The 288,358-nt window shown below is 42.5% G+C and overlaps 4 protein-coding genes across 7 annotated transcripts; 2 read left to right on the plus strand and 2 right to left on the minus strand.

Moving 5' to 3' along the window:
* The first annotated feature begins 40,325 nt into the window (after positions 1-40,325).
* On the plus strand, positions 40,326-142,959 carry apc2 (APC regulator of WNT signaling pathway 2). Its single transcript, XM_041203913.1, has 15 exons — positions 40,326-40,332; positions 41,369-41,527; positions 62,869-62,959; positions 71,825-72,020; positions 77,733-77,841; positions 81,672-81,785; positions 94,921-94,998; positions 120,082-120,162; positions 120,586-120,964; positions 124,620-124,715; positions 127,376-127,515; positions 131,016-131,093; positions 134,184-134,300; positions 135,220-135,434; positions 136,986-142,959. The coding sequence occupies exons 2-15, from the start codon at positions 41,387-41,389 to the stop codon at positions 142,762-142,764; spliced, it is 7,614 nt and encodes a 2,537-aa protein (XP_041059847.1). The 5' UTR covers positions 40,326-40,332; positions 41,369-41,386; the 3' UTR covers positions 142,765-142,959.
* Positions 142,960-162,089: 19,130 nt separating this feature from the next.
* Positions 162,090-170,664, minus strand: c14h19orf25 (chromosome 14 C19orf25 homolog). 3 transcript variants are annotated; one of them, XM_041203915.1, is made up of 3 exons: positions 170,608-170,664; positions 167,776-167,929; positions 162,090-162,889 (listed from the first exon to the last, which is right to left on the minus strand). In XM_041203915.1, the coding sequence occupies exons 2-3, from the start codon at positions 167,909-167,911 to the stop codon at positions 162,687-162,689; spliced, it is 339 nt and encodes a 112-aa protein (XP_041059849.1). In that variant the 5' UTR covers positions 167,912-167,929; positions 170,608-170,664; the 3' UTR covers positions 162,090-162,686. The 3 variants fall into 3 exon arrangements, with proteins under 3 accessions (XP_041059849.1, XP_041059850.1, XP_041059848.1); XM_041203916.1 differs by lacking the exon at positions 170,608-170,664 and adding an exon at positions 169,973-170,058; XM_041203914.1 differs by lacking the exon at positions 170,608-170,664 and adding an exon at positions 169,755-169,929.
* Positions 170,665-195,833: 25,169 nt separating this feature from the next.
* Positions 195,834-232,663, minus strand: reep6 (receptor accessory protein 6). Its single transcript, XM_041205405.1, has 5 exons — positions 232,396-232,663; positions 211,188-211,281; positions 207,564-207,702; positions 207,160-207,328; positions 195,834-198,512 (listed from the first exon to the last, which is right to left on the minus strand). The coding sequence occupies exons 1-5, from the start codon at positions 232,508-232,510 to the stop codon at positions 198,475-198,477; spliced, it is 555 nt and encodes a 184-aa protein (XP_041061339.1). The 5' UTR covers positions 232,511-232,663; the 3' UTR covers positions 195,834-198,474.
* An 8,044-nt stretch (positions 232,664-240,707) lies between these two features.
* LOC121287016 (furin-like) lies at positions 240,708-287,107 on the plus strand. 2 transcript variants are annotated; one of them, XM_041204436.1, is made up of 15 exons: positions 240,708-240,969; positions 243,390-243,494; positions 245,188-245,280; positions 252,071-252,199; positions 253,986-254,062; positions 255,742-255,827; positions 262,338-262,510; positions 264,216-264,428; positions 265,552-265,652; positions 268,130-268,233; positions 270,391-270,508; positions 272,491-272,670; positions 279,385-279,509; positions 282,343-282,462; positions 286,543-287,107. In XM_041204436.1, the coding sequence occupies exons 1-15, from the start codon at positions 240,802-240,804 to the stop codon at positions 287,088-287,090; spliced, it is 2,340 nt and encodes a 779-aa protein (XP_041060370.1). In that variant the 5' UTR covers positions 240,708-240,801; the 3' UTR covers positions 287,091-287,107. The 2 variants fall into 2 exon arrangements, with proteins under 2 accessions (XP_041060370.1, XP_041060371.1); XM_041204437.1 differs by lacking the exon at positions 286,543-287,107 and adding an exon at positions 283,886-284,001.
* The last annotated feature ends 1,251 nt before the right edge of the window (positions 287,108-288,358 follow it).

Here is a 288,358-nt window from a genome sequence, read left to right on the forward strand (position 1 = left end):
GAACTATCATTTTGTTGGTGAACAGGTCTCATTTCCAGCACTATATCAGACAGAGTGCAAACGTCTATTGAACTTGGAAGTGTTTTTCTCCCCTTATCATGGAATCATAGAATGATGCAGCACAGAAAGAGACCATTCTGCCCATCATGCCTGTGCAGGCTCTTTGAAAAGTAGCCAGTGAGCTCCCCTTCCCCTGCTGTTTGAATTTAGATAGTATGTCAAAAACTAGATTTTTCAATGAGTTGGTTTAAAAATGGCTTAGTCCTCAATATGAACATTGTCTATCCTGATAGCTTAGAGAATTGCACTGGTTGGTGCGGATGTGGGCTACACTGAATGAAGAAGGAGACGAATTCAACCCCCAGTTGGTTCTCAGTTAACTGGTCTCAGCTGCAGCAGCAGCCGTGGGACTTGCAATTGGCCTCAGTGTCCGTGGGCTAGAGACAAGTAAAATCTCAGCCAGGCATCTGCTCCTTATTGCTATTGAGTAACATAAGCTGAAAGTCTGGGTATGTCAGGGTGGATTGGGTTCTTTTATATTCATTCTAGGGCTATGGGCAACGTCAGGAAGACCAATGTTTATTACCCTACTTCCACCACAGTTGAGAAGGTGGTGATGAATCTTCTTCTTGAGTAACTGCAGTGTGTCTGGTGAAGTTGTGCCCACAATGTTGTTAGCTAGGGATTTCCAGAATTTTGACCCAGTGCCGATGAATAAAAGGTGATATATAAGTCTAAGTCAGAATGGTGTGTGACTTGAAGGGGATTTGGGAGGTGGTGTTGTTCCCATGCATCTGCTGCCTTTGGCCTTCTAGATGACAGAGGTCACAAGTTTGGGAGATGTTGGCAGGTTTAGGTTCAGCTGTGATCTACACTTGATCAAATATCCAGCTGACACTTAAGGGTAGATTTTATGAACTTGCAAATTAATTTTCTGGATTAAAAATCCAGGACCTGCTGACATCCTTTTACAATGTGGCTCTTTCTCCTCACTGGATCTAGCTTTTAGTGCCTAGAGTCACACAATAGAAATGACCTTTCAGGCTAGGAGCTGCCATGCCCGTTTATGCTGACATGAGTCATTGCCTTCAGGAACTGAGCAGAGAATATTAGAGATAGGTTCTTGATTGGTAAGGGGATCAAAGGTTACGGGTTGAAGGCGGGAGAGTGGGGTTGAGAAACTTATTGAATGGCGGAGCAGACTCGATGGGTCGAATGGCCTAATTTCTGCTCCTATGTCTTATGGTCTTATGGAGGAAAACTGCACATAGGAAGGGCATTAAAATGTGGTACAGAAGCCTCAAATCCTCGAGCTCAGTTCAAAAATTCTCATCCAAATTCGCACTCATCATAAACTCAAAATCTCCAAACTATTCCAATATCTAAAAGAGAAAAAGACCTTTAATCTAGTAACTTATTACATCCCTCCCAAATGTGTCAATATACTTCAAGCAGTTAATTACTGTGATGACTGTTACATTGGCAATCGCATAACTATTTTGTGTACCTCAGGGTTTCATTAACTAGGCTGAGATGCAAGACTGGTTCATTGATTTTTGATGGTAATATTGAGAGGAAACACTGGGAGGACTCCCTGCTCCTTTTTATGTCATTGGGTCTGCATTGAGCCGCCTAACTAGGCAGACAGCACCTTTACTTAATGTGTACTCCAAAAGGTGGCAACACCAACAAAGCACCCTTGGTAATGCTCCTCCTCCTCCTTCAAGTACCGTGCCCTGAGAGGGTGTCGGCAACCACGGACTTGCATTGGATTGGCCCATGATCATGCTTTGCAAAGTTCTGCAGTGGTTTGCCATTGCCTTCTGCAGTATGGCTGATTAGGAAACCCTCTTGGTAATACTAGACTAGATAGTATGCTCAAATCGTGGATTGTGGTTTGAATACTGTTTTTGTAAATTAATCCTTACTCAGGCGTGGTTGTAGATTGTGGGTAATGAGAATGCCACACTGATGCAGTAGTCTACTCTTGTGACTTTATTCAACGGCATGCTGCTAGGAGAGTGTAGGGACAATTTGTCTTGCGCAACATGACATGCAGCCTGTCTTGTACATGCTTTATGCTTCCCAAGGGAAAATGTTCTCACACTGCCATCCCTCACTTTGATGATTTGACACACACACTTGAAAATAAGAGAATACACAGAAAAGGGAAAGACTTGCATTTCTGTTGTGCTTTTGCAAGCACAGGGCGCCTCAAAGCAATTTACAGTTAATGAACGACTTCATGGGCAGAAAATTACGCTTGGCACGTGGGCATGTGCCCGACACGCCCGAGCGTGAAATGAAGTGTGTTGACGTAGGCCAAGCGTGCTGACGTCAACGCACACTCTCGCGATAGTTAAGTTGGCGGGCACACGCCAGACCCAGAAGCGCACCCCCCGAAAATTCAAAGGTCTATTAAGGCCGTTAAAGAAACAATTGTGCCTAATTTTTCACTACCCGTTCAACATAACGGTTGGCGGGTAGGCAAAAAGGTCAAGTGGCCTTTGCATTTTTTAGGAAACCTCATCCATGGGCAGGATGAGTTTCCTAAAGCAAATTAAAAATGAAATAAAAATTTAACGCGCATTAAAACTGTGTCCCTACTCATGTGACAGAGTCACATGAGGGGACATGTTTTATGACATTTTTATTTTCTTTATTTTTTTTTAAACAGCGCTTCATCTCCATGAGGCAGCTCCATGTCTCAGGGAAATTGAAGCGCTCTTTCACGTGAATGCGCGAAGTTCGCACTTAGGCCCGCTTGTCTTCCTCCCCCCGCCACCCCCCCCCCCCCCCCGCACAGGTAACGTGCAGCACTGCCGCTCACATTCTACGCTGGGCAGGTTTTAATTGAACCGCCTGCATAAAATTGCGGTGCAGTGCTGATCGCGGGCGGTGGTTGGCTTCCCATCTGCCCCCACCGAGCACCCCCGCCAAGGTCAAAATTCTGGCTCACGTGTGTCGTAATGTCCACCTAACGTGTCCTCTGAAAGGTGATACCACCAACAGAGCAGTATTCCTTTGATACTGGCACTAGATTATTTGTCAGCCTACATTATATGCTCAAATCATTGATTGCTTTTTGAAGTACTTTTGAAGTGTAGTCACTGTTATAATGTGGAAACAGGGCAGCTAATTTATGCACAGCAAGCTCCCACGAAGGGCAATGGGACAATGAATCTGTGTCTTTTGATGTTGATCGAAGGATAAATATTGGTCAGGACATAAGTCCGCTGCTCTTCTTTGGAATAGACTCATGGGATCTTTTATGTACCTGAGAGAGCAGTCAGGATCTTGGTTCTATGACTCGGCTGAAAGATGGGATCTCCAAATGTGCAGCACTCCCTCAATACCACACTGGAATGCCCACCTAGATTTTTCTGGAGTGGGATCTGAAAGTGGGACTTGAACACACAACCTTCCGGCTTCCCACATATAGCTGAACCATGGCACAACCCTGATCTAATTACCTGTAACAAACTTAATACAGCAGCAAATCATCTGAGAAAAGCAATAATCATCATATCATTTGCCAGCATACTGAGGGTTTAAATTACTCTTGCATCTGGTCTTTGCATTTAAGTAGGAACTGCTTGGTGCAGCTGCCAATAGGACCCCTCTCGTTTAATTCCAATCAGCTGAATGGAGTGATGCCACTTACTGAAGTAGACTTATTGTACCCAACATGTTTTTTTTAACGGCCATTGCAGTGTTCAGTTTCCCCTCTCTTTTCCAGAGGCCTCTTACTTCTGCTATGTTACGTTTCCAGAATTATTTTTTTGGGGTCAATTGGCTCTCTTCACTCCTGTGTCAAAGGAATGAATGTCAGGAAGCTATTGGATCACAGAAGGCATCACTGTCTCATCCTCCCATAACAACAACTTCTTGCCTTTGTCTAGCCATTTTATTGTAGTAAAACACCCCAAGGCACCCCGCGGGAGCATTATTAAACACAATCTGACACTGAGCCACAAAAGGAGATATTAGGACATACTTGCAAACTTGGCAGTGGTTGTGATTAAAAGCGCTGGCAGTGAGCACGATGCTAATATCCAACGGATGCCTGGGCTGAGTTCAGTAAACCCAGGATAGATCAGGAATCAATCCATGGTTTTTGTGTCATTACCACGCAGTGTGGTGTACTTACCCAGTGTTCTATTCTGGAAAGTCAATTGGTGAAGGATGATACTAGAGCCAATCTGTACTCAGTCTTACATTTATTTACAGAGTGAAACATTACAAGCATACACCTTCAAACTCTCCTGCCACACGGTTTCAGTAAGTGTCTCTATGGCTGGGATTTTCCGGCCCAGCCACCGGCGGGCATTGTTGCAGGTGGGATGGGAACCTTTGGAGAGCCGGCAAGTTCCCCTGTCCCGCCCGCGACGATGCCTGCTGGTGTTGGGGCCAGAACATCCTGCCCCTTTATATGCGCCTAAGTGAACCTCAATAATGCCCTCCATGTGCATTAATTAAACACAATTGATATTCAATTAACACCCAGTGCAAATAGGTTTCTTTCTTATTGTTGAGGTCCTGAAATAGGAACAACACCATAAAGTTGCAGTTAATAATTACTTAAACCCGCAATATAGTGGAAGACAGTATTTTGGTCCTGACCATGTTTCTTAATTCTTGCTATAATATGGATTCTGAATCATTCCTAGGAAACAGAAGGGACTGATTGCTCCGTCTGATTGATTATTTGTGAATTGATTCAATTATGAAATTTGAATAAAGGGAGCTGTACAAGAGTCGGAGGGAAAATGTAGACAGTATATTAAAAACTGAGTGAAGGCAAGTGACACCAAATCTGGTGAATGTGCAGAACATTTCACATAAAATAAACTCCTGTTAAAATATTCAAATATATTCATGGGCTATCAAGTGGGGTGTATTAACTTGTCATTCATCCAGACAACTTCAGTGATAGTTTGCATTAGATTTTGTCCCAACCAAATTTGTCAAAGATGCATATACCAATTGAGACTGCAGTTCCCGTGAACAGGAGAGCTCAATAGGCAGTGAACAGCTTTTCTCCACATTGAACAGAACCACCGCTGTAAAAGGTTAAGAAGATAATATAGCGGTAAAATGAAGCACATTTCTCTAGCCTAAACTTGGTAGCTTTTGTTTTGTTCAGTCACAACACGTGCTGGGAAATGGGGATGAATTTCCCCACCATTCTCAACATACTTGTGGCGCTTAACTGGCTCCAGTAAATTTTTGTGGGAGAAGAATTAGGCGGGAGCTGCTTCCCCCAGTTCTCTGTCATGGAAGTACTTCTTGAGTTGCTTCATACATTTTAGCCCTTCCTGTAATCTTCCCCTGGAGCTCTCTTATTTAAATTTATGCTAGTCAGGTCCAGTGGTTCTGCAGCTTGAAAGAATTTGCACAACCTCAGGACATCCCAAAGTGCTTTATGACCAGCGAAGTACTTTTGAAATATTGTCACCGTTGTAGTGTGGGGAAACAGATCAGCCAGTTTGCACACTGCAAGCTCCCACAAACTGCCGTTAGATAAATGACCAGATAATCTGTTTTTTTAGTGATGTTACTTGAAGAATAAATATTAGCCAGTGTTCCCCTGCTCTTCTTTGAAATAATGCCACCTGAATGGGCAGGTGTGCCCTGTGGTTAAATTCTCATCTGAAGTACAGCTCTTGAAGCGCACTCAGAAAATGAGAATGATCTTCTGAGATGGACAGATATGAGGACTTTTTGACTCTGAGCAGCCTGGAGAGTTTGACTAGTAACATCTGTAGCTTGGGAATTTTTTTTTGTGGCAATTTCTTTTATTGTCTTTCTTCCTGGTCTTTCTTCCCACATGCACCTGATTCCTACTGCCCCCTACATGCACCAGGACAAGCTTCTTACTTCTGACAAGGTCAAACCACAGGTCTCCCATTGGCTCCCATCCTGCTGCCACTTGAGGGCTTCCCAAGAGCTGGAAGTCATTCTCGATGGGCATACACTTGTATTCCATTACCACGAGGAGGAACAACAACAGCACAAGATAGAGAAGCATGCAACGTTTTAGGAAGGATGCATTATCATTAATTGCTGATTTAGTTAGTCGTAGTGCAAGATCTTGAGTTTCAGTCCCTTCAACCATAGTGCGTTATGAAAGGTAGATTGTAAGTGTTTCTTTGAGAGGGTCAAGAGGTATAAAAAAAGAATAAAACATACAAATGGAATTTTAAAAACTTTTTCATTGGTAGCATGTGTTGCCCATCCTAACTGCCCTTGAGAAGATGGTGGCGAGTCACCTTCTTGAACCGCTGCAGTCCGTGTGGTGTAGGTACGTGTAGGTGTTAGGTAGGGAGTTCCAGGATTTTGACCCAATGATGATGAAGGAACGGCAGTATATTACCAATTCAGGATGGTGTGAGACTTTGGAGGGGAGCATGCAAGTAGTGGCGTTCCTGTTCTTCTAGACAGTAGATGTTGCGCACTTAGGAGATGCTGTCTAAGAAGCCTTGGAGAACTGCTGCAGTGCATCTTGTTGCTCTTTAGTTAAAAGGTGTTGGAATTCAAAGGTGAGAGAGTGGTGTTTCAGTTGCACAGAGTGAGGCTATTTCTTGAATACTGTCTTAAGTTTTGGGCTCCAGACCTTGGGAAAGATATCTTGACCTTGGAAGCTGTACAGTGAAGATTTACAAGAATTTACCAGAGCTTAAATGGTTGAATTGTGAGGCCAGTTTGCATTAACTTGGCTTGTGCTCCCTTGAGTTTAGACAGCTGCAGAGTGATCTAATTAAGGTGTTTAAAATGATAAAGGGTATCATAGACACAGAGAAGCCAATTCTTCTAGTGGGACAATACAGTGCAAGAAGACCTTTTAAGTTAGAGTTAGGCCACTAAGGAGGGAAAACAGGAAGCATTTTTCACTTAAATGGATTGGGTAGTTAAATGGCCTACTCCTTTTCGTGTACAAGAATATGCTCATTTCTAGGCTAGCCACTGAAGAAAAGGGTGAATGTCTGCTCTGTCTTGATGAGGTCATTGAGCTTATTCCATCAATGATCTGTGGTGCTAGGGTTGAAAGAGTTTGCACTTAGTTCCTGTGCCATTTCCAACTAGGTGGTGCAAGTGAGATTCCTGGCAGGTTAGCTGGCCCAGGATTCCTTCTCTCCTTAGTTCTATTTCCATAATAAGGTCTTGGATGTCCAAGCATGTAAAATTCTGGGTTCTTCCTCCATGCTTGGGCCATATAGTTGAACCTGGGCATTAAAGACTGCCGGTGTGAATTTCAACTTGACAAAGAAACAAAGTGGGTGGCATCACTTACATTGTGGGAACTGAATATTTGATGGGGTGTATAGCTGACAGTACATGCAAATCCATTTGTTTTACATCCCTGGTCAAATAAAATTTCACCTCCTTCACCAATTTTAATGCACTGACTAGTCAGTCGGTTAATAATTCTCAAATTCATTTTTGTTAAGGCAATTCTGCCAGCTGAGAGAAGTGTTTGAATACAGTTCTGGTAAATTACAAAGCAATTTTCCAATCTATTGAATCAACCAGTGTAAATTTTGGAAAAATGCAACATTTGCAATTTCTGTGCAAATACAAATGATGCTTTATAACCTTTTTCCATTTCTGCTTGTTGGGTTTTCTTCTGCTTTAACACTCAACAAAATCCTGCAACACAGAAGCTAAATTAGTGCTTCTGTGTAAATCAGGGTTCATGGACTTCCTGTGGCCTAATCTGTCAAAGATCCGCAGTTTCTCTCTTCCTGTTGCACATTATAGGTCTCTAGGTTTAATGACGATCTCTCTACAGATGGTTAGTTACCATCCTTCAACTGCCAGCATAATCAAAATGAGCAATTTCACAGAGCTAATTACCACTTATTCCGATCTGGGCACTGATTGCATTCATTGTGTTAACAAGGCAGAGAGGAGCATGTATATATGTATAATTTGATTATCATACAGTGCGATATTTAAAACCCTGTTTAAGCTGTAAATTTTGAGGTGGCAGCAAGGAATACAATTGGGACACTTCCTTAACAGGTTTCAAATGACTGAAGGGGTGAATTCTAATCTAATGTAAACCCAATTTACACTGCAGTGTGAATGAGTTGCACCTACTAAACGACTCGGTTTATTGTGTACTTCAAGCTGCAAATGGAGCAGCCGCTGTGAAAATTATTGTGTGCACTGACCTTTGATCTCTGAGATTCAGGTTCAAATCCAGTCAAGGCTAATGTGATCAAAACTCTCTGCCTGCCGATTATGACTACCCTGTGTGAGATGGTTTTCAAACTCCAGTGGGAGTGGGTCCCAATTTGTTAGTCTGAACAACAGCAACTTATACATTCAGCTTTCTCATTCAATTAGGCCAGGGTATTGTGGGATGAGGGGGAAAACATGACACCCTAATGCAATAGGCTGGGGGCAGGGGGGGTGGGGGGGAGGGCAGTTGGGTGGGGGAGAAACTATATTGAAATTGGGGATGAGGAACAGTGAGAAGAGAGTCTGTTATCCAACTGTGCGATTCCTGCTCTAGGAATGCGTGCAGGTTGTACTGGGTTGTTTGTAATGAAAAGTATGTCTGTCTGCTGGCATAAAACCAAAGCACAATTTTATGATTCATGCACAATTTGCAGGCAATTAGAAAGAAAAATAAACAGTCTGGTTACTCCCGACTTGACTTAAACAGGAGTAATTTTTAATTCCTCAGCTCTTAATTGCGCTGCATTCTGTCAAATATTCACCAGCAGCTGCTCCTTGGAACAGAGGTCCAGCTGTAATGACAGCATAACAGGACAAAGCAGCTCGCTTGATTGGCACCCCATCCACCACCTTCAACCTTCATTCCTCCACCACTGACACACAGTGGCAGCAGTGTGTGTAGCATCTACAAAATGCACTGGAGCAACTCACCAAGGCTCCTTCGACAACACCTTCCAAACCTGTGACCTCTATCGCCTAGAGGGATAAGGGCAGCAGGTGCATGGGAACACCATACTCACAAGTTCCACTCCAAGCCACTCACCACCCTGACTTGGAACTATATTGCTGTTTCTTCACTGTCACTGGGTCAAAATCCTCGAACTTCCTTCCTCACAGCGCTGTGGGTGTACCTACACCACATGGATTGCAGCGCTTCAAGAAGGCGGCTCACCACTACCTTCTCAAGGACGATTAGACATGAGCAATAAATGCTGGCCTAAACAGCGATGCCCACATTCCATGAAAAAAATACAAAAATAAAAATAATGGAGAATAATGCGTGTCAATGAGCTATGCTGCAGAATAATGAGGTGTAGGTTGACCCCTCCCAATATTAAAGAAAATGGCTTTCCAGTTTGTAAGTGGAGGCTAGGTATTGCAATTCAGAGTGGGTGAACTGTAGCATTAGTGACAGAGGGTCTGAAATTTGGGTTTTTGATCGAATAGTTTTCCTCTCAATGGTTTTACAATAATTTTTACAATTAAATCATGTTTCCCATAAGCCAAGAGTTTTTCATCCCAGTAATCTGTCCTTGCGGTGTTACATGGTCGTAGGATTATAAATGAGCTATTTGTATTAATCAACAAACTGAGTTAACCATAGCTTGATGCTGTGATATCATTCTCTTTTACAATAGCCAAAATATTTACTTACCCAAAAAAGATGAGCATAAAAATATCAGGGAATACTAAATGGTACAATGTACATACATCAATATGAGAAAGAGTCTATGGTGAGTTAATTCTCCTTTCTGATAACTTCTCCTAAAACACTTTTCTATCATGTGTACCAAATCCTCTTTGTTCTCTAGCTTTCACTGAATTGTAACCAATTTTTGGCAATTGACTCCCAATATCTTTCCACTCTCCTGTCCTTAGTTTATGTCTTAAAAAACAATTAACCGTGCTCATATCACAATATCTGAGTGAGTCCCTATGCAAGTGCAGCTTGATTAAATGTACATGACCCAATTAGTACATTAGACAAAACTGTCTGCGGAGGGGCTAAACTCCCATAAAAAATTCTCATCAATCATTGATGGAAATGAGTCACTTTGAACTTAGGATCAAACATCTTTTTCATTTCCCAATTGGGAGTGTCCATCTGAGCTCTTAATTGAAAATGAAACAGTCAATCCATACCTTTGTGATAGGGTTACACAGTAGATAGATCCTGCTACAAGGTGGCTGCTCTCTAGCCTCCATTGTGAAACGGTATGCTGCCTTCTTCCTCAGATACCAATGAATTAAAAGGGTTTTCTTAAGTGTGCAATACACCCACCACAATGCACAGCAAGAAGTGCAACTTTCTGTTATTGTATAGACAATTAGGGGCTCCTCTGTAACATAGAAAATCATTGAATCCTTTTTGCATATAGATTGGTGATTCACACGTGAGAGGATATAGGATCTCTGGTGAAGTATGTTGCGTAGTCACTGTTTTAATTAGGGAGGTACAAAAGCTAATTTGTGCACAGCAATGTCCAACAAGTAGCAATGTGATAACAATCTGCTTTTAGTGATGTTGGTTGAGTGATAAATATTGGCCAATACACCAGTGAGAACGCCCCTGCTCTTCTTCAAATAGTGCCACGGGAACTAATATATCCACTTGAGAGGGCTAACAGCCATATCTGAAAGATGACACATTCTCAGAAGGATACTGGTATGTTAGCCTAGATTTTGTGCTCCAGTCTCTGGGGTGGGATTTGGACCCATGAAGTAAGAGTGAGATCTGCAGTTGAACCTCTTTGGGGAATTCAGGATGGGGGAGGGGGGTATGGGGTGGGGAGGGAGTGAAATTATTCACAGGAAGTCTTCACTGGTTGCAATGTACTGAGGACGTAGACTGTGGCAGGGAGAGTGCCTGAGTGTTATTCCAATGTTGTATGGTTATTTTTACTGGTGACGAATTAAATGTCAGGAATTGTGAACATAACCTCAGTTCAATGGAGTGAATGCCATTCTCGTCACAAGAGGTCAGTCTTGCTTCATGCCACATTAAGACAGTGAGAGGCCGATTGTCCCCATTACAAACAATAAGGATCAAAATAAAACAGAATTACCTGGAAAAACTCAGCAGGTCTGGCAGCATCGGTGGAGAAGAAAAGAGTTGACGTTTCGAGTCCTCATGACCCTTCAACAGAATTGAGTGAATATTAGGAGAGGGGTGAAATATAAGCTGGTTTAAGGTGTGGGGGGAGGGGGAGGGGGAGGGGGAGGGGTTGAGAGAAGGAGGGGGGGTGGTTTGGTTGTAGGGACAAGCAAGCAGTGACAGGAGCAGATAATCAAAAGATGTCACAGACAAAAGAACAAAGAGGTGGTGATATTATCTAGACGAATGTGCTAATTAAGAATGGATGGCAGGGCATCAAGGTACAGCTCTAGTGTTTGGGCCCTTGGACGGTGAGGAGAGAGGAAGTGAAGGGGTGGGTGTTGCATCTTTTGCGTGGGCATGGGGTGGTGCCATAGGTGGGGGTTGAGGAGTAGGGGGTGATGGAGAAGTGGACCAGGGTGTCCTGGAGGGAACGATCTCTACAGAATGCCAACAGGGGGGGTGAAGGGAAGATGTGTTTGGTGGTGGCATCGTGCTGGAGTTGGCAGAAATGGCGGAGGATGATCCTTTGAATGTGGAGGCTGGTGGGGTGATAAGTGAGGACAAGGGGGACCCTATCATGTTTCAGGGAGGGAGGAGAAGGCGTGAGGGCGGATGCGCGGAAGATGGGCTGGACACGGTTGAGGGCCCTGTCAACGACCGTGGGTGGAAAACTTCGGTTAAGGAAGAAGGAGGACATGTCAGAGGAACTGTTGTTGAAGGTAGCATCATCAGAACAGATGCAACGGTGGTGAAGGAACTGAGAGAATGGGATGGAGGCCTTACAGGAAGCGGGGTGTGAGGAGCTGTAGTCGAGATAGCTGTGGGAGTCGGTGGGTTTGTAATGGATATTGGTGGACAGTCTATCACCAGAGATTGAGACAGAGAGGTCAAGGAAGGGAAGGGAAGTGTCAGAGATGGACCATGTGAAAATGATGGAGGGGTGGAGATTGGAAGCAAAATTAATAAATTTTTCCAAGTCCCGACGAGATCATGAAGCAGCACCGAAGTAATCATCGATGTACCGGAGAAAGAGTTGTAGAAGGGGGCCGGAGTAGGACTGGAACAAGGAATGTTCCACATATCCCATAAAGAGACAGGCATAGCTGGGCCCCATGCGGGTACCCATAGCCACACCTTTTATTTGGAAGAAGTGAGAAGAGTTGAAGGAGAAATTGTTCAATGTGAGAACAAGTTTAGCCAGACGGTGGAGAGTAGTGGTGGATGGGGATTGTTCGGGCCTCTGTTCGAGGAAGAAGCTAAGGGCCCTCAGACCATCCTGGTGGGGGATGGAGGTGTAGAGGGATTGGACGTCCATGGTGAAGAGGAGGCAGTTGGGGCCAGGGAACTGGAAATTGTTGATGTGACGTAAGATGTCAGAGGAATCATGGATGTAGGTGGGAAGGGACTGGACAAGGGGAGAGAGAAGGGAGTCCAGCATGATGCCACCACCAAACACATCTTCCCTTCACCCCACCTGGCGGCATTCCATAGGGATCGTTCCCTCCGGGACACCGTGGTCCACTCCTCCATCCCCCCCCTACTCCTCAACCCCCAGCAATGGCACCTCCCCATGCCCACGCTAAAGATGCAACACCTGCCCCTTCACTTCCTCTCTCCTCACCATCCAAGGGCCCAAACACTCCTTTCAAGTGAAGCATTTCCCCCAACTTAGTCTACTGCACTCGTTGCTCCCAATGCAGTCTCCTCTATATTGGAGAGACTAAACGTAAACTGGGCGACCGCTTTGCAGACCACCTTCGGTCTGTCCGCAAGAAAGACCCAAACCTCCCTGTCGCTTGCCATTTTAACACTCCACCCTGCTCTCTTGCCCACATGTCTGTCCTTGGCTTGCTGCATTGTTCCAGTGAAGCCCAACGCAAACTGGAGGAACAGCACCTCATCTTCCGACTAGGCACTTTACAGCCTTCCGGACTGAATATTGAATTCAACAACTTTAGATCTTGAACTCCCTCCTCCATCCCCACCCCCTTTCCATTTCTTCCCCCTTCCTTTTGTTTTTTCCAATAATTTATATAGATTTTTCTTTTCCCACCTATTTCCATTATTTTTAAATCTTTTATGCCCTGCTAGTCTTTCCACTCCACCCCGACTAGAGCTGTACCTTGAGTGCCCTGCTATCCATTCTTAATTAGCACATTGGTGTAGATAATATCACCACCTTCAACACCTCTGTGTTCTTTTGTTCTTTTGTCTGTGACATCTTTTGATTATCTGCTCGTATCACTGTTGGCTTGTCCCTACAACCACACCCCGCCCCTCCACTTCTTTCCCCCCACCCAACTCCCCCACCCAATCTTAAACCAGCTTATATTTCACCCCTCTCCTAATATTCACTCAGTTCTGTTGAAGGGTCATGAGGACTCGAAACGTCAACTCTTTTCTTCTCCGCCGATGCTGCCAGACCTGCTGAGTTTTTTCAGGTAATTCTGTTTTTGTTTTGGATTTCCAGCATCTGCAGTTTTTTGTTTTTATGTTTAGGACCAAAATAAACTGATTCATCAGCAATTTTGAATGTATTGGTAAAGACGCCAGTTTGGTTGAACCACACAGAGCAGAATCGTCCCAGATTTGTACTAAGCGCCGTAGCGGGTGGGTAAAACAGCCCGCCAGCTGCTTCTCCTGCCGTAACACCCCAAAACCGCTGCATTAATGATGCGTTCCCAGGAAACACGCCACTTCCATGGTGGGTGGGCTCCGATTAGCCCACCACGCCGTCACCTCGCCGCTTCAGCAAGCAGTGCACCACGCCTAAAGTACAGCCGTGTGCAGACCTCTCAGTGCTTCCAGCCCAGGACTGCTGCAAATAAGACATGGCCCTGAAAGGCAGAAGACTGGAGCCCCCAGGCTTAGTGACGTGTCCTTCGAGCGCCTTTTGGAAACCCTGGAGTCCCATCGTGATGTCCTCTACCCCAGCTCTGGCTGCAGGAGGGGCAGTAACATTACCACTCCAGCTTGATAGGTGATGGCTGTGGTTATCAGTGCCAATGCTGCACAGAGGAGGTTGGCCATACAATGCGTCCACGGACGATTCCACCGACAGCGTTTGAAAATAAAAGTAGGGTGTTACTGATCCAATTTCTTCTCTGAGGCCCACGCTGCAGTTTGATGAGCAGTAGACTCCTCTCAATATGGTACTGGTGGAATTGATCACTTGGCTACGCAGCCCTTGACCATTCATTCGTATGAAAATCAACATGAGAAAGGATTATTAAGGCCTCCACAACAGCGCAATCTTCCACACTGCCCTCCACAACCATTAGTAATGCAAAAGCCACGGAAGAAAATGAGGCCAATTTTTTGAACGCTCTAGGAATTTCCTCCCTCACTACATGGGGTCGGATTTAACGCCCGGGTAGGAAACAAAAAAAAGCAAGCTGTGAGCCTTGTGCCTATCTGGGAGTGCCAACAAGCTGGCACAACTGATTTCAGCAGGGCAGGTGTGGCCCAGTGCTTGCCGAGGAGGGGCATCTTACGGCCTGCCCCATTATTTACGCTTTACCCTCACATTCCAGTTCCAAAATACTTTGCCCTGTAAGTTGCTAGAAGTGCAGATTGATAATACGGTGGTGAGGTCAACGAAGCATCTGGGATCTTGGTGAACAAATGGGACTGATATTTATCTCCTTAGCCAATGACTTTGAAGGACTGAAGAAGAAACAGAGGAACAACAGAGAAAAAGGGTGAATGAGAGTGCAGACAGAAAAAGAATAGAGAGAGGGAATGAAAGGTTGGATTAAAAGAGAGGAAAAAGAAAGAGAAAGGAAAAGTTAAATTTTTTTAAAACTTCAAATTTAAAATGTTAGATATCCCTAACAACAATTTACTACATGTAGGAGAGAGACGCCACCTATGTTGCATTCTTTCTGGGTTGGTGAGGCTATGAGACGTTGCAAGAACATAAATCTCCTCCTAAAAGGGGCGAACGGCTGTTGGAAATTCACTGCCGAGGCAATAAAATAGGGCAACGTGGGAATGTGTGGGAATGTGGGAATGTTCCCCAGCTCAGGGTTAATGTTCCAGAGGGAGAATCCTGATCGTGGGAGCTGGAGAGGCCCAAGGTTTCCTTGTCAAGCCCAGAGGAGCATTCCTGCTTCTCCTGGCCCATGAGGAAACTGGAAACCTCTTCTTGGCTTGGCTCCTGTTCCTGGCAGGTTCTGCTTGGTGGGGAAGTCACCTAAGTGACTCCCCAGTTCAGGCCTCTGTTTAAAATAGCAGGTTAGGCACCAAAGAGATCATCATAGTCCAAAATGCAGAGAGGAATGGGGTGGGTTGTCTGGCTGCAATTTAAAATTGCTGTTGGCCAGATCAGGATTTGAAAGGGTTGGCTCTGTCACCAATTCCTTCCTAACTGCCTGGTTTCTGCCAATCTACCCAAATAAGTCAAAGCAATTTTGCTTACTCTTTCTGCAATCCTTAAGGAAAAACGTGTATTTCTATTATACCTTCCATAACCTCAGGATGCCCCAAAGAGCTTGATAGTCAATTAAGCACTTCTGAAGTGTCGTCCCTGTTACAATGTAGGAAAAATAGCAGTCAATTTGCACACAGCAAGATCCCAAAAACTGTAATGAGTTAATGACTTGATCATCTATTTTATTGATGCTGACTGAGGGATAAATATTGGCCCAGGACACCGGGGAGAATTTCCCTGCCCTTCTTTGAAATAATGTTCTGGGATCTTTTATCTCTACCTGACACCTTGGTTTAACCTCCCATTCGAAATGCAGCACCTCTGACAATGCAGCCACTCCCTCAGTGTAACAATTAGGATTGGCTAACAGCTGGCTTCAGAATATATAGGGCTTAACACCTCTTGCCAGGACAGAGAACGCATCCTATAGGCCGGCTCCCTGGCCCTGTCCCTCCAATAGGCCATTTTGCCGGGGGCAGGATGGGGGTGGGGGTTGCAGCAGGGTTATCAGCCCACATGTGGTGGGTAGCTGACGAAACAGATTAAGGTCCACTTAAGGCCAATTGAAGAAGGCTGACCGATAATGTCCAGTCGGTCTCCGGGTTCTCAGAGCAGGCGGGGGCCAGTTTAACTGCCTGGAGATGGTCTCCCAGTGGCAGACTGGGAAGCCAGCGCTCCAGGGGGCTTTGAGGCCTGCCAAGCTTGCCTGGCACCAGCCTCTAGCCGCCCTGTGGAGGGGTTCGCCCTCCAACAGTGGTGGGCTGGTTGCAAAGGCCGTTTATTAATTTAAGTTTGATGAAATTGGAGGGGGGGTGGTGTTATGATATAGCAGGTGGTATTTACCAGGCTGACCAAATCCACAAGGGAAATTTGGCCAGGCTATCACAAAGGTTTTGCAATTTGTATTTATTACAAGAAGATTTGTGCACTGAATTCAAAGGTAATTAGTCCACTAACACCTTTAGAGATTTTAAAAATTAAATTAAAACATTTATTAACAAAGGAAAATAATGAAACACATACACAAGATTAAAATTACACAGTTATTTAATATTATAACAAATCCCAAAACTCCTGGTTAACCAGATTCCCAAATACACATCCCCTTTAAGGCAACAGTCCAAAATAGATTTCAAATTTATAGCAACAATTCAGCAAGGTTACCAGAAGCACCCACTCGACAGTGGAATTCCAAAGGCTTTTAACACAACTTTGGTTGCTGGAACAACCAAATGTCTGCAAAGACTTCTCAAAGTGGCTAGAGGCTTTTCTCCAAGTCTGTTTCACATGGTGTATCTTTCAGATGTTACATGGCCACACCTCATACAGTCTTCCATCTTTCTTTAAATATACTTTTCCTCCTTTGATTTGTAAATCCCATTGTTCCCACGTGCCTTTGGAATTTAATTTTCCCATAATATAGAAATCTTTTATGTTGTCATTGTGGTCAGCACTTTTGGGAAAAATCAATGTAATAATCTGCCTTTTGTACCTTTTTAGTTGTAAACTTCCTACCATCCCTTTGAAAACCAAACACCCCTCCCATTATCTTAAAATGCAAATTTCATTCACACTCTATCTGCTGACTTCACCCTAGCTTACTCAGTAGCATCTCAGTAGCAAATGCTCTTTTACACCTAACTCTTTAGATAATTTCAACCTTGCAGTCTATCCCTCTCTAATTTAATTAAATCAGTCACACAGGCAGAACCGTCCACACAAACACAAACATAAGCTTATTTTACAATACCCCACAATAATATAATGAAAAATATGATAGTTTGGTGACAAGGGTGCCTCCATTTTGTAGTGCCCTCTCATTTACTTACCTATCATGGCAGCCTGCTGCTGCTTTCAGGCTGGAAGGCCTCTCATTGGCTTTGAGAGCTAACCCGCAGTCCTTAATTGAATGGTGAGCCTGGTCTCTGGTCATTAATTGGCTGCTCTGGGAAAAATCTCATTGAGTAGCTATTTATCCCACACAGTGCGGGCTTCTGACCCCCATTTGTGCCTGACAGAAGGGTTCATAAGCCCTCAGGAAAAATCCTGCCCTAGATATCTATATCAGGGAGAATTATGTCACTGAAATTATTCGATACAAATGATCAATTTCAATGCTGTTTACACTGTTTCTCCGGATATTTTCCATGCATCTTCCAATGAGGTTCCTGCAGATAATCGGGAGAACGCCAGAGGAAAAGCAAGCCCATAAGTATCTTATACATCTCTACAAGGTCGCCTTCAGACATTTTTTATTGAGGTTGATGGGTCCAAGAATCTTATCTGGACCTTGCTGTAAGAAAAAAATAATAAGATGTTGTTACTTCTGATAGGAGACAATAAATCTTTTGAAAGTGAAGAACCAGCTTCAAAGAGGAAATTATGGGATGGTGCTGAAGGAGATGGATTAAGCAGTGAACTTTCTTTGACATTGCTGACATAATTCCTGGTGACCTGCCACCCTCCAGCCTTTGTGGAGCCTCATCTGTGCAGTTTTATATTTTTGCAAGCCTTTTTGAAGCAGTTCATGCCCTGCTTATTGTGAAAACGACTTTAGATTGTAGAGATATATATTTTCTGCATGAACTTCTGCACTCATCAAGGTGAGAGTTGTCAGCTTTGGGTAATCTAACACTTTTCCATTTTGGATGTGCAGTCAGCATTAATTACAGTATTCCCATATCGGAAGAGTATAGCCATATAATAGTAAGTCCTGACATTCTGCCCCTATTGCAAACACAGTGAGTGTACCCTCAGAGTGCCAGTCTTTACACCTACAAATGTTATTGATGCCTTCTTGAAAAGCAGAATGCTGCAGATGCCGGAAATCTGAAATAAGAACAGAAACTGCTGGAAATACTCAGCAGGTCAGGCAGCATATGTGGAGAGAGAAACAGAGTTAATGTTTCAGGTCAATGAGCTTTCACCAGAACTGGGACGGGTTAGAGATGTGAAAAGTTAGAGGTTTTGAGCATGGGACAAGGACAAAAGGAAGGACTATGCATGTTTTGGGTCTCCTCTTTCAGACAGTAGCACGCCTGCTCTATGGTACATATTTTGTTCAATCTTTTCTTGCCCCAACCTCATTCTTTGTATTTTCTTTATTCTGTCATGAGATGTGGACGTCACTGGCAATGCCAGGACTTATCCCTAATTGCCCTTGAACTGAGTGGCCCACTGGGCCATTTCAGAGAGCAGTTAATAGTCAACAACATTGCTGTGGGTCTGGTGGGCCAGGCTGTGTAAGGATGGCAGAATTCCTACCCTAAAGGGAAATTAGTGAGCCAGATGGGGTTTTACGACAATAGTAGCTATGGTCACCATTCCTGAGACTAGCTTGATATTCTCCAGATTTATTAATTGAACTTAAATCCCACCCACTGACATGGTGGGATTTGTACCCATATCCCCAGACCATTAGCTTAGGCCTCTGGATTACTGGCCAAGGGATATTACCATCATGCCACCATCTCCTGTGGAAGACTAAATCATCTTTCATTCAATCTCTCCTGTCTTCCACCCACAGGTCTTCTTTTTGTCCCTTTCCCCTCCCATCTCTTGTTCAAAATCTTCTCTCCACGGATGCTGCCAATTATGCCCTCCCTCTGTGTTTGACTCCAGTTTATTAGTGCTGCAAAAATCTGTGCAAGGACAAAGAGTACTGATTGCTGTATTTCAACTTAAAAGATAAATTTGTGACAGGGCACAAATGCTACTCTTCTACTGAACAAAATTAATCCTCTTGGACAACTAAAGTTACATTAACCAGAGCTCTGACTGAGGCTGAGATTGTTTAGCTGTTTCTTTTTTCAAGTGTATGCATCATCCTTGTCACATGATTGAGATGAACAATGGGATTAATTCTCTCAGATAGCATAGTCTATAATCCAGTATCAAAGGCAACATATCTTTTGTATAAGACCAAAATGGGAAGAAGTAGACTTAAAAACGTAAGAAATAGGAGCAGGAGTGGACCATACGACCCATTGAGCCTGCTCCACTATTCAATACAAACATGGCTGATCTTCTGTCTGTAACCCACTTTCCTGCCTGCTCCCCATATCGTTGATTCCCTGAGAGACCAAAAATCTATCCATCTTGGCCTTGAATATATTCAATGTTGGAGCATCCACAACCCACTGGGGTAGAGAATTCCAAAGATCCACAACCCTCAGGGTGAAGAGATTTCTCCTCATCTCAGTCCTAGATGATCGACCCCTTATCCTGAGACTGTTCCTCTGTGTTCCAGATTCCCCAGCCAGCGGAAACAGCCTCTCAGTGTCTATCCCCCTTCAGAATCTTGTAAGTTTCAATGAGATCAACTCTCAATGGAACAGGTACAGTGTAGGAAGTTACCAGGGAAGAGGGTTACATTTATGAAGGGGCATTTGAGAGGTTAGGGCTTTTTTCACTTTAGCAATCTTTGAGGACAAGTTGAGAAATCTGTAAAAAAGCCATCAGTGATCCCTGGCTTTATAAATAGAGACATCAAGTACAAAAGCAAAGAAGTTTTGCTAATCATTATGATATCATTGGTTAGGCTTCAGCTGCAGTACTGCATCCAAATTCTGGGTACTAGCCTTGGAGAGGGTGTCGGGGAGATATACCAGAAAGATACCAGCGATGAGAGACTTTGGCTATGTGGAGAGACTAGAGAAGCTAGGTTGCTGTGCTTAGAGCAGAGAAGGTAAAGGGGAGATTTAATAGCAGTGTTAAAAATCATTAAGGGTTTTGATACAGTGAAAAAAAAATTCCTCTTGCAGGAGTGTCAGTAACCAAGGACATGGATTTAAGGTAAGAATCAAAGGGGAGGTGAAAATATTCTTTTCTTTCTGCACAGCAAGTTGTTATGATCAGGCCATTTGTGCTCGTGCTGTCTCTTTAAAAGAGATGTCCAATTAGTTTCTACTCTCTGGCTCTTTCCTCATAGCTCTGCAAAATTTTCCATTTTAAATATTTATCTAATTCCCTTTTGAAAGTTATTTTTGGATTTGCTTCCACTACCCTATCAGATTGAATCTGTTTTCAATGGCCTATCAGGTAGTACTTTCCAGATCAGAACAACTGTGTAAAAAAAATTCTCCCCATCTATCCCCCGGATTCTTTGGCCAAGTATCTTTGTAGGAATGGACCGGCCTTAGTTGGACACCATTGGAGAGATTTTAACTCACTAAAAACCCACCCACTTGCACAGTGGGGAGGTGATGGCATATTAGTATTGTCACTGGACTAGTAATTGAGAAACCTAGGGTAATGCTCTGGGGATCTGGGTTCAAATTCTGCTATAGCAGATGGTGGAATTTGTATCCAATTATATTTAAAAAATTGGGAATTAAAAAACATCTAATGATGCAACCATTGTTGTAAAACCCATCTGGTTCACTGATGTCCTTTAGGGAAGGAAATTTGCTGTCCTTACCTGGTCTGGCCTACATGTGACTCTAGACTCACAGCAATGTGGTTGACTCTTAAATGCCCTGTGAACAAAGGCAATTAGGGAAGGTTGTTAAATGCTGGCCTAGCCAGTGACACCCACATCCAATGAATGAAAAAAACAGTATTCTAGCCCACATATTTGTAGATCCACTGTTTTATTTAGCTGATGGTAGAAAAACCAAATGTTTGCAGTCAGCCCCACTTCTATAATGAAATATTACCTCCTGTATCATCAATAATGCTCTGACCCTGTTACGAATCATTTATGTCACAAAATAAGTGGGGTTTCTCAGTCCCGCCTGAAGTCAATGGATCTTTTGCTGGTCCGTCAAATTATTCATCCCGCCCACTATGATACCCGCAGCCGGCGAAATTGGAAAATTTAGGCCAATTGTCAGGCTCAGAGACTCACATCCTTATTCTATCAACATTTATGAAAGGGGTTAACAACGTGATAATGACCATTTTGTAAAGGTCGACTGAGGAGTAGATATTTGCCAGTACACCAGTGTGAACTCCCCTGCTCTTATTCAAAGTAGTGCCAAGGGATCTTTTACATCCACCTGAGCAGGCAGGTGAGAAGACTGCACCTCTGACAATGCAGAGCTCCCTCAGTGCTGCACTGTTATCCTTAATTTTTGTGCTAAAGCCCTGGAGTGGGACTTGAACTCAAAACCTTGTGATTCAAAAGCACGAGTGCTATGAACTAAGCCACAGTTGACACGTTTATGTATCTCAACTCTTCATTCTCTTGTGAAAAAAATGATATGCTATGCCTAACGGTAACTGATTTTTGCAATTCTGAAAAAAATCTAAGCCTATACTATGATTGATTTACCTTCATAAAGATTAATTAATACAACTAATTGACCTCCTGTGCTCACGTCTTGGGAAAACACTGTAGCCGACTGGCCCATGTGGAGGCAAGTACTGAAATTTGGTTCAGCATGTTTTAAGGGCCATCTACACCACATTCACAAAATCCAACGTTGGCCAGAGGAAGGCCAGAGGTTGCACAGCTGCGGAGATTCCCCCAAGCACCAACAATGGCGACATGAATTGTCAGGTCGGTGGACATCCATATAAATATAAATAAAAACAAAAAAACTGTGGATGCTGGAAATCCAAAACAAAAACAAAAAAAAAAGGAGTCCTCATGAGGACTCGAAACATCAACTCTTTTCTTCTCCGCCGATGTTGCCAGACCTGCTGAGTTTTTCCAGGTAATTCTGTTTTTGTTTCGGTGGACATCCATGTTGATCCCGCATTAGGCTCTTGAGTTGTGAGAGGACCCACAGAAGACGATGAAGTCACTTCAGCTTGAACACACTCGAATAACGAGGAGTCCACCACCACATTCGGGATGTATGATGTTTATGTGCTGGGCTGCCGCAGTATTTAAACTGCCCTGTTCCTTTATTGGCCACTTTTCAGGTACTCCCTGTGGGGAAATGGTAGAAATTAGCACATCCTGGGGTTAAGAAGAGGCTAATTGCAGAGGGATGTTTCTGTAGGTTGGCAGCTGCTTGTAAATCCGTAGTTCCCGACTTGGAGGGATGCCAAGTTTTCAAGGTCGGTAAAACCAAGAAATGACTAAACGACTTTTTTTATGCTTCTGATATTTAATTTGCGAAATCTCACATTTGTTGAGCAAGATGTGTGTCCGCTGCAAATATTCTTTCTATACAATATAGCACAATCAGATGTCTGTGTATAAATAATAGGTAAGAAAAAAGAAAGTTGGATTCATATAGCACCTTTCATGACCTCAGGATGTCCCAAACTGCTTTACAGCCAATAAAATGCTTTTTGAAATGTATGCACTGTTGTAAAGAATGAAATTTGGCAGTGAATTTGTGCCCAGCAAGCTCCCACACACATCAGTGAGAGGACGACTTCACCCTGCCGGCTCACTCCTCATGATCGCTACCCTCAGCTGTTGGACAGATAGGAACACAGAAACATGGGAACAGGATTAGACCATTTAACCCCTCGAGCCTGTTCCATCTTTCATTGACATCGTGCCTGATCTGCGACCTAACTCCATTTGCCTGCTTTTATCCCATATCTCTTAATGTCTTTGGATAACAAAAATCTATCAATCACAGTTCTAAAATTTACAATTGACCTTGCAACAATTGCCGTTTGCAGAGGAGAGTTCAAAACGTTGGCATTTAATGCCGTCAATGGGGGTCTTGCCTGTTGGCTGAAGAGCTGGCGAGACCCCCATGTTGCTTCCTTTGGGGAAGGCCTGCTGGTATTCAGTGCCTCTCAGGCGCTTAAGTGGCCAATGGTGGGCCATCCCTGGGATCAAGGACACTGGGAGCGGATATACCTCCCCCCCCGCAACACTCCCGACCCCCCCACACCACCCATCCTGAGAGCTGCTGACCAACCAGAGTTCGACAGCTGTTCGTTGCAGGCAGCAACAGTAGGAGGGGTGGTGGATGCCGGCAGTGCACCCAGGGAGAGGCCTAGGATTGCCAAGGGACGCAGGCTGCAGGTGAGTGAGAGCAGGGTGGGGGTCACAGGGTGGAGGTCTGGGGGGAGGGGCAGAAAGGAGGGAGCAGCAAGGGTAGTGGGGTGGCTTTCAGCGGCCCCTTCCCCCTTCCCGATGCCAGGCCCCTCGATCAGGCACAGGGTGCCTGACAATGAGGCACCCACCCCGGGGAGCCCACAAGCCTGAGAGGGAAGTCCCCCCGCTGATTGAATACCGGCAGGGGTGAGGCCCTTCAGTTGGCGTTAACTGCCCACTTAAGGACCTCAGTTGGTAATTGGGTGGAAAACTCATCCATGGGCCTTCCTGCCCCAGTTTAATTGGGCCAGAGTTGGGAAGGTGGCAGGGTGCCTGCCTGTCATCACACCACACAATTAAATCCTACTCCCCCCGCCCCCGTGTCCAAACTCACCTTGGGGAGGGCATTAAATTCCACTCTTTGTAAGCAGAACTGTTCCTAATTTCATCACTGAAAGGTCTGCCTCCAACTTTTAGACTATTCTTGTTCCTTTCCAATAAGTGGAAATGGTTTCTTTCTACCTACCCCTTCCGTTTCCATTCACATCTCGAAAGCTGATCAAATCGCCCCTTAACCTCCTAAAATTTCAGGGAATACAACTCTTTGTGTACTCTGTCGTCATCATTTAACGTTTGGAGTCCAGGTATCATTCTGTTAAACCTACGCCGCACTGCCTCCAATATATGTTTCCTTAGGTGTGGTGCCCAGAACTGCCCTCAGTACTCCAGGTGTGATCTAGCCAGGGCTTTGTATAATTGAAGCATAACTTCTAACCTACCTGCTTCAGGGCTGCTGTCTCTGTTGCAGTGTTCCAGATCTGTCAATCAGGCTGGCTTCTGAGTGGGGAATCCTGTTGAAAAACAAGTAGGCACCTCTGCGGAGTTAAAAACCACAGAATTTGGGTACCAGAGCTCTTCCCGGTGCACTTGAACATCCCACCCCATTAAGGATCAGGGCCTTTCTGTATTTTTGTAGGCTACAAGAGTCCTGTGTTGCTGAGAATTATAGTTTACTGCGCAAATGCAGCCAAAAAGGATAATAAAACACACGGCCAGAGATTACGGTGGACTAATTCCCCTTAGGTCACTATATTGATATTAAATATGCAGCCATTCCCTCAACTGCTCTGCTATGTCTAACAGCTAGTTTCAGCCTGATACATTCTATATGGATTGCACAAGGCAGCTGTCTGCTGTCCTTGAAGTTTTTATTGCTAATCTGAGCGCATAGACATCAAAGAACAACAGTAGCCATGCTGTCACAGCCAATTATCTCTGCACACACTACTTGTTTCATCACTTTCTCTTATCTCGAGATATTATAAATCAAAATGTCTGGTAATGAGATCTGGGACTAATAGTCTTTTTAGAAAGCTATTTTCTCAGCTGCATATAGGGATATCACAGGGCAAGGATGGAAATGATTGGGTAACTCCCCTGTCAATCACACCTGGAGGCTGCATGACTGTCAGTGACTGAGAATGATTTTTATGCACATACATTAGTATGTCACTGTTCTCCACTCACTGCATGTTGCTGAAGAAATAGCCCTGTCTTCCTTGAGTCTGTCCACCATCTATAAGGCACAAGTCAGGAATGAGATGGAATAATCTCCACCTGCCTTGATGAGTGCAGTTCCAACAATACTCAAGAAGCTCGACATCATCCAGGACAAAGCAACCTGCTTGATCGGCACCCCATCCGCCACACTAAACATTCACCCCCTCCACCACCGATGCACATTGGCAGCAGTGTGTATCATATACAAGATGCACTGCAGCAACTCACCAAGCCTCCTTTGACAGCACCTTCCAAATCTGTGAACTCTACCACCTAGAAGGACTAAGGTAGCAGGCACATGGGACCATCACTTGCAAGTTCCCCTCCAATCCACACACTGTCCTGACTTGGAACTATATTGCCATTCCTTTGGTGTTGGTGGATAAAAATCCTGAAACCCCCTTCCTAACAGCCCTGTAGGTGTACCTCACCAAATGGATTTCAGCAGTTCAATAATGTTGCTCACTACCACCTTCTCAAGGGAAATTATTCATAGGTAACAAATGCTGGCCTTACCAGTAAAATCCACATCTCATGAAAGAATGAAAACATCAGCCTGCTCTTAATGGGAGAAGGTGCTGTCGTTTTGGTCATGAATTCCATTTACTGTAGTTTGAAGAGACGTTGTTTAAATAGACTCTGCAGACTGTTTGAGGTAGTGTGCTGTTTAAGCAGACACTGGGATGCATTTTACGTGCCCCTGCTGGATATGTTTCCGCTAGGGGGGCATGTAAAATTGGATGGGTGCCCACCCCACCACCTTCCCACATACCGTCCAACCTCACCTCCATAATACGAAAGGTGGATGGCTGTCGAAATCAGCAGCCCACCCGCCATATTCAAATAGGTATTCGAGGGTCAATTAGGCTTGTTGCCAAGCCAACTGAGCCTGATAATATACTGCCTACACCATAAAATGTTTGGTGCGGGCAGTCAGGTGGGAGTGGGTAACCCGCTTTTTTAACTCCAAAGAGCAGGAAGGAAGGGAGGGTTTGATCTTCGGGGGCTGCCCTTCAGTGGATGGGGGGGGCAGCCCCCCTAAGATGGAATCCTCCCTCTTTCCTAACTCCCTGAAACTTTAAACCCAACACCTCCCTGCCCCCCTCCCTGATCTGAAACCCTCCCTGTCCAAGACACTGGACTTACTGCCTTCAGGGATCCATGGGCTTTCTTACTCCTCTTCTTGCAGTCCCAGCAGTGACAACTAATGTGGTCTTGGTGCTGTCGGGACTGATGGAGCTTCCAGACAATCAGATTGGCTGGCAGCTCCAGAGGGCAGGACTTCCTACCCAGTGAGGGGTGGAAGCCCCACATTGCCGTTGTCGATCCTGCCTACATTGTGTTATGGCTGCAGGGTGGGCTGGTGTGACTTTGCTTCCGACCACATTGGGGGTGGGGCTGGGTAATCTGACTGACTGCACCCCCTACACACCGCCCCGCGCACCCCCCCCCCTCCCCCCCACACCCCATTTTATTCTGCCCACTGTTTGCTTCATAAACAGACTGTGTTGGCTGTAAGATACACTGTTTGCAGTGAGTCTTACAATAAGTCCTGCCCCAGCTCCAACTCAGGCCCAATTTTAACTCACTCAAAACCCATTCACTTAGAATTAAGATTGGGCCAAATTTATTAGCTTACACAGCCCTTCAGAAGCACACATTTGCTTGTTCAAAATTGTTGCAAGTAGCAAAGCCTGTCAGAGAAAGCGAAACTCCGGGAGGTATACATTTAAGAGTGACTGTGAATGCAATGTGTAACATTACAGTATGTCTAAGTACAGTTAATTTCCATCTATGACAGAAAAATTAGGGTGCTGACATAGCAGGGATTTTCACACAATACCACACAAGGTTTTCATAGCTTTATATATCATTATAGAATATTAATGATCATAGTTAATGGAAGTTTTAAATGCTTAAAGCTCACATTACCCATTCCCTTTGGTTTATCTCATCAGTTCCATACATTTTAAATTAATCCAGTAGCTATCTCTATGTATTTAGATTGATTAATGAGTTGCACTCCCAAATGGAGCACTAAGTGAACATTATAGAAAAAAGAAATTAACCCTGAAAATATTGATAACCATTGAGCGCTCTGGCTTATTCCGTGTAGAAAAAAATGAAGGATGGAATGAAATTAGTTCACACAGAAGCTAATTATTTAGTTAATTAGTAGGATATGTGGAAACAATTAGCTGGAATTTTTTCTTTCCTCATACATTGAAGGTATTGATTCTGGGATGTGAATGCCACTGGCAAGGCCAACATTTGTCACCCATCCCTAATTGCCCTTGGGAAGTTGGTGGTGAGCTGCCTTCTTGAGCTGTTCCAGTCCATGTGGTGTAGATACATCCACAGTGCAGGGTCCATCTTCAGTTTCTGATCTGTAGGTCAATGCCTGGTTTTATTCCTAGCAGTTTGACACAACTGAGTGGCTCATTAGGCCATTTCAATGGGCAGTTAAGAGTGAACCACATTGAACAGAGTTACACGTAGGCCAGACCAGGTAAGGTCAGTAGATTTTCTTCCCTGTAGAAGGTGAGTGGGTTTTTACAACAGGCCAATAACAATTATCTTTTTATTTCAGATTCCTTAATTAGTTTTATTTAAATACCACCGACTGCCATATTGGGATTTGTACTTGTGCTTTCAGAGTATTAGTTCAGGCCTCTGGGTTATAGGGTCTGTAACATTACCACTATGGTACTGTTGTCTCCCACAGGTAGAGGCAGGCATCCTGTGCCTCACCCAAATGGTTATTCTTTGTTTGTGAGCCTAGGCAATGGATGTTCACACCTATCATTGGAGAGCAATACAACTGAGACCAATCTTATTCTTCTGCAGTGTCTACACACAGGCACCTTCTAGCAGGGTCACTAGAGCAAAAGATTTTCCTCTCCTCCTAGCAGGTGGTGCTGTCTAATTGTATTGAGCCAACTGCTGCTATGGTGGACACAGACGGGAATAACCTAATGAGAGGTTCAGATATTCTGATAAATGCGGTAAAATAAATCCAAAATCTACATTGTCATCAAAGGGAATGAAAATCAGGAGAGATGTAAAATGAATGGTTGAGTTGCTATTGCCCAAAGTCAAAATGAATCCCCTTGTTTCTACTCAAACTGTGTTTCCTTTCCTCTAAGATAAAAGCAAAAAATTGTGGATGCTGGAAACCCATAACAAAAATAAAAATTTCCGCCAACTCCAGCATGATGCCACCACCAAACACATCTTCCCTTCACCCCACCGGCGGCATTCCGCAGGGATTGTTCCCTCCTGGACACCCTGGTCCGTTCCTCCATCACCCCCTACCCCTCAATCTCCTCCCAAGGCACCTTCCCATGCAACCACAGAAGGTGCAACACCTGCCTCTTTACTTCCCCTCTCCTCACCGTCCAAGGGCCCAAACACTCCTTTCAAGTGAAGCAGCATTTCACTTGCACTTCCCTCAATTTGGTCTACTGCATTCGTTGCTCCCAATGCGGTTTCCTCTACATTGGAGAGACCAAATGCAGACTGGGTGACCGCTTTGCAGAACACCTTCGGTCTGTCCGTAAGCATGACCCAGACCTCCCTGTCGCTTGCCATTTCAAAACTCCACCCTGCTCTCATGCCCACATGTCTGTCCTTGGCTTGCTGCATTGTTCCAGTGAAGCTCAACGCAAACTGGAGGAACAGCACCTCATCTTCTGACTAGGCACTTTACAGCCTTCCGGACTGAATATTGAGTTCAACAATTTTAGATCATGAACTCTATCCTCCATCCCCAGCCCCTTTCTGACCCCCTCTTTTCTTTCTTTTTTTTCCAATAATTTATATAGATTTTTCTTTTCCCACCTATTTCCATTATTTTTCAATGTATTTCCATCCATTGTTTTATCTCTACCTTTTAGCCTATTTTGATCCCTTCCCTTCACCCCACCCCACCCCCACTAGGGCCATCTGTACCTTGCTTGTCCTGCTTTCTACCCTTAATTAGCACATTCCTTTAGATAATATCACCACCTTCAACACCTCTTTGTCCTTTTGTCTATGACATCTTTTGGCTATCTCCACCTATCACTGGCCCTCTATCCAGCTCTACTTGTCCCACCCACCCCCCCCTTAAACCAGCTTATATTTCACCTCTTTTCTATCTTTACCTAGTTCTGTTGAAGAGTCATACGGACTCGAAACGTTAACTGTGTTCCTCTCCACAGAAGCTGCCAGACCTGCTGAGTTTTTCCAGGTATTTTTAATTTTGTTTTCCTTTCCTCTTACTTATGCTCATAATTGTGATTTCTTCCTAACTCTATTCTGTTTATTCTTTCCTGGTTGTATTTCCTTACCCCATCTTTTGTGGTTTGTCCTCTATCCTTCCTGAATAACATCTATGCTAATAGTCTGTCCCTGTACAATATCCACTTTGTCAGCAATGCCTCTAATACACAAAGGAAAACTCCAAGAAATAATCCTTTCGACAGGAGGTGAATTAAGAGTCAGTGATGCAAAACTGCACATGGCAGGAATTCTGCAAACAAGCAGTAACTAAAGCTTTAACAAGATACTCCTTTCTTCAAAGCTTTCTATCTAAAGCCCTCTTCAGACACCCCTTCTCCAGCTCTCTGGATTGCTCCCTGATTGCACCAACTGCCCCCAAAGCGGAGAGGGGGGGGGGGGCATCTCTATCCCTTTTCTGAGCTTCTTGAACATGTTATGGGGTGGAATCATCTCAGATTTGAACTAAGTGCAGTCGTGAGCTGTAAAAAGGATGTTTTACACACCGGCCGCAATGGTGGTTTCTCACGCCATATTGCCCCATTCCCTGACGCATTCTGCCTCATTAATAATGTATTCCCTTACGCATGCCAGATCGCTGGTGGGATGGCCTCTGATTCGCCTGCCCCTCAGTCACTTCAGGCCTTCAGTAATCCTGGCACCATATTTAAAGGTGCCCCTAGACAGAGCGAGCACTCTCCATGTTGCCCCCGAATTTAGCAACGTCTCTCTTGGGTACCTACTGGACGTAGTGGAGACCTCAGCATGAAATCCTCCACCCCAGCTCTGGGCGAAGACCAGCAAGAAAGGTCACTTATCCAGCATGGGTGGTGGTGGCGGTGGTAGTCAGTGCCAATGCCCTCCGAAAGAGGACAGCCACCCAGTGCCGGAAAAGGATGAATGATCTCCTCTGTCCCACCAGGGGAAGTCACTCTTCTCATCTTGCACACTCACAAACCCATCACACAAGCACACAGATCTCACTCACTGGCAGTTCAAGGGGCACCACCTTCATCTGCCCTGCAGATTGTGTCCTCGTTCCATCTATACCACCACTGACCACCCACACATCCTTCTCATCTGGCCTGTCAGGTGATCTGCTTACACTCTCTCCATCTGTCCTCGTGCAGGACAAGCTGGCACACAACAAGAGGGAGAGGTCGCAGACTGGTGGAAATCAAGGTCCTCGCAGACTTTAAAAACAGAGCCATCCAGCTGGCCGGAGACGATCTGGACCCATCCTGTGCTGATGGTGAGGTTGGCGGTGCTCAACCAAGTGAGGATCCAACAGTGCAACATCCATCAGACAACCGTGCTGTGAGTGAGTTCCCCTATTCTGCAGTCCCCTGCCAGGCACTCACTATCTCTCCTTGCTTTCGCAGGCACATCTGGGAAGCAGCTGAGGGGGTCCACATCCCAGGTCCTCAACTCAAGCCCCAAAGACACCTCGTAAGAAGAATCTGATGACACTCAAACTGAAGACCCATCACCGCGCTCACCCACACCCCCCAACAGCGCAGAGACACACACCTCAGTGGGAGCTAGATCTAGAGCAGCCTTGGGGTCACAATCTGATCCATAACAGGCAGCGGCAGGGACTTCCCAGGTTTCCAGCACTCGGAGGACCGCTGGAGACCTGAATCTGCTGAGTTTGAGTCAGATGGGGAGCCTCTGGACTCGGGCAGTTGCTGCGGTTGCAAAGGCAAGCTCAGGAACATCAGGAAAGGAAGTCTGCTGCACTCCTCAGATTGCAAGGCATTATGGAGGAGTCCGTCCACCTTCAGGCTGAGGTGATAGCGCTGGCATGCCAATGCATCGAGGTTAACACTGGTAGGATGGTGGCTGCAATGCTGCACTGCTGCGCAGGCTCAGCTGCATTGCTAACGCCATATTTGGTCTTCAATAGTCTGTATGTGAGAGGGGTGTGGGGCAGCTCGATCTCACTCCAGCTTCCCCTTTTCCTCAGAGAGACAGCCAGGGTCTCTCAGGTGGCCTTAGGGAGGAAGATCAGCAGGTGCACACCCCAGGGCCATTCATGCAGGTGGCTCCGAGAGTTTCCGGCCCATCTGAATCCCCTCCTCATGTGACGTCAGCAGCTCCCGCTCCACAGGCCGAGGAGGGTGCCACTGCCACACAGCAGGACCCTGAAAGCAGGCCCATGCCCTGCAAGTCTCGGCCCTCCAGAGGATAACTCCATGACTCTATGACTCTATGATACCTTTCAAGGTCATCACAGACAGGGTGTAGCAGTCAGCAGACTGCCTCCATCTCTGATGTGGATGTCCAGGGAGAACCTAGATATAGCAGGGGTTGGAAAAGTTAAGAAGTAGTTGCACAGCCTGGGCATGGGTTTTAATCAGTTGTACTTAATGTTCACTATTGTAAATAAACTCCCAAGGGTGTCTCCTTGCTTATGACTCCTTGTTATGATGAGCAGTGTTTGTCACTCAGCTGTGAAACCTTGGTTCCTGCACAAGATAAAGGCAAATGTCTCAGTCCAGCACCTCTTCCCTGTGCAGTGCATAATTGTCAGACCAGTGATGGTTCAGTTTCATTAGCGATGCCTACACCTCGATGGTGCTTGTCATTGCTGCCAGAATGTCGTGGTCTGGTGTTGCAGAGTTCCGTCATTCTCTCTGTGTGCTCTCAGCACCTTTGAGGTGGGGCTGGTCCCCATCTCTTCAGCATCTGTGACCAGTGACAGTGTGCTCCTGAAGGGGTCAGGTGCTGAAGGCAGACAAAGGATCAGGTGTATTCAAAGTTTCTTGACTGCGTCTCCATGATAAGACTCTGATCACAGAATGCAAGTGAGCTGCCCTCAGACAGTCAGGGGTCAGACATTCACAGAGGCTATGTGAAGATCTATAGAGTGTCCTCACTGCATGTTGTTATCATCCTCCTGGAATCTAGTGACTATTAGGGTCTCCGCTGCATCTCCAGGACATGAGCCTGAGCACTGAGGGTATCTGTGCTGCCTTCAGCCACACAGGAGTCAAACGTTCACAGATGCAAGGTGAAGATGTCAGGACTGTACTCATTGCATCTCATCATCATTCTCCTCGAATCTTGTGGGTATGAGGGCCTCCTGAGTGTGCCTGCCTCATCTGGCCAGTGCGATGGCCTCATTGCCAGCATCCTCGCCTTTGAAGACCTCATCATCGTCATCCCCTTTGATGTCCTCCTCATCAGAGGCTACGTGCAGCTCCTCCATCTCCTCCTCAGCCAGGTGCTCCCCCCAATGTAGCAGCACCAGGTTGTGGAGTGTGCAGCAAGCGACGATGATGCACGACACCCTCTGGTGACTGTACTGCAGTGCTCCACTGGACCTGTCAAGGCACTGGAACCTCATTTTCAAAAGGCCTATCGTTTGCTCCACCAAAGTCCGGGTTGCGGCATGAACCTCGTTATACCATCGCTCTGCTGCAGTCTGAGGTCGCTGCACAGGCACCATCAGCCACGTCCTTTGTGGATAGTCCTTGTCCCCAAGGAACAACTCTGCAGCTTCTCTGGACCCTGGAAGATGTCAGGAATCTGAGACCTGCTAAGGATGTAGGAGTCGTGGACACTCCCTGGGAATCGTGCCCATACCTGCAGGATGTGTTTGAACATTCAGCGAGTGGAAACCCTTGCCGCTGATGTAGTTGACTGCTTATTGCCATGGAGATCTAAATGCCGCATGAGTCCAGTCGATGGCACCCTGCACTCTGGAAAACCAGAGATCTGGGCAAATCCCGGTGCTCTTGCTTCCTGGCTTCCCTGATCCCGGTCAAAATACACAAAGTTCTGTGCCTTCACGAAGATGGCATCCGTGATCTCCTGGATGCACTTGTGTGTGGAGTCTTGTGAGATCCTGCACAGGTTACCTGTGGAGCAATGTAAGGAGCCACTGATATAAAAATTAAGTGCTGTGGTCACTTTCACAGCCACTGGCAGTGGATGCTCTCCATGTCCCCGTGGTGCCAAATCCTGCAACAGGTGGGCATATGTGACCGACCAGTTCCCTAGACATGCGCAGTCTTCAGCGACAGTGGTTGTCAGTCATCTGCAGGAATGACAGGCGGTGTCTATAGACTCTGGGTCTAACAAGGCAGGCCCTGCCGCTGCTTCATCTTGAGGGAAGTGCTCCTCCCTTTGCCAAGCCAGGCACCTCCACAACTCTCATCTTCTTCTGCACACTGCTAAATCACCAGGCTCCATGGTCCTGATGGTCTCCTCCTGCAGAATCAAAAAGAAGGTACATGGGTTAGCATGGGTGTGCTAAGAACCTCTCTTGGTTAAGTCAGAAGACTCCGTCACACATTCAGGAGAGTGTTGGCCACCACTTGGATGGCCAGTGTGCGGTGCACTCATTGACTGTCCGAAACTCCACCCACCTCCACCCAACTCCACTTGACCGATTGGTGGCAGCTTTGGCCATTGGACTGCATGCTGTGCTGTCAGCTCAGGTGCAGGCATTCTCCTAACCTGCACTGCAAGGCCACACTGTTAGCTTGAATCATAATGGATACTGGTCCAAACCTTAATAAAGACATTGCAAGGGGCTGTGAGCGCCTCCAGCAGTGACTGTGCTGTGACCACCTTTCGCAAGGGGTTTGTACAACTTGCCCAGTCGGCCATTTGTTCTGCTGTCCCCTGAAACACCCCTTCTATTGCAGTCTGCTTCCGAGGGGTGAAACGTCCTGGAGCACGTTCACTGGTGGCACTTTCATGCTGTTGTGCTGCTTGAGTGGGCAGAAAAGTTTCAGAGACCAGACTCCGAGCATGTTTTTGAAATTAATTTATGGGATATGGGCGTCGCTAGTTGGGCCAGCAGTTTAGTGCCCATCTCCAATTGTCCTTGAGAAGGTGGTGGTGAGCTGCCTTCTTGAACTGCTGCAGTCCATGTGGTGTAGGTCCTCCCACAGTGCTGTTGTACCCACTGTCTGAAATTCCTCACCTAAACCCCTTTCCTTCTCCACTTTTCTCCTCTTTAAAAAGCCTTATTCAAAACCTATTTTCCTGATCAGTCTTGTGGTCACTCCACCTAATCTCAACACCCTTTCCTGTATGGAGGGGCCATGAGGAGTGGCCATGTGGAGTGACCGGGCGCCTGTGCTGACATTGAGTTGGCATGGAGAGTATGAGGGTCTATGGGCAGTGGCTGCAGGACATAAGTTGTCGTTGAGTTGACATAGAGGGTATGAGGGGCCATGGGAATTGGCTGGAGTGCATGGGTAATACCTTTTAAACCATTGAACCATAGAAAAGTTATAGCACAGAAAGAGGCCACTCAACTCATCGTGTCCATTTGGAACATACCTTTCAAAGGATTCCCCAACCCAGGCTATGCTTCATGACTCCTCTGAGGGGCCGTGAATCACCGCGTTATGAGGAAACTGGCCCGACTCCACAAACATTGCGGGGGTTGACTAACAGGTGCCCACACCCGCAATGGAGCCGGTCAGGTCAGGAGTGCAGGGCCCGGGCTCACTACCTGCATCCTCATTCTGTGCTTCTGAAAATTGCCAGCACCAGGAATGGGGCCGGGAATCCCGGAATCAGATCCCAGTGAGCATTTTTAAATCATTCCTCAGTGATCCTGACTCCGTGAAAATCTAGCCCATCGTTATTACATTGGTGTCTTTGGGAACAATTTGGCTGTCATGTTTCCTACATTACAGTCACGAAAACTCAAGCCATTCCTTTTCTCTCTTCCCTACATCATGTTGAACTCTTATAAGGAGGCTTATAATGAGTGTTACATCGTAACAGCAATATACACACCCAGGGAGCATAGATCAATGTGACTGTGAGGGTCATTTCAGCTTCCTATCTCATTTCCCACTAAGAAAGTATCTCCTATTAGGTGCAAACAAGATTGCTCTGGGACAATATCTGATTTATATGCAAGTGCCCCCAGTAAATATAAACACAATATATGGTCATTGCATTTTCATTTATAAGTATTATCTTTTCTTGACTGGTGAATTATGTTCCATTTCCTATTAGAAGTTGCTATGGTGATCGGTGCATGCCAGAGGTGCCTGACCTACTGTGGGTCAAGCAGTCACCTTAACCATCATGATTCATTGGGCCTGAGGGAAATCTGGCTGAGTGAAGGATTTCTTCTCCTTCACATAAGCCAGTTCCATACTTTATGTGTCGGTTTTGAAATTAAGTCTGGTTTACTCACCCTCGCTATAAAAATAGCGAGAGTCCAATTTGCTTGTCGTGTCGGCAAATAATAATTCTTAGGGAAAATTAGCCTAGAGTGGCTTACATTTCTGTGGCTTGACACTCTCCTGTCCAGTGTTGCAGAGGGCCTGATTTTTCAGCAGTTAGTATCAGAGTGGCAACAACTTCGGCAATAGCAATGTGGTTGACTCTTAAATGCCTTCTGGACAAGGGCAATTTGGGATGGGCAATAAATGCTGGCCTAGCCAGCGACCCCCACATCCCATGAATGAATGAAAAAAAAGCTATATTTTTCATTTGGGAATAACATTTTGAAAGGAACAAAGATCAGAAAATTGTGGGAACACCAAGGCCAAAGGTCCCAAGTACAATCGCCAGCTTGTGACTTCAGCACAGCAACAGTTATGACACGTCACTTGGCCTCAGTGCCCTGAGCTAGACAGAGGAGAATCGATCCTGTTCTCTGACTTGTGCTGTCATCCAAGGTGCATGAAACTCTGGTGAGAACAGCCTTGGGCTCAGTTTTGTCTCTCCCACACCTCCTCAGTCTAATATCCCATGATTAACAAAGTCCATATAAATGGCTAGTTGGGTGAAGCGGAGATCCCTACTTTCATCAGCATGCCCAACTCTGAAGCAAAATCTTGGCCACTGCCTTTATAGCCTCTTGCTGAATGCAGAAGATTGCTGCATTTCCCCACATAACTATAGTTGCTGCACTCCAAAGTCCTTCATGACATATGATGCATTTTGAGATGCTTCTGTGACACCCGATACGATGCTATATAGAACTGTCTTTCTGTCAATAATAATTTCTCAAACCAAGTAAGTTTTTGATCAATAGTAGCCAGTACACCTCGTTTGTTCTAACTAATTGATATGGTGGTATAGTAGTTATGTTACTGGACCAATAATCTAGAAATCCTGGACTAGTAATCCAAGGGAATGTGCATTCATTATTCCACCATGGCAATTTAAGAATTTGAGTTCGGTTAAAATAAGTCAGTTAATTAAATAGAACTAGTATTACAGTAACCATTAATCGGATTGTTGGAAAAACCCAACTAGTTCGCTCATGTCCTTTAGGGATGGAAGCCTGCTGCCCTCACCTGGTCTGACCCGTATGTGACTCCAGTCCTACAACAATATGGTTGTTTGGTTCTTAAGAGCTGGTGAAGTAGTTTAGCAAGCCATTCAGTTGTATCAAACTAGAAATGGGCAATAAATGCTGGCCTTGTCAACGATGCCAAAACATGAGAATGAATAATAAAAAAAGGACCTGGTTTGAGCATCACCTGCCTATTCATTCCAGGTATCCCTGAGATTACTGCGAATAACACATGATACACATGCGTGTCATTTGCCTCTTATGGAACGGTAATCTATTTACTGAGTGATAGAGAATTTCTACGATAGCTACAAATATGCTGATGACAGCTATCTGCAACTTTCTATAACCAAGACTGGCACATCTGTTTTGAATATCTGGCTCAGACGTTGTAAAAATAACTTGCTCACATAGTTTAGGAATACATAAGTTTTAAGTATGTAGTAAGTGAATTTTACCCTCTCCTGCTGTCTATCGGGGACACATGATGCTCTGGGAGGCTCCGTCCAATGAGCCCTGAGCACTGGCAATCCGGGGGTGGAGGGCTTCCTGACGAGAGTCCCGATTGAGCACGTAGCACCTGAAAAGCTCCATGTAATAAAGTTTATCTGTTTCTTGTTGAAACCTGTCCATTCCATCGAGTCATTACGAAATACTTTTTCTAATTTTCTTCTTCAGGCATGTTTCCCTTCTTCCTTTTTTTATAGTAAGATTCATTTTAAGAAAATGTGGGAAGTCTGAAAGATGTAGCAGAAATGTTGGAAATACACAGCTGGACTATCAGAATCTGTGAATACAAAAGCTAGGCTAATGGAGACAGATAAATCGATAATTGGTTTATTGAAAAATCATCATGGTGGCTGGTGTGAATCGTGATGACAATATAAATAAAACAAGTAATCATAATTTATAACATTGTTATGGAAAATCCTTAAGATTAAAATAAAATATAAAAGAATAAAAGGATTGCACAACCACACAACTGAACTGAACGAGCATGTACATACTGTGGCTACAAGAGCAGGTCAAAAACTGGGAATTCTGTGGAGAGTTACTCAGCTCCTGACTCCCCAAAGCCTTTCCAACAACATCTACAAGTCAGGAGTGTGATGGAATACTCTCCACTTGCCTGGATGAGTGCAGCTCCAACAAACTCAAAAAAGCTTGACACCATTCAGGACAAAGCAGTTCACTTGATTGGCACCTCATCCAGCACAATAAACATTCACTCCCTCCACCACCAATGCACAGTAGCAGCAGTGTGTACCATTCTACAAGATGCACTGCAGGAATTCACCAAGGCTCCTTCAACAGGAGAAAAAACACCATTCCACAAATAAGATATAGAACAAATATACCACGAGACATCCCAATCTCCTACTTTATAAAACTCATAAATAGTATCCAAATCCACAATCTTTACCATTTAGAAGGACGAGGGCAGCAGACAGATGGGAACACCACCACTTGCACGTTCCCCTCCAAATCACACACCATCCTGACTTGGAACTATATTGCTGTTCTTTCACAGTCGCTGGGTCAAAATCCTGGAGCTCCACTCCTAACAGCACTGTGGGTGTACATACACCACATGGACTGCGGCGGTTCAAGAAGGCAGGACACTATCACCTTCTCAAGGGCAACTTAGGATGGGCAATAAATGCTGACCCAGCCAGCACTGCCCATGTCCCATGAACGAATAAAAAAATATTTTGCAAAATGCAGTTCTCCTGAATTTACAGATTAGAACTGAAAGGTCTACTGCGTTCTGCACTTTCTATTAAAGTCCACAGATTATATATTGTCAGGTTGAATTCATTAAATGCTCAGTCATTTGCATACTATTTATGAGTTTTATAAAGTAGGAGATTGGGATGTCTCGTGGTATATTTGTTCTATATCTTATTTGTGGAATGGTGTTTTTTCTCCTCAATTCCATTGCACATTTACTTTTGTGCATTTGTGGCAAGACAGGGAGGTGGGATTCAAGGGATTTGTAGCAAAGTCTAGACAGAGCTTTTTTTTCCCACCATTCAGCAAGGAAACACATCTTCAGTTAAATAAAAACGAAATACTGCGGATGATGCAAATCTGGAAAAATAAGTGGAAAGTGCTGGAAATACTCAGCAGTTTTGGCAGCATCTGTGGAGAGGGAAACAGAGTTAATGTTTCGAGTTAAATATGATTCTTCGTCAGGAAACATATTGGGCTGAATATTCTGTGCAGTGGCAGTAACTGTTGGTTTGTCAATCTGCTCCTTTGAGATCTACTTTAGTCTGGAGCTGCACATTTCTTGCCTGGACTTGTAACCTGGCCCTGATGAGAAATGTGCAGTGTAGCTGCACCAGGAAGTCTTCCGTTCAGTGCAGGAGTGTTAGGGGAAGCCCCCATTTTAATGGCACTAGCTGCCGTAAACCAGTAAGTTTAAATGTCCCAGCTACTTTGACAGGAGAGAAGGTAAGTGCGTAAGGCAAGTGGTTAGGATGGGTTGGGGAAGGGTGGGGGAGTGTGGTAAGGGGAGTTCAAGGGGTTGTCAGGTGGTTGAGGAGGGTAGTCGGGGAGCAGCGGGGGTGTCAGGTGGGTATTCGGGAGGTTAGGGGGTGTATTCGGTGGGGGGGGGGTGTTGGGGGAATCAGGAGGGAAGTCAGAGGGTCGGGGTAGTCGGGAGGTGTCAGGAGGGTAGTTGGGTGGTCGAGACAGTAGCTGGAGAATAGTGGGGGTGTCAGGAGAGTATTCGGGAGGTCAGGGGGTGTATTCGGGGCGGGGGTGGTGGGGTGATCAGGTGGGTAGTCAGAGGGTCGGGGGTAGTTGGGGGTGGGGGGTATTCAGGTGTCAGGAGGATAGTTGGGTGGTCGAGACAGTAGCTGGAGAATAGTGGGGGTGTCAGGAGATTATTTGGGAGGTCAGGGGGTGTATTCAGGGGGCGGTGTGGGGTGATCAGGTAGGTAGTCAGAGGGTCGGGGGTAGTTGGGGGTGGGGGTTATTCTGGCGTTTGGAAGGTAGTTCGGTGGTCAGGGGTTGGGGGTGTTGGGTGAGTTAGTTGGGAGATTGGGGGGTAGTCAGGGGGATGGGGGTAGTGTTAGGGGGTTAGTCGCGGGGTTGGCCGGTAGGTAGGTAATCAGAGGGTGGGTGGGTAGTTGGGGGGTGGGGGTCTATGGGGTGTAGTTGGGGGATCACAGGGGTTGTAGTCAGGGGCTCCAGTGGGTGGTCAAGGGGGGTTCAGTAGTATAGCTACCCAAGTATTAAGGGGGGGAGAGGGTGTGGGGGAATGGAGGGGGTTTCCAGCATATCTTCTGGGGAACATAAGACCTGGGCCACTCAGTAATTTGGTTGTGTCAGAGTGGCTTTGGTGCACTCTGGGTACAGACCAAAGTTCAGAGGACCGAAGTTCTACAGTTGAAATGTTAACCCTTCCCTTTTTTTATTTATGGATGTTAACTGACCTGTAGGCAATGCCTACATATATTCCCTGACTGAACTTTTAAAGGAATTATAATAAAATAGGGATTACAAAAGAATTGACAGCTTGCATTTATATAGCGCCTTTAACATAGTAAAAGTTCTCAAAACGCATCACAGCAGCATGAGGGAATAAGGAAGTGACAGATACGCTGAAAGGCTGGGGTAGAGTGGATGGAATGGGAGAAGACCCCTGTGGAGGATTTGCACCAGCACAGAGTAGCTGGATAGAAGAGCCTGTTTCTCTGCTCCAAATTCCATGCGTTCGGTCAGAAATTTAAACTGAGCCTGAAGAGGAGACAATAGGACAGGTGACCAAAGAGGTAGGTTTTAAGGAGTTTCTTAAAGGGTGGAGAAGCAAAATGGTTTGGAAGGGAACTCCAGAGCTTAGGCCCTAGATGACTGAAGGCACGGCCGTCAATGGCAGGGTGAAGGAAGTAGGGGCTGTATAAAGGGCTAGAGTAAGAGGAAGCCAGAGATCTCAAAGTGATCAACTGGTAAGAGTCAGCAGTTGACATGTGTATAGATGATGTGTTGAGTGTGTCCATCTCAGTGCTAAGAATGTTGAAGGGGCCATTACTGTCTTTCTGCTGATTTGGTGCATGTTACAATTGGATAAGAATTCTTTTTTCTGACAATCAGTGCCTCAAAGGTCATTTGAGATTGAGCTATTCCTTTAAATCTGCACTGTCGCATAATCATACGTTTTCAGAATAACTTGTGTTTTGAAAAAAATATGGGTTGGCAATGTCACACTTAAAATCTAAAGTCTGCCTCCATCCAACTGTACATTATACTTGTGTTGGTGAATCAGTGGGTAAAGGCACAGCCTGGGTGGTATTGCAACCTGTTCCGCGGCCCCTGAGAGACTGGGAGAGCAAAGAACTGAAATATCCTCAGACTAGGTGGGTTAGAAAAAAATCATTCAAGCTTTCCACTGCTCATAGCATTCCTGCAAGTCCATAGAAACCTGGAATTGTGGATGTTGAATGCAATTAGAATTAGCCTTGTTTATGATCTCCACCATGGGGAATAGTTGATTGTCACCCAATGAAAAATCTTACTTGCAGCAAATGTCACTTGGGCCAGATAGCAGAAGGCACGTCACATGAATCAATACTGTCCAGAGAGAAAGGGCAAGGGATGTGTTAGACCCAAAGGGCCCAAAAGCAACTCACTGCAGTCAAGTCTTTAACTCATGAACTTTAATTATAGGGTGAAATATGAATTGAATGCCACGCTTTGTTCCTAATGTTTTACGTTCTTGCAGTCACCCCAAACTGCCTGTATCATGACTGACTTTCCTTTCACCCAAACCTCTTGCTTCGAAACTAATATTAAAACAATTTTTTTGTGTAGGTTTTGGAAGAACTCAGGATGTCTGGTTCTACATCATCCTATGATCATTTGGTGAAGCAGGTTGAGGCACTTAGAAAAGAGAACTCTCACCTGCGCCGAGAATTAGAGGACAACTCCTGTCATCTGTCTAAGTTGGAGACAGAGACCTCGGATATGAAGGTGAGGATTTTGCTACTTGGTCCTGTGATGAGCTGCAGATTTTTGTTCAAAGTTTAACCCAGTTGCATGTTGAAAACCAGACCCAAGTCTAAAACCATTGGCACTGAAGAAGTGAGGGAACAGATTGTGCAGATAGCACAAATTGCCCAGGTTGTGGTTCTATCGATGGGTTATGTAGAAGAAGTCAGGTGGTCAATGCAGTTGCTCTCAGGAGTGATCTTATCACACGCAATGAAGTAGAGAAGCTGTTGCATCTCTACAAAGATTCCCATTGTTATTTGCTTTGTCACTGTCCTGGGAATATAAGAAAGTATGTACATTAAGTTGGTGAAAAGTATGTCTTAATTGGTGTATGTATGGTGGAAGGTGGGAGGATGCATGTTGTATCCATAATATTGGTCGCAATAGATAAGCAATTGTACATGTATGAGATTTATAGCTTCTGATTTGATTTGACTGCTTTTTTCTCTCCAGTTTTCTCCCCTCCCTTCCTTGAAGGCATTTTACCGGGGTAAGGTTCTATGAGCACCAGTCATCTTCTCACACCCTGTTATTGTTCACACGTGAGACTTTGACAGTGAGCATGACTGTCTGTCCATGGAGGATATTACAGCTAGGCCTGATTCTCTCCTCACCTGGCTTCCATACGTGTGCACCCTCAGTAGGAGTTCCTCTGTAGCCATTCTTTTTGCTTCCTTAACTCATAAACACTGAGGCCAATTGAGCATTCAGTTCATTCAGGGTCTATAACGACTGTTCTCTAAGGCTCAGAGGCAGAGGGGTCAAACGTGGGAAGATCTAAAACGGGGCAGAAGATTTTTTTTGTCCACAGGTTCTATCTGTTACTCTGCCCCACATTCCTGTGTCAGGGGCATTTGCATGGATTGATTGGGTACCCACAACATTAGTGGCACAGTTTGGCTGCCTGCCGAACAGCTCGTTGTGGGACCCAATAACAGCATAACGATATCAGATCGCAGAAACACAAAGAACACAAAATGGCCCATTGTTCCTGGGAAGCCACTATCTGTGCAGCAATCACCAATCGATCCAATTATGACCCATTAGGGAAATTATGACCTTCAAAAATGTTAATGTCTCTAATGTCCTTAACAATGATGGAGATCAAAGATGCACAGATATCTCTTGGGACAAGTGTCTATGGGAAAATCTGTGGGAATGACAACACATGATGTAATTTCCTCTTTCACATGCACTAACTCCCAAATGGACTGGAAGTTTTGACAATAAATAAGGGGAATTGGCATAATTACAGCCCATCCCACAGCTCCACCCCACAACCCGTAACCCACCCCACCCCCACTGTCAGTGTGGCCTTCTCTGAGGCATCAGGATGGTCCTAACTTGTGGTTTTTCTCTTACGGTTACCATTCCTGGCTATGGGAGAGACAGGTGCTGAAGGGCTAGAAGAAATGACTCGGAACTGCATTTAGATCTTCTGGTTGTATTACTGATACCTCCAGAGAGCTTAGGAAGGACAGCTTGTGATGTGGGTCCCTGAAATAGCAATATCTGATTTATACTACTGTGCAGCTACTGACATGGAAGCCACTGCTAGCAGGAGTGCTACATAATTGAGCCATTACTTTCACATTCTCCATCTTTTGAGAGTGGCCACACTGTCTGAACAATTCCATTAACTTGCAATGACACTAAATGGCTTCTGATGTTAAAACATAAATTTTGTTTTGCTAGGCCTGCAGTGTGTGTGTGTCCGTGTGTGTGTCCATCTGTGTGTGTGAGTGTGTGTGTCCATCTGTGTGTGTGAGTGTGTGTGTCCATGTGTATGTGTGTGCACGCGTGGTGTGTGGTGTGTGTGTGTGTGCATGATGTGTGTGTGTGTGTGTGTGTGTGTGTGTGTCTGTGTGCATAGTGTGTGTGTGTGCGGTGTGTGTGTGTGTGTGTCCGTGTGCGTGGTGTGCATGGTGTGTGTGTGTGTGTGTGTGTGTCTGTGTGCGTGGTGTGTGTGTGTCCGTGTGCGTGGTGTGCATGGTGTGTGTGTGTGTGTGTGTGTGTGTCTGTGTGCGTGGTGTGTGTGTGTTTGTGTGCGTTGAGTCTGTGTGTGCTGTGTGTGTGCGTGGTGTGTGTGTGTGTGTGTCCGTGTGCGTGGTGTGCATGGTGTGTGTGTGTGTGTGTGTCTGTGTGCGTGGTGTGTGTGTGTCCGTGTGTGTGTTTGTGTGCGTTGAGTCTGTGTGTGCTGTGTGTGTGCGTGGTGTGTGTGTGTGTGTGTCCGTGTGCGTGGTGTTCGTGGTGCGTGTGTGTGTGTGTGTGTGTCTGTGTGCATGGTGTGTGTGTGTGTGTGTGTCTGTGTGAGTGGTGTGCATGGTGTGTGTGTGTGTGTGTGCGTGCGTGTGTGTGTGTGTGAGTGGTGTGTGTGTGTGTGTGTGTGTGTGCGTGTGCGTGGTGTGCATGGTATGTGTGTGTGTGTGTCTGTGTGCATGGTGTGTGTGTGTCTGTGTGTGTGTCTGTGTGCGTAGAGTGTGTGTGTGCGTGGTGTGTGTGTGTGTGTGTGTCCCCGTGTTCGTGGTGTGTGTGTGTGTCTGTGTGCGTGGTGTGTGTGTGTCTGTGTGCGTGTGCGTGGTGTGCATGGTGTGTGTGTGTGTGTGTCTGTGTGCATGGTGTGTGTGTGTCTGTGTGTGTATCTGTGTGCGTAGAGTGTGTGTGTGCGTGGTGTGTGTGTGTGTGTCCCCGTGTTCGTGGTGTGTGTGTGTGTCTGTGTGCGTGGTGTGTGTGCGTGGTGTGTGTGTGTGTGTGTGTATGTGCGTATGTGTGTGTGTGTGTGTGTGTGTCCCCGTGTTTGTGGTGTGTGTGTGCGTGGTGTGTGTGTGTGTCTGTGTGCGTGGTATGTGTGTGTGTTTGTGTGCGTGGTGTGTGTGTGTGCGTGATGTGTGTGTGCGTAGTGTGTGTGCGTGGTGTGTGTGTGTGTGCGTGGTGTGTATGTGTGTGTGTATGGTGTGCAAGTTGAGATGGGGATGGGAGACATTCTGCAATGTTATCAGATAAAGAAATGACCCATTTTTATTTGAACATTTGACAGACCCACCTGACTGAAGATAACCTTGGACAACAGTTGCATTTATTGGAGTTAATTTCAAATTTTTCCATGTAGACCCCTCTTTTAGATATTATCATTCGTTCAGTATCACCCACTCCATATATCGCCACACTCACAGTAACACTTGCCCTTGCCTCTGACCCCGCTTCTCCCCCTCACCTATGATTTCCCCACCCTGCAACTGCTAATCTGCCATTTTGGTCTGGGGTCCCACGATGATCCTGGGACTCGGGTGGGTGCAGTGCCATCAGCAGCCACCGCTCCCGCTGGTGCTGTTGGCATGAGTAGCTGCTGGCCTCTGATTGGCTGGCAGCTCTCGCCGGGTGGGATTTCCCCCAATAGGCACTTTAATCCTGGAGAAGGCACGATGGTGGCCACTTAAGTGCCTGATGGGCACTTGATTTCATCAAGCCCCCCCCCCGGAACTGACAGCGGTTCCTCGCCAGTTCTCTGACTTCCACAGAATCCTGGACCTTTATTCTGCATTTAATTGTATTCGACTTGATCTGGAGATGGCTTGGTGTTGACACAGGTTGACTGAAGTTGAAGAATGGTCCATCCCCCACCAAAAACATCCCTTACCTCAACATGCAAAAAAAAAATTGGGAAAGAAACAATTAAAGCATTATGTAGAATAATACAGAATACACTGCACTGAAACAGGCCATTCAGCCCAAGTGGGCTTAGGGGGTCTGGACAGAGTAGAAAGGGTGAACCTGTTCTGATTGGCAGAGGGGTCAAGAACCAAAGGGTTCTTGAGGTGATTGGCAAAAGAACTGAAGGCGACATGAGGAAAAACTTTTGTACGCAACAAGTGCTTAGGATCTGGAATGCACTGCCTGAGAGTGTGGTGGAGGCAGATTCAATCTTGGCTTTTGAAAAGGAATTGGATAATTATCTGAAGAGAACAATCTTCAGGGCTATGGGGAAAAGGCCAGGAAATGGAAGCAGCTAAGTTGTTCTTGTGGAGAAATGGCATGGACATAATGGGCCAAATGGCCTTCTTCTGTGCCCTAACCATTCTATCAATGATTCTATGATTCTGTGGTGACTGGTCTATGGTGGTTTTTATGTTCCACAAGAATCTCCTGTTGTCTTCATCTAACCCTTACTCTAATAATCACCCTTTGAAGCTTGTCCATGATGGAGATTTCTCCCTGTAAGTTGTGTTTGATTTCCGGTATCATCCAGCAAAATGTTCATTACAGCAGTAGATCAGCTTTGGCTCCGTCCTTGACTGTCGGTGAAATGACTTTGACTAATATGAATGTCACTTATAATTATCTAGACATTTAAAATAATGCTTTTCAAGATTTATGTTACTCCTCATATGTTTTCAAAATGACTCCCTCACCTAACAAGTAAAATAAAAGCTGGGAATGCTGAAGTAGTTGGTTTATTGATGGCCACCGTGCCTGCAGCAGTCTAGATCCTGACCTCCAAAATTTCCCCTCCAACCTCTTTATCTCTCTGTCCTGCTTTAAGACACTTCTTAAAACCTAACTCTTCGATCACATCACTTTTGATCCCTTGTCCGAATATGTCTGGATCTGGACCCTTGTCATGTTTTGTCTGATTGTGTTCCTGTGAAATACCTTGGGACATTTTATTATGTTGCAGGTGATCGATGAATGCAAGATGCTGTTGTTGAAGTTAAGGCTGCCAATGCTGGAGGGACATATTCCTTAGCAATGGCACAAAAGTGTGGTCGGCAGCTCATCTTGGGGTCGAATCGGACACCAAGGTTGCAAACAGACTGGTTTAATCTCAGGGAGAGGGATGGAGGCGGTAGCTGGGAACGGAATTTGGACCGGGGACCGAAAACAATGGGATCAGCCTTCCCAATACTTAATTGGAAGAAATTTCTGCTTATCCAGTACTGAATTTTGGATAATCAATCCGATAACATAGCAACAGTGGAGGAACAGCAAGGCGCACTATGGTTTTGTGGGACGTCAATCACTGAAGCAACAGAAGGCTCATACTCCCCAATACAAAGTTTACAGCCATTCCATTGCAGCAGTTCAGTCATAGCTTCGCTTATTTATGTGGGAATTTCTGTTTTTGGTTTCAGGACACTGCAGATTAGTTTATCAACTCAGGCTTTGTGATGTCCAGTCGTTGCCATGGATCCTTGTACTCCTTTCAGCTCACAAAATTAAACGTTTTGTGGATCAAATATTCACTGCTCTGTTCACAAGATTCTGTACGGCTGAGAGATTAATTCTCTGTGGGCCATGGGAACCAAACTGTAAATGCTGGCTTGTGTCGACTGGCTTTCCATAATACTCCTCTCTAAGATTGTGTGATTGACTCTGATGGTTAATGTGGGGAGAGAAGGTGACTTTTTGTTCCCTGCCCTTTCATATATCTTGAGAGACTGGAATGGAAAACAGGAATTGTGTGTGATTTTACATCTTTTTTTTCCACAAATGAGAGTCCAGAAAGGCAAGAAAATGACACTGGGCACTTAAAAAGGTTCTCACGTTACTCATCTTCATCCAAAGCAATTGAGCAGAGTCACAGAGAGGTGGGAAAATCCATAATGAGGTGGTTCCATTTTACAATATTCAGACCTGACTTATCCTCAAATTGAGAACTTTATTTATTCTTTCATGGGGTGTGGGAGTCACAGGCAAGGCCAGCATTTGTTGCCCACCCCTAATTGCCCTTGGACAGAGGGCAGTTACAAGTCAACCACATTGGCTGTGGGTCAGGAGTCACATATAGGCTAGATCAGGTAAGGATGGCAGATAGCTTTTCCTATGGGCTTTTCCAGTTTCATGGGTCACTATTACTGAAATTAGCTTTCAATTCCAATTTTTATTGATTGAATTTAAATTCCACTAGTTGCTGTGGTGGGACTTGAACCCATACCCCTGGGATTCTGGATTATTAGTCCAGTGATAGTTTCATCACACCACTATCTCCCCTTACAGTATGCTCCTATACTAATGTGTCAGACTAAGTTTATGTTAACTAGTGTTCCCAAACTGTCTGCCATTTGAGCATGGCATTTGCAAAATAAAATAATAATAATTAGGGAAGCAGTGTTCTTGATTTAATATTCATTCTTAGGATATCAACCAATATTTACTGTCTGTAGTTAGTGGACCTTGAGAAGGTGGTGGGGGCCTTTTGCTTGAACTATTGCAGTCTGCAGTCCAACAGTGGAGCTCTGCACTGGTGTATCAGCTTATCAGCTAGGTGGCCCACTGCAGCCCCCTCCCCCAGTAACACCTCCACCTTAGTTTAGAGATAACAGCCCTGTTGTCTATGGAGTCTGGCTACTGCACAGCAAAACCAAAAGGTCCAAGTGGGAAAGGTCCAAGTGGGATAAGCTGCTGATTAATCATTGGTCACTTCCTTAAAGAGACATGCCACTGAAATTCAGGGATTAAGTAGTGGCCCGACCCAAACTGATTTTAAACTGAATGCACAATCTAATTCAACCAAAATAGTAAAACAAGAGGAAATTAAACAAAATATTCCATACAGTGCTTACCCGGTAGGGGGGGGTTGGTGTGTGTGTGTGTGTGTGTGTGTGTGTGTGTGTGTGTGTGTGTGTGTGTGTGTGTGTGTGTGTGTGTGTGTGTGTGTGTGTGTGTGTGTGTGTGTGTGTGTGTGTGTGTGTGTGTGTGTGTTTGGGGTGGTGATGATGATGATGATGTAGTGGTATTATCACTGGACTGACAATCTAGAGACCCAGGGTAATGCTTTGGGCACCTGAATTCGAATCCTACCATGGCAGATGGTGGGATTTAAATTCAATATATATCTGGAATTAACAGTCTAATGATGACCATGAAACCACTGTTGATTGTCATAAAAACCCATCTGGTTCACTAATGTCCTTTAGGGAAGTAAATCAGCCATTGTGTGACTGCAGAAATGTGGTTGACCTTTTTTTGTATAAAGCCAATAAAAAGGAATGAAACCAGCTGGCATTGAGCTAGAGATGAAAATGTCAGCGGCAAACTCAGCCCTGTCGGCCCTGCAAAGACCTCCTTACTAACATCTGGGGGTTAGTGCCAAAATTGGGGGAGCTGTCTCACAAACTAGTCAAGCAACAGCCTGATATCGTCATTCTCATAAATAATACCTTACAGATCATGTCTCAGACACCACCATCACCCTCCCAGAGGTGGTGGTACAGTGATATACAGTTGGGAGGGAGTCCTCAACATCAACTTCAGACCTCAGGTCAAACATGGGAAAGGAAACTTCCTGCTGATTATCACTTACCACCCTACCCTCAGCTGATGAATCAGTACTCCTCCATGTTGAACACCACTTGGAGGAAACACTGAGGGTGGAAAGGATGCAGTGTGAGTAAGGGAGTAAGGGACTTCATTGTCCATCACTAAGAGTGGCTTGGTAGCACTACCACAGACTGAGTTGGCCAAGTCCTTAAGGACATAGCTGCTAGACTGGGTCTGCGGCAGGTGATTAGGGAATCAACAAAAGGGAAAAACATACTTGATGTCATCCTCACCAACCTGTCTGCTGCAGATGCATCTGTCCATGACAGTATTGATAAGAATGACCACCACTCAGTCCTTATGGAGACGAAGTCCCATCTTCACATTGAGGATACTCTCCATCATGTTGCATGGCACTACCACCCTGCTAAATGGGATAGATTTTGAATAGACATAGCAACTCAAGACTGGGTGACCATGAGGTGCTGTGGGCCATATGCAGCAGCAAAATTATACTCAAACACAATCTGTAACCTCATGGCCTGGCATATCCCCCACTCTACCATTACCACCAAGCTAGGGGATCAACCCTGGTTCAATGAAGAGTGCAGGAGGGCATGCAATGAGCAGCACCAGCATACCTCAAAATGAGATGTCAACCTGGTGAAGCTCCAACACAGGACTACTTGCGTGCCGAACAGCCTAAGCAGCAAGTGATAGACAGAGCTAAGCAATTCCACAACCAACGGATCAGATCTAAGCTCCGCAGTCCTGCCACATCCAGTAATGGCTGATGGTGAACAATTAAACAACTCACTAGAGGAGGAGGGTCCACAAATACCCCCATCTTAAATGATATAGGAGTCCAACACATCAGTGCAAAAGATAAGGCTGAAGCATTTGCAACAATTTTCAGCCAGAAGTTCTGAGTGGATGATCCATCTCTGCCTCTTCCGGAGGCCCCCAGCATCACAGATGCCAGTCTTCAGCCAATTCGATTCACTCCAAAATGATATTAAGAAACGGCTGAAGGCACTGGATACTGTAAAGGTTATGGGCCCTGACAATATTCCGGCAATAGTATTGAAGACTATTGCTTCAGAACTTGCCGTGCCCCTAGCCAAGCTGTTCCAGTACAGCTACAACACTGGCAACTACCTGGCAATGTGGAAAATTGCCCAGGTATGTCCTGTACACAAAACAGGACAAATCTAACGCGGCCAATTACTGTCTCATCAGTCTACTCTTGAACATCAGCAAAGTAATGGAAGGGGTCATCAACTATCAAGTGTCACTTGCTTAGCAATAACCTGCTCACTGACGCTCAGTTTGAGTTCCGCCAGAGTCACTCAGCTTTTGACCTCATTACATCCTTGGTTCAAGCATGGACAAAACAGCAGAACTCCAAACATGAGGTGAGAATGATTACCCTTGACATCAAGGCAACATTTGACCGAGTGAGGCATCAAGGAGCCCAGCAAAACTGGAGTGAATGGGCATCAGGGGGAAAACTCACTGCTGGTTGGAGTCATACCTAGCACAAAGGAAGATGGTTGTGGTTGTTGGAGGTCAATCAGTTCAGTTCCAGGACTTCACTGCAGGAGTTCCTCAGGGTAGTATCCTCGGTTCAACCATCTTCAACTGCTTCACTAATGACCTTCTTTCCATCAGATCAGAAGTGGGGATGTTCACTGATGATTGCACAATGTTCAGCACCATTCACCACTCCTTGGATGCTGAAGCAGTCCATGTGAAATTCAGCAAGGCCTGGACAATATCCAGGCTTGAGCTGACAAGTGATAATGGCTGAATCCCCCACTATCAACATTCTGGGGGTTACCATTGACCAGAAACTGAACTGGACTAGCCATATAAATACTGTGGCTACAAGAGCGGGTCAGAGGCTGGGAATCCTGTGGCAAGTAACTCACCTCCTGACTCCCCGAAGCCTGTCCATCATCTACAAGGCACAAGTCAGGAGTGTGATGGAATACTCTCCACTTGCCTGGATGAGTGCCGCTCCCACAACACTCAAGAAGCTTGACACTATCCAGGACAAAGCAGCCCACTTGATTGGCATCACTTCCACAAACATTCACTCCCTCCACCATTGACGAACAGTGGCAATAGCGTGTTCCATCTACAAGATGCACTGCAGAAACTCACCAAGGCTCCTTAGGCAGCACCTTCCAAACACACAACTACTACCATCTAGAAGGACAAGAGCAGGAGACAGATGGGAACACCACCACCTGGAAGTTCCCCTCTAAGCCACTCACCATCCTGACTTGGAAATATATCTTCATTCCTTCAATGTTGCTGGGTCAAAATCCTGGAACTCCCTTCCTAACCGCACTGTGGGTGTACCTACACCTCATGGGCTGCAGCGGTTGAAGAAGGCAGCTCACCACCACCTTCTCAAGGGCATCTAGGGATGGGCAATAAATGCTGGCCCAGCTGGTGACGCCCATATCCCATAAAATGAATTTTAAAAAATAAAGCGTTCCATGCACAAATATGTTGGTGGTCACGGGTCATCCAGGCATGAATGATTGCTTAAACATGAGCACATTGTTGGCACATCATGAAAGAAAGAATTATCACTTATATGGTGCATCAAGGCATCCCAAAGCACTTCAGAGTCAATAAATACAGCAGCCATTTTGCACATGGCAAAGTCCCACAAACATCAATGAAGTAAATGACCAAAAAAAAAATCTGTTTTTTTGGTGGAGGCGGCTGAGGGGTAAATGTTGGCTAAGAACTCCCTGCACTTCGGCAATTTGGACCTCACCATTCAAGGGGAGAGATCACATCTTGCAGCCCTGTATGCTCAAAACTGGGTGCACCTGAATTCTCAATGCTTTCAGGAAGACAGGGAGGAAAACTACTGGTTAAAAGAATGATGTGAAGGGATCAGCTATTTGCTCTCAAGGTTTCTCTTGCAACATTCACTACCTTTAATCCATAGATGTAAAGGATGATTCCATCATCCCCTGGTACCAGCCACTTTTGAAAAGAATGTGGGATGGAGATAAGACTGCAACATTGTACCTCTGCATTACTGACCTGTGCTTTCATCCATGCAGTTGGCTTGGGGTTGAAAGATCAGCCCCACACTTCACCATCAGTTATTATAGCAAGTGTTAAGTTAACCGGTCCATAGAAAATACTAGAAACAGATACTGGTGGCTTTATTCTCATGATAATTGACCTTGCTCCCACTCTGATCGAAACAAGGATTGTAAAACAGTGTCCGTGAAATGAATTAATCATTTTCAGACCTGGAAACAGAGCCATTTCTAACAATTGAACTTGCGTTGAAAAAAGTAACACAAATGTTTAACATGAATGCAATATCTTTCAGAGATTATTTGAATGACACAGGCAGCTAATATCAATGACTATCTTTATTTGTGTTGAAATAGATGCCTTCAGGGCGCCTTTACGCTTGAGTCTGCCCCACTGATTTTCCCTTTAACTATGCATTCAAATAACCTTTTGCCAACCTTGCAGCACTCCTGTGAATGAAGCACAGATGAAGCCAGTGCAATGCAGCCCACTGAAAAAAATAATTGAAAATGTCATTGATATAGCCTGCAAAATTGCACTCAAAATATGGATTCCCACCAGTCCTCCTCCTCATCGAGATCTTGCGCATTGATCAGCACAATATCGTCTTCCATCCAAAAAAGGGTGAAATAAAACTGGTCATTTCCTTCTTTCCAATGTACAAATGGCATGGCCCTAGAATTCTTCACGTCTCAAAGTGTCCCCACCTTAACATGTCACACATTTGTGTTCAAAATTATGAAGCTTTTTGGTAGAAGTATATAAGGAGGAAATGCTTTCACTAGCTGGAGGGTCGGTAACCAGAGGACACAGATTTAAGGTAATTGAAGAAAGAATCAGGAGACTGTTGAGAGGATTTTTTTTTTAAACACAGCGAGTTGTTTTGACCTGGAATTCACTGCCTGATCTGACAGCGGAGGCAAATTCAATAATAGCTTCAAAAGGGGATTAAATATATGCTTGAAAAGGAAAGATTTGCAGCGTTTGGGGAAAGAGCAGAGGGCTGGTACTAATTGTATTGCTCTATCAATAGAGCTGGCACAGGCACAATGGGCTGAATAGCCTCCTCCTGTGCTGTACTATTCTATAATTATATGATGTGGAGTCAAACTGATCTGCAGGAGTAGGTCTCTTACCTTGGTGAACACATAATACACTTACAAAAGGAATTCTTTACAGACATGCTCATCCTCCTCTTGATCTTACAAGACTAACTTTAGGCAGCAGTGAAATTGGTCTTTGCTCAGAGAAGGAAACAGGTTCATAGCAAACCGATGTTCATTTTATATCATGTCTGATTTTATTTTCATTGAAGTCTTGAGCAATATACAACATTGGCCAAGAAAATAAGAGCTTCTTGTTCCAACACTCATTCTCAGAAAGTTGGCTATGGTTAGGGAACTTGAATCTTTGAAGAAGTCAGCAAAAAAAAAGCCTTTTGTTCAGGCAATTGCAAATGTAAGAGTAAAGTTGATTTTTGACACTGATCTGTTCTGATTAGATTTTAGTGAATTACAGTAATGTACTGAGTAAGATATTGTACAGGTTTTAGTTTGCCTCTCTTGGTATCACTCTTTCTGCTGGCCCGCACTAGATTCTTACGGCAGTGTGCATTTACTGTGGGAGTCTTTAGAACAAGCCCCTGCTGAGCACACTGAAGGAGCTTACAGGAAACAATAGTTATATCATATGTTGCTACGAAGAGAGGACATTGGGATACAACCCTAAAATAGAGTCACTTTTTTGACTGAGTCATTTGCAGACTGACCACGATAGGGGCTCTTGATTGAAGCTAAGATTCTGGTGCAGTTTTGAGGGAGTGTTGGAGCTGCTGCCCTCTGGATGAGACACTAAACCAAGGTCCAGGCAGATGCCAAAGGTCCCATGGCGATTTTCTTTTCTTTCATATTCTTTCATGGGATGTGGGCATTGCTGGCAAGGTAAGCATTTGTTACTCATTCCTAATTTCCCTTGAGTAGGTAGTGGTGAGCCACCTTCTTGAACCGCTGCAGACCATGTTGTGTAGGTACACCCACAGTGCTGCTAGGAAGGGAGTTCCAGGATTTTGGCCCAGCGACAGTGAAGGAATGGTGATATATTTCCAAGTCAGGATGGAGTATGGCTTGGAGGGGAGCTTGCAGTTGTTCCCATGAGTCTGCTGCCCTTTTCTTTCCTGATGGTAGAGGTTGTAGATTTGGAAGATCGAAGGAGCTTTGGTGAGTTGCTGCATTACAACTTGTATATGGTACACACTGCTGCCACTGTGCATGGGTGATGGAGGGAGTGAATGTCTAGAATCATAGAAATTTTACAGCACAGAAAGAGGCCACTTGGCCCGTCGTGTCTGTGCCGGCCAAAAAACATGCCACTCAGCCTAATCCCAATATCCAGCATTTAGCCCATAGCCCTGCAGGTTATGGCACTTGAAGTGCACATCCAGACACTTTTAAATGAGCTGAGGATTTCTGCCTCTACTACCCTTTCAGGCAGTGAGTTCCAGATCCCCGCAACTATCGGGGTGACAAAGCTTTTCCTCATCTCCCCTCTAATCTTCCTACCAATGAAGAAGGGCAGGGAATTTTCCCAATGTCCTGGCCAACATTTTTCCCTCCAGCTGCCCATTCATTTCTGTGGTGTTATCGGTGTTGCTTTTGATGCAGAATTACTGACGCATTTATCTGATTGGATAATTGGCATCCTTCCATCTGATGGGGGAATGCAGCCTCCGAGACTACATCTGGAGCCCTGTGTGCAGTGTTAGTCTCCTTATTTCAGGAAGGATGTAAACGTGTTGGAAGCAGTTCAGAGAAGGTTCACTAAACTAATACCAGGAAAGGGCCAGTTGTCTTATGAGGAAATATTGGACAGTTAGGCTTGTATCTGCTGGAGTTTACAAGAGTGAGAGGTGACTTGCTTGAAACCTTTAAAATCCTGAGGGATCTTGGCAGGGCGGATTTGGAAATTATGGCCTGAATCTTACGTTCGTTGTGCACACGCAGCTGGAAGCGGACGCGAAATGGGCTTCTGCCTGCGATCGATCTCTGACTGCGATCTTATGCCAGCTGGCCAATTAATGGCACTTGGAGAAAGGCTCAGCACTGTCGGTGGGGGCAGGAAGAGAGCAGGCACCAACATCAACGCGGGCATGGGTGAGCGCGTCCACTGAGCTCCCTGAAGGTAGACAGCTGCCTGAGGGAGCTGCAGACCTCCAAATAATAAAAGAAAGCACAAGAATGCTGCAAAAAATGTCCATGCAGCACAAACAAGCACATGAAAGCAGACCTCATATATAAAAAAAAGAGTCCCCAGATATTTCTTTTTATTTTAAATCTTAACCGAGATTTCATCCCACCCTTGGATGAGGTTTCATCAAAAATGTGAAGCCTGCCTGGCCGATTGGCCACAAAGAAATCGCTTACAATTGGATTGTTAATGAGCTTAATTGTTGGCGGGCACTCTGCCGACTTTTGTGCGTGCCTGCCGAGTGAAATATCGCGCGAGTGCATGATGAGGTAGGGACGCTTGCCTGACATCAACTCGCGTGATTTGACGCCCGCGGGACATAAAATTCTGGCCCGTATCTCCCTAACCCCGGAACCAATCTCTGAGGCCCTTAAGTGTGCTAGATTTGTTCCCAAATTTGAGGAGAGTGACGTGGAATTCTTTTCCGCCACTTTAGAGAAAGTAGCAGAAACAGCTAAAGCAGCCATCAGATATCTGGACCTTTTTAATTCAAGGGCAGCTATCTGGGCGAGCCCAAGAAGTCGATTCCATGCTGACCCCTGACACGTCCACTAAGGCTGCCATCCTCAGTGCCAATAAGTTGGTCCTCGAAGCATCTCGCCAGCCATTCTGGACACTTGGGAGAAACCCACGCAGACTTACACCGAGTTCAAATGGCTGAAGTAAATTGCTTTCCACCGGCGTGTCTGCTCTTTCAAAATACAGCGCACCCACGAGGGATTGCACAACTTGACATTGCTGGAGGAATTTAAAAGCTGCCTACCCTCCAACCCGAGGGCGCACTTGGTGGAGCAGAGAATCCTCACAGCCAGCGATGCGGCTGCCACAGCTACGACATCGCCCTGGCAACTCAGGCAGGCCCTTTCCAAACCACCCCCAAAGGCATTGGAACAATAAGGAGGGTGACATGGATAGGGACGGGGATACACCCCGGGTTGAAAAGTACAAACGAGGGGGCGAGAAACCCTCCTCAAGCTCGAAAAGAGAACACACGGAGACCGGTGGCATTCCCATTGTAACAAAATAGGACACTCCGGACCCAAATGCTGGAGGTTAAAAGGGAATCCCATGGGGGATTATAGGGCTTCACAAGAATTGTCCTCAGAAGGATGACTTAATAAATAGTGCAGCAGAGCGGACAGGGACTCTCGCTGCAGAAGCTAGCCCCTCTGAGGGTATGGCACTATGTGTGGCCAAGCTGGACGGACTCCCAGAGAGCTTTCGGAGTTTGGCCCTTTCAGGAACAGTATCCCTGTGCCCATCCCAAGATGTGAGCAAGTCCGTGGTACTGCTCTGGAATACAGGGGCCACTCAGTCCTGAATGTTGGAGGGAAAATAAGCCTGGCCCCCAAGTCCTCCCTGAAAGCCAAGGCACCATTTAATGGGGTGGGAGGAGGATATGAGTCTGTCCCCCCGTCCATTGGGTCCACCTGCAGCCTGACCTAGGGCAGGATTTTCCAGCCCCGCCCACTGCCGGGATCGTCTGGTCCCGCTGAAGATGGACTCTTGGCTGGGCTGCCGAATCTCCCACGGCGGGTCCCGCCATGAGTGGGCTGGGAAACCCCTGCACTAGTCTCAGGCCCAGTGACGGTGGGAACTGTCCCTGAGTTTCCAGCAGCAGGGATAGGTTTCCTGCTTGGAAACGATTTGGCTGACGGCAAAGATAGTTAGCTAGCGAAAGAAAGAAATCTGGAGAAAGCCACCAGGAATCTGCAGAAGGGCAGGAAGCTGGAGAATGTTCAGAGGCCTTAAAGGGTGGAATAGAACCTGTACCTGTTGAGGTAGCTAAGGGAGAGCTGCCTGAATTTAACAAGGCCGCAGTTAGACCAGTACAGTTAGACCAGTACAGTTAGACCAGTACAGTTAAAAGACGTCCAGGAAAGACCTATAGAATTTAAAACTGACCTAAAGAATGACCTGGAAATTGGGTTGGCGTATGCGTTTTTCCCAGAATTGAACAGGGACCAGAGAAGTCCCAGAGCAGGAAAAGAAACAGTGAAGGAGGTGTCCCACTTAGTTGAAGAGCCTGAGGGAAAGCCAATTGTTAAAACAGGAAAGGTAAAGCTTGAAGATTTGCCTGAATTATGGTTTGTAGAAACCTTCTTTCCAGATTTAAATAGGGACAAAGGGAGTTCCCAAACTGGCAAGCAGATAGTGAGATGCCTCACCTAGTTGAAAAGCCTCAGGGGAGTACAGCCAGAGCTGAACATCCACTTGGGGCAGAAGTGTCCTAGGGGACATGGAGCAAGTTAGGGGAATGCCCATTCCCAAGCCAAAGTAGTGAGCTAATGAGCCAATGATCTGTTTAACAGGTAGTTTCATGGCGGATTCAAATGGGGACCAGGGAAGTCCCCAAAGAGACCAAGAAAGAGTGAGGGCGATGCCACACTTAGTTGAAGAACAACAGTGGAGTACGGCAGGAGTTGAACATCCACCTGAGAGCTGCAGTGTTCCAGAGGACATGGAACAGTTTAGGGGAAAACCCATTCACAAAACAAAAGAGGACGAGAGGAACAGTGAGGATGAATTAGAGGGAGACGTGGCTGAGACCCACATTGAACCCCCTACTATCTGGCTAACGAACACAGAAACTCCAGTGAAATTGGTCTCCATACTCGCCCACCCAAGTGCAGAACAGCGAGGAGGTCCGACAGGGCTGCTCACTTGATTTTAAAGAGACCAAGCCAGGCTGCAGCACTTAGCGCTACATGATGTGAGTGTGGGAGAGACCCCTCCCATAAGGCAACATCCCCATCATCTGGGTCCAGAAAAGCTGGCCCAGGCTTGGGAGGAGATGCTGCAGCACCAACTAATAAAGCCTTGCAGTAGTAAATTGATTCCCCCCCCCAGCTGTGCTTGTGCCCAAGCTGGACACTAAACTGGATTCCCTACAGGAGGCAAAAATCAAATTACAGCTCACCAATCTCCCAGCAATCAGATTGCTTAAAGTGCTGGGGTTCAACCTGATAAATTCACATGTTACAAAGGTACAGAGGGAAAAGTTAAGCTTGACAAGAGCAGCTCAGCCCTACAGTCAAAAGAATTTGCATTTACATAGTGAGAAACACAGAATATCCCAATGGATAACTGAGAGCAGCGAACCATAGAACCATGGAAAGGTTATGGTGCAGAAAGAAGCCATTCAGCCCATCATGTCTGCGCCGACCAAAAAAAGGAGAAAAAAAGAAACTAGTCGCTCATTTTAATCCCAGTTTCCAGTACCTGGTCCAAGGCCTTGCAGGTGACAGCGCTTCAGATGCAGATCCAGGTACCTTTTAAGTGAGTTGAGTGTTTCAGCCTCAACCACCAATTTAGGCAGTGAATTCCAGACACCCACCACCCTCTGGGTGAAAAAGTCTTCTTCATGTCCCCTCTAATCCTTCTACCAATCACCTTAAATCTTGCCCCCTGGTAATTAACTCACCAGCTCAGGAAAACAGGTCTTTCCTGTCTACCCTATCTAGGCCCCTCATAATTTTGTACAGCTCAATTAGGTCATTCCTCAAATCATAGATCACAGAGTCAGAGACAATTGATTCTGTGATCTGTGATTCTGAGGGGTGACCTCAGCCTCCTCTGTTCTAAGGAAAACAACCCCAGCCTCCCCAATCTTTCCTCATATCTGCAATTTTCAAGCCCTGGCAACATTTTTGTAAATCTCCTATGTACTCCCTCCAGAGCAATTATGTCCTTCCTGTAATGTGGTGACCAGAACTGTACACAAGATTCCAGATTGTGGCCTAACCAGTGTTTTATAAATTCCATCATTACAGTCCTGCTTTTGAATACCAATCTGGGTGCTTACTGCCATGTAAAAACCCAACACCCTTTAGACAATACATAATCGGGATTTGAAGAGGCACTGAGCTCTGAAATCAATACATTTGTTTCTGCCTGACCCCAAAAGAAAAAAGATTCAGAACTCTAAAACCTGAATAATCTTTCCCCAATAAAGACAGGTTTTGAATGTAACCAGGTTACATTGTCCACAATGCGAGAAAGTACAATGTCACTGCTGATGCTTGATCCTGAGTTTAAACCTCTAGCGGAGTCAGAGGTTCTGCCTAGACATTGGCTTCCCAACACAATAACCTCAATATGGATGGTAGCTCTTACAAAAGCTAATGGCTGGGACATTATCAGTCCTGAAACCAACAGCCAGTTCCAGACAATGGATAAACATTCCTTTTGACATTATTGTGGAGGAAGAAGGTCACATGACTCGAGTGACCATTTGGAATCTCTTTACTCCTTTGAGAACTGAGAAACCCTCAGACTGTTTTAACATCAACCGGAAAGAACTCCAGCACTCTGGCAGACCAAGCAGCCAGCCACCATCTCTCAACTCCTCGAAGCCTGTTTGGTTTTTAAAAGTCTCTGATCATCACCTGCCAAGCGGCCTAAGCACAGAAACTCCATTGTGCCGCATCGTCATTCATTTCAAGGACTCTCATGTTGTTGTCTCCCAGCAGAAGCCCATCTGGACTGAACTCTGCCACGAAAGAAACATCCTTTGACTTTGACTTCTCAAACTTTGGAAATCATGTGAACTAATATTCATTTCTGTGATCCTTTTATTGTTGTTGCCCATCATTATAAATCTTCCCCTTTTTTATCCCCCCTTAGTGTATGTGTGGTTGTGAATACCTCCCCCCACACAACCCCACCCCTGGGTTTGAATGTGAATAAACTAACCTCCTGAGTTTATCATAAGGCGAGTTTGCTGTGAGTTATTAGTAAATTGAACCACACAAACTGAGAGCCACAGCCTACTTTAAAAATAATTCAAAAACACCCCTGCTTACAGACAGATGGGGAGTGGATTAAAAAGTTCGGTTTCTCTCTCTCCTGTCCATTACAACCCCTTGAATCTATGCTCAAATCCTCCAACATATAAAAAAAAAGTCTCTGCTGTTTGTAAGGGATGTGAAATGAACTTTAAGAACCTCAAGGGAGTTCTTAGGGGACATAAGTCTGAGGTATGAAAGCACTAATAACTCAACATTAGCCAGCACTAAATTAGCACGTCATGCCAACAACCCATAAGGATGGCTGGTCAGGGAAATATATATGTAAAATTGACCTGCTGACTATTGGGATCACAGTTGTATAACATTAGATCTTGACAAATGTGATTTATGAAATTGCTGAAAATGTGGATTCTGCTGTTGGGAAATATATTTCAGTGACTTTTTTTTAGCTATAAGGTCTCATTTATAGCAAATTTATAGAGTGGAACCTTGCTCGAGAGGTTGATGAGTTGGAGAATCAGGACTATGCTGTTTGAGCCCTATCTTTGTCTTGTACTCCCATTCTGTGAAGCTCTGCTCTGGGGGTACAGGGTCACTGGATGTCAATGATGGCTTGAAAAGAGCTGGAGTGCACAAGAACCTAGAACTGTAGCCTTAAAAGGACTGGTCAGTTTGGGTGCCCTTACCTAAAGAAGGATATACTAGCTTTGAAAGGAATGCAATGAAGGCTCACAAGACTCATGCCTGAGATCAGGAGATTGTCTTTTGTGGAGAGATTGGGAAGACAAGGCCTGTATTCCTTAGATTCTGGAAGAATGAGAGGTGATCTCATTGAGACATACAATATTCTTCAGGGGCTTAATGCTGGAAGGATATTAGCAATCCAGGATTTCCTGGGACAACAGTGGCTTTACACCCTGCCTGATTCTGCTCTCCTATTGAAGTCAACAGACAATGTTATTGAGTGGGGTTTAAAACCCAGCATTCTACCCGATCTCATGTGTTTCCCGCCGGGCATTAGATTAAAATGACCTGAAGGACAAACAAAAGCAAGTGCCGGAACGTTTACTGGGATGCTGTCTTTCTGCGTGTTGAGAGGAGATTTGATATAGGTGTTCAGAATCATGAGGGGTCTAGCCAGAGGAGATTGAGATTGGCAATGTTCCCATTGCCAAAGGGTTGAGCTCCAGAGGACGCTGATTTAGGGTGATTAGCAAGAGAACCAAAGGCAACATGAGGAAAAACATTTCACATAGGAAGAGGTTAGGATCTGGAATGCAGTGTCTTAGACTGTGGTGGGGGCAGATTCAATCATGGATTTCAAAAGGGAAATAGACAAGCACCTGTAGGGAAACAATTTGCAGAACTACGGCGAAAGGTCAGGAAGTGGGACTAGCTAAATTGTTCTCGCAGAAAGCCAGGATGGACTTGATGGGCCAAATGGCCTGCTTCTGTGTTGTAGCCATCTCTGATATTAGGCTGGTGTTGTAATTTGAGCAGTGGTTTCACTGTCAGGTGATGGCAGCCTGATTCAGCGCTTCTAGTGTTTTATTGATGTACCGCATCAGACTTCCGAAATTGCATTTTAAATCTTTCCGCTGTGTGTACTTTTGGGAGGTGCTGAGCCCCAGTCTCAGAAGAGCTGCTGCTTTTAATGTAATGTTTGGAACAGAGCAGGATATAGTGCTGAGTGCAGCTGTATCTTGTTCCGACATGGCAAGCCTAAAGCGACCTGAATCCCTGATTTAATCACACAGAGCAGGGGCCATCTGTAGAACAGCACATGGAAGCCAAATGTGGAGAGGCCTGGAGACTCCACATTTAGCTGTGCTTTGAAGAGATTTCCCTTTTAAATTAAAATCTAAAGGGACAGGATGCAGCCGGTGCTGACACTTGTGCGAGTTGATGTCATGAGCCTATCCTTTGCAGAGCGGTTACTGCTGGGTGCGAATATTGGGTGTCCAGTGACAATACTGTGGAGTTAGGAGGCTGGTCACTGGGTCCTGGCTATCTCGAATACATGCAGCGCAGTGCTTTCAAAGTGATCGATGGGATTCACAAGGTGCAGGAGCTAGACGCAGTAGCGGCTTTTTAATAACCGACTAGGGCAGCATTATCTTCTGAGCATTTTGCAACAAGCTGGAGGACTGATGAAGCATTGAAATGTGTTGAAATCCAGTCTGTGGATCCTTTAATGCTATCTTTGAATTTCCTGCTTAACAATGCGGAATCAATCACTGCTTTAAATGGCATTTGGTTTAATCTTGGGAGTTAAGAACACAGGGCATTTGAAGGTAAAAGGCCGTGTAATGATGATCCCTCCATATGTCATGCAGCAGTGTTATTGCAACAGGAACTAAGCACATCCACTTCCCCTTTGTACGCTGTTTAAGAGCAAGGGCCTGTTCCATTTTTACAGCTGGAAGGTTACAAGAGTTCTCATAGCATTGTGCAGTGCATCTGTGGAAAAGGATGGGTTTAGTATTGATTCGTTGCAGTAATAATGGTGTATGGCATATTTAAATGGGACTGAAGGAAAGATGGATCGCAGGATCAATAAGGAGGTCATTTACAATTGCAAGGATGTATCCTTTATTGCAGCAGTGAATCTGTACTGAACCAGTGAGCATGATATTAAGGTGAATGAAAGTCACCTAAAGCAGACACCCACCATGCAGAGCTTTAACCAGTGAAGATGAGGAGAGCACCAAAGCAGGATTGTCTCACAGCTGACTGTAGCATTTACGTGTTCTCCAATTAATGTCCAGGTTCCAGTGTCGGATGCTGCAAACAAACACAATGTAAGGAGCCCTTGACATCTGCAAATCTGGCAGGGACTGAAAGAAAGACAAAATTAAGTCAATCCCCGGAACAATCTCGATACCACAGGGCCTCTTAAAGAAAGGTTCTTCTGACTGTCCAGTTTTCCTGTGTGAGTGTCAAGCCTGTTGTGGCAGGATGATAGGTGTACTGATTACTCTTAATTACCTACTGCAGGAAATGTTAAAGCAGCTTCAGACCAAGCTGGAACAAGAAGCTTGCAACTTAGCATCCACTGGAAAGGTCGAATTTCTGGACCAGCTGAAAGGTAGGACATATTTCTTTATGTGCAATGTAAAGATCAGAAATCCATCTGATGAAAGTAATTTACGAGTTTATCTGTTTGAAAAGAACAAAATTTTTCTCTGTCCATCACAATGCATCCCCTCCTCCAAGTAGAATGGGCGGGACAAACATCCAAAGAAATTAGCTTCCGATTTTCTGTAAACTCTACCCCAAAGTGTCACTTGATGTCAGCCCGTGGCTCAGTTAGCATCACTTGTGGCTCAGAGCCAGAAGGTTGTGGGTTCAAGGCCCACTCAGGACTTGAGTGTAAAATCTCGGCTGATGCCCCAGTGCAGTACTGAGGGAGTGCCGCATTGTCGGAGGTGCTGTCTTTCAGATGAGTTGTTAAACCAAGGCCCCAACTGTCCTCTCAGATGTATGTAAAAGATCCATGTCACTATTTTGAAGAAGACTAGGGAGTTCTTCCTGGTGCCTTGGTCAACGTTTATCCCTTAACCAACACCTAAAATTCTGGTCATTATCACGTTGCTGCTTGTTGGACTTTGCTGTGTGTTTCTTACATTGCAACAATTACCACACCTCAAAAGTGCTTCATTGACTGTATAGTACCTTGGGGTGTATTGAGGTATACAAATGCAAGTTTGTCTTTCTTATATGAGGCATAGAAGTGTAAAGATTTTTTTCTTTCTTTGATGGGATGTGGGCGTCACTGACTAAGCCAGTATTTATTGCCCATCCCTAATTCCCCTTGAACTGAATGGCTTGCTCAGCTATTATAGGGGGCAGTTAAGAGTCAACCCCATTACTATGGATCTGGAATCACATGTAGGCCAGATCAGTCAAGGATGGCAGATTTCCTCCCCTAAAGGGCATCAGTGAACCAGATGGGTTTCATGTGCCAGAATTTTCCCATCGGCGATTTGGGGGTGGGGCCCGCTCGCCGACAGGAAAATGACGCAGGATGATGTCGGGAGGAACCTCCGATGTCATCCCACCCCATTTAAATATTCAGGAAGGTGGGCGGACAGCGCAATCAGCTGTCCGCCCGCCGACCTGCCAAAGGCCAATTGAGGCCATTGACAGGATAATTAAGGTCATTAAAAACCCTGCCCGTCCAACCTTAAGGCTGGCGGACAGGCCAGGAGCTCCGGTGGGAAGGAGAAAAAACAGGAAACCTCATCCACTGGTGGGATGAGGTTTCACGTCCATTTGAAAAATCTTTAATAAAGTTTATGTAATATTTATTAACGTGTCCCATCTCGTGTGACATTGTCACATGAGGGGGACACGTTAATCCTTTTTTTATTTTTCTATTTTTTAAGTTTACAAACCTTTCAGCGCTCTCCCTGAGACAGCACTTAGTCTCAGGGAGACGTGTGCTCTTTCGTGCGCATGCGTGAAACAGCGCACTTTGACTGTTGGAGAATCCCTCCCACCCCCCACCCCCCCACCCCCCCGCACAGGAAGCGCATAGCCCTTCCCACCGGGTGGCCCGCTGGGTGGGCCTTAATTGGCCTGCCCACTTAAAATGGCAGCGGGGCCCGTTTTGGCGGCGGAGTTCGGCTACCCGCTTGCCGCCGAGCCGGTGGAGCCCGCCCGCCCATCGAGGGCTAAACTCTGCCCGTGGTCACCATTGCTGAGACTAGCTTTCAATTAACTGAACTGAAATCACGGTGGGATTTGAACCCATGTTCCCAGACCATTAACCTGGGTCTACTGGATTACTAGTCTAGTGACATTACCATCGCATCACCACCTTTGCCTATTGACTGAAGATTTACCAAATGTGTAAAAAAACATGAAAAGGACAATATTTTGGTACAACTTTTTCCAGCTTCAAGTAGAGGCCTGTAACCGATGGATGAGTTGCAATCTTTCGTCCACAATGCGATAGCAGGATTTCACCTGGGTAGGACACACACACCAGCGCTGCATTAGAGTTGAAAATGCCTGCTCCTCCGTTTAATTCCCCAAACAGTGATTCCACAAAGCGGTGCTGAGTTTACAACTCTGCTTTAACTGACAATGACCCTGCAATCAGTGTTTAGTTATTGTCCCAAATATAACCAGCATGTGAGCCGAGGCCTGATTTCGAAAGTAATCCCATCTGGCCTGTTGTGCGGTATTATCCAAATCCTGTTTTCTCAGTTTTCGATTTTACCACCTCACAACAGATCTATCTTTTCTCGTATTGATTCCTGCACTTGTGTTTTATTATAGCTGTCCTACCCCTTCCCCCACCCCCAGGGATGTTACTGTGATCAATGCAGTGTCTGCTCTAATTAAACAAGCTTCGAACAATTGCTTCCCCTTTGAGGAATGTAACTGTAATTGATTCCTCTGTGACAGAGGATACCTACAAAATTTTACTACCAGCAACTTTCTAATTGCAGCAATGTGTTAGTTGAGGCTGATAATCTAATCAGTTCAGTTGGTGAATATATTTTGATCATTGAATGCCAGGGGTTGTAGTTTGGAGTTGATTACTTTGCAGTATGTAACGGAGTTCTACTTGGAGTAGGTGTAAAGAAAAATTTCAACTACAATAATAACAGCTGGTATTTATATATCATCCTTAATGTAATAAAATGCCCCAAAGTGCTTCACAGAGGCATTATAAAACATAGAAACATAGAAAATAGGAGCAGGAGTAGGTCATTTGGCCCTTTGAGCCTGCTCCACATTCAATTTGATTGTGGCTGATACACCATCTCAATGTTGTACTCCCTGTCTCTCCCCATACCCCTTGACACCTTTAGAGTCTAGAAATCTATTTCCTCTTAAATATATTCAGTGACTTGGCCTCCACAGTTCTATGTGATAGAGAATTCCACAGGTTCACCACCCTCTGAGTGAAGACGTTTCTCCTCATCTCAGTCCTAAATGGCCTACCCCGTATTCTGAGATTGTGACCCCTTGTTCTAGATCCCCCTCCCCTCAGCCAGAGGAAACTTCATCCCTGCATCCAGTCTGTCCAGCCCTGTCAGAATTTTATACGTTTCAATGAGATCCTCTCTCATTCTTCTAAACTCTAGTGAATACAGGCCTAGTTGACCCAATCTCTCCACATATGACAATCCTGCCATCCCAGGAATCAGTCTGGTGAATCTTTGCTGCAGTCCCTCTATGGCAAGTATATCCTTTCTTAGCTAAGGAACTAGATATGTCACTGAGCCACAGAAGGACATATTAGGTCAGACGACCAATAGCTTGGCAAAGAAGTAGGTTTTAAGGAGCAGCTTAAAAAGGAAAGTGAGGTAGAGAGACAGAGAGGTTCAGGGAGAGAATATCAGAGCTTAGGGCTCAGCCACCTGAAGGCACAGCCACCAGTGGTGGAGTCATTAAAATCAAGAGTGCTCAAGAGGCCAACATTAGAAGAATGTAGATATTTTGGAGGGTTGTGGGACTGGAGGAGATTGTAGAGATAGGGAGGGGTGAGGCCGTAAAGGGATTTGAAAAGAAGGGTGAGAATTTTAAAATTGATGTTTTTCTTAACTGGGGGCCAATGTAGGTCAGTGAGCACAGGGGTGACGTGTGAATGTGACTTGGGTGCGAGTTAGGATACGGACAGTAAAGTTTTGGATGACTTGAGTTTATGGGTGGTAGAATGTGGGAGGCTAGCCAGGAGTGTGTTGGGATAGTCAAATCTGGAGGCTAAAAAAAGGTGTGGATGAGGGTTTCTGTAGCCGATGAGCTGGGGCAGGGGCGGAATCATGCAAAGTTACGGAGGTGGAAATACACAGTCATAGTGCTGGCATAGTGATGTGCTCAGGTTCAAATACACCACCAAGGTTGCAAATAGTCTGATTCAACCTCGGACTTGAGCTTATATAGCACCTTGCATGGCCCCAGGATGTCCCAAAGTAATTTACAACCAATGCAGTATGTTTGAAGTCAGCATAAGCAGTAAGTGTTGGCCTATCCGACTGTCAATAGATGGGTTGAAGGATTTTCTCTTCCTTAAGCCAGGGATGCGAAGGTCAATTCTGTCACCCTTACAGCAGCTCTGATTGAGATCAGCCAGCTGGGATGGGTCTTGCATTTTTCTAATCTGGATGACTATTAATCGAAGACATCAAGCAAAGCCCCCACGTTGAAACTTGATCCCTATGTGGCAGCTTAAAGCTTTTTATATGTACTCCCATTCCACACACATATGGTCATGTAACCTTATCTGCAGAGATTAGATTATGTGGGTGCGTAATGCACAGAAATGTCACATCAATAATGATATGTTGGTGCATTTTTCTCGTTGATAGGTGGTTAAGCCAATCTCATTAGTTGTATGGGTGAGTTTTGGCCCTGCAATGTCTGTGGTGCATGTAAACACTATTAATGTGTTTTCACTACTGTACAGCCTCAGTGTTTCGGGCTGTAAGGTATGGGACTGATAGCTATTGGGAGAAGTCTATATTGATGTACAGGTATGTTGAGGCTGGCACCTCCACTGAGCCCCTGGCTCGATACCCCAACCACTGCTAAATTACACTCGAGATGTCACACTTCAAAGTAACATAGTATTTATATAATAAAAGAGGAGGAGACACAGGTAGTTATGATGGTTTCTTCCGGCCTGTGCCAGGGATTTACTAGCAGTTGTCGATCCGTTCGCTTCCCCCATAGACAGCATCAAGTCTTTAACTGACCTCAGGATGTGCCTATTTTCAGCACCTCGAACTTGTCGCCTTAAAGGGGCAAGCTGGCTAAACGTAAATTAACCTTGGCTACAGAATTATACACAACATGCCTGTCCTTTATATTACACATATCATCTATTTACCAAGAGCAACACCATGTGTGAATTGTTCATTTACCTTTGAAAAAAAACACCATTTTAACATGTGACAGAAGTTAATTTCAAAGTTCCTTGGGCACTCAATCATTCACAGAATTCAATTGTGTGCCAGCGGTTGCATTTTATTTGGTAGATCATCAACCTTTCAGATAGAAATATGTTATGAATCATTAGAGATCTTCTCCTGATAATTTAACGGTGACCTGATGCAACAAGGGTTACAGTGACTCTTTAGAAATGCCCTCTTCATATTTTGTGGCAGAAAACATCAGACTGTTTTCCTATATTGTCAGCTGTGATTCAGTTGGTAGAGCTCTTGCCAAGTCAGAAGGTTGTGTGTTCAAATCCCACCCCAAGGACATGAGCACAAAAATCTAGGCTGATAATTCAGTGCAATACTGAGGGAGAGCTGCACTACTGGAGATACTGTCTTTTGGATGAGATGTTAAACTGAGATCCCGTCTACCCCTTCAGGTGAATGCGAAAGATCCCATGGCATTATTTCAAAGAAGAGCAGGGAGAGTTATGGTGTCCTGGTCAATATGTTTCCTCTCAATCAACATCACAGAAATACATGATTTGGTCATGATCACATTGTTGTTTGTGGTGACTTGCTGTGTGCAAATTGGCAGTCATATTTCCTACTTTACAACTGTGATTACACTTCAAAATTACTTCATTGGCTGTAATGCAATCTTTACAGAGATGGGATGTCATATGGTCATGATACGTTCCGATATCAATGCAAATCCTTTTATCCATTCCTTCTCATTGTGAGATGTTGCTGGTGGTCATAATCATAATCTGAGGAAGACAAGGGAATATCAGGTGTGAGAAAGTTAAAAACTATATGTCCATGCACGCCACAAAGTTTAGTGGGTAACTATAACCATTCTGTGTCATACTAAGCTATATGGGTTAGAGTCCCAGGTTTAATGAGCAGATTCTGCACAGTTAGTTGGAATAGTGCTATAATTTGACTCAGTGCCGCTAGCAGAAGCTGGAGAAAATCTTATTGTTATCCTGTAACCCACATTAACCTGTGAGGTCTTGTGGCACAGTGGGTAGCACCCAGTCTCTGAGTCAGGAGCCCTGAGTTTGAGTCCCACCGCAGGACTTGATGGCCAAGGAAGGTGTTCATAAAGTGACTAAATAGGTTGAGCATCAACCTGAAAACCCTACCAACACATGTCAATGGCAGATGGTAAGAGTCGGGGAGATTTCAGGTCAACAATATGATGGAGATTCTACCATCACTATTGTTGTGAGAAGGGGTGAACTGGTTCCCCTCTATTCAACCTCCTTGGCTGGTCACAGCGAAGATTTAAGTTTCTCTTTTATGAGGATATGCCTTTTCCAAATCAGTATGCATTTAACTATTTGAGCTGTGAGCAATAAGGAGCCAATCAGGCAAGGTTTTCTTGAGTCAAAACAAGAGCAAATTTATTAACCACTAAACCTGAGAAAAATACAACATCAAGCATTCAGCTCTCACACAGTCATTAGGGCACACACACACACATACACAGACACACGTATCAGAAATAAGGGGAGTTAGAGTCCATTAAAAAAAGGTTAAAGAATATATGGTTGAGTGGTCTTTGATTGTCCTTGAGGCGTTGACTTTAAACACTGCTGCTGATTTGGGTTAGCTGGTTTCTTGAATGCAATCAGATGTAGAAGATGTTGTAATTATTACATGATCTCGGTTCACTGGTAGGTCTCTGATAGAGTTGGCTTCTCAAACCAGGCAACACTCTTATTCCAAAAGAGCGAGAGGGAGAGAGTGCAGCCCTCAGCTTGTTTCCTCTGCTGAAGACTTTTGTGACACCATCTGTATCACTGGCAATCTTTCTCTAGTGGCTGACAGCTTTGCCTGGAAATACTTCACACGTTGGATGTTTCCAAGAGGTTTTGGGTGTGTCTGTCTGTGGCAGCCATTGTTTCAGTATCCAATATTTTGCATTTTTAATGTCTCTTCCTTAGATAGTTATGAGTTTTGATGGGTGTCTGGGTTATGGGAAACGTCTTTCTCTTCACACTCCCCTGAGGGTGATTTGTTGGTTTCTCACCTTCACCTTGGAATGTTGCCTTGCAGTTTTAAGCTGTTTGCTCTGTCTCAGTTCAACTTGCAAAATTTCCAGTCAGTTGAAAGTTGAAAAATCATATTTTCAAGAATAAAGGGGCAAAGCCTTGTGACACTATCCATAGCTTCAGACTACAACATGCGTGCAAAAGTGCATGTGGCCACAGCAACTCAAATTTCCTGAATGAAGTTTAACACACCAGCCACTGTAAATGTGCATATGCGCATCAAGTGAGACTAGGTTCAAGCTCAGCTGTGATAACCCAGTGTACAATAGCTTGCCTACACTTACACGGAATTTCTGCAGGGGTTCTCCTGAACTGCTGTGGAAATTGAAGCCCTAATTGTCTCAGCTCATGTAAGATGAATAATCACTAATGTAACAGGGGAATTCAGGCACATGGACAGCATGAAGGTTATAAAACGGGGATCATTTATTCCATTGGCATCAAATCTTTGTAAACATTAATGGAAAAGCTTAATTTAGAGGAATGAACTATTTACAATGAACATTCGTGACTGAAACTCCAGATCTACCAGGAGACTGTTGAGAGCTTAACTCCTGATCTCTAATCAGCCGGGTAGCAAAGTTCATTTGGGGGGGGATCCTACTGCTAATTTCCCGAGATCACGTGACCTAGATTACCTTGTCTCCCACACAGAAGAGGGACCTTCCTCCCCTTGGGGCTTCTCGGAATCAGGGTGCTGCCCTGTCAGTCCGACTAGGTCTCCAGCAGCTATGCATCTGCTCAGATCTACTTCCCAGTTCTCTAGCCACCATCAGAGCTCCGAGTTGCCCTATTGGTGGCCTTGGTTCTTACCATGCTGCAACTCACAAGTCCTGAACTTTTGCTCCTTGCTGCTCTCTCCCTCACCTCATGGCTTTGCACCCCCCACCCCCGTCACCCCAGCCTGCCAAAGACACTGTTCCCTGCACAGCGGGGCCGACTAGTTCCCCTGCTCATGCTCTCTCCCACCATCGCCATCTTCTGGTGGAGGGCCCGCTACGCTAAGGTGAAATACAATCCTTGTGCAATTGTACCCCAGTAAGGTGAGGAAGAAATTTGGAAGCATTGCTCATTGACCATGTATGTCATCCACTAAAGCAAATAGATGAAAAATCTTGGGCAGCATGCCTGTGGGTCCCCAATAAGTGCATTAAATGGGTGACCCTCCCAGGTAGCTTAGAAGACCAGCCTATTATTTCCAGTAACACATTGGGACAATGGGTGTCACCGTGTGAGCAGTAAGGCATCCACAGTTGTCAAGGTGATCGAGTCCCTGATGAAGGCGGGCCAATCCTCAGACAATAAGCGAGGTAACCCCTTCCCAGGTACAATAAGATCAGGCCATCGCTTACCTCACTTGGTGTTTATTCCCTCTTCCCAAAGATAGCAGAGGGGAAACAAACAGTGAACTGGGTGATCCACACAGTTCTTTTAGCTGAGGAACTCTATGCAACACAGAGAGTCCTATTAGATCCAAAATGTGGTTGAAAGATATTTTGGGAAGAAAGGATAATAGAGGAGGATGTTGGCTGTACACAAATGGGCAATTATGAAAGGAATTGCCAAACCTGATTGATGTAAGTTGGCTATGAATGACAGGTTCAAATATAAGAGTACTCATGAAAATTGGAGGAGTGAGAGTATGGAAGGAATTCTGGTGGAATTTTTCAACCAAAAAGTAATGGAGTCATGAGGTAGATTATATTCCAGAAAGTTATCCAAGTGGAGTGCTGAAGTGGGAAAACATTTAGCAAAAGTAGGACAAAAACAAAAATACCTGGAAAAACTCAGCAGGTCTGACACTAAGATAGAAGCAAAACATTGCAGATGCTGGAAATCTAGAACAAAAACAAAAATACCTGGAAAAATACCTGCAAAAGTAGGGTTAGTTGTGGAACAAACTGGCTTGATGTTTTGAATAGCATGTTCGTAAATAAGCTTATGTTATATCAATACCACAGGATTCATGGTCAAATATTCTTCTGCTTTCTTCCATAGAGTTGAACACAGATGTTGCCAAACTATGTGACATAAAGTGGCAGTCAACTATGGTGTGCTCGGGACAGGAGGAGTTTGTACTGGAGCAGGGAGCTGAGAGAAACCAAATGCACCCTGGAGTAATTGTTCGGGAACAAGATTCTTTGCCAGTGGTAATTGGAAACGTGGAGCGTCTGGAGGAACTTAATGAAGAAAGGTAATTCTTGGAGCAGTGGGGAGGGATCCATCACTAGTCACTGGGCCGGACTTTACAGCCCTCCGCTGGATGTGTTTTTGGCCACAGGGAGCACTTAAAATACGACAGGTGGCAAGCCCACCTCCTTCCCACCCACCCTGGAGCTGTTCCCCACAACACGTACACGGGAAGGCACTGAAATCAGCAGGTGCCCGCCATTTTTAAATGAATAACTAAAGTTCAGTTGAGCTTGTTAACAAGCCAACTGACCGGGATAATACGCTACTCAAGCCATTATATGGTTGGCTTGGGCAGGTGGGTGGGAGTGGACATGCCGTTGTTTTTAAACAGAAGTGTTTCAAAAGCAGGAAGGAAGGGGGGCTATGCCCTTTGGGAGGTGCCCTGTGTGCATCAGACACAGTCCCCCAAAACATTACTCCCCTTTTCAAAAATAAAAATACCTGGAAAAACTCAGCAGGTCTGGCAGCATCTGCGGAGAGGAATACAGTTAATGTTTTGAGTCTGTATGACTCTTCAACAGAACTAAGTAAAAATGGAAAAGAGGTGAAATATAAGCTGGTTTAAGTGGGGTGGGGTAGAGCTGGATAGAGGGCCAGTGACAGGTGGAGATCCCCTTTTGTTCCCTCTCCCCTGGCGTCCAAGTCCAGCAACCCTTCCCCCACCCGCCAACCCCAGCCCCCTGGCTGCCCCTCCTCAAGCTGCCCGATCCCTCCCTGCCCAAAAAGGTCTGACTTAGCTAGCTCCAGCATCCATCGTCTCTTCTCCTGGGCCTGCTTGCAGCCCCGACAGCACCCACTACTGAGCTTTGGCATTGCTGGTACTGCTGGAGCTACCGGCCAAGCTCTCGAGGGAGGGACTTCCTCCCCCCTGAGGAGTGGAAATCTCACCAACACCTCGTTTAGCCCAGCCGCAGTGCAAGGCGGGCTTCTTTCATGTGTGTCGGCTGACTTTCCTTCTGGTGGGGGATGGGGCGAGCCAATTTTACCCCTTGTCAAATCCAGCCCACTGCGATTCCAGGGCACTGTTAGTGTGAGTGAATGAAGATGGCCTTTCTTCTATTGAAAAGAATGTCCAGTGGTCAGATACTAAAATGAAATACAAAGAAGAAAGGCTGGAAACCTGGGATCGAAATCATAAATTCTGCCACTCCTCCATAGGGTAGGGGATATGGTGGCATAGTGGTAATGTCACTCAGTTAGTAATCCAGTGTAATGCACTGGGGGCATGGGTTGAAATCCTACTACAGTAACTGCTAGAATGTAAGTTCAACTAACAAATCTGGAACATAATACTAGTCTCATTAATGGTGACCACGAAACTATCATCGATTGTCATAAAGATACATCTGGTTCACTAATGCCCTTTAGGGGAGGAAAGCCTGGCCTACATGTGATTCCAGACCTACAGCAACGTGGATGACTCTTAACGTCCCTCTGGTCAAGGGCAATTAGGGATGGGCAGTAAACACTGGCTTTGACAGTGATGCTCACATCCCATGAAAGATGCACAGTGGGTACACTTTAGAGGATTTTAAACTTGAACTTTAGAGGATTTTGAACTTGAGTCAACTGCACATGAAAGAGGGAATTAATTAAACATGAAGAAAATAAAGGGTCCGAGGAATGACTTGGGATACCGAACCAAAGAAGCCTCCTCCTAAACCAAAGATTCAATAAAATCTTAAATTATTTAGATGGGAAGTCTGAATACTTCATAAAATTAGGACAGGCGAACTGGACCAAAGGACGTAACAGGGAAAAGGGATTTACAACAGATACATTAGCAAGAATTTCTTCGTAGAAAGGATGCTTAGTGTTTAGGATCATTTTACAGGCTAAGTATTGAGACAAGCCGCTAGGGGCTTTCAAAATGGAATTCGGCACTATAATAGGTGTGCTCCGGGTAAATTTCTAATGTCAGGCAGCGATAAAGGAAGCGTCACCCACTGGGGGTACTCGGCAGAGATTTGGATCACATGCAGTGCACACGTGCCAGCAATGTCTGGTTGGAAGATGACTTTCTGGGTGCTGGGGATTGAGGTTTGGTCAGCTGACCCCAGGATTTCTTTCAAATGCACCTGAAAATGGATAAGTGTCTCAAGATTTGTGAGTGTTCATCTTTGTTAGGAAATACAACGTGTTCTGATGAAAGACCTCGTCTAAAATGCTAAGATGTTTATCTCTTGTAGGCACTGGTGTATTTCTAACTCTCTTGTCAAGTGACTCCTGCATGTTCTATGAGAGTAAGCAGGTCCAGAATTTTGCATTAAGGCTGAGTTGTTACATCAACATTCAATTTACTGATTTACTTTTTTTACTGATTTTACTTTTCAGTGATTGAGATGAAAACATGCGGGATAATCAAAATCATATTTCATATGGGATATGACAAAGCACTGTCTGTAAACAGTTTCCCCCACTCATTTCCTGAAGACATTAAATATATATAAATACACAGAGAGTATGAAGTGCGCCTGCAGAGAAATAATTTTTGTTAACCCTGTGCTTTAAGGCTGCAGACCAACCTCCACCTGTCTGAGTCCAAGGTGCAGTGACAATGAGGCCTTGCTCAATGCCTGTGGCCCAGATCCTCTGTTGTTAAGTTTAGGAGTGGATGGCAGTACCCATTTTGCCCTGACTAGTTTTTAGAGTGTTCCCAGATGTTTGAGCTACTTTGAAAATGTTGCTTTGGAACAGGCTGGGATTTTAAAGCTTGCTCACTGAGGAGTAGGAATTGGAGAAACAAGCATGGAGAGGGGAGATGCTGGGCGGCGTGGGGGGAAGTCAGCAGGGTTTGATTCACAGTGCTCCTGATATAGCGCTCCTGATTTCATGGCCTATCGCAATCAGTCACAAAACAACAGTAGATTGGGTTTGCTGACCTCTGCACTCATCCTCAAATCTGTGTTTTCAAGCTCCCAAAATTTACCTTAATACAGCAACCTATTCAAACCTGGCATGTAATTAGACAGGCCTTTGAGGTTGGGGCTAAGATGGGTACTGGACAGGGAAAAGCTAGTTGCTGCCTCTCCTGGGTCTTGGTCAGTTTGAATCCAGCACTTGAGTTAACCACCACTTGTGTAGCCGGAACCAATTTGCATTTCCCAAGTACGGTATTGCTACACTCCGGAATCACAGTGTATAGCAACGCTACGGTTCAATTCACATGATTTGGATAGTAGGATAGTGTTTGTTACCACTCAACATTCTGCCTATTACCGGGAAAAAGAAGGAATAAATCACACCCAAGTTGTATATAGTTCATAAAGTTACACAACAGGGGCGTTGCTCATCTTGGCTTCTGATGATGTGAATTTATGACATTTTATATTTCTGCTTTATAACATAGCCCGTCCTACGCATTATACTATGCATTTCATGGACATGCCTTAGGCATGTGTCAGCAGTTATTCAGTTGGTAGTAGTCTTACCTCTTGTAAGAAGGTTATGGGTTTAAGTCCCAGCCAAGCACAAAAATCAAAGTTGTACTCTAGTGCTGTACTGAGGGAGTGCTGCACTGTTGGATTATCTGATCATTATCACATTACTGTTTGTGGAAGCTTGCTCTGCATAAATCAGCTGCTGCATTCCTGCATTACAATAGTGATTACATTTTCTTAAATGTGGAGACCAAAACTGCACTCAATATTCCAGATGTGGATTCACCAAAATCCCTGTACAATTGTAGCAAGACTTCTTTATTCTTGTTCTCCAATCCCCTTGCAGTGAAGACCAATGTACTACTTGTCTTCCTAATTATTTGCTGCACTCCCATGCTAACTTTGTGTTCCTTGTATAAGCACACCCATGTCTCTATGAACATCAACATTTACAAGTTTCAAACCTTTTAAAAAATAATCTGCTTTCTATTCTTACTACCAAAGTGAATAAATTCACACTTCCCCCCATTATACTCCATCTGCCATCTTTTTGCCCACTCACTTAACCTGGCTACATTGCTTTGCAGCCTCTCTGTGTCCTCCCCACAGGTGCCTTTCCGCGTAGCTTGGTATTATCAGCAAACTTTGATACATTACCCTCTGTTTCTTCATCTAAGTCATTAATTTAGATTGTAAATAGTTGAGGCCCCAGCACTCCACTATTCATTGCCTGCCAGCCAACTTGATAAAGCCCTGTTTATGCCCACTCCCTGCTTTCTATCTGTTAACCAATCCTCTACCATGTTAAAATATTACCCCCAACTCTATGAGCCCTTATCTTGCCTATTAACCTTTGTGTGGTACCTTATCAAATGCCTTTAAGAAACCCAGGTATACTATATCTACTGGTTCCCCTTTATCTACCTTAGTGGTTACATCCTCAAGAAACTCTAATAAATTTGTCCAACAATAATTTTCCTTTAGTAAAACCACATTGACTTGTTGGCCAGAGTTTTCACCCCGTTGGGGGGGATGTTTAAGAGCGGGCGTGCGGAGGCGTGTCTCCGATTGGTGCCCCCAATTGGGGGCTCCGCCATTTTGTATGGGCAGGTCAGTTAAGGCCCGCCCAGCCTGAGGTCCTCACGGAAATGCTCCCTGTGCAGGTGGGGGCGGAGGTGTGGGGGGGAGGGGGAATTCCCTGAGCAGGGAGTGCGCTATTTCACGCATGCGCACGAAAGAGAGCACTCATCTCCCTGAAACTAAGTGCTGCCTCAGGGAGATCAGCTGTACAATGAAAAATCTGAAAAATAGAGAAAAATAAAATTCCCTGACATGTCCCCTCATGTGACACTGTCACATGAATTGGGACATGTCCATCACTTTGAAATACACTTTAATTACATTTTTTAAAACCTACATGAAACCTCATCCCGCCCGTGGAAGAGGCTTCATGCTTTTTCTATTGCACACCAAGGCTCCCAGCCTGCCCGCCAACCTTAAGGTTGGATGGGCAGGTCCATTAATTAGTTTAATGGCTCTGTCAATGGCCCCAATTGGCCATGGACAGGTCGGTGGGCGCACAGCTGATTTTGCTGAGCCCCCGCCTACCTGAACATTTAAATGAGGGTTGGTGACGTCTGGAGTTTCGCCCGATGTCATCCCGCATCATTTTATGCGTCAGTGAGCGGGCCCCACCCCCCCGCTCGCTGCCTGGGAATTCTGGCCATCCTAATCATACTATGCTTTTCTAAGCGCATTATTAAGACTTCCATAATAATAGATTCCAGAATTTCCCCAAGTACTGATGTTAGGCTAACTTGCCTGTAGTTCACTGTTTTCTCTCTCCCTCCTTCCTTGAAAAGCGGTGTAACATTGGCCAACTACCAATCCAATGGGAACCGTCCCCGAATCTAAAGAATTTTGGAAAGATGACCGAGGTGGGGGAAGGGCAGGAAGACAATGCAAGTGAAGTAACTGGGCAAAACACAATGCAATGGCAGGCTGAAGAAAACTTCTCAATGCACAGGGAACTTCCGCACTGAGCTAAAAACTGGCAGCAGAAGTGTTTTGATCTTGAATATTGCAGAAAAGAGAAGCTTTGTTCATCCTGCATTCATCAGGGCAAACACAAGAATGCTAAATTTCGAATGACCAGTGCCCCCTTTTCTCCTGAGCTATAAATTGTTGTGGCCGTTTGAAATTTGGCCTGATGAGTGCAAGACGAAAAGCTTCGGCAACATGTCCCCCTCTCCAGCAATATCCGTGTTCTGAGCTTCTGTGAAAAATGGCTGATTTATTGATGACACTAAGATATCTCATCTCTTCTTGCACAGGGCATTGCTCCTTTCTGAGATTGAAAAGGAAGAGAAAGAAAAAGCCTTTTATTGTGCTCAGATCCAGAATCTTGGCAGGCGGGCAGATGAACTCTCACAAATCAGGAATGTAAGTATGAATGGAGCTGGAAGGGTGGTTAAGAGTCTTGGTTCAACCCCAATTCCAAAAAAATGCATATCGTAAGAAGAATATACAAACCTTTTGGAATGTAGAAAGGCCATTAGAGCTCAAGCAAGGCATCACTGCTTTCAAATATCAAATAATTATCCAGCCAAAGTGATAACTATATTTTAATTTGATTACTGGTCCTGTCCTCACAGGAGGGAGCCATGATTGAAAGGATTCGGAGAGTCAGCACTGCAGTTTTGTGCTCCCATCTTAGAACTGTACACACTTTGGGCAATGGGATCAATTAATTTACCCTTTAATATCAAGTTCACCACTCAACAACAGAAAGGAGCCAAAGAAACTATTGTGAGGTTGCCTGGGCTGACACCTCCGTGGAGTACTGAGGGAATGCTGCACTGTGGGCGTGCCATCTTTTGGACGAGACTAAACTGAGATCCCACCTGCCCCCTCAGGTGGATGTAAATGACTTAGAAGAAGTCTTAGAAGCACGGGCCCAACACGCTTGAGTGTAAAATGATGCGGGTCCCGCGATATTTCGTTCGGTAGGTGCGCACCAGAGTCGGCTGCACGCCCGCTGATAATTAAAAGGCCTATTAAAGCCATTTACAATCTAATTAGATTCAAATTAACGCTGCACGTCCAACCTTATGGTTGGCGGGCAGGCGAAAAGGCTAAGCAGCCTTTACACTTTTTTAGGAAACCTCATGAACAGGTGGGATGAGGTTTCCTAAAGCAAGTAAACATTAAATAAGAACTTTATTTTTGAATTAAAAACATATCCCAGCTCATGGCTGGGATCTTTAGGTCAGCGAGCGGGCGGTGGGGGGGTTTGGCGGGGGGGGGGGGGCGGGTGCCTGATCACCGAGCCGGAAAATGACGCGAGATGACGTCATGCGGAACTCCCGACGTCGCCCCGCCTCATTTCAATTTTCAGGTCGGCGGGGGCACAGCTGAATCGGCGGGGGTGCACCCGTCGCCCTGTCAACGGCCAATTGAGGCCATTGACAAACTCACTAACATCATTAATGGACCTGCCTGTCCAACCTTAGAGTTGGCTGGTAGGCCAGCAGCCTGGGCGGCCTTGAGAAAAAGCGTGAAACCTCATCCTCGGGCGGGATGAGGTTTCATGAGGGTTTTAAAAAAATGTAATAAATGTTTGATTTCAAGTGATGGTCATGTCCCAACTCATGTGATAATGTCACATGAGGGGACATGTCAGGGAAATTTTGGTTTTGTACATTTACCATTTGTAAATTTATTGCCAATCTCCCTGAGGCAGCACTTAGCCTCAGGGAGATGAGTGCCCTCTTTTGCATGCATGCGCATAAGAGTGCACTCCTGGCTGAGGGAATCCCCCCCCACCGCCTGCACAGGGAGCGAATAGCGCTTCCTGGTGGATGTCACGCTGGGCGGGCCTTAATTAGCCCACCCACGTAAAATGGCGACGCGCCCGCACCTGGACTTTCCCCCCGACAGGGGGGGAATATTCTTCCCCATGTGACTGATTTTGATTCTCTTCATGATTTTTTTTCAATAGTGCTTCAATCTCCCAATCCGTGCCTCGGGGAGATTGAAGCGACCTTTCTTGCGCATACGCAAACTGCAGGCTAGGCCTGGCTCTCCCTCCTCCCCCACTGTTCACACAGACAGCGCCGAGTGCTGCTGTCCGCGATCCACGCTGGGCGAGCCTTTAATTAGGCCCGCCCGTGTGAAATCGCGGTGCGGAGCCGATCGCGAGAGGCAGTCGGCTTCCAGACTGCCCCTACCTGTCCCCGCCGAGCACCCCCGCCAAGGGCAAAATCCTGCCCATAAGAACAGATTATTTGGCCTGTTTGTGGGAATTGTATGCAAACTCGCTGCTGAGTTTCTTGCGTTGCAGCACTGACAACACTTCAAATGTACTCCAATGGCTTTAATGAGATCATAAAAGGCCACTATATAAATGTAATTTTTTCTTTTATTTGTAACAGCAGGTTTCATTTTTAGATTTTCTGGTCATTTTCAGTCAATATACAAGGGAACGGATGAATAGATCCTCCAAATTAGTTTTCCTGGCACACGGCTTCACGGTGATGAGAGTGCATTATTGGAATGCAGGCAGGGAGTTCATTGTGCCCCACGTGATCTTTATCCCACACTTTATTTTACTTAAATCTGTCAAAGAATTTTAATACTGTGATATTTCACATGTCTCCCGATTGACTTCATTGGAAATTCAGGTCAGGAGAGATGCAAATCTGGATGCTGACTTGCGAATCTCCCATATACACAGTTTCACCAAGTTAAATGTACCCCTCTGTGTCTGATTTACACCCAGACGGAGGACGGGGACGGCTTGCGAATCAGCCCGAGCTTCACAGCTTTGCGATCTGATCACCCAGCAGTAGCCCTTGCTACTACTTGCCACTAGGGTGTGGAAATAGTAAAAAATGTTGGCGACTAATCGTGAGGACAGAAGCATTCAGTTGAACAGTAATGCTGATTAAATAGAGAGAGAGAGAGAGGTGGGGGAAGATAGGAAAGGCCAGAAAGAAAGGTTGAAGACCAGAGGTGAGAGATTATTTGTTTTTTCTTGTGTTGAGTCTGGTAAAGGATTTTAATGTCAAAGCCCCTTTTATAGTGGGAATATTCTTACACGTTTTGCAGTGGGGTAAAGCAAAGGAGGCCTGTAAACCTGGGGCATCTACTCTAACCCTCTGACCTCATTGCGTTTGCATAAATGTCTCCTGTTTTCGGATCAGTATTTTGGATCTTTTCCAATTGAGAATTTTTTTTCTCAGTGCCGCTAGTTCCTAGTTTGCAAGCTAAAAGGTTCTTACGATTTACCAATAGAGTAATGATTATTGTAATCAGGAACAACCCAAAACAAAACATTTTTCTGAATATGATAATTGGTTTGGATGGATAAGTGGTTTATTGAGAAATTTTCATGGAGGCAGTTGCCGAATTGTGTTGATGACAAAAATAAAACCAGTAATCATAATTCATAACATGGTTCTCGACAATCATTAAAATCAAAATAAAGCATAAAATAATAAAAGGATTGCACAATTTTGAACATTTTAGTATACAAATAATTACCATATGTTGCAAAATGTGGGTTTCCTTAATTTTCAGAATAAAAATGAAAGATCTACTGCACTCTGCATTTATATTAAAGTACATAGCGTATATGTTGTCAGGCTGAGTTCATTAAATTCTCAATCATTTACATACTTTTTATGAGTTTTATCAAGTAGGGGATTGAGCTGTCTCATAATCTATTTGTTCAATATCTTATTTGCAGAATGGTGTCTTTTCGCCCTAATTCCATATGATAATTCTAATATGGTAGAATCAAAGAATCCTAAAATCACAGAAAGAGGCCATTCAGCCCCTTATGCCCAGGCTCGCTATATGAAGGAACGGTCCAATTAGTTCCAATCTCCCATAGCCCTGCAAATTTATCTTTTTTAAGGATACACCCAGTTCCCATTTGAAAGCTACTAATGAATCAGCTTCCACTACCCTTTTCGGGAATGTATTTGAGGTCAAGACGACTCACTCTACAAAAAAAAAGTCCTCCTCATAATCTCCCCTCTGGTTTCTTTGTCAATTGTCGTAAGTATCTGTCCTTTGGTCACTGATGCTCCTGCCATTGGAAACAGTTTCTCCTTATCTCCGCTATCAAAATTCTTCAGCGTTTAATTGTCACCTTAGCTTTCTCTGTTTTTAAAAATAAATGGAATTGCACTTTTTTGAGCTGTGCTTTTGGACCATAATATCATCATTGTTCTGTTGTTCAATTTGTCTGTATTTTTCTCTCCTAGGTTTCAAAGCATATGGATTTGATTCGGCATCAGCTACAATATGAAGCCCATCAAATCAAAGCCATTATTGAGGAGAGGTATGGGACAAGTGACAACACGACAGAGCGAGTCCAGGTAATAGCTGCGATATACATTTTTGTAGATCAGTGGATTTATCCTTCAGTGGCAATTAAGGACTGAGAATAGATATTGTTCTTCCCAAACTATTAGCAAATCTTGCTTTCCTTTCTTCCTACATCTTATTATTCCAGTCAAGAGGCCAACAACGACTACTTTTACATAGTGCCTTGATGTCATAAAACATTCCAAGGCACTTCACAGGATCATTATTAAAAAAGTTTTGCTACATAGCCGCTTGGGGAGATGTTAGGATAAGCTTGGTTAAAGAGGTCGGTTTGAAGGAGCATCTTAAAGGAGGAGACAGAGGTAGACCAGTGGGAACGTTTACCAAGGGAATTCTGGAGCTTTGGGCCTAGGCAACTAAGGGCACAGGTGCCAATGTTGGAGCAAGGAAAATTGGAAAGTACAAGAGGCCAGAATTGGAGGTCTTGGAAAGTTGTAGGGTTTGACCCATTTCTTCCATCTCAGCAATCAGAGAAAATAATTGCCCAGCAAATACTTGACAATTTCTGGAGAGTCACAGAAGGCTCATCTCCATCTGACAAGTTTTACAATTGAATGCATTTGTACGCATTCCTCGTACAAGAATCCATTTAGCAGAAGTTGATTTTTCGGCAATCTGTGTCTATCTTTTATAACTTGGGGAAAAAAGAGAACACCCTCCGTTTCGAAAATGTAGACATCACGTGAAACAAAGACAGAAAATGTCCATTTCCGTCACAGTTAAAACCCGGCTGAAATCAATTGAGACGAAACCTGATATAAGTCGGGAATTGGCCTCAAGGGTGCTCGCGTTTCCATCTTTAGTGTTTTAAATCAGTGCAGCCACTGTATGCTCACTTGTACAAACAAATAGCATTTGACAGTGCATTTGCTGGAGGCACTGAATGACCTTACAGAGGTTGGCAAGTCCTGTGTGTCCCAACTGATGAAGATATAGGCACAAAGGGAAAATTTAATCAAGTGTATAGTTTTTACTTCCACTTAGACTGTTAAATTACCACACACTGTTTATTCACTGGTCAGATCCATTCTAAATTTTGGATTTACCTTGTTTGAACAAGTAGGTGGGGGGCAGCAAGAAATCAAGCTGCTATTGAATTCCCAGAATGAAAATGTTTGAATTAGCTCATCATGATGATGCCCAAATATTCTTGGACCATAATGCCAGCAATAACCCACCATAACAAACCTGGAGATAAGAAACATTAATCCAAGACAGGATGCCAAGAGATATTTAGCATTATTTGTGCTTATACCAATTTAAGACATTCATTTGAGTGACTGTGTCAACACAGTGGACTTGAGTTACTCGAGGGCCACTTCTACATACATTATCATTGCTGCAGTGGGGCATAGATTTAGGGTAAGAGGTAGGAGGTTTATAGGCAATTTGAGGGGGAGTTTTTTCACCCAGAGGGTGGTGGGGATCTGGAACATCTGCAAGGGTGGTAGAGACAGAAACTTTCAAAATGTTTATAAAGTCCTCAGATATGCACTTGAGGTGCCGTAACCTACAAGGCTACAGACCAAGAGCTGGAAAGTGAGGTTAGGCTGGATGGCTCCTTGTCAGTGGGCATGATGGACTGAATGGCCTCTTTCCATGCTGTAAATGTCTATAATTCTATGTTACAGTGGCAGCTTAGGTATCAGTTGACGACTGTCTAAGAAAATCTCTTGTGGAGGAAAATAAGTCAGGGCGCACAAATTCGCAGAGTCTGAGCTTGGTAATTTGGTGATTAAGGGAATTTGATGCAGTGAAGGAAGAGGGGAGCAGGTAAATGATTGGTTGATGAGTAGTTTGCTCATCTATTTTTCAAAAGTTAGGTAGTTTATTAGTAATTGTAAGGGTTTAGTAAAGTTTAATAACAGTAGTAAAGCTCATTGGGAGTTGTAGGCTTACTAATGATAAATTAATTAAGAAAATAATAATAAGTTAATTAAAACATAATAAAGATGTCAGGGCAGCTGCGTGTTGGGACTGCAGAATGTGGCAGTTCCTGGACACCAGTGTGATCCAGGTCAAACATGTCTGTTGTAAGTGTTGGTGGCTTGAAGAACTTCAGCTCAGAGTCATTGAACTGGAGACTGAGCTTCAGACACTATAATGCATCAGAGAGGGGGAAATATACCAGGACACTTTGTTCCAGAAGGCGGTCACACCCCTTAAGTTAGGTTCTTCTGATTTGGCCAGTGGTCAGGGACAGGAGGGTGTGACTACGAGTGAGGCAGGTAAGGGGGTCAAGAAGGTAGAAGTGGAGGAGCCTCTGCCCTTGCAATTGTCCAATAGGTTCCAAGTTCTGGCAGCTTGTAAGGATGAAAGTGGGGCTGCAGGGTGTATAAGTGAACTGACCATGGCATCATAGTACAGGAAGCCACTTAAGTGGGGGGAGTAAATAGGAATGTAGTGGTAGCAGGGGACAGTATAGTCAAGGGATAGACACAATTCTTTGCACTTGAGAGGGTGAGTCCAGACAGCTGTGTTGCCTGTCCAGTGCCAGAGTTTGGGGCATCTGCTTAGGGCTGGAGAGGAACTTGCAGTGGGAGGGAGATGATCCAGTTGTCATGGTTTACGTTGGTACCAACGACATAAATAGGACTAGGAAAGCAATTCTTCTTGGGGATTATGAGCAGCTAGGGGCTAAATTAACAAGCAGAACATCAAAGCAATAAACTCTGGATTATTGCTTGAGCTATAAGCAAATTTATATAGGATAAATAAGATTAGAGAGATGAATGCATGGCTCAAAGACTTGTGTGGGAGAAATGGGTTTTGATTCATGGGACACTGGCACCAGTACTGGGGAAAGTGGGAGCTATGTTGTGTTGGGCTTCCCCGGATCTGTGCTAGGACCAATGTTCTGGCGAGGCATATAACTAAGGTGGTAAAGAGGGCTTTACACTAGGTAACGGGGGGAAGGGATCATGTGAGAGGAGATGTGGTAAATCAAAGGGAAACAACAAGGTACTACAGCAGGGTAGCAAATTGGGTAAAGATAATCGAAGTGTGACAGCAAGGGACAGAGAGTACAAGTTTAAGAATGCACCTGCAGATAAAGCCAGAGATTGCAAAAATGGTTAAAGGACGGAGTTAAAGGCTCTGTCTCTGAATATGTGCAGCATTCATAAGAAAATGGATGAATTGTTAGCACAGATAGAAATAAATATATATGACCTGAAAGCCATCACAGAGACATGGTTGCAGGGTGATCAAGGCTGGAACCTGAATATTAAAGGGTATTTGACATTTCAAAAATATAGGAAGCTATGAAAAGATGGTGGGGTAGTTATGTTAATTAAAGATGTCATTAGTAGAGTAGTGAGAGAAAACCTTGGCTCAAAAGAGCAAGATGTAGAATCAGTTTGGGTAGAGATAAGAAAAAGTAAAGCTAAGGGGTCACTTATGGAAGTAGTTTGTAGGCCCCCTAATAGTAATTACATTGTAGGACAGAGTATGCAGGAAGAAATAAATGGGGTGTGTAAGAAAGGTACCGCAATGTTCATGGGTGATTTTAATCTACCTGTAGATTGGATGAATCAGATTGGCAAAGGTAGCCTGGAAAATGAGTTCATAGGGTGTATGCGGTACAATTTCTTTGAGCAGTACATTCTAGAGCCAATAAGGGAGCAGGCTATTCTAGACCTGGTAATAAGCAATGAGACAGGATTAATCAATAACCTCATGGTAAAGCAGCCTGTAGGTGACAGCGATCCTAACATGATAGAATTTCATATTCAGTTTGAATGGGTGAAGTATGGGTCTCAGACTAATATTTTAAATCTGAATAAAGGTTATTATAAGGGTATGAAAGCACAACTAGCCGAAATGAACTGGGAAATTAGTTTAAAAGTAGGACAGTAGAGATTCAGCAGCAGAATTTAAAGAAGATATTTTATAACTCTCAGCAAAGATTTATCCCAGTAAAAATGTAGGACTCCTTGAGAAGGGTGCATCATTCATAGCTGAATATAGAAGTTAAGGATTGTATCAAATTGAAACAAACACTGTATAAATCTGCAAGGATTAGCAGTAGGTCAGAGATTAGTCAAACTTTAAGAACCAGCTGTTACGGCCACACGAAGAGGGGTAAAAATGATTCTCCTATTATACCACTCCAAGCCTGATTATAGCAAGGTCTTTTGTGAATTTGTAAGGATGAATGTTTGTGCTTAATCATTTACGTGCTAAATGCAGAGAAATTAGTATGGGAGGCTTTCTTGAGTTTAAAACAAAAAGATGTTAGTTTTTTTATTGAGTTAATAACCCACCCAGGTAAAGAAATAAAAATATTTAAAAAGGTAAATCCATGCCTGACCTTTGCAACACACACGCAGGGAATGACCAAAGTGGTTACCGGATGAAATAAGTGCGGGGACTGGACCTCTATCTTGCATGTGGAGCTGGAAGGCTCTATCATCTATAAACATTCAATGAAGAGAGAGACAAATCACCAAGATTTGTTTCCACCAGTGATCATGACTGGGTCTGCGTTTCCTGTTGAGGATACTCAACCCAGGACTGACATGTCTGATGTTCCTGTAAGAGTTGAGGATACAGAACTGCAAGTGCCCACCGGAGCACCTGATGTTCAGGCAACTCTGGAAAAGGAGGTTCCTGATAAAGAATCTGAAGTTGTGGAGCTGCGACGTTCCACACATACTAGGAAAGCACCTGGAAAACTGAACTTTTAAATTCCTTATCCAGTGTAAATATTATGTTGTCTTGAAAAATATGTACTTGTAAATATATGTGTTGTTGATTTAAAGGGGAGGAATGTAGTAATTATGGTTTTTTTTAATATGTAATGTACCTTTAAGAATAATACATGCTAGGCAAGATCACATGATCTGTAGTAACCAATAGGAGAGTAGCATGGGCTACCTCAGCAGACAGTGTAGAGATAGAGTTGGAGTTGAAAGCACAAATGTAGTTGCTACTGAGTATATTGTAAATAAGCTTAATGTTTCTACTTAAGTCCCTGCAGTTCAACTCTATTACTAACAGTACAATGCAGCAGGTGGTGAGAGAATCAACATGAGGGAAAAACTTACTAGATCTTTTCCTCACTAATCTATCTGTCGCAAATGCATCTGTCCATGACAGTATTGGTAGGAGTGACCACCACACAGTCCTTGTTCAGACAAAATCCTGTCTTCACACTGCAGACATTATGTTGTGTGGCACTACCCCCGTGCTAAATAGAATAGATTTCAAACAGATATGGCAGCTCAAAATTGGGCATTCATGAGGCGCTGTGGGCCATCATCAGCAACAGAATTGAATTCAGCCACAATCTGTAAGCCTCTTGGCCTGCCATATCCTTTACTCTGCTATTACCATCAAGCCAAGGGGTTAATCCTCATTCAATGAAGAGCACAGGAGGGCATGACAGGAGCGGCACAAGCCTACCTAAAAATGAGGTGTCAAACAGCGGAATCAACGTGTAATAGACAGAGCTAAGCGATCCCACAACCAATAGATCAGAGCAAAGCTCTGCAGTCCTGCCACATCCAGTGGACAATTAAACAATTAACAGGAGGGGCAGGGTCTTCAAATATCCCCAACTTTAATAATGGGCAAGACCAGCACATCAGTGTAAAAGGCAAGTTTGAAGCATTTGCAACCATCTTCAGTTAGAAGTGCCAAATGGATGATCCATCTCAGCCTCCCCCGATGTTCCTGCAATACAAATGCCAGTTTTCAGCCAATTTGATTAACCTCATTGATATCAAGAAATAGCTGAAGGCACTGGATACTGCAAAGGTTATGGACACTGACATCATCCTTGCAATAGTACTGAAGGTTTGTGCTCCAGAACTTGCTGTGCCTCTAGTCAAGTTGTTCCAGTACAGCATTAGTATCCACAATATAGAAAATTTCCCAAGTATGCCCTGTCCACAAAAAGTAAGACAATGTAATGTGGCCGACTATTGCCCCATCATCCTCCTTTTGATCATCAGCAGATTGATGGAAGGTGTCGTCGACAGTGCTACCACATGGCGCTTACACAACAATAACCTGCTCACTTAGGATCAGTTTGATTTCTGCCTGAGTCACTCCTGACTTCATTACAGTCTTGGTCCAAACAAGGACAAAAGAGCTGAACCCAAGAGGGGAGGTGACAGTAATTGCCTTTGACTGGGAATGCAACTTTCAATGTGAGCCTGTATCTCTGCTCGACCCGCCCTGCAATTGAAAATTCAGCCCCTGGATTCTACATGTTCATTTGCCTATAGAACTGCTTTATCTCCCAAAACCACGCACAACTTGACAGTGCACAAGTGAAAAGCAGGATAAGACTTAAAAGAGTCTTCCCTGAGCCAGATAAAGTCAACTTGTAACTATAGTATAACTAAGCTGTCTAATGGAGCCACTGCACCAATCAAGAGTGAGTGAGGCAGACAGCCAGGGATTCAGTCTATATAAAAGTCTAGTGAGGTCAATTTAGCGAGTGTGCAATGAAGGATATTAGTTCAATACAAATATTATTGTTAACCTGAGCTGGCAGTTATACAATTGAATCACTCTGTTTCCTCTTTTAAGTCGATGGGCTTAATTCTTCCACTTGAAATGGCCTGACAACAGTAGAGTAAATGTAAACACTAAAAATATGAAGAAAGGTTTTCACCAGGTGCTGAATAATAGTTCATTAAGTTGGAATTCTTTACCACATGGTTCCATTTGAATATCCCTCGACTAAAGTGTTCCATTCCAGTAACTATATTTTTGTGTCTTCCAATATCAAACAGAAAACTAAAAAAAATCTCTAATCAGACATTCCTGGTGTTGAGCAGAGCTCTCAGGACTTGTTAGCTGGGAAATCATGAGCTACCAATGCATGAAATCCCATCCACTAATCCAAATGGATGGAATATCAGTGGCCGTGGGTCCACAAATTCACACAGGAGCCGTCTCCCGCAGGGAGAATCAGCCTTCAAGGAAGTATAATTTATGCTGCTCAGGCCCAGAGTATATAGCAACCAACTCTTCAGCCTTATTCACTTATTGCAATTTCAAGCATTCCACAAAAAGTTCATTTAATTAATTTGGTATTGCTGAGAAAGGACACATGTTGTTGAAGCTTTTCATCTTGCACTCATCAGGATAGATTCGCAAGAATACCAAATTGTGAAGATAACAACAATTTATACTGCATGAGAAGAGAGTGCTGATTTGTAGAGATGTTGCCATGGAGAATGCACCAGTTAACTAATAACTGATAGTTAACTACCAAGCTTTGTTTAAATTCAAACCAGGCAGGTTGGCTCTGATTAGTCAAGGCATTGCCCCTGGGGAATGAACCAGGGAATAGTTGTCACCTATTTTGTTTAGTGAAAAAGGCACAATGTGTGTACATGCTCTTTCTGTCTGCAAAGGACAGGGCCCTGTGTATTAATATATGTAGCTTCTAGCATGCATAAGTGCACCAAAATTCCATCCTGACTGATATGGAATATAATTCTTAGCACACTCAGGATTGTTTAGCAAGTGTTGTCCAATCGCAGAATTACATTTAATGTTGGACACATTGTTTTGAGTTCTGCAAGCACAGGCTAGTTGGGTACAGTCAGTACTTTCCCTGTTGTGAACAGTCAAAGGGACATGCTGTCTGATATGATCTGCCAGTCTTTGGGACATATGGTCTATATACCTAGCATCACACTAGCACTGAAAATCACACAACATATTACTCATTTGTGCGATAGACAGAACGCCTTTTTGGCTTGATGGCAGCATCTTGTTAGTGGCGCATACCACTCAACACTCAGAATATCAATCAGCACTCTCTTCTCATGCAGTATGAATTGTTGTTCCCTTCAAAATTTTATATTCTTGTAAATTGTCCTAATGAGTGCAAGATGAAAAGCTTCAACAATTTGTGCCTTTTTTCAACACTACTCAAGTTCTGTACTACCAAGTGACTATTCATAATTAATTTAGTTTGTTAAGAGCAACTTTAGTTATCCAATTACAAACCCTGGCCACCATTTGCATATAAATCATTATTCATGAATGGCTGAAGCAAATTGCAGTTGGTCAGAAGGATAAAGAAGTCCTTCAGGAAAATAATGTCCTTTCCACAAGGAAAGACTCATCCTTCCCAGTCCTGGACTCCCTTCCACCCCCACACTCCTCCCCCGCAGCCCCCCACCCCCCCCCACCCCATCCAGCATACCTACCACCAGCCACGCCCTTTTCAAACTCCCTCCATCTACCTGAATCCAGCTTTTAAATGAGGATTATAAATAATTATATTCCAATCCATAGGGAAATTTGATAGGCAGTATTATGGAGGCCCAGGTGTGAAAATACCCTAAGCCCGAAATTTAGGCCAGTGAGTGCATTTTGTACTTGTCCTGCCTCTCGCTGACCTGAAACTTGCTCCAAAATAAGATTGACCCCTGGGTTTATTTGCGCTTTCAATGTCAATGCCAACAGTCCTATTACAGGATGGTGCAAAACCTAAATTCCAATTGTTGGTGCCGGATTACTTTTTATCAGGTGACCTTTGTGCCTTTCTGCCAAACTTTGACATCACCGCTTTGGAATTCTGCCTGGGCACCATAGACAGGAAATGGATTTCCATGATGTGGCTTCATCACTCTAATGATATCTTATTGTAGTGAGATGCATGTTAGGTGATAGGACAAGTGATTAAGGTTCACTCTGAACCATATCCATTGCGTCTGGGATTGCATTTGCAACATTGGGATTCGCGATCAGCAAATCATGTCCATCCATGCTTCCTTTACTTCTGGACTCAGCTATTCTAGTGCACTTCTGGACCGCCTCCCACCTCCGTAAATTTGAGTTAATCCAAAGTTGCTCATGCCCTGTTTAAAATGGCACCAAGTTCCATTTGCCTATCAGCTCTGTGCTCGCTGACCTACGTTTGCTCTCAGTCCAGCAACGCCTTAATATTAAAGCACTCATCCTTGTTTTCAAGTCACTCTCTGGTCCGGATTCCCTGAGTTGATTTGGGAGCCCTTTAAAAATGGCAGGCAGGTTCTGATTCCGGGATTCCCCACCCCATTCACAGGCTGTCTAATTTTCAGAAGTATCTTTAAAGAATGTGGGCTGTTTCTTGTCAGAAGCCTGCACCTGGCACATTCCGAACCTGGCACATTCCAAACCTGGCACATTCCGAACCTGGCCGGCTCCATTGCGAAGATATGCATCTCCTACTCCTATGAAATTTTCATGGAGTTGGGCCAGATTTATGAAGAGTTGTGGTTCATGGCTCCTTGGAGGAGTTGTGGATCCTAGAGTGCATGAGGGGGCCTTTTAATATGTAAATTCAAAAGGTCTCCTTCGTGCCCCCTATGCCAAGTTATGCCCCCCAATCCACTCCCTATGTCCCCCCTAATGCCCCCATGCCAGGGTCTGCCCTTCCACCCAACCCTCAGGCCTCTCATGCCCCCTATGCCAAGCTCTGGCACTCCCAAGCCCATTGACCCACCGTACACTTTCTAGAACCAATCAATACCACAGTGTAAAGTAGGATGCGTAAAAAAGAAGGTTTGAAAAATGTAATCCATTGACAAGTTTCCCCTATGCTTGAAAATAAAGTTTGAACAAGCTAATAAAATAGTCAATCATCCAGGCCCTTTCAAGTTTCAAAAACCACAAACCACAAACACTCGAAACCACTTGACCTAAGTCAACAAACATCAGAGATCATAGAGCCTGAGTTGTCAATCAAACAATGTTTCCTCTGGGGAGCAGGTGTTCTGTTATTCTAATAGCTGCCAGGGTGCAGAGGAAGTTCACCAGGATGTTGCCTGAGTTGGAGCGTTCCAGCTATGAAAAGAGACTAAATAGACTTGTTTTCCTTAGAGCAGGGAAGGCTGAGGGGGGGACCTGATTGAGATGTACAAAAATTGTGAGGGGCACAGAAAGGGTAGATAGGAAGAAACTTTTTCCCTTAGTGGAGGGGTCAGTAACCAAGGGCCATAGGTTTAAGGTAAGGGGAAGAAGGTTTAGAGGGGATTTGAGGAAAGATTTTTTTCACCCAGAGGCTGGAGTATTTGGAACTCAGTGCCTGAAAGGGTGGTAGAGTTGGGAATCCTCACAACATGTAAGAAGTATTTAGATGAATACTTGAAAAGCCATAGCATACAGCATATGGGCCAAGTGCTGGAAAATGGGATTAGATGACCGGCGTGGACATGATGGGCTGAAGGGCCTCTTTCTGTGCTGTAAAGTTCTATGAATCTAAGGCTCTGAGCATGTGGAGGGTGAAGGAGTGTGAGGGGTTGTGTCTAGAGGGCTTTTGTGTTTTATTTTCACTGAGACAAAGTCCCACAGCACCGAGGCAGGCTCTTTAAAGAGCCTACCCCACACCCAGCAGCCCCTGTGACTGCTTCTGCACTTCTTCCCAGAAGAGTCAGCTGGCCTGACTCTAGCTCACACCCGGTCCCCAACAATGAAGGTCCCCTCTTGGCAGGCACTTTCTCCTGAGGAGGCCAGCCTGGAATTTTCTCGACTCCCCGAACCCATCTCAAGGATGAAAATCCAGGCCTCTATTCCTGTATCTCTATTTCCTCCAGCCTTACAACCCTCTGGGGTCTCTGTGCTCCTCCAATTGTGGCCTCTTGCACGTCCCTATTTCTCACTGTGTCATCATTGGCAGCTGTGCCTTCAGCTGCCCAGGTCCCAAGCTCTGCAATTCCAACCCTATTCCTCTCTCCATCTCTCTTCTCCTCTATGATGCTCCTTTGACCAAGCTTTTGACCACCTAATAGCTTCTTATGTAACTCAAAGCCAAATGTTATTTGATAACCCACCTGTGAAGCATCTTGCGAGGTTTCACGATGTTAAAGGTGCTTTATAAATGCAAATTGTTGTTGCTGTGAGGTGCACATGTTCAGTTCAGAAATTCGCAGGATTAGTTGCAAGATGTCATGTCACGCAACACAACGTACTCACCTCATTATAATTATGTGTTGTCGGCATTGACATTGAAACACTGAAGGGTGTCTCATATGAAAAGATACTGAAGTCCAAAGTCACTTCAGTCAGCTCTGTAACTACTAATGATTGGTGTCCAGAGAAGATGCGAGATGCTGTATTCTTTTTTATTGGAGATAAGCAGGCTGGATTTGAAGTGCAGTAAGGCTTTTGGTGATGTCAGTATGTGAAGAGTGAGTTAGTATTAGAATCTATAATCATCCGTTGGGAACTCATCCTAAAAGGCTTTGGGAATAGGGTGGAGTTTCCATGTTTCCTCCAATAGGACAGTATGAGATAATCACCAATGTGTTTTTCTGCTATGTGCTGACGGCATGTTAGAACTCAAAAATGCTGCCCTTGCATGCCGTGAATTAGACACAACTTCATATATAACCCATGAACATTGCTTATCTGGCCTTTTATAAAAATGTGTTCTTGGGATGTGAGCATCACTGGCTAGGCCAGCATTTATTGCCCATCCCTAATTGCCCTTGTAAGAGTCAACCACATTGCTGTGAATCTGGAGTTACATGTAGGCCAGGTAAGGACAGCAGATATCCTTCACTAAAGGACATTAGTGACCCAGATGGGCTTTTACAATTGGCAATGGTTTCATGGCCATTGTTAAACTTTTAATTCCAGATTTAAAAAAATTATTGAACTCGAATTTCACCATCTGCCATGTTGTGATTTGAGCCTGGGGTCACCAGAGCATTACCCTGGTTCTCTACATTACCAATCCAGTGATAATATCACTACACCACAGTGCACTACTTGGTCTTAAGCCACACAAGCAATTGTTTAACATATAGATTGTTTAACATCTATTGACCAATTTTCCTCATTCCTCATTTCTTCATGGTTGGCAGCTGGGGAGCAGATGGGGGATGCTGTGTGGGGGTTTGTGGACTGTCTTTTGACACCACTATGTCAGTCCATTAGTTTGAGGTGGGTCAAGAGTTACAGCAGGACTTGTAGCAAATGGTGTATTTTACAGCAAACAGCAAAGCAATCATAGTCTAAGGCAAGTCTTTTAGGATCGAAAGTGGGCGGAGTGGGTAGAGTCCCAATAAAAGAATTGTGATCTCTCCAGCAAAGTATAGTGAGGTGGGGGGGAATACTTACATAATACAAATTGTGTGTAAAATCAATCCCAGTCACTTACACAGTGATTGGTGGGGTAAGGGGGTGTGGGGGGAATTATTCATCCTGGCTGGGAATAACAGTGTCACTGTGGGCAGACATAGACAGCAGCCTTCTGGTATCTTGCCCAAGCTCATCTTTCTTAAATCGATTCCTGGGATGTTGGTGTCGTTGGCTATACCAGCATTTGTTGTTCATCCTTAATTGCCCTTGAGAGGGTGGTGGTGAGCTGCCTTCTTGAACCGCTGCAGTCCATGTGTTGTGGGAACACCCACAGTGCTGTTAAGAAGGGAGTGCCAGGGTTTTGACCCAACAACAATGAAGGAACAGGGATATAGTTGCATGTCGGGATGGTGGATAATTTAATGGAGGGGAATTTGAATATAGTGGTGTCATCTGCCATCCTAGTGCCTCTAGAAGGTAGAGGTCCTGGGTTTGGAAGTCAATGAAGCTTTGGCGAGTTACTGCAGTGCATCCTGTAGATGGTTGACATTGTTGCCACTGTATGCTGGTGGTGAAGGGAGTGAAGGATGGGGTACTGATTAAGCAGACTGCTTTGTTCTGAATGATGTTGAGCTTCTTGAGTGTTATTGGAGCTGGCAAGTGGAAAGTATTCCATCACACTCCTGACTTGTGCTTTGTGGATGGTGGGCAAGCTTTGGGGAGCCTAGAGGTGAGTTATTTGCCACAGAATTCCCAGCATCGCACCTGCTCATGTAGGCACAATATTTGTATATCTTCACTGGTCTTCATGATTTTTTCTGGGTGGCCAGCACTTCCCAATGCAGTTTTGGGTTGGTTGGATGTTCAGACGCAGGGATCATTGGATAGCAACTAAGAGTATGAACACTGGCTGATATCCCTCCGTAGCCGAGGGCCAATTGTAACTGAGGCCAATAATTGTATTGTTATCCGAGCTAAGACCAAATAACTCAGGATGGATTAGAAATTGGAGCTCAAACTTTCTGGCCTAACACCTTTGGCGCATTGGAGAAACAAGCTCATTGCTTTATGCTTTTCTTTCCCTGACAGATGCGAATGATCCGGATCCAACAGATTGAAAAGGAAATTCTTCAGTTCCAGCAGAAGGCACATCAGAAAGAGACAGAGGTCAGATTCAAAGGCATTGCCATATTTTATACAGCCTGTTACAAAGTAATAACTAGAAGCTAACAGATACCCATAAACAGCAAGGCTGTTTAATTCAGTCAAAAGCCTATCTGACCTCAGGTACAAAGCTTGAATGGATTATGTCCCACAAGCTGAATCTGTAGACTGGACTGCAGTATTCAATTCACTGAATGCATTGTTCATTAGATTATACCTTGTGAGAGTTGCAAAGATATTTTCCAATCAAGTGGTGTCATATTTTCAGTTCCATTGTTATTTTAAGATGATGCGTGATGAAGAGTTATATAAGATGGGATCTGAAGTGCATTATACTTGTTTCCTGTGACCCAGGGATCTACCATATATGGCTGAGTTTGTGTCGGAAAACTTTTAGTGCTGTAAAATGTTTTTGTCCAGTTACAATTACATTCACTGCCTTATATCCACTAAGAACATAAATATTTCACATGTGCACTTAATCTTTTAGTAGAACAGAACTTGAAAATAGCTGAAAAAAGAGACATGCTATCTAAGCTTTTTGTCTTGCGCTCACGTGATAGCTCGCAAGAAGTTACCAAATTGTAACAGGGGAACAACAACTTATACTGCATGAGATATACTGCATGATATTGCAGTCACCACTCTCTTCTCATGCAGTATAAATTGTTGTTTCCCCGTTTTAGTTTGGTAATTTCTTGTCTGCCATTTTTCTGCTGGTTCACACTTTCTAATGCAAATTTCTGGGCCACATATTTCACATCCATAAAACAAAACAAATCACAATTGAAAAAACTTGTACATCACCAATGACAACCAAACTAACACATTTGGAACTACTTAACTATTTTGCACAAGGACAAATCAACTAACCAGAGGTAATAGTCTCTCCCAATGCACTTTACTGAAATTCTTCATAACTTAAAAAAAAATCTGATAAATCTCCTTCTCTGCTCCAGTGACAATAACAAATTTCTGCACCTAACATGTACAACAACAACTTACATTTATATAGTGCCTTTACCATGGTAAAACATTTCAAGGCATTTCACAGGGCCTCTATCAAATGAAATCTGATACCGAGCCACATAAGAAGACATTAGGACAGATGAACAAAGGCAAGGCAGGTTTCAAAGGAATGTCTTCAAAAGGATGCAAGATTTAGAGAGGCGAAGAGATTTAAAGAGGGAACTTCAGAGCTTTGGGCCTATGCAGCTGATGGCATAGCTATTAATGGTGGTGCAATTAAGTCAAGGATGCTCAAGAGACCAGAATTGGAATGATGCAGAGCGATCTCAAAAAGTTGTAGGGCATAGATTCGGAAGGCTGAGGCCATGGAGGGATTTGAAAATACGGATGAGAATTTTAAAATCGAGGCCTACGTGTCAAGTGTCCTCTCATCATCATAGTTTCCCATCCTTGGCATGATCCCGGTGAACCTACTCTGTGCGTGCTCCATGTCTACAATGTCCTTTCTATAATAGGATGCTCTAAACTCCACACTGTATTCTATAACTGCAGCCTAACCTATATTTAGCATTGATTTTCATTGTGCCCTCATTTATTAAGCCTGGAGTTTTATTGGCTTTTTTATGGCTTCACTTGCGTTTCCAGGGAATATGTATTTGAATCCCGAGGTGTTTCTTCATTCATGCTCTTCACCGTTTTTCCATTGCCTGATCTTTGTTCATTATCCTGAACTTCATCTTCTGAGATTTTTACCTTCCAGTCACTTGTTTTTCGGGTGAAAGTGGACGTCAGTCGAAAGTACTTTCATTGTTTTCAACCAACTTTTCATCTATACTTCTCCATTTTTGTTCATACCACAGGCCTGCGGTTTTCCAACAAGCCATTTGTGAGACACCTTATCAAGTAATGTCTAACCAGCATTAATGTAGAGGTCATGTGGTGCAGTGGGTAGTGCCCCTGCCTCTGATTCAGAAGCTCCAGCTTTGAGTCCCACCAAGGACTTGATGGCCAAGGAAGGTGTGTTCATGACACAGGTAAACAGGTTGTTTATCAACCTGCAAATCCTTACAACACATGCCAATGGCAGGTGGTAAGAGTGGGAGAATTTCCTGGTTGGCCATGTGCTGGAAAGAATGTTAGAGCTTTGACCATCGCTATCCATAACCCCAGACTGCAACATGCCTGTTGTCACAGCAATCTAGACTCCCTAAGTGATCCGTAACCCACCACCACTGTTAATGTATAAAAACATTATTTTATTTAGTTTTCCAGAATCCATCAAGAATAGTTAGCCTAATCTCGCGAGGGAAATCTTATATGAACTTACCAAATTCTTCCCTCTCACCCTAAAATTAATTGGGCATTGCGTGGAATAACACCCCCAAATTCTTATACCGATAATCCTCTGACTCACTGTGAACAGCACCTTCGGAGTTCCAAAATAAAAAAGCGAAAATGCTGGAAATGCTCAGCAGGTCAGTCAGCATCTGCAAAGTGAGGAATAGAGTTAATGTTTCAGGTCATCGTTCTTGCATCAGTTTCATGGGAGACCTGATAGTTAGAAATCCTTTGTATCAAGTGCACATTCATCATACTTCAGAAACCGCACCTTGTTACAGATGCAAAATAAACTTAAAAAGGAGAAAGATAGCCAGTTACTTCATCCCTGATTGTGAACTGGTACCTAAAATTTACCAGTATTTTGCCTTGCCAGCTTATAAGCAGCTATATTTAACCTGATAGTATCTGAGTAGTGGCCTTAAAGGGGCAGGTCACATTAATGGCTAAACATCGCAACCATGCTCCAGATTCTAGATAATGCCACCTGGGCCTCGGTGCCAGTGTGAGGCACACACTCAGTGGAGGGGGATCTCATGACCTCATCCGCTGTTTCTGTGACCCCAGCAGGGACTGCAACCCAAATTTGAGAAGTGCTGTTTTAAGGAGTGAGTTAAATAGAGGTGGAGAGGTTTAGGGTGGGAATTCCGGAGGTTAGGGCTAGGAAGCTGAAGGTATGGCTGCCAGTGGTGAGGTTAAGGAAGTAGAGGATGCCCAAGCAGAATCCCAGGAACCTGTCTCCAGCCCACCGTTTTGATTTGGGAAGGTTGCAGGAAGATGGGATGTGGGGAGCTAATGAACAGGAAAGGTGATGGGATAAAAATTAAACAGAAACTACTTCTGAGTCATTTGCACATTGAAATTATGAATGATCGTGATTTGTTTATCTTTGCAAAGAAGCGTGATCACAACTTGAAAAGAGTCTTTATAGCTATCAAGCTTCCTGAAGAAACTGTAGAGTCCCATTCCAGCACTGCATAAATAACTTTTCCTTACTTAAGTGTGAACAACAAAGATTTCTTTTTTCAAAAAAGCAACACAAAGTAACAGGTCAGAGACAACCAGAGAAATGCAGCATTTATATGGAATGATTTCATTGGCTTTGAATGTATACACAGATATAATTACTATATGTGTATTATTTAGCTAATTTCGATCAGCTATTGATCTACCATGGTCCATTGGTAACAAAGAGATGACTTAAATCCTATTTTAAACTATACAGCACAGAATCAATTCCCGTGGCATTGCTGTACTCTGTCCGTGTATCCCAACTGGGTATGGTAGCATAGTGGTTATGGTACGGGACTAATAATGCCGAAGACTGGACCAGCTGATATGAGTAACAGGGGCCAGAACTTTACAGCCCTGTCATGGTGGGACCGGGCCATACAATGCAGCAAGCCATTCTAAACTCCACTGACGTCGATGGGAATGTAAAATCCCGCTGCCATAAAATTTCACCCATGAGTTCAATTCCCACCATGGCAGCTGGAAAATTTTACTTCAAGTAATGAAATAAAATCTTGACTAGTATCAGTAATAGTGACAATGAAACTATTGGATTGTTGTGAACACTCATCTGGTTCATTAATATTCGTTAGGGAAGGGAATTGGTTTATATGTGACTCCAGCCTCGCAGCAATAGGGTTGACTCTTGGCCTAGCAAGCCACTCAGTTGTATTCATCCTCCCAAGGGCAATTAGGGTTGGGCAGCAAGTGCCGGCCTCCAGAGGACCATCCTCACAATGAATAATAAAAATAAATCAGACCTGCCCTCTCACCCCCTTTGCCAGTGGCGGTGGGGGGGTGGGGGTCATGTTAAATCCAGCACTTGCTGCCCCCCCCTAATGGAGTTTTGGTAGCAAATGGTATAAAAGGATATGGAGCCAAGGCAGGTGGATGGGGTTAGGAGACAGATCAGCCAAGGAGGAGGTGGTGGTGTAGTGGTATTGTCACTGGACTAGTAATGCAGAGACCCAGGTTAATGCTGTGAGGACCTGGGTTTGAATCCTGCCTTGGCAGATAGTGAAATTTGAATTCAATAAGAGGCTGGAATTCTAATGATAATTATAACTATTGTTGTAAAAACCCATCTGGTTCACTGCCCCTTTAAGGAAGGAAATCTGCTATCTTTACCTGGTCTGGCCTGCGCATGACTCCAGACCTACAGCAATGTTGTTGACTCTTAAATGCCTTCTGAACTAAGGCAACTAGGGATGGGTAATAAATGCTGGCCAGCAGCACCCACATCCCATGAATGAGTAATTTAAAAAAAGATCAGTGAATGGTGGAACAGGCTTGAAATGCTGAATGTCCTCCTCCTGACCCCCAATGATAGGGTAGTTACTGCACAAGAAATCTGTGAAAAGCTTGTGGGCAGCTGTAAGAGTAGTAAATGGCAAACAGTGAGCATTGATCCTTTGCCACTGACCACAAAAATGCAGGCCTATGTAATCTTGGGATGAATTATTTCATCCAGCTTCCGCGTTTCTTAAAAATAATTTCACGTTGAGTGTGTGGGTAGGGGACTTGAACCCAGACATGACTCAGTGCTGCTGATGCCCGGCTTGTGACACTATCACAGAATCATAGAATGGTTACAGCACAGACAGAGGCTATTCATCCCGTCGAAGCTCTGCAAAAGCACGCAGCTCATCGCACTTTCCCTCAGCAGAACAATGAAGCTTCCTGTGTGCAAAGCAGTTCGTGAAAGCATGTGATTGCACCATCTTTGTCCATTCGGTGTCACCCCTTGCGGTGAGTCGGCAGGTCACAGGGGTTCTCAGCCCCACCGAGGGTTCAAACAGTCCCTGAGTTGCTTTGTTTTCCAGGGCTCCCCTTGAACAGTGTTAACGGAGGCGGGAGTATTTGTTGTCTGCTCTGGAAGCGGTATTGACAGCTCTGCCTATGTGAGGCCATTAGGTTTCAGTTTTCACAGGAACAAACAAATCTAAATTGCAGAGTGTGATCCCAAAATGCCAGAGAAAATCCCAAAGCAAAAAAATTTAAATTATTTGGTCACCTAGCTTGGTCATAGGCCTTTATTCAGAGCTGTTTTTCAATGTAGGTTATTTTCTGGGTTCGAATCATTGAATCAGCACAGAAGCGGGTGCTATTCAGCCCATTGCACCTGCACCAGCTCTTTGCCTAATTTAGACCCAATCCCCAGCTTTCTCCCCATAACTCGGTCAATTTGTGTTCTTCAAAGGTCAAATTGTCTTTTGAAAGTTCCAATGGAATCTGATTCCATTGCTCTTTCAGGTAGTGAGTTCATAACCACCCTCTATGAAACAAGTTCTCCTTGTTCCTTGGCCAATTGGTTTATATCTATCACCTCTGGTTACTGACCCACCTGCCAGTTTCTCCCCACTCTCCTGTTCAAAACTCCTCAGAATGTTGAATATCTCTATTAGATCTCCACTCACTTCTTTGAAGCTGTTTGTCAGCCTCTTTAAGTTTAGTAGATTGATTTGTATGCTGTGGATTATAAAGATAACAGTTTCCAGCCCTGATCTCTGCTGAGTTGAATGGTCTTATCTGGAGCATGGGTTTGATGGTTCACTACTGATGTTTATGCCTCTGATTCAGTCGGTCGTGAGTTCAAGTCCCTGTTCAGACACATGAGCACAAAAGCTCGGCTGACACTCCAGTACGATGCTGAGGGATTGGTGCACTAAAGCTTTCAGGCGAGATGGTAAATTGAGGTCCTATCAGTTGGATGTAAAAAATTCTATGGAACTATTTTGAAGAAGATCAAGAGTTTTTCCTGGTATCCTGGCAAATTTTGATGCCTCAACACCAACAGCTAAAACAGATTATCTGGTCATCATCATTGCTGTTTGGAAGCAGCCTGCTGTTTGAAAATTGGCTGCTGCACATCCTACATTACAGCAGTGACCACGTTTCAAAACTACTTGAAAGCTCATGAAAGGTGCTACATAAATGCAAGTCTTTCTTTCCTTAGGGACACTGCAAGGTATCATAGGATAGGATAGGACAGATTTTCCTTTTCCCACAGGGGAGCAAAGCATCTGAAGTACACCTGCTTCCATCTAGCGCGAGGAGTGTTAATATTTCCCATCCTAGGTGAGGCCCACTCCCTGCTCAACTCTACAGTGGAGTATCAGGCTTATGAGATCAGGTCCTTCTGGCAGCTGATGGACCAAATGCCTCTAAATTTCTGGTGGGGTGGCGTGGGGTAGAGGGGGGAAAGGGGGGCCAGCACAAATCTTCAGCTCGAGTCCCAGGACCCCTGCAGACCCTGTGATGTGAAAATGTCAGTGTTCCTCCAGGAAAAATGAGGCGGGAGATCAGGAAGGTTCCTGTCCCACTTCAGGAACAAGCATACAGTGGGCAAAATGCCAGCTCAGCTTCCCGCTACCTCCTAACAAGCCCTGAAATTCTGGGGCAACGTACAAAGGGCAGAGACCCAGCCAAACTGGCCTATGTCCCTTTTTGTCCAAAGAAATCAACATGCCCCAGAGGGCAAACGTCAGGAAAATTTGCCCTGATCTTTCATGAGCCATTGGGATTTGGCCAGATGAACAATAATATTCCATTCTAGTCCTGCACATGTCCCTCTGCTTCATTGGCCTCTTTCTCCATGGGTTTTGGAGAAAAAAAATCATCCAGGCTTCTCACTGCAGTCTGGTCTTGGAAATTCGGTGCATGAGAACACCATTGTCCCTGGCTGTGAGGCCTCCCGTGCTCGAGTAGTCTGCTGATACTCTCTGTCGTGACTGACACATAAAGAATGGTCACTTGATTATTGTAATGCAGTGTAACTGTTCCCTACGGACCAATATCCCAAAAGTGCTGGGGAGAAATGTAGAGGAAGAAATAATTTGATATATCTATTACTACTGATGGGACATTCTGCCTGTTCTCTCTGGTCCTCCCCTTCATTAGGAAACCACTGTATTAATCAGCAACAAAAATCTTTTTTCACAGGCGTGACACAATAGAGAAAAGAAACCAGTCTTTCAGTACTGTGAGGAAGGACGCAGTGAAATGTCCAGCATTTGGAAGTCTTCAGAATTGTTTCTAAATCTAATGTTTTGTTCTAAGAGCGTTTTACATTCCCTTTCTCCTCAGTAGAAAATAAATAGCTCTGGCTCCCTTTAATGCAAATTTCAAACGCTGAATATTTTACAAAGCAGAATTACAGGCTGGCCCTCGGTGTAATTCTATGGTGGAAAATGCACATATGTTTAAAAGCATCAAAGAGTCATTATTACTAAGGGGACACTGCATTCATATGGCAAATGTGCAAAAAAGAATATGAAAATATCGAAGAAGAATACCTTTTAAGTCACTACATTTTACAGACATTGCTTTTTACTCTGTGTTGCTAGGGTGAAAAGAAAAGGTAGTTGTGAAAAGATTAACTGCTTGCTTTGTGATTGGGTGTTGGAGATGACATCAGGGATGTAGCAGTCAGGCAGTGGCCGGTCTCTCTCTCTCTCTTCTTCAGCTGTCATCTTGAGTGTTGTGCCAGAATTGTGTGGAAGCTGTGGGGTTTGCACTGAAGCAAGTGAAAAAGGGGTCTCAATGGAAATTTCTACCCAGTCTCTCGATTGCGTGTTTTGTTGGCGTGTGAGTTCTGCACGTCTTCCCTGTTAGGCTGGGGAGGACACAGCCATTTTAATTCTTGAGAGGACCAGTGTGTTTTTTTTAATTGTTGGAAGGCTAGCGTGGTGTCTGGATGAATGTGCTTTTGATCTGGTAGATGGACTTTTAAGGCTTGGTGGGGAGATGTTCGTCTTGAAGGCTCAGAGGACCAGGAACAGGGTCACATGGTGCTGAAAACTAGGACAGGGGATGTCGGAATCCATCCCGTGCTCCCATGAGGGGAGTCAGGTAGGAATTTCAAATTGTACAGTCCTCTAGGGTGTACCAAACATGCAGCTTTAGCCGCATACTAATAAGCAGTGGCTGACTGGGGCTGTTAGCTGCTCTGCTTGTTGGTGTCTGCCTTTTCATTTTTACGTTTTCTTTGTTAAACATCAACAAACGTTTTGTCCAGACCTCTTTCCATGATGCTTCACATGGTTCTATATTCCTGGCCAAATTTCCAGCTAAATATTATGGCTGTCAACAATTATTATTATCGGCATTATTTGCCTTGCAATCTAGACAGCCCCTGCAAAATTAGCATAACCCTGAGGAAACATTGTCTGCATAATGTTATTTTTTATTAAGATCTTGTCAAATGCAAAGGATTCATGAAATGATGGATGAAGAGGGAGCATGAGTCCCTCTGTTGTTAATATTTAAGAATTTTGCATTTAATCACATATTTTTCTCCTCGCCTGTCTTCCTTTCCCCTTTTCTTCTGTTTTTTGAAAATAAAATTGCTACGATGCTCGACAGCAGAGGCTCACATACTTGGCCTGCATGTGGATGCAGTCAGTATGACAGATCAAATTTCGTTTGTCCCCATTAAATCGAATTCATGATGCAGACATTAGCTGCGCTGCATAATGCTGCCCATTTTCCCATTCTGTTCTTGTTCTGCTTTCCATGCTTTCATTCTTGTCTATTGTCTAGTAAACCTAGAGACTACAGCATGCTCTTGTCTTCTGCACATTAACACCATCTTGAAGAATGGAGCAATGTATTTTACACCGTCCCTGTACACTGCTTGACACTTCCTCATACATAATGAAAAGAACCAATTTTTGACTTGCATGGCTGCAAAAATTTTGATTCAGATCTGATCCAAATCCAGATTTTTAAAATTCCCCTCGTTTAAAAGCCCTTTTTTTAAATCAAATATTGCTTTTTCAATGCCCTCTTTCAAGTGCCATTTTAAATGTCTTATTTTCAAATGTCATGTCCCCTCAAAAAGCGATGACTTTTGATCGTCTCCCTTCCCCATGATTAAAGCTATTTTTTTCTGCTTGCCCCTCCACAGCTTGTGAGCACTGTTCAGGAGGGAGAGCAGGTAAACCACAGGCCTCTACCCAGATAGAGCTTGAGCCTGCCTTTGACAGGTGTGTCTGGTGACAAGGATATGCCCACCATCCTGTTTATCAAGGGAAGTGCCTTCAAGGCAAACAGTAACTTCCCAGAACAGAGAGCACAGATTGGGAAGTCACTGTTTGGAGAACTGTTCACTGTTTTCCATCCAATTGTTTCTCTTGTCTTTGCTTTTTCCAAGGCTGCTATTGGTTATTCAATACTTTGCACAAAGGGCTAATCTTGAGAGATGAGGTACTGAGTATCAGTAGACTACTTGAAAATGGAGGCATCACAGGCAAACATAATCCCTTTCTCACCCAACCTCCATTCCTGTGATCAGGAGCAGGCTTAATTTTTGCCCCCCTTTTTTCGATCCCAGGAGACAAATTGTTTAGATCTTATCACGGCCTGATCATCACAGACTGGAAAGTGGAGCTGAAATGTCCCTGATTGGTATGACTCAGTACAGCACTAACAGTGTACTGCTCCACCATTCTCCTGACAGTGTGTGGGTGTGCTACACCATCCGATGAGGGGGAGATGAACAGACTGGTTGTCATTGTCGGGGAGGTGGGGGTTACTTGTTGAACTTGTTGAGCCTAGAGGAAATACTCCTGCAACCCCTGGCCCACAAGCAGGGCTTTAATGGCACTTACCTCATGGATTCAAACTGTATGTCTGCTGTGGCTCAGTTGGTAGCACTCTTACCTCTAAGTTATAAGGTTCCAGATTCAACTCCCACTCCTAGGACTTAAGTGCAAAATTCAAGGCTAACTGTTCAGTGCAGTACTGAGGGAGAGCTGCATTGTCTTTCAGATGTAGTGTTAAACTGAGATCCCATCTGCCTGTATGGGTGGCTGTAAAAGATCCTATTGCAGCATTTCAAAGAAGAACAGAGGGGTTATCACTGGTGTTTTGTTCAATATTTATCCCTCAAATCAATATCATAAAAAACACAGATTATCTGGTCATTATCACATTGTTGTTTTTGAGAGTTTGCTGAGCACACATTGGCTGCTGCATTTCCTACATTACAATAGTGACTACACATTAATAAGCTTCATTGGCTGTAAAGCGCTTAGCGACCTCCAATGGTTGTGAAGGACACTATATAAATGCAAGTCCTTCTTTCTTCTTGCCTCCATTTACCTGCCAACCTTCCTGAGGCCTGGGAGATCCAGCCAACCTGAGTTAAAAATGGAAATGCATTGATCCTCTGCCCCTTGTCTGCTCTCCATTAAAACTGAGAGTGGGTGGATTTGAGCCAGGGTGCGTTGCTGCTTCAGATTATTTGCATTTTAATCTCTGGCACAACCCCTCCATGCTCATTTTTGGAAGTTAAGATTCTGCCCACCATAACGTGCAGCCTTCCCCTTATGGCTTTAGACATGCAGAATCTTTTGCAGCAGAAGTCTAACTTTTTCCTGTCCTCTCATGAAGGGGCTCATGTGTGAATCGAGTCATCCAGGCTCGGCAGTCGAGTGGTCACTGCGTGTTTTCTCAGCCACAGATGGGCTTTTGAAATTGTTGCCCGTCACCAGTTGACCAATTTTAAGCAGCAATTTTTTTTTCAAAATTGGACACTGCCTACAAGGTTAATTAAAGAAATGTGGCCACTCTAAACTGTTAATCAGGAATTTCAGAATGCCTAGATGGGCTAATTAAAAATCGGCCAGTTTGCAGCCTTGGATGGCTAACTTTGTGGCTGCAAAGCAACTTCACAGCAAACTCCCAATTCTGTACAAGCCACAAATCTGCACAATGGTCCCTGATTAGTAATTGGGAGGAGGAACTTTGGTGGATTTTCCTGACGCAGGCCCATTGAGAGTCCAGTACACTTGCTGAGATCAGCTAGTCCAGCACAAACCAGGTAATATCCTGGTTCTTTCTGACCTCCGTGGCTCATTGCTATGCTGCATGGTGCCTTCATCGTGTAATTGAAGAAACGAGAGAAGCAGTTCTACGTTCTGGAAGTGAGTGTCTGGAATTCGCTGCCAGAGGAGGTGGTGGAAGCAGGTACGATAGTGGTGTTTAAGAGGCAGCTTGACAAATACATGAATAGGATGGGAATAGAGGGATATGGACCCCGGAAGTGCAAAATGTTTTACTTTGACAGGCAATATAATCAGCACAGGCTTGGAGGGCCAAAGGGCCTGTTCCTGTGCTGTACTTTTCTTTGTTCTTCTTTGTTCCCTCTCACTTCCTGAATTGTTCCAAAGTACGAATCTTTGGCTAAGTCGTCTTGCATTAAAATTAGAATCTTCCAAAGTGAAAATCATAGAAGCTTAGAATGGGTACAGCACAGAAGGTCACCATTTATCCTGTTATGTCTGTGCCAACTCTCTGTATGAGCTATTCAGTTAGTCCAACTCCTCACCTTTTTGCCATAGCTGAACAAATTCTTTTCCTCTTCAGATAATTATCCAATTTCCTTTGAAAGGCACAATTAAATCAGCCTCCACCACGCTCTCAGGCAGTGCATTCCAGATCCTAACGGCTCGCTGTGTAAAATGTCTTTCCTCATGTCGCCTGTGGTTCTTTTGCCAATCACCTTAAATCTGTGCTGTCTGGTGCTTGATGCTTCCACCAATGGGAACAGTTTCTCTATCTAGTCCACCCAGACCCCCCATGATTTTGAACATTTCTATCAAATTTTCTCTCAACCTTCTCTTCTCTAAAGAGAACAGCCCCTGCTTCGCCAATCTATTCATGTAACTGAATTCTCTCATCCACAAAATCATTCCCTAGATATTGTCTCTACCCTCTCCAATGCCTTCACATAAATTCAAGTTTAAATTCAAGGTTTCCCCTTCTATAGAAAATCATATTGTACAAGGTCAGTAGATAAACAGTTCCTATGCCTCCAGCAAAATGGATAACAAGGGAGTGCAGCAGCTGATGAATAGGTGTACAGTGGGTTAGTGGCTATGTTCCTGGACTAATGCTCCAGAAAACAAGAGTTCAATTCCCACCACGGTAGTTAAAGTAACCATGGAGCTGTTGGACTTTCATTAAAAATCCCAACTGGTTCAATAATGTCCTTGAATGGAGGAAACCTACTGTCTTTATCTGTCCCACACCAATATGGTTGCTTCTGAAGCAGCCTATCAAGTTAGCCAATGTCAACAAATATTGACCTTGCCAGCAATACCCACATCCAAAGAATGACTAAAAACATGAGAAAGGAATATGTATTTTCAACAACAACAGAAAATAATATTTTAAAAGTCGTTAAATAAGTAACTTTACTCCCTGTGCGTTCGCCCCAACCAACATTAGCTGACTGGGAAAACAAAGACCTTTTTTGAAGGGACAAATCCAGATGATTTGAATTGAGACAACATTTGGACTTATCCAAATACATCTAAATTGATTGACTCTGATCTCAAATTCAGTGTTTACTCTTGTGTGTCAGGCAGTAAAAGCATGAATTGCATGGGTTTTTAGGTGGCATCCTTTTAAAAGGTCCAGGATTGGAGCACCATGTTTAATGCCTGACAATATGAATGTTTTTTGCCAGACAAAATGTTTGCATTGATTGTGGAGTTAAGTGTGACTGGAATAAATCTTTCTGAGTACAGTGAATTTTAATATGGTAATTATAAATGTAGAAATCCAAAGTTAGAAGGAAAGAAGGCCTTCTGCCTGACAGCTATGTACACAGATGTGCTTTGATGTCTTAACAGAGAGTTCTAACCCTTAGTAACGCTGATTTCATCCGTGGACAGAAGCTGCAGGCCCTGGTTGGCAATGGCAGGTTTCCTTGAAAAGTGGCCATAGATGCTTTTATGCAAACACACAGTTCACTCACCGTTGGTGGAAGTGTGAACTTCCCAGTGGCATCAGAGACCCAACCTTCTGTGGGTTTTACAGACAAATGCAGCAATCCCTGTTAGAGAATGATCATGGGGTGAAATGTGAGTGCGGGAGAATTACGTAAGTAGTACTTGCCCAAAACTGCCATTGCAGTGAAAAAAAATTCAGGCTGATGTTGACTATGTTCTGAGCCACAAGATCAGACTCATAACCAGTTGATCCTGATGACGTAGCTCACCAGACTCTGCTCGTGGTTGGACTGTGGAGCTTGCTACCATGTGGAGCAGTTGAGATGAACAGCATAGGTGTATTTAAGGAACTGAAAAAGAACTACAGAAAGCCTGTTCCCATTCGTAATTCAAATCACTCTTCAAAAAAAACCAAACGCACTCAGCTTAGGTCCTCCTCAGGGTTCGGTTGATCCAGGAGCCGAACTTGGGTGAAATGGGATTGACCATGCTTACCATTGCACTCTCCTTACCACTGGCCATTCACATTGATCTTGGTTATCTTCACCAGATCACCAACTTCTAGAGCCAGGGCTGCCTTGTTGTAGGCACTGGGGATCTGATTCTGGAAGGCCTAGGAAAAGCCCATCTATAGGCTGGGCAATGAGGCTCAGACACTGGACTGGGGGTAGGGCCCAAAATCTGGCTGCCCAGCTCCACAGCTCCCCGGCTGCTGCTAGATATGCACATAAGAGAGAAAGGAATAGAAAGATATGCTGATAAGGTTAGATGAAGTAGGATGGGAGGATCGAGGCATGTGTAGAGTGTAAACATGGCATGGATCTGCTGGGCAATTGATCTGTTTCTGTGCTGGGCACTCCATGCAATATTACATAACAATCAGTGTTGCTTGCTTCACCCAGAAAATACTCTGTGACTTGTTCAGCACTAATGGGTGCCCTAGCTGAGGCAGTTACTATACACCCTTAATCAAAGCTACTCCTTTTAAAGTTACAAAGTTCGTATAGCACTGAAACAGGCCATTTAGCCCAACAGGTCCATGCAGGTGTTTACGCTTGACACAAGCCTCCTTCCACCCTACTTCATCTAATCCTATTAACATATCCTTCCATTCCTTTATCCCTCTTATTTATCTAGCTTGCCCTTAAATGCAACTGTGCTAGTCACCTCAACTACTCCCTGTTGTAAGGTGAGCTCCACGTTCTGACCACTCCCTGGGTAAAGAATTTTCTCCTGAATTCCATACTGGATTTATAAGTGACTACCTTATATTTATGGCCCTAGTTCTGGTCTCACCCGCAAGTGGAAATATCTTCTCTTTATCTATCCTATTAATCCCTTTCTTGATCTTGAAGGCTCTATCAGTCCACCCCTCAGCCTTCTCTTTTCTAAAGAGAAAAGCCCCTGCCTGTTCAATCTTTCTGATAGGTATAACCTCTCAGTTCTGGCATGATTCTGGTAAATCTCTTTTGTACCTTCTCCAGTGCCTCTATATCCTCTGTATAATATGGAAACCTCAGTGCTCCAAATGTAGTCTAACTAAGGTTCTATACAAGTTGCTTTTTAATTCCACATCTCCAGAAATGAACCCCAGTGCTTCATTTGCTTTGTTTTAAATGGTCTTATTAAACTCCGTTGCTACTTGTAATGATCCGTTTAACTGTACCCCAGGTCCCTCTGTTTGTCCACCCCATTTAGATGCTTAATTTCCAAGGAGTATTTGTGACCTCCTTATTCTTCCTGTTAAACTGTATTACGTTGCATTTATCCCAATATGATCTGATATTGTTAAATCTTATGTCAGCATGTCAGAGTCGGATTATGCCTATGTGGGCTTTAAGAGATATGGTTCGAAAAAGCGTAACCCCTTATTACTGAAGGCCTTTTGAAAAGACATGTGAAACATACAGCCAACACCACCTCGTAATTCATAAAATCTTCATATTAGGGACATTTCCAATGTACACTGTCTTCCAGTCTGGCACTAAGTGACAGCCACTTCACTGATGATTACAGAAAGACTCATATTAACAAGGTAACACCAATTAAATCCCTCATAATTAACAGTGGACTGTTCTGTGCTGCTGGATAAACAGTAATTAGGCAATTTGCATCCATGTTTGTCCTTCGCTGGAGGGGGGAGATGACAAAAAAGAAATGCCTCTCATTGCAAACTGAAGAAAAACCTAAGGCCATTTTTACACCAAGATGCAAACCCAAGGGACTATATTTATTAAGCAAAATGATTAAAAAAACATATAGCCCTTTGAGTATAATGAGCCCATGTAATGAGATTGAATGATTTTAAAAAACTAAATAATAAATTAAAATAAAACCACCATTCAACGATTCTGTGCCTCATTATTCTGGCATCTAGAATTGATGGGATTCTCCTTTTAGTGACTGTGTGTTGGAATTAGAGCATTTTTTTGTGTTACATTTGGGTTAGCTAAAGTAAGGTAAATTCAGTTTTGCTTTGATATACACTGAATCAAATTTTGCCCATGATGTATTTTTGGTGTCGTGATGTGTCTTTGTTCCTTGTTGATGATATCAGAAGAGCTCTTGGCATCTAAAAAACCTTTTTGATTTATTTTGTTGAATGCTAAACAAAGCACAAAATTAAATAGAACTGTATATCTGATTGCATCTTCTCATTGCTTTGGCCTAAAAACATTTCCACATGTGATTGTGCATGTGATTGTGCTTCGTCTGAATAATTTTCCCAATTGGAGGTTTGATTTAACTGTAAAGCTGGAGGCTTGTATTGTAACAGGAGACCAATTTTTGTGGTTGGGTACATAAAAAAAACCTCTCATAAGAAGAAAGCAATGAGAATCGTGGCTTGTGGCAAAGTCACAGGTAGAATTCATTGATGCCAGAACAAGGGTTGTTTCTCCATTTACTCAGAACTTTGTTCTGAATGGAGGTTGTTTTTATCCTGTAATGTTATGTTAGAGTTTGAGAATTTAGAGATGCCCTTTTAACACCAGTGAGGTACTAATGTCACAACTTAAGCAACTGACTAGATCTGGGGCACCCTAGTCCGGCAATCAGCAAGATTGAATTTGTAAAGCAGGAGGAGCCATTAATTGCTTTTGCTGCTGAAGTTGTTTTAAACGTTAATGAATCTATTCCTGAATTATTAAATATTGGATTTTATCAAGGAAAAGTTGAACATACGAAGAAAACAGTTTTGAACTATCAGGAGGAGTAATTGTCACTGCCCTTGACATGAAAGCAACAGTTGACTGAGTGTGGCATCAAGGAGCATGGGTAGAATTGAAGTCAATAGGAATGAGGAGGAAAAGTCTGCCTTGGCTGGTGTCATACCTAGCACAAAGGTGATTGTGGTTGCTGGTGTCCAATCAACTTAGTCCCAGGATGTCGTTGCAAGAGCTCCTCAGGGCAGTGTTCTAGGTCCAACAATTTTCACGAATACTTTTCCTTCATCATAAGCTCAGAAGTAGGGAAGTTTCCTGATGATTGCACAGGGTTCGGTTCCATTCACAACTCCTCAATAATGAAGCAGTCCGTGCTCGCATACAGCAAGATAGTCACCAGGGAATCCAACAGGGAATTCAGAAGAAGCTTCGTCACCCAAAGAGCAGTGGTATATGTGGAACTCGCTACCACAGGGAGTGGTTGAAACAAATAGCATAAGATGCATTTAAGGAGAAACTTGACAAGTTTATGAGGGAGGGAATAGAGTGTTACAATGGTAGATTTAGATGAAGAAAGATGTGAGGAGGATCAAATGGAGCATAAACACCAGCCTGGAGTGATTGGGCTGAATGGCCTGTTTCTATGCACTATATCCTATGTAATCCTAAGAAGACAACATACAGATTTTGACTTCTAAATGGCAAGTAACATACACGTCACACAAGTGCCAGGTCACAACCATCACAACAAGTCAGGAGTGTGATGGAGTACCCCACATTTGTCTGGATGCGTGCAGCTCCAACAACACTGAAGAAACTCAGTACCATTCAGGACAAAGCAGCCCATCCACCACATTAAGCATTCACTCCCTCCAAAACTCACTGTCCTCGGCCCAACCATCTTCAGCTTCTTCATCAATGACCTTCCTTCCATCATAAGGTCAGAAGTGGGGATGTTTGCCGATGATTACACAATTCAGAAGATACTGAAGCAGTCCATGTCCAAATGCAGCAAGACCTGGACAATATCCAGGCTTGGGCTGGCAAGTGGAAAGTAACATTCATGCCACAGAAGTGCCAGACAATGACCGTGTGCAACAAGAGAGAAGCTAATCATCTAATCTCCTTCAATATTCAATGGCATTACCATCACTGGATCCCACACCATCAACATTCTGGGAGTTACCATTGACCAGAAACTGAACTGGACAAGGCACATAAATACTATGGGTACAAGAGCAGATCAGAGACTAGGAATTCTGTGGTGAGTAACTCACCTCCTGACTCCCCAAAGCCTGTCCACCATCTACAAGGCACAAGTCAGGAGTGTGATGGAATACTCTCCACTTGCCTGGATGAGTTCAGCTCCAATAATACTCAAGAAGCTTGACACCATCCAGGACAAAGCAGCCCACTAGGTTGGCACCACATCCACAAACATTCACTCCCTCCACCACGTACGAACAGTGGCAATAGTGTGTACCGTCTACAAGATGCACTGCTGGAAGTTACCAAGGCTCCTTAGGCAGCACCTTCCAAATCCACGACCACCACCATCAAGAAGGACAAGGACAGCAGACATATGGGAACACCACCACGTACAAGATCCCCCTGAGGCCAAGTGCACCATCCTGACTTGGAAATATATCGCCGTTCCTTCACTGTCAAAATCCTGGAACTCCCTCCCTAACAGCACTGTGGGTGTACCTACACCACATGAACTTCAGCAGTTCAAGAAGGCAGCTCAAGGGAAATTAGGGATGAGCAATAATTGCTGGCGTAGCCAGCGATGCCCACATCCCATGAATGAACTTTAAAAACCCATGGCTGTAGTGTGTACCATCGACAAGATGCACTGCAGCAATTCAGACATACAAATTAGGAGCAGGAGTAGGCCATTAAGCCCCTTGAGCCTGCTCCATCATTCAATAAGATCATGGTTGAACCGATAGTGGCTTCAACTGCACCTTCCACCTACCCCCGATAACCTGTGATTCCCTTGTTAGTCAAGAATCTATCCGCCTCTGCCCTAAAAATGTTCAGTGATCTGCCTCCACCACCCTCTGGGGAAGAGAGTTCCAAAGATTCACAACCCTCTGAGAGAAAAAATTTCTTCTCATTTCCATCTGAAATGTGAGACTGCTGATTTTAAACTGTGTACCCTAGTTCTAGTCTCTCCCACAAGGTTCTTTCAGCATCCACCCTGTCAAGCCCCCTCGGATCTCATATGCTTCAATAAGGTCACCCCTCATTCTTCTAAACTCCAATGGATACAGGCCCAGCCTGTCCAACCTTCCTTCATAAGGTAACCCCCCCCTATCCCAAGTATTAATCCTGGAACTCCCTCCCTAACAGCACTGTGGGTGTACCTACACCACATGGATTTCAGCAGTTCAAGAAGGCAGCTCACCACCACCTTCTCAAGGGAAATTAGGGATGAGCAATAAATGCTGGCTTAGCCAGCGATGCCCACATCCCATGAATGAATTTTAAAAACTCATGGCTGTAGTGTGTACCATCGACAAGATGCACTGCAGCAATTCAGACATACAAATTAGGAGCAGGAGTAGGCCATTAAGCCCTTTGAGCCTGCTCCACCATGAACCTTCTTTGAACTGCTTCTAATGCATTTATATTATTTCTTAAAAAAGGAGACCAAAACTGTACACAGTACGCTAGATGTGATCTCACCAATGCCCTGTACAACTGTAGCAAAACATTCCTGTTTTGATATTCCATTCCCTTTGCAATAAAATACAACTTTCCATTTGTCTGCCTAATCACTTACTGTACCTGCATACTAACTTTTTGTGATTCATGTACCAGGACACCCAGATCCCTCTGTACTTCAGAGTTCCTCAATCTCTCTCCATTTAAATAATGTGCTGCTTTCCTATTCTTCCTGCCAAAATGGACAAGTTTACATTTTCCAACATTATACTCCATCTGCCAAATTTTTGGTCCGCTCACTTAACCTGTCTATGTCCCTTTGCTGACTCCTTATGTCGTCTTCACAACTTACTTTCCTACCCATCATTGTGTCATCTGAAAATTCGCCAAGGCACCTTTGACAGCATCTTCCTGACCCTCTACCACCTAGAAGGACAAGGGCAGCAGGTGCATGGAAACACTACCAGCTGAAAGCTCCCCTCCAAGCCATACACCATCCTGACTTGGATCTGCATCGTTGTTCCTTCGCTGCCACTGAGTCAAAATCCTGGAACTCCGTCCCCAACAGCACTGTGACATGGACATGGACTGCAGCGGTTCAAGAAGGCGGTTCACCATCACCTTCTCAAGGGCAGTGGGGATAGACAATAAATTCTGGCCTTGATGGCAATGTCCACATTCCATGAATTAAAGAAATGGGATAGGAGAAAAACAACAAGAAGCAAGACTCATACATTTGTACCTACACATTCCTTCTTACGGTAGAGCACAGTCACAATCCATTTGAAATAAAGGTAAGGTTTGTTTGAGGGAACATAATTTTTATGTAAAATGCAAAAGAGAGAAGAAATGTAAAAAGTAAATGTAAATAAGAATATTTACCAAGATCTCTAGAGACATCTAGTGCTATTATAAAGCAAGGCAGATTATTTATCCAGTTTTCTCTTATAAAGGTGCAATAGTTGTTGCCTCAATCACACCCTGAGCAGAGAGATTCTTTGCTATAATTTTAAATTACTGACTCCGCATCACCAACTCCACAACCAATATCCTAAATACGCCTGTTGATATGACAATCTAACAGAAATATCATAAGAAAGGGAATGTAATAATGTTACATTGAGCCCTATTTAATGAATTTTACTAATTTTCTTTTACATTGTAATTGCAAAGTTATCTTCTTCGAGTCCTTGTCTTCAACGCTCCCTTCACTGGATCTTTAGAAAAACAATAGAGGCTAGATTTTTCACCCATTGATAATATGAGGCTGGAATATCTGCTAGTATTGTTTGATGAATGATTAGGTAAGTAGGGGCTGTTGAAATTTTAATATTGCATTAATAGGTTTCTATTAATGCAAGCAAGTCTAACTCCGAATTATTGAAAATTGAGGCTAAGGCTAAAATAACAATTCTAATGTTGGCAGATTTGGGAAGGAACTGGCTAGGTAGTTGGCAGTACATACAGTTGAGGGGTGTGATAGATGCAATAGTGCATAATATTTTTCAAACTTTGGAAGCTGGTGATGTAGGCTGTAGTGGTTCATCTACAGATTAGGATGGGAATCGCGTAAGGGGCAGAGAGGAAGAAGAGTTTATGAAGTGTGTTCAGGAAACCTTTCTGGCCCAACAAGGAGGGAGGCACTGCTAGATCTGGTTCTGGGGAATAAGGTGGGTCAAGTGGATCTAGTTTCTATTGTCAGTAGAGGAACATTTAGGGGACAGTATCATGTCATTATAAATTTAGGCTAACCATGGAAAAGGATAATGTGCAAACCAGCATAAAGAAATAATTAATTTGGGGTGGGCCAACTTCAATAGGGTGAGAATAGATCTGGCCCCAGTAAATTAGAATCAAAGATTGGGAGGCAAAACTGTAACAGCATAAGGGGCTGGAAAGAGGAGACAGTTTGGATACTGTCAAGGTCCATTGCCAGAAGGGGAAAGGGTAGGACAAACAAATCCAGAGACCCCGAATGACAAAAGTGATAAATAATAAAATAAAGCAGAAAAAGGCTGCATATGATAAATGTCAGGTGGATAATACCATTGAGAAAGTTTGTTGGGTGGGGGAGGGGAAGTGAGAAAAATTAGAAGCAAAGAGAGAGTATAAGAAGAGACTGGCAGCGAACAAAAAAGGGAATCCAAAAGTCTTCTATTGGTATATAAATAATAAAAGGTTGAAAAAGGAGGAATGGGATGAATCATGGACCAAAAGGTGGAGTTATATATGGAGGCAGGGAACATTGCAGAGGTACTAAATAAGTACTTAGCATTTCTGTCTTTACCAAGGAAGAAGCTGCTGCCCAAGTCATTGTGAAAGAAGAGATAGTTGAGACATTGGATGGGCTAAAAATTGATAAAAATGAGGTATTACATAGGCTGGCTGTGCTTAAAATTGATAAGTCACCAAGACCAGATGAGATGCATTCATGGATACTGAAGGAAGCAAGGGGGGAAATTATGGAGGCATTGGTCACAATATTCCAATCCTCCTTAGATATAGAGATGGTGCCGCAGGACAATTAATTTAATTTGGTGGTGGGAAAGTTTATAGAAACAATAATTCGGGACAAAATTAACTGTCACTCAGACAAATGTGGATTAGTTAAAGATAGCCAGCATGGATTTATTCACTGTAAATCAGATTTAATGAACTTGCTTGAGCTTTCTGATGAGGCGTCAGAGAGGGCTGCTGAGACTAATGCAGTTGATGTGATGTACATGGTCTTTCAAAAGGAATTTGATAAAGTGCAACACAACAGGTTTGTCAGCAAAGTCAGAGTTCATTGTGTAAATGGGACAGTGGCAGCATGGATATGAAGTTGGCTCAGTAACAGGAATTGAAGAGTAGTGATGAATGGTTGTTCTTCGGACTGGAAGAAGATAAATAGTGGGGTTCATCAAGGGTTGGAGCTAGGACCACTTCTTTTCTTGATCCTAAACTTGGGTGTATAGGACACAGTTTCAAAATTTGTGAATGACACAGAATTTAGCAGTGTTGTGTACTCTGAGGAGGATATTAATAAACTGTGAGAGGACATAGACAGGCTGGTGGAATGGGCAGACAAGCGGCAGATGAAATTTAATTCAGACACTTGTGAAGTGATTCATTTTGGTAGGAAGAATGGGGAGAGGCAATATAAAATAAAGGGTACAATTCCAAAGGGGTTGCAGGAGCAGAGGGACCTGGGGGTATATGTGCACAAATCATTGAAGGTGGCAGGACAGGTTGAGAAAGTGGTTAATAAAGCATATGGCATCCTGGGCTTTATAGAAAGGGGCATAGAGTACAAAATCAAGGAAGTTATGATAAATGTGTATAAAACACCGGTTTGGCCTCAGAGGTACTGTGTCCAGTTCTGTGCACCACACTTCAGAAAAAATGTGAATGCAAAAGAGAGGGTCGTGAAGTGGCTTTGCAAGAATGGTTCCAGGAACGAAGAACTTCAATTATAGAATAGATTGGGGAAGCTGGGGTTGTTCTCCTTGGAGAAGAGAAAATTAAGAGGAGATTTGGTAGAGGTGTTCAAAATTATGAAATGTTTGGACAGAATAGATAGGGATAAACTGTTTCCATTGGCAGAAAAATCAAGAGGACACTGATTTAAGACAATTGGCAAAAGACACAATGCGGCATGAAGAAAAGCTTTTTTACACAGCGAGTGATTAGGATCTGGAATGTACTGTCTGAGAGTGTGGAGGAGGCAGATTCAATCAAAGCCTTCAAAAGAAAATTGGATAATTATCTATAGAGAAAAAAAAATGCAGGGCTACAGGGTAAAGGCAGGTGAGTGGGAGGAGCTGAGTTGATCTTGCAGAAAGCCGCCACAGATGTGATGGGCAGAATAGCCTCCTTCTGTGCGAGACCAATTATATGATTTTATGTTTCTAGTGTTGTACATTCCTATGCTCCAATTTAGATATTGATGCTTTGGCAACCATAAATTGCAGTGAATAATCTTAAACACAAAACATTACCATAGGAAGAAATTTGATAGTATAGAATTTATCTAAATTGGGCATACACGAATGCTCATGGTTTAAGTGACACTTTCCATAGTCCTAATAATTATTTATTAACTTTGGTCTTCCAAAGTATTACAGTGAGCTACCAAATAACAATTAATTTTATGTTGAAACGAATGATTAGCAAGTGAAACAGTCGTGTTAATTATTGTTCTTCATCTGAATCTGTACTTTGAATTTTTTGCCTAGATTGTCTGTTCCAGACTTTATGTTGGTCTTTTTAAGGGTTAGGGGCTCTCTGTGACTGATTTTTCTGCCGGGAGTGAATGTCTCAGACCGTTAAGTCTTTGCAGTTCAAAGTATCCCAGGCATAGACTGCATTTTATCTGTCAGAGATATACCCTGGAGCCTAACTAGCAGTTCTCCCATTATTAAATTGCTCCTTGGAAGCATATATCTAACTCGAGAATATATTTTAAAAATAGGCCCATGTGAGTGCTATTAAGTATAACACTTCAAGAGACACTGTTGGTTTCTAGCAGAGGTTATTGCCTGTGGGTTACAACTAACATAAGCTCATACAGTCATCTGGTGCTCCAAAATGAATAGAAGAACTCAATCAACAGATTGAACATTTCATTCACTAACCTAGGGACAGGCTTGTTCCCTTGTCTCCTGCACTGTTCTTTCATAATTGCTTGCCCATAGATGTGTAAGAGAGGCCTGAAGCAGCAGGCCAATATTCTCACCCCTTCTTGTGAAGAAACACATTGACACTCTTTTCTAAAATGCCCTGCTGAGATGTGTAAACTGAAGCTCAACTGGCATCCTGGATGGATCTGACAGTCAAAGCTTTACGCAATTTTTAAAACATACACTTGCATTGACCTTTTATTTAACGTTCTATATAACACTAGAAATAAGTGCAGATTCCTTCCAACTACTCTAGGTTCTTCCAATCTTGGCCTCTTGTACATTGCTGATTTCCTTTGCCCCACCATTGTCAACTATGCCTTTAGGCTTCAGGGACCTAAGCTCTGGAATCCCTTCTCTGCCTCTTTCTCCACCAATTAAGACACTCTTTAAGCCATCTTTGACCATCTGCTATTTATTAAAGGCGAGAGAGGAAAACAAGGGAATTTACTGACCAATTAAGCCTAACGTTTGCTGTCGGGAAATCCTTACAGCCCATAATTGAGGATAAGGTGACTGAACCACCCAGAAAGTTTTCAGCCTATCAGAGAGAGGCAGCTTGGATTTGTAAAGGGATGAATCCGATTGAGGTTTTTGGAAAGGTGATTAAAGTGGTGGAGAGAGAAATGTCTATTGACGGGTTATTTATTTGGACTTTCAGAAGGTACTTGATGAAGTCCCTCACAAGAGACTGTTAGCTCAAGCTGCCATTCATGGAATTGAAGGAAAATTATTGAGCTGGTTAGGAAATTAGCTGGGCAGAAGGAGACACAGTAGGAATTTTGTTTTATTCATTCATGGGATGTGGGTGTTGCTGGCTAGGCCAGCACTTATCACCCATCCCTAATTGCCCTTTAATAATGGGCAGGTACGCCATTTGGCAGATTTGACCAGTGATATCCTGTAAAGATCTGTGTTGGATCCTCATCTATTCACTGTATTCCTTAAAGACTTAGATGATGTTGATATGGGGATAGAAAATCACGTAGAAATGCAGCATTGCAGATAGCGTAAGTGGAAGCATAAAATTGTGAAGCGATATTGTTGTTCAATTGGATAGACGTAACCAAGGCAGAAAGATTTGCATTTATATAGCACATTTCACAACCTCCAGACATTTCAAAGCACTTTACAGCCAATGAAGTACTTCTGAAGTGTAGTGTTGTAATATAGGAAATATGGTAGAGTATCTGTACCCAGCAAGCTCCCACAAACAGGAATGTGATAATGACTAGATAATCTGTTTTTGTGATGTTGATTGAGCAACAAGTATTGGACAAGATGCCAGGGCTAATGCTCTTGTTATTGAGGGAAACTGCTGATCTTGTGGAACTTGCAGTGTGCACAAAGCTTCGGGTTTCTATAGGAGACTTGACTATTTAAGGAAACTAACTGTCTGGCAACGGCACAAATCGAAATGTTCAGAGAAAGCCAGAACTTGGGTAGCATGAGTATTTACCCCTTTGATGGATCTAAATAAAGAATGCCTGTCACATTTCCTTCTGAAAAATCAACCATTTGCTCTGTGTGCAGGGTTGTGGAAAACCAAATGATCAAGGTGCAGAGAGCACAATGAATAACTTACCTCAAGGGCTGAACAACTTGGGCAGTAAGGTAAGAGCTTGTAATAACTTAAGAAAATAACAATAAGATATAGAGTAAAAGACTTCCATCCACGCTCAATGAAACCCTATATACACACAGATTTCCAGTAATACACCCATGGTTAGGTATCCCTCTGTGAATTCAGTAGGCACATGGAGTTATTAATATGAAAGTTTAACTCTTTTTCTCTCCACAGATGCTGTCTGCCCTGCTGAGTGTTTCCAGCGTTTTCTGTTTTTATTTGGGAAAAGTGCTGGCACTTGTTTAACAAGACTCTAGCTTGAGTGAAAGCCTTCAATAGAGCAAGAGAGGAGAAAATCAGATGGAAGGAATGATTGCAAGAATTGGTACAAGTCCTGTAAAATTGGGATGGGACAAATAAGAAATAATAAAAGGAAGGAAATAAAGCCCTTTCTGTATGTCACCCTGCAGGTAGAGATGGTGTTCTGGCTGCTTTCCATGTTGGCAACCCGTGACAAGGATGACATGTCGAGGACATTGCTCGCCATGTCCAGCTCCCAGGACAGCTGCATCGCCATGCGCAAGTCTGGCTGCCTCCCTCTGCTCATTCAGCTCCTGCACGACAGTGAGAGGGACTCGGGACCGAGCAGGAATGCCAGCAACAGCAAGGAGGCCCGAGCCCGTGCCAGCGCGGCGCTCCACAACATCATATACTCCCAGCCCGACGAAGGGCAGGCCAAAAGAGAAATGCGCGTCCTGCACGTGCTGGAACAGGTGCGCTTGTACTGTGAGACGTGCTGGGAATGGTTGGATACTAACAAACAAGGCAATGGTCCAGAATCTAACAACAGTAAGTAAATAACCTGACGTTTTCATTAGCCCAACTAACTGACCTGGGCTAGTTTGGTTCCTGCACGTCATTCATTGTTTCAGCTGGAACTTTTACTCGTGTTAATTTTTGGATGAGGAGAGGTTAGTTGCGGCTCCTCCTCACTTGAGTAAAAAGTTACTGTTTGGCCTCACGTTTAAAGCAAGGAGAGAAATGCTCACTATCTTTGCAAGCCTATAAATGCAGACTGGGTTGAGGAAAGGAGCTTTAAGGAGCAGTGAAAATGGGCAGGATTTTCCTGGTGGTGAGCGGGGGGGGGGCAGGGTCCACTCGCCGACGCTTAAAATGATGCGCGGTGATGTCGGATGGAACTCCCAATGTCACACCGCGTCATTTAAAGTTTCCGGTAGGCGGGGGCTCAGCAAAATCAGCTGTGCGCCCACCGACCTGTCCATGGTCAATTGAGGCCGTTGACAGAGTCATTTAATGATTTAATGGACCCGCCCGTCCAACCTTAAGGTTGTCGAGCAGGCCAGGAGCCCTGGCGGGAATTAGAAAAACCATGAAATCTCATCCAACGGCGGGTTGAGGTTTCATGTGGGTTTTAAAAAATTTTATTAAAGTTTTTGTAAAAATTATGGGCATGTCCCAACTCACGTGACAGTGTCACAAGGGGGAACATGTCAGGAAGTTTTTTTTCTATTTTTAATTTTTGTCACAGATCAGCCGATCTCCCTGAGGCTGCACTTAGTCTCAGGGAGATGAGTGCGCTCTTTCGTGTGCATGTGTGACAGAGCACACTCTCGATTTAGGGATTCCCCCCCACCTGCACAGGGAACGCATAGCGCTTCCGTGTGGACGTCATACTGGGCGGGCTTTAATTGGCCCACCCATGTAACATGGCGCCGTGTCCCTGATCGGGGGCGCCAATCGGAGGCACGCCTGCGCTCCCACACTTCAACTTCGCCCCCGATGGGGGGAAATCCTGCCAAATGTGTTGAAGTAATTGCATGGTTTTGTTGACAAGATGCTATTGTGGGGAAGATTAAATTAATTGTCCCATGTTTCACCATAATACCTAAATCAGCTTGTAAATGCTATTGTACTCAGATCTAGAGAAAACACTTATGACCCATACAGGTACATGGTCTTCTATTTACTTATAAATATTGCTGAAAAGAGAGACAATCTGTCAAAGCTTTTATTCTTGCACTCATCAGGACAGATGCACGAATGCCAAATTTCAAATTATCACAACAATTTATACTAAAGGAGAAAAGGGTGCTGATGGCTTGGAAAGTTGACTCTGATTGGCTGAGGTGGTGTCATGGAGAAAGCAACAAGCAAGCATTCTCCATGGCAATATCTTAGCCACTCAGAGTCAACTTGCCAACCATCCCTTTTCTCCTGTCGTATAAATTGTTGTGATTGTTTGAAATTTGGCATCCTTGCATTTGTCCTGATGAGTGCAAGATGAAAAGCTTCAGCAACAAGCCTCTTTTTTTTAGCAAGTTTCAAGTTTTGTACTGCCAAGCGATGGTTATTTATAAATACCTGGTTGAAAACTCTGTGTTGAAGTGAATCCCGTTGTATACATAAAACAACATTGTGATTTTTTACAGTGCTGGCATTTTTAGCTGAGATGAAACAAATTAACTAATTGGAGGCTGGCACCTTTGCTATTGTCTGAAGCTGTTCAGTCTTGATGCACTAGCCGGGATTTACCAGTCCCGCTAGCCATCTGACTAAAAATTGCCGTCGGAAGTCAACAGACCTTTAGCTAATCAATCAAATTTTCTGTCCTGTCCGCTATGATTCCTATTGTGGGCAGGACTAGAAAATCCCAGCCACTGAGTTTCATTAATTGGTTTAATGCTTTGAGCACTGATCTTTTTTTTTTATTTTGCAGCTTTTCAGATCTAAAATCCTGCTTTCTATTGGCTTTTGAAACTCAAGCTTGTAACCCTTCATCATTACCAGCTGGCATATCTCACCCTTTATTAGAAATGCAGAAGTTTTGGTAGAGAAGGAGGCCATTCAGCCCATGTATTTTGTTTGCTGCTAGCTCTGTGTCAGAGCGGTTAACTCCAGTCCTATTTCTTCATTCTTTTCTGGTACCCTTTAATATGATTTCTCTTTACGTGTCCATCTAATTCTTTTTAAAATGTTGTGCCGGATTTGGCTTCGCCATCCTAATTAGTTCCTGCTTGGAACCTTCATTTACCTTTCAGTTAATTTTCTCAATATAAGAAAATGACCCTAAGATAAAATTCTATAAATTTACGATTCCAAAAGCCACAAAGTTACATCTATAAAGGCAAATGATAAATAATTTAAAGTACCTTTGTGTAGTGATTATAGTACTGGACTAGATTGTGAGTCCTAATCTCACCAATAGCCACTTGTGAAATTTAGTTCAATATGTCTGGTAATTTGTGGACTGACACTAGAACATAAATGACTTTGAGTGCTGATGATTGTTGTTAAGAACCTAACTGATCCACTAAATTCTTGCTGAGAAAGGAAGCTGCTATTTCTACTGTACATCACATAGGATATATGCACAGAACAGGCTATTTGACCCAGCTAATGCACGCTGGCTTTTATGCTGTATTCAAGCCCCTCCCATCTTTCCTCATCTAAATCTAATATTGTATCCCTCTATTCCCTTCTCCCTCAGATGCTTGTCTAGATTCCCCTTAAATGTATCTATACTATTCGCTTCAACTACTCCCTGTGGTAACGAGTTTCGCATTCTCACCACTCTTTGGCTAAAGAAGTTCCTTCTTAAATTCCCTATTGGATTTCTCGGTGACTATCTTATCTTGTAGGCTCTAGTTATGCTCTTCCCCACTAGAGGAAACATTCTCTCTGTGTCCACTCTGTCAAAACCATTCACTATTTCAAAGACCATTATTAGGTCATCCCTCAACCTTCTGTTTTTGCAGAGAAAGGAGTCCCATTCCATCAATCCTTTCCCTTTATGTATATGTATGTGTCTTCAACACTATGTGGTTGACTCTTAGTGGCCTCTGACGTGGCTTAGCAAGATCCTGAGCTGTAAACCACAATCATTGAGCAAGAAGGGCTACCACCACCTTCCTACTGCAACTAAGACAGCCAGTGCAATCTTGGCAGTGTTGTCCATATCCCAGCAACAAGTAAAAATAAATCAAAACCATTAACAATGGGTCTAAACATCTCCTAAGGAGTACTTTGTAAAAGCTATAATCTTTCCCACCACTGATCTAGTAGGTAAAGGAACTTCTCAATGTAGCATTACGTTATAAGAGCAAGAAAATTACACAGTACATGGAATTTAAAGCACATAAGAAGACCATCTGACCCAACTGGTCCATGCCAATGTTTACGGTCCACACAAGTCTCCTCCCACCATAATTCATCTAACCCTATCAGCTTACCTCCTTTCTCATGTAATTATCCAGCTTCCCCATGATGGTGTCTATGCTACTTGCCTCAGCTCCATGGTCTGTTATAATCTAGCTGATCTCAACAAGTCACTTGGATGAGCCAGGGGAGGGTTATTGCCACTTGTAGAACTGTACGAAACAAGAAGTTAAGAAAAGGAGGCAAAGAAGTCAATTAAGGACAAAAGCTGTAGCTGGATGCTGCTGAATTTCAAATCTAAGTGCTCTGCTCTTCTTTTCCCTTATAGTGCCACTACCCATTGAGCCCCAGATCTGCCAGGCAATGTGTGCAATAATGAAGCTGTCTTTCGATGAAGAGTACCGGCGTGCCATGAATGAACTTGGCAAGTTGCAAAAATTGTTATTTAACTGTTTCTTTGATGTTCTCTCGGTGTTCCCATTAATTCTCCATTTTAGCTGGTGGTAGCCTGCAGAGGAGAATTTGGTTTTGAGACCGGATTTTATGGATCATTACAAAGAAAAAAGTCCTCACCCTTCTTGGTGAGATGGAAAGAACCTAAAGTTCAAGCCTAATGTTGCCATACAAATTTGAGCTCACTCATCCATGTCACACAGACTGTACACAGAATGTAGTTCAGGATATAGTAAGAAAATTATACCCACTGGGGATTTATCAGTGGACTAGAGTTGCAGCCAGGGACAGTCGTTTTTGTGGTGATAACAGTTTGCACTTAATTGTGCTTTAATGGAGCAGACAACCACAAAGTGCTGCATTTGGGGTGATGGGTGTTGGGGTTGGGGGGAGGAGCAGGGTAGGTGATGGACACAAAGAAAAGAACGAAGCAGTTTAGGGGTGATGAGTGATGTCAAGGTCACAGAGGTAGGTTTTGAGAAAATCATGAGAAATTTAATGAGATGGAGGTTTTGGGATGAGTGTGGTGACTGAAGGCCATATCACTGGTGGTGGGGCAGAGCAAGAGGGGGACAAATAGCTAATAGGTTTTGCTTTAACAAAATGGTCTACATGGGGCCTGAGCAGAGTCCCTCTCTGTCTCTCCACAGATTCACTCAGCAGAAATGGAAGCTAACATGTTGACACTTTTTCTTTTCTACTTTGGAGAGGAATTTTGGGTCAAAGATACGAATCTACTACTGTCTTACAATGGGGAAAATTGTGCATCTAATGACTAAGGTCTTGATTTCATATCACTGTGATTCTAAGTTTGACTTCAAATGCAAATGGCCACTCAAATCTGCCAGCCAACAAACATGAAGTGTTCATTCCCTTTTCACTTCATCTATGAGGCCAGAGGCTTCACATAGATTAATATGCCTACAGAATGAGACCATTCAGCCCATTATGCCGCTGCCAGCTCTTAGAAAGAGCAGCTGTGCTTAGTCTTATAACTCCACTTATTGTCCTTAACCTTTTATTCGTTCATGGGATGTGGGCGTCGCTGGCTAGGCCAGCATTTATTGCCCACCCCTAATTTCCCTTGAGAAGGTGGTGGTGAGCTGCCTTCTTGAACCACTGTTGTCCATGTGGTGTAGGTACACCCACAGTGCTGTCAGGGAGGGAGTTCCAGGATTTCGACCCAGCCACAGTGAAGGAACAGGAATATATTTCTAAGTCAGGATGGTGAGTGGCTTGGAGGGGAACTTCCAGGTGGTGGTGTTCCCATGTACCTGCTGTCCTTGTCCTTCTAGATGGTAGCAGTCGTGGGTTTGGAAGGTGCTGTCTAAGGAAGCTTGGTGAGTTCCTGCAGTGCATCTTGTATATGGTACACACTGCTGCCACAGTGCGTTGGTGGTGGAGGGAGTGAATGTTTGTGGATGGGGTGCCAATTTAGTGGGCTGCTTTGTCCTGGATGGTGTCAAGCTTCTTGAGTGTTGTTGGAGCTATACGCATCCAGGCAAGTGGAGAGTATTCCATCACACTCCTGACCTGTGCCTTGTAGATGGTGGACAGGCTTTGAGGAGTCAGGAAGTGAGCTACTCACCACAGGATTCCTAGCCTCTGCTCTTGTAGCCACAATATTTATATGCCTGGTCCACCTCAGTTTCTGGTCAATGGCAACCCCCTGGGTGTTGAGAGTGGGGAAACTCAGTGATGGTAATGCCATTGAATGTCAAGGGCTGATGGTTAGATTTTCTCTTGTTGCAGATGGTCATTGTCTGGCACTTGTGTGTCATGAATGTTACTTGCCACTTGTCAGCCCAAGCCTGTATATTGTCCAGGTCTTGCTGCATTTGGACCTGGACTGCTTCAGTTCCTCATCCTCAAGTACCTGTCCAACTCTATTATGATTTTTTATTGAATCCGCTTCCACCACCTATTACGGGAGACAAAATGTTTCATCAAAAGGAGAAAAGACAATATTATAAATTTTATTCTTCAGAAGCACTGTGATTGTTAATGAAAGGTAATGTCCTGCAAGTGTAAGTATGTCTTGGGATCAGGAACCTATCGGCCTGCCTGCCCAGTTGAGGGAGAGCATAATGGTGACTGTCAATCAGAAATGTTCAGCTGCTTTTGTTAACCCGTCTTACATGTAAATCCCTTGAAGTAATTGTTTCTCGAATGTAATTACTGGTCTACTGCATTTGAGTGTCGAATTCTAATTTCCAATTCCAAACAAATTTGGTTCCACAAGAGAAATGTGATGAAGAAATTTGTATGTGTAATTGAGTTTCAGAGACCTGAATGCAAATTTCAACTTCAACTCAATAGCGTGCGTTCATCTCCACTGACTTACAAATGTCCCATGTTCTGGAATTGAATCATAACGAGATGAAAAAAATCTAGTTTGGAGCAATTTCACCTGCTGGAACATAACTATCTCTGCCAGATATCACCCATTGCATCACTGACTTTTTCTAGTTCTGATAGAGATTATTGACCTGAAAAGTTAACTCTGCTTCTCTCTCCCCAGATGTTGCCTGACCCGCTGAGCATTTCAAGCATTTTCTGTTCTTATTTCTAAGACTTGGGAGCCTTATAGCTGTTATTTTCTCTCCCACCACCTCTCCCCTTCCAATACAGGAGGCTTGCAGGCAGTTGCTGAACTTCTGCAGGTTGATTGTGACATGTATGGGCCTACCAATGATCCCCTGAATTCAGCCCTGCGTCGGTATGCAGGAATGGCCCTGACCAACCTCACCTTTGGCGATGTAGTCAACAAGGTGAGTAACAGTACCTTGCCCATGTGCACCTGTCCATAAACTACTGGTTAAGAAAAGAAGAGAAGGATTCATAGGGTATCCTTTGCTCTTGGCACAAGAATACTGCTCAGAGGATCTTAAGTGGATGGCCAGTATGTCAGATTCACGGCACTCCTGGGGCTTTTATTATTACCTTTATGATCCTTCTGCTTGTTATGTCACAATGCTCATGCAAGAATGGGAAATTGAGGGCACATACTGTGACTGCATATTAATGGGAGTGGGGGAGGGGGTGGGCATGGTGGCAGTTGGCTTATTCTCAATTCAGCACAGAGGGAGGCCAAATCTGCAATACTTTTACTAAGAGCAATTTTTAAAATTCTTTCATGGGATGCATGTGCTGCTGGCAAGGCTAGCACTTGTTGCCCATCCATCATTGCTCTTGCTAGTAGGCCACTTCAGAAGGCACTTAAGAGTCAACATACTACTCTGGGTCTGGAGTCACATGTAAGCCAGACCAGGTAAGGACAGAAGATTTCCTTCCCTAAAGGGCATTAGTGAACCAGAAGGGCTTTACAACAATCAATGATGGTTGTCACGGTCACCGTTACTGAGAGTAGCTTTATAATTCCAGATTTATTAACTGAGTTTAAATTCCACCAGCTGCTGTGGCGGTGGTGGGATTTGAACCCATGTCCCCAGAGCCTGGGCCTCTGGATCACTAGTCCAGTAACATCACTGCATCATTGTCTTCCCATCCAGCTTGTACCATGAATCACTGCTCCTTCCCCCTGTCCCTGGGGCAGAATCTTCGGGTTGGCGTGCGGAGGTGGGCCCCACTTGCCGACACATAAAATGCCGCACGGTGACATCGGGTGTGTGTCCTGACATCACCGTGCATCATTCAGGTATTCAGTTCGGTGGGCGTGCAGCGGAGTCAGCTGCACGCCCGCCGAACTGTCAAAGGTCTATTAAGGCCATTTAAATTCCAATTGAAATAATTAACTGAGCTGCCCGTCCAACCTTAAGGTCGGCGGGGGGCAGGCGAAGAGCCAAGGCGACCTTCGCATTTATCATGAAGACTCATCCACGGGCGGGATGAGGTTTCAAGAAGGTTTTAAAACATTAATAGAAATTTTTGATAAAATTCATAGACATGTCCCAACTCATGTGACACTGTCACATGAGGGGACATGTCTTTAAATTTTTTTTCCTTTACTAAAATTTTAAAAACTCAATGTAATCTCCTGAGGCAGCTCTGTGCAGGCCCCGACTCAGCCTCCTCTCCTTACCCGCACAGGGAGCGCTCAGTGCTTCCGGGTGCGCATCATGCTGGGCAGACCTTAATTGGCCCATCCATGTAAAATGGAGGCACGCAGCCAATCGCGGACAGCTATCGGCTGCGCGCCCGCCTGTGCCCATTCCCGCCCAACCCCCCAGACGGGGAGAAAATTCTCCCCCAGCTATAGTCTATCAATGTAATTGTAAGCCCTCATCACTAGGACTATTCTAGTGAACCTAGCTTTCCAAAGCCTTCAAGTCCTTCCCAAAATGTGGTGCCCAGAATTGGATAAATACCCCATCTGGGGCAGGAGTAGAGTTTTGTATGGGTTTAGCATAACTACTTCCTGGCTTTTGTAATCTATGCCTCTATTTATAAAGCCCAGGGTCCTATATGCTTTATTAATTGCCCTGTTAACCTGCCTTGTCACCATCAAAACTTTGTGCACAAACATTCCCAAGCATCTCTCTCTTTCTTGCACCCACTTTAAAGTTGTACCATTTAGTGTGCACAGTCTCTCCTTATACTTCCTACCAAAAATGTATCACCTCACTCCTTTATGAACTGAATTTCACCTGTCATTTGTCCACCATTCCACCAGCCTGTCTGCGTGCGCCTTAAAGTCTATTACTATCTTCCTTACTGTTTACTGTACTTCCACATTCTGTGTTAAAGCAGATTTCAAAGTTGTGCCCTGTGTCCCCAACAACAAGTTATTAATGCACAAACAGTAGTTGTACAGATGCTAAATTTCTTCCACATTGTAAACGGTACAAATTCAGTGCATATTGCCTAACCTCTCCTGTTAAGGTATATATGGACATTCATTGTACTCCATCTGCTGCTGTGAAATTAAAAGGATCACAGTTACTGAAAATCAATACAATGATGTAACTTGTGGATATCCATGATAATAACTCAATTGAACTCCAGGAATTAATATACGACGGGCAGAGTGAAGAGGGAAGCAATCATTCACTCATTGCTGGTCCAGTGGGGATTCCCAATATATCAATCTTTCAGTTAATTTTTACCTAATTACAATGTTCACTTCAAGACAAGATTAATGTAAGAGAAATGCTAATCAGAAACTGGTGCCAACAGACTCAGAGGTCAATCTGACTGATATCATTTTTTTTCAGGTCCATATAGTTGTGAGTAGATGAAAAGTAGACAAAATTCATTTACATTTTGTCAATATATTTTAAGCAATCTTTTAAGTTTATTTACTAATAAATAACCTGATAAAGTAATTGACAACCCGATCTGCGACTCATCAATTATTGAAATACAATCTTCTGGAATGAAAGGTTGCCCTTTTAAGATTGAGATGGGGAGAATTTTTATCTCTCAGAAGGTATTTGCTATATGGAATTCTCTTCCCCAGAGAGCAGTGGGGGCTGGGTCATTAAATTTATTTAAAGCTGAGTTAGACAGACTGTTGATAGACGAGGGAGTCAAGGATTATGGAGCTGCAGTCAGGAAAGTGGAGTTGAGACCACAACCAGATCAGCCATGATCTTATTGAATGGCAGAGCAAGTTCGAGGGACCAAATGGCCTACTCCTGCTCCTAAATCCTATGTTCCTATAGGTCAGGGGCAGGCTATTTAACCTTTTCTAAAACAGTTTTTGATAGGTCTCAAGGATAGTTCAAACTGGGCATGGGCAATAGCTGTCCCGAACAGGAATGGCTTGCCCTCTTTTTCTAGAACACATTCGCCCCTTTCCCTTGCCCTCTGTTATGAAGCTGATACTTGTTAAGATATCATTCCATCCAGAACCTCAAAATGGTCGTTCTTCATCTGGGAGTCTAAATAGTAGGTTTCAATACGTTATCCAACCTTTGGGTGGAATCACAGCCAATGCACTTTTCAACGGGGTCCAGTGGATATTACCAGCTTTGGGAATCCTGGCTGATTTTCCTTTTTCTTTCACTTCCTAGCACAGGGCATGGGGTCCAACTATAATGCCCTGATATTTGGTTCAGGTCAGCCAATTCAGCGCACAGAATCAAATTAACTCCTTACCACAAAACTGGCCCATTTAAAAGTAGGCTGACTTAAGATGTTGCCGTAATGAATCATTTTCTCAGTTTCCCAGTGGGACCCCAATGTCCTATAAAACAGCCAATCACAGGTATGAACCCTTGTCTTGGTCTGAAATATCTTGAGGAGAGGGATTCAAATTGTTCGGTAAATGAGATGTGCTCAGCTTTCCATGCCTGTTTTCCTTTTGCAGGCTACACTGTGCTCCAGAAAAGGCTGCATGCAAAGTATTGTAGCCCAGTTAGAGTCCGAAAGTGAAGACATACATCAGGTTGGTGAATAATGAAGCATTTTGCTCAGATATTGTAAAAGTTCCAAGGTAACACATTACAATGTTCTTAAACTTGCATATTCATGTAAAAAAAATCCTCTTTATATATGACATAAAATAATAATTTTCAACTTAAAAAAAACATTTTAATCTTTGGCTTCCCCATCAAGGCTACCATCTTAAAACTAAAACAGAGTCTTAACTTCAGTGTGAAAAGCAGAATACTGCAGATGTTGGAAATCTGAAGTAAAAACAGAAAGTGCTGGAAATACTCAGCAGGTTAAGGCAGCATTTGTGGACAGAGAAACAGGATTAACATTTCAGGTCGGAGACCTTTCATCAGAATTGGGAAAAGCTAGAGAACAAATAGGTTTTGAGCAAGGGGCGGGTGGGACATGAACAAAAGGAAGGTCTGTGATAGGGTGAATGACAGAAGAGAATGAAAGACAGTTTTAAAAAAACACAAAATGTTAGTATGCAAGAACAGCAAGTAATCAAGAAGACTAAAGGAATGCTATCCTTTATTAAGAGAAGAATTGAACATAAAAGTAAGGATGTTATGCTTCAGTTATACAGGGCAATGGTGAGACCACATCTCGAATATTGTGTGCACTTTTGGTCTCCTTATTTAAGGAAGGATGTAAATGTGTTGGAGGCAGTTCAGAGGAGATTTACTAGATTGACACCTGGAATAAGCAGGTTGTCTTATGAGGAAAGGTTAAACAGACTAGGTTTGTTTTCACTGAGTTTAGAAGGGTGAGGGGTGAACTGATTGAAGTGCATAAGATCCTGAATGGTCTTGACAAGGTGGACTTGGAAAAGATGTTCCCTCTTGTGGGTGAGTCCAGAATGAGGGGGCACTGCTTTAAAATTAAGGGTCGCCCTTTTAGGACAGAGATGAGGAGAATTTTTTTCTCTCAGAGGGTTGTGCAACTTTAGAATTCTCAGCCTCAGAAGGCGGTGGAGGCGGGGTCACTGGATATTTTTAAGGCGGAGGTAGTTATGCAAGGGAATCAAAAGTTATTGAGGGTAGATGGGCATGTGGAAATCGAAATACAAACAGATCAGCCATGATCTTAATGAATGGCGGAGCAGGTCCGAGGGGCCGAATGGTCTTCTTCAGCTCCTATTTCATCTGTTTCTATGTCCTTATGAGTTAGTCTTACTGGTACAAAGGGAATGGGGAAGGGGACGAAAGGAAACAAAGAAAGCCTATGTGCCTAGAGCAAATGTGTTCCAATCTGAAACCAAAATAAGATAAATACTGATTACTTTGGCTATTCCTTTAACTGCACAGGTTGGATTCAAAGGGTCCTCATTACATTTAACTTCAATAAAATATCATAAAAGAGCATAAAATATTGTTTGTGATGTAAATGGGCGTCTGACCTGAATTTACCTTGTCTCACCAGCTGGCTAAAATCAGAGACCTCAGTGTTTGAAAAGCTTATATTTGAATAGCTAGTCTGAATGTCAACACCCTTATGGCCATTTTCATCGGTAGCTTATCTACACATCTGCATACATGCACACAACTGTGTTCTCTCCTACATGCCTTTGCACAATTAATTATGACACTATAGCTCCTTGGTCCTCATGTTTGTCATCTGCAATTTTGACTACATCTTGTGATATAAATTGGGATTAAATACATTTGTAGGACTTAATTGGGAAATATGCAGCAGGATTTTGACCACAGGCTTCAGGACCCTGCTGTCAGGCTTAAACGGGGGTCACGAGGCCACACCCTGCGGGGAACAGTCACCCAGCGTGATTTTTCCCGTATTGGCCTATCAATGGACAGGCTTGCCATCCAATTTGGGACAATTGGCAGGCTCTTGAAGCTGCAGGGCCAATAGGGAGGCTTTACCTCATTAAGCCATACAAAATTTGCATGGGGCTTCATAGGGTAGATATAGAAAGGTTGTTGCCCTCACTGGGGTCGGCAGGGGGTGGTGTCTAGAACCAGGGGACACAGAATAAGAGGTAGGCCAGTTAGGATTGAGATGAGGAGGAATTTCTTCATTCGGAGGGTGGTGAATCTTTGGAATCCTCTACCCCAGAAGTTTGTGGAGGCTCAGTCACTGAGTATGTTCAAGACAGAAATGAATATATTAAGGGATTCGGGGCTAGAGCGGGAAAATGGCATTGAGGTAGAAAATCAGCTATGATCTGGTTGAATGGCGGAGCAGGGCCTACTATGTTCCTATATTCATATGTTCCAACACTGAAGGAGCAGAAATTGACCTATCAGGCAGGGTAGGTTGAAGGGGAGGGAACCCAAAATAAAAAATATGCTAAGCAGCTGGACGCCATTGAGGGGGTGGGGGGAACCCCTTCATAGGGTGGCCTGTGGCTGCAGCTGGAACCAAACAGGCAAGGCGGGCCTCTGCTGGGAGACCATCTGCAGGTAGCTAAACTGTCCCCCAGTGTCTCTGGCGAGCTGGAGGCCGACTGGAAAATTGCCAGCTGGCCTCCGACAGTAGGCCATTAATAAATTAGCTACTCGCCTCTGCCACACTCTCCCCATGCAGCCTCCAGGAAAATGGCTCAGAGCCAGGGTGGAGCTGGGGATCTGCAATGCTGGCCGGTGGCGCGAAATTCAGTGCCCGCTTGCCTCCTTGCCATGCCCAAGTCAGGGCCGACAAATTCACCCCAGGGTTTCTAGTCAGGATGTGTTCAAAATCTTGCTCTTAATAGAAAGGGTCATTCGTGGGAGGAAATCTTCAGGGGGGGGCATTTATTGTGTTACAGTTATTTTTGCTTTTATCTGCAGTGGAACGCAGCATTAGAAACATATCCTGTAATTAAGTGTCTGTAGAGAATGTATGAATGTGCACATAAAGTAATTGTGTGCGTGCGCCTGATGCAGTTGTCAAAGGGGAAATCATTGTTGCTTTGGAGGGGAAACGACTTGGAAAACGAGACTGGTTTTCATCTTTAGGATGGGAGTCAGGCTGAGGCCGAAACAACCAGGAAAATCAGTTTGATAATTGTGCGCCACCACAGTCCCCAACCACCACCTAACAGTGAAGTTAATGATAGGCTTGCTCACTTGGTTCAGTTCTTAATATGCGTGAATTATTCCAGGTTGTGGCTAGTATTCTGAGAAACCTTTCGTGGAGAGCAGACGTCAACAGCAAGAGGATTCTACGGGAAGTCAGAAGTGTAAGCGCATTGATGCAATGTGCTCTAAAGGCTAAAAAGGTGCGTTCTTAATTAACTGACTCACATTTCATGATTAACCTTAGATTCTAGTGAAGAATATTGATGGAAAAATGTAGCCAAGGTGAGGGGAGCAGAAAGAATACGACTGGCTGACAATCCATGAAGATTGACATTGCCTCAATAATTTAAAGGCACAATCCAATTTTACTGTAATGTCATATGCATTTTCTTGTCAACCCTCACTCAACAACTCCCCCCCCCCCATTCTCTCTTAAGCGTCTTTTGATATATTGATAGGGCGAGGTGAAATGAAGTGGGAGGAGGCTGTGTGGAGCATAAACTGCGGCATGGACTGTTTCTGTCCAGCTACTATGCTATAGAATTCTATGTACTATCCTTCCTAGGCAATGGTTAGACCTGGGCATGCAGTTGTAAACCAATCCCAATTTTAAAATAATGCTTTTTGTCCATATTTTTATAGAAAATCAATTAATTTGAGGTCGTTCAAAACTTTGCTGCCTGGGCCCTTACTTGCACCAGGTCTTATTCCTCATCGTCCCTGTGTTCACTGGCCTATACTGGCCCCCAGTGAAGCCTCAATTTTAAAATACTCATCCTTGTTTTCAAATTCCCTCCATGGTCTCATTCCCCACGCAATAATGCTGATGTGAAGCACCCTGGAATGGTTTATTATGTTAAAGATGCTATATGAATACAGAAGTCAGGAATAATTTCTTCACAAGTAGAATAATCAACACTTGGAATAAATCTTGAGGAAGGCGGCAAGAACCTTAGAGTTATCCAGGAGCTTATTGGGTGATGTGATGAGTGGATTGCGGTAGTTTCTTTGTTCCAGATGGAATAGCTAAAGAGAATTGAATGTGGGCTCTCATCTGGATTTATCTTGTGATCTTGCGAGTTGATGTTCTGAGTCTTGCATTTTCATATTCCTCTCAAGGAGTCAACTTTGAAAAGCCTGCTGAGTGCTCTTTGGAACCTGTCAGCTCACAGCACAGAGAACAAGGTGGCCATTTGTTCTGTTCAAGGGGCATTGGTTTTCCTTGTAGGTACTCTGACCTACAAGTGTCAGAGCAATTCGCTTGCCATCATTGAGAGTGGAGGAGGTATTCTGCGAAATGTTTCCAGTCTCATTGCAACAAATGAGGAGTACAGGTACAGCAAATAATTATATATTTTAAAAACATGTTACTGTGCACAATCACTAGCATTGTCTAAATATGTTGGTAGCCCTGTTACCTGAGTCAGAAGATCATGGATTCAAGACCAACTGCAGGAACTGGAGCACAAAATCTAGGCTGATGCTGCAGTGCAGTGTTGAGGGAGTGCTACACTGCTGGAGGTGCTGTTTTTCAGATGGCATGTTAAGCTTAGGCTCCTTTCCCTTCTCAGGTGTAGGTGAAAGATTCCATGGCACTGTTTTGAAGAAGAGTAGGGAAGTTCTCCATGGTGACCTGTCGAATATCCCTCAACATCTTACCAAAAAAAAGCTGATCATTCTAATATTTCTGTTTATGGGAGCTTGCTGTGCGCAAATTGGCTGTGCATTTCCTACATTACAACAATGACTACATTTCAAATATACTTCATTGGATGTAAAGTGCTTTAGAACAGCTTTAAGTCATGAAAGGCATACTGATGGCGATATAAATAGTGAGTTGATGCTGCCTTGGCATAACATCCATACTTCAATAGTGACAGCCACTGTATTCCTAGTGCCAGTGTGAATGGAGCACATTTTTTTTCTGAAATCTTGATTAAAGGCATTCACTTTCGAGAGGAAAAGATACAATATTGGGCAGATTCTTAGAACTCCATGGGTAATTGGAGCTGGTTAGATATCCGAAATAAATTCAGAAAATGCCGGAAATACTTGTAGGACTGGCAGCATCTGTGGAGATAGAAACAGAGTTAAACTTTCAGGTCGATGGCCTTTCATCAAAACTATTATTTAGTCAGATATCCATTATTTTGTATAGTGAAATAGTTATGAGTATTAATAGTTATGAATATTCATGTAGCTAAATTCTAAATGAAACAAAGCATAAAAACAATGAGAAGATTATTGGAATTACGCGAGAATGCAATGATTTTATATCAGACCTGTAAGTTCTATTTAATTCTATTTTTAAAAATTTATTCTTTTATTGGAAGTGGGCATCACTGGCAAAAGTCAGAATCTGTTGCCAATTCCCAATTGCTCTTGAGCTGAGTGGCTTGCTAGGCCATTTCAAAGGGCAGTCACATGTAGGCCAGACCAGGTAAGGATGGCAGATTTCCTTCCCTAAAGGGCATTAATGAAACAGATGGGTTTTTATGACCATCGATAATGGTATCATGCACCATTACTAGCTTTATATTCCAGATCTATTAATTGAATTTAAATTCCAACACTCTGTGGTGGGATTTGAACCTGTGTGCCCTGAGCATGAGCCTGGGTGTCTTCTTTACTAGTCCAGTGACATTACCACTATGCCCCTATTTCCCCCTTCTTATGTTTGTACAATATTGCACTTCAAAAATTTAAAGTTCAAAATTATTAATACATACACTATTAAGACACATTATTTAAATAATCACAACTATTCCTGCAATCTCATAGCAACTTTCAAAAGAACCTCACATTTGAATTCTTTTTCTCCTCCATCTATTTTATTATGAAAATATAACTGCCCATTTTGCTTAATGGCCCTGTTTGTCTTTTAGGCAAATTCTACGTGACTACAACTGTCTGCAGACCTTGCTGCAACATCTGAAGTCCCACAGTTTGACCATTGTCAGCAATGCTTGCGGAACCTTATGGAATCTCTCAGCTCGCAGCTCAAAGGACCAAGAGCTACTGTGGGACTTGGGAGCTGTCAGCATGTTGAGGAACCTGATCCATTCCAAACACAAGATGATAGCAATGGGGAGTGCAGCCGCCCTGAGGAATCTTTTGACCAACCGGCCAGCCAAATACAAAGATACCACCATGGTATCCCCAGGTTCCTGCATGCCTTCTTTATACATGAGGAAGCAGAAAGCCCTGGAGGCTGAATTGGATGCTAAACATTTAACAGAGACATTTGATGGCATTGAAAAGCTTAGCCCTAAGCATCCCAATATCAACAAACCCCTCAGGCATATTGAAAGCCTGGCCAAAGACTATGCATCAGACTCTGGATGTTTTGATGATGATGAAGGTCCCAATATATCAACTGGATTAGAAACTGGAGGCTTAAGTGTGCTGTCCATGTACCTGAACTCTTCTTTTCTTCAAGGACAAGGCTTGTCTAGATGTCGTAGTAGCGGAAGATGTTCAGAATCAGAAAGAGACCTGGACGGAAATCTTCAAAAATTCAATCCCGCCACTGATAATGTGTCTGTTGCGGCAGAGAGGTTGGTAAACCAAATATCCACGACTGTAGCCAGGATTGACAAAATAGTGGAAGATATGTCTAACATGCATACATCCTCGGAAGACAGTTTCAGTCTTAGCTCTGAAGATCAATGCATTGACTGGCAGTCTGCATTAGATGACTTGAATGAACCCAGGACAAAGTCTTCATCACCCTGTCATCCTACTGAAGCTGCTAGTTCAGGCAAACGTGAAAATCGTAGCAAAGTACTTACGATCTTGGGTGCAAGAACAGACTACACAAACTTATCAAGTGATAGCCTGGATTGTGTTATTAGCACTGGTGAATGTGACACAAAAGGTCACATTCATTCAGCTAAGGATTCCTCGGTTACAGACCAAAAGGACGAGCTTCCTATGTATCAGAAAAGGCCAACTAACTTAGACCTAAAGAGTGGGGAGAATGATCAGCTAGATAGAAAGGATTCTAATGAACAATTGAGTTCTAGAGAATCTAAAACTACATTGAATGAAGCCTGGGGGATAAGAAAATCAGATGAAATAAGTAAAAAACGATTCACACCTTTTTATGAAAAGATCCACGTGACTTCAGTCACAACGGGAAGCAGTCAAAGCCCAAGTCCAGGAAATTCTCTGACCCCTCAGAGTTTGAATGGCAGAAAGCAGGCTTGGGTCCATTCTGGATATCCACAGAGCAGTAGAAATGTGAATCAAGGCCTCTCTAGCACTTCTGCTTCCACACCAATGTCCACTGACCAGGAAACTTTGCAAACGTACTGTGTGGAAGACACTCCAATTTGCTTCTCAAGATGTAGCTCACTCTCATCCCTCTCATCTGCTGAAAATGTCCTGGATGTTCAAATTGGCAGTGAAAATGATGTGGATAGCGACTCTTCTCTGGAAATCATTGGTGTAGAAAAAGAATCACCACAGCCTGTAGAGAAGACAATAAGTGATGAGTCCTTTGCCTCAGAAAAAATGCAGATCAAGTCTAGTGATAATTCATTCAGCAGTGCATCTCAACCTATCGAAATACCTTGCCCAAAGCATGAAAAATTTTTGATAAGGAAAAAAGCATCTTCTAGAAATATGGATTCCAGTCCATCAAGTCCATCAGAAAATTACTTGCAAGAAACCCCATTAGTCTTAAGCAGGTGCAGTTCAGTCAGTTCACTTGGGAGCTTTGAAAGCCCATCAATTGTAAGTTCCATTCAAAGTGACCCTTGCAGTGAAATGATAAGTGGTACCATCAGTCCCAGTGATTTGCCTGACAGCCCTGGTCAAACCATGCCCCCTAGTAGAAGTAAAACCCCCTTGCTTGACCAACTAGAAAAAGATGCTGGTCAAGGCAATAACCAATGGGATGGCGATATGAAAAAACACATGGACATCAATGATTTTAAGGAACGATTTCACCTTCCTCCAGATATTGATACTATGCTCTATTTCACTTTGGAGAAGCCCAATGAAAACTTCTCATGTGCTTCAAGTCTAAGTGCGCTCACTCTTCACGAGCCATATATTCAGAAGGATATTGAGTTAAAGCTAATGCCTCTCCTCCAAGAGAAGAGCTGTTTTAATTGTCGTGCACAAGGAGAAGACATCAGAGAGGAACGGAACGGAGATGGAATGGAAAAAGTTGATAAGTTGGATAGTATCTTGGAAAACTCTGATGATGACATCGAGATCCTGAAAGAATGCATCAATTCCGCCATGCCCACTAAATTTAGAAAAGTGAAAACTTCTGCCTCACCTGGTTTACCTACGCAGTTGCTGCAATCTAAGAAGTCACTTCAGCTCCCTGTTTACATGCTACTGCCAGCTCACTCTCAATTAGAACCGTCTGGGCACAGTACCTCGAAAAATGACACTTTTAGAGAAGATTCCTCATACTCAGATTCTGTCGAAGGAACTCCAGTTAATTTTTCCAGTTCAGCCTCACTCAGTGATGAGACCTTAGAGTATCCACAAAAGGAATCACCCAAATTGACAAATATTAAGGCTGAAGTGATTGAAAGAAGAGAGCTGCTTCCTGCAGAAGGACAAAATGCTGATGACTTCGAGGTGCCCATAGCTATAAGGATGCATGATAGAAGTTTTGAACAAGGGAATAAATACAACTTAAATGTAAATAGTCCGGTGCCAGTAGCTCAATCGCATTCACTTAATTTCAACCAAAGGGAGGTTCTGAAAAGGAATCAGAACTCTCTACCGCCACGGTCATGTCAAAGCCAGAACGTTCATGTTTTTCAACCAGGATTAATTGTAAATAGCTCAAGGAAGGACCAAGCTGCACCAAGACACATGCTGGAGTTGGGTACAAAGAAAAGCGATTGTAAGGGTTCAGAGGAAGGGCAGCAAAGAATGGATGTTTCCTGTGGAGAATATATTCATGGAAGCTATGCATTCCAATCAATGCGCCACACTACACCTACTGAAGAAGCTGTGTACTGCTTTTATGAAAATGACTCTTTGGATATGCTAGGTGTCTCAAAAGATACAATGAAGCCGAAAACTGAAGGAAAAAATGACTATGAGGAAAAAATCATGAACCAAAATGGAGTAGCGGGGAATGAACCAATCCATGATCATAAATCAATCTCAAAGTTCAGAACCACCAGTGTGGCTAGTAAAACTGAACGAAATTTGATAACAGATGAAAGCCCTCTCTGCTTTTCCCTCAGTTCTTCATTAAGTTCGCTGAGCGATGTGGAGTTGGAGGATACGCAAGGGAAAACACGGAAAGCATTTGTAAAATCAAGGAAAAAGTCTCAGAGCTCTGCTGCTTCAAAATCTTTTAATAATGGATATTCGTCCTTGTCAACAAGGAGGGACAGTTCTCCCAGTTCTTTGAGCTATGATTCGGAAGATGATCTCCTGCAGAAATGCATCAGCTCAGCAATGCCAAAGAAAAGGAGACATTCTTCAAAGCGAAAGTCTGAGAGGTCGGCAAAGCAAGGCCCAAAAGGTAATACGCAAAACAACACTGGCAGGAACATGGCTTATGATGTGGAGCACAGGAATGATATAAACCAAGATGTTTCCAGCTCACTGTCAGATTTAACGTCTCCTGATCTGGAAAGTATTGAATGGAAAGCTATTCAAGAAGGTGCCAACTCAATAGTCACGAGCTTGCATCAGGCTGCAGCCTGCCTTTCCAGAGAACCGTCCTCTGAATCTGATTCAATTCTATCATTTGTGTCAGGGCTGTCCATTGGATCAACACTGCATTTCACCCTTGAGCGGAAAGACAAAAAAAGGCCTCCGAAAGAGCAAACGCGGAATGTAGAGGGTGCAGAGATCACTTCTAAAGAAGGAAAGAAACTGAATGAAAATAAGACAACTGGAGGTAAACCTTCTATTGGTGATAAAGTTTCAAACACACCTAAACCGCCATCTCGAGCAGTGAGCTTACCTGTGGTCTTTCGAGGAAGGACTGTGATCTACATGCCTGATATGTGGAAAAAGTCCACGAATGCTAATCCTGCTTCAAAGAAAACAGCACCTAAAATTAACGCTGCTTCCAAAAGTCCTAACCAGACATTTAGATCCAGGAGTTTGCACAGGCCTGGAGAAGCAACGGAAAAGGCTGACAGTACTTTACCAAAAAGAAGTGTGACTCCACCAGCAAGAATAGCAAGAGGCCCTTCAAGGGGGTCTTCAAGGAACTCAACACCATCTAGACAGCCCCAGAAGAATGTAACAGCAGCTCTACAATCTACTAGGCAAGGAACGCCTCATGCAACAAAAACCAATATCAACAAGCTTGATCAGAAATCAAGACCTCTTGTGAGTTCTACGCCTTCTACTCCAAGTATCAAATCTCCAGTTTCAGGGAAACTGTCTCGCAAATCTCCAGTTCAACCACCAAATATTCAGACACCAACTAAGCAGGTAACCCCAGCAAAGAAAGCACCCTCTTTTCAAAGGAATGAGCCTCTTGGACCAAATAAGAGCCAAGGTTCTAAGAAGGTTATGCCACCAAACAGGCTGGACCTGGTGAGAATCTCATCAGCTAAATCGAGCGGCAGTGAATCTGATAAGTCCAGCTTTGTGCGGCAGCTGACATTCATCAAAGAGTCCTCAAGCCTTCTGATGAGGCAGAAGTCTGAAGCGTCTTCATCCGAGTCAGTCTCGTCACTATCTCAGTCTGTGTCACCAAGAAGAAGCAAGTCAGATTTTCAGAAGGCTTTCATACGTTCTGCACAATGCCAAGAGCTAAGAGTCGCTAAACCAGCAACTAACTTGAATATAAATCAACGGAAAGCCACGAGCAATGAGGAAGGACTCCGAAGTGAGAAACTGTTGAGAAGGCCAAGCTCGGAAAGCCCCTCAAGGCTCCCCGTGAAAAACAGTGCCATCTGGAAACATGATAATTTTAAACGCTATTCATCTTCCCCTCACATAAATGTATTACAGAGGGCAGGGAGTCCATCTTCCATTCGTTCAGCCTCATCAGAATCTAGTGACAAGACCAAAAGTGAAGAACAGCCTCGAAGTAATCAACAGTTTGCAAACCAAAAAGAACAACAAATGAAAAAGATTCAGCCAAGCTTAAAAGGGACATGGAGAAGAATCAAAGATGAAGACATACCATATTTTCTCAGCAACTCTCTTCCTCCTTCAGCAATGGCATTGGTAAATAAATCAGAGTCTGAACAACAGTTAAACAAAGTGGGCACTGTGGAAACCAAGACCAGTGATGCTTTTGTGCAAACTGAAGACTTCCCTGTTACAAAAACAAATTCAAGCACATCGCCAACATTGGACCTAATCCCTCATGTTGCGCAGGCTATTCCCAGGAAAACCACAAGTAGATCATTTATAGGGAAAAATACAGAGATCACGCATGGTGTCTATTCAGACAATGAACAGGAATTTGACACAGTAATGCTGATGAGGAACAATATGACCACTTCAGCTGAGACTGAAAACTATACTAATGTCCCAGGACACATGCATTTCAATTCAAGTAGACATAGTTCTCCAAGCAGAGCTGCTCGAGTGACCCCTTTTAACTACATACCTAACCCCAAGACAATAAGATCAGACAGTGGATCTCTCCAACCACCTCAGATACGAGCACCTATTATTAGTGAAAAAACAGTGGGGAAAGTGCAAAGCTGAAAGCCAAATTGATCAGTAGACTACTTGAGCTTAAGTACTTTGTTGCTTTGCAGTTTTCACTCAAGAGTGACACAACCCATGAAAGATGTGCTCATTCATAAATGTGTCTCAAGCACAGCCTTAACTGGGGTACAAAATGCATGCATCAACTAATTTAGTTCTACCACTATCCATGATTATGAGACCTTCATTTAATTAAGGCATTATAAGGTGAGGTACCTCCTACAAAGACATTATCAACAATGTTGGTGTACCACTTGTTTATATTTATGAGCTGACTGCAACAAATGGTGACACACAGGTACAAGTGATTCACACATGTGAACACCATGTTCCAATGATAGGGCTTAGTGACTGATGGTAACACTCAAACTTTGATCAGTTTCAACTCAAGTTGGTTTCTGTTTGGTCAATTGTTAGACAGATTTACAAGTGTTAGTTGAATGAAGAATAGTTAGCTTGTTAACACATTTGGCTAATCAGAGATGCCGAGACAGTTACATTTGAGTTCAGTTCCTGCTGGAATTAAGATAATTGTTAAAAATTATAAAGCTAATAGTATTCCTAATAATTCAATAATGATTGTCATTTCAATGACTGTCTCAACTTATGAAGACAATTGCTGCAGTACCTTGTGTAACAATAATAGGCCTGTTTCTCAATTGAGACACGTGATCAATTAATAATGAAGTTAGCCAGGGCACTCAATTATGTCTGCACTATGATTACTGGAGTATTGGTTAACCTACTTAACCTACTGATACTCTCCATCCTGCTCACCAGTATGTCTCATGAGTATCCACAATTGGGCAGTTTAAGTGGGAGGAGGGACAGGAGGAGACTCTATGCCATCCTCTCAACAGAGGCCAAATGCAGGCCTCTTGTTTTACAAAGCAGCACTTTCTGATTGTCCAATGTACAAAATGAAGATCAAAATCGACAGGCAGGTGGGAAAGAATGGCGGAATCACCTCACTAATAATACATTCCTAGTATGCAAGCGACAGACATTAAAACTTTCTAACTAAACTTGCTTAAATTTCTTCATGAAAGTTGAATCTTCAGAAGTTATAATTCAAAATGTACTAATTAAAGTTTCACCTTCCTTTTTGTTTAATGTTACAAATGATTTTTAAATTTTTTTTAAGAAGCTCTATATGAATTAGATTTATTTCCCATTCTAATGTTGTGCTGGCAAAGTTGTTGACTGCAATTGTTGCAGCTATTATACACTGTTTAACCTTTAAAATTACTGCAATCTAAAAAATGCGCTTAAGTAACTCCATGGAGTATAGAGAGAAAATGCTTGATGGTAACTCTTGAACTGTGCTCAGGAATGAGTGCTTTGCATTGTCCTTTCACCTCTGGGATTTAGATTTTAATCCAATTTAGTCAGTAGGAATACAGCTTTCCTCTTTCTCTGACAGATGTAAGGGTTTACAACATATATACCTGCATTTAGCATAATTGACACAGAAGTTGACATTGTCATTCAAAGAGGCCAAGAGGATGGCTAGCACAGGAAATTTAAATCACACACTCATGGGCACTCTGCTAAATTTTGGGTTAAAATTTGTTAAAATCTGCCCAAAACTTGGCCTGGAGTAATTCAGTGCTAATGCTTGAAGCCAAAAAAATGTCCAGATTCCCCATTCAACACCTTGGTGTGTACAAAAATTCAACAGAAGATACCAAATGCTTCAAAAATAAATATTGAGCTTTGGCAAGAGATGCAACAGAAGAATAGAACAGCGATTGAGAAACATCAACTATATGATGTGCTTTTAGAAGGAAAGCTACTGAAAAATAAGTAATAAAAGTTTTATTTTAAAAAGCTAAAATTAATATCATTATAATGTAATGACCTCTGATCGTAAGAGACTTAAGTCCACAAATAACACTGTGAACACTGTGAAGACTTAATTGTCTCCTATTAATTTCTTTATTGAACAGAGATATGTGGAAAATGGCGGGGTCGGGGGTCGGCATGGAGAGTTGGCGAGGGCGGGCGGCATGTGGCGATGGCCAGCGAGCGGAACGCCGTCATGACTCAGCAACTAAAACGACGAGTCATCCAGCAGGTGATGACTCGTCACTTTCTGATCAGGCGACTGTATAATGCTGTGGTTTGGGATTTGCTGAGCTTTCTGTGGGGCTGGAAGTGGGGAGAGAGGGAACAGGATTGTCAAAAAGGAGAGAGGTTCTGTTTAACTTGTACTGAACCCTGGTTAGGCTACACTTGGAGCACTGTGCACAGTTCTGGTCTCCGTACCCCTGGGTTAGACCACACTTTGAGCACTGTGCACAGTTCTGGTCTCCGTACCCCTGGGTTAGACCACACTTGGAGCACTGTGCACAGTTCTGGTCTCCGTACCCCTGGGTTAGACCACACTTGGAGCACTGTGCACAGTTCTGGTCTCCGTACCCCTGGGTTAGACCACACTTTGAGCACTGTGCACAGTTCTGGTCTCCATACCCCTGGGTTAGACCACACTTGGAGCACTGTGCACAGTTCTGGTCTCCGTACCCCTGGGTTAGACCACACTTGGAGCACTGTGCACAGTTCTGGTCTCCATATACCTGGGTTAGACCACATTTGGAGTACTGTGCACAGTTCTGGTCTCCATATACCTGGGTTAGACCACACTTGGAGCACTGTGCACAGTTCTGGTCTCCATATACCTGGGTTAGACCACACTTGGAGCACTGTGCACAGTGGCATAGAATATAAGAGCAGGGAGGTTATGCTGGAACTGTATAAAATGCTGGTTAGGCCACAGCTAGAGTATTGTGTGCAGTTCTGAAATCCACATTATAGGAGGGATGTGATTGCACTAGAGATAGCGCAGAGGAGATTTACCAGAATGTTGCCTGGGTTGGAGAGTTTTATTTATGAGGAGAGGTTGAATAGACTGGAGTTATTTTCCTTGGAGCAGAGAAGATTGAGGGGGGATATGATTGAGGTGTATAAAATTATGAGGGGCATAGAGAGGGTAGACAGGATGGAACCTTTTCCCTTGGTGGAGGGATCAATTACCAGGAGGCATAGATTTAAGGTAAGGGGGCGGGAGGTTTAGAGGGGATATGCGGAAGAATTTTTTCACCCAGAGGGTGGTGGGAATCTGGAACTCACTGCCTGAAAGGGTGGTAGAGGCAGAAACACTCATAACATTTAAGAAGTATTTGGATGTGCACTTGCGATGCCATGGCATACAAGGCTATGGGCCTAGTGCTGGAAAATGGGATTAGAATAGTTAGGTACTTGTTTGACTGGCACAGACTCGATGGGCCGAAGGGCCTTTTTCTGTGCTGTCAACATCTATGACTCTATGACTATGTCAATCTGAGTGTGGCTCAGTTGCTAGCAGCCTCCCTCTGTCTACTGCATCTGGGTGGACAGTAAGAACCCCATGGCACGACTTGAAGCAGAGCAGGAGGTTCTCCTTCAAATCCACTCAAATGCTGCCAGAATAAAGGTGAACTGGTCATTCATCTCTCACTGTATGCAAAATGGCTACTGCTTTTGGCCTTTTATGAATTACTGCACTTCAAAGAGTTTTGCTGTTTGTGTTTTGAGAGATATATTAAGTGCTATATAAGCACAATTTTTATTTTGCTGCTTTGAGCAACTTAATGGAGACACTCGGTGTAATTTTAACTTATCAGGTTAAAATCTATCAGAGAAGTGATGGGATCGAATGCAATGATGCTCTTACACCCTCTCCTTCCCCATACCATTTTACTCTGTTTTGATGTCAACTATTGGAGAGGAATATTGGCTAGATTGTAAACTCAGCATTCCACCCAGTCCCATGTGCTTCTTACATGTTAAGCTAAAATAACATCCAAATTGGGTTTGTATGCTAATCTTTGCACAAGGTCATTTGAAGACTTTAGTCTTGTATCTTGACCACGTGTAAGTTCATACAGTAGAACTAGAGGGATGCTGTCCCTTTAAAGTAACTCATGGTTTGCTAGCAGTATCCAGTCCAGGAAAGCAGTCTTATGTAGCTACATGTACATAAAATGATTAATTATGTTCATCAGTGGATAATGTAATTAATTTACTTTCACTAAATTTAATTAATAGAAGGGCAGAATGGCAAATTAGCACAATGACCAGATCTTTTATAGACTTTGTGTACCAGTCAAGTTTAATTTAATGGAATACTAAACTAACTAAATAAGCTTGGATTGGTGGCTAATTTCACAACATTTCTCTGGAAACTGATATTTTTGGCTTTGCCTTTAGTCCATATCATACTTGAGTCGTAACTCTTAGTCCTCATCATTCCACACAAACAAAATGAAGGCATTAGGTGAGGAGAAAAGTAGACTGATGAAGGCAAATTGTATTGGAGGAGCAATCTCATAGAAGGAATGCTCGTATGAAGTGTGATTATAAAAACTATTCCGTGTTTTATTTCATTATCAGTATTTTGTTTCAGGTTTACATTGAGGGCAGTAAATGAAGGATTGAGATAATCATTGTTTCATACATTTTGAGTACAGGTTTATTCCGAAAATTGTGTGTTTTAACATTTCTTGTTCTAACATGATAATTTCACAAAGTAAATCTTTTAAGTAAGCTCAAGGGACTGCTACATGCATTTCAAGACTCATTTAAGAAACAGCTGGATGCTTGTGTTGGGAAGATAATGCCTGTTAAACTAGAAGGAAGATGCCAAATGAACAAAATGATCTTCTTCACCAAAAGCTATTTGTGAGCTTGTGGAAAAGGGTGGGATTGAGGAAGATAGAAAACAAGATGGTGAGGTGGACTTTTAACAAGAAAGGAGCAATTGGGCCAATTCTCTTCTGATATTTAGGTGTCCTATTTTTCTGTAGTAATGATCCTGTTAAAGTAAGATGTGTTGATCAAGAGGCTATTTAGTGTCAATATTATTTCTGATATTTTCCACTGATTTCTGCTCGAGTATGATTCTATGACCTCACAATGAATCCTTGCCTAAGTGATCACTTTTCCTGTGTGAACATGGGCAGTAAGTGTTGATGGACATTCCATCCGAAGAGTATTACGGTGGAGTCCAATATACTTATTATTGCCTAAGAAGAGGAATCAAGTAAGATTTCCTCTTATCTGCTATCTGTAATGTATTAAAAATTTTCATATGTGTGCACTCCCTGTTTACAAAACTGTATTTCCTGTTGTTACATTTTTGTCATGCCTGTGTCAGTTTTGTCCATTATAAATTTCTATGCCCACTTTTACAATGGAAATTGCCTATGTAAACTTGTCACATTGTAATTACATCCTCCTACCAGTGTTGAGGCTGTAGCAGATCGATTTTCCCTCTTGGCTTCTCCTGTACTGCAGAGAAACTCCTTTTTTCCAACCAACTTTATTCTGCTTCTCTGTTCCCAAATGTTTATTGAATTATAAATAAAATTATCTACTTGTTATTTAAATATAAGTACAGAATGACTTTAAAGCATTGACGCTTGTGGGACATGGTTTAATTATCCACTGTTCCCTAACCCTATTTCACCTGAATATTGTACTTGGTCTTAACTCCCCCATGTGCAATGCCACAGGAGATCAAGTAGAAGTTTAAATAACTGTAGTTGTAAGCTTGTATTTCTGCTTCTGGTGCAAAAAAAGGCTGGATGTCAAAGGTTATCAAACAATACATTTTTAAAAAAAGTCAAAACCAATAACAGCATATTCAGATATGCTTGATCTTTGACTGCTATTGCTTAAATTAAGCTTTCTAGACCATTTAAAACATGGCCTCTTTAAAAATCATGGAAACTCTAGGCCTGTCTTGCTTCTGAGGTTGGTTTCTATGGCAATGGAACTGAAGTCCTTAAACATATTGACTGTTTGTTATTTTAAACCTTCAAGTAGAAGCATCTCATTTTCCAGGACAAAATCTCGTATTCAATATAGGCATGACTGACACGTCTGTAATTATGTGCTGTTTAAGTAGTATGTGTTTTTTTTCTTTGGCATACCATGTGCTGGAGTTTGGCAGAAAATATATTTAACTGTGGTGCAAACAGAATGAAGGCAGTAGTTGTTGGCTAATGAAGGCAGCACTGGGGCTGATGAAACCCCAGGCCAATGCACAATGCCATCTTATCACTGCCTCATCAAAGGATTTTTATGTTTTACTGAACAAATGTGCAAATCGGCACTTTTGCATATCAGAAAAATGTGGTGTATATATTTATAACACAGTCATGTATTTTAAATGTTTGTCTCATTAAAAAATACATCAACTCAGATTATTAATGGACTTCCAACCTTTCTTTTTGCTAAATTATGTCAGTTTAGTTGCCAGTTTTGACTCTGTTAACTCATTTGCCAAAAAAAAAACAAACTACAAATAACTTTAATCACAAATGTATACTTCAACTTCTTTCACATGGAAAAACCTAGATGTAGTTGTTACATTTTCCTCTCTAGTTCCAGCCAGCTTTCTTGAAGACGCTGATTCCTTGACCTCTGCAATCCTCCAATCTCTTTGCACAATCCCAGTTTTCATTGCTCCACCATTGGCATCTTCAGTTACCAAGGCGCTAAGCTCTGGAGTTCCCTCCCTAAACCCCTCCACCTCCCTCTACTTTAAGATGTTCCTTGAAAATGACCTCTTTAATCAATTTGTTGGTCACCCACCCTCCTTATGTGGCTCAGTAAAATTTTCTTGGGTAGAAGCGCCTGGGAAGTTTTACTACATTTAAGGTGCTGTATAAATGCAAGTAGGTGTTGTTGTTAGTGGAGGGATATAATGCTATTACGCTTCATTACTTGGTCCAAGTGGCCATTCTTTATAGCATAAAAGGGACATAATTTGCTGAGCACAATCTTGTCTGCCTCCAATATTCACAGATGTACAACAGGAGCAGGGGGCATTGGATTATTATGACTGGGAACACGGGACAATTTTTCTCTTCCTAACTCGAGGCTATTTGTAATCCATTACCACCACCCAACTAGAGTTACCAATATTGATTAGATGTATTCCTGGAGGTTTCATCATATGGATAAACCATTCGACTGTCTTTGTTGCTGTTTTGCACCGTCCTGTGTTTTGGGGCAATGTGCAGTTTGACATTGAGTTAAGGTATCACTTCAAAACACCACTCATTCTGTACAACAGGCAAAGAAAGGCGCATTTATTTTTAACTGCAAACTGAAAAATAGAATGAGTGGAATACACTGAACCACAGAGTATCTTTCTTATTTGATTAAAAGCTGAAAAATTGTAAATGTATAGTTTTCATTAAAAATTTCCATACCAGCCATAGTTAAATCTCATTGCTTCCCGCAAAACATTGGATTTAGCAGGACTCAATGGGGCTAAGAGCACAGTGGGTTACATGTCTATAAGTACTAATATCATCCAGGTACCAGCAAGCTGTGCTTCCTACTTTTGAATCCTTCTGGTTTTCAAAGTGGAATTTACAAAGCTCCTTCACACAAAAAAGAAATGTATTTCCATCAAAATAGGTCACAATGGCTCTTAACATTTGTTCTGTAGAATATTTCAGTGCGGAAGGAATTTTCCTCGCAAATATTGCCGAGAATTACGGGGATCGTGCGAAGAGGGAGAATTGTATATTACATTTCATACTAACTGTTGTAGTTGTAGGTATTTAGACAGGAAGCCGGAACGAATCTTTCAGACAATTTAAGGACTTTATTTCCCCTTAAAACACAATACCTACTTTCTCTACTGATAATAATGGATGAGCATGGGCACTGTCTTGCTAAACAGGACATTAATTTGTCTTGTTTAGACACAATCAATGGTTACCATGGAGAAGTCAGACGTGATCCGTGATGTACAACCTCCAATGTCTTGCCCAATTCATTCCTAATCACTGGTACTGAGCTATGGAAAAAGTATATAAAATACAATCTATTTTCGTTAATAACCATCTCCGCTCTTCTTTCTTGGTTACTTAGCTGCTGTTGCTGAAATGGTCATCCGTGCCTTTGTCATTACAAGACTAAACCTTTCCAATGCCCTCCCTGTTGACTCGTAAACTGCATCTTACATAGCATTTATCTCATGCAGAACGCTGATGTCACAAGGTTCTGTTAACTTATCACTCCAATCCTTGCCAAACTGGCTTCCCAACCCTTAGTGCATCAAGTTTAAACTCCTTGTTTTTAATCTTCAAATCCTTCCTGAAGAACGAAGCAAACTGGATAGCGTTCAATTAATTTCTTTCACAGACGCCTCTGCATTACAGTATTTCCTCTGCTGGAATTGCACTGACCCCAATCAGCCTTCGAATGGTTATGAGAAATGTAACTTTGTGAAACGTACAGAAATCAAAGAAAATTTCTTAAAGGAAGGAGCTGTCAAACTAAAAAGAAAGTAATTTGAGTCTCATGTCTTTGCTACTGATGTAGAAATACTATTGTATCCCCTAAAATTCTAATGTAATTGTCCTATTGAGGGAAGGTCCAGCAATAGAGATTCAGTGTCTGTCCTTTGCCCTTGCTTTGACAAGACTGCACATAATTTCATATTAATTGATTTACATTGTCTTCTGTCCTGCTCATTCCAACCTTGTGCTGTTGGTCCTTCAATTAGCTGGTTAATTTATTCAACATGTCCCTTTTTAAGTTTGTTTATATGATGCTGGCTTGCTTAGGCAGCAGCATATTAATAGCTTGTACCATTATTCTCAGATTCATTGCAGGTTCATTACCTTGCATCAAAGTACAATGCACTCATCAGTCATATTGAAATACAGATTCTATGGTTATTTACTTCACACGGATAGTCACCCAGGAAAATAACTGATTAATCACAATTGAATTGAACCTCACAGTGGAAATAAAGTTCTGCAGCTTCAGCTGATCTGCAAGGTTACATGCTGCCTGAGCAGCTATTTAAGAAAAACGGCTGCATTTCCATTTTTAACTAAACTAATTATTTTGTTATTTAACACTCCACCCTGCCCATGTTTTTTGCCCTTTTATCCTCTAGTGAGTCAATGTTAGGGTAACGTTCTACATCATTCAAGTAGCTATCATATACTTCTCTCAAGTGGTTGTTCTTCATCTGTGACCTAACACAATGAACATGGACAGGCTTTTCAATCACTGGGACATCACAATCAACTTCACAACAAAAATAAAAATACCTGGAAAAACTCAGCAGGTCTGGCAGCATCAGGGGAGAGGAACATAGTTAACGTTGCAACTGTTCTGTTGAAGAGTCATACGGACTCGAAACGTTAACTGTGTTCCTCTCCCCTGATGCTGCCAGACCTGCTGAGTTTTTCCAGGTATTTTTATTTTTGTTTTGGATTTCCAGTATCCGCAGTTTATTTGCTTTTACAATCAACTTCACTCCTGGTTCTCACCTAACTGCCATTTGAACACATTTTCAAACAGTCACTGAATAAGAACCATGGCTAATTGCGTCACCCAACACCCACCCACACCACCACCCCCCACCCCAATGTCCCTAACCCAGGGATTTCTAGGCCCAGTTGTAGCATCCAACTCCTACATTACAGTTGATATCAGCTAGCTCAGTACGCATCAAGGATTGAACCTGAGATCTTCCTTGTCTGAATGGCTCTACACAATAATGGTCAGTGACAATGTCCACTCATCAAGGGAGCTCATTCCTTTACATATTATTTTAATTTTGAGAAGATTCGCATACAAATAAATATACTAGATACCATTAATAGATGAAACAAGGCTTGGAAGTAAGATCTTAAGGTTTCAGTGGGAATTGAAAGATAGATTGTAATTGAGACCTCATTAAAAGTAATTATTATATCTATAGTATGAGTAGGTATAGTTGCTATGAACTAACTTATATATATTATACACTCAGGGTCAATTAGGGATGGGCAATAAAAATGCTGGCCTAGCCAGTGATGCCTGCATCTCGCGAAAGGATAAAAAAGTATATATATATATATATATATATATATATATATATATATATAATATATATAGTTATGGACAGGGATAAGAGAGAACTGAAACTCTTGCTTCCTTCCCTTACTGCCGCTAGTCAGTGTGTTTTGAAAAGGAAAGTGTGTGTGTTTCTTAACCCCTGAGTGTACAGTTAATTTGAATAACTACCAGTCAGCTTTTCCTGGGTTTAAATAAAGAGGGTTATTTATTCAGGCATTCAATCTAATGCTATGTCAGTCACTTGGCCATTCACACACACAAAGAAAATACAGTTAGAGAGAACATTGCACTTTTACAAGTTATAAACAAAACAATAGTTCATAATTTATGGGGAGAATTTATGGGGGGGGCGGTGGTTAGGTGGGAGAGGACACGCAGCCAATTGCTGCCCGCGCCCTGCCATTTTACATGGGTGGGCCAATTAAGGCCCACCCAGCATGATGCGCACCCGGAAACGCTGAGCGCCCCCTCAGCGAGCGGGGGGAGTGGGCTGGGTCGGGGGCCTGTGCCTGTGCTCTTTTGCCCACGATTGCGAAAGAGCGCAGAAATTACCCTGAGGCACAGAGCTGCCTCAGGGAGAATAGTTTGATTTGTAAAAATTTTGATAAAGGAAAAAAACATTTTTAAGATATGTCCCCTCATGTGACAGTGCCACATGAGCTGGGACATGTCAATGAAATTTAATAAAAACTTTCATTCAATTTATAAACACTTCATGAAAGCTCATCCTGCCTGTGGATGAGGTTTCATGATAAATGCGAAGGACGCCTGGGCTCTTCAACTGCCCACCAACCAAGGTTGGACGGGCAGCTCAGTTAATCACTTTAATTAATTTTTAAATGGACATAATAGGCCTTTGACAGTTCGGCGGGCGCGCAGCCGACTCCGGTGCTTGTGGTGATGTCAGGACGCACAGCCAATGTCACCGCGTGTCATTTTACACGTCGGTGAGCAGGGCCTGCCCACGTGTTTAGCTTATCCTGAAAGAAAGTATGTATTACAGGCCTGATAAAGAAGTCATTTTCACTCGTGAAGTGTAATCTAGCTGGATTAAAAAGCCGAAGTCGTAGATCGGAATTGTTGCAGGATTCCCTCAAAGAGGTGGATTTTTAGCAGGTCATGAAGTTAGTTACTTGTAGTCTTGATATCAGGAGATCAGTTTTTTGTATCAGTAGACTTGAAAGGGTACAGGCTTGGAGAGCCTACCTGCTGTTTCCAGGTCACAAGACATAAATGTTGTTGCCTTTTCATTCTGCTGCTTTTCTGCAATTGTTCTGTGTGGTTCTGCTGACAGCACTTAAAGACTTCCTTTTTCAAAAGGGTGACCAACATGGCTGTCTTACCATGTGGTCCTTCACAGCTCTCTTCTAAAAATGCATATTGGACGTAAGTTAATTAGCTGCAATCTGGGTCATTGAGTTTACAGGCATCCGCCTTGGGGGTTTGAGACAATCATTGCATTGGTTTCAGAATGACCCATTCTAGTCAGGAATTACAGTCTGGATGGTCTCAGGATATTGCTATTGTTACATCCTCAGTCAGGAAGGTCCTTTTGTCCTGGGATTTTTTTTGTGGCATTTTTTTGGAATCCACGGACTGAGAGTCAGGTGACCCATTGGCAGCCATCTTCGCTGCCCATCAGTGTCCATTTTAAAAGGAAAGTTAGTTCCAGAAGATTCCGAACTGAATGCAGTTCGTGTTTTAAAAATAATAGATAGGACATGCCTCTACTAGGCATGACAATATATTGAAATAACATAGGGTTACAATGTTCATAGAACTCTGTGCATGTCATGTACTTCTGATCTGTGAATTACTCAGTTGAACAGATTTGGGGAAGCAAGGCCATTCACAGGAATGAATACCCTCAGTTCAGTTTGGAACTCTACCTGATTGTCACAAACTCTGATGTAAGCAAATATTATGGTTATATGCCATTTTGTTGTGCAACATTTACTCAGTAATCTCGCATACAACTATGACATTATGTAATTTCCCTTTTTGTCTCAGCTGACCTATGTCATACAAACGTTCCGCAGTACTCCGTATTATCATTTCCATGCATATTCTTCAAGGGAAAACTGCAAGCAGCTTAATCTATCATCATTAAAACACATTCACAGTTTTTATTAGTTATTAGTTGTGACTCAGTTGGTAGCACTCTCGAGGAACTTGAGCCCAAAATCTAGGCTGACACTCCAATGCGCTGCACTGTGGAGATGCCACCTTTTGGATGAGACGTTAAAATGCAGCCTCCTCTATCCTCTCATGCAAACATTACCATGGCACTATTTTAAAGAAGAGCAGGGGAGATCTCCCTTGATGTCTTGACCAATATTTACTCCTCAACCAACATCTATCAACATATTCAGAATTACCTGGAAAAACTCAGCAGGTCTGACAGCATCGGTGGAGAAGAAAAGAGTTGACGTTTCGAGTCCTCATGACCCTTCAGCAGAACTGAGTGAATCTTAGGAAAGGAGTGAAATATAAGCTGGGTTAAGGTGGGGGGGGGTGGTGGGTTGAGATAAGTTGTGGGGGGCTGGGGTGTTTGTAGGGACAAGCAAGCACCTTAAACCAGCTTATATTTCACACCGTTCCTAAGATTCACTCAGTTCTGCTGAAGGGTCATGAGGACTCAAAACGTCAACTCTTTTCTTCTCCGCTGATGCTGCCAGACCTGCTGAGTTTTTCCAGGTAATTCTGTTTTTGTTTTGGATTTCCAGCATCTGCAGTTTTTTGTTTTTATCTCTATCAACATATTATCTGGTTAATATCATGTTGTTGTCTGTGGGAGCTTGCTGTGTGCTAATCGGCTGCTGCGTTTCCCACATAACAACAGTGACTATATTTCAAAAGTAATTAGTTGTCTGTGAAGTGCTTTGGGACAACATGGATTTGTGAAAGGTGCTGTATAGATGCAAGTTTATTTTTCTACCTTTTATCATATTGGTGAACTTAACAAATTAACGCTCCGTGCCCAAATCTCGCATGACAAGAGCTTGAGTCAGGAATTTAGCTACAAAGGTGAGGACTCTACACTGTAATAATGAGTGTAAAAATTGCAGTGCACATGGACCTCTGCATACAAATTCCTGACCAGCACTCCTCTTATGCTAAGCTTTGAGCCAAAAGTGTAAATTTGTAAAATGGACCTCATAATATCTAGGCCCACAAATGAAAGACAATATCATGTGAATCAACCTACACTGAGCTTGCAGTTATTGCAATTAATATATCAATTACGGTTAATTGTATAGTTACCTGTGATAAATATAGTACAGGTGACGGATGCACAAATTCTATTATCTCTGAAAAAAACCTTTCAAACTGCTCGACACAGACACCTCAATAACATGAACAAAGAAACACCAAAAGCAGTAGAGGTCCTGATGTCTCATTATCATGCACTGTCCTGTAAATACAAACATTCAAAATGTCACATATTTATTGTTATTCATTACCTTAAAAATGAATCCATTTCTATGAATCCATAAAAAGGAATCAAAATGATTGCAAGCAAAAGGCAGGGGAATTAGATTTAAATAGATAATTCTGGCTGCAAAGCTTGTCAAATGGTGCATTAAATGGCCTTTTTTTCAGCATTGTGATTCTATTTGTAAATACTAAATAGTAACAGATGATACAGTAACCACTTTGGCGCTTTTGTTTCAGATACAAGAATTCATGATTAACTTACACCCCAGTCTGATTTTACATTTCAGTACAAAAACATTCCATGTGCAGCACAATTTGTATCTATTAATAATATTAACAACTTTATGTCTGTGAGAACTTCCTGTCAAGTGTTTCCATTATAAACTGCTTATGTAAGTACAGTATATCTGTGGTTGCACTCTCAGTAAGCATATCTGTGGTGCATGCATTGCAACACCACTATTGGTAGGAGGGCGTAATTACAATGTGACAACTTTACATAGGCAATTTCCATTATAATCTTGAATATAGGAATTTTGGCGATACATAAAAATAAGGGCAGGATGTATGGCTTTGAAATGGGGATTAAATAAGTAAGAATGCCCTAGTCCAATTATAATCTACACTCTAACTTTGCGTCATCTAAACTATTCTTATCCTAACTCCCTGTGTAAAAGCATGGGAGATCAATTAGCAAAACATTAAAAATCATACTTTGTCAACTTTCCCCATTATAAATAAATCATATGTTTGCTTTTATAATGGAAGCTGCTAGTGTAAACTTGCCAGGCTGTAATTACACTCTTCACCAGTGGAGGCATGACAATTTGTATCAGTAGTTCCATGATAAATGTGGACATTGTGATGTGGCAGCGATATTAAAATAAGGATCAGAATGTACGTTTTTAAATTGGCAACTGAATTATTACAGGGTAGTGTGGTCCAGTTTACTCCAACCCTCTAACCCTGCCAAAGATTGCACTTGATTTTGACTTTCCACATGCAAAATCATCATTCAACTCATGCCAGTCACTGAATTTAAGAAGTCACTGCAGCTGTTATGAAGAAAATTATTTAGCTAATTTCCTGATTAATGAATTATCTTCCATTTCTTAAACTTAACGGCAAACACACTAATATTAAAAAATATACAATTCATGCTTTAAAGGACCACATATACATTTCAACTTCCCACCCAGGTCTGCCAAAAAACAGCTAAGTTCTTACTGAATTTGAAAGGTCTTAAACCTTGGAATAAGGTTTAATTAAATTTTGATCATTTTGATGGATTTGTTCAGTGGACTGGATAGATTATATAAGCAGTGTATAATATCCCTATTTTCAGCAATGTTATAGTGTGCATATTCAACCAGGGAAAGGAACCATTAACATTCTGTAATAGACAGTTTCTTCAAATGTCTGGTGTGTATGAGTCAGTGTTTCACAGTGTTGTACAGTATTAAGCTATAACTTGAACTATTTTGTATCATCTTTCTGAAACGTTGTGTTAAGGCTGTTGTTTTTGTTTTTTTGGTCAAGAGGTTGGCTGATTTTAAGAAGAAACTTTGAAGAGAACTGAAAGAAAGATTGGTGTAAATAATGTGCATTCCCTGCTAAATTCTCGATACACATATTGTAACTCTTATGTCAATACAATGAGAAAACGTGTTTTGAATTCTAGTGCACTTGCGTGGATTTTTCCCTTATTGAAGAAGAAAGCAAAACCTGTGATCTTTGAACAGTTACTTGCAACATTTGGCCCAACCTAAACATCAATTCACATTTATGTAACGTTTGTAATGAAATAAAATATCCGGAGGTACTTGATCATGATGGAAAAGGGACAAGTAAAATCAGCATAGGACAGGGGAAAATGGGGCTGAAAGCTAAATCGAAAAGATTGGTTATGAGAGTTATTTTAAAAAGGTGTGGGGTGGGAGGGGAAGAAGAGAAGGGATTCGGATAGAGAGTTCTGAAGAGATACAGGCAAGGTGGCTGAAGGCTCAACCATTAAGGATGGGATGAGTGTGAGGAATGGGGGGAAATAGCATATACGGCCAGAATCAGAGATCTGAAGGACACAAGAGAGGAAACACAGGAAGAGGTTTCAAAGATCAGAGTAGGCTTTGGAGGGATTTAAAAGGAGGAGAATTTTATATTTAATGCACCGGGAGAGATGGGGAGCCAGTGTAGGGCAGCAAGTGAGATATACTGAGTTCAGGTCAGGATACTTGGCATGGAAAGTCAAAATTGAATCACAAAATAATTCAGCACAGAAGACCATTCAGCCCATCATATCCATGCCAGCTCTCTACAAGAGCAATGCACCTAGTGCTACTTCCCTGCATTTTCCCAGTAGCCCTGCAAATGTTTCCTCTTCAGATAATAACCCAAGTCTCTTTTGAAAACCACGGCTGAATCTGCCTGCACCACAACTCTCAGACAGTGCATTCCTGAGCCTATTGACTGAATGCGTAAAGACATTTTTCCTCATGTCGCCATTGCATTTTTTGCCAACCATCTTAAATCGGTGTCCTGTGGTTCATGATTCTTCCACTAACGGGAACAGTTTCTCCCTACCTACTCAGTCCAGACGCCACATAATTTTGAACACTTCTATCAAATCTCCTCTCAGCCTTCCCTTCCCAGAGGAGAACAGGTCCAGCTTCTCCAATTTATCTACGTAATTGAACTTCCTCAACCGTGGAACCATCTTCGTGAATCTTTTCTGCATCTCTGTCACCATCTACAAGGCAAACAACATCTGCAAGGCAAAAATGAGTTATGGAATACTCCCCAATTGCCCAGATGAGCGCAGCTCCAACAACACTCAAGAAGATTAACAGCATCCAGGACAAAACAACCCGCGTGATCAGCGCCCCATCCACCAACTTAAATATTGACTCCCTCCACCACTGGCACACCGTAGCAGCAGTGTGTACAATGTACTAGATGCAATGCAGTAACTAGCCAAGGCTTTTTTGACAGCACCTTCCAAACCTTGCAAATTCTACCACTTGGAAGAGCAAGGGCAGCAGGCACATGGGAGCACCATCACCTCCAAGTTACACACCATCCTGACTTGGATATATATCACCATTCCTTCAATGCTGGATCAAAATCCTGGAACTCGCTACCCGATAGCACTTGGGCGTGCCCATACTCATGGGCTGCATCGGCTCAAGAAGGTGGCTCCCACCGCCTTCTCAAGAGCAATTAGGGATGGGCAATAAATGCTGGCCCAGCTAGCAATGCCCATATCCTAAGAATGAATAGGAAAAAGCATAGGACTAACTTCCACATGTGCTGTAGAAATTTGACTCTACTGCTCCAACACCTGCCCTAACCACTCCACTTTGTTTTGTCAGGCTGCATGTCTGTCCTCCATTCCAGTCTTAAATGAGCTGCAATATCCTCCAGCTAAGCATTGGGAAGTCCACAGGCATGTTTGGCCCCCACCTTAAAATCCATTATAAATAAAATCCATTTCCTCGTCCCTCCCAGCCACTGTCTCAGGCTGAACCAGATCATTTGCAATCTCTCAACCTGTTTGATGGAACCAAGTTTCAATCCCGAATCTTCTCCATCACAAGGACCATCTGCTTCCACCTCTGTAACATCACCGACCTCTGGCTCTATCTCAGCCATCAGCTGCTGAAACTTTCATCCATGCTCTAGTTGCCTCCAGACTCAACTATTCTATAGTTCTCCTAGTTGGCCTCCCATTCTCCACTTTCTAAACTTCAGCTATCCTACATCAAGTCCTGCTTGCCCATCAACCTGACACACTAATCCACATTGACTCTTAGTCTCCCAAAGCCTATACATTTGTTCATGGCCTGAGTCCTCTCTATTTCTATGGCCATCAAATTGGCAATCATCCCCCAAACTGTCTTCCTCCCATCCTCATTCCTTCACACATCATGGGCAGCTGTCCAATTCCTCTGTTCTGGAATTCCTTCCCTGAACCTTTCCACCACCCACCCCTCCTTACTTATTCATTTGAGTGAACATTTGATCACCCAACATATCAGCTTCTTTGATGATGTCCATTAATTTTCCTTCACAGAATCACAGTATTTTAACAGCACAGAAGGCCATTCAGCTCATCGTGTCTACACAGCTCTCCAAACGAGCATTATGACATTGTACCATTGCCTTGCCTTTTCACCGTACCCCTGCACATTGCTTCTATTCAAATAATCATCTAATGCCCTCTTGAATGCCTCAATTGAACCAGCCTTCACCACACTTCCAGGCAGTGCATTCCAAGGAGAACAGTCCCAACTTCTCTGATCTACCTTTGTAACTGAAGTTTCACATCCCTGGAGCCTTTCTTGTAAACCGCTTCTTGCACTCTCTCCAATGTGTTCACATCCTTCCTATAATGTGGCACCCAGAACCGTACACAATACTCCAGCTGAGGTCTAACGAGCGTCTTATATAAATTCAGCATAACCTCCTTGCTCTTGTACTGTATGCCCCTATTAATAAAGCCCAGGTTACTATATGCTTTATTAACTGCTCTCTCCACCTGTCCTGCCACCTTCAATGATCTATGCATATATACACCCAGGTCTTTCTGTTCCTGCACCACTTTCAAAATTTCACTCATTATTTTATATTATCTCTCCATGTTCTTCCTACCAAAATGCATCACCTCACACTTCTCCACATTGAACTTCATCTGCTACCTATCTGCCCACTCCAGCATCTTGTCTATGTCCTTTTGAAGTTCTACACTTCCTCCTCGCAGTTTACAACACACCCAAGCTTTATATCATCCACAAACTTTGAAATTGTCACCTGCACACCAACATCTAGATCATTAATATATATCAGGAAAAGCAAGGGTCCCAACACCTGGGGAATTCCACAACAAACCTTCCTCCAGCCTGAAAAATATCCATTGACCATTACTCTCTGCTTCCTATTTTTCAGCCAATTTTGTACCAACATTGCTACTGTCTCTTTTATTCCATGAACAATAACTTTTCTCACAACCCTGTTGTGCGGCACTGCATCAAATGCATTTTGAAAGTCCATGTACATCACATCAACAGCATTACCCTCATCGATCTTTTCAAAAAGCTCCAGCAATTTAGTTAAACATTACTCCTTTAGAAATCTATGCTGGCTCTTCCTTATCAACTCATATTTCTCCATGTGACTACTAATTCTATCCCGAACAATTGTTTCTATAATCTTGCTCATCACTGAAGTTAAACTGACTGGTCTGTTATCGATGGGCTTATCCTTACCACCTTTTTTGAACAAGGGCGTAATATTTGCAATTCTCCAGTCCTCTGTGACCTCCTGAGTCGAGGGAAGACTGAAAAATTATGGCCAGTGCCCCTGTAAGTTCCACCTTCACTTCCTTCAATATCCTTGGATGCATCTTATCCGGTCCCAGTGCCTTGTCAACTTTAAGTACTCGACAGTCTATTCAACACTTCTTCCTTATCAATTTTGAACCCTTCTAGTGACATAGTTTCCTCGTCTGTTTCCTTATTTCTCCATGAATCGCTCTGGGGCACTGTCTACTGTAAAGGTGTTATATAAATGCAAGTTATTTTTGTTGCAAGATAAAATTCTTGCTCATTTATTTTTGGCCACATCATCTTATCAATCACAGTGTCTTTCCAAATATCGGAGATGCAAGCATGGCAATGTGAGATTAAATTATCCAGTTTATATATCAAAATCAGGCTCAAGGGGCTGAATGGCCTACTCCTGCTCCTATTTCCTATTTATTGCTACAGCCTCCAGATTATGCTATCATTCTACTAGAAATTAGGTAGTAAAGATAAACCTTGATTTAAAGGAATATGGGATTTGCTTGAGGGAAACACCAATGATGCACTGAGGGGACATTTAGTGTAGGTCTGAAACTGTATCAGTGACCATGATGTGGTTCTGTCTCTGTTGTTCACTCAGCCATGCAATACTCTTTAAGGTAACAGCATAAATTTGAAACAGTACCATTTATTACTCATACATGAAAATCACAGGTAACAACATGACACTGACATACTCCAATTGTATTTATTTGCCTTGTGCCACACGAACTTTCATTTGCATCATTGATTTCTTTCTTGGTTTTAAGCTATCCAACAATCTTTTATGAAAGAACATGGAGTTATAATGAAGCCCATTAATGTGTCTTAAAACTGATGGAAATTGCTTTGCCTCTAAATTAACATAAACTGGGAGAACCTTGCTTCCCTTCTCAATATAATGCTGCAAGTTCCACTCAGTGACTCTGCGACACCAAGCGCTGTCCAGAGAACTTTGCGACAAGATAATGATGGTGACTTTACTTTGCTGGATAACATTAGTTACTTCTTTTACCATCAGTCTTCCAGCCACTTGATCCCGATGCTCCACAAATCCATTGTAGCCATATTGATCCAGTATCTTCGAAATGTCTAAGGCCACCTCTTCATCCGTTTCACAAAACCAAAGGGAAAAGTCATACTCAAACTTTGAATGACGTCCAATTGAAATGGCTGCTTTCTTAACTTCCATCAATTAGAATGTAGTCCTAACTATTCTTTACAATTTGTTTAGTTTTGAAAATTCTTATCTTTAATTTCAGAAATACTTCGATCAAGCTGTTCCCCTGCTTTCTTCAACTCCTCAGATTGTGATGCCAACTCACTAAGCTCCTCTTGTAAACGTTTGTTCAATTCAACATAAGCTTTGCTTTGCTGGTACTGAGTCTCCACATCTGGCATCAACACTTCTGCTCTTACTGGGGCCAGAAACTCTGGGGGAAAAATTTTTTAAAAAAAGTTATTTTATTCTGATGATTAAAATGAACATCTGACCTAACTTCTGTGTATCATTTCATAAAATATCTACTTCAAAAAACATTGTTCAATTATTCAGACATCCAACGACATGTGGTAGGTTGTGACTTGACACCCAGAACTTCTCATAAAGTATGTTTCCAATCTTAGCTTGACTATCAAAGGACAATGGCTTCACTGGCTAGATTGGAAAACTGTTCACGTCACTCCGCTACAGGGAATTACAGACCAGTTGGTCTAACATTTGTTGTTAGGAAATTGCTGGTGTCTTTAATCAAGGATAGAGTGACCGAGCATCTTAAAAATTTTCAGCTGATCAGAAGTAGACTGTATGGATTTGCAAAGGCTGGGTCACGCCTGATAAACTTGATTGAATTTTTTTTTTTGAAGAGGAGACTGAAGTAGTGGAGGGGAAATGTCAGCAGATGCTATTACTATGGATTTCCAGAAGGCATTTGATAACGTTCCTTATAAGAGACTGCTAGTTAAATTTGAAGTTCATAGAGTTGAAGGCAAATTATTAACCTGGTCAGGAAAATGACTGAGTGGCAGGAGAGAGGGATAATGGCCAGGTACTCTAATTAGCAGGATGTGACTAGTGGTGTCCCACAAGGATCTGTGTCGGGCCTAACTATTCACCATTTTAATAAAACTTAGATAATGGGATAAAAAGCAACATATCCTATTTGCTGATAACACAAAGATAGGCAACTTTATAAGCAATGTAGATGGAAGCATAAAATTATAAAGAGATAATGACATAAATTGAATGGGCAAAATTGTGGCAAATGGATTTCAACATAGGCAAGTATGAGCTCTTCTACTTTGGACCTAAAAAGAACAGACAGGATACTTTGTAAATGGTGAAAAGCTTGGAAACAGTAGAGGTCCAAAAAATAATCAATAAGGCTATTTATATCTAGGAGAAAGCCAGGGGTAAGTCATGCTTCAGCTTTACAAAGCCCTGGTTAGGCCATGCCTAGAGTATTGTGAGCAGTTCTAGGCAGTTCTAGGCACCAAACCTTAAGAGCAAGGCCTGAGATGGAGCATACAGTGGATTTACCTGGACTCCTAGGATCAAGTTACAGAAATTACAGTTGTATTCCCTGGAATTTAGAAGGTTAAGGAGTGATTTGAGCAAAGCTTTTAAGATATTAAGGGTAACAAATAGAGTAAGTAGAGAGAAACTATTATTGCTGGTTGTGGAGTCTAGGATTACGGTGTATAGTCTATAAATGAGAGCTAGATCTTTCAGGATTGAACTTGGGAAATACTTCTACACAAAAGGTGATAGAAATTTGGAACTCCCTTCTGCAAATGGCAATTGATGCTCGATCAATTGTAACTTTTAAATCTGAAGTGTATAGAGTTTTGTTAACCAAAGGCATTAAGGGATATGGGGCGAAGGCAAGTATATGGAGTTAACTGACATATCGGTCGTGATTTCACTGAATGGTGGAACAGACTCGAAGGGCTAAATGGACCACTCTGATTTTTTGGTCCCTATGGCTCTCTCCTTGAAAGCACTTGGGTCTGCTCAGCTTTAGACTTAGATTGAAAAGTGGGTTAGGATGATGACATTTGGTCATCCTCTGCATTGGTAGCTCATTACAGGAAGACCTGAGAATACAAGAACATTTTTCTCAAATGGAACATATGAGTAGGAAGACTGTTTAATGCCCATCTCAACAAACGGAGAAGAGAGAGTTAACTTTGGCTGTTTCCAATTTAATCACCCAGAATCACAGTGCAGAAGAGGCCCTTCGGCCCATCAAGTCTGCACCGACACGTGAGAAAACACCTGACCTACCTACCTAATCCCATTTACCAGCACTGGGCCCATAGCCTTGAATGTTATGATGTGCTAAGTGCTCATCCAGGTACTTTTTAAAGGATGTGAGGCAACCTGCCTCCACCACCCTCCCAGGCAGAGCATTCCAGACCGTCACCACCCTCTGGGTAAAAAAGTTTTTTTCTTACATCCCCCCCTAAACCTCCTGCCCCTCACTTTGAACTTATGCCCCCTTGTGACTGACCCTTCAGCTAAGGGGAACAGCTGCTCCCTATCCACCCTGTCCATGCCCATCATTATCTTGTATACCTCGATCAGGTCGCCCCTCAGTCTTCTCTGCTCCAACAAAAACAACCCAAGTCTATCCAACCTCTCTTCATAACTTAAATGTTTCATCCCAGGCAATATCCTGCTGAATCTCCTCTGCACCCACTCCAGTGCAGACACATCCTTCCTATAATGTGGCGACCAGAACTGCACATACTACTCGAGCTGTGGCCTCACCAAGGTTCTATACAACTCCAACATGACCTCCCTACTTTTGTAATCTATGCCTCGATTAATAAAGGCAACTGTCTCATATGCCTTTTTCACTATGTTACCAATGTGTCCCTCCATCTTTAGGAGATCTATGGACACACATGCCAAGGTCCCTTTGTTCCTCAGAACTTCCTAGTGCCTTGTTCATTGAATACTTAGTTAGCAATAAATTGTTTTAAGACCACAAAGTCATATTGCAGAACTCTGAAACAAAGAGGAAGTTGAGTCAAAACTGGATAATCTACAAGCTCAAGAAATTAACCCTATAAATGTTTCAACTTTCTAAACAAATTTAGGGCAGCAATAGTTGGTCTTCCCTTTTAATTATACAGAAATGCTACCACAAAAGTATTTTAAAACAAAACCAAAAATGTTAAATTTTCAGATAAAATGGGGAGAACAGTAAAAGGCAAAAGCAACTAAGGACTAGTAGGAGGTTTGGGATCGATTATTTAGATGGGTAGATGAAGTTTAACACTGAGAAATCTGAAGTATCTCACATAGATGAAATAGTTTGCAATTTAAGCACAAAACGAATGGAAGAGTATTATCACTGGCAGTATCAAAGAGATCCGAGAATAATTGCCAATGTCACCAATATCTAAACAACATGGTGGGGCTCTTTAAAAATGTTCAGCAATATAGCTAGGACTTCTAATGATATTATTTTTCAGGCTCCACAGTGCACTGATCACATCAGTGTTCAATTCTAATCGCCATGCTACAAGAAGGGATATATGAGCGCTGATGCCAATGCAGGGAAGAAAAACATGAAGGAATCAAGTGTAAACTGGATTACCGACGAAGATACATTAAAAACTCTCAATCTCTATAAAGATGGTGTCCCAGAAAACTTCACGTAAGCACAGAAAATATGAAATGACTTAAAACAACATAAATCCAGATATCTATCTTCTATTCATATGAAACTTTAGTGCACCTGTCGCATATAAAAGTGTTGAAAACACGTTAAAAAAAAAGTTAAGTAATTTCATGCTATTTTTTTACAGCTTCCTGATTCACTTGATTTCCACAGGATACACGTTTCCTATTAATTGCACAATGATGCTGACGTCCATTCCAACCACAGGTGCAAATGTTAAATTTTTTATAATCTGATTTTGTGTTATACTTTTGTGAATCAAAGTAGATGAGGTGGAAATGCCCCAGAAGCAGGAACTACTCTTCCTTGACAGCAGAAGCCTGTGCATTCACAAGCTAAGCTAACAGGGAATTTTCAGTTTCATGTTTTATTTTTAAGGGAAAATTGTTCATGGTAGTTACTGCACAGTGTAACAAAGCAGAAGGTGAATTATGACATATTAATGCATTTATATAAACCGTAAGCAATGATCCCTCTAAGTTATGCTGCAATCCGCAAGTCCCCACGCAGGCTGCACACAAGTCAGCCCCTTTGAAGTACTAAACATATGTGGCTGCCTACTTAAATAAATCACTCATGCAATCCAAAAAAGAGTTAGAGGGAATGCTGAGTCCAAGTGTCTTGTGAACACCAGCAGAAACAGCTTCATTGACACATTGCCAAGTTGCAATTGGGGGTGGGGGGGGGAAGCAGTTATACTGTCCAATACAAGTTGATTTCAACTGTGCAGACCTATTTCAAATAGATAAGCTACAAGTTGAATAAGTGACCTGACTCTCGAGCGCTCTAAAATGAATGACATGAGACCACTTAAGCAAACGCAAAGTTGTAGCTCAGGACAAAGTCAGATTTTAAATATGCCAATTAGTCCACTGAAGTTTTAAATCTTTTTAATCTTGGGAGAAAGCATATGCTCCCACCTATACTTTCCCAACATTAAAGAAAGAATTTTCATTTGTAAAGTGTAGATCATGACCTTAGGACATTCCAAAGTGCTTTACTGCTGATGAAGTGCTTTAACTATAGTCACTGTTAAAATATAGGTAAACACGGCAGCCAATTTACACACAGCAAGTTCCCCCAAGCAGCATTTTTTAAATAACTAGTTATTCTGTTCTTAATGTTAGTTGAGGAATTAATATTAGCCAGGACACCTGGAAGAACTCCCCTATACTTCATTGAGACAGTACCATGGGATCTTTTACTACCACCTGAGCAGGCAGACGACGTCTCACTTTAAAGTCTCATTCAAAAGATGGCACCTCCGCGAGTGCAGCGCTCCTTCAGTCCTTCAATTCTGCACTGGAGTGTCAGCTTAGATATTGTATTCGGGTCTCTGGCGTGGGACTTGAACCCAGGATCTTCTAACTTAACTGGTTAACCCAGCAATCATGGTGACACACTGTCGCAACCTTATCTCAGGCTGACGCTCGTGTGTAACCACAGCAGAGAAGCCTCGCGAAATGGCGCCTTTGCAGTAATAATTGCATATTCATTTTTAAAAACTGACTGACAATACAAGATCTGGATGTAAAAGATTAACACAAGACGACTGATAATTAAAAGATAATAAACAATCAGAAATAAAAATAAAGTAATTTGCAATTTTCAAGGATAAAATACAATACCCTCACAGCCTTCGGCTAACGAAGCGAATACTGGATCAGACTGTCTGGCACTTCTGACATCTTCCAGAATTTGTTCGATTGTGGGAGGCTCTGGTCGAGTGGGCAGAATGACACGCTTCTTGCTTTTTGATGTCATACTACCTCATGTGTGAATCTTACATAAAAAGATACAAACAGCCATGAATCAGCTATTGTAGCATATTTTTGTCAAAGCGAACAACATACCTGCTTTATTACAATATCCCCTGAATGCATCTCTCCAACTCCCATAGATAACATGCAATAAAACATCTGCAGAATAGGAATATTTCTACTGGCATTTCTCAACCTGACAGCAAAACATGCAAGTCAGTGACTCAATTTAGAAGATGACCGAATTAACAAAATTCTAATCACTAATTCAGCAATTATTATGTGTATTAATTAATTTCCTCACAGCCCTGAGAACACAGATATCTTGAAACAGGGTTTTCAAACTTTTCTGCATAGGTTAGACCCTACAAATGTTGACACAGTGCCAGGGGCATCATAAATAGCAGTCAGCAAAAGAAAAGCTGTGCTATTGTCACAGGAAGCATTCTATGGGCACACAAGAACAAAATTAGTACATTAAAACATTCAGAAATTGAGTGATCTGGCAAAATATGACAACCTTGGGAGCCTGCAGAAGATACACAACACTTCTCTACAAAATTATGGGCCTGCACTCTAAAAGTGCTGAATTAGAATCAGACAGTAGAGAAAGATCCAATTATATCCAATGCCAGCTCTTTAAAAGAGCTGATTAATTTGTCTCACGCACTAGCTTTTCACTCATAACTTTGCAAATTAACCCCTTCAATTAAAAGACAACTGAAAGTTACAATGAAATCTGACTTCACCACCCTTTCAGGTAGTGCAATCCAAGTCCAAATGCAGCAAGAAGTGGACAATATCCAGGCTGGCAAGTGGCAAGTAACAAGTAACATGCACACCACACAAGTGCCAGACAATGACCATCTCCAACGAGAGAATCTAACCATCGCCCCTTGATGTTCAATGGCATCACCATCACTGAATTCCCCACTGTCAACATCCTGGGGGTTTCCATTGACAAGAAACTGAACAGGACCAGCCATATAAATACTGTGGCTATACGAGCAGGTCAGAGGCTAGGAATCCTGCGGCGAGTAACTCACATCCTGACTCCCCAAAGCCTGTGCAGCATCTACAAGGCAGTTCTGTCGAAGGGTCATGAGGACTCGAAACGTCAACTCTTTTCTTCTCCGCCGATGCTGCCAGACCTGCTGAGTTTCTCCAGGTAATTCTGTTTTTGTTCTACAAGGCACAAGTCAGGAGTGTGATGGAATACTCCCCACTTACCTGGTTGAGTGCAGCTCCCACAACACAAGAAGCTTGACACCATCTAGGACAAAGAAGCCTGCTTGATCGGCACCAATCATTCACTTCCTCACCGCCAACACACAGTAGAAGCAGTGTGTACCATCTACCAGATACACTGCAAGAATTCATCAAAGGCTCCATAGGCAGCACCTTCCAAACCCATGACCACTACCATCTAGAAGGACAAGGGCAGCAGGTAGATGGGAACACCGCCACCTGGAAGCTCCCCTCCAAGTCACTCACCATCCTGACATGGAATTATATTGTCATTCCTTCACTGTCGCTGGGTCAAAATCCTGCAACTCCCTTCCTAACAGCACTGTGGGTGCACCAACACCACATGGACTTCAGCAGTTCAAGAAGGCAGCTCACCACCACCTTCTCCAGGGCAACAATGGATGGGCAATAAATGCTGGCCCAGCCAGCGAAGCCCACATCCCTTGAATTAATTTTAAAAGAAGTCCAGTTCATGACAACCCTCCATGTGAAGAAATTTATTCTCATTGTGTGTCTCGTTTTTAATAGTACACAGAATTACAACAAGGAAACAGCTCAACTGGTCCAACCAGTCTGTGTTGGCCCCTTCAAGCACTCACCCTAATCTCTGGTTGCCTGCCAAAAGTACAAAAATGAGCGCAGGTCTCCCAAATAGTTAAAAGTCAACCCACACACCTCGATACAAGTCACAAGAGTTCAGGTTAAAATGAATTGGAATGAGGTGCTTTCCCCATTCCTCCCCAATTCTCACGGAGCCATACTGATCAGTAGGTCCCAGGTTCACACCCAGCCAAGGTGACAATATAGGGGCACACACCTGGGCAAGGGAGGGGAGGATATCAGCTATGGCTCACACTCCTGCTGGGCATCCAGTGACGTGCTGCAGGAGGCCGACAATGGTGGTGGGGGAGGGGGGGGGGGGTGGGGAGAAACGTAGGCTCAGGAGTGCTGCACTCCAAAGCCGAATAGCCCAGCAATACATGCCCAGTATGGGATACCGGCAAACGGGCGCGCCTTCTGGTGCCTCGTACCCCGGTGATCCCAGGCTTCGAATGCCGCTGGGCTATTCGGCCACGGAATGCAGCACAGCTGAGCCTGCTCTTCCTCCAACGCAGGCCTGCTGCAGCAGGAGTCACTGGACAGCCGGTTGATATCTTGGTGGGTGAGTGGGGTACGAGCACTCGGCTCCCCCTGATAGTCCAGCAGTGGGACGGAGAAGGGGCCGGGGCCGGAGAGCTGGGTCCACCCACCTCCCCTCCCCCCCTCCTCCTCTCCTCCTTTAGGAGGCTGGGGTTGGGGGTCTAAACAGGAAACAAAGCGACCCACATTCAAGCGGCTTAATTTCAGGCCGCAGTCGGGGTGACAGGGCGCCCCACTCCGACCGGCCGGCCAGGGCCTGGGTGGAGGAGGGATCAATCGGGCCGAAAACCCGCGCTAACGATCCACCCCTACCTCACCGGTCGCCTCTCGGACTGACGCGCGACAGCCGCGCAACGTCACCAATCAATCACCGGGCGAGCCGGGACACGCCCCTTAAAGCGCCTCTGTCCCTCCCAATATATTTTATTGTGCAACTTAAAATTTGAACAATGAAGAGGAAGAAAGACTTGCATTTACATAGCGCCTTTCACGACCACGGGGCGTCCCCCAAAGCGCTTTGCAGACGATAGGGTACTAAAGTGGCATGAAGTGGAAAATGCAGCAGGCATTTTTTTTGTGTGCTCGCAACCATCTCCCACAAATAAAAACAGAAAATGCTGGAAAAACTCAGCAGTTCTGGCAGCATTTGTGGAGAGGGAAACAGAGTTAACGCTTCGGTCTGTATAACCCTTCTCCAGAGCTGCTAATACGATAATGACCATGTTGATTGAGGAATAAAGGTCAGACAGGATACCAGGAAAAGCTCCCCTGCTCTTCATCAAAAGAGGTCTGATCACAAACCTGGAAACGTTTCTTTTGTGTTTATTAATCTGGAGAACTTTCCTGTCATTATTGCCATCCTCCAGAAATCCAACTCCCTTCTCAAGGCAACGTGCTGCTCAACCAATATCCTTCTACCATTCAGATCGCTAGAGGAATGGACCATTGAGTTGTGCAATACATGCTAACCTAAATAAACACAACCCTCCTATCTATAATGTATTTACTGAGGATGTCAAAACTGAACCACCCTTTAATTTAGAGCTAAGCCAATACCTAAATATAGCTAAATCAATAATTACCTGCGAGTTGGTGCTTATTCTCGGTGGAACTGAGGACAAACTGTGGTAAACAATGGTTTCTAAGGATACTGACCTTACCTATATTTTACTACTGGACTGGATGCCTCTCTTATTAAGATTATGGGCGCGGGTATTCATGCACAGTTCTAGCTGATAAATAAAGCTTTAACCAAAAACCTTACAGTAGCAGAGCAGAAACCCCCACAATGTTTCTTTGTGAGGTAAAACCTTACATCCAACCGAATGCAAAATATCACCCTTTACCCCAGCCACCTGCCAAAACAAAAACCCAATTATGTTGGTTATGTTGTCTGATAATCCAGATTTTCAATGACTTGTGCAAAAATAACTGAAGTATAAGCCCAACGCCAAAAACATTTTATTAAAGGTAAAAATATACTTCCCTCATATCATTCTTCTGGAGGCTTTAATTAATAATAATATGAATGAAAATAAATTTTTCAACAGTGTTTTTCATCAGGCATAACTTGAATCATGATTCCGCCCTGCCTGACTCTCAGTTATGATTAAAATACCAAAAGAACAGAGATAATGTTTCTTGGAAAAGTCACTAACGTAGACTTATGCGATACAGAAACAGTACATTCAGCTTGACCAGTGTGCTTGGCCAGCTGAACCATCTAGCCTTCTACTGCACTCCTTTTGCTCCCACATCCTTCAATATTTCCCACAGCTACCCATCTCACTTTTAAAAAGATTGATCAACCCTGTTTCAACAGCATTTTACGGCAGAGAATTCTATACTTTGATTTTCTTCTGTGTAAAGAAACATTTTTATGTACTTGTTATATTAACAGGTTATGCAATGGTTAAGTAAGTCATAATCGTTTCTATTTCACTAGGTCAGGATTATACAAACGCAACTTAACTTGTCACAAGATTGTTCTAATCAGTGAAATATAAATAACATCTAAAGCATTTAAAAAATCCCCTTTTGATATTTGTTATCAGGATGCGGGTAGGCCTCGACAAAGCCACACTTATTGTTGAACCCCATTTACCTTGAGAAGGTGCTGGTGGGCCCTTCTGTTTGAACGACTGCAGTCATTATGACAATGGTGTTCCCAGGATGACATTAGACAGAGAATTCTAGGATCTTCACACATCGATGATGAGATTCCTGATATATGTCCAAGTTGGGATGGTGGGTGACTTAGATAAATCTTTCTACAACATTGCTACTGCTTTATTTTGAAGTTTTTGCATTCTAGTTGAACAATCGTGGAAAAAGATGTGGACCGGAATCACTAAAAACAAGGGCTAGTTGCTCTCTGGTTACCGTTGGTTTCCATAACTGAAGCTCTGCACTCCTGAGAGGGAACAAGTTTGCAAGTGCAACTGGGACAAGATAAGATAAACACAAGGCCTAACTGTAAGACTAACTGATCACTTTAGTTAAAGATATATTTACAGCATGAAAAAGATTTGTTAGACTGAAAGACCATTACTTGTGCCTTTGATCTATTTGAGTTACAAACAGGGAAGTTCAGGTTTGCGTCAGTCAGTGGCACACAGCTTACAGGTTAGGATGTTAGTCCTGTGATTAAAGATGAACACCTTGAATTTCTGCAGGGGGTTGAGGGCGGTGGTTTTTCTGATCTCCTGCTGTAACTTTGGCAGAAACCCTGTAAAAATAGCCCAAACGATCTTTATTACAGCTTTTCCGGTCCTCCTGCCAAAAGATATGAAATTAGTGAACAACCAAAGTCCTCTTAGTCAAACCCCTCCATGGCATCACTCCCTCTCTGAAATCTTTTCCTGTCCCACATACCAGCACATACCCTCTGCTCTTCCACCTGTGGGATCTCCATCCCACACCACCTATCAATAGCTGGGGCAAGTCTCCTTCAGGACCCCTCCAACTTACCAGCTCTCTTGTTACCTTCTTTGATACACCATCAGCTACCTCATAACCTCCCTCATTGCCATCTTGGGATGATTATTATCTGAAAGGCTCTAATTATATATTGGTGTTGAAATTAGTGCATCTTAAATGTGAGATAAACCAACGTTTTATAAGGGGAGCCCTCTGCACACTTATTAGTGGCCACTCATTGTCCACTGTCTCTGGGTTTTATGCTTTAAAGCTGCTGTTGTAAATGGCAGCCTGACAGTAATCATTTTCTGCATTGCCCTTCATTCACCCTTCTCCCCCGCTGCAATGCAGTTGCTTCATGAAGATCTGCTCCAGTGATTAAATTAACATTCATATTCTTAAAGGTTCTAATCCAGGGCTCAATAATGTCAAAACCTTCAAAAACCTTTTGCAATTTACAGGGATTTTTGGCCCTGGTGCTCATGGAGTCAGAGTGTTGGACTTAGGTGGGAAATGCAATTTTGTGGAAAAAATAAGAATTCGTAGAATGACATAGAATATAAAGCACAGAAATAGGCCATTCAACCCAACCAGTCTATTTATGCTCCACACGACCCTCCTTCTATCCTTGGTCATCTAAGCATATCAGTTGAACCCTGTATTCCCTTCTCCCTCATAAGGTTAAGGTTTCCCTTAAATGCATTCCCATTGAATTTCCTCCCCTCCTCTTCAAGAGGTGCAGATTTGTGCTACGACACTTTACAAACAGGCACTGGCTGATCTCTTGGGGCTTCGTCCAATTGGCAATTTTAATCTGAGAGCCAGGACACTGTGCATCAGCAGCATATACAACTCTGAGGGGCAGCACCACAATTCTGCCCCCAGGTGAATTACAAGGAGTTATGCCTGTTGAACAGTACCACACGATGGCCTGACCTGCTTCCTTCTGTTCTGTACCATTCTATGGTTCTATCTGGTTGGTTGCTTTCAGCAAGTGTGATAACAGGACCCATACTGCTAACCTCAGTGACTATGGCTCAAGGTTTCCATGCAGTATTGCTCTCCAATGAGGGTGGGCACTGGCTGTTATGTCTAGTACCTAATGCAAGTGGCTACAATGAGCAAGCCTCAGCATACGATTTGACTTCTATGGGCTTCATAACTGAGGCAAATCCTATCCTCATCCAATATCCACAGACATCCACAGACCACTGTCCAGCTGGAGTCAAAGGGAAAGAGAGGCTCAAGTGTAGCACTTCTACGCCAGCACAGATCATGACCTGCATCAAGCAGGAAAATACCACGTTCAACATGGTGTTTTCCTGGGTTGATGGTCAGTCCCAGAATGGGCAGCAGCTTTTCCAACAAGACCAGGTACTTCCAGGGCGGGTTTAACCTAACCCGCGCCATCGAGAAACTGACCGAATTAGGTGGGAAAGTGGGTTTTGAACCTTGCATGATTTTGCTCTTGACTTCCTTGGAGAGTGATATAGGCTGCGTATTAAAATCCAGCAAATCGCAAGGGTTTCCTTACCCAGAGTTTGGTTAAAATTTCCTCCTTGTCTTGGCTGGGATTTTACACAAGCTTCCCCGGTTGAAGTTGTGCCAGTCATGTTAAGGAATGATGGGGAAGCTGGCCAGTGTAGAGCATGTATTCCTAATTTGTGACATGGTTTCCACTGGGCTAAACTTAGCCAATTTAATTTCCACAACCACAGTCAGCTGAGCGAGCTATGTAAATACTCTGATGGCCTCTACTGGTAGATATACAACATTGCAATCCCAAAACATAGAAATTTCTTGTTTCTCCCTCTGCAATTTTATCCCAATTTCTGAGGGCACTGCGTCCTATTGGGGCAGTGTTCAATGGGCACTGACTGTTATGTCTAGTGCTTAACGCAAGTGGCTACAATGACCGAGATTCAGCCTGCGTTTTGACTTGTGTGGGCTTCATAACCGAGCCAAATCCTATTCTCGTCCAATATCCACAGCAGCAGACTTCTAAGTACACTCTCACTTGACAGCAATACCGCGTGGAAACCCTGAACCTCAGTCACTGAGGTTAGCAGTATGCATTCTATTACCACACTTGCTGATGGTAACTAACTGGATAGAACCATAGAATGGTTCAGAACAGAAGGAAGCAGGTCAGCCCATCGTGTGGTACTGTTCAACAGGCATAACGCCTTATACTTCACCTTCACCTGCTTTCCATGGCTCAGTACCACAGGGAGAAATGCACAGAGAAGCTGAGCTATTGGAGAAAGTTTGTATTTCCAACTTCTGATCTTAACTTCCATGTCAGCAGATTAATCACACTAATTTTAGGCATTAGCGATTATAGTACAAGTATCTTTATTTTAGATCTGGAATGATCAAATTGTGTATAAAATTTCTGGCAACACACAGCCTATTCTAAAAACATATTGCTTCAAGGAGATCTATTTTGGGTTGTTCACAAGTTTCACCAATGGACTTCCACGTCCGCTCCATGTATCTAATGCAGAAAGTTTGGGGTATGCATCGTCTTAGAGTTGACCCATTGTCTGTGGGATTCTCACTTGTTCTTTGCTCTTCTGAAGATTGAATGTATGCTTTTTGTGCTTGCTGAAGTACAAAAGGACAATGATTAGAGGAACACTTCAAAAGCAAATCTGAACAAGAGCTTTTCAGGCCTAACTAGGGCAAGTGGATTTCTGGTTATCCAGTAACTGGTATTTCCACCACTATTGGGGCTTTTGATGCCTGTGATTAACCAAGTCATAAACAGTGAGTTTAGAAATCTGCAGGATTTGCCTCAAGCTGTTTCACCATGCAATACTATTGAAAGACATCAGCTTTATTAATTGAGAGCAGAGTCTTAGCGCTGGATGGAATAAAATAAACTTCAGAAAGGAAGGAAGGTGGACACTAAGAGATTTTAATGATCTGACTTAAGGAGATTTAATAGGTGGGTGCGGTATTCATGGAGTTAATGTATTATGACACAGCTGTTGGTAAAGGCTGAGTTACCTAAAATCCTAGAGGGAAACTTTAAACAACTGTCATAACCTATATTTTCAACTGGTATGTTTCAGATGCAGCTCTGAATTCAGGAATAAACCCCACCAAGCCTCCAGAGGTTTTTATATAAATTAAATTAAACATCTATTAATTTAACAAGGTATTAGACACATACACATGTCTACAAATTACTACCATAATAACTATTAAACAAATCCCCAAATTAATCACTCCCAGGTAATTTTTCCCAAGGCAACAATAACACAGACTTAAACAGATACCCAGCAAAGCACATTTTATCTTACAAATTCAAAATGAGGTTCCTTTCAATTTGGTTCCTTCACAGACAGTTGTAGGCTTACAGCTGGATTAGATCTCACATGCTTCTGTCTTACACCCAAAACACTTTTCTGTATATACTTAACCTTCCCTTTGAATGCAAATTCTCATTGTATCACCAGGAACTTTGAACTCCACCTCTTCTAACAATAAAGCCCTTTCATAGTACCAATTTTATTAGTGATACAAAGATATTGCTTGGTGTCTCCTAACTAGCTGCAAGAAATCTCTCCCAGTCTTTGCATGGTTTATTCAACAAAATGCAAATGTACTCTTTACCTTACTGTTTAACAGCTCAAAATTACTATCCATGAAAGCACCCAGACTAGCTTGCTTTAATCCAATTAAGACACACACACTCACACCCATTGACACAGATCCTACTACAAGTCCACTTTAAAGTAATTTCCAATAACATTGTATACATTAACATTTTCATGACATCACCCTCCCTATTAAAAACTGAACCATCATAATTCTAAAAGATGGCTTCATTTTTTAATAACTCATCTCACACTATATATATACACAAGTCCTTGGTATCAATAGAAATCAGTTCAGTTCCAGGTTTTTTTTTAAATGTCCAATTTTCCTTTAAGCTTCAAACTCTTGACAACGCATCTGCGAACAGATTCTCTCTACCAAAAACATATATAATCTGTAGATCAATTGGTTGTAATAATAGACTCCACCTGAAAAGTCTTGCACTTCTGTTTTGAAATTTGTCTAAAAACTTCAAAGGACTGTGGTTTGTATAAACAATTGTTTTTAATGAATTGTTGGCAATATAAATTCTGCAAGACTAACAACAAACCCAAGGTCTCTTTTTCGATCGTTAAATATCTTCTCTGCTGTATGTTCAGTTTCTGTGAAAAATACCATATCGGTTTTTCAATTCCATCTCATCTTCTTATAACAGTATGGCCCCAATGCCGAGATCGCTTGCATCAACGGCCAACTTGAATTGCTTGGCATAATTGGGTACTGCCAAAACTGGTGTTGTAGTTAATACAGTTTTCAAACTATCAAATGACTTCTGACACTCCAGTATCCATTGAAACATTTTGTTCTTTTTTTAATATTTCAGTCAGTAGAGCAACCACTTGGCTAAAATTTGGTACAAATTTTCGATAAAACCCACTCATGCCCAGAAATCTCAAAACTTCTTGTTTTGTTGTAAGTACTGGGAAATCCACAATAGCCTTGACTTTTGCATCTCTCAAGGCCACCTTACCATGTCCAATGGTATGGCCTAGATACGGAACTTACTTTTGCAAATTCACTTTTAGCCAAGTTCATCACTTCTTTTCAATTGAGGAATAATCCTTCTAGATACTGTAAATGCTCCTCCCACTTAAGACTGAAAACTTATTAGATCAATATAAACTGCATAATTGATTGGACCTACAATTACTTTGTCAGCCTTTGGTGCATTCTTCATATCAAATGGCATGATTTTCATCTGATATAATCTACTTGGCATTAAAAAATCTCATATCTCCTTTGCTCTTTCTGACAACGGTACCTGTCAATATCCTTTTAGCAAGTCAATCGTTGTGATAAATTTTGATTGTCCCACTTTCTCAATGCAGTCTTCCAACCGTGGTATAGGATATGAATCACTTTTGTCACCGCATTCACCTTTTGATAGTCCACACACAGTCTTTGTGTTCCATCTAGTTTCGGTACCAGCACAATAGGCGAACTCCAGTTACTGCAACTAGACTCAATGATACCATTTTGAAGCATGAAGTCAATTTCTTTTTGTACTTGTGATAACTTTGCCAGATTTAATCTATAAGGATGCTACCTTATTGAAGATGAAACCTGTACAGAGGCATCGTGTATAGTTAAATCTGTCTTTCCTAACTTATTCCCACAAATAGGTTAGTGTGACTACAATAGTTTTTCCAAATCACTTTGACACTTGCTTGAAAGGTAACTCAATATTTCATTTGAATTTTCAAGCAGCCCCTCATTATCCAGTTTGATTAGAGGAAAATCAATTTCAGAGTCCTGCACTTCTGCCTCTTTCTTATCATCTATCATCACTAATACCTCTTCTTGTTCCTCTTCCCTGTCAAAATACTTTTTAAGCATATTTACATGACATACCCTCTGCTTCTTTCTGCTATCTGAAGTATTTATTAAATAATTGACTTCATTCAATTTCTTTTCAATCCTGTAAGGCCCACTAAATTTTGCATGTGATGAATCACTTAGTACAGGTAACAAAACTAATACTTTCTCTGCAGAAACAAAACTGTGAGCTTTAGCTTTCTTATTTACCTTTACTTACATCACTTGCTGTGATATCTTTAAATGTTCTCTAGCCAACTCACATGCGCTGTTCAATCTTTCCCTGAAATTTGCTATGTAATCCAAGAGAATAGTTTCTGAATTTTGACCCATCAATTTCTCATGAATTAATTTCAGTGTCCCCCTTACCTCATGACCATAATTTAGTTCCAAAGGACTAAAACCAGTCGATTCATTATGGGCATCTCTAATAGCAAGTAACAAGAATGGAATTCCTCAACCCAATCCTGTGGATAATCCTGACAGTGTGCTCTCATCATGGTTTTCAAAGTTTGATGTATCTTTCCAAAGCTTCTTGTGACTCCGGATGATAAGCTGTTGACTTAAAGTGTTTTATCCCCAAACTGTTCATTACTTCCTTAAATAGCTCTGACATGAAATCTGATTGTATTTCCTTAAACAATATCTTGTAAAAAATTTAATTAACTCCTCTACAATCTTCTTAGTTGTAATATTTCTTAAAGGTATCGCTTCAGGAAACCTGGTAGGCACATCCATTATTGTTAGTACGTACTGATCTCCACTTTGTCTTCGGGAGGGTCCTACACAATCAGTCATGACCCTAGTAAATGTTCTTCAACTGCTGGTATTGGGATTAAAGGCGCCAGCTTAATCACTGCTTGTGATTTCCCTGTTATTTGACACGTTAATCAGGTTCTACAGAATTCGACTACATCCCTATGCAATTTTGGCCAAAAAAAACCTTTGTATCTTTTCCTATGCTTACTTAATTCCTAAATGTCTCCCCATTGGAATTTCATGAGCAATCATCAGAATCTCATTTCTATACCCTAATGGGATAACAATCTGATGCACCTCACTCCAGCCTTCATTTGCTGAGACATGATCTGGCCTCCATTTTCTCATTAAAACATCTCCCTCAAGGTAATAACATGCTGGAATATGTTTTGCTTCTGTTTCTGAATAAGCTTTCTGTTATAACTGCTTTAATTGCAAATCATTTTTCTGTAACTCCACTAACCTCCGTTGAATTAAATACCTCAGCTGAATTGTCTTGTAGTCTTTCTCCTGAACAATGTTATCACACACATTGCCAGCCTATTGAATTTCAATACCTTCTTCTTGCCTTTGAACTGCCTGACCTTCTTGTTTTTCTTGTTTCAACCTGTGCGCCTGTGACTTCATTAACACACAACCTGGAAACAATCCAGGATCCCCCTTCTGTAACACTTCTGTTGAAAACACTTCTACAGGCTGTTTAACTACCCTACGCATCACCCACATTTGTGGCCCAGCTTTTTCATTACCCAGAATAAATTGAACTCCTGCAATGGGCAATTTTTCCACTATTCCAACAATAACTTCACCTGTCCTCCATTTTCTCTTTAAATTTACCTTCCACAATGGAATAGATTTAGCATCTCCATGAACCCCACTTATTATCACCTACTTTGGAAATACTCCCTCTGAACAACAAATATCACTATCCCACAACACTAAACATTGACTAGTCCCTGTGTCTCTTAAAATTTTAACATCTTTACCTACTCCACCCTGTGCACTTGGAAAGACTTTCCCTTCACACACAAAGTCTTTAAACATTTCTGCAACCTACTCCTCAGAATTCTCTTGGGTAAATTGTGAACACATTCCCACCTTTACCTTTTACTGATTCTCCCTGTTTTACCTGTACACAAACAATTGTTTTTTCCTGTGCCTGAACCTCAGGACCCACAGCACTTTTACTTCCAGAACTTTTCTGTACCCCAATAATTCCAATAGATTTTTCCTGCAATTTCCAACGCATTGACTTCATGTGCCCCACTTTATTACAATGAAAACACCTCAATTCTCGAATGTCACTCCTACCCTCAGCATCTTCCTTTTTATTCTGAGGAAAAACTTCCTGGGGATTCCCAGCCACCCCTTCTCTTCCCTGGCTACCTACCTTCCTTTCACCTTCCCACTTTCTATCATTTCCTGATTTGAAAGAGTGATGAAAAAAGGTTGAGATCTGTGAACTAATTCATAATCATCAGCTACCTCTGCTGCTTGTCTTACAGTTTGAACCATCTGTTCCTGCACATGAGTTCTCACTACCGAAGGGATTGAGTCTTTAAATTCTTCCAAAATGAATTACTTTCCTAAGAGCTGCATATGCTGTCTCTATTTTTGATGCTCACACCCACTGGTCAAAATTACTTTGTCTTACTCTCTCAAACTCAATATAAGTTTGCCAAGGCTGTTTTCTCATATTCCTAATTTCTGTTTGTTTGCCTTAGGAACCAACTCATATGCACTCAAAATAACTTTTTTACCCCATTATAATTCACTGATACCTCTTCAGACAGTGAATCATATACCTCATGCACTCTACCCAGCAACTTAGACTGCAATAATAACATCCAGTACTCCTGTGGCCATTTCATCTGTTTAGCTATCTTCTCAAATGAAATAAAGAGCACTTTAACATCTTTTTCCTCAAATTTTGGAAGAGCTTGTACAAATCTAAACATCTCCCCATTCGGATTTAGCTTAAAGGTTCTTCATCATCAGAAGTCTCCTCAGAATCTGAGATCTCTTTTTAAACTTGCAGCCTTTTAAGCAGATATTCTTTTTCTCTTTTTCCTAAAATTCCAGTTCCAGCTTCCTTCCTTTCTGCTTGCTCCCTTTTAAATGTCATTTTTCTTTCCTTTGCTTCTAATTCAAGTTTTTTTCAATTCCTTTGCATGTTCAAATTCAAGCTTCTTCATTTCAAATTGAAGTCTCACTACTGCCAACTGTGACTCACTAGTGTCAGGTATCACTTCCAATTGTAGATGCTGTGCTATACTTTTAATTATATCTGATTTCATAGACCCCACAGGTAACCCTAATTTTAACTTGTCTGCCAACTCTGTCAATTTATTCTTGGTTATTTTTGCAACCCAATCAGAGTTATATCTTCTACTCCCAGACAAGTCTTAGCAATTGCCAAAGCCATTTTGCAGTCTCAGCACTTCTAAAAAACCTCACCAACTCCTGACTTCAAAGTTTTTAAAAATTCATTCACGGGATGTGGGTTTCATCAACGCTGGCTGGTCCAGCATTTATTGCCCATCCCTACTTGCTCTTGAGAAGGTGATGGTGAGCTGCCTTCTTGAACCACTGCAGTCCATGTGTTGTAGGTACACCCACAGTGCTGTTAGGGAGGGAGTTTCAGGATTTTAACCCAGCAACAGTGAAGGAATGGTGAAATATTTCCAAGTCAGGATGGTGAGTGACTTGGAGGGGAACTTCCAGGTGGTGATGTTCCCATGTATCTGCTGCCCTTGTCCTTTTAGGTGGTAGTGGTCATGGGTTTGGAAGGTGCTGTCTAAGGAGCCTTGGTGAATTCCTGCAGTGCATCTTGTAGATGGTACACACTGCTGCTATTGTGCTTCGGTGGTGGTGGCAATCAAGTGGACTGCTTTGTCCTAGACGGTGTCCAGCTTCTTCAGTGTTGTGGGAGCTGCACTCATCCAGGCAAGTGGGAAGGATTCCATCACAATCTTGACTTGTGCCTTGTAGATGGTGGACAGGTGTAGGGGAGTCAGGAGGTGAGTTACTCATCGCATGATTCCTAGCCTCTGACCTGCTCTTGTGGCCACAGAATTTATGTCGCTAGTCCAGTTCAGTTTCTGGTCGATGGTAACCCCCAGGAAGTTGATAGTGGGGGATTCAGTGATGATAATGCCATTGAACATCAAGGGGTGATGGTTGGATTCTCTCTTGTTGGAGGGGGTCATTGCCTGACACTTGTGTGGTGCAAATGTTACTTGCTACTTGTCAGCCCAGTGCCTCTTGTTCTTGTAACCTTAAGATTCGCCAATTCCAAACCAATCAAGGAACTACAAATATTATTCCAGACAAGCCCCCAATTGTTATGACACAGCAGTTGGTAAAGGCTGAGTTATTTAAAATCCCAGATGGAAACTTTAAACAACTGTCATAACCTATGATTTTAATTGCTATGTTTCAGATGCAACTCTGAATTCAGGAATAAAACCCACCAAGCCTCCAGATGCTTTTATATAAATTAACTTAAAGATCTATTAATTTAACAAGGTATTAAACACATACACATGTCTACAAATTACTACCATAATAACTATTAAACAAATTCCCAAATTAATCACTCCCAGGTAATTTTTCCCAAAGCAACAATAACACAGACTTAAACAGGCACCCGGCAAAGCACATTTTATCTTACAAATTCAAAGTGATGTTCCTTTCAATTTGGTTCCTTCACAGACAGTTGTAGGCTTACAGGTGAATTAGATCTCATATGCTTCTTATACACCCAAAACTCTTCTCTGTATATGCTTAGCCTTACCTTTGAATTCAAATTCTCATTGTGTCACCGGGCACTTTGAGCTCCACCTCTTCCAGCAATAAAGCCTTATCACGGTACCAATTTTATTAGTAATACAAACATATTGTTTGGTGTCTCCTAGTTAGGTGCAAAAATTCACCTCCAGTCTTTGAATGGTTTATTCAACAAAATGCAAATGTACTCTTTACTTTACTGTTTAACATCTCAAAACTACTGTACATGAAAGCACCCAGGGTAGCTGGTTTTAATCCAATTAAGACACAAACACTCACACCCACAGACACAGACCCTACTACAAGTCCATTTTAAAATAATTTCCAGTAACATTATACACTTTAATATATTGCAAGAACATTTGGAATGTTATATTAAAAGGGGGAAGGGTGATTAACCCAAAGGTGATATTAGGTCCAGTGTAGTCTTACTGACTTTTTGTGGAGGAATGCAATTTGGACAAGGCTTTGTTCAAGGGCCACCCTCCAGGTTGCTACAATATGTTGCCCTGCTAAGTGATGAGATGCTTCAGTAGCCCCATATGTCATGCTCCCAATCTCAAGCATAGCCACTATAAGCAGCTTGCCAAGTGGAGACTAAGTATTTCTTCATGGAAAGGAGAAGGAAAAATAAGACCAGAGAACCAATCCTTCTATTTCAATACCTTGGGAGCACCTTCACTGCATGGACTGCAAAAGAAAGATTCATCACCAACCTCTCAGGTACAGCTAGGGATGGGCAATGAGGCTGGCCTTGTCAGCAAGACGGATGTCCTCTGAATTAATTTTAAAAAATAGAACATTTTTACTTGTGTGGTGTCCACACACAGTAGAGTTTTATTAGTTTTGCACTGTTATATTTGTCTGTACAATTCTTTGGAATAGAAAGAGAGTAAGAGGAAAATAATTTATCTCAGTTCTTATCCAATTAATTGTACACATTGGAATAATGGTACCAAATTAATAAATTGTTAACGAAGTCAGAAGTGATGGCCATACTGAAGATTGCAAATATTGTAAAAACTAAATAAAAACTTCTGAATATGTGATTTGGCAAAAAAAAGGAAAACTATGAATTACAAAGGATATTTGAGGGCATTAAAAGAGGTGACTTTGAATTATTTCAAGTGAGTTAGTGGGAGGTCCTTTCTGTGTTGTATGGCAAGGGGATGAAAGAAATAGTCCTATTGTAAAGAAAATTATAATTATATAAAAAATAGGGTGCTTCAGTGTTCGTAATTCCCCAGGATCAGATGGGTTGCATTTTAAAAATATGATAAATTAAGGTCATAGAAATTTAAATCTTTCATAGTTTGTTAACTACAAGCATATTGATCAAAGATTGGAAATGTTTCAGCTTAGGTCTGAAGCATGATTCTAGGATGTTGCCCATGACATCTGCATTTTGAGAACAAATTGAAAAATACCTGAGGCCTCTTCACTTACTACTTATAACAGGGAAGACACTCATATAAACAATATTGTATGCATATCACCTCCTATTTAACACACCAACCTCCATTTCATTAAAGGCTCTCAGTGCCACACTACAAACTGTACCCTACTGAACTTTGTGTTCCAATTAATGACCTTCATTCGAATCAAGTCTTACTTTTCTGTCTTGAGGATGTGGTAGACTCAGGTTCCACTGTTTGGAAAACTGGAAGAAAGAAGAGAATTAGGACATATTTCTGCAACATCTATCTGCCTTAGATCTGCAACTGAGGCTTCCTGCTGTCATTACCTTTCCTTCCTTCATCCATAAGATTTGGGTGTTGCTGGCAAGTTTAGCAATTATTGTCCATGACTGAATGGCTTGCTAGGCCATTTCAGGAGACCATTTAAAGTTATCCACATTGCTGTATGTCTGGACTAAAGTATAGGCCAGACCAGCAGATTCCCTTCCCTAAAGGACTCAGTGAACCAGATGAGTTTTTACAACATTCGGGTAGTTTCAAGGTCACCATTACTAATGAAAGTTTTTTGTTATTAACTGAAGTTAAATTCCTTAGTTGTCATGGTGGGATTTGAACTCATGTCTTCAGATCATTAGCCCAGGCCTCTGGATTACAGCTCCTCTATGTTACTTCTCTATATTACCATTTCCTAAAGCCACCTAATGCATGCTGCGATCGATTCTGCTCATTCTCCTCCTTCCCTCCTCCCTTTCCTGAAGATTCTGACATTTGCAGAGGTTTGGTTCTACAGGTGTCAGTGATATTTTGCTATCTGGCCAATTTCATTTGTGATTTGTCAGTGATTTGTCAATTGGCTTGTGAAGCATAGAAGGCATCACATCAGTGCCCAATCCCAGTCTCTTCACCTGCACTGGCCGTACCCTTTTCTAGGTGACAAGCAGCCAGCAGCTCATTTCACATAAGTCTCAATCACCTCTTATCTGTGTGTTTGAAGAGAATATGTTCTATGTTAAGTCTTTGACATGCATCTGGATCCTAAGATTGAAGTTTAGTTGAAACATTCTTGGTTGATCTAATGCAGTCTGATTGCATGGCGTCATGACTTATACAGATGTATGACTTTGCAGTTGTAAGGTAATAGGAGCTGATTAAATTGCCTTCCAGCACCAACAACAGCAATTGACTTTGATTTTGATTGTTGCTATAATCTGATGAGGCAAGCAAATCTAATAATACCAATCACCCCACTTGCCTAGATGAGTGCAGCTCCAACACCACCCAAGAAACTTGACACCATCCAGGACAAAGCAGCCCGCTTGATTGGCACCACATCCACAGACATTCACTCCCTCCACCACCGACGCACAGTAGCAGTGTGTACCATCTACAAGATGCACTGCAGGAATTCACCAAGGCCACCTTCGACAGCACCTTCCAAACCCATGACCACCTAGAAGGACAGGGCAGCAGAGAGGTGGGAACACCACCACCAGGAAGTTCCCCTCCCAGGTACTCACCATTCCGACTTGGAAATATATTGCCGTTCCTTCACTTTCGCTGGGTCAAGATCCTGGAACCTTCCTAACAGCACTGTAGATGTACCTTACACCACATGGATTGCAGCGGTTCAAGAAGGCAGCTCACCACCACCTTCTCAAGGGCAAGTAGGGATGGGCAATAAATGCTGGACCAGCTAGTGAAGCCCACATCCCATGAATGAATAAAACAATGGAAAATTTATTTTAAAATCCTCATGAATAAACTTGTGGCTTTTTACTTTTTGTAATTATTTCATTTCAGAATCTTTAGATAGGCACATTCTAGTACCATAAGAGAAATAAACACATTTAAAGTATCTGGACTAATGATCATCTTTGCACCATTGGGACTTGGGTACTTGCATAGAGTAATAATGTACAACCAATTTGCAATATACTTCTCAAGAGTCCTGGGCCACTTGGATCTTTTGTAGCCTAGATGAGTTGGTGTTCCACATTTATATGGGGTGTGAGCAGTTACAGCCCCTATTCAATTGTTGGAGGGGTTTGCTCCTCAATTTTGGTTGCTTTTCACCCCCACGCTCCTGATCTTCAGCCACCTTGTGCAGAAACGGCGGCTGGGTGGAAGGGGGTGGGGTGGTGCTGTAATTTGGAGGATATTCTGGTGGCTCTTGGCCTGGGCCTGGTGAGTCCAGATGGAAATGGTCCACAGGAGTCAATCTTGCTGCCTGCCTTTCTTCTGCTTCCTTGTCCGTGTCCACTTGTCTTTGGAGGGCGTGCAAGTGCTTACACCAAGTACACTTGGAGCCTTCTGTGACCTGTGGACATTGCAGGGAATGGGGGTGTCTAATAGACACAAGCAATAACAAAATGAATACTAGTGATGTGATCTGGATATCAAGCTGAGGTTGGGTCAGCAATTACCTATTGTTGTACAATGCCCTGTATGATTGCAATGGCAATTTAAAGGGTGCTAATGAAACAAAGAAGTGATGTAGTAACAATATTGAGGCAATTATATATTGAGGCATTCTTTGTGATGCCTGTGTTGGGTATAGCTAACAGGAACTGTTTCTAAATGAAATTTCCAAAGTGACGAAATTATTAGGGTGGTCCGTGCTTCTCATATTTGAGGGGATGATTTCAAACATGCATCTATCACTCACTAGGCACATTTGATTACAGTTAATGTATGCTTGCTTACATTGTCTCGTCGGATGATTAGAATATTTTGCTTTGTCCTCCTTCTGCATTTCAATTTTTCCAAACCTGTCAGTGTATCGTGAACTCAGGGATACACGCTAACCTAAATCCTTCCCATTGCAGTGTCACACATTCTATCCATTCCCCGATATTTAGCTTGGCATTAATTTTACCTCCCATGTTCACATTGTCTATAACCTCCGTGATTTTCTCATCAAGTTCATCCACCATGGGTTTATGCTTGTAAAAGAAGGGACGGATGATGTTCATGTAGATTATATGAGAACCGTTCCAATCGACCGGTGCCATGCACCACATCAGAAAAAGACTCTGCAGAATAAAAATAAGACCATTACCAATGGGACAGACTTTGGGGATAGTATAATGCAATAGCTTAAACAGTAGCCTTGGGTTCCAATCTAACTCAACCTGATACAATCAAAAATTTCCCATGTCAATTTTGGTTGGATAAGCCAAAGTGGACCAAATGGTTTTCCTCATCCCTACATTGAGACCTTGTGAAGTGTGTTGTATATTTTATATTCTTCAGAGCTATGCAGAAATGAAACTAGTTTCTAAGTGTGCTGACTCTTTATTTACAGAGTTTTATATAATGCTTTTAAACATCTGCACCATATTTCAGCTCTCAGCTTCCAATAGCTTGTGTGTCTGTTTACTTATCTCTGAATCAACACCCAGGCTAAATCAATCTAGCTCAGTAAGCATAGATCAGTTATCAGACTCACATAATGAAACACAAAAAGTGAACACTACAAAGAAGTCATAACATCAGTTCACATCAACATGAAGCGATGGGTAGGAGGGCTTGCCTATGATTCTTGGATATTGTCGACCTTGCTTTTGTCACCTTAGCAACAGGAAGCTCCCAGTGCTTCTTTTATTCTGTGGCTTCATAAGGCGGTGATTTACACACAGCACATATCAATAAGTGGACACATGAGAATTAACGTCTGCAGTGTCTGGATGCCTACCACACTTAAGCTTTGAGTCAGTCTTTTTGGCTTTTGTTCAATTTATAATGGCAAAAAGGTGGAAAAAAATCCCATTCATCCAGCTCTAATATTCCATTTATATTAGAAAATGAGAAATTGAACTGTGCACGAAATATGTTTAATATTTTTTACAGGCTGTCCTTAATAAGGTGGTCACAGGGTAGAGATAAAACCCGTTTCATACCTTCAATTTCTGATAGGCTGGAAGAACATAGAGGACGATCCTTGCCGCACATTCAAATATTGCAAATGCTGCATATATCACCCAGTACATAAGCCACTTCAATTTATCCTCTGTATTGTCATTTTCAATAGCTAGAATTCTAGAAAGCCAAAAATTGAGGGCAGTTACATCATTCTTGCTGGAATGTATTAGGACCATTACTAGTGTGAATACTAAACATTTCTTTTTAATCTTACAGTTGCCCCCTTTCTTTTCATCATCTCCTGAGGCTGCTGGCTGTTGCTTGGGTATGGTCCCGCAGGTACCAGCACCCACCAGGCCAATGCATGGAAATGTGTCATGTTTCATAAATGCGCTGGATGATTACTAGCAAATATTTGAACAGCAGAGATTTCTGGATATGAAGCAGGAGTGGAGACCCTGGCTGTTTTTTTTCCCCCCCTCCATGTGGAAAGGGTATTGAGCTAATTGTATTGTCCTAACGGAAATACACTAACCTAAAGGGTGATTTGATCAAAGTTTTCAAGATAGTAAGGGGAACAGATGGGATAGATAGAAGAAAAACCATTTCCACTGTTTGGGGCGTCTCATGCTAGGGAGCATAATCTAAAAATTAAGCGAGACCTTTCAGGATTTTAATTAAGAAACAGTCCTACTCTAAATATGGTAGAAGATTTCAACAGTCTTCTGCAAAAGGCAACTGATGCTCAATTGTTAATATTAAACCTGAGATTGATAGATTTTTGATAATCAAAGGCACTAAAGGGATTTGGGGTTAAGTTGCAGATCAGCTATGATCTCAATGAATGGCAGAACAAGCTCGAGAAGCTTAATGGCCTCCTCCTCCTTCCTATGTTCAGCACAGACCAGAAATTGAACCTGCAATCTTCCTGGCTGCTTGGGTCAGTGACATAATAGACAGTACACTCTGAAAGCTTTTCAAAGGTACCAAAAGCTCAAATATTATAAAGAATATGGCTATGGGATTATAGTGCTTGTGAGGCGCTATCAATAATTGTCTACTGAAAAGTGGTTTGGTATTTTTGCCATGCACAGAATGCTCTTGGCTGATGATGGTCTACGATGGAGGGTGGAGAGAGGCATCTCAAGTGTAGCTGATTATCTGACATATTTGTTTGCATTGAAGACTAAATATTGGGAAGTCCCCATTTCACATTCTGTAAAGTTTCAAGAATAGTCAAGCTAGGAAGTAGATTAGCAAAGAACTAGGGCAGTATTACATAATCATATAGAGTCTGCTCTTAGATACTTAAAATGCATTGCTCAAATTTATTTTCACTCCTTAAACAATCTCTATGGCCCCCTTAGAGTAGAAAGCAAATAGTGCATAGTATGAAGTTGTACAAATACCAATGTACTGCTGGAAAAAAAAGACATGTCTAAACTTTTTGTCTTGCACTCATCTGGACACTTTGCAAGAATACCAATATAAGGACAAAGCAACAATTTATACCGTGTGTAACCTGGTATATGAATTTCAGTGCCAGTGTGATGCTAGGTATATAAGTCGTACATCCCAAAGACTGGCGGATCATATCAAACAGCATGTCCCAGGCACTGTTCGCAAGGGGCAGGGTATGGATCATACCCAACCAGCCCCTGCTTGCAAAACTCGAAACACAGTGTCCAACATTAGGTACAATTCTGTGATTAGACAACATTTGCTAAATAATCCTCCGTGCTAAGAATTATGCAGACAACCGATTTAAGACTGTCAGTCGGACTTGCGGTGTGGCACGTGTGTGTGTGTGCAGGAAGCTACATATATTAATACGCAGGGTGCTGTTCTTTGTAGACAGAAAGAACATGTACACACATTGTGTCCATTTCAACTAAACAAGTGACAGCCATTCGCTGACTCATTCCTCAGGGCAATGCCTTGACCAGAGTTAAGCTGCCTGGTTTAAATTTCAAACAATGCTTGGCAGTTAACAGTCAGTCACCATCACTGGTGCAATCTCCATGGCAATGCCACTTGCCAACCAATCAGCACTCTCCTCAGATATAGTACAAATTGTTGTTTTCCCCTTATATGGTTTTCCCCTTATACTGGTGTTCTTGCGAAATGTTCTGATGAGTGCAAGATGAGAAGCCTTGACATGTCTCTTTTTTCAGCAATACTCAAGTTCTGTACTACCAAATGACTATTAAAGCACAAATGTTCAGATTGCATTATAACTGGCGTTTTTTTTTTAAATCCAGCAAAACAGATGTTTTTGCATTTTATAGGACAAACTATCTGGTAAAGGATGGAAAAGGGAAATTAAACCCATAATTTGAAAACAATGGTTTCTTTGCAGCGGGATTTGTCCAATTTTACAGTTCTTTGAACATGTACCAACTGACAGATAGAAATTCCACCATACTAACTCCCACATTAACCTTGCTGCATTGGGTTTCCTTAATTGCCCATCTTGCCAACAAACCCAATAAAGTTTATATTTTTGCATTTATTTGAAGGAGAACAAAATTAAAATGATTAGGGATCAATGAAATATGTCGTGTATCTTTCACTTAACAGGCAAGGTATCAGCCTTGCTCTTAGATCTATGCTCCATGAGTGTTTATGGGGTTAATTTACCAATTCATTACCTATTAAGCTGTACGATACAATCGTATCAAGAGCTTAAATTCTTTCCAAAGTTTACTGATTACAAATGGCCAAACTCATTAACAGTACAAGGGTTTAAAGTGTCGACTGAACAAATCATGCATTATCGTTTTTCTTCCTCTCCAAATAACCTTTGGACATTTTATAACAGTTTTTCTCTGTGGCTCACAAATGTTGGTGGGAGAGGAATTAAGTTAATAGTAAATTTGGAAAGAAACAGTGGGCTAGCTGCACAGGCAGACATTGGAAGTGTGATAAAAACAAAAAACTGCGGATGCTGGAAATCCAAAACAAAAACAGAAAAACTCAGCAGGTCTGGCAGCATCGGCGGAGAAGAAAAGAGTTGATGTTTTGAGTCCTCATGACCCTTCGACAGAACTGAGGAGTCCAAAAGGCAGGGCTTAGATTATCACATAATGGTTACTTCTGGGGAACCCCGTGGTAAACCATCCTGCAGTCTGAAAAACAACTGTTCACCACTAGTCCCTATTCCCTGTCACTCAGCCAACTTTGAATCCATCTTGTTACTGATCCTGTTATTCCATGGGCTTCAACTTTGCTGATAAGCCCGTTAAGTGGGAGTTCATCAAATGCCATTTGGAAGTCTATGTACGCAACCACATCACCCTCATCTGTTACCTCATTTAAAAAGTCCAACAATTGCTTAACCATGTTTTTCCCTTAACAAATCCGTGCTGGTTTTCCCCTCAATTAATCCACACTCGTCCAAGTAGTTGTTAAATTTTGTCCCAGATTGTTTAAAAACCTTCCCACCACAGAGGTTAAACTAACTGACCTGTTGTGGTTATCGTTACTCCCTTTTTTAAAAACACAAGGGTGTAAACTTTTTCCAGTCTTCTGGTGCCACCTCTACATCCAAAGGAGGATTGGAAAATTATGGCCAGTGTCTCCACAATTTCCACTGTTTCTTCTCTCAGTATCTCCTGAACCAGGCCTGGGGACATAAGTGCAGCTGGCCTTTCTAATACCTCCTCTGTCAACTTTTAGCCCATCCAAGGCTACAAATCTAAGCTTCTCAACTACTTCCTCTTCCACTACAACTTCACTCATCTAGTACTTCAGCTCTGCCTTCATGTGTAAATTCTCTCTTTGGTCTCTAATCAGCCCTACTCCTTTAACCACCATTTAGAGATTGGGGGCAAGGGGGTACAGAGTACAATGGAACAACATTTACAAATCTTAAGTGAAATAATTTCAAAAATGATTGTGGTAGCATTGTAACTGAGCATTGAAGTTTGAGGTAACAACTTAACAGTTATGATTAAGCTGCTTAATAATTTATGGGGAGATGGTGGCATAGAAGTTGTCACTGCACTAGTAATCCAGAGGCCCAGACTAATACCCTGGGGACATGGGTTCAAATCCCACCATAGCAGCTGGTAGAATTTAAATTTAATAATTCTGAAACTAGTCTTAATAATGGTGACCATGAAACCATCACACTGTTGTAAAAATTGTCTCCAGGACTGTTACTGACCTCATCTCCTCTGGAGATCTTCCTTCCACAGCTTCCAACCTGATAGTGTCCCAACCTCAGACATCTCACTTCTACCTCCTACCCAAAATCCACAAACAGGACTGTCCCGGCAGACCGATCACGTCAGCCTGTTCCTGCCCTACGGAACTCATTTCTTGCTATCTTGACTCCATTCTCCCTCCCCTTGTCCAGTCCCTTCCCACCTACATCTGTGATTCCTCTGACACCCTACATCATATCAACAATTTCCAGTTCCCTGGCCCCAACCACCTCCTCTTCACCATGGACGTCCAATCCCTCTACACCTCCATCCCCCACCGGGATGGTCTGGTGGCTCTCCGCTTCTTCCTCGAACAGAGGCCTGAACTATCCCCATCCACCACTACTCTCCTCTGTCTGGCTGAACTTGTTCTCACACTAAACAATTTCTCCTTAAACTCCTCTCACTTCCTCTAAATAAAAGGTGTGGCTATGGGTACCTGCATGGGCCAGTTATACCTGTCTCTTTATGGGGTATGTGGAACATTCCTTGTTCCAGTCCTACTCCGGCCCCCTCCCACAACTCTTTCTCCAGTACATCGATGACTGCTTCAGTGATGCTTCATGGTCTTGTCTGGATCTGGAAAAATTTATTAATTTTGCTTCCAATTTCCACCCCTCCATCATTTTCACATGGTCCATCTCTGACACTTCCCTTCCTTGACCTGTCTCAATTTCTGCTGATAGATTGTCCACCAATATTCATTACAAGCCTACCGACTCCAACAACTACCTCGACTACAACTCCTCACACCCAGCTTCCTGTAAGGACTCATCCCATTCTCTCAGTTCCTTCGCCTCCGTCGCATCTGTTCTGGTGATGCCACTTTCCAAAACAGTTCCTCTGACATGTCTTCCTTCTTCCTTAACCGAGGTTTTCCACCCATGGTGGTCGACAGGGCCCTCAACCGTGTCCGGCCCATCTCCCACGTATCCACTCTAACACCATCCTCTCCCTCCCAGAACAATGATAGGGTCCCCCTTGTCCTCACTTATCACCCCACCAGCCTCAGTATTCAAAGGATCATCCTCCACCATTTCCACCAACTCCAGCATGATGTCACCACCAAACACATCTACCCTTAACCCCCCGCCCCCCGGCGGCATTCCGCAGAGATCATTCCCTCCGGGACACCCTGGTCCACTCCTTCATCACCCTCCTATGCAACTGCAGAAGGTGCAACACCTGTCCCTTTACTTCCCCTCTCCTCACTGTCCAAGGACCCAAACACTCCTTTCAAGTGAAGCAGCATTTCATTTGCACTTCCCTCAATTTAGTCTACTGCATTCATTGCTCACAACGGGGTTTCCTCTACATTGGAGGGACCAAACGCAGACTGAGTGACCGCTTTGCAGAACACCTTCGGTCTGTCTGCAAGCATGACCCAGACCTCCCTGTTGCTTGCCATTTCAACACTCCACCCTGCTCTCATGCCCACATGTTCGTCCTTGGCCTGCTGCATTGTTCCAGTAAAGCTCAACGCAAACTGGAGTAACAGCAACTCATCTTCCAACTAGGCACTTTACAACCTTTCGGACTGAATATTGAGTTCAACAATTTTAAATCATGAACTCTCTCCTCCATCCCCATCCCCTTTCCGATTCCCCCCGCCTTTCCCAATAATTTATATAGATTTTTCATTTCCCACCTATTTCCATTATTTTAAATGTATTTCCATCCATTTTTTTTTATCTCTACCTTTTAGCCTATTTCGATCCCTTCCCTTCATCGCACCACACCCCCACTAGGGCTATCTGTACCTTGCTTGTCCTGCTTTCTATCCTTAATTAGCACATTCCTTAGATAATATCACCACCTTCAACACCTCTTTGTCCTTTTGTCTGACATCTTTTGGCTACCTCCACCTATCACTGGCCCTCTATCCAGCTCTACTCCACTCTTCTCCCCTTAAACCAGCTTATATTTCACCTCTTTTCTATTTTTACTTAGTTCTGCTGAAGTGTCATACGGACTCGAAACGTTAACTGTGTCCCTCTCCGCAGATGCTGCCAGACGAGTTTTTCCAGGTATTTTTAGTTTTGCTTTGGATTTCCCGCATCTGCAGTTTTTTTTTGCTTTTATCTGTTGTAAAAACCCATCCAGTTCACTAATACCTTTCAGAGAAGTAAATCTTCCAACCTTACCCAGTCTGGCCTACAGGTGATTCCAGTCCTACAGCAATGTGGTTGACTCTTAACTTCCCTCTGCAATGGCCTAGCAAGCCACTCAGTTCAAGGGCAATTAGGGATGCTGGCCTTGCAAGTGACACTCATCCCTTGAAAGAATAAAGAAAAATCACAACACAGCTTTTTGGACGAGGGCCAGGGATGAGACCTTGGGCAGGGTTGGGAAACAAGAGAGAATGATGGCTTCAGAAGGAAAGCTAAACCTAATTAAAGGGCAAGAATGCAAAAAAAAAGTGAACGGCTTCTTGTAGAATGAGTTTAACAGAATCAGAAAATATCACATACTTACGAAAAGTAAGCTGGATACAGAAAAACAATTACATTGATCAAGGGAAACAAGGAGGCTCCATATCCGAGCACAACAAACAATGCGGTCAAAGCAATCAAAGCTTGGAAGAATCCGGACACAGGCAATGACATTGTTCTTCATTTAATAACATTTCTGTTTAGCTCCACTGGGTTACACCACATGACCGGTGGCTGGGTGTGTTACTAGGCTGCAGCATGAATCTGGTGACATCACACAGAAGGATTTATGTAGTCAGAACTGAGAGATTTTATTATTGTAGCCTTTATGTAGAGGCATGTGGTATGAAGATCGTGGCAGTAGAAACAGAAAACGAGAGCTTGGTGTCCAAGTCAGACAAAGATTGGAATTAAAGTGTTGGTGCTAAAAGTGCTGAAGCAAGATTTTGTATTTTTTCCACTTCCCCTACAAACCATAGGTTTGAAACTTAGTGTTACATAAACAAACTCTCAATGTCTTTTCAATCCTGCTCAATGAGCCTTTATCTCCGTTTAAAAGAACACTATTTTTGCACAGCATTTGGGTCTGCAGCACCTCTTTATACTACTCAATAGATTATTGGTACTATACCAAATAACTTGACTTCCTTATAAACATTTTCCCAAAGATCAAACATTAAAACATACCATGGGATTAATCTTCCCATCAAAAATAAAACACTACACAAAAGCTGGTTCAATATTTTATTGAGCTTATTTAAAGTAACAAGTAGTGCATCTAACTGAGTCATTGTTCCACAACACAGTAAACAGAGGTTATTAAAACTGACTAACCCTGCAATCAATAAAGCGTGGTCCCCATAACTGCAACAAATTAAGCACTGCCTTAAGTCTCCAAAGTCAGGATTTTCACTTAGCTTTCTGAAGTCTGTAATAATTAATGCGAGGTGGAAAGCTCCCTTCAATGAATTGCACTTTAAACTTAATATTTGCACTTTTTTTTGCTGTGATTGACATTTTTTCTATTGACGCAATGTTGATTTTTAAAAGGAAATACTCACTGAAATTGCGACAATTCCACACTCCCCATGTTTATCAAAGTTGCTTGTCCATTTCTTCTGAAGATAGTTTTTTTAAAAAAACACAACTATATAAATACCTGACCCAACTTCATTTAAACAAGCAAATTACAGAAACTACTGTAGCACTTGTAAAAACATTAGAGCGCAGTGCAGTGCTAGCTTACCTCCCACAGGTCTGTATTTTGGGTTTAAAACAGTGCTCATTTGGCATCTGTTTCTCAAAACAATGAAATACTAAACTGATGAGAACAAATGCAAAAATAAAAAAATCAAACTGCAGTAGATTGTCTGAAGGTTCCTAGAGTATATTCAAGTTAATGTCTTAGATTGATTACTTGGAATTAAGAAAAAGCTCTTGAAACTTCCACTCAATCTTAGTTTTCTGAAGATAGTACGCATCTTTCCTTGGATAAGATGACAAATGAACGTGTTTGTTCCTTTTATTCAACATTATTTCTAAACCAAAATTATTTCATTCCACCCCACCAGAAAGAGCAACGGTAGAATTGCTACTCAGACTCTTCCAAGGTCCCATTAAGTTACTGAGTTAATGGTTCTTTCGCCAAGGCAGTTTAAGGCAATTGAATTCCAGAAGTTGATCTCAACAGGGCTCTTCTATCTCCCTGCACAGTACAAAGAAATCGCACTACTAAAAGGAAGCCAAGTAAGTTTTAATAAAAATGGGGAGACAGCTTTTGTTGAGAGCCTTAAACCATAGAAAGCTGGCTCAGTGCAATTCCAGTTCCTGTCAATGGAGGGGTGGTGAAGGAAAACAACAAAAAAAAATCACCAGGCCACACATTCATAGACGCACACACACAAACACGCTTCAAGGCCAGCATAAGCAAGATAAGAGCAAATCACCTGTCCAGGAGTTGTAATTGGAGCACAACATACAAAAACTATGACTATCCAGTGTATAAAATTTGGTAAACGAGATAGGAGACCTGAATTTGCTGAAAAATCCATTATAAAAAACATTACTTGAATTTCCCAGTCTAACAGCACAATTTTAAAATTAGGAATTGCTCACTTTGGAGTCAGTGTCAAACACAGATTCTGACAGGGTCGTTAATCTATCAACTCGGGCCAATAAGTGATGATAAATTTAAATTTGCTGCAAAACCTCATTTAGAATTTCCCAGAATGAATGAAGTCATTCCCCATAAATACTTTTAGCACAGGCTTCAACTATACAGATTTTCAAAAAGTGATCTTAAAAATTGGTGTCAGTTATCCAATTGAGTGTATACTCGTACACACTTACATTTAACATTCTGGCCTGAACTGATCAGAGGATTTATAATGGGATGCAAGATGATTAGGCATAATCCACAAAAAGACTACAGGCATCTCTCTCTCTCTCTCTCCAATTGAGAAAGACAGTTGGTTATATAGCTTGAGGGCACCACTCCGCAAGCATGGGGCAAGGCAATGAAGCAGGCCTCTTATGAGCTACCATAGTCAGTGAACCTGCATCACTGGCATTATTTTGTATCACTCTAGATATCTAGCTAACTGAATTAACTGACTGACTAAATGACTGCAAACAAATCCAGTCATGAAGTCAGCCGGAGATGAATTGATATCAAACCATTTTGACCCAGCTCCACCACCACCACCACCACCCCCACCCCCTTCCATGATCTTTTCAAAACCAAAAGGCAAATCTATATCATCTCCATCATATGCCTCCAGTTTGGTGCAGGTTACAACTCTACAATCAACAGAGCAGTGCGTACGTCCAAATTGCAGTTAAACCAATGATATTTTGAAAGGAATGTTCTTTGTTTTGAACCAATTTCTGGTGAGGTTTTGCGATCAAGGGATGGTAGTGTTGGGGTGGGGGTGGGGCACAACCCCCCCAAGCCTAAAGATTGTAACGGAAGTACAGAACCATGCACAATTTGCATGGGAAATACCAGCCCAACTTCAGTTGTTTCAAAAGGAATTTTCAGACAGTTCAGGGATTTTGTAGAATAAGGTTTTGCTGCATGCCACTTATGTTACTCGGACTGGAGACTGATTGGATCAGAAGTAGAAACAAAGTACGAGACGAGACATACACAGGGAGAGGATCAACATTTGAAAACAAAGAAAAAGACAGCTCGTTCCAGATTCCAATGGAAGATACCACCTGGAAAATTAACTTCAATCTTTCTCTTTCAGATGCTGATTAACCCTTTGTGATTTTAGTGAATTGCTGTTTTTTTGTCAAAATCTCAGCATTTCTGTTCTTCTAATGTGCGAATAGCTTGACCTCGCAGGTGGTCTGTTCATTCTGTAATCCTCAGTTATTCTTGTCTTTTTCAGAATGCAGTTTCATCGCTGAAATACAGGAGGAAAATTAGTAAAGGAACTACTTTGAACACAAGAATGGCAAGACTATTTTCCTGAAGTGGGGTGGGATTTGGGGGGTGGGGGGGCATTACAGAAATGTTTCTTTGATTACCAGGCACACCTATTCCTGCCCTTCACTCAATCTAGATGTCATTAATATTAAACTTGGTGAAGTGTAAACACAGATTAACTTTTGTTTTATGGAGACTATCAAAAACATCCAAGGACTATATGAAACAAAGAACAATGCTATGAAGAGAACAAAATGCTACACTAGGCCGGAGTAGCTCATTGCTGGATGTGGATAAATTTTGCAATAGTTTTGTCAGACCCTCCAAACAAACCTGAAGATTCCTCTTCGGTCACATCCTGCATATTACCCCCCCCCCATTTTATAGTACAATATGGTCAAACTTAAACAAAAATAGGCTTAAATGAGCATAAATAGATGAAGCCCAAGGAGATGGAAACCCATGCCAGTACATTGCTTTGAGTCTTGAGCTCATTTAACCATCAGATATATAATGTTTAAAAAGCTTTTCAATTTTTAGATGCAATAATTTCTACATACCCTTTAAAAATACCAAAAGAAACAGAAAATACTGAGCATGTCTCCGCTTGAAATTAAAAGACTACTGACTTTCCCCCCCCGCCCCCCCCAACTGTGGCTGAAAAATCTGGTTGCAATGTTGAGACCTCCTTGAAAAAAGTTCAACTGGAGGATACTCACCATTGGAGAGTTGGAAATGTGGCTAGGTTTGTAAGTGAAGATTCATTTGACAGAGGATGATTTGATGGACACATGTAAATAAAGAGCAAGGAGAGTGTGTATTGTAGTTACACACATAAAACTAATTTATACTTAAAATTCCACAATCTTTTTAGCCGCTTAACTTATTTGTTTGCACTCAGATTGTGCATGTATCTGGATGCTAATACAGAGAAAACTCCGGGCTGTGAAGTTTGAATCATTAATGAAAATATGTTTAAATATTTAATCAGTAAAATGAAATGCAAAGTTAGGTCAATGATCTAGGATGCTAATACTTACCACACAAGGTGCACAATAATTCAGAGGTACAGTTTGTACTGGCTCAATAGAATACATTAGGCTAAAGATAGAATATGCAAACTAATTTGTATCAAGTGAAATACAAGAAAACCATTCAAGTACTGTATATTTGACATGGGAGTGTGGGGAAAAACAGAGGAGAAAGGGGGTTGATGTGCAGCCAAAGACAATTTGAAAGCCACTATTCACTTTTTTTTTTAAAAAAAGCTCAAGTCAAATGCTTGCAGTGGGTTACCAAACAGTTGCTCTACACACCAAGTCCAACTTACCCGTAGACCAACAACCATCTTGTATACCTTCTTGCCATCAATCTACTGACAGCTCACTCTAATGTGTTGGGCAGCAGGAAGGAAAAATGACAGATTACAGGACAGAATGCACGTACATCCCACCCTCATGAACAGGCTCATGTACAGCATTGAAAACAGAAAACGCTAGAAAAACTCAGCAGGTCTGGCATCATCTGTGGAGAGAAAAACAAAGTTGAGTCTAATATATGTAAGAGTCACGTTGAATGCGAAATGTTAACTGTTTCTCTCTCCACAGATGCTACCAGACCTGAGTTTTCCAGCATTTTCTGTTTTCATTTCAGATTTCCAACATCTGTGGTATTTTGCTTTTATTTCACATACAGCATTATTTATTCTTAAATGCTAACTGATCAATTGCCAGTTTCATTTCAGCTGTTTGATTACTAGGTTTGTATTGTGCTAAACACTTGGTCACAAGATACACAGAACAAGGATGTTGCAAGGTGTTGAGACTGTTACACAAATACAGACTGTTATCGCAAGAGGTTCTCGTCTCAAACTGAGATCAGCTCGATTGAGCACAGTACTGGGGAAATGAAGTTTAAGTGTGGTGCTTTGAGGGCAAAGAATTTAACTTCAAAAATCTATTTTTGGAAGAATCTGCTGTACAGTGGAGCCTCAATTTTGCAGGAGTCGGAATGATCAATTTAAAAAATGTTAAATTAAAATTAGGAGCGTTTCAATTAAACACTGAAATACACACAAGGTTATGAATTTCAGTATTATACTTTTATACAGGACAAGCATATCTTTGAAAGAATTAGCTTCAAGGAAGCTCATCGTATTTGTAGCAAAACAAGTGTAGCTGGCTGATCTGGCCTGAAACTTTAATTAAACTGTCTTTATGGATTAATTTAAGTTCATTCTAATCAGATGACAAAATTACTCTGTTGCTGTCAAGGATCAAAAGTTAGTGGGCCACCCAATAGTTAAGTTTACACCTTCTCTACTGAGATGTCAAAAGTGATTACCATTTTAGTTAACTGATTAAGGAATTGTTTAGTCAACAGATAGTCCTATTTGAACATCCAGTCGCATGATTGAAGAGCAGTCTTGGGGTCCCAAAGTCCTGTTTTGCACTGCCTCAAGCAAACACCAACTTCCATGTAATGTTCAGCGACTCAGAATCCACTGAACATCACAGATAATTCCTAATGCTTCTTCTCGCAGTGCAAATTTAACATTCTACTTTTAGTGTCTCACTGTACCTCATCTTCACATGCAAATAAACCTGTGGGTGAAATTGGTCCTGAACAGTAGCGTGAAGCAGGCAATGTAAATCAGGAATCCTTTTCAACTGAGTATTTCCATCATTTTCTGCTCTCATTACCAATTCATTGAACAGTTTTCTCTAACAAACAAGATGAATTTCACACCAGTTTTAGCTTGAATGCAATGATGAGAGTGATATTGGAGATGGGAGCTTGCATCTTCTTCATCCCCTGCACCAATCTTATTTTGCACTATTCAGATGATTGGACTGCTTAATGGCAAGAGGGCAGATAGTGTGTTAATTTAGTCCTAAGGATCCCAAAGTTATTGCTATACATTTGTTAACTATCCAACAATGAGACAAAGGTGTATCACTTTCAGATAGTGTAATACAATAAAAAGTCAATGTAATACAAAAAAAACTTATAGATTGATGATATAAAACACGACCTGGAATCAGCACACCTATCAGCAGGCATTGTAATGATCACAAATGTAAGCTATGAGAAAGGGACAACTCTAAAATTACTAATGGGACACTACGTCCTCAGCTAGGGGGAAATCTTGGTTTATCATGACATTGGAAAACCATCGGATAACCATCGGATACAGGGAAGTAGAAGAATGAAGGACTAATCACCATAATCTCAAATAATGTTAGGATATCCAATTGAGATGCATCTTTCTTCCCGCCGTAGTAAATACTTTGCAATATCAATTTAACCAATATGATTTGTATTTATATTAAATGCAAGAGTTCTCAGGACCAAAACAATATCTACATTGACCATCTTAAAGATGACTGGAGGGAGAAAAAAAAACAGCCCGAGTACACCAGTTTTTTTCAATACCATAAATAAGACAAGCAGAAAGAACCCAACCTTGAGCCATGCGATCTAAATAAAACAAGTCATGATAAACCAAGAGTATCATTTTTCTGATCTAACAGAACAGATCTGTTAGATTTTCTGATCTAACTTGTTACATACAGACACATTAGGTAACTGTTTAGGTCCATCTGTCCTCACGAACTTCTTGCTGCTACATAGTGACTGCAAGACTAAAGCAAGAAACAAAATATAAATTTTAAAGGCTACTTAAATTAGACTTCAGATCACCAAACTTGACAAATATATTTAAGATAGGATACGTTTAAACCACCCATGTGGACTTAATTGTACCCAAAGTAGATTTCTGAAACAGATACACTGTGATGATGTATATAGCCAAATATGGCATCCTTTTAATGACCATTTCCTTAAATCACAGCTTAACAACTGCTAGTTGATCTTAAAATGCCATTCTTTTGAAAATATGGTGAGATCATCAGCCAGCCTGCCTCTGTGCTCAGCGACATGATGGCTGGTATCACAATGTAACTACTTTTATTCTTGAACGTGCACACATCCTGTGTCCTGTGGAGCTTCTTGCATTGTTTTTTTCTGTTGCTCAAAACTGTAGCAGCCGTGTGGTTTAGGCATGACAAAAAAAAGTACCCCATTTACAAAATAAGCCACCTTGTAAATCTGACCAAGTTATATGGTTGCATCAGTTCCTCATGGTGTTTTAGTGTCACATAGTTGTTCATGGTAAAGTACACCACAGATTCCCATTGTGAAACTAGAACACTGCTGGAGTTACCTGCTCCGGCTCAAAGTGGTTCTACTGGTCAGATTACACAGCTGGCCAGGTGGTTTCCTGCATTTACAAGTCATTCATCTAAATATTTAATACGAATTAATATTTTATATTATTTCACCAGGTTGCAACATGAATATATTTTAAGCCTAACTCAGTGCCAAGGCTATTACTGTTGAAACAGTTGGCACACCACAAATAATCAGCATAAACTGTAACAATGCATCCACACCTTGAACCATCTAATCTAGGCACTATGCTCTGAAATTCCATCTCTTAACCCCCTCCATATTCCTCTTCTCCATTAAGACCCTGCTCTTTGACCATGATTTTGATCACCCTCAATATCTTAGTCACTGACTTGGTGTCCATTTTTGTCTGGTTGATAATGTACCTCAAGACATTTTTCTACATTAAAAAGTTTCTATATAAATGCATTACATTGTTGAATGGGAGGACACACAAGACCCACAATTCATGTGATCCAGCCTCAAATCAGTGGTGTCACAGAAATGAAAGTACACCCCACACAAGGGAAAACATCAAATTGGGAACCTTTGGAGTCTCTTTCAGGGTAGCTTTAGTATAGACTTGGAAACATTGCCAATTGGGTGGGTAGTTTAAGGTGCAGGGAATCTCAATGATACAGTATTAATCTAAAACCATTAGTTCATTAAAATAAGCTAATCTATTCTCTATGCTGCACACACCTGTTATTTACCCAATTTGCTCTTTCATGTGTTTATTCTAGTCAGCAGCTGTATATTTATTGAGGCGAGTACAGTTCTAAAACTCATAAGGGCCCCAGCCAAAATCACTTAGAATATGAACTATTAGCATTTTGATTGACAATATATTTTGGGGGTGGAGGGGGGGGGGGGAATATTTGGTGTCCTCATTCTGCAATCTTCCATCCATGTTAATACACACATGCTATTTTTGGAAAAGCCCAATTTTGAATGATAGCATTATCAAGAAAATATAATAATTCTCAATGTTATTGGAATTTACTGTAATTGTGGTGCATGTGCACATTTATGTGGATTAAAGGCAGTTGCTCTGAAGGTTTTGATGTTTTAAGAGATGAACTGGGTTTGAAATATTAAGTAGGTAAACATAGGTGTAAAAGAACATTTGCATTTTTAAATAAACCAGACTGGATTGGGGTGGAATGTGTCATCTAGCCAGGTGAAGTTTAGAAAGTGTTTATTTTTCCCAAGGATTACTGGCAAAATGGGTACTATGCTAATTTTTTATGATCAGGAAGGCAAAGTCCAAAGTCATAGCAAAACAATGGGAATTTGCATTCAAAAAGGGAAAACATGTATAAAAGGAGTGAAAGCTGTGTGCAAGGGTAGGCATTTTAAGAACCAACAAGTGCGAAAAGCCTTTAGCATCTATGCCTCAAGCTACTGTTTTCAAAGAGCTGAAGTTAAGAAAACTCACTTTGAATTCGACTGGTTCAGGGTATCATGTTGCTTTGCCTGGGTTTTTAAAACATGTGTCTTACTGTTGCCTTAACAAATGCGTAACTGGGTGTCAGATTAAGAAGGAGATTTAGAAGTTATCATTGTTAGTAATGTGTAGACCTATGTATGCATTTAAAGTCATTTCTACCACTAATAAATGTTTAGTCATTTCGTAAAAAACAATAAGACTTGGTGGTCTTATTACTATTGAATTCAAGGCATGCGTCTCAAAATTTATACAAATTGCAAAACAAGTCGTGGCAGCTCTTTCAAGTTTCCATTTGGGATTTGAATAACTCAGCATTTACCATCAGTTGTGCCATAACAGCAATGTTTAAAAGGATGTGGTCCATACCAGAAACACAATGCCGTGCAAACATGCAAGATTTGATGCTGACTGTCACCTCACTGTGGTTTTCTTCCAACAGTTTTAAAAAGCATTAATCCTTTACAGTTTTGCTATTTTTAGGGTTTAAAGATAAATCTTTTATGCAATTCATGACAGGCACAGGTTCCATGAAAAATAAACTAGCATCACATTATCAGACCTGAACTGACTTCATAATTTTTTTGTTCAGTCATGGGATGTCGGCATCACTGGCTAGGCCAGCATTTATTACCCATCCCTAAGTGCCCTTGGGAAGACAGTGTGAGCTGCCTTGGTGAACCGCTGCAGTCCACATGTAGATACATCCACAGTGCTGTTAGGGAGGAGTTTCAGGATTTTGACCCAGCAACAGAAGGAACGGCATTACCTTTCCAAGTCAGGATGGCGAGTGGCTTAGAGGGGAACTTCCAGGTGGTGGTGTTCCCATGTGTCTGCTGCCCTTGTCCTTCCAGATAGTAGTGGTCATGGGTTTGGAAGGTGCTGTTTAAGGAGCCTCAGTGAGCTCCAGCAGTGCATCTTGTAGATGGTACACAGTGCTGCCACTGTGTATCGGTGGTGGAGGGAGTGAATGTTTGTGGAGGGGGTGACAATCAAGTGGGCTGCTTTAGCCTGGAAGGTGTCAAGCTTCTTGAGTTTTGTTGGAGCTGCACTCATCCAGGCAAGTGCAGAGTATTCCATCACACTTGTAGATGGTGGACAAGCATTGGGGAGTCAGGTGGTGAGTGACTCACTGCAGGATTATAAAAGAAATTCTAACTTAACTGCATATCTTAAAGACTATACAAAAATTACCATCTTTCCTGATGACTCAATGGTGAAATGCATTACCAAGTGTGGCATGGCTTCTTGCAGATCAGATGTTCAATTCTTGGTTTGCATTGAATTAGTTGAACTTGGCCTAGACAATGTTAGGGACCATTCCAACTGGCATTAACGTCTTTCTTGACACTTTCAAAGGATGAAATGGGATTGGGAAGAGTAAAGAGTACCGTTGTGTGACTGAAACAGAATCAGGATTTGGCTCAACTGTAATACTGCAGATAGTCAAACAAGTTGCTGACGCTGAGCAACTAGGCTCACAAGCAGTGGGGTTATTTAGGTGCATGTTGCTTTAGAATACTTGGAAAACGGAGGTTGGGGAGAATTAAAATACTCAGTGAAAGATACTTATTGCTTTCAGACTATCAATTGAGACATGCAATACACAAATTCCCAACAAAATACAGTGCATTTATACCCATTAAGTGGTTGGAGGGTGGGCGGGTGGAAAAGAGGCAAAATCAGCCTTCATACAGTTGTAGGGCAGAATTTATCAGTGTTTCTTTGGTAATACAGACATTTCTTTGTGGCATCTTCAACACGCAGACTGAAACATGGTCAGGGACCATCTCCAAAATGAACTCTGGGAAGTCCCCTGACAGCTCCAGAATTACAAACTCAACTGTTCACACCAGATGTCAGAGTCAAGAGCAAAATTCAGTCTTAGCACAATTAGTTAAACGTGGATTATATAAAAGCCAATACTTAAAATTGGAACAAGGACTTCCATTCTCCAACTTCCTTAAACAAAACTCGCTTTTTACCCTCAAACAAATAAAAAGCCTTCTTTACACTATACTGCCCCAAAATAGGCTACAAAAGATATAGATAAGTTAAGTGAGAGGGCAAAGATCTGGCAAATGGAGTATGATATGGGAAAAGGTGAAATTGTCCATATTGGCAGGAAGAATAAAAAAGAGAAGCATATTATCTAAATGGTGAGAGATTGCAGAGCTCTGAGGTACAGAGGGATCTGGGTGTCCTAGTGCATGAATCACAAAAGGCTAGTAATGCAGGTACAGCAAGTAATTAGGAAAGCTAATAGAATGTTATCATTTATTGCAACGGAAATTGAATACAAAAATATAGAGAGGCTGTGCTTCAGTTGTACAGGGCACCAATGAGATCACATCTGGAGTAATGTGTACAGTATTGGTCACCTTATTGAAGATAGGATGTAAATTCGTTGGAGACAGTTCAGTGAAGGTTTACCAGATTAATACCTGGAATGTCTTATGAGGAAAGGTTGGACAGACTAGGCTTGAATCCGCTGGAGTTTAGAAGATTAAGAGGTGACTTGCTCGAAACCTTTAAGATCCTGAGGGGTCTTGACAAGGTGGATGTGGAGAAGATGTTTCCTCTTGTGGAAGAATCTAGAGCCAGGGGTCACCGTTTAAAAATAAGGAGTTGCCCATTTAAAACAGAGATGAGGTGCAATTTTTTCACTCAGAGGGTCATGCGTCTTTAGAACTCTGTTCCTGAAGAGGCGGTAGAAGCAGGGTCTTTGAATATTTTTAAGGTCGAGGTGGATAGATTCTTGGCAAGCAAGGGGGACAATAAATTATCAGGGGTAGGTAGGATGCAGATTTCAGGTTACTATCAGATCAGCCATGAACTTATTAAATGGCAGAGCAGGCTTGAGGGGCTGAATGGTCTGCTCCTTCTTCATTTGTAAACATTATAAATTATATTCTAGGTCGCCATTCAGCAGCAATGTTCAACTGACCTTCCCTTGTCAAACATTCTGCTGCATCCAGAGCTTTTCCACCGAGTTTATTAACAACATTATCCACAGTGGCATGATGTTTGAGGAACAGAGGGCGGACAACTCGATTGTAGATCATCTGAGAACCATTCCACGCGACTGGTGCCATGCACCAGAGCAAGAACAAACACTGCAGGAAACAAAATTCCCAAAGCATTAGCCACTATCCTAAACTCACAAAAGCAGCCCAAGTTGAAACATTCTTTACAGCATGCAATCATTTACAGAAAATGAAGACATTTGGAATTAGTTGAGCTAAAGATGCTTAGATTAACAGTAAAGAAATGCAATAGGCTTGGGTGATAATGGCAACATATTCTAAAATTTGATGGCAAACACAAGGGTTTGTCTGAATTTTTACATACCTTTCCAGCGTAATAAAGAGGGAACCAATAAAGGAAAATGTCTGAGAAAAATTCAGCAACACTAAATATTCCGTATACTACCCAGTACGTCAGCCATTTTGTGTCATCATCTTTATTTGTACTTTCAATAGCTTTGATTCTGGAGAAGGAGGAGGAGAAAGAATATTTTAACATAATTAAAGGTTATACTGTCATTAAAAAGGTTCAGGTTAACATTTCCAAACTATTTAAAATCCACATGCAGTACTGTGCTCTTTAAATGGTGCAAAGGAACAAATAAGGATAGCAACTACCATAGTGCCTGCTAGCTGTAAGTAGATGTGATTAAATATGAAATTCTATGACTTAATCACAGGTTGAGAGTTTTGCCTTACAATTTAATACAGATTAGAATTACATTACATTAAAAAATACATTTATAATTTCTGCTGTCATGACAGCAAATCTCAGCCTGAATTACTTACGAGCATATTGAACTTTTTGAGGAAGACTTTTTTTTTTTAAAAAGGGCATACAAGCAAAAGCTGGCTGAGACTGTAAAGTAACCACCTGCTGGAAATTTTTTTATGGTGGATTACACTTGACCAACTAATCCAGAGAACATGGAATGTCGCATCTAAAAGGTGTCAAGGCACCCTTCAGACAGAGACACTTCAAAGGAAGAAATGCAATGCAAAAGGCTGAACTCTAATCTCCAGTGTTTGTGGAGACAAGAGAGACTGATAGCCATCTCATGAGAAACCATCTCCTGTTGAGTTATATCTCAGTGTGGACATGATCTGAGTTGAAAGAAAGCAGATTCTGGGCGAAAGACACGTTTGTTTTTCCCTTCCAGGAAGACACAAGAAATGGGGTTAAAAAGCCAACTGCAAACCTGGTCCATGGTTCTGGTGTGCTAATGTGTGCTGTGAAGGTCACAGCTGAATAACATCAGTTAGGCATCCCTGCAGCTAAAAATAAATACAATCTGTTGCTGGAGGCAAGTCACAAGTCAGCAAAACCATAGTCAAAAAGGAAACAGGATAACAACTTCCAGTTAACCTGCAGAACCAAGTGTCTCCAAACCAAATGCTCAACTGCCAAAGTTGGTTCTACTGGAATCACCCAATTTAACAGCTGCAACAGTTCACCATCTACGCCTCATGGACAAGCTAAAGACTGATTCGCATATCTGTTTCAACTTATATTTTTGGACTCAACTTGTCTGTGTGTGTTGCACTTTTATCACTTTCCCCTCCACCCCTCCGCACGAGTATTTAGTAACTAATAAACTTACTCCTTCTTTAACTCAAGAAAGCCTGTTTAAATTGGCTCTAAAACAAATGCATTTGGACTAGGAAAAGGTATCCATGAGGGATGGGATTCTTTTGAAATTAACTTTGTTGCGACCAACCAATGGGGTTGAATAAAGAAGGGGAGCCAGTTCATCCCTCCTCACCACGGGAACATGACAATTTGGGGTACCTCATCCAGGATCCTAAGTTGGGGGGACTTTGCCCGAGGGCTGATCATAACACTGTGCAGCATAACCTTGAAATCACTTGCAGAATGTCTGATTGGCCTCCAAAAGTACTTGAAAACTAATCCAACTTACTTCTCCCACATTTACCTATTGCAGGTTTATTAGAAATAGACCTCTCCCTATCAGCTGTGTGCACAAGTTCAGCCAAGTAAAAAAAAAATTCCAATTCTATCCATCAAAAAACATAAAATGAGACAAATTATCACAAAGCTTTGTTTAAAAAAAAGCAGCTCATTGTAACCCTAGTTTGATACGTATTCACTGGAAAACTGGCAAGACTGCTAATGGCAGATTGAAAAAGTTCTTGGTCCTTTTCTTTGGTTGATTTACAGGCAGAATTTCCCTTGTTCGGAAGAACTCATTTAAATGCATCGTGCCAAATGATTACCTTGATCCACTCAACATATTGCTGTTAAAACAACCTTTGGAGACAATGTACACCAACGGCTGTACAAAAAAAATCACAATACTGCAGGTGTAAATTGGTTATAGAAATGAACCAATCACAAAAAGTTAAATTTCATATGCTAAGTTTATGTCCTTAATTGCTCATATTTAGTGGCCTTTTAACATAAGCATCAGAGTGTTTCCCTTTATTGATAAAATGTGTTGTGCGTCAAATCTGACCTCCTCACTGCCACTCTAGGAACAAAATCAAGGTTGCTCGAGAGATAAATGGGAACAAACGCACAATGTAAGCAATGTTCACTTCTCCGGGGCCACCGGAGAAGAGCAATGGAGTTGTCACTCATGCAGGGTGCATAAAAAAAAATGATCAGCACAAAAATAAACCAATTTTTTAAAACTTCAAATCTCAAATGTATTCTAGCTGGGCGTGGACCGCCAAACTAAGTCAATGTGCTGAGACCAGAAACAGAGAAGCTTAACTACCTCAGCGTTGTATAAACTTAAGTTGATGCTAACCCACTCAGAATTGCCAAATCCTCCTGCATTGCCATGACTTCCACTGGGTTAAGGTTACTTATCTAATTAGATTTATGCAGGTTATAGCTACCAGCACATCTAATAAATAATCCAACTCCTGACAGTTTCAGTTGTGATAAGAATTTTTTTCTGAAAACACTAGCTGATTAAGCATTATACAACATTGGAATATACTTATGGACATTGGAACCAGGTAACTCTCAGGCTTTTAAGGTAGGTGGGTGGGGGGGGGGGGGGGGGGGGGGAGGTTGGCACAAAGTGGGGGCAACGTCTTGAGGGGTGGATTCCCCTGATACACACAGGGCCCCGCCTAAAAGGATGGATCCCCCCTTCCTCCCTGCATTTTGAACAGGCGCTAAAAACCTTCCCACTCCCATCCACATGCCACTGCCCAGTGTATTATGGCAGTGGAGGTCGATTGAGGGTCTTAAGTGGGCAATAATAGGATAATTAAAGGGCTTAAGTAGCCAAAGGGCAGGTGGGCTAGTGGGCACCATACACCACACCCACCTGTAAAATGGACACTGGTCAGGGGTGGATAGGTAGGTAGTGGACTAGCCATATTTTACATGACACACTCACTCCCTGCTGAAAAGATTCCCTTGTGGAGGAGCTGTGGGGGGCTTAAAACCAGACCCTCGATTACATTCCTATACATTTTAAAATAATCCAATGTCTTACAATCATGAGTTTTGGTTTGCATCTAAAAAATGTGTTTAAGGTTGTGATGCACAACCATGAGAGCAGACAGCAATAAGAGATCTTTCTTTCAGTTTTAAAAATTCGGTTTTGACATCTCCCACTTTAGTTCAGAGTGATTATTGTTTCAATCAAGCTTCATTATTTGTACTGGCATCCTTTATAAAGTTACAAACTTTCTTCAGGAAAAAAGTTGGGATCTTTGCATCGTGGACCAGAGCCAATACTTAATTTGCAATGCAACAGATGTGTGCTTCTCTACTCACCCCTTGACTCTGGTAACTTGGGTGGTAAGCTTTCAAAATAATAAGCAAAGCGTGTAAAAACAGAAACACTCAAAGGGAAGGAAGGAAAATGGTGTTGGAATTAAAGATGGAAAAAAAGCTGTTAATTTAGATGAAACTATGATTTTACAGAACATACCAAGGATGCATTTTTTACACTAAGGTCATACTTACGAAAAGTAAGCTGGGTATACAAAACCAATCAAATTGCACAATAGGGATGCTCCATATCCAAACACAAGATACAGACCAAGGAAGGATACTGAACCTGAAAGGAAGTAGTATACAATGAGATCACTGCCAACAGAAAGAAGCTTTTAATTCAGCTTGCCTTGTGCAAAACTATAGATGTCCTGACACTGGGTTAAAGTTACACTCTTAGCCAACCAAACCTACTGTTAAAAGGAGTTTAAAAAAAAGTTATTGTACCCCCAGCTTTCCTGTAGGACAGGTAAATTGTTTCATAAATATCTTAATAACCCAATTAGTCCCAGCATCTTCCACTTGATCATGAAAGCTCATTACAGTAGCCATGCCCTGTCTGGAAAGATAGCGACAGTGTGCACTTCCTCCAATCTGATTGACCCATGCACATCCAAATTAATTAATACCATCTAGTATTTATAACTATATACTTGCAGCACTTTGATAAGTATTTTTAAATAATGCTTTTAAAACAGATGATTAATTAGAATAGCACTTCAAAGAATACTTCACTGTTGTAGTCAGAGATGAGACAGACCAGAAAAACCAAAGATAAAGGCTAAGCATGACCCCACTAACATTCCAGTGCTTGCCAACTTAACTGCTTTCAATATGGGTGAAGATTGGTTGTTAATGGCATACATATACAATCAGATCAGGACCCTGTGGAAGCCCTGATATGCAGGCACATGTGGGAATCGTCTGGGAAGTTTAAACTTCCGATGGGCTGATTCCTGCTGCCTGGGAACACCACCACCACCACCACCCGACCCCACCCCCCCCCACCCCCTGGTGAATATCTTTGATCTTGAGCTCAGGGTGAAGACTTGGGCTAGATACACAGGACTTACTTGTGTACTTAACCTGGAAATATTAGATAACTTAAAACTTGATCTCATAGCTGGATAACTCCACAACCAAACCCTCACCAACCACCTGACTACACCCACTGGCCTGACCCAATTACCCCCAACCTGACTACTCACCTCCCCATGCGCCCACAAAGGTTTGAAAAACTTGCCTAATGTGGCAGCTGGTGCCATAAAAAGGGGGCCTGTCCTCTCCTTCCTCTAACTCTACTGGACTTACCCAGGAGACACTGAGCTGCCCATTTCTGCTCAGCTGGGATTGGAAGATCCTGGAAGAAATGGGCAACAGCACTGGGCTGGTAAAAATTGCAGGCTGTGGCAACACACCCAGCATTGCTGCTGACTGTAAAATCTAGGCTAATGGCTAAAATCAGTGCCACCAGCCATCTCACCATTTATATGTTTCAATGTGCTTTACAGCCAAGTCCTAGTATAGTCATTGTTGTAATGTAAGGAACACAATAACTAATTGGCATACAACAAACTCCTGCAAACAATATGATATTAACCAAAAGATGTGATACGAACCAGTTAATCTTGTTTTGTGATATTAATTGAGGGATAAATATTGGCTACAGCACCAGGGATAACTTGTCTGCTCTTGTACAAAACGGGGCTGCTGTTTAAGGTCTCATCCAAAAGAAGGCACCTCCGACTGTGCAGAACTCCCCGAGTACTCCATTGAAGCGTTAGCCTTGAATTTTGTGCTCAAGCCCTCGAGTGGCACTTGGACCTGGAACCTTTTGACTGAGGAAACAGTGCCTCCAACTGAGCCATAGCTGAGAGTGGTCCAATGAGTCCAAATTGAATGCACCCTTGTATCATAGCAGCAGATGGCCTTCCATTTCCCCTCCCACCAAAATTAAAAGTGAGACTCATTGCTGAAAATGATGGCAAGCAAGGTACTCATCACTGCAAAGAGGATGAGTATTCAAGAACTGACATATCATCATCTACTTGTGCAAGATGAGGGCTAGATACAGTTAACTTATACAAAGCGAAGGTTTGCCTTTTTATCCTACCCACACCACCACCACCACCACCACCACCCCCCCCCCTCCCTTTTCCCTCTTGGGCTTTGTTCTGTCCCACTATCTAGAGCGATTATTTCACGAGCCTCCAAGAAATGTCTCTACAGACCCCCAGGGGTTCATGGGTCCCAGCCTACATCAAGGGGACAAGAATTCACGTTTAATTAATTGTGAAAAAGTGAATCCAAGCAGAGGGTGATAAGTGGAACAGCCTACTCAGGAAGATAGCAGAGCATACATCACTAACTTAAGAGGGTAATGGATGAATTTTTAGCAGACAGGGATAAAGGAAGGTGGTGCAAGAAGTTCAATCTGATACATGGTACTTTGTCTTGTCCCAGTTCCTTTTATTGAGAACATATTGGGAAGAAATTTATTTATTATGACTAGTGACCTATCATGAACCAACCTGTCCTACGTTAAAAATAGTTCAGTGGCAATGCACTTTGGGATGACCCAAGGTTGTGAAACATAAGAACCAAGAGCAGGAATAAACCATATGGCCTATTGAGCCTGCTTCACCATTCAATATGATCATGTCTGGGCTTGAATTCCATTTTCCCACCCACTCTCCATATCACTTAATTCACTAACACCTGAAAATCTGTCTACCCCAGCCTTAAAACGTATTCAATGATGGAGTATCCACAATCCTCTGGGGAAAACAATTCCAAAGATTCACAACTCGTGTGAAGTAATTTCTCTTCATCTCAGTCCTAAACGATCGGCCTCTTACCCCGAGCTTGTGCCCTCGTGTTTTAGATTCCCCCGACCAGCAGAAACAGTCCCTCAGCATCTACCCCATCAAGCCCCTTCAGAATTTTGTTGACTTTGACTAGTTCGCCTCTAATTCTTCTAAACAACAGAACAGAAGCCCAATTTACTCAGCCTATTATAGGACGACCCCCTCCCTCTCATCCCAGGGATCAACTTATTGAATCTTCATTGTATGGCATTTAATGCAAGGATATCCTTCCTTAAATGTGGAGACCCAAACTGCACACAGTATTCCAGATGTGGTCTCAGCAAAACCCTGAGAAGAGGCTATATAAATACAAGACTTTGTTCTTTTTTTGACATGATTTTCTAGAGCCTTCTCACTTGCCTTAAAAGTGAGAGACTTTATCAAATCTTAGCCAAGTGATTACCATTCAAGTCTCAAAGCTTAAATAGTAATTGTAATATTAATGGGGACAATGGTGTACTGGTGTGGATTATGAGTCCAGTAACGAGGCTTGATCTAATAATCCAGGAACTGGAGTTCAAATTTCAGCATGGCAATTTGTTAATTTCAATCCAGTCATTTTCTTTGACACGATTTGGAAACATACATTTGGAAGGTAGTGACAATGAAGCCATCAGCTTGTTATGTCTATCTTATATTCTAATATTCAGAATACTAAAAGGCAGATGTGGCCAAGACAGGTTGCATGGATTTCTCAGCAACCCACCCAGACATCAGTGACTATGGTGAGTCGTACAACCTCGTTAGAAATGTCTCCCACAAGGGATTTCAACTCTTTAATTTTGAAGTTCTAGCCTCTGAATTCCCTCAAAAGCCACTCAGACTTGGACTGCCTCAACACCGCTCACCTCCTTCACCGATGGTTCAATCACTTCACCCGAGACTGTATTCCACAGGATTCAAAGTTTCACTCTTGTCTCTAATTACTGGCACATTTCCAGCTCTTCTCGCAGACTGCTAGCTTCACTAAGCTGGCACTGTCCCTGGGTTTCTCCAAACTCTAGTCTCCTGGCTGCACCAGGCTATAAATGGATCCTAGGGCTTCAGGGCCCCAACCCCTTCAGCACAGATCCAGAGACCTTCTACCATCTTCTCAGCTCCACTGAGCCCAAATTGCCTGAAGCCTGCTAACAGCAGCACCCTTTCAGTATCCAGCCTCACCCCCTGTAGAACACTCAAAATCAATTGAAGCCAGAGAACCTTCTTAAGCTCCACTCATGTCCATGACGATGTAGCCTTTCAGGGTTCACTGAATGCTTTTAAACTAATTTAGTTCTAACTCCCAAAACAAAACATCTCTGCACTATACTTCTTTGCAAGCACTGTAGACACCACATCTCCAGCTAAGCCCACCTGCTGCCTTATGAATCTTACCTTCTTGCTGTCAACCCTTTAAGTCAACATGGCCTCAACCTTCCAAGCTGTTTTAGTTGCATTTCTTTCATTTTCCACAGTTAATTTTGGCTCTGGGAATATTAAAGTTTCTCTAAAATATTAACATGAACTATATGTTTGTCAGAAATTAAATGGTGAAATCCTTCAGCATTAAATTATGAAAAGGGCCTTTTTCTCCTGAACCTGCAGTTGAATGGCTTTTTTCAACCTGCATGATGCTAAAAAAAACTCAATGACCACTACTTGATTCAAAATATGCATTTATACATCTAGACAGGATAGTACTGGTCCACGTGATAAACTATGGTCTTTAAAAGCTGTCTATCAAAAAGTGGGTACAAGTTACTGGGTCCCTGGAATTCCACTGCAAAATGTGAAACCTTCTCAAATTTAATAGCTTCCAAAAATAATTAAACAGTATTGTTAGGATTGGGTTCCTGTAAATCATAACAAATTTATCCATTAGAATATAAAATAGGATGATAAAATGTCCAAAAGAACACCAAGGAGGAATTAATACACCATATACCTGATGAATACACAGTAGGCCATTGCTTTAAGAGTTACTCACAATCCATTACTGCAGTGATACTCATAATCCAAACTGGAGCCTGCAGATCACCCACCCCCGAGAGGCCACAAAATAATGTGAAAGTGCTTACCCAGCAAGGCCAACCTTGCAGGTAAGCAGCTTGGGAAACTAGTCAAGGTACCATGGTCTGGTGGTGGTGGTGTTTGGGCGGGGGAAAAGGGAGGGGGGGGCAGGGTGCCATTGTGGACATGTGATCAAGATTAAGCAGATGAGCAGCAGCCGGAGACAGGTTTTGTTGTCAGCTGGGAGTGGAACGTGGCAAACATCACACCAAGGACAGACAGGCTATGCAGTGAGAAGCAGGCACACCCAGCTCAATAATATGTCAGGAAATACTTGTTTTAAAAGTATTAATGCACTTTCATATTATGTTTAATTTAGCTGGTGGCTTCATGTTTAGTAATCCATTTAAACAAAAATAGATCTTTCAGCTAAAAATATTTGAGAACCACAACACTACTGCTATTTACAATGCCGCAACAACTTCTATACAAATCTACATCCCAGGGTGCGTCTGACCAATAGAAATTAAGTATAAAAGTAAGGATTACAAGGATGTGAGACAAACATAATTCACAGGATAAATATTAACAGTTCAAGAGAATACAGTTCCTAAGTTTTCAGAAGACATTGTTGCATGACAAGTTCTTGGTGATGGAACAAATAACGTGGGATATCAAGTTTAATTCACAATAGGGGCTGTGAATAAGTTTGTGTGAATGGGACCAGGAGAGAGGTGAGCCGGATCAGGCTTCCCAATAAGATGCAAAACGTTTTACAAAGTAAAGTTGATACAATAATTAATCTTAGGGAACATGGGGATAGCAGAGACCTCTAAAATGAAGTTACTGAACCTCAAAAGTAGCACAGAGTCCAGAGACTGATATAAAATATCTAAACTGTCATAAGACGTTCCTACATTTCAAGCAGTTGTTTCTACTTCAATATTGTACTATTTTTAGCCCTGACAGTAAATCACACTGTTGTATAGCTTTTTAATGATTTAATACATCACTTTAATTTCAGGACTCGTTCTATCCACTCCCTTCTGGGTGACAGTGCTGTGCCAGCTAACTGGTGACAGGATTTTGTTTTATTTATATTTGCATATGACCCTGCTTTGTGCAGTTCAGAACAAGACCACCAGTTCTGATGAAAGGTCATTGTCTTCAAACATTAATTTTGTTTCCTTCTAGCTCCATGAATGCTGCCTAACCCAAGTATTTTCAGTATTTGTTTTAATTGCAGGATTTCCGGCATTGTTAGTTGCTATAGAGAAAAGGAAAATTCAAACTTCCAGTTAATAGCTGAAAGAATTACAAGATTTCACATTTTAAGACACCTACTGCAAACAAACTAACTAAAAGAACCATTGACTAAACATTATTTTTGTAGGTAACTTATACATTAACTACAGAACAGGACTTTTAACAACTGGAAAAAACCCATTGTTGGGTATACTTTACACTGCCTTTTAAGTAAACATTCAACTTTCCCAGGATCAATCCATAATAATTCTTAGCTCCCGAGTGTTTACTTCTATTATTTTCCTTTCTCAGCTTGGCAACTTATAACCCCAGAATTGTCCTTGACGGTTAGAGTATTATTGGAGATCCACCCTCTAGCTAGGCAAATCTTCCAGATTAGTTTTAACTCCTCACAAATTTGGTCTCAATCCGAGCACAAGATTCCACCCACATTCTGGTGTGGTGAGCCCTTGACACTTTTGGTCTCTTGCTGTTCTCCCTCTCTGCTGGACCTTGGCAGATATGTTGTCTGAGTTTTCAGGGATACCTTAGAAATCCTTTCCTCTCAAAGCCTATTTCCATGGGTGAATCACATGGGCATTGTATCCAGATGGAGATGCTGATTAGTTATCGTTGAGAACCCAACTCTATTCTATTGTGGAATTAAATGGACAGTTTAAAGCAACTGTTTACAGCACTTTTCTGGGAGACTCTCAGTCTATCCACTGTTAGCACAGGCTGCTGCCATTGTCTCTAAACATAAAACCCTTGTAGCTTCTTACTAGTAAAACAATCTCTAAATCAAACCAACCAGTCTTGCTGCTTGGCAGAATTCAGAATGGGGCACATGACCCAATTCATTTTACCCTAAATTAAAGACAGCCCGAAAACATATCTTACAAACTTCATAACTGTAACAATCTGCAGCCTTTTGCTTTGTATCAGTTTGTCAGTAAGTTAACCTTTATGCAAAAACAAGTTGGCAATATAAATATGTTTTCACTGTTTATTCTGAAGTAGGGTTTCAGATTACAAACTAAGATAAAAGTGGTTCTGCATGGGAGATGCACAGGTCTATATAAACCAATACATCAGCTAATGTACTTAGTGTAAATGGAAGTGGAGTTATAACAATTCTACAGCTACGTAAAACATTTTTTTATTAAGGCTTAACATGTCATTAAAATGGAACTTAGATTAGAATGAATAAACTTCAATGTTACTTTAAAAACTTTTTCTGGTCTGTTCAGTCCCCATCTTAGATGTATGTGCAGCAAATGCACATGGTTTAAATGTAGGTGAAGGGCAAGCTGCCATTTTCAGGATGGTTTGGGAGAAGCAGGTCATCGCGGATCAGCAATTTACAGAGGGTCCCGTTCCTATAATAAACTGATCACCATTTCCCAGGTTATTTACAACCAGAAATCTTCAAATGCTCTGATAAACAAGTGTGGAAAAGTGCACAGATGCATTATAGCAAAGTGTGGCATGTCACAGGATTATCCTCAGGTATCATACAAGCCTTTTCCCCCCCCCAGTTTGAACTATCAAGTGAAATAAATTCCTTCTCTCTAGAAATGGAGACCATTTGTATTACATACAGAGTCCCAACAAAATGCAGGAAATCACTAGCACCCAACTGTCAAACAAAGAATGGTTTTAAACCTATTCTGGAGCAACACCCTGCACCCACTGAGGTCAAAGTATAAGCTATCCTGGTTGCTTAATCTCAGTGATAATATCATGTGTACAATTCAGCCAGTTGGAGAAACACAGGGCAGCTGGTTTTTGTGAAATACTAACTTCTCTAAATTTGTCAATCAACCACACTATGAATTACACTAGCTCAATGTACTGCACCCTAAACTCACGATGGAGATACACCTTAGTAACATTATGGAAACGATGCATAGCACCAAAATCCAATTTGAATTCCTTTTCCATGTTATTTGCCAAATGCAATTGCCCCTGGGCAAGATAGAACAAAGGGACAAGGTCAATTATAATACAAGTTTAAAAACACAAAAAAGGCTGCTGGTTTGGTAAGCCTTCAGCAAAAAGCCATTGCTCTTATCAGAATACTACACAACTAGTACTCTGCGATACTTTTATTGCTCATTCATACAAGGAATGGAAGGTCCATTTGAAGGAGTCAATACTAAATTATTGTTTTAAGCAGAAGACCAATTGGCAATACAAGTTGCAATTTATGAACTTCCATCACAGTTTGCTCCTCTGTTACATGGCATGTACATGTTTTACTAGTTAAAGTGCTCAATCACACAATGTTATCAGCAGTTACTGAATATTCTTTCATTTGTTCAATGTCCAACAAGTAATTGAGTTATTGTGCAAACAGGGAAGTTCCAGTTATGATGTTGGCCTGTCAAGTTAATTGCATTAAAGTCATGTATAGTGTAAGGGAATCATTTAGGGGAATTATCACTTGGATGCTTAAGTCACTGGGTTTGCATGCTCTTTCAAATGGCAGGCTTTTATCCCAAATATGAATTGAGCTCATATTAAAATGTCAGTGTCCTCAGCAGTCTAAAATATCACTAGTAAAAACTACATGTAAACCTACACATAAATGCATATTTTCAATTGGGGCAGGCAAGAACTTGTCCCAGATCTACCCAATGGTTAACTAATTTCTAATTCTGGATTGGTTATATACCAAGACTATGGTGTCACATCTGACCCCCAAGATGAACCTCTAACCTCAGTCACTCCATCATTAAGACTGCCTATTTCCACCTCTGTGACATCACCTATATTAGTCCATTTCAGCTCATCTGCTGTAGAAATCCTCACTCATGCTTTTTGTATAGGTAGGTCTAGAGGTAACAAGATGCTTTTGGTTGGTCTGCTACATTCTACCCCCTATAAACTCGAGGTCTTCCAAAACTCTGTTGCCCATGTCTTAGCATCTGTAAGCACCATTCACTTGTCACCTGCACTCACTGACCTACATTGACTCCTGGTCAAGCATCATCTTGACATAAAATTCTCATCCTTATTTTCAAATTCCTCCACATCGCCCACAATCCTCCAAGATATCTGCAGTCTCTATTTCTGGTCTCGAACATTCCTAACTTTAATTGCTGCACCACTGATAGCCACGTCTTCAGTTGCCTAGGCCTTAAGCTTTGGTACACCCTCCCTATACCTCAGCCTCTACCTTGCTTTCCTCTTTTAAAGCATTCCTCTTTGGAGCTTGCAAGAAGAGGGCCCAGGGACAGGCAGTCAGCAGCATCTAGCACCTAACATCACAGGAGAAACATAAATTCATTGGTTGTGAGAAACTGTTAGGGAGTGTCATCAAGTAGTTCAGAATTAGAAAAACACATTTTTAAAAGAAGGATCTATTTACATTTAAGTAGGAAAAATAGGGAAATAAAGTTTAAGTTGAGGCCACGTAAAATAAAGTTGCATAAGTAAACCAAAGTAAAATAAAGTTAATGCAAGGGAAGTAAATTGAAGCTATGGCAGGGCAGCTCAGTCATGTGGAATGCGTGTCTTATAATATGTGGGAAGTCTTGGACATTACCAGCATCCTAGACGACCACATGTGCAGGAAGTGTCACCAGCTGCAGAACCTTGAGCTCCAGGTTTCGGAGCTTGAGCGGCAACTAGAGTCACTGTGGCGCATCCGCGAGGCTGGTGGCTGCATGGATAGCACGTTCAAAGAGGTGGCCACATCGCAGCTTAGGAGCCTGGAGGCAGAAAGGGAATGGGCAATCGCCTGAGAGTCCAAGAGAACCAGGCAGGCGGCGCAGGAGTCCCCGGGAGTCGGCTCTCACCAATCGGTTTTCTGTCTTGGGTAACGGTGAGGGCATTGGCTCCTCGGACGAGTGCAGTCAGAGCCAAGTTTGTGGCACCCCAGATGGCTCTGCTGTACAGGAGGGGAGAAAGAAGAAAAGGAACAGCAGGAATTAAAGGGGATTCATTCGTTAGGGGAACACACAGGTGTTTCTGTGGCTGTAGATGTGATTCCAGGATGGTATGTTGCCTCCCTGATGCCAGGGTCAAGGATGTCAAGGAGCGGCTGCAGGACATTCTTCTCGGGTTGGGTGATCAGCCAGAGGTTGTGGTCCACATTGGTATCAATGACTTAGGTAGGAAAGGAGGATGTGGTTCTGAGAGCAGACTTTAGGGAACTAGGAAGGAGATTGAAAAACAGGACCTCTAAAGCAGTAATCTCAGGATTACTCCCAGTCCCAAATGCAAGCGAGTATAGAAATAGGAGAATTGAGTGAGTAAACATGCGGCTAGAGAGCTGGTGTAGGAGGTAGGGCATCAGATTTCTGAGGCATTGGGACCAGTCCTGGGGAAAGTGGGACATGTACAAGCTGGACAGTCTATACCTGAATAGGACTGGGACAAATATCCTCACAGGGAGATTTGCTAGTGATGGTGCTAGTGGGGGGTTTAAACTGGACTGGTAGAGGGATGGGAACCTGAAGGTAAATTCAGAGCAGGAAATGGCGAATTAGTGAGTGACTCTGAAAGACGGAGAAGCAGCAGAGCTTCAAAAGTGAACAAGACAGGAATTTGGCAGTTTTAAAAAAGGTATATATGTAAATACAAGGTGCATAGTAAATAAAACCAATGAGCTGAGGGCAAAGAGACACATGGGGGTGGGGAGTCGTGCGGACTCGAGGCGTTGACAGTGGCCCCTCTCCGCAGATGCTGTCAGACCTGCTGAGATCTTCCTTTCAGTGTTTTGGGTCAGAGAATATCATTGCTGAGCTAGGATTCAATGTAGTCACGTTCATGGTTTTGAACCATCTTTTCTTGTTTGGGTCTTTGGTCTTTCCCACTTCAGTTTAACTTGTGTTCATAAGGCAGGAAGGATCCACCAAAACAGTTGCCTCCATGCGTAATGATTTCAGCTGATCTCACATCAGCCAAATGAAAATGTGCAGCCCCCTTGTCATTTGTAATATGCTTTAATTTAAGTGGCATTTAAGGAGGTCAGTTTTTCAAAAGTCTTGTTTGTACTTCCAGCTGTTTACAACTTAAACTAGTTTTCTAGCCGCCAGTGTAACCGTGGGCCAAAAAGTTGAATATCTGAGTGAAAAACTGTTAGCTACATATGATCACGTGAAATATTGGAAATAGCTGCAGCTTAAGCCATGACCTGTTTGCTTCATAAACACTTAAACCTTATCTGCTTCTTTACATGCATGAAAGCATTAAGTATGTTTCCTCAGTATGACACAAGTCACAAGGAGAAATATGACATCCAATATCATCAAAAGGAGTTTAACTTGATTCAGTCACCTTAAAGCAGTAACTTTGGCCATGGGCTTTTTGTTCAGGGTGTTTTTCAAATGTATGCTGAGTTATTACCTTTTCTGAGTTCTGAATTTACCTATCAAAATCTATAGACAAGAAAAATATTTGAATGAGAAACATGACTTAAAACAGGAAAGAGGCTAAAGAAATAATAGACAATGTAGGTGCAAAGTTTAAAGTGAGAAAGAATTGCCACTTTTCCAAAAATGTTCCATTTGACTGTATTATGATACACTCGAGATGAAACCGAATGGACGAGTTGAAGAAGCTGCATTCAAATCGCGAAGTAGTTTATTTGCTTTATTTTAAACCCATAAGTAATTTTAATTCTGTTCAACATCTGTCCTGGTTCAGAGCAGAGGAGAGTATAAATGTCAAATTCATATTTGGGTCAGATTTACACTGAAATCATTGCTTTTAACCAAAATAATAAACATGTAAAATTTTAGTGGGCTGACAGAAAAAAAAATCTGAACTTTTTTCTGAATCTGTTCAAAATGCTTTGAAAATTACCCGCTTAATCGGATCATTTTGATCTCTAAATCAATTTGCTGCTTGATCAGATGCTTTTACTGTTGCAAATTTGCAATCTTTAACAATTTACAACTGCAACTTCACAGAATCACACAGTGCAGAAGAGGCCCTTCGGCCCATCGAGCCTGCACCAACACATGAGAAACACTTGACCTACCTACCTAATCCCATTTACCAGCACTTGGCCCAAAGCCTTGAATGTTATGACGTGCCAAGTGCTCATCCAGGTACTTTTTAAAGGATGTGAGGCAACCCGCCTCGACCACCCTCCCAGGCAGCACATTCCAGACCGTCACCACCCTCTGGGTAAAAAAGTGTTTCCTCACATCCCTCCTAAACCTCCTGCCCCTCACCTTAAACTTATGTCCCTTCATGACTTGTGTTTAGATAACACCTTTAATGTAATGAAATGGCCCGAGGTGCTTCGTAGGAGCTTTATAAAACAAAGTATGACACTGAGCTACATAAGGAGATGGTAGGTCTGTGACCAAAAGTTTGGTCAAAGAAGTAGGTTTTAAGGAGCATGTTAAAGGAGGAAAGGAAGGTTTAGGGAGGGATTGCTAGAGGGGCCTAGGCAACTGAAGGCACAGTCACCAATAGTGAAGCACTTCAAATTGGAAGTCCACAAGAAACCAGAATTAGAGGAGCACAGACACCTTGCAGGTTTGTGAGGCTGAGGGAGATGACAGAGATGGGAAGGGGGCAAGGCCATGAAGGATTTGAAAACAAGGATAAGAATTTTAAAGTCAAGACATTATTTGGCTGGGAGGATTGTAGGTCACTGAGCAGTGAGCGGGACTTCATGTGAGTTGGGGTATGGGTACCAGAGTTTTGGATGATCTGAAGGAAAATGTGGGAGACCAGCCAGGAGTGCAATAGGATAGTTGAGGTAATGAAGGCATGAATGAGGGTTTCAGCAATAGAAGAGCTGAAACAGGCAAGGTAGGGGTGGGTGATGTTATATAGGCACAGTCACTATTGGTGACTGTGCCTTCAGCTGCCTAGGCCCCGAGCTCTAGAATTCCCTCCCTAAACCTTCCTTTCCTCCTTTGACATGCTCCTTAAAACCTACTTCTTTGACCAAACTTTTGGTCACAGACCTACCATCTCCTTATGTGGCACAGTGTCATACTTTGTTTTATAAAGCTCCTACAAAGCACCTCGGGCCATTTCATTACATTAAAGGTGTTATATAAATATAGGTTATATAGAAATAGGTAGTCTTAGTGATGGCATGAATATGAGGCCACAAGCTCATCTTGGGACCAGATGTGACAGCAAGGTTCTGAAGAGGCTGACTTAATCTCGGATTGTTGCCAGGGAAGAGAGTTTGGAGTGGGAATCAAAAACAATGGCTTTGGTCTTCTGGATATTTAATCGGAGGAAATTGCTGCTTGTCCAGTACTAGATATCGGATAAGCAGCCTGATGACTTAGCAACAGTGAACGAATTGAGGGAGGTGGTGGTGAAGTAAAGCTGGCTGTCATCAGCCTACATGTGAAAAATAACACTGCCTTCGGATGACATCACCAAGGGACAGTGTGCAGATGAGAAATAGGAGGGGGCCAAGGATAGATCCTTGAGAGACACCAGAGGTAACAGTGTGGGAGCAGGTGGGGTCTCTGGCTATGATTAGATAGATAGGAATGGAGCCACATGAAAGCAGTCCCACTCAGCTGTACAACGGTAGAGGGGCATTGCAGGAAGACTGTGTGGCCAGCTATGTCAAAGGCTGCAGATGATCGAGAAGGACGAAGAATAAAAGTTTACTTTAGTCACAGTCACGTAAGATGTCATTTGTGACTTTGATAGCCATTTCGGTACTATGGCAGGGGCAGACACTTGATTGGAGGGATTCAAACACAGCGTTCCAGGGAAGATGGCAACAGATTTGAAAAGCACCAACACATTCGAGGACTTTGGAAAGGAAAGGTGGGGTTGGAGATCAGATGGTTGTTTACGAGAACAGCGGGATCAAAGGTGGCTTTTTGTCCTGAGGGGAGGGGTGATGACGGCAAATTTAAAGGAGTGAGGGACAACACCTGAGAGAGAATTGTTTTCAAATCAGCTAACATGGGGGTACGGAGGGGAATTTGGATGATTAATTTAGTGGGAATAGAATTGAGGGACCAGGTGGTGGGTCTCATGGACAAGATGAGCTCAGAGAGGCAATGACTGCAGCTAGGAGGGAAAATAAAAAAAAGGTGCGAGTTCAGGGCTATGGCACGGGGAAGCTCTAAAGCAAGCTTGACCCAGTGTATTAGTGGAAGGGAAGGAAAGATAGGCAGGTTGGCAGAGGGGGTGGGGTAGCTTTGTTAGTAAGAAATTAAATTAAAGTCGATAGCAAGAAATGACGTGGGGTCAGATGATGTAGAATGTGTGTGGGTAGAGTTGAAGAACCGCAAAGGTGAAAAAACCATAATGGGAGTTACGTACAGGCCTCCAAACAGTAGTCAGGATGTGGGGCACAAGATACACCAGGAGATAGAAAAGGTGTGTAAGAAAGGCAAGGTTACAGTGATCATGGGGGATTTCAATATGCAGGTAGACAGGGAAAATCAGGTTGGTAGTGGATCCCAAGAAAAGGAATTTGTGGAATGTTTACGAGATGGCTTTTTGGAGCAACTTGTGGTGGAGCCCACGAGGGAACAGGCAATTCTACATTTAGTGATGTGTAATGAGGCAGATTTGATAAGGGAGCTTAAGGTGAAGGAACGAAGAAGGGAGTGAGGCAAAAGACGGGAAATTACAGGCCAATTAAGAGGAAGTGACCATAATATGATAGAATTTACCCTGCAATTTGAGAGGAAAAAGCTGGAATCAGATGTAACGGTATTACAGTTGAATAGAGGCATCTACAGAGGCATGAGGGAGGAGCTGGCCAGAACTGACCGGGAGATGAGCCTAGCAGGAAAGACAGTGGAACAGCAATGGCAGGAGTTTCTGGGAGTAATTTGGGAGATACAGGAAAAATTTATCCCCAGGAAGAAGGAGCATACTAAAGGGAGGACAATGCAACCATGGCTGACAAGGGAAGTCAAGGATAGCATAAAAGCTAAAGAGAAAACATACAATGTGGTGAAGAGCAGTGGGAAACCAGGGGATTTGGAAGCTTACAAAGACCAACAGAGGACAACTAAAAAAATACGGAGGGAGAAGATTAAATATGAGGATAAACTAGCCAGTAATATAAAAAAAATCGCAAGAGTTTTTTTTAGATATATAAAGGATAAGAGAGAGGCAAAAATGGACATTGGGCCGCTGGAAAATGATGCTGGAGAAGTCATAGTGGGGAACAAAGAAATGGCAGAGGAACTGAATAGGTACTTTGCGTCAGCCTTCACGGTGGGAGACATGAGTAACATCCCCAAAGTTCAAGAGAGTCGGGGGGCAGAGGTGAGTATGGTGGCCATTACCGAGGAGAAGGTGCTAGGAAAACTGAAAGGTCTGAAGGTGGATAAATCACTTGGACCAGATGGATTACACCCCAGAGTTCTGAAGCAGATAGCTGAAGAGATAGTAGAGGCATTAGTGGTGATCTTTCAGGAATCACTGGAGTCAGGGAGGGTCCCAGAGGACTGGAAAATGGCTAATGTAACCCCTCTGTTTAAGAAGGAAGTGAGGCAAAAGACGGGAAATTACAGGCCGATTAGCCTGACCTCGGTCATTGGTAAGATTTTAGAGTCCATTATTAAGGATGAGATTTCAGAATACTTGGAAGTGCATGGTAAAATCAAGCAAAGTCAGCATGGTTTCATCAATGGGAGGTCATGCCTGACAAATCTGTTAGAATTCTTTGAGGAGGTAACGAGTAGGTTAGACAAAGGAAAGCCAATGGATGTTATCTACTTGGACTTCCAGAAGGCCTTTGACAAGGTGCTGCACAGGAGGCTGCTCAGTAAGATAAGAACCTTTGGTGTTAGAGGCAAGGTACTAGCATGGATAGAAGATTGGCTGTCTGGCAGGAGGCAGAGAGTGGGGATAAAGGGGTCCTTCTCAGGATGGCAGCCAGTGACTAGTGGAGTTCCGCAGGGGTCAGTGTTGGGACCACAACTTTTCACTTTATACATTAATGATCTAGATGAAGGAACTGAGGGCATCCTGGCTAAGTTTGCAGATAATGCAAAGATAGGTAGAGGGACAGGTAGTATTGAGGAGGTGGGGAGGCTGCAGAAGGATGTAGACAGGTTAGGAGAATGGGCAAAGAAGTGGCAGATGGAATACAATGTGGGCAAGTGTGAGGTCATGCACTTTGGTAGGAAGAATAGAGGCATAGACTATTTTCTAAATGGGGAGAGAATTCAGAAATCTGCAGTGTAAAGGGACTTGGGAGTCCTAGTCCAGGATTCCCTTAAGGTTAACTTGCAGGTTGGGTCGATAGTTAGGAAGGCAAATGCAAAGTTGGCATTTATTTCAAGAGGACTAGAATATAAAAGCAGGGATGTGATGCTGAGGCTTTATAAGGCTCTGGTCAGACCACATTTAGAATATCGTGAGCAATTTTGGGCCCCGTTTCTCAGGAAGGATGTGCTGGCCCTGGAGAGGGTCCAGAGGAGGTTCATGAGAACGATCCCAAGAATAAAAGGCTTAACATATGAGGAACATTTGAGGACTCTGGGTCTATACTCGAAGTTTAGAAGGATGAGGGGGGGATCTGATTGAAACTTACAGAATACTGAAAGGCCTAGATAGAGTGGATGTGGGAAAGATGTTTCCATTAGTAGGAGAGACTAGGACCAGAGGGCACAGCCTCAGAGTAAAGGGAAGACCTTTTAGAACAGAGATGAGGAGAAACTTCTTTAGCCAGACAGTGGTGAATCAATGGAATTCATTGCCACAGAAGGCTGTGGAGACCAGGTCATTGAGTGTATTTAAGACCGAGATAGATAGGTTCTTGATTGGTAAGGGGATCAAAGGTTATGGGGAGAAGGCGGGAGAATGGGGTTGAGAAACTTATCAGCCATGACTGAATGGCGGAGCAGACTCGATGGGCTAATTTCTGCTCCTATGTCTTATGGTCTTATGATAACATCGCTATAACAGAAACCTGGCTTAAGGAGGGGCAGAAATGGCAGCTCAACATCCCTGGATACAGAGTTTTCAGGCATGATAGGGAGGGGGATAAAAAAGGTGAGGGTGAGCATTATTGGTTAAAGAATCAATTACAGCAAAAACAATAGGGAAGTAACCTTTGGGGACTTCAACTATCGTAATGTCAATTGGGATACAAATAATGTGAAGAGCACAGAGGAAGCAAACGGCATTCAAGAGAGCTTTTTTTTAAACACAAAAAGCCCAACAAGAGGGGGTGCATTTCTAGATTTAGTCTTAGGAAATGAAGCTGAATAAGTGGAGGATGTAGCGGTGTGGAACCATTTTGGAGATAGTGACCATAATGTAGTTAGATTTAGCATCATTATGGAAAGTGATGAAGATAGAACAGGAGTAAAAGTTCTAAATTTGGGAAGACAAATTTTTACAAAGCCGAGGTGTGAACTGGTGAGAATGGACTAGATACAGCTATTAGAAAGAAAAACTGTGTCACATCAGTGGGAGGCAAAGGTGAGATTCTACAGGCCCAGTATAGACATGTCTCCACAAAGAAAAAGGGTAGTACTGCCAAATCTCAAGTCCCCTGGTTATCCAGAAGCATAAAGGCCAAGATAAAGCAGAAAAAGAAATCTTATGACAGTCACAAAAGACTTAATACTGTAAAAAGCCTAGAGGAGTATAGAAAGTACAGGGGTGAAGTAAAAATGGAAAAGCAAAGAGGATATGAAAAATATTTGCAGGTAAAATCAAACCTTTTACCAGTACATTAAGAGCAAAAGAATAACTAAGGGAAAGGTACAGCCTATCAGAGATGTACATGGTAGCATGTGGGTTGATGCAGATGGTGAGGGCAGGGTTCTCAATGAGTACTATATCCCTGTCTTCACTAAGGAGGGGGATGATACAGGAATTCTAGTTAAAGAGGAGTGTGAAATATTAGATACAATAAGCATAGTGAGAGTGGAAGCGCTGGAGGGACTGGCATTCTTGAAGGTCAATAAAATCACCAGGGCCAGATGGATTGTACCCAGACTGTTGAAGGAAGCCAGGGAGGAAATAACCGATGCGCGGAAGATCATTTTCCAATCCTCACAAGATACAGGTGAGGTCCCAGAGGATTGGAGATCTGCGAACGTTGTACCATTATTTAAAAAGGATGGGAGGGATAGGCCATAAAATTATAGGCTGGTCAATCTGACGTCGGCAGCAGGAAAATTATTGGAAACAATTCTGAGAGACAGGATAAACTGTCACTTAGAAAGGCACAGATTGATCAGGGATAGTCAGCATGGTTTTGTTAGGGGAAGACTATGTCTTACTAAGTTAATCAAATTTTTTGAGGAAGTAACAAAGAGGATTGATGAGGGTGGTGCAGTGGATGTTGTCCACAGATTTCAGTAAGGCATCTGACAAGGTCCCACATGGCAGACTAGTCAGGAAAGTGAGATCTCATGGGATACAGGGGAAAGTGGCAGGTTGTTTCTTGTCACTGAGCCAATTTTGGATCGAAAGTCAATGGATGTTTTTTCGAGTGGAAAACGTTATCTAGTGGTGTTCCACGGTGCTCAGTGTTGGAGCCCTTGCTGTTTGTTGTGTATATTAATGATATAGACTTAAATGTGGAAGGCATGATTGGGAACTTGCAGATGACAAAAATTGGCCGTGTATTTGATAGTGAAGAGGATAGCTGTTAACTCCAGAATTATATCAATGGCTTGGTTGAGGGGGCAGAGAAGTGAAATGGAATTCAATCCAGAGAAGTGAGGGTTAATGGATTTGGGGCAGGAAAACAAAGCAAGGGAATACTTAATAAACGGCAAGTTATATCTAGAGGTAGAGGAAGTGAGAGACCTTGGAGTGCAAGTCCACGAGTCCCTGAAGGTGACAGGACAGGTAGATAAGGTGGTAAAGAAAGCATGTAGAATGCTTTCCTTTATTGGGTGAGGTATTGACTACAAAAGCAGGGATGTAATGATGGAACTGTATAGAACACTGGTTAGGCCACAGCTGGAATTGTGTACAGAGTTCTGGTCACCACATTACAGGAAGGACATAATTGCCCAGGAGATAGTGCAGAGGAGATTTACAAGAATGTTGCCAAGGCTTGAAAATTGTAGCCTATGAGGAAATACTGGATAGGCTGGGGTTGTTTTCCTTAGAAAAGAGGTGGCTAAGGGGTTACCTAATTGAGGTGTACAAAATTATGAGGGGCCTGGATAGGGTAGGCAAGACAGATTTAATTCCCCTAGCTGAGGGGTCAGTTACCAGGGGGTATAGATTTAAGGTGAATGGTAGAAAGATTAGAGGAGAGATGAGGAAAAATCTTTTCACCCAGAGGGTGGTGGGTGTCTGGAATTCACTGTCTAAACTGGTGGCTGAAACATTCAACTCATTTAAAAAAAAAGGTATCTGGAAATGCATCTGAGGTGCTATAAACAGCAAGGCTATGGACCAAGTGGGATTAAAATGAGCGGCTAGTTTCTTTTTTTTTAGCCGGCCCAGACATGATGGGCTGAATGGCCCCTTCCTGCACCATACCTTTTCTATGGTTTTGACCTAGCTTTTGGTCATCTGATCTAATAACCCCTTATGTGGCTCAGTGTCATTTTGTTTTCTAACGCTTCCTGTGAAGTATCTTGGGTCATTTTATTACATTAAAAAGGCAAAGTAAAAGTTGCTGTCCTTTTTCAAAATGCAAAGACATTTCCACCATGTGCAAATGAACACCACTTCACAATGAACAAACTGACAAGTCTCTGTAGACACGCTATACAACAACTGTCAAGAACTTGCCAATTTCAGACTAAAATAGATGAATACCTCTTGTGTACTGAAATATAATAAAATCATGGACTATGATAAAACTAATGAAAAGACTCTTGTTGAAAGTAAGTATGTATCAGTGGTACAAAACTTAGACTTCAGGATTTGAAAGGGAAAATTTTCAGATTAACAAACTAAGCACTCTGTCAAAGGATTAGCTTTTAAAAGGAGGTTTTTTTGAAGGTGCAGAGAGATCTGGGAAGTGAATGCTGGAGGAGGTGGGCACATTTAAAAGCCATACTTACATTGACCCCAGAAATGTAAACCCTATCTTTTAAAGCTTTTGCATATAGCAGGGGGACTTGGCATGGATTGGATCATACCTAAATGCGGTCTCAAAAAGCAGGGCTGCATTATTACATAAAATGTACAAAGCATTGGCAAATAGGCCCAATTGGTTCAGTGTTTATGCAACACATGAGCCTCCTCCAGCTTTTCTTCATCTAATTCTACCAGAACCACCTATTCTTTTCTCGCTCGTGTTTATCTAGTTCTTTTTTAAATGCACCTCAACTACTTCTTGTTTCAGTGGGTTCCTATTTCTGACCACAGAATTCCCCCAAATTCCGTATTAAATTTATCGATAACTATCTTACATAATTTCTAATCAAACTACCTCAAACTTACAGATCTCTAGCAGGTCATCCCTCAGCTTTCTCTTTAAGAGAAAAGAATCCCAGCCTGTTCATTCTCTCCCTCAATACATATAACATCTTAATTTTGGCATTAGACTTATAAACTTTTTTGGCACTTGCCTCTATACCCTATGATATGAAACCAGTTCTGTGCATGATTCTCCTTTATGTACAGAAAGTTCACAAACTCCAAAGCAAGGAGGTCCAAAATCTAGCTGTAAAAACTTTCCACAGCCAATATCTGCAATATTACTCCTTTAAAATATCTTTTGGGTAACAGGGCTCTCAATTTTCTTATCACCACCTAATACAATTAAAACGAGTTTCAATGTTTCTTCTCCTCCCCCTTTTTATATAATCAGGTTTCAATACACAAAATTACACACCAGTTACCAGCTTTAAAAAAAGCAACACTTCGTCCAGTATATACACTTGAATTAAATGATTATAAAATATCCAAAATTTAAGAATGCATGCCCTTTGGGACAAAACAGTCACATGTCATTTTGATGAACTAACGAAGACATTTAAATCGTTAAGCTGATGCTTGCAAACAAAACCGCCTGGCAAACACTTTTAGCGGAAAGCAAAGATCCTGAGTGAACCATACAGTTTCCACTCCAGACACTTCACAGTAAAAAGGTGCCGGTTCTTGATGGTCTTCTGACTCCTCCAAACGCAACTAAAACCCGTAGCACCGAGTAACAGACCGGACTACGTGGAGCCAACAGGTGCGTTAAAATGGAACAGGACCGAACCAGTCACAGCCCCAGGTAATGGGGCATTTACTAGTCACGCTATTCCAAACAGTCCACAGTTTGTTTTTTTTTTAACGATTGCAAACTGAACTCCTTACACATAAAAACAAAAAAAGAAAAATGCAATTCTAGGAGCCAGCACAAGTTTACACGCAGCAGGACCTGCAATGGCTGCTTTCAACCCTCTATAACCTACCTGTAGCCAGATGATATTTCCGCACGCCAGTCTTCTCCTCAATCTTCCCTAGAATATTGGTGATGAAGTTCTTCTCGTTCAGGAAACTCTCAAAGCGCTCACGCAAGGACGGCATTTTGCAATGAATTTGTATTTTTCCCACCTTCACTTCAACTTCAGTACGAAAGGTAGCAACAGACACTACTAAACCCCAGCTCTTTCCGCTGATGGTAGCAGTCCTACTAATCCACCAGCTGCTGACTCTGAAGCCTTTTCCCCAATCCGTTTAATGTTTACTCAATCCGTTTTCCGGCATCATCCTCTGATTGACGTATCGGTCGTCCAATTGGAGCTACCGTTGATATCTCAATCCTGCTCTTTGTTTGATAATTTACCCTTGAAACGATTGGGGGAGAAAAAAAAAGCCATTGGCAAGCAGATCCAACAAGTCACTCAGTGTGATCGTGGTTACTAATTTCTGGAGTACAGTGCACAGTTCTGGTCTCCATGTTATAAAAGTGTATAGAGGCACAAGAGTTGCAAAGAAAAAAAGATTTACTAGAATTAAACCAGAACTGAGAGATTATGCTTATCTGGAAAGATTGAACAGCTAGGGCACTTTGCAGTGAAAAAGAGAAGACTCAAGGTGACCCGATAAGGGGTCTTTAATATTATGATTTATTTAAATTTGTTCTTTTATGGGATGTGGGAGGCACTGGCGAGGGCAGCATTTGCTGTCCATTTGTTGGGATAGGGTAGATGTAGTGAAAATGGCTCAGTTTTCAGGGAGAGCAAAACTGAGGCCAAAAATATAAGATAATTACTAAAAAAATGCAGTAGGGAATTCAGGAGATACTTATTTTTGCACAGAGTGGCCAGAATGTGAACATAATTAGTAAGTGAGGTGACAATCATACGATGGTTACAGTATGGAGGGGAGGCCATTCGGCCTGTTGCGTCTGTACCGGCTCCCTACAAGCTCAACTCAGCTAGCCTCATTCCCCACTTTTTCCCATATCCCTGCAAATTTTCACTCTTCAGATAATTATTCAACACACTTTTGAAAGCGATGGTTGAATCTGCCTCCACCACAATCTTAGACAACACATTCCAGGTCCTAACCATTCAATGCTTTAAAAAAAAGCTTTTCCTCATGTCCTCTTGGGTTCTTTTTCAAATGATCTTAAATCAGTGTTGCCTAGTCCTCAACCTTTCTGCCAATGGGAGCAGTTTCTCGCTATCTGCTCTGTCTAGACCCCTCGTGATTTTGAACACCTCTATCAAATTTCCCTCAACCTTCTCTAAGGAGAACAACCCTAATTTTTCTAATCTATCATCGTAACTGAAGCCCCTCATCCTTGGAACCAATTTTCTAACTCTTTTCTGCATCCTCTCTAAAGCTTTCACACCCTCCCTAAAGTGTGGTATCCAGATTTAGATACAATACTCCAGTTGAGGCTGAGCTCGGTGTTTTATAAAAGTTCATAACCTGCACCCTCATCATCCCTCTCTGTTACCTTCATCAAAAACCTCAATTTAGTTGAACACGATTTGCTCTTAACAAGTCCATGCAGGCTTTCCTTAATTAATCCACATTTGTACAAGAGACTGTTAATTTTGTCCCGGACTATTGATTCTAAGAGTTTTCCCACTAACAATATTAAACTAATAGCCCTGTAGTTGCTGGGCTTATCCTTATACCCTTTTTTAAACAAGGGTGTAACATCTGCAATGCTCTTGAGTAAGGAACTTCAGGATAATCTAGTTAAACACATGATGGAAAAATGAATAAAGGGTTATATTAATGGGATTAGATGAAGAAGGGTGGGAGGTGGTTTGTGTGGAGCATATGCACTAGCATGAATCAGTTGAGCCGAATGGCCCATTTTTGTGATGTATATAGAATGCAAGATCTATTTAGATGCACAAATGACTAGAAATGCTGCAGGACCATCAGTATCTCTGGGCAACCTTGGAGCTTTATGGCATAGCAGGCAACTGTTTTGGTGAAAGTATCTATGCAGCTCTTTGCGACAGCAAGCTAAAACTAATCCACTGTCCTGATTCTATTCCTATAACCTCTGCTTTGTGAGAACCTGGCCAAATTGTTAACCTGTCACTTCTTTCCTCAGATATCTGTTGTGTGTTTTCAGTATTTCTTGCTTTGGGTTTAGATTTCAAACATTTGGAGTTTTTTTCTTTTTATTGTATTATATTGAAATATGTAATTTTCAGAGCATTGTAGAATTTTTTAAAGAGATTACATGGTTTGGATAATTCACAAAAAGCAAAATGCGCAAGACTTTTGAAAAAATGGTCCAAATTACCATTACCTCTGTGCTTCCATTATAGCATTTGTGATCATCAATATCATTAAATATTTCCCTAATGTTCTTGACTGCTGCCAAAATGTGAATAGATAGAACAAAGAAAATGCTACAAATGTACTATTAACATCTAAAAAAGATGAAGCAATGGTGTAAATAAATTCTATGCATTTCCAGCATTTTAATTGTTTTTATTACTGACAAGTTAAATGTTTTGAAAAATAGATACACAATCTAAAAAATTAATTTGTCATCCTCAAAATAAATAATTTATCTTAATATGAGCAAAACATTTATAAATAGGGCATCTTCTGAAAAAACCAAAGTGGAACAGGTTGAAAACAAATCTAATATATCAATGTTGTTATTCGATGCACTTTCTCCTTTTCACCATCTTTCACAGTGACTTCTGTGCAAAAGAAAATGAATGCTTTCAAAGTGAGAGACACAGCCAGGCCATAAAATGAATATGTGACTGCCACCTGGAGTAAGGGATGATCAAGAGCATTATCCAACAAATTCATACAATGCGATATCTGTAACACTTAAATTGCTGCAGCTCCTAACTAGCAATAAATCTCTTCTGTACATTCACAACAAAATGTCGTGGGGCTGCATTATATGTGGAACATTAACAGAAAACATTTGATTTTGTGCAATTTATTTGGTAAAATTATAGTTATATCTCCCTGTGAAGTTGGGCAGAGGTAATGTCTCCGTCCCTGTTGGTCTGTTTTTTTTTGTAAACAATATATCTGAAAACCTAATGGGTGGATTTCATCAAAACTTGGCACACAGATTGCATATGGTCCAAGGAAGAACTGATGAGTTTTTGGTGAAGATGTGGATCAGGATCTGGATCGTGTAATTTTCAAAGGACCTATCCATTAAAATTGGGAGATAGGGCAAATTAACTTTTTCTTTTAGAATGTTGTGGGTTTGATTTAGAATGTTGTGGATTGTCTTAGCCACTGTGGTAGAATTTGTCACTGTTTCAAATGGTGAGCAGAGTTTTCAAAGCAGGTCTATGGCCTCCTCAGTGGAATAGAAGCTCTTAATAAAATATTTATTTTTCAGCATTGTAGTTACAAGGCATCAGAAAGGCAGGGAAAAGATTCAAGGAAGAGCGGTGTAACTGTGATCATTTTCAGTTAATATAGTCTGGTGGAGGTTTGCACTCTATTGAGGTTGTTTTTGTTTCACTTGTTTTTGAACTGAATCTTAAATCATTTTCTCTTCCCGCAAACTCCATACTTCTGCTCATCCTTCACTTCCCTTTATCTTTGACATTTTGTATTGCTCAGTGACTACATTCGGCAATATATTCAAGGTGTGCTGTAATCAGAGGACTATAAAGTTTAATCACTACCTCTTCTGACACGTTTAACAGTAGTTCAACATCCTATCGTATTTGATGAAAAGTTACTGACCTAAAACATTCACTTTGTTTTCTCTGTCTTCAGTTTCTGCCTGACCTGTTGTATATTTCCAGCATTTTCTGTTTTGCATTCCTATTAATTTTGTTAATTGCTGCTTTGCATTTGTTTGGCATATTTAGAGTTGATTCTGCTAAGAATCTTACATCTCTTTCAGTTTCATCCTTAGCTTTATCAGTAGGAATCTATCACTTTACAATTTTTTGGCTTAAAGTTTATCTGCTATTATTCTGCCCACACATATTCTGTCCATGGCTATAGTTTCTAAGGCGCTGTCTCTGGTTCCATGGTCCCTTTGATAATAGAATTGTGACAACTTAGATCAAAATTTGGGATGAAGCCTGAGAACCATACGCCGGATAAGCTAAGGCAAGCATTTATAGCAGAAACCATGGCTTCTTAATTCAGTTTTCTGTAAAAAGTAACCTGAGGCCACAATAACTGAGGGTTTAGATGGGAGGATAGGCCCCTTTTTTATTTTCATGAAATGTGAGCTGCCAAGGCTGGCATTTGTTGCGCATTCGTAATTGCCCTTGAGAAGGCAGAGGTGAGCTGCTTCCTTGAACCGCTGCGGTCCATGGGGTATAGGTGCACCAACAGCACTGTTAGGGAGTTCCAGGATTTTGACCCAGTGACAGTGAAAGAACAGCAGTATAGTTCCAAGTCAGGATGGTGTGTGACTTGGAGGAGAGGTGGTAGTATTCCCATACATCTACTGCCCTTGTCCTCCTAAGCAGTAGATACCACAAGTTTTAAAGGTCTTTTGGAAGGAGCCTTGGTGATTTGCCACAGCGCATCTTGTAGATGGTGCACACTTCTGCCACTGTGCTTCGGTGGTGGAGGAAGTGAATGTTGAAGGTATTGGATGGGATTTAAGATGGGTATATAGACTTTATAACTCTTGTTTGAAGAGGAGGGAGCTGGGGTGGACAATATATAAATGCCAGGTCTTCATTCTGCTATCAAGGAAACAAAGCAGCAGCTTAGTGTATGTGGGGGTGGAGTGGGTGTGTGTGTGGTGGTGTGGATTCAACTTCATGGAAAATTATGAAAAAACTGAGAAGAAAGGAGAGCCCCGGAGAGGCTATTAAAGTCTCCAGAAGACAAAATAGGACAGAATGTTTGGAAAGGGCTAGGAATCTAACTTCAAGCACATCAGATAAAGGGACGACAATGAGAAAGGGGACGGGAAATACAGGACTGAAGGTGTTGTATCTGAATGCACGCAGTATACGAAATAAGGTAAATGAGCTTGTGGCGCAGATTGAAATTGGCAGGTATGATGTGGTGGGCATCACGGAGACATGGCTGCAAGGGGATCAGGACTGGGAGCTAAATATCCAAGGATATACATCCTATTGAAACGATAGGCAGATTGGCAGAGGGGGTGGGGTTGCTTTGTTAGTAAGAAATGAAATTAAATCAATAGCAAGAAATGACGTAAGGTCAGATGATGTAGAAACTGTGTGGGTAGAGTTGAAGAACCGCAAAGGTAAAAAAAACCATAATGGGAGTTATGTACAGGCCTCCGAACAGTAGTCAGGACGTGGGGCACAAGATACACCAGGAGATAGAAAAGGCGTGTAAGAAAGGCAAGGTTACAGTGATCATGGGGGATTTCAATATGCAGAAAGACTGGGAAAATCAGGTTGGTAGTGGATCCCAAGAAAAGGAATTTGTGGAATGTCTACGAGATGGCTTTTTGGAGCAACTTGTGGTGGAGCCCACTAGGGACCAGGCAATTCTACATTTAGTGATGTGTAATGAGGCAGATTTGATAAGGGAGCTTAAGGTGAAGGAACCCTTAGGAGGAAGTGACCATAATATGATAGAATTTACCCTGCAATTTGAGAGGAAAAAGCTAGAATCAGATGTAACAGTATTATAGTTGAATAAAGGCATCTACAGAGGCATGAGGCAGGAGCTGGCCAGAATTGACTGGGAGATGAGCCTAGCAGGAAAGACAGTGGAACAGCAATGGCAGGAGTTTCTGGGAGTAATTTGGGAGATACAGCAAAAATTCATCCCTAGGAAGAAGAAGCATACTAAAGGGAGGACAACGCAACCATGGCTGACAAGGGAAGTCAGGGACAGCATAAAAGCTAAAGAGAAAGCATACAATGCAGCGAAGAGCAGTGGGAAACCAGGGGATTGGGAGGCCTACAAAGGCCAACAGAGGGCAACTAAAATAGAAATAAGGAGGGAGAAGATTAAATATGAGGGTAAACTAGCCAGTAATATAAAAGAAGATTGCAAGAGTTTTCTTTGATATATAAAGGGTAAGAGAGAGGCAAAAGTGGACATTGGACTGCTGGAAAATGATGCTGGAGAAGTAGTAGTGGGGAACAAAGAAATGGCGGAGGAACTGAATAGGTATTTTGTGTCAGTCTTCACGGTGGAAGACATGAGTAACATCCCCAAAGTTCAAGAGAGTCAGGAGGCAGAGGTGAGTATGGTGGCCATTACCAAGGAGAAGGTGCTAGGAAAACTGAAAGGTCTGAAGGTGGATAAATCACCTGGACCAGATGGATTACACCTCAGAGTTCTGAAGCAGATAGCTGAAGAGATAGTGGAGGCATTAGTGGTGATCTTTCAGGAATCACTGGAGTCAGGGAGGGACCCAAAGGTCTGGAAAATCACTAATGTAACCCCCCTGTTTAAGAAGGGAGTGAGGCAAAAGACCGGAAATTACAGGCCGATTAGCCTGACCTCGGTCGTTGGTAAGATTTTAGAGTCCATTATTAAGGATGAGATTTCAGAATACTTGGAAGTGCATGGTAAAATAGCGCAAAGTCGGCATGGTTTCATCAAGGGGAGGTCATGCCTGATAAATCTGTTAGAATTCTTTGAGGAAGTAATGAGTAGGTTAGACAAAGGAGAGCCAATGGATGTTACCTACTTGGACTTCCAGAAGGCCTTTGACAATGTGCCGCACTGGAGGCTGCTCAGTAAGATAAGAGCCCATGGTGTTAGAGGCAATGTACTGGCATGGATAGAGGATTGGCTGACTGGCAGGAGGCAGAGAGTGGGGATAAAGGGGTCCTTCTCAGGATGGCGGCCAGTGACTAGTGGAGTTCCGCAGGGGACAGTGTTGGGACCACAACTTTTCACTTTATATATTAATGATCTAGATGAAGAAACTGAGGGCATCCTGGCTAAGTTTGCAGATGATACAAAGATAGGTGGAGGGACAGGTAGTATTGAGGAGGCGGCAAGGCTGCAGGAGGATTTGGACAGGTTAGGAGAATGGGCAAAGAAGTGGCAGATGGAATACAATGTGGGCAAGTGTGAGGTCATGCACTTTGGTAGGAAGAATAGAGGCATAGACTATTTTCTAAATGGGGAGAGAATTCAGAAATCTGCAGTGCAAAGGGACTTGGGAGTCCTAGTCCAGGATTCCCTTAAGGTTAACTTGCAGGTTGGGTCGATAGGAAGGCAAATGAAATGTTGGCGTCTATTTCAAGAGGACTAGAATATAAAAGCAGGGATGTGCTGCTGAGGCTTTATAAGGCTCTGGTCAGACCACATTTAGAATATTGTGAGCAATTTTGGGCTCCGTATCTCAGGAAGGATGTGCTGGCCCTGGAGAGGGTCCAGAGGAGGTTCATGAGAATGATCCCAGGAATGAAAGGCTTAACATATGAGAAACATTTGAGGACTCTGGGTCTATACTCGGAGTTTAGAAGGATGAAGGGAGATCTGATTGAAACTTACAGAATACTGTAAGGGCTGGATAGAGTGGACGTGGGGAAGATGTTTCCATTAGTAGGAGAGACTAGGACCCGAGGGCACAGCCTCAGAGTAAAGGGAAGACCTTTTAGAACAGAGATGAGGAGAAACTTCTTTAGCCAGACAGTGGTGAATCAATGGAATTCATTGCCACAGAAGGCTGTGGAGGCCAGGTCATTGAGTGTATTTAAGACCGAGATAGATAGGTTCTTGATTGGTAAGGGGATCAAAGGTTACGGGGAGAATGGGGTTGAGAAACTTATCAGCCATGATTGAATGGCAGAGCAGACTCGATGGGCCGAATGGCCTAATTTCTGCTCCTATGTCTTATAGTCTCATCACTTGCTCAGCTGCTAGAACTCCCCTCCCCCTCCCCCCAGACCCCCTCCCAGACCAGGTGTCACCCGCCTGGCCGTTACTCTGAAGCACACCTGCCGATGACGTCACGCGCCTCCGGCCGTTAAGCACGAGCACACCTGACGGTGACGTCTCACCCGCGTCCAACCGTCACGCCCGAGCACGACTGTGATTGGCGGACGACCGTTTCCCCGCCCCTTCTGATCCACCCCTCCCCACCCCCGACTTTCCACGGGGCTGGCCAGCGGCACGCGCTCGGCACGAGCCGGATCCTGGACGAGAGGGGGCGGGGACGAGGGGACTCGGCCGCATTCGGCTGTTTCCGTGAGCGCCGCTTTCCAAGTTAAACAATAACAATTAGAGCAGTGCACACCTTGGCCGGGGTTCATGATTTAATTGTGTGTGATTTGAAACTTTTCGCTAATTATTGCCCCTCTCCAACATTGTATTGGAATGTCCCCTCCCTCTTAATGAGTTGCAGGAAGTTTTTCAATCTTGCACCGCTGGACCAGGTTGGGTATAAAATGACCTAGTTTGAGGCTGAAGCCGAGGGTTGCGTCAGGATCTATCGTGTCGTTATGATCTGTGTCCGCCGGCTTTTGGCGGCTGCTCTCTTTTCAAGCGTGGTTAGTGAGCTTGACAGTGGCAGGCGGCTCTACACCAACATCTGGGCTGTCCGCATCTCTGGTGGAACGGGAGATGCCGGGAGGATAGCTCTCAAACACGGCTTCGTCAACTTAGGACGGGTATGGCTCAGTCGCTGGAATGGGTCAATGCCATTGTGAAAGGCTTGCATTTATATGGCGCCTTTCACCGCCACGGGGTGTCCCAAAGTGCTTTCACAGCCAATAAAGTACTTCCTTGGAGTGTAATCACTTTAAAAAAAATTATATCTATATGTATATATATATATATATAAAATATAATGCGGGAGTTATACAACCAATTTACGCACAGCAAGCGCAACCTGATACTAACAAGATAATCCGTTTTGTTTTAGGGTGTTGGGGCTAAATATTGGCCAGGACACTCTAGTCATTTATGGTTTTAGTGGAGTAACACTGTGCCTCTCTAGTATTTTTACTCAATATGTGGATGTGCCCAGTTGTATTTTTTTTAAATCCCCTTTCATGCTTGGGGTTGGATTGAATGGTGTGACACCAGGCTAAAGTTTTCAAACTGTTTTGGAAGGAAGTAATTCTCTGGAGATGTTGCTATGTTAACTCTCCTAACTTCTTTCTGAAAGACTAAGTTCCACTACATGAAGGAAAGTGGCTGCAGTTTTTTTTTGTTTTGGCAGTAGGGATACCCAAGCCAAGAAATCCAGAAAAACAGTGCATTCTGGTGTAGAAATCTATCTAATCACTTTGGGTTCTAGGAAGTCTTAACAAGACCGGGTTATTGTTGGTTGCAGGTCTACTATTACTGTTTATGTTGGGATCAACTGGAAATATATATAAGAGCTTGATGTAATTTTTTTTTTACAATCTTAAATCAAATGGCCATAATTACAATTTTTCCAACTGAAGTGTTTTGCAATTAATATGCCGAATAAATGTAGTGATAATATGAAATATACTTTCTAATTTTGAAAAGATATCGGGGAGCTTAATGTAATAACTCGGTGAAGTTTTATAATTCACTGCTTCATTTTCAACAAAATACACAAGTTGGACACCTAATGTTAGTATTACTGTTTAAGGAGTGTGAGGTGAGTGAACCAGTACATATTTATATGAACGTTATGTTAAATGTCGGCTTGCCTTAAAGTAGCACTCCTGCCTCTGAGGTAGGTTGAGTCAAAGTTTCCATTTTTTAATATATAATCTAGGTGGATATTTTAGTACTGTATTGATACTGTATTGATACTGTATTGATACTGTATTGATACTGTATTGATACTGTATTGATACTGTATTGATACTGTATTGAATATATAATCTAGGTGGATATTTTAGTACAGTATTTGGGAGTACTGTATTGATTATACTGTTCTTCTTTGAGATGAGATGTTGATCAGAGGCTCCATATGCCTCTTCTGGTGGTTTAGGTGGATGTGAAAGACTTCAGAGGTAAGAGTACTGGATCTGGTCCATATTTCCTCCGCCATCGCTGTTCAGAAAGTATTAACCGCTTGTATGATTTATTTTCTATAGGACTTCACTGTGTGCAGAATAACGGGTGTTGTCTTTGTGTTATGTAATGACATTATAACTGCACACGTTTAATGAGTGGAGTGATTTGGAACTATTTGAGGGGCATGATAAATGTGCCAAATAACCAGACATTTTTAGATTGTGTGGCATGCGTCACTTTCAATTCAGTAAAAAGTTAAAAGAAACTTACCTGGACAATTTGGCTCTGCTGCATTAGTGTGCTGGGGTGCCTGAATTGTTATCCCTTTGTCGCTTGCACGCTTTTCCTTTGCTCTAAGTGACCCTTGACCCGATCCTTCCGACCTTAAATCGAACAACTTCTGAAATCCGGCACAGCCTCAGTCCCGAGATTGCTAGTTTTGACACTAACTGTGTTCCTGCAAACAGTTACTGTATGATTTTTATGCCTAATTCATACAATCAATTATTATGATAAGAGTGGGCTAGATTAAATTATGTTCTTTGATATTAGTTACAGGTTTGCAGTTTTGGAATAGTTATGTAGATGTAAAAATTTTTTAAAACTGTTGCATAAACAAAATGAGGAATATAATATGAAGTTTTGGGAAAGACTGCAATGTAAATACATGGAAATCTATATGTATCTCGGTGAATCTAGACCTTTTCATCCTTGCCACTGAAGCCTGTTTGTTGACTTATGTAGTTGCATGTATTTTGCTGCTCTGGGCGACTGCCTAATGGTTGCACTGGCCCTGCTATTTAATGTACATTATGAAAATATAAACTTGGTACAAGTGATGGATTTTAGACCTTCACCTAGATTTCCTATTTTTTTTTCCAAAGTTGAATTGTCAACATAGTGTTGTACTGTTTTCTATCTGGCCAGAATGATTTGGGAGAATTTACAATGACTAGTGGGATCTCTTCCTGATTTAGATGACCTCGTTTTTCCCTCTCCTTGAGCAGTGGTAGAAGGACTCATAGAGTTTTGATTAAACAGTAAATGCTGGAAATAGCCATTTCAGAGTGGCTTTTTATTTTGTAAACAGGTTTTTGAAGATGGGCATTATTACTACTTTAAACACAAAGCAGTGTCGAAGCGATCCGTCAATCCACATCAAATGCGACATAGACGGCTGGAAAAGGAACCCAAGGTAAATTAACTGAGCTGCATAGTTAAACTGTAATGCACCTAATGTTATGCTTAAATCTTGAATCTTGTTGATAGTAATGTTGCTTCCTCTTCCTCTTGAATTCTGGTGTTAAGTTTGGAGGAGAATGGAAAGAAGAGGAGGAAAATATCCAATAACCAGCTTTCTTGTAGTACCTTGAAAAATCACTGTAATAAAACAAAATTTGTGAAGCCAAAGGTGTTTTGACTAAAAATTTGTTCAGCGGTAAGTTTTAAGGTGGAGAGGCAGAGAGCTTTAGAGAGAATTCCAGAACTTGGGGTATGGGTAACTGAAGGCGTAACCACTAATTGTGGGGGAATGACTTGAGGCCAGAGTTGGAGAAAGCCAATTCTCAATGTTTTAGGCTGGCGAAGGTTACAGAATTTCATACAGGGGTGAGGCTACGAAAAGATTTAAACTGAGGATGAGAGTTTTAAATTTGGGGCATGGGGTGCTGGGCAAGAATGGGCTGGTTGATAATGAATGTCAGCAAGGACATGGCTGAATTGGGCATGGTGTGAGTTAGGATACATGCAGTGGCGTTTTGGATGAGCTTAGTTTATAAAGGGTGGAAGTTGTGAGGCTGGCCAGGAGTGCATTAGAATAGTTAAGTTTCAAGGTACAAAAAGTATATCCTACAACAAGGTCGATGGAAAGAAACTGTTCCCATTGGTGAAACAACACTGATTTAGGGTGATTGGCAAAAGAATCAACAGTGATGTGAGGAAAAACCTTGTAATTAAAGTGGTTAGAATCTGGAAGGCATTGTCTGATTTTATTTTTAATTTATGGTTTTCAAAAGGGAACTGTGTAAGCACCTGAAAAGAGATTTTGCAGGGTTGTGGGGAAAGAGCAAGGACGAACTAAGGCACTCTTACACAGATTTGGCACAGACACAAGAACTGGCCTCATTCTCTGTTGTGACCAATACTTGATTAGCTGTGGTGTCCTAAGGTCATGAAAAGCTCTATAAAACTGTTTGTATTTTCTTTGCACATCTTCCTACCAGAGAGTAGATAGGGTTTGTAGCTAAAGAGTGGAGTTTGTGGCGAGGACTAAGGACAATGGCTTCAGTCTTCCCAACATTCAGATGGAGGAAATGCTGATGAGAAATGGGAGACAGCCAAGGATTGATCTTTGGGGCGGGGAATACCCAAAGTTAATGGTGCAGGAATGGAAAGAAAAATAATTGCAGATGGTTCGCTGATCTGATTCCAATCAATCCAGTCATTGCCGCCCCACACAGCTGGCAACAGGAGAGGGGTTGGAGGAGGATGATAGACTGCCGACAGAGAATGACCATGGTAAACTGTCTGTTACATAGGATGTCATTTGTGATATTGATATGAACCATCTCAGTCCTGTGGCACGATAGAAATCTTGAGCAATTCAGTGTACTTGGAGAGATAGGCATGAATTTGCAGATTCAACGACTGTAGAGTAAAAAGAGTTTGGAATTAAAAGTATGATGGAAAAATGCATTATTTGTATATGTCTAGATTATGGTGGTGTTTGGCAGAATTAAGTCATGCCTTGTTTCTCTAACATTTTTAATAGTAAAATTAAAGGATTTATTAAGCATTATTGCCTTTAATTCTGCTTTTTTAAAACTGTTTTGAATATTTTAGATTTCAGCCTCTGACATGAGAACTTATACAACTGTCTTTTTGTTTAGGTGAAGTGGCTGGAACAGCAGGTAGTAAAAAGACGACAGAAACGGGCATTTTCTGTTCCTTCAGACCCTTTATATCGTAAGCAATGGTACTTGGTAAGTACGAGTACTTTGGGCGGGGAGAGAGGAGGGGAAGTGATACAGTAAGCTTTGAATCTCTGATCCAGTCAAAAAATGAAAGCTTTGCAAATATGCAGAGTGAAATGATTTTTCTAATGCTTCCAGGGCTATATATTTTTAAAAAAGTTAGTTTTTTTAAATTGCCAAGCCAGTTATTCATTGCCATTTATTTTATGTATTCAATAATGCAGCTTTTTTTAAAAAAATAGTAAAATTTTATCCTTCAGAATGTTGGACATTGTGGGAACCTGACTTTCTTTCCAGTTATGGGGTACTTGAGCCAAATACAGATGTCTTGCTAACTCTGCACAAACAGGGAACTGCTGCAACAGTTACCAGTCTCTTGTAGTATACTATACTTGTTCCTAGGGGCAGAATTTTCTGCTTGGTGTGGGGGGTGGGCCCTGCATGTCGGCATGTAAAATGACATGCGGTGATGTCTGGTGAGCGTCCCGACGTCACCGCGCTCTATCACGATATTTCGCTTGGCGGGCGCGCAATGAAGTTTGATGTGCGCCCGCCATTAATTAAACAGGCTAGTTAAGAGCGTTAAGTCGTCAATCGTCAGTGATTTTCAGGCACCCGTGCGATCTTCGGGTCTGCGCAGGGATGCAATGGGCAGGTGGGTAAGAAACTTTTTAATGAAACTCATCCACGGGCGGGATAAGAGGACTCAGTGGGGTCTGTGAAGTATTAATTGCAGAAAGTTTTTTAAACTTGCCTGTGATCTGCAACAGTTCAGAATGAATTCCAGAAGCTTTGTGTACTTTGAACCTTCAGGTCAGCACTCTGCAGTCAGTAATCTTTATTGGCCCTGTAGCTTTCCAGAATTCTCCCTTTAGCCTGGGTTTGGGTTCTGACATGTCCACTGGAGGTGGCTCCTCTGAGGAAAGAAGGGCTAGAATAAAGAGGAGACCAGGAGTGCACATTCAGCCTCCAGGGGAGCCACCTTTGGGAGTACAGGTGCATGTACAAGGGGTGCAGGGCAAAGAGGTGGTCCAAGGTGGAAGGGGCTGCAGAAGACACCACTATCCTGCTGCCACGGTATACAGGCGGCGAAGCAGCTACCTCAATATGACTGAGGTGCAGTGCTGAAGGAGGCTCCGACTGTCAAGGGAGACAGTCAACTATATCTGTTAGATGATTGCCCTGAGAGATCGCCTAACTGTGTGGGCGGACACCCCATGCCAGTCACAGTTGCCCTCAGCTTCTATGCCTCTGGCTCCTTCCAGGGCTCGGTGGGTGATCTTTGCTCTGTCTCCCAACCACCTGTCCACACTTGTGTCAAGCAGGTCACAGACACTCTGTTCAGGCGTGCATTGACCTTCATCCACTTCCACTGGGGCCAGGCACAGAGAGCCAGAGGCTTCGTGGCCATTGCTGGCTTCCCCCGTGTCCAGGGTGCTATAGACTGCACACATGTGGCCATCAAGGTGCCAGCAGGTGAGCTCGGTGCCTTCGTCAACAGGAAGGGCTTCCATTCCATGAACGTGCAGATAGTGTGTGATCACAGGATGCTGATTCTGCAAGTCTGTGCAAGGTACCCAGGCAGCTCCCAGATGCCTACATCCTTAGACACTCCCAGGTGCCGGGCTCTTCAGTGCTCTGGCTCGGCTTGATGGATGGCTGCTGGGTGACAAGGGCTATCCCCTCAGAAGGTAGCTCATGACACCTCTCCGCCATCCAATATCAGTAGCTGAGCAGCGGTACAATAGGAGCCATGCCTCCTCAAGGGCTGTGGTGGAGAGAGCCATTGGTCTTCTCAAGGCATGTCATCACACATCGACTGAACATGTACTTGGTCCCTTGCAGTCCTCTGACTGCTGGCGCCAGCGGCACTCTCTCTGCCAGCTCCTCCAGCGATTTATGAAGTGCCCTCTCCACTGTTCCCTGGGACACTAGCCAATGCCCACTGTGGTGCTAGTATCTGCTGGTGCCTGCCTTGCAGAAATGGTGTGATGCAGGTAACACTTGAAGGTCCTCAGGTGTGAGAGGGGGCATTTGCAGCTCCTCCTGGCAGCCATGCTCTGATGCTGAAATGAACAACAAGGACAGTGGATCAGTCAGCGTGCACACAGTGACACACTTCATCCCTTTCCTCCTGGCTCATTATGCACTCAATCTTCCAGAACCTATGGACACAAATATTGGTGGGGTGGCAAATAGTGAGGAGGATACCCTTACATTAAAGGTGGATATAGATGGGCTGGTCATCTGCCCTAAGGAATGCCAAATGTAATGTTATTTGGATAAGTGTGAGGTGATGCACTTGGGCAGGACAAACAAGGCATGGGAATACACAATGGATGGTAGGACTGTGGAAAGTAAGGAGCATCAGAGAGACCTTGCTGTGCATATTGACAGGCCCCTTAAGGTGATGGGACAGGTACATAAGGTGTTTAAGAAGGTAAATGCCATTCTTGCCTTTATTAGCTGAGGAATAGGATATAGGAACAGGGAGGTGATGTTCCAAGTGCAGAAAATGCTGCCTAGGCCACAGCTATAGTTCTGTGTGCAGTTGTGAAATGCACTTCACGGGAGGGATATGATTGGAGTGGAGAGAGTGCAGAGGTCGTTGACCAGGATCCTGGCTGGGCTGGGTAGTTTGACTTATGAAGAGACATAGCATAGACTCAGGTTATTTCCCCTGGAGCAGAGGAGATTGAGTGGTGACATTATTGACATTTATAAAATTGAGGGGCGTAGATAGGGTCGACAGAAAGGAACTTTTCCCCTTGGCAGAGGGATCAGTGACCAGGTGGCATAGATTTAAGGTAAGGGGTATGAGGTTGACAAGTGATGTGATGAACAACTTTTGCACGCACATGGTGTTGGGAATGAGGAACGCACTGCCTGAAAGGGTGGTGGATGCAGAAACCCTCCTAACATGTAATAAGTATTTAGATGTGCAGTTGTGATGCCATGGCATACAAAGCTGTGGGCATAGTGCTGGGAAATGGGATTAGGGGACTTGGGAAGGTGTTTGATGCACGCATCTTCGAAGGGCTGAAGGACCTTTTTTCTATGATCCAAACCTCTGACTCTATCACTCTGTGACTGTTATTGCAACAATAACAAACCAAACAATCATCAGTGCTGTGGATGTTGGGAGACATGGCGGATCTCACTGTTGGCCTCAAATACCTGGCCGTTCCACCCCAGCCTCACTAACACCAGTTGACCTGGGCGCATAGCACCTCAAGCTCCAGGGCCTCCTATTCGAAGCGGCTTAACATCAGGTGAGCATGGCCGCCTCCAGTCCTCGAACGCTCAGACGCATTATGAGCATTCTTCTCCTGGAAAAACAGAAAACCATTCATTGTGGCAATTTGCAAATGCACTCTGCACATGCGCGCTGCTCCCCAACCACAATGGCCCATATCAGGCCTCCTCTCCCCATTACTGCTGATCAGTCACCATAATGATAGCACACTTGCTCCCAAACCCCCACCCCCCCCGGCCCCAGATGGCCACCTTGGACACTTTCTGCGTACATCACTTTAGGAAACACACGGTCTTTGCAAGGAGGTGCAACTACGTGCAGCGTCAAGGGCAGCAGATGGCTCTTGGCCATGACACATCGAGGCTTTCCTTCCACCATCTCATCACTGTGAATAGAACATGTGAGTATGCGCCTAGCTGCATGTCCTGCAGCTTCTCCCAGACTAGTCATGCGTGACTAAGAGCAACACATGGTACGGGGTAGAACTCTTTTCTCCTCATGAACCACTCAGGCTGATCTAAGCATCGGCACTATCTGCTTGCCCACCCAGCATATGATAAATGCCCAACATGATTCAATGCAATCACGACAGTAAGAATTAGTGGAGGTGGGGTGGGGCGGGGGGGGCCTCTAAGGCTAAGTCTACCTGCTGGGTTAAATGCCCAATGCCAACATGGTGCTCACCCTTCCAGAGCGCAACAAATCATTGAAGTGCTTACGGCACTGGATCCAGATGCACTGCACCATGTTGTGGGAGCTCACCACCTCTGCCACTTCAGCCACTTCCTCCCAGGCATGTTTGGTCACGTGGGCGTGGGGGGGAGGGGGGGGTGGCCTCCTCCTCCTCCTCCTCTCATCCTGGTGGACCAACACCTCCTGCCGAGCTACCATCTCCTCGAGGGCAGCAAGGCAGCCATCAGGAAAGCGAGGGGCGCATTGGCCCCCTGCTGGCTTACCCTGCAGCCTGCCCTGTTCCCCTGCCCTTCCCTCCAGCATGCCCTGCTCAGCCAACCCCCTGCGGTGTGACCTGGAAGTGGCCATTGTGAGCAGCCTACAGGAGGCTGCCAGGCCTTCCTTTAAACAGACTGCCGGTTTGCCATTGGACCCGGCGGCCTGTGCACGCCCACTGCATCCCGATATTCATGGGAGTTGGCAAATGTGCTGGGCAGCCTTAATTGGCCCGTCTGCACAAAATGGTGGCTGCTCCAGCTCTGCCCGCCTGAGAGGCAGAAAATTCTGCCCCAGGTGTTTTACTCTGAATTCTTGCAGCCTTTGCTCCCACTTGCTCTCAGAATTTTATCTGTCTCACATGGCCATAGGAAACCTTTCTGTTAATGTAGTTCTGGAGTCTGCTATAGTCTGTCACGCTGAGTCAGTACATCAAGTTAAGCAATTTTTGTGTGGAGATTTTTATCATCTAGACAATATCAAGCATTAAAGCAACAATGAAGCCTTGCTCTGTGACATAGTAACTTCAAACCCAAACTACAGTTCACAATAGGGCTTCATTTTCTCACCTAGTTTGAGGGGGAAATAATTGGCTGTGAAGTGCCAACAGATAATTCATTATATGAAATGTATCCCAGTATCTAATGCTGTTGCATGCACATACTTCTCCACCCTCATGTGATGACAGAGGCAACTGTCTAACTTTATAAAAGCTGACATCAGCTGTCTTCTGAGACCCTAGTACCACAGGACACAACTGTAAGTAACATCTTGGTCCACAATGTTAGTGTTCAATGAAATTTTAAAAATACTGTCTTTTAAACTAATCCTTAATTGAACAAAGTCTATGCCTGCAAGTTTAGTATCTCCATTCAGTCACTTTTAACATGGCTACCCTTCATTATTTAAAACTGTCCAATTCTGCTGGAGGGCTCCATGGAAGCATGGTACCTCGGCATGAATTTGGCGCTACATGTTATTAAAATACTATGTTTATAAAATTACTGAAAATTACTGAAAATTGGATCCTGCTGCTGGAAAGTACTAGGGCAAAAGGCTGTAGTGGTGCCTTTAATCTAAAGAACCTTAATTAGGCTAAATTAAAGCATATATTTCCCTTTTTCAATCACTGTGGCATTTGTATTCAAATGAATTCTGAAACTCCAGGCTGCTTATTATTTTTCTTATAGTCATGGGGCCTAAAATGATATAGTACACATTGGTGGTTTGGGGAAGAAGGGATGTTCACTCAGTTCGTAATTCCTTTCAGGCTTGTAAAGCCTGTATGTGCAGCGAAATGTTTAATATTTGAGATTCTCAGTGGGTACTTTTCACTTTTACAAAAGATGTGGTATAAGTGCGATGACCAGATTTTTTGTGAACAGCATACAAGGAGTAAAAGTAAACTATACATCATAAGATTATCTGGGGTATCAGAATTTCCTAACTTGAAGGACATGCCAATAATGTCTGTGTAGTCAAGCCTGTAATACACCACTGTTGTCAGTGTATTTTTCAATAAGCTACTATGGAATTCCAGCAGTGCGATGGATAGTCTATAGATAGATAAAACTCTGCTCTTATTATTCAGAATTTCAGATTTCAGGGCTAAGGCTATTGATTAAACTTAGCTATTAACTGTGCACACTTTGTTTGACTGTTTAAAACATAGCACATATTTTACTGGTAGGGGAAGAATTTGCATATCCTGGCCCTTTCTGAGGAGGTGGACACAAAATAATTTACTGTTTAAAATAGAGTGGCTATCATAGACAAAATTGCAAAAAAAGGGAAAAAACTTGCATTTATATGGCCCTTTTCATGGCCACAAGCTGTCAAAGACAGCTAATGAAGTACTTCCTTATGTAAAGAAATCCAGCAGTCATGTTGCATACAGCAAGCTCCCACAAACAGCAATGTGATCAAGACCAGATCATCAGTTTTTGTGATGTTGATTTGAGAGAGAAATATTGGCCAGGTTACCAGGGATATGTCCCCTGCTGCCCTTCAAAATGGGGTCTCCATTTAACATCTCATTCGAAATACAGAATCACCTATATTGCAGCACTCCCCCTTGAACCTTGGGGCTTCTCCTCCCCCACCCACTTCATGTCAAAACAATACGAAGAATTCTGATTGCTTACTCTGTTTTTGAGGAGTGATCTCTGATCAGTGCTTCAACAGGAATGTGATAAAATTGGCAGTTTATTTAAATCAATCTGTATGAATTTACATAGCACAGATTTCTAAAATGAGTAACTTTTTTTTAGCTCTGAAGAAGAAAACTTAACTGTTTCTCTGTCCACAGATGCTGCCAGACCTGAATTTTTCCAGCATTTTCTGGTTTTATTTCATATTTCCAGCATCCACAATATTTTGCTTTTAACTTCTTTAATACTTTGTTTCAGCATTGTGATGAAATGTTTGCTTGTAGCCTGGCCTAAAATGTTCATACATTTGGAATAGTTGAAAATTATACTATGTACTTTCCACTTGTCCCAGGGGCCACAGAATAAGATTAAGATGTTCTCATACTGTAGTTATTACTATTTTCAATGGCTGCATTACAGTAAAAGCTTGTGCTATCTTATTCAGAACAATGCGATTCCTAATGACCTAAATGTTCTATCCGCCTGGAAGCGGGGTTACACAGGAAAGGGGATTGTGGTCACCATCCTGGATGATGGAATAGAGAAGAACCATCCGGACTTGGCTGAAAATTATGTAAGATCCAATAGAAGCACCTTGTAAACCCACTGCAGTCTTATTGTGGCCTTTCTCCAATAGCATATAAAGTAAAGAGAAATGCAAGAGTGAGGAACTGGTTCAGGGAATGTCGATAGTACTTCTTTCCACTTGTGGTGTAGTTAGTCAAATAGTAGAAAATATATAATTTAATTAAAGGAAGAACTTTCATTTTATATAGCACCTTTTTATACTCTGTCCCAGGTGCTTCACAGGCAATGGATTTTAAGTATACGTAGATAAATATCCCAGCAAAGTGGCTCAGACAGAAGTGAATGAAAAATAATCAGGTAAATATTAGCCAAGGCGTCAGGAGAACCCCTTGCTGATTTTTTTTTGATTGGCCAAGGCATCAGGAGAACCACTTAGTGTTATTTTTTTTCAATGCTGTAGGATAATTTATGTTCACCCAAGTAGGAGGATGGGGTATATGTTTAATATCGTATCTGAAAGATTAGGGTTCCATCAGTGCAGTGAAATGACTGCTTGCCTAATGTGCCTGAGTCCTATTGTCAGGCTTTTATGCAGTACTTATGACTGAGAATGCTACCTTCATGTTGAAACTAATTCTAATTCCATTTTTCACTAATTAGAAAAGTATGTATGAAATAGTTTAATGCACTTTCATCTGCCTCTGAAACTTTTACAGACAGTATTAAAGTCTGCATTTGACCATGGCCTGAAAGTATTGGAGGATGCATTGGAGAATGAGAACCATAATAATCTAGTAATATGAATCTGTTAGGAAGTTTGAAAAGTTCTCCAGAAAAGAACAGATGTTCAGCATGTATGTTCAAATAGGCTTTTCTATTTTGATGTTTATTTGATTGAAAGGAGATGTGTAGGCCATCTAATGAAATGTAATGTGCTCCTCATGTAGCCAGGAACCAAGTAATGCAGGTCAGTATCCATATCACCTAATGTTTAATTAAAACACTGCTGAAGGGGATGAATCATAGAATGGCTATCGCACAGGAGGAAGCCATTTGGCCTGTCATGTCTGTGTTGGCTCTCTGAGAGCAGCTCCACTAGTCCCACTCCCTGACCTTTTCCCTGTAATCCTGCAAATTTCCCCTCTCTCCAGATAATTTTTTCAATTCCCTTTTGAAAGCCACAATTGAATTTGCCACCACCAAACTTGCGCAGTGCATTTGAGATCCTAACTGCTCATTGCAAATGTTTTGTATGTCAAAAGTGTTTTCTTGAGTATGCAAATGTATCAATGAACAGAATATTTAGACCACTTTAATATCAAATGCAATTGGAATAGTATCTCTGAATGTGATAAGTTTTGATAATTTTCTATAGCTGTAATGGTTTTGTAGTTTGCAATTAGTTCCTTTATGAAGACCAAGCAGGGTCCCAGTTTGATATCTTGTAGGAGCACTCAGATTGCCCTCTAAGCCCTTGAGTTAATAAAGGGGGGAAATAAATTGGAGATCTACTCCTGGATCTATCCAGTGGCTTCTGGTAAAAGTGCATGTGCTTATGTTTGTCAAATTTTTAATTAGGTTCAGTTATGATGTCCCCAGAGGTCATATAACATTTTCCATATTCTGAAGCATATGGCTGCTTGGGTGACATACTAGAGGGCATGTGGTACCTGTGGAACACTCAGCAAGTAGCTGATGCCTTCAGCTGGGAGATAAATAAATGTTTCTAATGTAACTTGATAATTTTAGTTTCCACATACTAGCAACTATGAAGCTGAAATTTCTTATACAGATGTTAGCTTTTGTTGAGATTTTTACCTCTTTATTTGCAGGACCCTAATGCAAGCTTTGATATAAATGATAATGATCCTGACCCTCAGCCTAGATATAACTTTAACGATGAAAATCGGTAAGTTCTTTACACTTTTAAGATGTTGTTCATTTTTTTCAACTGAATCAGCACTAAATATACAAGTAATCCAATAGCTGATCCATTATGTAGAATGATGATTGCTCAGTGTTGGACAGTTACCATATGCATAGTAATTCAAAACGAATCTAAATTAGTGATCACAGGTAAGCAGGCACAGTGAGTTGTAAATTTCTTTAAATGTTAAGATTCTGACATTTACTCTGCCACTTATATTTCAATAGATTATATGTAAAAAATGGAATGCCCCACTGACCTAGATTTGGAGATAAATAGTAGAAAGAAAATTGGATTAAAAAAAAGTTATCTTATTTCTTCGGATATCCCAAAGAACTTTGTGACTGATTAATTTCCCTTTGGACAAGTGTAAGAGCTTTGTGGAGTGTGATGCCATAAACACTAGTCAAGATGAATGACTATTGACTTGAGCTTTTGGCAATGAAGGTTGAGAGAGGAACATTGGCCAAGGTAGAGAGAGCATTCTCTTTAAGTGATGCTGTGTGTTTATTGGTTTTGTCTACCTGGACAGACAGTGAAATTTTTCTATCATGATTTAATGTCTTCAACCAAATATGGCATTTTTAGTAATGCCATACAGACCTAATATTGCACAGGAGTTGGCCTAGATGATGCAAGATGCTTGTCTTTGTTTATGACAACACCTTTTAATGGAAATCAATGAATGTCAGTATGTGAAGGGAAGAGGAAGGTGATAACTTTATTCAGAATTAATTTGCAGCCTATACAATGCCTGACTGAGAAGGTAACTTGTATAGAGGATACATGATGAAGAGCAATGGAATACCATGTTTGTCAACTATATACGGTAGAGTACTGACTGAACTATATACGGTAGAGTACTGACTGAACTATATACGGTAGAGTACTGACTGAACTATATACGGTAGAGTACTGACTGAACTATATACGGTAGAGTACTGACTGAACTATATACGGTAGAGTACTGACTGAACTATTCCATGCTTTTATGGAATATATTATCATACACCTCTTTGCAAACAACAGCCACCAGATGGCATGAGTGGACTATAATTTATTTTTCACTCTTAAAATTGTAATTCCAAAATTTACAGAAGGTTTCTAATGACTGGAAAATAATCTGATGGCTATGACACGATGGTGTATGTTCCATTTACTCTGTCTTGGGTATGGAACAAATGAAGAAGATTGGAGAACTTACACCAAAAATATCATGTTATTCAAATATCGTTTTAAATCCTGTATTCTTCAGGTAAAAAGGACTAATTTGCTATTCCTCTTAGATCCTTAACTAGGTGAAATTCTAATTATTAAAATATATTTTTGATTCAGTGCTTTTTGTTTTGTCACTCTCCTAAAGGGATTTATTTTTGCCAGTGGAACAGTGTAACAGGACAGCTTAGATCTGTAATGATTATGTAGTTACTCCGCGATTGTCAAACCAATAAATATTGACTTATTTGGAGCAGAGCATAGTATGGAGTTTCTCTTCTATGTTACCACTTGGAAATTTCTGTTTATAACTTGTATATAATTAAAATTGCACCTGGTTTGACTGTCAAATTAACATTTTTCTGTTGTCAATAGTAGCTGCTTGGTTCATAATCCATATGTTAATCTCCTGATGTGATTGTTCAATAAACTTTATCTTTTAACAGGCATGGAACACGGTGCGCAGGTGAAGTGGCTGCTGTGGCCAATAACCTCTGTGGCATTGGTGTAGCATACAATGCCAAAATTGGTGGTAAAGTATCATCATTTATATATTAAAGATGTCATATGAAAATTTCTGTTCTTCCTGTGGAGCTAGGCACACTGATATGAAACTATCAACTTTTGGATCAATGTGTTTGTTTGTGTGATTAAATAATAAGTGGATCTGAAAATGTATAATCGGGAAAACAAGTCTGAGTTCTTTAGTAATTAAACACAAACCTTTTGTTTAAAAAAAAAAGCCTGAATTTTGTAGCATGATGGCAAACTGTCAATGTTCACCATCATTACTCTGAAACTTGGCAGCAGCTTCTGGCATTCACAAATGTGCTGTTAAATATGAAAATACAGAAGCTGCTGTCAGTGATTTCCTGTTCCTCAGAATGTACTGTTTAAGTCCTTGCAGATGGAAATCTATTAGAAATCATTGAATTGACGTGAACTTCCATTTTTTTATAATCTCACTTTAAACTTAAATTTATTCATTCATGGGATGTGGGCATCACTGGCTAGGGCAGCATTTATTGCCCATTCCTAATTGCCCTTGTTCAGAGGGCGCTCAAGAGTCAACTACATTTCTATGGGTCTGGAGTCACATGTAGGCCAGACCAGGTAAGGTTGGCAGATTTCCTTCCCTGAGGGACATAAGTGAACCAGATGGGTTTTTTAACTACAATCGGCAATGGTTTCATGGTCACCACCAGAATTCTTAATTCCAGGGGCAGAATGTTCCCATTGGCCCCCACACGCCTGCGCGTAAAATGACGTGCGGTGATGTCAGACAAGTGTCCCGATATCACTGCGCACCATTATGAAATTTCGTTGGGCAAGTGTGCAATGAAGACTGATGCGTGTGCCCGCCATTAATTAATGGGCCACTTAAGGCCCTTGACTCACCAATCAACGCCAATTTTTTTTCTTTGGTCGTGCAATCTTTGGGCCGGCGCAACAGGCAGACAGGTAGGACACATTTTATATAAACCTCATCCACGGGTGGGATAAGGGAGTTCACAGCGGTCGCAAGTGTGCACTGTCAAGTGTTCATTTTTCTAATGTATTGAAACTTGCCTGTGTGACCTGCAGTACTTTAAAACGCATTCCAGCTGCTTTGTCTGGACTCTTCATCTTCAGGTCAACACATTGCAGTGAGTAATCTTTTCTGGGCCTGGTTTCAGGAAGCCTTCCCTTGGCCTGGAATAAGAGCTGAACTGTCCATAGGAGGCAGCTCCTCTGAGGAGGAAGGGGGTGGAGGCCAGGAGTGCACATTCAGCCTCCAGGGAAGCCATCTTTGGGAGGACAGGTGCAGGCACAAGGAGTGCAGGGCCAAGAGGAAGGGGCCACAGAAGATGCAACTACCCTGCTGCCAGGATATACAGGCAGCGCAGCAGCTACCTCAATATGTCTGAGGTGCAGTGCCGAAGGAGGCTCCATCTCGAGGGAGACAGTCAAATGTATCTGCCAGATGATTGGGCCTGAGATCTCCACTAATTGTGGGTGGACACCCCATGCCAGTGGCTTTGAAGGTCACAGCTGCCCTCAACTTCTATGCCTTTGGCTCCTTCCAGGGCTCGTGTGATCTTTGCGGTGTCTTCCAATCAGCTGTCCACACTTGTGTCGAGCAGGTTACAGCAGGGTATTGACCTTCATCCACTTCCTTTGGAACCAGGCAAGCCTGACAGTGAGTCAGAGGCTCACAGCCATTTCCAGCTTCCCCTGCGTCCAGGGTGCAATAGACTGTACACACGTGGCCATCAATGCGCCAGCAGGTGAGCCTGGTGCCTTCGTCAACAGAAAGGGCTTCCACTCCACGAACATGCAGATTGTGCGTGATCACAGGATGATGATTCTACAAGTCGGTGCAAGGTAGCCAGGCAGCTCCCACGACACCTACGTCCCCAGACACTCCCAGGTGCCGGGGCTCCTCAGTGCTCCAGCCTGGTTTGATGGATGCTGCTGGGTGACAAGGGCTATCCCCTCAGGTGGCTCATGACTCCTCCTCACCTTCCAAGTACAGAAGCTGAGCAGTGGTATAATAGGAGCCACATGGGGTTGTGGTGGAGAGAGCCATTGGTCTTCTCAAGATGCACTTCCAATGCTTGGACCATTCTGGGCACACTCCAGTACCCCCAAGATTGTGTGTTGGTGATAGTGGTTGCATGCTGTACTCTCAGCAATCTTGTGCTGGAAAGGGGGGAAACGCAGTGGACAATGAAAATGTTGATGCAGTGGCTGTAGTTGCACATGATGAGTCCAGCAGTGAGTCCAAGGATGAGCGTGCACAGGGAAATGCTGAGGGGGGGTAGATGCTGACACTGGCATCCTGTAGGGAGGCAAGGACACCCGGGAGGCTTTAATCCAATGAACCTTCAGCTAGCACACCACAGATGGATCTCCAGGACAAGCCTGGGCTGTATGCTCCTTACTCAACACCTAAGTGCAAAATCTGCCAGGTTAGGAACAGTCACCTAAGGGCCTTGTTAATAAAGCTGAATGTCCAACAAAGCACTCATAACATTTTTGGAAACCATCCACATGCAGAAGAAGAGGCACCCTCAGCCATGGTGAAATATTAAATTTAATATGTCAAGCAAACAAACTTGTGCAAAAAAAAAGACAATAGTGTTACAAATCATGAGGACCTCATCTCAGGCCAACACAAGCACCAGTGAAAAACCAGTGGTGTGCCTAAGGTGCCTTATGTTTTCATTTCCTGGTGCTGCCGCATCGCTCGGAGTGGCATCTGAGACAGCCTGCTGACTCTACTGTCTTATTGGCCTCGATGACCTTGGCGGTTGTCCTCTGCTGTTTGGAGCCTGTGCTGGCCTTGCCTGGGAGGGAGCTGCCAGTTCCACAGCTGCCATCTCCCCAGTCGTCGCAGCCTCACCAGATGTTATGGTCACGGAGAGGGGTGGAGGAGCTGCTGTCCTCATCTGGAGTGCCCTAAGACGCACCTGCAGGGATGACAGGCAGCTGCTGTGTCGACATGAGGTCGCTTCGGAACTCCCTGCTCATCGTGGATGGATGTGTATTGAGCTGGGAAATTTGATGCCCAGACCATCTCCCACACTGCCAATGACCAGCTGAAGTCAATGCCGAAGTGAGGGCTTGCCGGTCAGACCGTATCCCCAGGAAGCCCTGACAGGTCTCCTGGAGGAGCCTCTCCCCAAGAGTCACCATTCTGTCTCCATGGAGGACATGTGGCTCATTGCTTCAGCGATCATCCACGTAGACTCCACCATGGAGACCAAGCCAAGCATAGCCTGCCCCAGATGCTCCTGCACACCCAGCCGCATTTCCTGTCCCTGCTGCATCGTGGACGACTCCAGAGGCACATCAGGCACTGAGCATGTGCCTGGTCCCCTGAAGTCCTCTGACTGCTGTCACCATGTGTGCACTCTCTGCCAGCTCCTCCAGCGACTATGAAGTGCCCTCACCACCGTGCCCCAGGAGACTAGCCAATATTCTAATCCCTACCAAAGTGCTAGTATCTGCACTGGTCCCTGCCTGGCTGAGATGGCGTGCCGCTGGTGAGACTTCAGGCCCCTTGGGTGTGAGAGGGGGCCTCTGCTGCTCCTTCCAGCCTTGGTCCGATGATCCTGAAAGGAAGAACAAGGACAGCGGATCAGCTGACGTGGAGACAATGACAATGTGCATTCCTGTCCCCTGGATCATTATGCGCTCATCCTTCCATAAGCAATGGTCAAGCCATGTTGCAAAATTAAATCAATTAACATTCAGCACTGCTATGGCTGTTGGGAAAACAATGCTGACCTCTCTGGGCATAAATACCTGGCCGTGGCACCCCAGCCTCACCAACACCAGTGGACCTGGGTGCACGGCGTCTCTCCAAACCCAGGGCCTCCTGCTCAAACCGGCTAAGAATGGCGATCTGCATCTGTCCACCGCCAGTCCTCATATGCTCTGCAGCGTTATGAGCATTCTTCTGAAAATGAGATGAGCATTGATTAGTGCAAATTGCACATGGGCTTACTTCACGCACGGCCCACCCCAACCAGAGTGGGACACATCAGGACTCCAGTGCCTCCTCACCCCGCTGCTGCCGAACGCTGTTACAAAGATGCTAGGCCTGTTTTCACCCCCCTCACACATGCGGCCTACATCACATTATGCACCACACAGTATATCCTTCCATAGCAAGGATGCGCAAGCACGTAGAGCGCAGCAGATGGTTCCTTGCCATGCCACCTTGAAGCTCCCCTCCAAGCATGTCATCATCCTGACTTGGACATGTCCTGCAGTTCAAGTACAGCGCCTAGGTGCAGCTCCTCCAGGTTGCCCCCAGACCAGTCATGTGGGACGCGGTGTAACACATGCTGTGGGGGCAAAACACATCTCTATCTCCCTCTGAGGCAATATCTGCTGGCCCACCCAGCAAAGAATGCATGCCGTCAATGATTCAATGCAGTCACTACACTCTGACTTGGGGGGGTCGTTGGGGAACAGGGGGTAAGCTGACTGGGTTAAATGACCAATGCCAGCATGGTACTCGCCCTGCCAGAGTGCAACAAGTTATTGAAGTGCTTGCGACACTGGATCCAGGCACGCCGCACCACGTTGCAGGAAATCACCACCTCCCAGGCACGTTGCGTCATGTCTCCTCCTCCCATCCTGGGGCACCAGCACCTCCCACTGTGCTGCTACCTCAGAGGGCAGCAAGACAGTCATCTGAAAAACGAGGGGCACATTGGCCCCCGGCCCCCCCATCCCGCCCTACCCTCCGGCCTGGCCTGCCCCAGAGGACTACCCTCCAGCCTGGCCTGCCCTGCCCTCTGGACTTGCATGAACTTCATTGCCCCTCTGCACAGCCCTTTGCCCAGCCATTGCGAGCAGCCTTTCCGAGGCTGCCAGGGCCTTCCTTTTATGCAGGTCGCCATTGGACCCGGTGGCCTGAGCCCGCCTGCCCATTCCCTGCATGGGAGTTGTGAAGTACGCTGGGCAGGCGGGCCTTAATTGGCCCGCCTGCGTAAAATGGTGCGGATCCCATTGCGAGCAGCAATTGGGTCTGTGCCCTCCTGCTTCACCAAACAAAAAATTCATCCCCAGACATTTTTATTGAATTCGTATTTCACCTTCTGCCACGGTGGCATTTGAACCCAGCTTTATCCTCTGTCCCTGGAATATTATTACCTTATGCACCTTGTTGAAAGTAGTATGACTTGTTTTTAATGGTATGTTTAAATCATAAGCTGAATAACCTTTCTGGCCCTATAAAACTAATTTTACTTGTGGAATACCAAAATTCCCCTGATTTTTTTTAATAGATTTTAAAAATAATTATTGAATAATGTTAGTATTTCAGCTTCTACCTTAATCCCATGTATAAGTCCAAATGTGTTTGGCCCTTTTTTTTGCTTAAAAAGTGAATGATAAAACCTTCCTGTTATTTCCTGATTGTTGTCTGAGAATCCTTAAATGTGAATGCTTAGCATATTTGATGACATTACTGTTGCTCTACACTAGAGATCCCCAATAACTAGTGCCAGTGAACTCTGCAGGCAGCTTTCTTCATGGTCAGCAGTGAAGACTCACTTCGCCGCCGACCACAAAATCAGGGCCATGAGTTTTCTTTAGTGTTGTAAAGTTTGTATGAATTAAAACTCCATTTCGTATATTGTGCTCTCTAAAATTGCAGCTTGTTACACGTGTGCATGTTAAAGAAATTTTATGAAACAGACACTGTAACATAGGCAGTGCTTCTTTGTAGGCTGACCCTCCTGCTGCTTCAGTTCCCCATTGATAATGGCTGCTGCTTTTTTTTCTTCATTGTAACGTAAAGACACTGCATGATTCAATGGGGCATGAAAGGAATATATTAACAATATGTTGCTAGGTAATCCATTATGGGTTCTATTCACTTTAGTTTTCAGGCCTGCAAAATTACATGCAGTGTTGGATTAATGTATAAAATGGGTAGTTTTCTGCATTCTATAGAGGAAACACTTGCATAAGATGTAGCTCATAATGCAGCAAAGGATTACATTTATAAACCTTTTACGCTCAAACATTTAGTGAATTTTCTTCTTGGCGCATTGACTATGAAACGTACTATTGATGTTACAATCTGGCTGTTTGTTTCTTTCTTATCCAGTCCCTGGAGAGGATGTGTTTTCCTTGACCTAGATATGCCTTGGGAGCATAGATTTTAGTCTCTTGCGATTGAGTTTAGCGCACTATTTAAAACACTCCATTCTTGGGCTGATGTACTTGCATTGGTCTCCACATTTAATCAAACGTGCTGTTTAGTGTTCTCCTTCATATTCAGGCTATCTTATGCAGATTTGCATGATGTCTAGAATGTATCTGATATCCACCTTGACACTTGGATAGATATAAAATGTTACTATGATCCAGGAGTGGCTGAGTTAGCTTTGGCCACGGTATTGGCTTAGCGGTTGGTGATTTTAGAACTATTCTGCGTGATCAATATTTTATTTGTTGATTACAGTTCTACAGTGTTTTGTGGCTCCCTGTTTCCAGCCATCTGTAATATTTATTTTTGTTTGTCTATTTCTGCCTGCAGGGGTACGAATGCTTGATGGTGAGATCACTGATGTAGTGGAAGCCCGCTCACTCAGCCTCAACCCTCAGCACATCCATATCTATAGTGCTAGCTGGGGTCCAGAGGACAATGGGCAGACTGTGGAAGGGCCAGCAATGTTGGCAAGTCAGGCATTCCTCAGGGGTATTACAAATGTAAGATCATGAAATAGTTCATTTCGAGTAACCGAATTTTGCAAAACTTGAATGCTAGGCTTTAGAATATGGAATTGTATGCAATGCAGTCTGCTTTAAATTAAAACCATTGCAAATAATTATTGATAAATAACATGTTTTGGCATGAGACCAGCTTTTGTAATGGCATAGAACTACTTTTTAAATATTCCCCAGCACTTAAAACTGTAAACCAACACAGCTCCTGTTCTAACATTTAGGATTAGGAGACAATCTACAATATACTGATGTCTTTCCATAATCTCTTGTTTTAGTGAGTGAGAATTGCTAGTTGGCGGTCACCTGGGAATGGAACAGATTTTGTAAGATGTAAATGTGGAGATCTTACACTTAGTAAAGTAAATTTCATCAAGCCACTGAATTGAACACTTTGCATAATAGCAGTCTCTAGCCAACAATTTAGCATAAGATACAAGAACAGGATAGGACTTTTATATAAGAACAGAAGAAATGAGAGCAGGATTGGCCACATAGCAGGAATAGACCATATAGCAGCTCAAGCTTGCTTTGCTATTCAAATAAGGTCATAGCTGAATTTCCACCTCAGATCCACTTCTCCCATCCTATCTGTATAACTCTTGATTCCCTCAATCTTGATTATATTCATCAGTTGAGTATCCCCAATCTTCTGGGGTAGAGAATTCTGAAGATTTCCAAGCCTCTGCGAGTGAAGAAATTTCTCCTCGTTTCAGTCTTAAACGGCTGACCCCTTTATCCTGAGACTACAAGGTTGCAAGATTTAGGAGCAAGGGTAGGCTATTTGGCCCCTCAAGCCTGGTCCATCATTTAATAAACTCGTGACTGATTTGATTGTAGCCTCAATTCCACTTTCTTGTCTGTCCCCAATAACCTTTGACTCCCTTGTCGATCAAAATATCTATCTAACTCTGTCTTGAACATATTCAATCCCCTGGCCACCGCTGCTCTCTGGGGAAGAGAATTCCACATACTAACAACCCTCAAGATTTGCCCTCATCTCGGTCTTAAATTGGATGCCCTAATTTTTCCCTCGAGCATATTCCACCATTGAATTATATCATGGCTAACCTGTACTTTAACTCCATTTTACAATAATAAAATACATCGACCTGCCAAAAATTCACAATTGCCATGTAAGTTTACAGCACAGAAGGAGGTCATTCAGCTGATCATGTCCATGCCAGGTTTTTCCTATAGCAAATTTTCTTTTGCTTTCAATATATTTTCCTATGATTTCTAGTTCTAGAATCTGCAACCAGGATAACTGTCCCTCAACACTTACCTGCTCAAGCCCTTTTAGAAATTTTATGTTTCACCTCTTCATTCTTTTTTTATCTGGATTCCATCACTGGATCTGAGTACTTGGAAGAATGTTTTGTTGATTCAAGAAAGTCCTGTTAATGCCACAGAGGTTCCATGAGGGTTGATGGGAAGGGGAAATATAAAATTCAGTAACTGTTTCAAAACTGCTTAATAACTGTGCCTTTGGAGAAGGGGACTTTTAACAATCTCATACTATCTTCCTCATTAGAATAGCAGCAATGCTATGTTTCTTATATTTAATGCAGTCTTTAACATTAAAGTGCTTCAACATCAATAATCTGAATTCATTTAGGTGTTCGTTTTAACCACAGCTAAAACTTGAAGCCCTTCAGAATTGTGTGATGACTTACTTATTCCTTCTTAGGGTCGAGGTGGTCTTGGTTCCATCTTTGTCTGGGCATCTGGTAATGGAGGCTTCCAGCACGACGACTGTAACTGCGATGGTTATACCAACAGTATCTACACACTGTCTGTAGGCAGCACAACTCAACTGGGAAATGTCCCTTGGTACAGCGAGGCCTGCTGTTCAACACTCACAACTACCTATAGCAGTGGAACCAGAACAGAAAAACAGATAGTAAGAAAACTTTTTGCCTGTGCACACAGACAAAATCATTGGCTCTAATATTTGTTTGGGGTGGATTGTGCATTTAATGGCAAGACCATATTTAAAGTTTTTTGTTTCCAAGCTGGCAGCCAGCCAATTGAGGGGCTGGCTGTTGGCCAAGAAGGAGAGGAAGACGCCATGGGTGCTAAGGAAAGACTGGGGTGGTTTACAGTGGGGGAAAATTGTTGGTCAAGGTCGAAGGCATTGTGGGAGTTTTTTGAAAGGCATTTAGCGGCTGGATCTACTCTTTCTCACCTCCCTTCAGCCGCTGGGTTTCCCAAGCCATGGGAAAGTCAAGCTGCTGCAATTGATTCCAGATGCTAACTAAAATTTTAGGAGTGAAGACTCCCTAACATAGGAGGTGGTTTTCAGTTACTTAACTGAGGCAGAAGACTGACCTGCTCCAACTTTGTTCAGACTGGAAGTGGGTGTGCTTAATTGGTGTCTGATTTCAGATTTTTAAATTTCAATTATTCCCTGCCCCAACTCTCGTCAACTCATTTGATGTTTGTGCGGGTGATAGTGTGGTGGCTGTGAGGGGGAAGGGGGGACAACAGATTAAATTGATCTCCATTATATCATGGTGATTTGTGAAGTGATATTTTTTCCCCTCATGACTTTGCATCTGGCTGTTTAGACAGAAGTTTTTTGTTGCTATTTATTTTTCTTTGTCAGAAGATAGGATGCTCTGGATTATTGAAAGAACTGTTCCCCATAGATCAGTAAGAGTGCAGGGCTGACTGTGTCTTTTCACATATTTGCACAGAGGCATGTGTTTTGTAAGCATGACTCCTGTCCAGTTTTAATTCCCTCCTTTATTGATGACCCACTTTCTGGAGATAGACTTCAAAATCTATAGACTCAATTTATCTGAAGTGCTTTTCACTTGTAGTATTTTCCAAAAGCATTTCAAAATGATACAATAGGATATATAACCACATTTCTGACCAGTCAAATGTGAGGGATTTAATTTGGCTAAGGCTGAAATGGCCCATCTGGTAAAGTGCAAAAGGTCTTTTGAAAAGATTAAGTTAATGTCTTGGTTAACTCACTGTCAGTCGTCTTTTTTTCCCCTTCCTCTGTTCTCTCCCAGGTAACAACAGACCTTCGTTTACGATGTACAGAAAAACACACTGGAACATCAGCATCTGCGCCACTTGCTGCTGGGATCATAGCTCTTGCTCTGGAAGCAAAGTAATCTCTTTTTTAATGCAGTAAAAATGTTCCTAGGTGTATTAAGCAGATTGAAAAATGCTATTCATGCTATGAATGGGTTTAAATATTTCTAATGCCCTAGTTATTATGCCCAAGCAACATGTTGTAATTAATTTTTAAAAACATTAGTCTTATGGTAGCTTCTAATTTCTTGATGTGTGTAGGAAAATGATCCAGTTAATTTTAATGGTTTACAATAATTCTCTTCCTTTCTTGTCTGAGCATCTCTGGCAGACAACTGCTTTAGCCACCCATTGTCAGAGTTGGCTGGACTCCATGAAGCATTCAGGCCTCCCTCTCCTGAGCCTAAATAATCCCACTACTATCCAGGATGATTCTAGAAAACAAAAATAGCCCAAAACCTTTTATTGATTATCAACTATATTTAATAACCCCTGGCCCTTCCGAGGTGCGAGGAGCTCATGTATTTCTGTCATTGTTTAAGGCCTCTATAGTCACTGAAATTGTAATTCATTCCTTCTCTAAGTTTCCTCTCCTCAAAACAACCTTATTCCCTCTTGCTTGCAGGTTAATTCCCCATTTACAGCCTTGCTTTCTCCTCATCTTTGAACTTATTGCTTCCCAAATATGGGTCCATCTTTCCCACAATTCTTGTTGCAGTCTTTCCTATCCAGTTTCCATCCTTTTTACAGCATTAATGCCCTCTAAGAGAAAGAGTTATGAGTCCTATGTATGACTGAGCCTTTTCCCTCATTGACTACTTTGCAGCTTTTGACATGGCTGACTACACCGTCTTTCTGACTTCTGTCCTCTGCTGTGCTAAATGGGATCGATTTCGAACAGATCTAGCAACTTGAAACTGGGCACCCATGAGGCGCTTGTGCCATCAGCAATAACAGATTGCAAAACCACAATCTGTAACCTCATAGCCCAGTGTTTCCTCCCACTCCTCTACCATTACCATCAAATCAGAGGATTGACCCTGGCTCAATGAAGGGTGCAGGAGGGCAGGCCAGGAGCAACACCAAACATAACTAAAAATGAGGTGTCAATCTGGTGAAGCTACAACACACACTGTTTGGCATGCAAGTAGCCCTATCACAGAATCACAGTGCAGAAGAGGCCCTTCGGCCCATCGAGTCTGCACCGACACGTGAGAAACACTCAGAAGCAGCATGCACCAGCCAGAGCTGCGTGATCCTGCAGCCAACAGCTCCGATCTAGGCTTTCTTGCAGTCCTGCCACATTCAATTATGAATAGTGGTGGATAATTAAACAACAAACAGGAGGAAGAAGCTCCACAATGGGAGAGCCCAGCACATCAGTGCAAAAGCTAAGGCTGAAACATAAGCAGCCAGATATCTGCATGAAGTGCTGAGTGGATGATCCGTCATGCCTCCTCCTGAGGCCCCCAGCATCATAGATGCCAGTCTTCAGCCAATTCAATTCACTCCGTGTGATATCAAGAAGTGGCTGAAAACTTTGGATACTGCAATGACTATGGGCCCTGACAATATTCTGGCAAAAGTACTGAACTTGTGCTCTAAAACTTGCCACACCCCTAGTCAAGCTGTTATCAGTACAACTGCAACTTCCTTCTTCCTACTGGATCATTGTCTCCTGTAGTCAACTGGATTCCATTACCTGAAGCTATGGTTAGTTTCTACATGTATGCTGACAAGACTGAGCTTTACCCCTCCACCACCTCTCTCAACTTTTCTACTGCCTTTTTGTTGCTTACACCAGCAGTTTTGACACCCAGTTTTGGATAGTGCCCTCCAATCAAACATTTATGAAAACTGAAATCACTGTCTTCACCTCATGCCACAAACTGTTACCCAGTACTTTCCCATTTCTGGTCATTGTCTCAGCTTGAACTGGATTCCCCAACCCAAAGCTGAGCTTCCAACCTGCATCTTTGTCGTCACCATCCTGTACTATTTACGTAGCATACCTGGTGGGTCTCGGATCCTCCACACGCCTCATTTCAGCTCATACAAGTCTCTCTCTATATATCCAGTACAATCTCCTATTCACCCATCATTCCTGGCCTAATTGACCACATTACTTCTGCTCTTGCAAAGTTTTCAATTTAACTTAAACTTTCTTACTCTTGTTCTAAAATCCTATAATTGCCTTCCCCTTCCTTGTTGGTAACCTTCTCCAGTACTGCAATTCTCCGAGAATTCTGTGATTTTTCCAACTCTGGCCAATTGTGTAACCCTCTTCCTTTGTCCCCACCAGTCGCTGTGCCTTCATTCACCTAGGTTCCATGGAGTAGAATTCATTCTGTATGCTCCTCTACTTCTTTGACCACCTTCTCCCTTTTCACTTCTTTGACCAAGCTTTTGGTCATCTTAATATCTCCTTTTAGCATTCATCTTTGACTGCCTCTGAAGCACCTGGGATTTATTTCTGTTAAAGGAGCTATAGATGCATATCATTAAAATATTTTAATTTCCAAAAAAATGCCAATATACAGTTTGTATTTGTAGTCCTACACTGACCTGGCGTGATATGCAACATCTTGTAGTGAGAGCATCTAAACCCCTGCATTTAAAAGCAGAAGACTGGGCCAAAAATGGAGTGGGACGCAAAGGTAAGGAAGACTAGCTTGTTTAAGTGGCATGCTTTAGTAGTAAACTGGCTATGTCTTAGATAAATCAAAAACAGAAAATGCTGGAAAAACTCAGCAGGCCTAGCAACATCTGTGGAGAGAGAAACAGTTAACGTTTCGAGTCCATATGACCCTTCAGAGCTCTGAAGAAGGGTCATACAGACTCGAAACATTAACTCTTTCTCTCTCCACAGATGTTGCTAGGCCTGCTGAGTTTTTCCAGCATTTTCTATTTTTGTTTCAGATTTCCAGCGTCTGTAGTATTTTGCTTTTATCTTAGTTAAGTCATCCTCTCTAGCAAAATAATGGCTTTTAAAAATTTTTATTTTAATGTAACAGGAAGACTTTTTTAACAAGCATTGTAGGGGTCGTTTTAGCTGAAGTGTAAAAATAGACACTAAATAAATGGGTGATGTGTGAATAAGACTTGCCTGTTTGAGAGCCTGGAGTTAGTATGGTTTTGGTCCTTGGTGCAGATAACCATAATTTGAATTTGCCTGGATGTGCTAAACCAACCATCTGCAAGCTTGGCCCTCCAGTGGTGTTCAGATGCAATTTTTGTTGAGAAGTATATGTGGGCTCCTCGCACCCACTTCCATTGAAGGTATGAATGTTCTAGCTGGCACGTTGCAGGATGGCTTAAGTCCAAAGGGGAGGTACAGGAGATCTTGGTGGAGAGGGTCCATAGCAAGAGGGATGTCCTGTACCTGCAAGGGAGATAGTGGAGGAGGGTGCTACCTCAGGCCTCTCTTTGTAGCATCTGGTGCCATGTTGCCTGGGCTTGTGCCCTCTTCCCATTCCTCATCCAATCCAAGATGTTTATGACCAAGCACTCCCTTTCTCCTGGTGACTAAGTTGGAATAGCACAGTAATTACTCTTATTTGATGTAGTCCTCTGAATTTCCAAAATAAACTGTTGCTAGTGTGTTGACAAAATTGCTCAAAAAGTCTATGTTTCAGAGGTTCTTTTTACAGCCTCAGTAACAAGTTAGCATGAATCTGATTATCCCTTTAAGTAACTCTTGAAGCCCATATCAATGCTATGTTTACTCTCAATGCCTAGTCATTGTTAGAGGGAATTAGGACTGTGCTAGCCACCAAAATGCTGTGCAGCATTTTTTAATCACAAGCAGACATATTAATTGGCAATCATCCCTTTAGCAAACCTCCAGGTGGCTGTTTCTAACTCTGGGTTGAGCTCTTTACTAAGATAATAACTTCTGCTAAATGCAGATTAAACCAATGTTTCATATCAAGATCCAATCCTAGCTGTCTCAGAGGCTGTTTAGCGCCTGAGCATGCTGCTGAAGTTGCCTCGTGTGTTCAGTATTAAGACTTAATTTAAGGGAAAAGCATCTTATTTAGACCTCGAAGTCCAAATGCCATAAAGCTGCATTTTTTTGTATATGTGGCAGTTTTGATTGTAAAGCAGTACCCATCAGAGTACTAAATATGTGCATAAAGTTGAGATTGGCTGCCATCCTTCAAGAAAAGGTCCTCAATTTTATTTGAATTGACTAAAGTTTGTGATGCTGGCTGCACCATGGTTCATTGTTGGGGAAGCTTGCTTGCCTGTCTGGCCACCATGCTATAACCATGGATGTAACAAATTTAAGTGTGTAATAAAAATGACACTTCTAATACACAACCCTGTCACCTTGCCACTGGCATAGTACAGTGCCTAGTTGCAAGTCAGCTTTAGAATTGAGCCTTGCAGTGTTCAACATATCTTGAGTACTCAATTCAAAAGGCCAGATCTTGAATCTGGATAAAAAGATATAAACTTGTAGACCTTGCAACTGACCAGTGAAGAACTGACCGTGTTTCAAAATAATCCAAAGATTGGATTTGACTTTTGCTTTAGATGATCTAAACTGACAGTGACACATGCTTTTTCTACAATTATGGCCTTAACTTGCCTTTTGTGTAATAGGCGAGTAGTCTAGTTTAAAAAAAAATATGGTAATGTAATATGTAATGTCTTAATGTTAAAGCTATTAAGTAAAGTGTATTTTTTAATTGGTTGGATGTGATTGGTTTCTGCACTGATAGTGATTATCATTGAACTTCCTGAAATCACAAATGGTACACCCTGAATGAACAATGCTGATAATATATATTATGATTAATTGTTTTCAGTGAGCCATCACTATGGGTATGGACTACTAGATGCTGGACTTCTGGTGGATTTAGCAACTAAGTGGTTGACAGTGAACCCACAGAGGGAATGCTCCATAGAGATTAGTAAATCCCCACAGTAAGCATGTTCATGCAAATTGGAATTGTTGTATATAGTGTATAGAAGTACAGATGGCTCTGAATGTCTTACAAGATTTTATTTTTTTATTAGCGATCCGTTTGCTACCCAAAAACTTGCTGAATAATATTTAATGAGGGTCAAAAATGGTACATAACTAATTCTAATTGTCACTTGGTAGGCATGCATCAGAGAGCCCACAAGATGTAACATCCCCATGTGATACATAGAACACAGGAATGGGCCAATATTCCATCCAGTCAATGCAGAAGTTTATGCTCCACTTGAGTCAGATCCCATCCAACCCTATTAGCATAACCCTCAATTCCCTTATCTCATATGCTTACTTAGCTTCACCTTAAATGCATCTATACTATCGACTCCACCATTCCCTTATACATAACTTATACATTCTCGCCACTCTTTGGGTAATTGTAGGTCATGAGCTCCTGTTATGCACTCTGGGATAATTTCTCTCATATTTAGAACTCAAATTCAATATTGTTGACAAAAGATTGAAAACCCTAAACAAACTCAATGGGCTCCCCAAGATTATTAAAAGTTTTATATTAGCAAGATTTGAATTATACCTTCAAAGGGAAATAACTTGCATTGATGTTGCACATTCATTTTTGAAACATTTCTAAGCATTTCATGTAGTGAGTTACATTTGGGCTGCAGTTGAAGGTGCACAACAGTCATGCATTTCAGTGTCTCAGACAACCATTGGACAAATGACTGGTCAATCTGCTTTATGTAAAAAGGTTGATGATTGTGTATATTATATGAAAATTTAGCTGGCTGGGAGTGTTGTTTAAAGCCCTAACACAGTCTTGGAGGTTTTGATGTATAAACTTGTGAATACCTTAAATTTTCAGTAATGTGCTGGAAGAATATCTTTTTTTATGTGATCTTCTAGATCTTTTGGAGTGACTGAAGCTACATTCTCTCAAGCTGCAATGAGTAAAATTTAACAGAAGAAACTAATTTAAATATCAAAGTAGAATATATGAGTAATTGATATTTGGATAGTGTGTTACAATGCCGCAGTGCAATCTGATTGACCTTAAACTGCTCTAGTACCATTTCTCATCTAGACCTGTTAGTGCTACAGGGCTGCAATATTATTCTCACTAGTTTTATTGCTATATGTAACACATTCTCAGTCATCTGTTATTTTATATAATGTATACACAACTCAATTAGAAATTTTACTGTTCTCTGCAATATGGAATAATCCACATCTTGTGCAGCATTCTGGGGAGCTTTAAATTAGCTTCTAATATTCATAGATTAAATTAATACCTATTTGAGTGACACTAAATTTCTGAAATTGTTATTTGTACTTTTTTCCCCCCCCAAAATTTGAAAATATAACTTGTACTTCTGTGCTGAATTAGTTTGCCAGAAAGGGTCACCAAGCAGCTGGGCCCTCTGGTCATTTGTTCGTCAGTTGCTCTAATGATCCTTTACTCCATTAGTGCATTTTGTTTATCTTTCCACAAAACTTTTTGTTTTATACATTTTCTAATTTGTATTTGCATCAAAGTCAACTGAGCTGGAACATTCCTCAGTTTAGCAGTAGCCATTTGCACTTAACGCAATCAAGCCAAATGTGCTTCTTATCCAATTGTACATTTTTCAATATCGATTTGCAGCAATAGCAGGATTCTCTTCATCCGAGTTATTTTCTTCCCTCCAGCATCTCCAAAGAGAATGAGGACAGTAGGAGTTTGGTTCAAGCCTCAGTCAAAAATTGTTAGCCGAAGTAGCTAAGAATGACTGACTCTCTTGTTTCTTGCTGAGATCAGTGTGCACATATGTACTCCAATGTGCTGTCCAACTTTGATTACACTAGGTTAATTATTTCAGCCATTGCAATAAATGTTAACGCTGAGCCATTATATTCTTCTAAATTCGTGTGTATGTATTCCTTGAATTTAAAAAGCATTTCGAGAATACTCTGCTTTTTGTTCTTTCAGAGTTATTTCTGACCAGCTTGTTATCAAGAAATATATTGATCCTTGTTCTCGAACTAAAAATTACATCCGATCTCTTGAGCACGTGGAAGCTAGAGTGTCACTGAGCTACACACGAAGAGGTGATCTGAGGATTTCTCTCACTAGTCCTAGTGGGACATATTCCAAGTTGGTTGATGTAAGGTATGAAAGTCAGTGTGGTGGTTTGATTGCTGATCTATAGATAAAAGAGGAGCAATGAACTAGAGTGGCCACTAGTCACTTGAATCCTTTTGGACTATTGTTGGTTAACTTTGGAGTTTCATAGAAATGATCCTTTTTTTTAATCCATTACACAGCGCAATAGTACTTCTGCATTATATCTAACAAGACTGTTAATATAAGAACATAAATCGGACCAGGAACAGGCTGTATCACCCCTCAAGCCCGTTCTGATATTCAATTTTGGACCCCAATTGCATATTCTTACCTGGCCCTCATATCCCTTGAATTTGCCCCAGAGTCCAAAAATCTTTCCGCCTTAAACATACTCAATGACTATACATCCAAAGCCCTCTGAGGTCAAGAATTCCAAAATTTACAAGCCTCCGGGTAATGCTTTTCTCCTCATCCTAGTCTTAAATGATCAACCCTTTAGCCTGCCAAGGAAAACAGCCCTGTATCTACCCTGTCAAGCCCCTTAATACATTTCAAAGGGATTACGTCTTATTCTTCTTAACTCCAGAGTGTAGGCCAACACTAAACTTCTCATAGGACAACCCTCATCCCAGGAATCAATCTATTGAATTTTCACTGCAATGCCTCTGATGGAAATATATGCTTCCTTGTGTAAGGCGACTGAAGCTATACTCTGGGTGTGGTCTCCTATACAAATGTTGCCAGACCTTGCTCTTCTATTCCAACCCCCTTGCAGTAAAGACCAACATGCCATTTGCCCTCCTGATTGCTTCTGTACCTGCATGTTAACTTCCTCATTTATGAGGACACCCTATCTCTCTGAGCATTGATATATTTAAAAGTTTCTTACCATCTAAATGATATTCTGCTTTTTCTATTCATCATAACAAAGGTGAATAACCTCTCATTTTTCCCCACATTAAACCTCATTTGCCACTTGTGTAGCTATCTGAAAACCTGTTGTGTCCTCCAGCGCACTGTCCCACCAAGTTTTGCATTGTCAGCAAACTTGGATACATTGACTTGGATAAAGGTTCCAAGAATATTAATATAGGTTACAAATAGCTGAGGCACCATCATTGACCCTTGTGCCACCACAGTTAGTCTGCTAACATGAGAATACCTTGTTTATATCTACTCTCTTTGTTAACCAATCTTCTATCCATGCTAATATATTGCCTCCAACCCCTTGGTTCTTATCTTGTCATAACCTTTTTTTTGTAGACCCTTGTCAAATGCCTATTGGAATCCAAATATACTACATCTATTAGTTCCCCTTTTTATCTACCCTGCTAGTGACATCCAACCTAATATATTTGCCAAACAATGTTGATTCTACTTAATCTTTGATTTTTCTATGCGCTTTGTTAACACCTCCCGGCATTTTCCTGATGACTATCTGGCTAACTAGCCTGTGGCTTACTGCTTTCTCTCTCCATCTGAATGGCAGTGTTAGATTTTCTACCTTCTAATCCTTTGGGACCATTCTCGGATCTAGGGATTTTGGAAGACTGCAACCAAGGCACCCGTTGCCTCTGCAACCACCTCGGAACCCTATGGTCTAGGCCATCAGGTCCAGGGGATTTGTTGACTTTTAATCCCATAAGTTTCTCTTACTAATATTGCTTTAAATTCTTCCCCCTCATTACCTCTTGGTTTCCCACTATTTTTAGTATGCTTTTTGTCTTCTACAGTGAAGACAAATACAAGATGTTTAATGTCTCTGCTATTTCTGTATTCCCCATTATATTTCCTGTCTTAGCTTCTAAGGGGCCAATGTTTACTTTCGCTACTCTCTTCCTTTTTTACATGTAGAAGCTGTTACAATCTGTTTTTATATTTCTCACAAGTTTACTCCTTTTTCTTGTTTTCGACAATTTTTAAAATTGACTTTTCCCTCACCCAATCCTCACGCTCGCTACTGTCCTTTGCAACATTATAAGCTTTCAGTCTAATACTAGTGAATATTATGGGCAGCATCATCTGACATTCGCACAAAGTGCGGTAGTGGGCGGGTAAAACAACGTTTTACCTGCTGGCTGCAACGGTAGATTTTCACGCCGTATTGTCCCAAACCAGCCGCATAAGTTATGCATTCCCAGGAAAAACACCGTTTTGATGGCAGGCGGGCTCCCATTCGCCCACCCGCCATCGTCTCGCTGCTTCATCATGCCAGGCGCTGTATTTAAAGTCCAGCAGTGGACACACATCTGTGCTTCCAGCCTACAGCTACTGTAGGGAAGATGTTTACGAAAGGCAAAATGACTGCAGCCCTCAGGTTTAATGATGCATCACTGGAATGCCTTTTGGATGCTGTGGAGGGCCCCCCCCCCCCCCCCCCCCCCCAAGCCACAGGATGGGCAGTAGCACCAAACAGGCTTGGGAGGCAGTGGTCAGTGCCCATGCTGCCCAGAAGAGGTTGACCATCCAATGCAGATAGAGGATGAATGATCTTATCTGTGCAGCCAGGGTATGGCAACCATCTCATCGCTCTAAACTCTCTCACTCAAGCCCATCACACATTCACTGGAATCTCGCTCACTGCCAGCTCAAGGGACATCACCACCCATTTTTGTACACGTACCCTCACATGTCCATCTGGCTTCATCTCCTCTGGAGACTACCTCCTCAGCCCTTGAGGCCACTGGCACAGATCAAAATGTGCCCCTACACACCGAGTTACCCTACTTCCCCAGTATATCTCTCATCCTGCAGCCTCTTCCCTTGCCTGAGGCCACTTCTCCCCTTTCACCAAACAAGCCACCCACACACCCGCATGGGCCCCAGCTATGCCTGTCTCTTTATGGGGTATGTGGAACATTCCTTGTTCCAGCCCTACTCCGGCCCCCTCCCACAACTCTTTCTCTGGTACATCGATGATTATTTCATGCTCTCATCGGGACTTGAAAAAATTTATTAATTTTTGCTTCCAATCTCCACCCCTCCGTCATTTTCACATGGTCCATCTCTGACACTTCCCTTCCCTTCCTTGACCTCTCTCTGTCTCAATTTCTGGTGATAGACTGTCCACCAATATCCATTACAAGCCTACCGACTCCCACAGCTACGTTGACTACAGCTCCTCACACCCCACTTCCTGTAAGGACTCCATCCCATTCTCTCAGTTCCTTCACCTCCGTTGCATCTGTTCTGATGATGCTACCTTCAAAAACAGTTCCTCCGACATGTCCTCCTTCTTCCTTAACCGAGGTTTTCCACCCACCGTGGTTGACAGGGCCCTCAACCATGTCTGGCCCATCGCCCGTGCATCCGCCCTCACGCCTTCTCCTCCCTCCCAGAAACATGTTAGGGTCCCCCTTGTCCTCACTTATCACCCCACCAGCCTCCGCATTCAAAGGATCATCCTCCGCCATTTCCGCCAACTCCAGCATGATGCCACCACCAAACACATCTTCCCTTCACCCCCCCCCCCCCACCCCCCAGTGGCATTCCGTAGGAATCATTCCCTCCAGGACACCCTGGTCCACTCCTCCATCACCCCCTACTCTTCAACCCCTACCTATGGCACCTCCCCATGCCCACGCAAAAGATGCAACACCTGCCCCTTCACTTCCTCTCTCTTCACCGTCCAAGGGCCCAAACACTCCTTTCAAGTGAAGCAGCATTTCGCTTGCATTTCCCCCAACTTAGTCTACTGCATTCGTTGCTCCCAATGCGGTCTCCTCTACATTGGAGAGACCAAACGTAAACCGGGCAACCGCTTTGCAGAACACCTGTGGTCTGTCCACAAGAAAGACCCAAACCTCCCTGTCGCTTGCCATTTTAACACTCCACCCTCCTCTCTTGCCCACATGTCTGTCCTTGGCTTGCTGCATTGTTCTAGTGAAGCCCAACGCAAACTGGAGGAACAACACCTCATCTTCCGACTAGGCAATTTACAGCCTTCCGGACTGAATATTGAATTCAACAACTTTATATCTTGAACTCCCTCCTCCATCCCCACCCTGTTTCTGTTTCTTCCCCCTTCCTTTTGTTTTTCCAATAATTTATATAGATTTTTCTTTTCCCACCTATTTCCATTATTTTTAAATCTTGTATGCCCTGCTAGTCTTTCCACCCCACCCCCACTAGAGCTGTACCTTGAGTGCCCTGCCATCCATTCTTAATTAGCACATTCGTTTAGATAATATCACCACCTTCAACACTTCTTTGTTCCTTTGTCTGTGGCATCTTTTGATTATCTGCTCCTATCACTGCTTGCTTGTCCCTACAACCACACCGCATCCCCCACTTTAAACTAGCTTATATTTCACCCCTTTCCTAATATTCAATCAGTTCTGTTGAAGGGTCATGAGGACTTGAAACGTCAACTCTTTTCTTCTCCGCTGATGCTGCCAGAGCTGCTGAGTTTTTTTCCAGGTAATTCTGTTTTTGTTAAGCCACCCACATATGGCTACCCTGGGAGGTAGAGACCTGCTGTGTCCCCCCCTAAAAGTGATGTGATGCTATCTATGAAGCCTGGCACTGATGACTGCAATTGCTGACTGAAGCAAGGTAGGCAAATAAACTTTGAAGTCCTGAGCGAAGTGCAGCCCGCCAGGTGTACATTGCTTATGTGCTGTTGAGAAACACATCGGCAGGCTTTCCCACTCGTGGGCGGATGATCCAGGGGTGGGGGAGAACGATTCTGGCAGCCAAGCCCAATGATATGCTGATGTATTAAAATGAGGTTGCTGACATCTGATGGCGGGAAATGCAGCCTGCCATTGGGCTGAGCGGACGATCACGAACTGGTTTCACGCCATCGTGAAATCCATCATGCCATACTGTCCACTCACACCACCAAACACTCCCAACGCTGGTGGGCATGGAAAATCTCAGCCCATGAGTAAGCTTAGAGGGTTGGTTTTTAAAATTTAATGCTTCAGGTTTTGCTTAATGTTTGCGATTGGACCAGCATAGATTCAAAGCATGACTGAAAGTGTGTTCAAGATTTAAAGCATATATTTGGAACGGAAAGCAAAACTTTAAAGTCTTGTTGCATCACAGACTCAATAATGGAGGTAACATGTCCATTACTGTCTGAATTGAAGTTTTAAGCATAAACACAGGAATAATCAAGAGTATAGTGAGTATGAGTATTTCTGTAAACATTGAGACATTTGATACCAATAGTGCGAGTAGAATATCTTGCCACCAATTAATGTGAAGCATTCTTTCTTTTTGTATAACTTGTTTGCCCTTGCAGAACAAGCAAGATGTGGATGTTTCACATTCCTACCATTTTTCTCCATTGCTGGCGTGATATTTTACTTGTAAAGCATGCTCCTTTGGTTATGAATGGAGTACAATTCCATTCCAATTTTTTTTTTATAGGACAGGTGAGGTCATAAATTTAATTTGGTTTTCACTGGTGCTATTGGTGATTCCACAATATTGTTTGCCAAGGGTGAGAATTTTTGTTGTATTGATTAGAGCTGTACCATGCTAATTACATAATGAAATTTGTAGCTAGTAGTGGGAGTGAAAGAAAAATGTCGTATGTTCTGAACACCTATCCTTTCATGACTAGCTCTTAGAATGTCAATTCTGTCTTCACTTTCGCACATCTTACTCCAACAGCTTTGCCAGTTGAGATATATGGAAGAGCAATTGAATATATGAAGATTTTACTGGTAACATTCAACATGCTACAAATAAACTTGCATCCCCAACCTCTTTTTTTGTTGGGCTGCTAAACACAAAAGTAGTATTAATGAAGCAGTAAGTGAATAGAAACAGATTTTATTTTTATTAATCATTCATGAGATGAGGGCACCACTGGCTAGGCCAGCCTTTATTGCCCATCCCTAATTGCCCTTGAGGAGGTGGTGGTGGTGAACTGCTGCCTTGAACCGCTGCAGTCCATGTGCTGTAGGTACACCCACAGTGCTGTTAGGAAGGGAGTTCCAGAATTTTGATCCAGCCACAGTGAAAGAATGGTGATATATTTCCAAGTCAGGGTGGTGGGTGGCTTGGAGAGGAAGTTGCAGGTGGTGGTGTTCCCATCTGTCTGCTCACCTTGTCCCAGATGGTAGCAGTCATAAGTTTGAAAGGTGCTGTCTAAGGTGCCTTGGTGAGTTCCTTCAGTGCATCTTGTAGATGGTACACACTGCTGCTGTGCGTCAGTGGTGGAGGGAGTGAATGTTTGTGGATGCGGTGCCAATCAAGTGGGCTGCTTTTGTCCTGGATGGTGTCAAGCTTCTTGAGTGTTGTTAGAGCTGCACTCATCCAGGCACATAGAGTATACCATCACACTCCTGACTTATACCTTGCAGATGGTGGACAGGCTTATTCTTCACTGTTTTTGGTACGGCACCAATTAAGTATTTTAAATTGCAGCTATCGTGCTGTTAACACATTTACAATTATTATACGAATTATAATACACTTGTTTGGAGTAACTAGGATCCAGTGGGGCTCCCTTCCTAACTGGAAGGGAACTTAGAAATGAGCAATTTTAGTTCTAAAAATAAAACTAGAAAAGCAAATTCTGTTATAAAAAGCAGAATAATAGTTTGAGAAATAATTCATAAAAATGATTTTTATCCTCTGTCGTCTTAACCTTGCATTCATGCAATCCTTATCCTGTGTCTGTTCAAAATGAATTCAATATGATTTGTGATGGCTTCTGAGTTTTGTCAGATGAGGCTTTAATTTGTGGAAATAGTTCACCCAATCTAATGTGAGCACTGGCTGTCTTTATTTTCTTTTCATAAGACCATACGACACATCACCCCATGGATATAGGGACTGGACATTCATGACCACACACTGCTGGGATGAAGACCCAAAAGGAGTTTGGACTCTTGAGATCGAGAATAAGGGAAGCTCCAGAAACAATGGTATGTTTTTAAAACTAGGAGTACTGCATTTTGTTTTAGTGCATAATAAACTTTTCCAGCTAAATTGCAATATACAAGTAGTGTATTTTGCTCTGTTTGCTGGTGGGACTTAATATTATTCTTTACCTTGAATTTTCAACAGGCACAGGCTTGAAATCCTGGGATAAAGAGGGGAACCCAGTTCTGTGTGTAGAAAACTTACATTTTCAAAACAGAAGAACCCTAAGCCCTAGCCCCTCAAAAAAAAAGTTTGGATTGTGTAGGGGATTGAAGTGTTAAGCCTGACTCCAACCTGCCAGATCCAATTTTAATGAAGGTGTGATAAGAGCAGTTTAGTTTCCCCATCCCAAAGGAAATGGATTGATACTTTAAATACAGTAAGTCCTGACTTAAAGTTGTGGTTGCATTCCTTAAAATCACGACTTTAAGTGAAACATTGACTCCCGTAGAAACCAGTCTTAAAACTGTAGTTGGGTTCTCTAGGACCTTCCTTATCCGAGGGGGGAAAAAAATTAAAACATTGAGGTTGAAATATTTTACACTGCAAAATTCCTACATTGGTAAATAACTTCTTAAAAATAAAATAAGTTGAAAAGTAACTTGCGATACCTCTTGCTCACCACCAATCCTGCTTCCCAAAACTCCCATTCCCTGTTCCTTCCAGTTGCTGCAGATCCTCCCCAACCCTCTTGAGCTGCAGCCTTGCACAACCAACCCCCCCCCTCCCCCCCCCCCCACCCCCAACCTTCCTGATCCACCCTCTTGTTGCTTTCCTCTCCTGGACCTGCGTTCCCATTGAAGATCCAGTCCCAAGCCAGGGCTCCGATGTTGTGAAAATGCAGATCCCGATGGTGCAGTAGCCCCAGCTGGGCACTTCTGCACCATTGGGATCTGCATTTCCACAACATTAGAACTCTGTCTTCAGATCAGATCAAGATCTTCAGCAGGAGCGCAGGTCCTGGAGAGGACCTTTTTGTCCTTTTTTGTCTATGACATCTTTTGGCTATCTTCACCTATCACTGGCCCACTATCCAGCTCTACTTGTCCCCCATCTCTCCCCCCCCCCCCTTTTAAACCAGCTTATATTTCACCTCTCTTCTATTTTTACTTAGTTCTGTTGAAGAGTCATACGGACTCAATGTTAAGTTTGTTCCTCTCTGCAGATGCTGCCAGACCTGCTAAGTTTTTCCAGGTATTTTTATTTTTGTCCCAGAGAGGAAAGTGTTGATGGTGAGTTGGGGAGTGGGAGTTTTGGCGAGGGTTGGTGAGCACAACCTGAGGTTGGGGAGGGAGGATGCGGCTCCAAAATGGTGCCAATTGGGTCATGTGGGAAACCACGTTAAAACGAAACTTGCAAAGCTCTGAGATTACAGATTCCATTAACTTGTTAAAGCAAAACAACGTCAAATGAGGACTATCTGTATTTAAAATAATACTTGCCACCCCTCTCCCCCTCCAGACCCTCCATAATGGACTTGCCTGGTCTTGAGGTCTCCGCCCAACTGTTCTCTGCTTGACAGGAAGTCAAGTCTGTCAATCAGACTTGCCACTGGGTGGGGAGCCCATCGGTGGTGATCCACTGTCCCCCCCCCCCCCCCCAACCCCCTGTCAACCCCAGAATATTTGGTGCTTGTGCGACTTTGCGCTTTCCCTAGAATGAGTCCATATGACTCTTCATCAGGACTGAGGGAATATAGAAATGGAATAAATTTCACCTCATTTCTATATTCCCTCAGTCCTGATGAAGAGTCATATGGACTCGAAACGTTAACTGTATTCCTCTCCACAGACGCTGTCAGACCTGCTGAGTTTTTCCAGCTATTTTTATTGTTTCAGATTTCCAGCATCTGCAATATTTTGCTTTTATCTTAGTGTTGGAATAAATGTTGGCCAGAACATCAGCTACTTTTTTTTTTAATGATGCCATAGGACCTTTTTCATCTATGTGAACAAGCAATTGGGACTTCTGTTTCATGTTGTACTTGAAAATCAATGCAGCACCCCCCTCCTATATTATACTGAAATGCTAGCCTAGATTTGTGTGCTCCTGGAGTGTGACTTGAATCCACAACTTTGACTTAAAGGGGTGAGAGGCTGGTACTTGCAATGACTGGCAACAAAGTTGTCTTTATTTTTGTGTTGCTGGTCCTTTTTTATCTATTGTCCTTTTTTCTAAATTATGTATCATATTTTCCTATTTCTTATTAATATACTCCATTTGAGAAAGAAAAAGGTAATCTCTCCTCATCACCTCCCACAAAATATAAAGTGGTCTTTCAGTTGCGATCCCAGTGAGGAAATCAATTCTTCCCTATTAATATATTCTTAAGTCTTGTTGCAAAACTGCTTTGAAGAATGAATTATAATGTAGATTGTCTAAAGACTTATTGGCACAATAATATAAATGTTTTTTTTAAAAATCAACAACTCATAAGGCATCTGAAAAGAGTAAGATGTTTGCATTTTGAAAACAGCGCTACAAAATTTATTTTCATTATTATTGTATGTGCCACAAGTGATGAAAATCTAGATCTACTTGCATAACAACAGGTTATTAAAATACATGCCAGGGTTGTGGCAATACCCATCTATCATTTTGAACTTTGATCCTTCCTTTTGGGATTTCGTTGATGACAGACAACCACCTTCAGTATATCTGTTTTTGTATTTTAATTGTAGCCCGGATTGAATATATTGCATTACAATTATTTAAGTGTTGCAACCAAAAATACATGAATGGATAAGTTTGAGGTTCTGTACTATCAACCTCTACTGCTGTCAGGTATAAAGGCAAAGTAAACTCAGCAGATTACTTGCAATCTATCTTCTATAGGAGTTCTATCCTATTTTAAGTTGCACTTATATGGTACTGACGAAAACATGATGGCAAGACGCATAAAGGATGCAGTGATAAGTCACTGTAGAAACTGGAATGAAGATGGACTCTGTGAAGGTAAAATATATTATTCAAAATTTAACCTAGTAATTCTCTGTGACGAAAGCAACAGTTGATCAGTTCACCACACTGTAATGTTACCTTATTTTTTATCACTTATTATTCCTCTCGGGTAGTGTTGTACAGGTGTTTCATTGGTTTCTAATTGTTAGGACCATTTTTAATTACATGGTAGACTAACATTTGCCCAGGAATGCTTTCCAAGATAGCAACTGAATGCTGTAATTGTAAAGGTAATAGTATGTTTAAAGGAAGACAGTGGATTTGTTATGATGTATCCTTGAGAATTCAAATTTATACTTCATAAGTAATAGAATTTCAGACAATAGCACATTGAACAGTTCAGGCAATGAGCTTTTAAGGGTAAATTCATGTTATCTGAATCCAATATTAGTTTTGGCTTGTGGTCCTGGTGGTGACCATTTCCTTTGGTTTATAAATTGAAATATTTTTGATTAAAAATAAAGGTTTTGCCCACAGATATTTTCCTTTCGGTTCATTGTTCCCTTGCCTATCCAATATCTAGGTAAACATAGCAAGACCCAGGATTAGACAGAAATCTTTGTTTACCCTTTGTATTCTGACTAACTGGTATATATCATGCTCTGCTACATGATATCCATGATTTCAGAAGTGGAAGAATAATAGTTTGGTTGTATTTCAATAGACTAATTTATTAAAAATTAAACTAAATGACACCAGTGCAAACTCTATATTTATAACAATTTGCTTTCACTATTCCTAAGTGAAGATATAATTGTATCTTGAAACAGTCACTTGTTTGATAATATGCTACCATGGAGCACTCTTCTTTAGTCCTGCTGCTAGTTTCCAGATGGAGTAAGAACTGAGTACAGGTAGCCAGACAAAAACTACAACTTCTAATTACTGACCAGATAGACTGTCAAAAGAAAAAGCATCCTGACCCCATTCTTCTCTCAAAGCTGACTCTTGTCGGACAGGTTTGATTGATAGCTACATCCCTAATTTGTAAAAGATCCCCAGAATGTCAATCGTATTGAATTAAATAAAATGGCTTGACTCTTTGACTTTTTTAGAATGATCTGGTGAGATGGGCCTCCATCCAATGATTTAAGCAATCAATCTACACCCATCCAAGCTTTCTCCTGAGGTGTGCATGTCAACCAGACATAGCTGACATTCGAAGTTACAGAAAACTAATAGTAGTATATGGCTTTAACCAAGTGTAACCAGCAAGAAAGAATCCAATAAATAATCATGTGAAAATAATCTTCTTTCATACAAAGTAGTACATCCCTATGTATGTACTCCCTTTGTATTTGTAAAATTGGGACATTGAAATCTTCTCACCTGAGTGGAAAAATATGCACCCACTGTGATATCACTACATGGGTTTTCAAAACAGGAACAAAGGATTTTTCTTTAATTTTTTTTCTAGAAAGAAAAATACATAGCTAGAAGGAATTCGCCTTTCATTGTACTTCTGAAACAACTCAAGCCACTTGCGAGTTAATCAATGCACTTGGCAAAGGATGAGAGGTGATTTAACTACAGGAGGAAGCCGTAAAAAAACAGCAATAACTAGTTGAGTTTTTGTCTTTCTCTTCTCCACCCTCCCTAAAAAGAAAAATGCACATAGTTCAAAAGTTGCAATTCATCTTCAAAATATTACTAACATGAGCAAAAGGTGTAGGAATACTATTATGAAAGCACATTTACAATCTGTTGGAATTGTCTGATGTACATTAACAAAACAGTTGATGCCAGGAGTCATTTGGGCAAAATGTAAGCTAGCAAACTTAGTGTTGCCATGAACATAAGGGAGCTGGAAACTTGATGCTTTTCTTTGCCCATTTTCTAAATTTCCAGTTTACTGTGCATGTAGCTACCTGGCCAAATTGTCATTGCATTTTTGTAAGCCTATTGCTATGGTTGTTAATTACTGAATGATCAATTATTATATGCAATGGTCAGAACTCTCTTCTCCCCCACCTGCACCCCATTGGCTCCCATTGTGGATAATCAATTCCGTGCTGCACCATTTCCTACATGCAGCAGTTGAAAATTGTAATTAAATGGCACAAGAGAGAAAGCACAAGTAATTAAAACATTGCTAATGCACACCATTGATTTAAGCAGTGGCTTCAATTAAAGGGCTTGTAGAAGACTACTTTTTTCAGTAGTATTACTAAAACATTAATTTTATTTGAGGGCGAGGACTTCAGTTAAATGTGTTAATTATTTGCAGCATTGTTGTTACAGCCAGAGGTTCACTTCTATTTTTAAAATGAGATTTTATGGTTGTCTCTGGCTATCTCCTGCTCACTCTAATACTTTTTGTTTTTACTGGTTCAAGATTGCTGCTGCTTAAAATATTGGTTGAGGTTGAGCTAAATTCCATTTCTGACCTCAAGTTTATAATGGAACATTGAGTCCCTGGTATTTTTTCCCTTGGCTGCAGCAACCAGAAATAGTATAATGAGCTAATTTGCATGGATCTCCTGATTTTAAAATTTCATTTTTTTAAGCTCCATTAGTGGACTATGAATTGATATTAACAGTATTTGCCTTCCACCACTGGCTCACTGTCAATTACCATATTATCTAGTGGCATATTTATATTGCAGGAGAGAGGCTTTGATTACTGGTTTGTATCGTTTGCTGATCTTGGGGTTACAATCATTAGTATTGGTGTCTGGTACACATTTCAGGTCTGCATATGATAGTCTTTCTGGTTTGAGGTCACTCTGGTTTGAGGTCACTTGCTGTTCCTGTGCTAGATTCTGCCCCTTTTTTATGATCGAGTTTTACCTTTACTACCTGATGTTGTGTCATACGATAGTGTGGCCCAGCAGTTGGAGCAATGAATCCTCTTACTTTATAAACTGATAACTGGAATTGTGCATGTCACCACAAGCTTTACTCCAACCTTTTGAAAGGCAGATTGATCACTTTAGTGAGATGATACACAAATATAAATAAATGATCTAGTTTGTAAGCCATAAGTAAACAATCAGTAACATTTATACTAAATCTTGTCCTCTATAATTCCTTGTCATGTATAGAGTTTAAAAAAAAATGTACTGCCTTGTTAGCAGATTAAGTGCATTCTCCTCACCAAAAAAACTCTGAAGCTGATTTTGGCTCTGAACATAAACCAAAACTTGGGTGCTTTTATCTACCCACTTTTGCATACAATCATAAGTCTGTCCATTTTTTTTTGCTGTTGTTGTCGTTACGTAGATAGACAGGAAGGCAAGAACTTGACCTTTACCTTATTTCTGCTTTCTATGTTGGCTGATAGAACTGCAGTTAACCTGGTGAGAGTTCACTGGAGCAATCACCATCTGGCTAAATTCCACTGAGTCAACTCAACCTAATGGGTTTGGAAGTTTACAGGAATGTCTTAACTTTTGTCTCAAATGTTATGTGGGAAGCCCCAGTTACTTCATTTAGCTCTAATTTACATCTTTCATCAGATGGCTGGTTTGTGGATATAATCCCTTATCAGCTAAATTTAACTTGCTGGCTATGGAGATCGTTTGACATTTTTAAACTGCTTAATTTTAATATAAATGTAACTGTCCTAAAGCTAGGGAGGAAATTGTCATGGTTCTTGCTGAGGCTTTATATCCACAAACTCTTGCTTGAAATGGGTATATGTGGATATCATGAAGATATGGTCAGGTTCAAACAATGAAGAATGTCCACTGTTGAATGGTGTGCTGACATTCATATGAAGAAATGCCAGTTGCATAAATAACAGAAGTTTCTGCTATAAGTCTATATACCTGGCATGAATTAGGAGCTCAAGAGTTAGAAATAAAATAGAGGTTATGTTGACTTGCTTTTTGATTTAACTATTAGAATACACTTCACTTCAAACAGTACTGGTAGAAATGTTAAACTGGATTAAGTCGGAAATAAAAACACATTCATAATTATGATTTACGCAAAGATAAACTTTAAAATGCTATCCTATATCATTATTGAAAATGGACACATGTAGGACTTCAGATAAATTGTTAGAGTTGGGATTACATTTTTAAATATGATAACTTTATTAAAATTCCTCATGGACTTTTCTCTCTACAGAATGCCAAAGTACCTTTGTCATCTTTGGACACCTTTGCCTTGCCACCTGTCCTCCACACTATTACAATGTATTAAGAACTTTAAAAAAAACAGTGAATGGCGTTCTCAGAAATTTCACCACGGACACCTGTGCTCCTTGCCATTCATCTTGCTATTCCTGCAATGGGAATTCTGTAAATAACTGTCTGACGTGCCCTCCATTTTCTAATTATGATGAAAACCGACAGTCTTGTTCAACTCCTATTTATCCAAGACGGTCAGGAATGAGTGAAAGGAGTAATCAAAAGCATGGGCTTTACAAAATCGCTGTGGTGGTCACAATCCTCATTGGTGTACCTGTTGCCCTGGTATGTGGTGTAACGTCATTGTCATGGTTGATATACCGTTTAAGAATGAGGCAGACGGTAATGGTAACCACCTCCCTGACTGGAGCTTCCGAAACAACCCAGCTACAAGTACAGTGTGACACTACGGATGAGGGAACTGGAAGCAGTGAGACAGAATCCACTTACTTTATTACACGGTTGGACCAACAACAGGATCATTAAAAAAAAAACTAAATGCAGATCCTGTAGTCTTTATTTCATCAATCACAACAAAGCTTCTCTTTTGCCTTTATAACCAGATTATATGTAATTTCCAGTTTAGCCTCCCCAAAATTACTAATTTTAATTGAAGTGCCATTTTCAGGGGTTTCAATAAATCCAGGAATACTTTTTTGGAAAAGCAGCTTGTTTGCACACTGATATCTGTCTATCTAAATTCAATTCGACAGTAATTAAAGGGTGTAGATTTTGACGTAGAGAATTCAAACTTGTACAAAGGAACATGGATTTTAAATGAAATAGATCATTCAGAGCCTATACGATATTCCCAGTTTATCTCTTGATAAAGCTTTGTCATCTCGGATAAAACGAGGCTACTAACTCTTTTTTTCTTTGCTTTTCATGGGACAGAGCTATGAGTTTCCAATGTAGATGTATGTGTAACAGATTTACTTTATGCTAATAATTTTGTCTATGAATAGTATTAAATGCTTTTGATTATGGGGTGGGGGAAGAAAAGGTGTGACTTCAGATCTCCCAACTCTTTTGAGGCTCACTAATTTTGTAAACTGTGTAGAGGATAGTCAGTGATCGCTTTTTGGCCCAAATTTCTCTCTCCTATTGCCACCATCAAAAGCGTTATCTAATGTCCAGTATCACAGCTGGGAGCAAGGAGAAAACCACCATTGGACAAATAAGTAGCAGTCCAAAAAAGTATTTTTTTTTATGCCTTTCCTTTTAGTATCTATCTGAACAATGCACCAAAATTACTGGCTGGAAACAAATTCCAACAAGCTGGAGCTCAATGCAGATTGCCACATAACTATAGTTAGCTGGAGCTAATGCCAGATGTAATTTTTTGATTTTTTTTTAGAATCAACTATTTTATCACAAAATTAATTGTTAGCCTATTATATAAATTAATAATCATATTTTTATGAAACTGCATTTTTTAAATTTATTCACCGGATGTGGGCTTCGCTGGCTGGGCCAGCATTTATTGTCCATCCCTAGTTGCCCTTGAAGATGGTGGTGAGCTGCCGCCTTGAACTGCTGCAGGCCATGTGGCATAGGCACACACACACTGCTGTTAGGGAGTTCCAGGATTTTGACCCAGCCACAGTGAAGGAATAGCAATATATTTCCAAGTCAGAGTGGTGAGTGACTTGAAAGGGAACTTCCAGGTGGTGGTGTTGCCATCTGTTTGCTGTCTTTGCCCTTCTGGATGGTAGTGTCATAGGTTTGGAAGGTGCTGTCGACGGAGCCTTGGT

The sequence above is a fragment of the Carcharodon carcharias genome, chromosome 14 (assembly GCF_017639515.1).
Source record: "Carcharodon carcharias isolate sCarCar2 chromosome 14, sCarCar2.pri, whole genome shotgun sequence".
Lineage (NCBI taxonomy): Eukaryota > Metazoa > Chordata > Chondrichthyes > Lamniformes > Lamnidae > Carcharodon > Carcharodon carcharias.

Coding starts and splice junctions, on each gene's coding strand:
- LOC121287016 (XM_041204436.1), top strand. CDS start 240,802: ATGATCTGTGTCCGCCGGCTTTTGGCGGCTGCTCTCTTTTCAAGCGTG. Junction 254,063..255,741: donor AACTTTAACGATGAAAATCG/GTAAGTTCTTTA, acceptor ATCTTTTAACAG/GCATGGAACACGGTGCGCAG. Junction 264,429..265,551: donor CCAGAACAGAAAAACAGATA/GTAAGAAAACTT, acceptor GTTCTCTCCCAG/GTAACAACAGACCTTCGTTT.
- reep6 (XM_041205405.1), bottom strand. CDS start 232,510: ATGCCGTCCTTGCGTGAGCGCTTTGAGAGTTTCCTGAACGAGAAGAAC. Junction 211,282..232,395: donor GAAATATCATCTGGCTACAG/GTAGGTTATAGA, acceptor ACTTCCTTTCAG/GTTCAGTATCCTTCCTTGGT. Junction 207,703..211,187: donor GTATACCCAGCTTACTTTTC/GTAAGTATGACC, acceptor CTCCTTCTCCAG/AATCAAAGCTATTGAAAGTA.
- c14h19orf25 (XM_041203915.1), bottom strand. CDS start 167,911: ATGACATCAAAAAGCAAGAAGCGTGTCATTCTGCCCACTCGACCAGAG. Junction 162,890..167,775: donor GTTAGCCGAAGGCTGTGAGG/GTATTGTATTTT, acceptor TTTTTCCCCCAG/AGTTTCTGGCCCCAGTAAGA.
- apc2 (XM_041203913.1), top strand. CDS start 41,387: ATGTCTGGTTCTACATCATCCTATGATCATTTGGTGAAGCAGGTTGAG. Junction 62,960..71,824: donor ATTTCTGGACCAGCTGAAAG/GTAGGACATATT, acceptor TTTCTTCCATAG/AGTTGAACACAGATGTTGCC. Junction 120,965..124,619: donor TGGTCCAGAATCTAACAACA/GTAAGTAAATAA, acceptor TTTCCCTTATAG/TGCCACTACCCATTGAGCCC.